This window comes from Urocampus carinirostris, chromosome 14, assembly GCF_059441175.1.
Source record: "Urocampus carinirostris isolate Australia breed hairy pipefish chromosome 14, RoL_Ucar_1.0, whole genome shotgun sequence".
NCBI classification, from domain to species: domain Eukaryota; kingdom Metazoa; phylum Chordata; class Actinopteri; order Syngnathiformes; family Syngnathidae; genus Urocampus; species Urocampus carinirostris.
Genome location: NC_142362.1, coordinates 29,240,286 through 29,448,843, shown reverse-complemented (window position 1 = coordinate 29,448,843; position 208,558 = coordinate 29,240,286). Strand labels below are relative to the sequence as shown.

General features: G+C 39.4%; 5 protein-coding genes and 1 pseudogene across 12 annotated transcripts; 2 read left to right on the top strand and 4 right to left on the bottom strand.

Moving 5' to 3' along the window:
* Positions 1 to 23,699: 23,699 nt before the first annotated feature.
* Positions 23,700 to 46,453, bottom strand: slc5a3b (solute carrier family 5 member 3b). 3 transcript variants are annotated; one of them, XR_015852781.1, is made up of 4 exons: positions 46,240 to 46,453; positions 34,062 to 34,175; positions 24,565 to 24,690; positions 23,700 to 24,372 (listed from the first exon to the last, which is right to left on the bottom strand). XR_015852781.1 is itself a non-coding variant. In XM_088353586.1 (3 exons), the coding sequence occupies exon 3, from the start codon at positions 40,099 to 40,101 to the stop codon at positions 38,014 to 38,016; it is 2,088 nt and encodes a 695-aa protein (XP_088209712.1). In that variant the 5' UTR covers positions 40,102 to 40,114; positions 40,190 to 40,290; positions 46,240 to 46,453; the 3' UTR covers positions 36,531 to 38,013. The 3 variants fall into 3 exon arrangements, 2 of the variants coding, with proteins under 2 accessions (XP_088209712.1, XP_088209713.1); XM_088353586.1 differs by lacking the exons at positions 23,700 to 24,372; positions 24,565 to 24,690; positions 34,062 to 34,175 and adding exons at positions 36,531 to 40,114; positions 40,190 to 40,290; XM_088353587.1 differs by lacking the exons at positions 23,700 to 24,372; positions 24,565 to 24,690; positions 34,062 to 34,175 and adding exons at positions 36,531 to 40,114; positions 40,190 to 40,290 and having other exon boundaries at positions 46,245 to 46,453.
* Positions 46,454 to 60,660: 14,207 nt separating this feature from the next.
* Positions 60,661 to 107,468, bottom strand: morc3a (MORC family CW-type zinc finger 3a). The gene is made up of 19 exons (XM_088352526.1): positions 107,343 to 107,468; positions 99,602 to 99,674; positions 89,665 to 89,797; positions 89,037 to 89,260; positions 88,451 to 88,607; positions 87,305 to 87,443; positions 86,547 to 86,675; positions 85,574 to 85,693; positions 84,289 to 84,386; positions 84,108 to 84,215; positions 82,141 to 82,269; positions 81,331 to 81,405; positions 81,225 to 81,258; positions 81,065 to 81,163; positions 78,262 to 78,325; positions 76,490 to 76,547; positions 75,681 to 76,416; positions 70,437 to 70,601; positions 60,661 to 68,483 (listed from the first exon to the last, which is right to left on the bottom strand). The coding sequence occupies exons 1-18, from the start codon at positions 107,379 to 107,381 to the stop codon at positions 70,464 to 70,466; spliced, it is 2,553 nt and encodes an 850-aa protein (XP_088208652.1). The 5' UTR covers positions 107,382 to 107,468; the 3' UTR covers positions 60,661 to 68,483; positions 70,437 to 70,463.
* Positions 107,469 to 115,189: 7,721 nt separating this feature from the next.
* dop1b (DOP1 leucine zipper like protein B) lies at positions 115,190 to 162,528 on the bottom strand. Its single transcript, XM_088352278.1, has 38 exons — positions 162,350 to 162,528; positions 151,376 to 151,554; positions 150,541 to 150,722; positions 150,294 to 150,464; positions 149,085 to 149,274; positions 148,911 to 149,009; positions 147,231 to 147,354; positions 146,996 to 147,105; positions 145,164 to 145,275; positions 144,965 to 145,085; positions 144,723 to 144,842; positions 141,996 to 142,101; positions 141,681 to 141,917; positions 139,952 to 140,235; positions 139,072 to 139,442; positions 137,592 to 137,863; positions 137,368 to 137,520; positions 137,164 to 137,255; positions 135,533 to 135,723; positions 133,043 to 134,573; positions 132,126 to 132,213; positions 131,819 to 132,007; positions 131,365 to 131,487; positions 131,155 to 131,289; positions 131,017 to 131,072; positions 130,685 to 130,789; positions 130,528 to 130,594; positions 130,284 to 130,437; positions 127,786 to 127,868; positions 127,451 to 127,560; positions 125,637 to 125,786; positions 125,401 to 125,462; positions 125,204 to 125,332; positions 124,420 to 124,556; positions 124,292 to 124,347; positions 124,064 to 124,207; positions 120,374 to 120,506; positions 115,190 to 116,057 (listed from the first exon to the last, which is right to left on the bottom strand). The coding sequence occupies exons 2-38, from the start codon at positions 151,511 to 151,513 to the stop codon at positions 115,806 to 115,808; spliced, it is 6,777 nt and encodes a 2,258-aa protein (XP_088208404.1). The 5' UTR covers positions 151,514 to 151,554; positions 162,350 to 162,528; the 3' UTR covers positions 115,190 to 115,805.
* LOC148353137 (5.8S ribosomal RNA) lies at positions 117,383 to 117,520 on the bottom strand (annotated as a pseudogene).
* Positions 162,529 to 164,846: 2,318 nt separating the features above from the next.
* Positions 164,847 to 183,894, top strand: chaf1b (chromatin assembly factor 1, subunit B). Of its 4 annotated transcripts, none has more exons than XM_088352550.1 (14): positions 164,847 to 165,112; positions 166,444 to 166,591; positions 170,634 to 170,766; positions 171,266 to 171,386; positions 171,554 to 171,657; positions 171,738 to 171,834; positions 171,914 to 171,998; positions 174,183 to 174,276; positions 174,373 to 174,442; positions 174,500 to 174,591; positions 175,398 to 175,557; positions 175,640 to 176,200; positions 181,138 to 181,220; positions 183,617 to 183,894. In XM_088352550.1, the coding sequence occupies exons 2-14, from the start codon at positions 166,466 to 166,468 to the stop codon at positions 183,718 to 183,720; spliced, it is 1,830 nt and encodes a 609-aa protein (XP_088208676.1). In that variant the 5' UTR covers positions 164,847 to 165,112; positions 166,444 to 166,465; the 3' UTR covers positions 183,721 to 183,894. The 4 variants fall into 4 exon arrangements, with proteins under 4 accessions (XP_088208676.1, XP_088208677.1, XP_088208678.1 ...); XM_088352551.1 differs by lacking the exon at positions 164,847 to 165,112 and adding an exon at positions 165,120 to 165,268; XM_088352552.1 differs by lacking the exon at positions 164,847 to 165,112 and adding an exon at positions 165,133 to 165,257.
* Positions 183,895 to 189,733: 5,839 nt separating this feature from the next.
* Positions 189,734 to 208,151, top strand: LOC148353134 (uncharacterized). Of its 3 annotated transcripts, XM_088352957.1 has the most exons (8): positions 189,734 to 190,814; positions 197,050 to 197,117; positions 198,273 to 198,501; positions 200,100 to 201,053; positions 201,147 to 202,009; positions 203,133 to 203,351; positions 205,208 to 205,353; positions 207,032 to 208,151. In XM_088352957.1, exons 1-7 carry the CDS (start codon positions 190,586 to 190,588, stop codon positions 205,310 to 205,312), a joined length of 2,667 nt encoding a protein of 888 aa, XP_088209083.1. In that variant the 5' UTR covers positions 189,734 to 190,585; the 3' UTR covers positions 205,313 to 205,353; positions 207,032 to 208,151. The 3 variants fall into 3 exon arrangements, with proteins under 3 accessions (XP_088209083.1, XP_088209082.1, XP_088209081.1); XM_088352956.1 differs by having other exon boundaries at positions 200,100 to 202,009; positions 207,037 to 208,151; XM_088352955.1 differs by having other exon boundaries at positions 189,735 to 190,814; positions 200,100 to 202,009.
* Positions 208,152 to 208,558: the final 407 nt, after the last annotated feature.

Here is a 208,558-nt window from a genome sequence, read left to right as displayed (position 1 = left end):
AATTCACATTGGACAACTTTCCGGCATACGCAGCTGAGGTGGGTCAATCTGTGTATGAGACAGTGGTTCTTACAGTGGCTTGCGAAACTGTTTGGCCCCCTTGAACTTTGTGACCTTTTGCCACATTTCAAACTTAAAGATATGTAATTTTTTTGTGAAGAAGTGGGACACAATCATGAAGCGGAATACACTTTATTGGATGTTTTAAACTCTTTTAACAAATAAAAAACGTAAAAGTGGGTGTGCAAAATGATTCAGCCCCATTGAATTAATACTGGGCGGCACGGCGGCGCGGCACGGCGGCGCGGCACGGCGGCGCGGCGCGGTGGTTAGCGCGTGTGCGGCACAGTTCTGAGGTCATGGGTTCAAATCCAGCTACCAACCTTCCTGTGCGGAGTTTGCATGTTCTGCCTGTGCTTGTGTGGGTTTCCCCTGGGCACTCCGGTTTCCTCCCACATTCCAAAAACATGCATGTCGGCGGCAGTAGCTCAGGAGGTAGGTCTTGGGATCAAGGGATCCCAGTTCGAATCCCGGCTCGTCCGTGTTACATGTCGAAGTGTCCTTGGGTAAGGTACCCCTAATACCCCCAATAAGCAGGTTAGCGTCTTACATGGCTGCAATACAAGGCCGCTATTGGGAAATGTGGAGCACATTGTAAAGCGCTTTGGGAAGTCATTGACTTGAAAAGCTCTATATGTAAATGCAGATCATTTCATTTCATTTCAGTTAATTGGCCGGTCAAAATTGTCCCTAGGTGTGAATGAGCGAGCGAATTGTCTGTCCCTGTGTGCCCTGTGACTGGCTGACAACCAGTTCAGGGTGTCCCCTGCCCACTGCCCGGAGATGGTTGGGATGGGCTCCAGCACCCCCCGCGACCCTACTGAGGATAAGCGGTTCAGATAATTGATGGATGGATGGATGACATAACTTTAACAAATAAATGAGGTCTATGTGCTGCTCATTTTGAATTAAAGCATTACTAGATACATAGTCCTCCAAAGAATTTCCATGCAATGAGGAAAATAACACTGGATAGCTTGACTTGCTGTTACCTTGCTAATCTATTATATGACAAATTCTAATGTTTGGAGCTGAGGTGTGTACCAGTTCAGAATCCTTGGTCGTACTGTAGCCCTCAGCAAAGAGGCAAGATAATTACGCGCCTCTCAGTAATGCTTTACATACTACTCTATTTGAATAAAAGTGTCAACAAATAGAAAATCCTCTCTTATGAAAATTAGTCCATGCAACAAGAAAATAATTACTAGATGGCTTGACTTGCTGTTAGCTTCACTTATTCTACTGTTTAGGGCTACGGTCTGAACCAAATCAGAATCCTTGGTCTCACTATCACCCTCTGCCGTGTGACCAGAGAGTTTCATGCCTCACTTTGCATCTTCTCAGCACATTAATACATTACTTACTAATTGTATTAGAATATTCATAATGTAATGTGAAAATTCAGCTATTTTGAAAAAGAAAATTCCTAAATTGTGAAGTTATGTAATCAAAAACTTTAAAGGGCTGTTTCAAATACCAACCCAAACCCCCAAAAATATGAAAAAAAGAGCTTGTTAAATGGGCAGCACGGCGGCGCAGTGGTTAGCGCTTGTGCGGCACAGTTCATGTCATGGGAACCTGTTGTGGGTTCAAATCCAGCTCCAGACTTCCTGTGCGGAGTTTGTATGTTCTCCCTGTGCTTGCGTGGGTTTCCTCCGGGCACTCCGGTTTCCTCCCACGTTCCAAAAACATGCATTTCAGGTGAATTGGCCGGTCCAAATTGTCCCTAGGTGTGAATGAGCGAATGAGTTGTCTGTCCCTGTGTGCCCTGCGATTGGCTGGCAACCAGTTCAGGGTGTCCCCTGCCCACTGCCCGGAGATGGCTGGGATGGGCTCCAGCCCCCCCGCGACCCTGATGAGGATAAGCGGTACGGCTGATGAGATGAGATGAGATGAGCTTGTTAATGCTAGTGCTTGATGAATGAGCTCTGATCATCAAATTGGTCCAGGAGATGGCGGCAGAGAGTAACAAAGTTTAAAACTGCGGACACCACCTTTAGGTAAACTGCAGTGGAATTTAAATTATTTGTTGTTTTTGTTGTTGTTTCTTTAGTGAAAAAAAAATATTGTGGAAAAACCCCTCAATAATCGTTTTATAATCTAATATAACGTCCCTGAATCAGCCTAACTTAAGAAAAATGAAGTTCAAATGGCTGCAGGACAATATTGAAGGCAAGGTCTCAAACAAATAGAACAAGATGCCAATAATGATGAATAGAAAACAGAACAACAGCTCTAACAAAAACAAAAAGAAAATGTGACAGACGTGACACAATAAGAAAAGAGTGAAGGCTACAAACTCATAAAACAAGCAGCCTGCAATACGAGATTGAGTCTAAAGAAGGAAAGCAAAGCCAGCAACAAAGCTGATGGATTGCTTTGTTTTGCCACAGCAGACATGTTCACTTAGAGGCACTAACCACATTAAGTGTCTCTGTTTCAGCTTCGTGTGTTCTCTCTATTCAAAGACTTCTCTAAGATTCCAAGGGCAAAACATAAGCAACACCTGGACATGTAAAACAAGCATCAAACTCATTCAAGATTATTTCTTCCATTCCGAATGACAAATATGAGAGTCAGAATCATATTTATTATCATTGTGTTGCTATAACGAAATTAGAGGTGCACTTCAGTTAACAAAATATACGATAGAAATGTAATACAGTAAATAGAAAGTTTTCACTTCTAATATAAAGTGTCCACATCTAAAATAAAAACCATAGTCAACCGTGATATTGCACTTAGAACTGGGATATCGCACTAAAAGAAGTGTTCCAAAACTGTGGTTTAGTGTGTTGATAGCTCTGGGGATGAAGCTATCCCTCAGTCTCTTTGTTCGGGCCTTGTGGTATCTGAACCTTTAGCACAATGGTAACAGTTCAAAAAAGCGGGGTGGAGTGTAAGTAGTCCTTCTGGATGTGTTTAGCTCTGCTGTGGTAGCGAGAGCAGGCAATGTCCTGCAGGCAGTGGGCAGTGATTTGGGGATTTTTTTGGTGCTGTAAGGCCTTCCTGCCCGCTGCAGATCATCCTGCACACCACGGCGTGATGATGTACGTTAAAAGGCTCTCTGTGGTGGCGCTGTAGACTCTCACCAGCATCTTCTCCTTCAGGTTGTTCCTCCTGACCACTCTCAGGACTACTGCTGGGCCTTCTTTATCACAGCCACAGTGTTGGCCGACAAGGAGAGGTCCTCAGAGATCTGTACGCCCAGGACCCGATAGAGCGGACCCCCATTGATGTGAAGCAGGGCTGGTTCTGCTCTGCCCTTGAAGTCCAGGGTTATCTCCTTTGTTTTTGAGGTGTTCATTGTGGGGTTGTTCACTAAACACCATTCCGTTTTGACCTTATCTTCTGATTTATCTTCCCCTGAGATGAGTCCGACCACGGCGGTGTCATCAGCGAACTTGATTATGCAACTAGAGGGAAGAGTCGGCGTGCAGTCAGATGTATGGAAAATAAAGAGAAAGGGACTCAATACACACTCTCGTGCTGAGTGTGTCCGTGAATTCTGGACTATAAGACACGCTTAAAAACCCAATATTGACCAGAAATGATAACCAGGGTTCTTCATGTACCCCACAATACAGTCGGTAACATTAGAAACGCATACAGTATTTATAGGTGTACATTACTACACAAAGTTTTAAAATACACTACCGTGTTTCTGGAATGGTTGATCTATCGAAAAACATCACAAAAGTCGCCAAACGTTCTATGCAACAGCTATCAAACCCGGGTATTGGCAGTGAGGGCGCTGACTTCAACACTTGATCACTAGTGGCACAGTTCATGTCTTGGGAACCTCCTGCGTGGGTTCAAATCCAGCTCCGGACTTCCTGTGCGGAGTTTGTATGTTCTCCCCGTGCTTGCGTGGGTTTCCTCCGGGCACTCCGGTTTCCTCCCACATTCCAAAAACATGCATTTCAGGTGAATTGGCCGGTCCAAATTGTCCCTAGGTGTGAATGAGCGAGTGAGTTGTCTGTCCCTGTGTGCCCTGCGATTGGCTGGCAACCAATTCAGGGTGTCCCCTGCCCACTGCCCGATGATTGCTGGGATGGGCTCCAGCACCCCCGCGACCCTACTGAGGATAAGCGGTGTACCTGATGAGATGAGATGAGATAAATTTAGACGCAGAAGTAAATGGAAGGAGACAAGATGAAGGCCGCGATTGACGTGGATGGATGGAGTTATGAGCGCACTGGAGGAAAGAGGTCTAAATGTAGTGGAAGCTAGAGCTTTTGTTGGTGATAGGAATGAGTGGAGAGGTGTTGTGAAAGATAGTAGGATGTTTGGACACATTCTAAGGGATGGGCAGGGCACCTTTTTTTTTTTGAGTTGGTTTGAACAAATTTATTGACACTAAAAACAGAAAACAATCATGACAATCTCAACAGAAATTAAGCACATTCACAATATTATATTCCAATATTACGTTTTTAACAGCAAACACAAAGTGAGGTTTGAACAAACCTTCTCGAAAATCAAACATATTCACAATTTCATTATATAACATCTTTGTTAGTGTCAATAGATCCGTCCAGGCCAAAGTCGATTGTCCTCGGTCTGAACAAATCCACCGACACCAACAGCAGCAAAACACAGCCATCAAGCATATTCACAATTTTTTTATATTTGACAATATGACGTGACGATATGACGTTTTAACATTTTTTCCTGACATTTTCAACATCATTTAAACAATTTCAGAGTTATTTTCTTTTAACAGTAGTTAACCAGCGTGTAAAAGGCAATACTATTGTGCAAGGGCATAGCTCTGCCATCCCACCCTCCCAAGCAGCATTCTTCCAGTCCTCTGTGTGGGTCCTGGCACCTGTGTGATGCGGCAGGGGTAAACCAGTGAAAGCTGTCAGGACCTGCTGTTAAACAGAAGAGTGTGTTGTTTCACCCTGACCCGAGTTTCATCCGGTGGGACGAAAGCATGACCAACTTGGGTGCCGAGGTGCTTAACTTGTTTGGGTGTTTGGGCATTTGGGTTGGCCATGGTCAAATTTTTTATTTTTTTTGCTACTTTTTTGTTTTTTCTTTGGTTTGTGTATGTGTTCGACTTGCTGTCGGTCAACCCTCTTGAGGGATATGGGTAGGTGGGTAGGTGGGTAGGTAGGTAGGTAGGTAGGTAGGTAGGTAGGTAGGTAGGTAGGTAGGTAGGTAGGTAGGTAGGTAGGTAGGTAGGTAGGTAGGTAGGTAGGTAGGTAGGTAGGTAGGTAGATAGATAGATAGATAGATAGATAGATAGATAGATAGATAGATAGATAGATAGATAGATAGATAGATAGATAGATAGATAGATAGATAGATAGATAGATAGATAGATAGATAGATAGATAGATAGATAGATAGATAGATAGATAGATAGATAGATAGATAGATAGATAGATAGATAGATAGATAGATAGATAGATAGATAGATAGATAGATAGATAGATAGATAGATAGATAGATAGATAGATAGATAGATAGATAGATAGATAGATAGATAGATAGATAGATAGACTTTTAAGGCAATGAATTGAGAAGATATACACATAAAACAACGTAAACGTATGCCATATTTAATTCTTCCCAGGTCTACGATTTTCTTTTCTTTTTATTTTAAAATATATTTTCTATATTTTAATGTATTACTCTTCAAAATGAAGCTTCCTTAAAATGAGTACTATACATTTAATCCTGCTCATCTAAAAAAATCTTAGGCTCAGAACACATATAATTTACCACTTGAAAGCAGACATGGGGACTTGAGACTTAGTGACTTGGACTCGAGTCGACTCGAGTCGCTGTTTTTATGACTTGTGACTTGACTTGGACTTGGCAATCTAAGACTCGGGACTTGACTTGTGACTTGACTTGCCCAAGAAAAAAATACTTGGGACTTACTTGGGACTTGAAGGTGAAGACTTGAGACTTACTTGAGACTTGCACATGTGTGACTTGGTCCCATGTCTGCTTGAAATACGTATATCACATGTACAATATAATAAATGGCATACACTGTACGTACTTCTTAATTTTTGGTTGCAATGCTGCTGTCATTTAAAAATTAAACCTAAGGGGGCGCTCAAGGACAAGACAATGCCGATAAATGTCCTTGTTCTCCCTTGCTGAAGTGCAAAAGGTGCTCGAACACTGACCTCACACAGACGTCTTAAAGTCTTGTGACTTGAGTTTTTCTGTCGTCTGGTTGCTGCAAAAATATCTTCAGGAGACCTCAAAGCTGCTCAATAATTCGTCATATTTCAGCATAGTGCATTGCAAGCCATTTTCTAAACTCTTTCAGTCATTTGAAGGTGAGAGATGTATAACATTTTGAGCTTTGGAGTTTATGTTTGGGCGCCACATACAGGGGGAGTTGAGCAGAAAGCGGAAAGGTTCTTGCAGCTTGGAAAATTCCACATTCTGTAGGAGTGCTCAGTGGCTGACCGTGGCCAATAAAAACTCGGGAAAGAAATGGGATTTGTGAGGCACGCAGTATTGTTTTTTTCGTATTACTAAATCAAACAGGACCCCGTGTGATAGTGCCAACTTGTCATCACTCAAAAACCAATAAAACGTCATGTTTTAGGCTTCAAACCCAAACTTACAACAAAACTCAAAATATACAAGATATAAGAAACAAACGTGAAAAGAAACCAAGCGTATTCAACATTTTATATTGTGCTAACAAAAAAAACTTGAAAATTAGATGTTGCAAAAGTATTGGCCCGGAATTAATACTTTGCTCAATATCCTTTTTCTGCGATCACATCGACAAGTCTTTCTTAATATGTCTATAAGCTTTTCACATCTTTAAACATGAATATTTGCCCATTATTCCTTACAAAACAGCTCAATTACCTTAAAGGAAGAGTGCGTAATTTTAAGTGCCTCTCATGGTAAAAAAAAAAACTTTAATTCAGTGAAAAAAACATTGATTTAAATACTAAATACTAAGTGAATTATCCATATTTAAAGACTTCTACGTCAGGAAATTTGTATTTCTTTTAAACCTACCTAGATTGCCACCATGTTTGCTTGCTGTGGCACTGGTTTTTGTTCGTATTAGATAACAGTGCCATCTGGTGGTCAAATATTACACACTGGGGCTTTAAGGTTAGATGGTGGTTGCTTGTGCACCTCATTTCTAGATTGTTCCTCTATAGGATTGAGGTCTAGACTTTTGGCTTGGGCATTCTATCACCTTTATATTGTTAATTTTAAAAAATTGTATATTTTGCTTTGTTTGGTGTTGTCCAGCTGGACGGTGAACCTGCATTCTCAGGTCAAAACAGGCCAAACATGCCTTTTTATGCTATCAGAAAGGTCTTTCTTTGCTACTCTTCCATAAAGGGTACAATTATGCGTCGTACGACTAACTGATTGTCCTACCTCATATAGGCATACAGGTCATGCAATATAATCATGGGCCTCTCGGTTGCTTCTCTGATTAGTTTTCTCCTTGTTTGGGCTGAAGGTTTAGAAGGGTGGCTATGTCTTGGTAGGGTTGCAGTGGTTTATGCACTCTCTGTTTTCATAGTATTGTCCGCACAGTGCTCCGGGAGATGTGTAATTGTTGCAAATGCTTCTTGTATCCATTCCTGCTCTTACCTTTCCCACAACTTTATATCTGACGTGCCTGGTGTCTTTTTGGTCATCATTATGCTGTCAGTTTTCCAGTGTCTACTTTCACAGAGTTTTGAGCCCATCACAGAGCAAGTGCATTTAAACTGAAACTTTATGACTCATACGAGTTTAGCATTGTTAGTCAAATAGGTTGACATTGGATCATGCAGAAGTCATCAGGGAACCTAGAGTCAGTTGGCTGAGCTGAGAGAACAAAGGGCCAATTTTTTTGCAACACCTACTTTTCAGTTTAGTTGTAAATATAATACAAAATGTTGAAATGCTTTTGTTCCAGTTTACCATTTTGTCTCATGTTGTGAATCTTTTAATATATTTAAGTTAATTTAGCTTTGAGTTTGAAGCCTGAAATGTGGCACAGTGACAAAAAGTTTTTGGGGAGACAATACTTTCATGAGGCCCTGTAGATTTCTATGTTAACATTTTGGTCAGTTGTTTGTTTCCAATACTTACTCCATTGCTAAGGCATCTTATTAATGTAAAGAATATATGTGTTTTTAACCTCAGGAATTCTGCGGTTGGCTTATGATTGACTTGTGAAGCATTACACAGCCAACATGCTATGAATCAACACCTGTAAAAAAAACAAAAAAAAAACATGACGGCATCACTTTGAAATACTTGGAATTATTCTTGAAAAGGAGTCAAAGCTGTTTTGCCCAGCTCACTTCCTAAAGGTGCATGCTTGGCTAATTCTCACCTACAGTAAAGCCTAAGGCCAGACCCGTAATGACAGGTTATTTTCAGGACGATAGATGTTGAGTATTCTTGCAATGTATACACTGCATGCCTGACAACATTTTTATGATTTCAAAGACAGTTCAGTTCAACGCGGGGATATAGTATTATTCTGTTGCACTTACATTTTACACCAGGTTTCAAGCACTAACTTGGGAATATTTGCCTGTTTATCCTAACGTTCTTTTTCGTCTTAATTTTGTCTTTTCAATTTTTTATTACACGCCTTCCTGGAGTGACGTGTAAAATCCTGTTATAAACAAATTTCACTGCTTTGTTATCAATGACAATGAAGTCAAATTTAATTGTAATGGGTAGTTGCCCATTCCTGATATATAGTTAGATAAAGAAAATACTGTCGCGGTTGCCATGGCGCCCAATCGGCCCCGCCCGTGTGGCGCCAGCTGCGGCTTGTTGACAGATTGGCTTCCCTTCTCTTTAAGCTCATTGCTCTCACTCACCCTTTGTCAGTCCGTCAACGAATCTCTGCACCCGCAAGATGTGGGTTTTTGACCCTGTCCGATATCCCGTCTGTGTATCCTGTCAGGTATCGATCCAGTCTCCAGTGTCTGGTATCGTTCCCGTCATTCTCGTCCTGTCTGATATCTGTCTTCAGTCTCCTATATCTGTTATCAATCCTTTCATTTCCGTTCTGTCCGGTATCGGCTCGTGCAACTGGTATCGATCTCGTTGGTCTCTGGCCTCCTGTTGTTCCACGCCAGACTTCTGTCTTTCTTCTTTCGCCCAGCGATTGCCTAATCACTGGCGTTTTGTGTTGCATGACTGCCCCTTTTCCTGTAAAATTGTCTGGGTCATACCTCCTTTTCCAGTTCATGACAAATACACCTATTGTGTAAATTAAATTGTTCTCAATTCAAGTGTTGTTTTTTTTACATTACAAAAAAAACAAGTTAAAGTATAGTATCCTATTTTCAATAAGGTATTACCCCTCACCGTTTGTTTTGTAAAATAAGGTGATGTCTTAAGGGGCGACGAATTGGTTCGGTATATAATTAAACATTGACATGTGCCAATACAGAGTTTTAAATCTGATACCTCGAATATGCAAGAGGAAAAAGGATCATGTATGCCTATTTAATTTTTCTTAGATGTATTTTTGAATAAGTATTAAGGCAACTATATTAAAACCATAAATACATTTTCATTTGTTTTGTATTTTCTATTGTCATCACCATGGATGTTAAGAACATTCACTAAGATGACTGTACTTCATGCTCAATGTCATACAGTGGTTAGATGTCTACTTTTTAGACTTGGCTAGGTTGTATCTATTGTTTGCTTTATTTAAAGTGCAAACAGTCCTAAAACTTCAAAATGCCTCTGGAGGAACGAAGATAACAGACCTTGTGTTTCCAGGCCTGAGGTTACACTCATTCCCAGTCCTATAAAATTGACTCTTAAGTGTACTACTGAGCTATATAAATTCCTGAAAGGTTTAAACCCTCAATGTTAATTAAATCCAGTAAAGCTCAAAGCTGGCTAGGCGATTGGGTTGTATACTAAAGCCAAACGCAAAGCAGAATTAAAAGGGAGACTGTGATATTTGAACACCAGATGTTGTTGTATTGGGTAGTGCAACTGAAAACAAGAGATAACAAGTACATGGAATAATACCATTCGTTGAGACTCAAGGTGAGCAAATTGCTCCATTTTTCCTCTCATTTTTTTTCCCACAGCCTTTCACAAGGTTTTTGGGAGTTTGGGGGGTACCCTTAGCAACTAGATGGCGGGCATGTATGCCAACTTCTTCTCCGTGAGCCTCACATTGTGTGAAATAAATACAAACGAGTATTTTAAAAAACTGCACAATTGTATGTTGTATTTTCGCTTAGGATTTAAATCAAGAATTTGGTTTCTAATGAACAAAGTATTGTTTACATATCATTTTCTTAAAAAGACTTCAGGATTGTGTCATTTTTGATTATGAAAACTCTAAATTCCAAAACAAAGGGGTAGTATGTGGAGATTCTTTCTCTCATTGCTGAGAAAGACACACATTTACGCTATTAATAGTGTGTATAGTGTGTCAGGAAAAATACAAAACAACGTGATTATTGCATAAAGGTTGGAGGAGGAGATCAGAAGTGATGTAAATTAAGCACCGTTCGTCTCTGTTATGGTGGACTAGACAATAGACGCGAGTAACACAGTGCAGCCCGCACTGGTATTGTGTTACATCAGGTGTCAAGGAGTCAGATTCGAAAATGTGAGACAATGACATTGCAGGTCTTATCCTCTGATTTTCGGTGGAAAGTGAATGTCTGGGTAAAGTTGTGCAGGCTCAAGTTTAGGAGAGCGCACCATTGGCTTTATGAATTTGTTTTTTGCTTCACTCAATGAATAACGTTTTATACAGTACTTTTTTAAAGAACAATTTTAAAGTCGACGGCACGGCGGATTGAGTGGTTAGCGCGACCGCGGAACAGTTCTGAGGTCATGATATTGAATCCTCCAGTGCAAAGTTTGCATGTTCTCCCCGCGCTTGCGTGGATTTCCTCCGGGCACTCTGGTTCCCTCCCACATTCCAAAAAAACATGCATATGAGGTTATTTACCCGCTCCAAATTGTCCCTAGGTGTGAATCAGTTGTCTGTCTCTGTGCTCTGTGACTGGCTGGGGACCAGTTCAGGGTGTCCCCTGCCCACTGCCCAAAGAAAGCTGAGATGGGCTCCAGCACCCCCACGACCCGACTGAGGATAAGCGGTACAGATTAATGGATGGATGGAATTTTAAACAGGCTAATCTGGAGCAAAAACAGATAAATAAAGGGGTTAGTGATATCAAGTCATTGAAAATAAAAGGCCGTTCATCGCATCATATTCATAAGAACATTGCGTCCTTTTCACTGAAACACACATAATCTGAAAAACAAGAGTATTTATTTTGCTCACAGGATTTTTCTGTAGCATAATGACGCATAACTATTTCCGACTGGAGTGAAGGCCCTTGTGTAAAATCACGGCACGCCACTAATTATACACACACACAAACACACGCACATATTTATATATAGATATATATATATATATATCCATCCATTATCTGCACCGCTTATCCTCAGTAGGGTCGCCGGGGTTCTGGAGCCCATCCCAGCCATTACTGGGCACTCATTCCCAGTCATATATATATATATATATATATATATATATATATATATATATATACATATGAGTGACTGTTACACTCACAGATCATTGCAAACCACAGACTATTATTACACCATCCCCTGATCTAAAACCCATATGAGGGAAAGGAAAAACTCAAAACCTTCAGCATGAGGAAAATAAAGAAAACTTGAGAAAGGACCGCACATGAGGTCATCCCCCTTCCAGGATGACCAAGCTGCAATGGATGGTGCAATAATAAATAATACACAGATAATGTCAACATAAAATAAAGGTTATTCATATGCTATAGAATAAAAGTGTTTTTTAAGCTTGGATTCAAACAGTTCCACTGAGGTTGCAGATCGAAGCTATGGAGGCAGAACACTCCACAGCACCGGGCCCAGATGGAGAACTCTCTCAAGCATGCAGATTTCTTCTTGGCTCTTGGCATCACTAGTAGACCAGCATTTTCCGAGCAAAGGTTTCGAGCGGGAACATAGAAGGAAATTAAATCTTGCCTTAAAAAGTCCAGGGTCTACATAATTGCTTTGGAGAAATTGTGGAATTTTCTTCACTTTTGACTGTCTGTTAAAGAGTCTGTTAGCGGTCAATGGTTTATATTAAAACTGTAGAAAAGGGAGGTTGTATGTTGTAATGAGGCTGTATGGACCACTCTGAATCCACCCACTGATATCCATCCACACTTGTCATGTTACTATGATAAGTAATTACACTGTTATTACTACGTTCTTTATATGTTAATACCAGGTTAAATATTGGAGGTAGGGTTAAATACTCAGTCAACATCAAAAAATCATTTTAATAGAAAGTAACAATTACTCTGGTGAGGTATTTTTGGCAACAGGTCAGCTTGTACCTAAGCTGAACTTATGGGGGACCCTGGTGCCCACGGATATCATGTAGGATACCCCTAGTGCAGTGCAACCAAACAAGAGTGCTGAAAAATACAAGGAAGAATAAAAACCACAGAAACTCGAAGTGACCAAAAAAATGCACATTTTTTTCTCCTCATTTTTTAAAGGGGCACTGTGAGTTATTTGAACAATAGATGTTGCAATATTGTGTACCGTATTTTCCGCACCATAAGGCGCACCTAAAAGTCTTAATTTTTTTCAAAAGCTGACCATGCGCCTTATAATACAGTGCGCCTTATATATGGATCAATATTAAGTCGCAAAGTCTTGCAACTAATTCAAGCAGCCGCCGACTAGATTTTCCCCCGAATGCGAAGTAGTCCGCGGTGTATGCTGGGATTTATATACCGGCGTTTCATTGGCTAACCAATGTGTCAATCAATCGATCACTACTGGCTAAAGTTATTCGGAGGTAAGGGGGCGGATCCTTTTTATCATTTACAGGCTCGCATAGGCTAAAGGGGCAAAACAAAGCCTGCAATTGGCCGAAAAAGATGTGTCAATCATCAGTTGAATCGATCACTATTGGCTAAAGTTATTCAGAGGTAAAGGGGGCGGATCCTTTTTATCATTTACAGGCTCGCATAGGCTAAAGGGGCTAAACAATGCCTGCAATTGGCCGAAAAAGATGAATGTGAATAGCAAGTGTGGTTGTCTACGGCATAGAGGAAACATGTTTTAGATAGATAGATAGATACTTTATTCATCCCTGCAGGGAAATTCACATTTACCATTCTGTATTTGTAAATATTTTACTCTCCTGGATTTACTACACTCACGGATATAAGAGGACCATGGTTGCACATTATTATTGAACGCAACGACTTCGGTGAGCTACTCCGGCTATATATTTTCCCAGTATCTTGTTTCAGAGTGATCTAGATGTTTCTGTGATGGGTCTTTTTTTAAATTAAACTCAATTCCAAGTGTTTATTGTCATATGCACAGTAAAGTTGCGAGCGAAAAAGAAAATAGAAACTAAGGAATGGTTGGCATTTCTTGAATCCCAAGACTTTAACCTTCCGAATGAGATTTGGAACGATGCATTTGAGTGACATCGTACGGACACCGCACCCGCACGTGTCTACGACACGTATTTGCTTCTTTGCTAGCTTTCGGAATGTTAAGGGGGTAATAGGTTTGACTGAACTATCTGACTGTTTTGTCGACGTTCCCATTGTAGCGCCTTATAATCCGGTGCGCCTTCTGTATGGAAGATATAGGACCAAAAACTATTTTTTGGGGGTGCGCCCTATAGTGCGGAAAATACGGTAGTTTAGGGGAATCCGAAATTTGGAGAATTCCGGACAGATTCGGTAAGCTGAAAATGACTTTAAAAAATTCACCCTCCTTGAAAGGTCTACAGTGCATGGCGATCGTGACATCGTATGCCTTTGTAGCATTTTCATTTGACTCGAAGCGTCTCGTGAAAAAGTGTTGTTGTGCCATTAAAACAGCTTCCGTCGCTTCACCTTTTCACAACATTTGTTTCTGGTTAGATTTTTGCAGTCAGCATGTTATGTCTGCCCGTCCCTCTTCATATTGTATTCTTCGAAAATAGCCACAGTCTCTTGGTATTCTCTTGGGATTTCGGTGAATATATATTCCAATTTCCCTCACAGTCAACCAACTTTTTTTATTTAGGTGCCATATCGGAAATTCTCAGACAGCTAAGGGGAAGGTGGCCAAAGAGCTACTGCCATCATCTGGTGAAATGGTGATTTTTTGGTTGGGTACACGTTTATTTTATATTGCAGTCAACATTACTGGTGGGCCACATATTAATAATATCCTGACATAGGTCAGTGAGATGTAGGCTCGTATGCGAGTACTGTATATACGGTACTTTTTTTGTTTTTGTTTTGTGTTTTTCTTTTTTAAAAAGGGGAATATAGTATACTATCTCTGCTTTAAACTTCACAATCCTTTCATTCGATAAATTTGAGAAGTTACATTTTTTTCTTGATTTGGCTCGCAGCTTGTTATGAGGGTGCAATGGTGGGTCCTGAATGTAGACTAGTTGAGAACCACCGCTCTAGGTCATGTTATACAAATGTATTGACCTATACGTATTTTTTATAAATGAAGGCTTATATGATGATTTTTTTTCCTGTATAATTAAGATATGCGTAGTTCAGTTGAAAAGAAAACTGAGTGGGCTACAGAGAAATCTTGTGAGCAAAATAAATATTTTTCAGATTATGTGTGTTTCAGTGAAAAGGACGCAATGTTCTTATGAATATGATGCGATGAACGGCCTTTTATTTTCAATGACTTGATATCACTAACCCCTTTATTTATCTGTTTTTGCTCCAGATTAGCCTGTTTATTTATTCGTATCTCCTTTTATTATATCTTATCACTCTCCATCACGTCCCCAAAACCCAACCAATTAGGGACGGAGCAAAACTAGATTAGCTGTGCGTCATTAGACCATCACCCTACACAAAACTATTTTAAAGTTTTAAAGTGACCTACTAGATTGTTTGTAAAGGATTGTGATCCTGGCCAAATTTGTTCTGGTCTGATGGTAGAATATTTTTCTGTCAAAGCCGCTGAGTCATCAAAATCCAAAATGCCCAGTCAGCTTTTTTTAGGGCAGGTTTTACATCTGGGGTAACATATCCAACTGTCTGTATAAGATGGTGTTGATAATCAATGTCATTCTGGCTGGGAGAGTTAAATGTCTTTATGGGAGAAAATGCCGAGTCACCAAAACCAAAAGTGCTGAGCTGAGTTTTGGGCAAGTAAGAGGGGAATATCTTTCTGGAAAAACTGCTAAGTCAGTAAAACTAAAGGGGCTTAGGCAGAAAAACTAAAGTGGCTGAGTCAGTTTTGGTGGCGGGGGCATTTTCACCTCTAGAGTGACCTCTTTGACCATTTGGCAAATAGTGAGATATTGGCCAAACTTTGAATGTCTTTCTGGGAAAGTTGCTGAGTTAAAAAAAATGCAGTCAGCTTTTTGGGGCATTTTCCACATCAAGGGTAACTTACCTGACTGCCTGTAAAAGATGGTTTTGATATTTAAAGTCGTTCTGCCTTGGGGGAGTGCAATGTCATTTTTAACTAGGGTAACTTATCTAATTGCTTGTAAATGATGCTGTAAATATCTAAAGCCCTACCACATTATTTTGACGGACCAGACACACAAACAAACAAACAGGGGCGGCAGTAGCGCAGGAGGTAGAGCGCTCGTCTTGGGATCAAGGGATCCCAGTTCGAATCCCGGCTAGCCCGTGTTACATGTCGAAGTGTCCTTGGGTAAGACGCTGAACCCCTAATACCCCCAATAAGCAGGTTAGCGCCTTAGATGGCTGCAAGGCCGCTATTGGGAAATGTGTAGCACATTGTAAAGCGCTTTGGGGAGTCATTGACTTGAAAAGCGCTATATAAATGCAGATCATTTCATTTCATTTCAAACACATATACATAAGATCCCAAACAATAACTTGTTGTAATAACTTGTGAAAATTTAGGACAGCCAGGTAGGGCGAGTAGTTTGACCTGAAAAAGTTTTTTCCCTCTATTATCTGTGTTAACAATGCCAGGCTGAGTTCAAAGAGCCTTTATATTTTTTTCCTCACCACCTATCTTCTTTTATCTTACTTTTATCAGCATTGTTCCAGCAACAGGCCACATTACGCTAGAGGACAGGAGATGGGGCTTGGGGGAGAGGAGAGTGATTTTGCGCATGTGTTCACGGTTTTCTTTTATTCTAGGATGAATATGGTGAAAGTAAAAAAGGGACTGTTTTACAGTGGACGCGCGACAAAAGCAGCTTGACAGAGGCTGAAATGAGAATTTCAGCTAGACAATGGTGGAAGCAAGTAGAATATTTTGAAGTTACTGACAGCGCCTTTAAGGAGATTAACCAAGAAAAGTGCTATAAAATTGTCAGCTTCCATATGGTGCTTTACTAATAAAACTGAATTAAATTTGCGAGCCGTGCTAATATTGTTGCTAGCACCAAGCACAGCTATTCAAGACAAATCTGATGGCTTAAAAAGACAAAAGAAAATAATAAGATAAGGGTCCAAACATCAGGCAGCTGAAACATAAACAGAGTTTTTGTTGTAGCCTGAGGCGTCGCTCACGTGTCTTTAAATTTTCCGTTCACCTTCACCTACATTCTCAAGTTATGAGTTCAAAGTTCCCTAGCAATGAGGAGATAAACGCTTGTCTTGCTTTGTGTGCTAGAAGTGCGATATTAGGCATTTTTGATCCAATCCAAGTGAATACATAATAGTATTGATCATTATTGATCCGATAAGATACATGATCATTGAATTAAAGAGTTAGTTATAATTACAATAAACACAGCACATACATTTTGGGCACAAAAAAAATCTATATATAAATATTTCCATTACATCTGTTTCAGAACAAAAGCCAAAAGAGTCCAACTCAAAAAAGCAGCAATGTTACCAAAATACAAAGACTGTATAATAATGTCAACAAGACGACTCAAATACACTCCAATATTTTGAAAATGAAGTCAGAAAGAAGCCCTTTTGGCTTTGTTGCCAAAATGGCAACGGGTTACAGGTTTTTGTTCAGGAACAGTAACATGTTTACAATTTTGGTTGATGCGTGTTGCAGCTAATCGTATTGGAATATACTCAAATTGAACTGGTTTGAATTGCCTTTATCGTCATGATATCAACGAAATGAAATGAAATGATTTGCATTTATATAGCGCTTTTCAAGTCAATGACTTCCCAAAGCGCTTTACATTGTGCTTCACATTTCCCAATAGCAGCCATGTAAGGCGCTAACCTGCTTACTGGGGGTAATTAGGGGTTCAATGTCTTACCCAAGGACACTTCGACATGTAACACGGACAAGCCGGGATTCGAACTGGGATCCCTCCATCCTAAGACGATCGCTCTACCTCCTGAGCTACTGCCGCTGTGGAACATTGTATGCAACGAGAGTAGACTCCAAGGTAAAAATATAATAATAAAGACTTTAAAGAGAAAAATAACATGAAAGGCTGTCATGATAAAGCGGCAGAAATATTTAAAAAGTAATGGTTAAAGACTGGGCCTAATTCTAACAACAGTGCAATAAAAGAGTAGTAGATCGTCACAATAGTTAGGGTATAAGGTATACATTTACAGTTTTGCACGCTTGTTTAGGGTTGTGATGGCCCTTGGAAACAAACTCTGAGCCTGTTAGTCCTTGTTTTAAGGGACTTACCAGAGGGTAATAATTCAAAGAGGTGATGGCCGGCATCAGAAGAGTTTTTATAATATTGATGGCTCTGCTGCGGTAATTAGCAGATTACCTTTATTTCTATCTTTATATAGTAATTTTCTGCTGATTAAGGGAAATATGTACATCATATAAAGCAAAAATTTTGCAGATAATTTAGCTCATTAGCTAAATTAGCTTTTTACCGCTCATTTGATCATTTCACTGTTAAGATAAAGATAACATGTGGTAACATATATCATTTTTGCTCATTTTAAGTATCATTTTGTTGATTTTCTAAAGTAAAACTTGAAAAACTGGTTAAATATATGCTAAAATCCAAACTGATAGCAAACTTCTTAACAAAAATAAATAACTTGTGTTACCGCTTGACAAATGGTAAGTCAACTTTAAGCAAAATGATTATTTATGCTTAAAAAAAACAAGTAAACATAAAACTGGTTCCAGGAAATAATTTTCAAACATTTTGGACAGACGGTAAGCCTCGAAATTCTTTTAAAGAAGAAAAAAAGCGCCTTGAATTAAAAAAGGTTGAAAAACACTGTAAGAGACTATATGCATAATTTTAAAATGTTTAATATTCAATCAGTTCCTCAGACTAGCTAAAAAATAAATGTCAGCCCTCCATTCATTTGACTTTATCATCAGATTGAAACACATCCAGCATCCTCATCCTGCCTTTTATCTTCAAAAACCATTTATGGGAATAATCTTGAGAAATTTCAGCAAACTATTTCAAAGCCTGCTTTTGTCTGTGACAATATTGACTGTAAAACTGGATGATAATCGTAAATCAATCATCGCTAGTCTGCACAATGCCGCTAAATAAGCCTGCTCTGTTTTCTTTTCTTTCTGAGAAAAGGGATTTTCATTGTGTTTCATTTACTATAACCACGAGTAAAGCGAGGGCGGTGATGTCTTGGTATGTAATAGTTTGTTTATTTGTGCATTTTCCACCCAAAAGAAGGGGAGTGGAGTATAGAATTGACCATGATATTTCACAGTCAGGTCAGTTACCCTAGATGTGAAAAATGCCCCCAAAGAAGCTGATTCGCCAGTTTTGGTTTTGTTGACTTTTTTGCCAGTAAGACATTCCATTCTCCCAGGCCAGGAATATAACATTGAATATCAACACCACATTTCAAAGGCAGTCAAGTCCCCTGGAGTAAAAACTGCCTTAAAAAGCTCATTTGGCATTTTCGGTTTTTCTCACTCAGCAACTTTTACAGATAAACAATCTACTCTTCTAGATCTAAAAACATTGGCGAGGATCACTAGCAATCAAGTATGTTCCCTCTAGAGGTGAAAATTCCCCAAGAAAAACTGACTCAGCATTTTTGTTTCTGCTGCAGTTTACCACAGAGACTGTCCCCTTTTCCCGGATGAGAAATTTCAACACAATGTCTTGCAGACAAAAAGAAGGGTTGATTTCTTCGTGGAAAAATGACCCGAAATAAAGTAGACTCAGCTGTTTCGGTTTATCCGATGCAGCATTTCTTCAAGAAAGACATTTCACTCTCCCGGGACAGAACAACATTGAAAATCAACAACGTCTAATACAGGCAATAAGAAAGGTAAGCCCAGATGTGAAAACTACCAAAAAAAGCTGACTCCGAATTTTGGTTTTGTTTACTCAGCAACTTTCCCAGGCCAGAAAAGGGCAATGCCACCCAAAAATTGTTTCGTGTTTCAATGCCAGTGGTGTTCTAATGGCACACAACCATTCTAGTTTGTTTTAATGATTTCAGTTGTTGTTTTTTAAAATACATATATTTTGTTATTTTTGCTGCTTTCTTTTCACAACGTTAAAATAATAATTTGGGAAATTATATTGAAAATGAAGTGCTTAAATGCCATGTAGTAATAGGATTCTCCTGACAAGAGTAGTGTGAGCGCTGCACTTTACAGAAACAGTGTGAATTATTCAGTGCCTCCAAGTGGAAAAAAATAAGGTATTAAAAAAAAACAATAGTGATTTAAATAATGAGCAAAATAAGCTACATTACCATACAAACTTTTTTTGGGGTTTGAACAAATTTATTGACACTAATAACAGCAAACAAACAATGTGAGGTTTTAACAACCTTTCTCGACAATCTTAACAGCAATCAAGCATATTCACAATTTCGTTATGTAACATCTTTGATAGTGTCATTAGATCCGTCCGGTTTGAACAAATTCATTGACACTAATAACAGCAAACAAACAATGTGAGGTTTGAACAACCCTTCTCGACAATCTTAACAGCAATCAAGCATAGTCACAATTACCATACAAACATGGATTTCTTAAAGTTGGGGTGTGGCATTTGAAAATTTATGGCTGGAATCATGACTATAAGACAGGAGATGGCGGCAGAATAACACATGGTTTGCTTGCATTTCGCCCCGAAAAGATAACATAAAGGCAGGTAGGAGCAATGGACAATAAAGCATAAGGGCTCTTTGAAATCAGTTAAAGGTTGTTGACACATACTTATAAAAAAATCAACATTCAACTTTCCAACCCATAAGAACCCACGATGTCACAAGCACTTTGATCCCAATTTATTTGTTAAGTAACGCTATTTCTGACTACGCTATTCCCATTGAAACCTTCAAGAAAGACATTTCACTCTCCCAGGCCAAAACCACATTGAACATTAATAACCCCAGATGTCTTAGGAATGAAAACCATGTGACAGTCATGTGATTCTGTCTAGAAATGAATACTCCAATATGATGGTATTGCTGATGTGTTAACTTCAAAAAAGAAGACAGCATCAAAGACCTTTTATTTTATGCCCCAGGTCAAGTCAAGTCATGTTTATTTGTATAGCCCTTAATCACAAGAAGTTTCAAAGGGCTGTACAGACTATAGACTTTTATAACACCATCCCCTGATCCAAAACCTCCAGTAGGGCAGGGAAAAGCTTAAAACCTGCGCATGAGGAAATTAAGAAACCTTGAGAAGGTATCGCACAAGAAGGTAATCCTTCTTCCAGGAAAACCAAGCTGCAAGCACATTAACATGATACACAGACACCATCAACATTAAAAATAGGTCATTCATCAGCTACGGAATAGAAGTGTGTTTTAGGCCTAGATTTAAACAGTTCCACTAAGGTTGCAGATCGAATCTCAGAGGGCAGAGCATTCCACAGCACCAAAGTCTGAATGGACACCCTCTCAATCATCCCAATTTCTTCTTGGCTCTTGGGATCACGAGTGGACCAGCATTTTACCAGTGAAGGCTCTGAGAAAAATCATAGAAAATACCAATAGAACCTTGAAATCACATCTTAAACTGAATGGAAGCCAATGCAAGTCAGCTAAATTTGAGGCAATGTGAGAGTGATGAATAGGTAATTTCATTTGACTGCTCAAAACTTTTGTTAACATGTCACTCAACTTGGTCCCACCATATTTATTAGAGCAAATCATATCAAAATAGGTATTGAAATATCGCTGTAACCTACATGTCACATTGGGCTAAAAGACTTCAGATTTAAATGAAAAATTCATGTGCCATGAACAAAAATTGTTAAAATCATCCTGGTCTATTTAGTGAAAACATTTATATTCAGTTAACATGTGTTCTGCTTGACGATTAAAAGTGTACTGAACAAAACGAAACACAAAATCAGGTACCGATATAACTAAAAAAAACCCTGACAATTCTGCATTTTACTGACAACACTCACATATCAAACAGGAAAGCAGAAGATAAGTATTGGAAGACCCAGCCACGGTTGGATATGTTTTAAAACTATGTCAGGATATAAACTCGGAAGAGCACAATTCTATTAATTGGCAAATGGTGTCGTTCAGACAGACACACAGTCCAATAAGACACGCTCGGGGACTGAAAATTTGGAGTCGCTGTTGTTCTCCAGGAATCCTCTGTGATGTCATTATCCACATAGTTGGCACTATGAGGCCATGTTGTGGTCAAGCTGTGTAAAATTCTTCCATCAGACCACAACTCAAGTGTTCGTTGATAATCTGTTTTCTTTAACACCACTGGTACTCAAGCTTCTTCAGAAAAGGATCTACTTTGTAGGAACTCTGTGTGCCAGTCATTTGGATTAGTGTCAACTTAAAGATAATAAAGATCTTGCCAAGTGAGACAGAAGATCTGTTGATGCCAGGTTGGACGAAGAAGAAAGACTGGTCATTATCAAGTGGTATAACAACAAAATTGTTCCCCTGATCTCATCCTACCGTACAGTTGAGCCTCAAGATAATGCTAGACATTGGAGCAAAGCAGACAAGTCGTTTCTGGAGGTCAAGAGACCATATATTGTGAAAGGTGGAACAATTTCGGGGAAGGAGTAGATCTTCTTAATTCATGCATCAAAAGGTGCAAGTACCACATAAGGTATTGGAGGTGGTACCTCTATTTGTTCTGTCACACCATCATGTTAGGTCTGGTTAATGCATGGTTAATCTACTGCTGTGACTGTAAACTACTTGATGTCAAAAACATACTGCGGCAAGAGAACTTCCAGGCAGAGGTTTCCATTAGCACTATTCTTTCGCAGGCATGATGAAGCCGACTTAAATCCTACATCTGCATCACCACAACCACCCAAAAGGGTTCGGCGTGTAGTTTCAGATGATGTTCACTCTGACCAAGCTACAAACTCTGTTGTGAGAATGTGATGTCCGATCAAAACTGTTTCAAGTCTTATTGTTCTGTGTAGGCTAAAGCATTTTGTTTTCTACAACGTTTTTTTTCAGATCTGTTGTTTACAGTGCTGGGTACGGTACTTTAAAAAAGTAAATACTTATAGTCACTCACTACTTCTTCCAAAGAGTAACTGAGGTACTTTATAATACAAGTAATTAGTTATCAGGGAAAGTAAGTATTTCTTTTATTTTAAAAGAAGTTGTTTGTGAAAGAATTTGATACTTTCTAAGCAGTATTCGACTCAGTTGATTAGACTAGACTACAGACAGCTAGTTGGGTTATATAAACTTCTAATAACTGTTGCACCTCACCAGCAAGAGTTTAATCCTACTGTTGAAGTGAAACAAAAATAAACATTAAACAATATAATAAAATATCAGCAGTAAGCAATATAAAGTTTAATAAATTAAATCTTACTGAAATGGTCTGTTGTAGAGATGGGAATTCCGACTCACAAAAAATAGCCGTCTTTTTCAGCTCCCAAAAGGCTCTTTAGGTTGTTTAATCCCTATATTAGCATTTATTATGTATTCAAGTGAATGAATGAATGAATGAATGAATGGAAACTTTTATTTCGAACATAAAAATAAAAACAGGACAAAAACAATGAGTCAACAACAGAATAGTGTCCAATAACATGTTCGAAAAGGGGTAGTCAGAAGCAGTTGCTTATTTTTCCTACCCCTTTATCTTCCCTATTAAATATATTTTATAGATAGCTCCTCTTGTGTCCACTACAACAAAATCTAATGGATATACTTATTACATAGGTCAGATATCAATAATTATAATAGTTACAATAATCACATATTTTATACACTAATCTTCGCAATACCCATCCCTCAACGTCATAATGCGCATAATGTCCCTACGGCAACAGTGATAATAAAAATAAACACAATACTTATAATAACAGTTCTGATATAATAATAGCAACAATAACAACAAGTTAACCATAGTTTGAAATGCAGTATTTCCAATCTCCCTCATATCCCATTTTCTTCATCCCTATATTTCGCCAGTAATGCTTTTTTGTATTTAAATTTGAACACATGGATAGTTGGACATTGTTTGATCTCATTTTGCAAATTATTCCAAAGTCTGACTCCACACACAGACACACACATACTTTTCCTGGTGGTTCTCACCTTTGGGATTTTGAATTCACCACAGCCGCTCAAGTTATAATTTCCCTCTCTCCGAGTGAATCATTTTTGTATGTTTTCTGGCACTATGTTTTTGTTGACCTTAAATAACAGTTGTGAAGTGAAAATTTTTATTAAATCATCCAATTTTAATAATTTGGACTGCATGAATAAAATATTGGTATGATCCCGATATCCTACCCTGTGTTCTTATTGCACATTTTTGAAGGATAAAAAGGGGCTGTAGTGAACTTTTGTAATTATTGCCCCAGACTTCTGCACAATATGTTAAAGTGAATTACCTAAATGGGGGAAAATAAAGCAAAATCAACACTTTAACATTAACACTTGTGGCAACCCAGGGGATCTGGTAGGTTATACACTTGGGAAAACAAACAACCCAGGGACTGTTTTAAAGGGTTTGACAACAAGTCATTTATTCACTGCCAAAACGTTCAGGGGAAATGAGGGGTGAGGTCCAAAACTAACTTCTTCAAACGGAGATATGCATGCTGCGGCGTAGCCTTCGCTCAATAGTTGCACACTGGTCCTTTAGTTCCACCCTCCTGGGGAAGGAACATCTTAGGCATTTTGTTATCAAGTGTTCAAACGCTCCAGAAGTCGAGGGTTTGGCTCGTCTTTGATTCTTACAAAAGGATATTCCTCATCTCACTTCAAGAAGGATTTGGGCACTGGCTGTTTTCCAGAGAGTTGTGGAGAGAATAGCACACTCCTTTCATCAACCTGGTCATCTCTCCCCTTCTCGCTGGGAAACTCGCCTAGAGGAAGCTCACATAATGTCCACCATCTTGCTGATACGAGAACCCAAAAGCCTAAAAAAGCTGCGCTAAAAGAGAAATGAAAAATTGTGCATGTTGGTCACTTTGAGTCTCCATAGTTTGTATTCTTCCATGCGCTTTTTAGCAATAGTTTTCTGTTGCATGACATAAAACAGCGTCATATAGTGGTCAAATAATAAACATTGTTCCTCTAAATCCGCTATCAGAGCAAGCGTGGTGGACTTTTGCTTAGCACATACCCAAATGTTTGAGGTTCTGGTCTCAGATCTTCCCTTGTCAGGTGAGAAACCTTTATATTCTACCTAAAACAAGCCTCACCTAGAAGAAGCTGACATAAATGTCCGCCATCTTGCTGATATGGGTACCTGGAAAACCAAAAACTTTGTGAAACGCTGGGCAGAAAAAGAAAATTGGTGTGGTTTGGTCAATTTGAGACACCCTAGTTTGTTTATGCTTTTTAGCACTCATTTTAGATCTCACTACACAATACAGCGACATCTGGAAGTCAAATCATACAAACTGTCCCTTTAAATATCCCTTAAAATGTGAGTTGCATTAAAACACACCTTTACTGTGTACAGCCATCAACCTTTAGGAACCGCGTGGACCCCCAGGGAATCGGGAGCGGTTGCTTGGTAACCTATTAGCCACAAATACTTCTGTGCCTGATTAAATATTCATGTATGAGAACATAATCTGATTGAGGCGTTATTTGACATTTTAACCGCTGTATCGCTTTGGTTTTGTGCCACTGATTTTATCCCGACTCCAATGGAAGGATACGTCGAGAACAATAACGATGAAATAATCTTAATCATCAATCAATGAATCTATTTATAAACCTCTAAATCTCTAACGTGGCATGACAGGAAGCAGCGCTAGGGAATTTTGAACAGAAGATCACCACCCCTTGTTCCACTGAGTGGGCCTTGAGGCTAGGAAACGAGTCGCTTTGAGTTTACTCTGCTAGCCGATAACAATCGCCCCTATTTTTGCCTATTTACCACATTTGTTTTATCTTATATTTCTTTTTCAAGTCTATATTATGTGTTTATCCTGAGGTGCCATGTCTAATCTTGTTGTTTTTGGACAAAGGATTCAACTCAAATAATTAGTTGGCTAGCCTTTGGAAACACATGGTGTCTTGTTGAGACTACTATACTATTCGTTTTTCCTGTCTCGGCAGCAATATTAGCACGGCTCGCCAGTTTCATTCAGTTTTATTCGTAATTATATTGACGTTTTGGACCGCACACAATGTGCGGTCATTTTCATTTCCACCACCAGACCAGCTTAGTTTTTTGTTTCTGTTTCTTGTTGGGAAATTTTGACTAGCGCCCACTTGTTTGGTTGTTAATGTGTTCCCTGCATCTCCATTTCTGGTTTGGATCATTTTAGGTTTTGTTTTGTTTGGAGGTTTTGTTGTTTTGTGAATCATTGTTTGTACGTCCGTTTGTTATTAAATGCGTCCCTCTTTTGAGGACCCCTGCCTCAGTTCCTGCCTTCCTCACATGGGTCTACTCCCAAAAACACCAGGGAATATAGTCAGATTCAGTTTGGCTTGTGTTATTTATTTTATTTTGCTGAGATTCAAAAAAACAGAAATGATGAATTTATTTATAATGAATTACTTGAAATAGGTTTTTTGTTTGTTTTCAACGTGCCAAAGGTGTTTCAATGTATTTTACAATTGCATCGAATCAAAATGTATTTGTATAACAGTTTCGTACAACAAATTGCAGCTCAAAGTGCTGTATAAAAACATATGATGTGTGGATTATTCATCAATGTGTATGTCAATAAACAAACAATCAAAATTAAAATAGAACTTAGAAATATGATTTTTTTTTCAACCAGTGTGCCGCGGCACAGTAATCAATTGTCATACTTTTCCATGGGAATGTATTCAGACTGTGTGCCTGTGCGGTCTAGCACATTTGGATTTACTTTTACTAAAGACGTAACCGGGCCGACTTTTTCAATGAAAGAAATATGCCTTGGCTCAAAAAAGGTCGAGAATCAATGGAAATATGGTTCAGACAATCAAAACAAATCCCGAAAAAATTTAATCTAGGTCCAAGATGCAAAAGAGCCTCCGAAATGTCACAAAAGCAAAGGACACAATGTCGTCACTTTCAAGTTTGATTTTTTAAAAAATATGAAAGCTACACGTGACGCAATGTGTAGTCAAGTCAGATCAAGTCATGTTTATTTGTGTAGTCCTTAATCACAACAAGCCTCAAAGGGCTGTACAGATTACTATTACACAATCCCCTCATCTAAAACCTTAGTGAGGGCAAGGAAAAACTCAAAAACTTCAGCGTAGGGAAAATTAAGAAACCTTGAGGAGGACCGCAGACGAGGTAACCCATTTTCCAGGATGACCTGGCCGCAATGAATGTTGCATTAACAAACAATGAGATTAAAAAAAAAACTATAAAATATTCAAAGTAGAATATAAAGTAAGTAATTAAATGAAAAGGATGACCAGGTTGAAACAGATGTGGACAGATAATGTCAACATGAAATATAAGTCATTCATAAGCTATAGAATATAAGTGTGTTTAAGGCCTGGATTTAAACAGTTCCACTGAGGTTGCAGATCGAATCTCAGGAGAAAGAGCATTCCACAACACCAGGGCCCGAATGGAATACGCTCTCGCGTATTGTTCTATGTGAATGTAAACCAAAAAGTTTTTCCCCGGCGATTTAGGATCTCCGGCTCATCTCTGAAGAACGGGATGACACTGCAAAACAACGGTGACCAGCTAATGAGGGTGGTGTATCTGAGTCAGGTGAGGAGGGTTCTCCTTCTACTGGTATCCAGTGAAATCAGCACTATTTGTTTTATGGCCAGGCAGTATTTGGCTAAGACAAACCACAGGATGACCCAGTTGGATAAGGGATCTGTGATCTGTGTGAAACAATATCTACTCTGTTGTTATCAATAACAATAAAGTAAATGATGATTCTATTTAGTTTTTCCAAGTTGATACCTCCAGATTCCGAAGCCCAAATCAAGAAAGAAAGCGTGTGAAGTCATTTGCAGCACTGGTTACACAAGACGCTCGGTGTTATTGGGCCGGCCCTATGTGGGACAATGAACAAAGCCCGGCTGTGGATGCCAGTAGTTTTCCAGCAGCAAAATATCACTGGCTTTCCTCTTGAGAGGCAAACAGTCACGGAGAGAGGGAGGGCGGAGGTTGAAGCACGTAGGAGAGGTGCCGGCTGCTGTTGTGAATTCAGTCAAAACTAAAGTCCGTCAAAACAAGAGAAAATGCAGCATGCTGGAGTGCACGAACACCTCATCTTCCTGAACAATGTTTTATATATATATATATATATATATATATATATATATATATATATATATATATATATATATATATATACGTGTATGTATATACAGATAAGAAAATAAGTATTTGAACATCCTGCTATTTTGATATCTCTCCCACTTAAAAATCATGGAGGGGTCTGAAATTTTCACCATAGGTGCATGTCTACTGTGAGATAGAGATAAACTAAAAAGAAAAATTCAGAAATCACAATGCACGATTATTCATTTAATAATTTATTTGTGTTTTGTGTGATACAGCTGCAAATAAGTATTTGCACACCTGTCTATCATCTAGAATTCTGACCCAGAAAGACCTGTTAGTCCGTTCATTAGAAGTCCATCTGCACTCCATATATCATCCTGAATCAGATACACCGGTTTGAGGTTGTTAGCTGCATAAGGACACCTATCCACCCCATACAATCAGTAAGACTTTAACTTGTAACATGGAAAAGACCAAAGAGCTGTCCAAAGAAAGACACCAGAGACAAAATTGTACACCTCCACAAGGCTGTAAAGGACTATGGAGCAATTGCCGAGCAGCTTGGTGAAAAAAGGTCCACTGTTGGAGCAATCATTAGAAAATGGAAGAAGCTGAACATGACGATCAATCTTAATCGGAGTGAAGCCCCATGCAAGATATCCCCTCGTGGGGTCTCGGTGATTCTAAGAAAGGTGAGGACTACACGACAGGAGTTGGTCAATGACCTGAAAAGAGCGGGGACCACCCTTTTCCAAGGTTACTGTAGGTAATACACAAAGACATCATCGTTTGAAATCATGAATGGCACGAAAGGTTCCCCGGCTTGAACTAGCACATGTCAAGGCCTGTTTTAAGTTTGCATATGACCATTTGGATGATTCAGAGGAGTCATGAGAGAAAGTTTTGTGGTCAGATGAGACCAAAATACAACATTTTGGTCATAATTACACTAAGCGTGTTTGGAGGAAGATGAATGAAGAGTACAATCCGAAGAACACCTGCCCTACCTTGAAGCATGGGGGTGGCAGCATCATGCTTTGGGGGTGTTTTTCTGCACATGGGACAGGACGAGTTCACTGCATTAGAGAGAGGATGACTGGGGCCGTGTAATGTCAGATTTTGTGGAACAACCTCCTTCCCTCAGTCAGAGCATTGAAGATGAGTGTTTCAACAACCCGAAGCACACAGCCAGGAAAACCAAGGATTGGCTCCTTATGAAGCATATCAAGATTCTAGAAGTCTCCAGACCTGAACCCAATTGAAAATCTTTGGAGGCACCTCAAACTCCGTCTTTCTCAGCGACAGCCCAGAAACCTGACATATAGAGAAGATCTGATGGCTTGATCTGTGTGGAGGAGTGGAGCAAGATCCCTCCTGCAGTGTGTGCAAATCTGGTGAAAGACTACAGGACCTCTGTAATAGCAAACAGAAGTTACTGTACCAAATATTAACATTCATTTTCTCAGGTGTTCAAATACTTATTTGCATTACACAAATAAATCGTTAAAAATCATGCATGGTATCTAAGTGGGAGAAATAGAAAAATAGCAGTGTGTTCAAATACTTGTTTTCTTTACTGTATATATACATATATACGTATGTATGTATGTATGTATATACTGGACTGTCTCAGAAAATTAGAATATTGTGATAAAGTTCTTTATTTTCTGTAATGCAATTAAAAAAACAAAAATGTCATACATTTTGGATTCATTACACATCAACTGAACTATTTCAAGCCTTTTATTATTTGAATATTGCTGATTTTGGCTTACAGCTGAAAAAAACTCAAAAATCCTAACTCAAAATATTAGAATACTTCCTCAGACCAAGTAAAAAAAATAATTTTATAACAGCAAAACTAAATCAAACATTTGAAAATGTCCATTGATGCACTCAGTACTTGGTTGGGAATCCTTTTGCACGGATTACTGCATCAATCCGGCGTGGCATGGAGGCAATCAGCCTGTGGCATCGCTGAGGTGTTATTGATGCCCAGGATGCTTCGATAGCGGCCTTCAGCTCATTTGCATTTGTAGGTCTGGTGTCTTTCATCTTCTTCTTAACTATACCCCACAAATTCTCGATGGGGTTCAGGTCAGGGGAATTAGCGGGCCAATCAAGGACAGTGATGCCATGGTCAGTGCACCAGTTACTGGTGGTTTTGGCACTGTGGGCAGGTGCCAGATCATGCTGGAAAATGAAATACTCATCTCCATAGAGCTTTTCAGCAGATGAAAGCATGTAGTGCTCTAAAATCTCTTGGTACACAGTTGCATTTACTCTGGACTTGATGAAACACAGTGGACCAACACCAGCAGCTGACATGGCTCCCCAAACCATTGCTGACTGTGGGAACTTCACACTGGATTTCAAGCAACTTGGATTTTGCTCTTCTCCAGCCTTTCTCCAGACTCTGGCGCCTTGACTTCCAAATGAAATGCAAAACTTGCTTTCGTCTGAAAAGAGGACTTTGGACCACTCTGCAACTGTCCAGTGCTTCTTCTCCATAGCCCAAGTCAGACGCTTCTTCCGTTGTCTCGAGTTCAAAAGTAGCTTGACCATGGGAATACGGCTATTGTAGCCCATTTCCCGGACACGTCTGTGAACTGTGGCTTTTGATACCTGGACTCCAGCTTCAGCCCACTGTCTTTGAAGCTACCTCAAATTCTGGAAGCGGCTCTTCTTCACAATTTTGTTAAGGCTGCGGTCATCTCTCTTGGTTGTGCAGCGTTTCCGGCCACATTTTTCCCTTCCGACAGACTTTTTGTGGATATTCTTTGAAACTGCACTCTGTGAACAGCCTGCTCTTTGAGAAATTTCTTTTTGTGTCTTACCCTCCTGATGGAGGGTATCAATGATGGTTCTCTGGACAGCAGTCAGATCAGCAGTGATTTAGTTTACTGAACCAAGCTGAATGTTTTTAAGGCTCAGGAAACCCTCGCAAGGTGTTTCGAGTTAATTAGATGATTCAGGTGATTAGTTGAATAGCCTACTTGTATACTTTTTCATGATATTCTAATATTTTGAGATAGGATTTTTGAGTTTTCTTAAGCTGTAAGCCAAATTCAGCAATATTCAAATAATAAAAGGCTTGAAATAGTTCAGTTGATGTGTAATGAATCCAGAATGTATGACATTTTTGTTTTTTTAATTGCATTACAGAAAATAAAGAACTTTATCACAATATTCTAATTTTCTGAGACAGTCCAGTATATATATATATATATATATGTATGTATGTATATATATGTGTGTGTGTGTGTGTGTGTGTGTGTGTATGTAACCGCGGTGTACCTGTCCCACCAAAGATGCACATTCACGCTGGACTGGATGATGAGGTTTTTATTACAGTTGCTGCAAATGAATGAGTCACAACACGTGGTTAGCCTTCTCTGCTGGCTTCGATCTCTTTGATCATTGGCAGTTCGTTGTAGACTGCCCAAAACATATTAAAGAGATTTCTTTTCAGTTTACATAAAATACATTTTAGAATATCAACCATCACAATACATTTTTACATCCAGTTTAACAAGATACTTTTAACAAGAGATCGTATAGTGTTTTTTTAACATTTACAATGAATTCAACATATTTTCTTTAGTCTGAATTTTAACCAACATCATCCTTTTTATATATATGAGAAAACAGAAATAATAACAATAATGAGTATAAAACCGGGTATAATTTACCTGCAAATGAATGAGTCATAACATGTGGTTAGCCTTCTCTGCTGGCTTTGATCTCTTTGATCTATAAGAGGAATTAGCATTTTAGCACAAGATGCAATGTCCAGCAAAACTAACATAATAATAATAATAATAATAATAATTTCCTTTGTATTGTCATTCTTTGTAACAATGTACACAGAACGAAATGTCGATACACCTGACCCGTTGTAGCGAGTCGATGCAGCCGCAGCCAGAGGGCGCCGCCATTATACCAATTAGGTATGTCTCGGTCGAGGCGCGAACCAGCGACCTCCCAGTCTCAAAGCGGGCACACTACCATCTAGGCTACTGAGCTGGTAAATAAAAGGCGACAGAAACAAAACGAAAATAAATCCAAACAGCTTGACAACATCAATCACATTACTGTGCATGTTGAGAGATTTGTCAGCTGTGGTTTTAATGTTTGAAATTAACTTTTTTGCGGAGCACCAAAAGGTCGTGTCTTACCGTTGGCAGCTCGTTGTAGACTGCCAAAAAACCCCAACTTCCTGTCGCAAAGTCTAAAGCCAAACCAAACTTTACCACATACCAGCAGGTGGCACTGTTGGACTCATCATTGCAGGACACTTACACAAAAACTGTACAACATATTTCAGCAGGAATTTCAATAAAACAAAAGTTAATATTACACCCGTTACATATACTGGACTGTCTCAGAAAATTAGAATATTGTGATAAAGTTCTTTATTTTCTGAAATGCAATTAAAAAAACAAAAATGTCATACATTCTGGATTCATTACACATCAACTGAACTATTTCAAGCCTTTTATTATTTTAATATTGCTGAATTTGGCTTACAGCTTAAGAAAACTCAAAAATCCTATCTCAAAATATTAGAATATCATGAAAAAGTATACAAGTAGGCTATTCAACTAATCACCTGAATCATCTAATTAACTCGAAACACCTTGCGAGGTTTCCTGAGCCTTAAAAACACTCAGCTTGGTTCAGTAAACTAAATCACAAGTATGGGGAAGACTGCTGATCTGACTGCTGTCCAGAGGACCATCATTGATACCCTCCATCAGGAGGGTAAGACACAAAAAGAAATTTCTCAAAGAGCAGGCTGTTCACAGAGTGCAGTTTCAAAGCATATCCACAAAAAGTCTGTTGGAAGGGAAAAATGTGGCCGGAAACGCTGCACAACCAAGAGAGATGACCGCAGCCTTAACAAAATTGTGAAGAAGAGCCGCTTCCAGAATTTGGGGCAGCTTCAAAGACAGTGGGCTGAAGCTGGAGTCCAGGTATCAAAAGCCACAGTTCACAGACGTGTCCGGGAAATGAGCTACAATAGCCGTATTCCCATGGTCAAGCCACTTCTGAACTCAAGACAACGGAAGAAGCGTCTGACTTGGGCTATGGAGAAGAAGCACTGGACAATTGCAGAGTGGTCCAAAGTCCTCTTTTCAGATGAAAGCAAGTTTTGCATTTCATTTGGAAGTCAAGGCGCCAGAGTCTGGAGAAAGGCTGGAGAGGAGCAAAATCCAAGTTGCTTGAAATCCAGTGTGAAGTTCCCACAGTCAGCAATGGTTTGGGGAGCCATGTCAGCTGCTGGTGTTGGTCCACTGTGTTTCATCAAGTCCAGAGTAAATGCAACTGTGTACCAAGAGATTTTAGAGCACTACATGCTTCCATCTGCTGAAAAGCCCTATGGAGATGAGTATTTCATTTTCCAGCATGATCTGGCACCTGCCCACAGTGCCAAAACCACCAGTAACTGGTGCACTGACCATGGCATCACTGTCCTTGATTGGCCTGCTAATTCCCCTGACCTGAACCCCATCGAGAATTTGTGGGGTATAGTTAAGAAGAAGATGAAAGACACCAGACCTACAAATACAAATGAGCTGAAGGCCGCTATCGAAGCATCCTGGGCATCAATAACACCTCAGCAATGCCACAGGCTGATTGCCTCCATGCCACGCCGGATTGATGCAGTAATCCGTGCAAAAGGATTCCCAACCAAGTACTGAGTGCATCAATGGACATTTTCAAATGTTTGATTTAGTTTTGCTGTTATAAAATTATTTTTTTACTTGGTCTGAGGAAGTATTCTAATATTTTGAGATAGGATTTTTGAGTTTTTTTCAGCTGTAAGCCAAAATCAGCAATATTCAAATAATAAAAGGCTTGAAATAGTTCAGTTGATGTGTAATGAATCCAGAATGTATGACATTTTTTTTTTTAATTGCATTACAGAAAATAAAGAACTTTATCACAATATTCTAATTTTCTGAGACAGTCTAGTAAATATATACACAGGGTTGGGTAGGGTTACTTTAACTGGATTACTTTCAATTACTTTTGGATTACTCCAATACCAAATATGCTAATAAAAGACAAAAGAAACTAAATATGAATAAAATTACTACATTTTGTGCAGCCTTGGGGAGTAACGGAATACATGGAACGGCAAAAATGATGTTGGCAAGCTGTTTGGATTTATTTTCATTATGTTTCTGTCGCATTTTATGTTAGTTTTGCCGGAGAGCAAAGTGATCAAAGCCAGGAGAGAAAGCTTACCACGTGTTGTGAGTCTTAATTTTATTCATAATGTGGCAAAAGGTCAAATAGTTTCGCAAGCCACTGTATATGAGTCAACTTCTAAACGCCAAAAGCGATCATGTGATTTGCTTAAAATCTCAACTTCAGACCGAAAATAGCAAATGCATGGTACCAACCGTTAAATCGGAGAATTACATCATCTGTCATAAATGGAGCGAAGCCGTCAAGTTGTCTTTAGTCTTGGCTGGGTTCATAGTAATCAAGGGTGCAATCTGCCAATCCTCTTCTGCCTGGGACAAGATTAATAAAGCAACGCTAAGTATTTATATAATCCTGGTCAAAAGCAACCAATTCACAACAACATCTAAATATATCGTTATTTCCCTCTGGTGAATACCGTCTCATCTGATTCATATTAAAAACTGTTGGAGGATATCCACATTGGACTTCCCATGACTTCTTGGCGCTTTGTAAACCGCATGATCTGTGAAGTCGATTTTAAAGGAGTTTGTCTCCAGGATATTTAGGTCTTTATTCTTTGTACACTGTGACTCTTTTCTACTGAATGCAAACATTTACACATTTTTGGGGAAAAACATTTATAAGACATTATAATTTGTTTTGCATTGATTAGTGGAATGAGTTAAAGCAGAGGTGTCAAACTCATTTAAGTTTGGGGGCCACATGATGGAAAAAACCTTCTCGCAAGGTTGGATAAGTAGATAAAAGAGAAAGAGAGGCGAAAAAGAGAGTGACATAGAGAGAGATACAAAGAAAGGGAGGGAAGAAGAGAGAAAAAAAGAGACAGAAAGAAAGTGGGGGAGAGAAAGGGAAAATAAAATAATAGAGAAAAATAAAGCAAAAATGGAGAGAGAATAAAAAAGAGACCAAGGCAGCAAAAAAAGGGAGAAATAGAGAAATAGAGAGAGAGACAGAGAGAGGAAGAAATGGAGAGAGAAAGAAAAGGGACACACAAAAGAAAGATCAATCAAGAGATAGATATAGAGAATAGAAAGAGACAGAGCTGCAAAAGAACAGTGGGTGAGAGAGAAATGATGAAAGAATTGAGAGAGTGTAAGACAGGCAGAAAGAAAGGACCTAGAATATCTAATCAGAATATATATTTTCAATTTAATAAAAAAAATTCAATCTCATTTTAGTTTAAAACACTATGGAATATTTTGAGAATGAAATATACATTAGCTGAAAAAGAAATGTGCAAATATCCCATATTTATAAATAAACAAAGCAAAAAAATTATAACACGTCCGTCCATCCATCCATCCATTATCTGCTCCGCTTATGCTCAGTAGGGTCGCGGGGGTGCTGGAGCCCATCCCAGCAATCATCGGGCAGCAGGCAGGGGACACCCTGAACTGGTTGCCAGACAGTCGCAAGGAACACAGAGACGGACAACTCACTCATTCACACCTAGGGACAATCTGAACCGGCCAATTAACTTGAAATGCATGTTTTTGGAATGTGGGAGGGAACTAGAGTGCCCGGAGGAAACCCATGTAAGCACGAGGAGAACATGCAAACTCCACCGTGCTGCTCTTATACAACACGTAATTTGGATAAATACATAAAAGATTAATATATCAAGATTTTATTTGGGTGTTAGATGCTAAATGAGTCACATGCAATACTGTTATAAGTATGAAATATCATTTTCTTGTTTTTTAATTTTCCTTTGAGGGGTAAAATTATGTTTTGTTATTTTGATTTTCAATAAGTCTTCCCTGAAAGGAAAAAATAAGTAACATGGTGTTGTCACCCAAAAGCTTCGACTTCTGCTTATTCCTTTTAGGCACATGTTTACATATAATATTATTTTATTGTTGTTTTTTTGTGAAAATGTTTTGTTGTTCCCTAGTAGTAGATGCTGTTTTTGTGCTGTGCCTAAATAGTCAAGTCAAGTCATGTTTATTTGTATACCCATAATCACAAGGAGTCAGTAGCCTAGATGGTAAGGCGCCCGCTTTGAGACTGGGAGGTCGGTGGTTCGCGCCCCGGCCGAGTCATTCCTAAGACTTATAAAGTGGTCGGCAGCGCCCTCTGTTGGCTGCGGCTGCATCGGCTCGCTACAACGGGTCAGGTGCAATCGACATTTCGTTCTGTGTACATTGTTACACAGAATGACAATACAAGGAAATTATTATTATTATTAAAGGGCTGCACAGACCACAGATCATTGCAAACCATAGACTATTATTACACCATCCCCTGATCTAAACCTACATGAGGGTAAGGAAAAACTAAAAACCTCAACATGAGGAAAATTAAGAAACCTTGAGAAGGGGAATGGGGTATGAAGTAATCCCCCTTCCAGGATGACCAGGCTGCAATGGATGTTGCAATAACAAACAATACACAGCTATTGTCAACATGAAATATAACTCATAAACTATAGAATATAAGTGTGTTTTAAACTTAAATTTGAACAGTTCCACTGAGGTATCAGATCAAATCTCATGGGGAAGAGCATTCCAAAACCCCATGGCCTGAACGGAGAACGCTCTCGAACCTTCGGTTCTCTTCATGGCTCTTGGGATCACTAGTAGACCAGCAATTTCAGAGTGAAGGCTTATTTAACCTTAAATAAGTGTGATAACACTGACTTGATTAAAATAACCAATCTTGGATTTTGGTTTCCACAAAAAATATTTTATTTAAAATCTCTTCAAACAATTTCCATAAAAATAACAATGAATCTCTCTCCAAAATAAACATAAACACAGATCTTTAAAGCTTTCCCAGTGATCATCACCGAAACAGATTCACATCCCGACATCGACAAAACAATTGCGCTGTCTCAGTTAAATCTAACAGTTTTGAATTAGGAAACAAAATATCGAACGCAGCTACACAAACACTATTTTCTCGTGGTTGGTATCAAGAATCTGTGAAATTTGTTCTGGTAAATGCAATCCAACAGTCTTAGATTGCAGCTAACTGAAAATGCTACAGATACAACAAAGCAGAATTACCAAATGGATTTAATCACACAGCAAACAAGCTTGAGCGTGAAAACTTTGTGTGTGTCAGACTTGGATTTTCCAGTCTAGGAACTCACACTAAGACACATTTGGTCAAAAGTTGTACAAAAAAATTGCACTTACAACAACAAATAGCAGTGCAATGCGTACAAACAGTAGAAAGACTTGAGTATGGGCTTTGATGCACACACAAAAAACCCGAACGTTTAAATAAAATAAAACAGACGCCTTTTTTCAAAGTAACATGAGATATGCTTAATATAGAGATGGATACAGACGCAATAATTTTTGTTATGCTATAGTAGTGCAAAAATAACAACTATATTTTATTTGATGCGTGGAAACCCCAACATCAAAACACAACAGACCATTAACACCATGAAACAAGTACCATTAAACAATCAATCGAATTTGTGCTTCTTTCCATTTCAGAACTATACACCAGTGGAAAGGCAACATTTTACACGATTAGATGAATCAAGATAGTCACAACGGTCCCAGATTATAGAAAAGTGGCTTGGTTACATTTTTGTTTGATATGCTATCTTTAATGTTCCAGGAGAAAAAAAAATTGGCAGACACCTCTGAATCAAAGTCTAATCAAAGTCTAATCAAAGTAGAACTTTTTGTGGTCAGCAATCTTAAATAAACTCTTACCACAAAACACATGAGTGCTGCAGTAGCACTCATGCTTACAGTCCCATCCAACGATAGAGAAACAATGAATCACAGAATTTGTCAAAACACAAAAAATGAGATAAGTGCAAAAGTCAAAAAAGGCCAATATTCAAATTAAGAAGGAGTAAAATCATATTCAATATCCAACAAGATATTCAGAGTGCAGGTTTACAACAAGAGCTGTACAAAATGGAGAGGCAAGTGCCTGATAAACTTCTAAAGTCTTGAAGATGAAAACACATTTGGTTGGTGGGGAAGCTTCCATCATTCCAAAAAAATGATTAGAATAAGCTTAGATCCCTGTTAGAGAGCTACAAAAGACAACTGTAAATATTACAGACAGATTCTCACAGTTTTACAAATTCTTATGTTTGTAACAGGCCCGACATCCAGCAGGGCAGAAGCCTTAACCCCCAAACCAATCAATCTGTACTTCTTAGCTGATTGTCGACTACAGCGAGAAAATAACAAACATGAAGATGCCCACGATGCAAACAAAAAGCAAACTGAGGTTGAGGAGAATTTTGACGCGCGGGGGCTCGTGAAGCATCTCAGCAACCACCCTAGCATTTTCCTGGGCCGATTTGGGCTGCGCGTTCTGCGAAGGCTCCTTGAAGCCACAAAAACAGTCCAGCGCCCGGATGAAGCGGCCCGGCTCGTGGCGGTCCCCATCGTCCAGCTTGCCAAACCTGTCCGCAGGGGTGGAGGCGGGGGAGGGTTCGGTACTGGGCGTGGCAGGGTCATGGTCAGTGGACGGGACCAGAAGTTTGATGTCGGCCCCGTCCAGGCACCGCTCCTTTTTGACGTCTGTCGGCAGACCTTTGCCGTTACAGTGGTTTTTCTCTGATAGTTGGTCCATTTCCTCGCTGTCAGGCAGTTTTTCCACAAAGCGGAGACCCCACACTGTGGTCGTGCGGATCTGATCCTCACTGGGAGGGGACGTGAGAAGGCTTACCACCACGGTTACGAAGCCCGAGATCCAAAACAGCCCGGCCGCCACATACATGTAGTGGACCTGACTGACAATAGCAGGTCGAGTGTCTGGTTGGTCGCAGCGCGGCTGGCGGTAGTTGAAAGCCAGGACCAGTCTGACGGTTCCAAGGGTAAACCCTGTCATGCCTCCCCAGAAGGCCCCTTTCTCATTACACCTCTTCCAGAACACACCAAGGAGGAAGAGAGCGGCAATGGGCGGGGTAAGATACCCGGCAACCTCTTGGATATAAAGGTAGGTCTGCCCACCCTGCATCTCAATGATGACGGGAACCCAAGCGATGCTGATAGCTACCATAAACACCACAAAGAGACGGCCCACGATGAGCAGTTCGCGCTGGGACGCTGTCTTGCGAGCAGTCTTGTAGATGTCCAGTGTGAAAATGGTGCTGGCACTGTTGAAGATAGAGTCCAGGTCACTCATCAAGGCAGCGATCATAACCGCCATCATTAGGCCACGGAGTCCAACGGGCATCACGGCCATGACCAGACGCGGGTAGGCAATGTTGGAGCAACCCGCCTGGGATCCACACACAGCCATGCAGTGCTCAGGGCCAATGCAGGCGATCTCGTCTGTAAACAAGATGCGGGAGATCATGCCCGGTATTACGATGACAAACATGGGGAGGATCTTGAGGATGCCCGCCATGAGTGTTGAGCCCTTAGCGTGAGCGATGTTCTTTGCCGCCAGCACCCTCTGAACTATGACCTGATCAGCACACCAGTACCAAATGGAAGCAGTGGTTTGGCCCAGGATGAACCCTGGCCACGGAATGTCCTCATCCAAAGGGCCGTGGAGGAGGCGAAGCGAGTCGGGCTTGGGGTGGATACGACAATTGGGGTGATAGGTGTAGTTCCCTGAGGCCAGGATAGCGGTCACATTGGGAACAGCTTGCATATACTTAGTTCTGACACCTTCAAAACCGCCCACTTTTACAAGGCTGATGATGGTCAATGTTAGTGCTCCACCAATCATCAGCACAGCCTGGAGGGCGTCTGTATACAGGACGGCCACCAGCCCGCCGCTGACGGTGAGAAGCGCGGTCATGCTAATAAGAAGCACGATGGACAGGTAAAGATTCCATCCGATGGACTCCTGGATGAAGAGAGCGCCGGCGTACAAGTCCACAGACAGCTTGGTGAAAATATAGAGGAGGATTGACAGGGAAGCAAAGTAGACCTTTAACCGAGTTCCCCCGTAGCGTTTAGACAGGTACTCGGGCATGGTAAACACTCCCGAGTGGATGTACACGGGGATGAACACCCAGCCCAGAAGCTGCAGAAGCAGAAGGGCGTTGAATTCCCATGCGCCCACAGCAAATCCGCTCGCCGCTCCCGACCCGGCTAATCCAATGAAGTGCTCGCTGCCGATATTGCTCACAAAGAGGGAGGCGCCGATCACTATCCACGTCATGGAGCGTCCGGCCAGGAAGTAACCGCTCACCGTGCTGCGATTTGCTTTCCACATGGCCAAAAACCCGATGACGAGCACCAGGACGAAGTAGAGCACCACCACAGCGATATCGGGACCTTCCATTGTGGGACCCATTTTTGCAGCTTGTCTGGGAAAATAATGGAAATGGTGTCAGTCAGCTTCTTTTTGATGTCAGGCTGGAAGCTAGTGTCCCGGGTCAGACCAATGAGACTGATCTTCAGATGGTGTGGTCCACCATAACTCCCGTCGTTATATTTTTAAATGATGGAGCTGTGGTCTATTGTTTCGGAAATAGTTTTGTCCCTGCAAAACAGAAAAAGATACTTTATTTTATTCACGCAAAACAAATAGTTTACAATACAAAAAGACCGTTTCTAAAATCAAGCTTTCTAAAACTTGTTGATGTAGTAAAATTTCTGTATTAATATACAAAGCAAGTACAGTGTTAGTGTCATTCAACGTTCGATATGTTTTAACAAACTTTAGGAGCCATTGTACTACTCGAAGAAGTTTAAATTTATCTAATGATTGAGATAATGACATTGCAAAGATGCTTTCTATCGCCAACAAAGTTGGACTTCTGTATCCACTAACCTGCTCAGAAGCCACATGCTGGTCTTTGTCACTCCCTAGTGGCTCCCTGGCACTTTTTTTAAGAAAATTTTTGATTTCTGTAGGACTGAAGCGTAGGTAAATGCAGTTTTCCGTAATGTCTAAATAATAGCGGCAAAGTATCAAAGAAAGTGAAGTGCATCGGGTCCTAAATTCATAAATTTGTGCAATGAAACAGTAAAGTTACTTTTAAAATTATAATTTGACAGTGCAAAGGTTATTAGCAAACAAAACCATATATAAAGTACAGTACAGGTATTTGTTAAACAAATACTTGAGCCTGTAAATTGGGTTTGTTCTTGAGTAATAAATAAATAAATGTGCAGATTTTCAAGTTTCGTAGGAGGTTCTGACCCTCATTGAACACATAAATTTAATTGCTGACTTACATATGTGTAACAATAATATCTAATTTAATTTACAAGACAAAAGGTGAAAAAGGGTCCATTGATAGCAGGTAAGGTTTTAAAGACCACAACTAAAAGCCCACTGTGACTGAAATTTAATATTATTTTGAGAAAAAACATTGAGGTGAATTATTGACTACTGTCAAAGCAACTTTTTTCTGATTGATGTGTGTATGTGCATGTCTTCTTGTGTTTTGACAGTTTCCTTTGCCATGTTCATAATTGAGGCTTAGTTTTACGAGAATTACTAAAAAATATATATTGTTCCATTTATCCATCTATTATCTGCCCCGCTTATCCTCAGTAGGGTCACGAGGGTGCTGGAGCCCATCCCAGCTATCTTCGGGCAGTGGGCAGGGGTCACCCTGAACTGGTTGCCAGCCAGTTGCAGGGCACACAGAGACAGACAACTCACTCGCTCATTCACACCTAGGGACAATCTGAACCGGCCAATTAACCTAAAATGCATATTTTTGGAATGTGGGAGGAAACTGGAGTGCCCGGAAGAAACCCACGCAAGCACAGGGAGAACGTGCAAACTCCACACAGGATGGGTCGATCTTAAGACCTCAGAACTGTGCCGCACACGTGCCAACCACAGCACCGCCGTGCTGCTCTTGTTCCATTTATGAATCTTGAAAACAGTTTAGCTTACTCAAGTTAACTCATTCAGTGCCACAGTGTATACTGTAAATAAGTTTTTAGAAGCATTGTCCCTGAGTGCTAAGACGTAAAGATATTCTAAATGGTTTGGCACAGCTTATCAGTAAATATCAAGCCACCGGGAATGATTTCAGTATAATATATCACCATTAGATGGCAGGTGTGGCTTTGATCAGATCTTTGTACGCACATCAAGGAAGCCCCCACTCTTTGCCTTGTGTGTTGGTGGCCCCATATGACCAGCATGGGGCAAAGCAGTTAGGGCAGAGAGGGATGACGGTTGGTGCATCGCCATCGTAACTGAAATTGTGCGATAACGTCACCGGAAACATCGAGCGCTGAAAGTTTTTGCAAAGATAATGCATAGGTTCTGTGTTTTTGCAATAAAATTTTATTTTGCAACCTAAGTGCCTTTGTGTTTAATGAAAACATTGCTTAGACATTGGAAGTATCACAAAATGCAAAGAAAAAAACAGCTCAACAGTCAAAGATCTGCCTGAAAGGCATCTTTTCACAAAAAGCCGTGTGCTTAAGAAACTTAGCAATGTTCAACTGTTGATTACTAAACAATGGTAGAAGATAGAAACATGTTTTTATGAAAGATGAGGTTTCAAGCTTTTTCTGATATGTCCCATGCTTATATACAACAGCTACAAAAGAAAATGTTATGTAGTAGGCCTTCAAAAAGAGTCAAAATGGCAAAGATTGAATCTTCCCATTTGAGAGAAACTTCTGGCAATAAATGAGTTAATACAGTTTCTAACCCAACAAAATCAGACCACCTTCGATTCAGCTGAGTGATCAGTTCATATGGCCTTTATCTTTTAGCGACAGGATGCATAACGTCAAGTGTATCCGACCACTAACTCCGGGGGAAGAGCGATGAAACTGGAAACGGGCCAGGTATTATTGTTTTTCTCTTGTAATAAGAAACCAAAACCAGTCCACACAAAGCTGACAGAGGTCAATTAACTAAGCCTGGAGGATTAGAACTAGCACTACAACAATCCATATGCCCACACTTTATTCTCTAATGGAGATTCAACTCTCTGGCGGCTGGCTACCTGCATAATAAAGCTGAGGCGTGCAGAAAGCGTTGCAAAGGTTGCAAGGCAACTGGAATGGAACAATGTTCCTTAAATTCACTCTCCAAAGCAACCATCTGACTTAGTAATGTGACTAAAGGTCACTTGTTGGACAGTAAGAGGGTTTCTCTAACTTTTGAAGTTAGTTCTCAACACAGATTTCGGAAACGTTTCCATGGCCAAATTCAAGCACTTTTTAAGGACTTTTAAAGCCAATTTCTAAAATCCTCAAGTGCATTTAAAGAAAAAAATCATGGATTTTGCACAGCCACAAATTTATCTGTGATTTGCCCGGGCATTTTTTTATCTTGCAATTGCATTTATCAAGACATACGATTTTAAGATCTTGAGTAAATCGCGAATATATTTATGAATCTGAACAAAATGTGTGTTAATATTTTGAAATTAAATCCGTTCCCCTGAAGAAGTAAGATAAAATGACTGTAATATGTAGCTTACATTTTCAGTTGCAACAATTTACTATGTATATATTTATTATTGGCCACCTTAATTTTTTGCGTGGCCTATAATAAATCCCCATACATGATTTTCTGTAATCCTTGCACGTATACACATTTCATAGATCCCTGATAATCAGTAGCATGCACAAGTCCTTTTGGGCGCAACCCATAAAGGGGCGATGACCCTTCACAGGATAATGCCATACAAACTAATGGCAGCTGCCGTTAATCACGCGGGAAGAAGAAATGCAATGCCAAAGTAAACCCAGCAGTGTCGGGGTTATTTTTAAGCAGTTTTGTTGTGAAACTTGGAAAAGAAATTCAAGCATTTACAAGGACTTCACCCAAAATTCAAGCACTTTTCATTCTTTGAAAACACAACGGTAAATTTCAACGATTTTCTGGCACCCGTACGAACCCTGTCAACAGAACACTTGTGTATTTTTTCTTATTCTGAGTGGTTGTTTGAAGTATTAAAGAATGGAACTATTTTGGTTGTTTATTCACGGAAACAATAAGGGTTGGCGGATGGATCATAGTATCTATAACAGAGGTCTCAAACTTAATTTAAAAAATAATAATAAAAAATACATGAACTGTAATATAAACATGCATACATTAAAATACTTTATGCATTATGTTCTGAATTCCGATTGGCTAAACACATGAAGAAGCCTTCTATTATGACAATGATAAAACAAATCATGCCCAGCTCTCAGACCATAATTCCCACAAAGTCAGGTTAGTGTTACATCTAATGGAAAGAAGTACGACTTAATTTTCTTCAAAGCACAATATTGTCCAATATTGATAAGCTAAATATAAGAAAAGTTCATTTTGTGAACTTAGGTCATTTCAAATTGCTCTTTTTGTGTAATTTATTCAGAGTTTGTAGAAAATACCTGCTATAGGAGAAATTAATTTTTACACTCATAGTGCTGTGTGGATTGTTTGGGTTCCGTGGTTTTTCTGTGAAAAGTACAGATTTTTGGGTTTTTTTGAAATATAGAAGTATTTTCACTTTTTCATTTGATGTCTGTGCATGTTCTTTGTTAAAAATAGCTGGAGCTATAGAAGAACTGGATTCCCTTAACAATGCAGCTCATTGGTCATTAACGGGGAATATTATTAATTGAAATGGTTTCGGTCGAGCTGACCATTTTAAGAAAAATGTTAGTGTATTCTACGAAATCTGGTTCAAACTGCTCAATCCTTTCATCAAACACATTTCAGAAGCTGAAATTTGACTTGATTTGGGTCGCGTCTTCTAATTAGGGTGGTATAGTGGGTCCTGAAGTCAGGCCAGCAAAAATAAGTAGTGTTGGTGAGTTCATGTATTTTTTTTTAATGAGTATTCGTCTTTAAACCCTAATGGCAAACGTTTTTGGTGACACAATGCATGTCAGTGTGCATTATTTGTATGTGAACTTTAGACCTATCCAAACACTTATACTTCTTCACTTATTTCTCCCAAACAACAAAGCCAAACAATCACAAACTAAAAAAATACAACTACTATCTATCTATCTATCTATCTATCTATTACAAAAATACTACTTTGGAAATACTACAAAAATGCTACTGAAACACATCAAAAAGTATTCTACAGAAATACAACCAATAGTACCACTATTGAAATGCTACAAAAATACTACTAAAATACACAAATAATACTACTATTGAAACACTTTGGACATCCTATAAAATTGCTACAAAAATACTATTGCAATACTACAAAAACATTTCTGTAATAATGCTATAATACGAAAATACTACTTCAGAAATATTACAAAATATAAATAAAATACAACTACAGTCAAACTACAGAAAAGGCTGCAAAAATACTATTGTAATAATGTAAAAATATTACAGTAATACTATAATACAAGTTTACAATTAGTCATGTTCAAGTTTATTTCTATAGCCCTTAAGCACAAGGAGTCTCAAAGGGCTGCATAGACCACGGATTATTAAAACTGCAGACTATTATTTCACCATCCCCCATCTAAAACTACAAAAGTACTACATAGATACTCTAGTAATGATATATAAATACTATGGTAATAATACATAAATACTATAGTAATACTACATAAATACTACAGTAATACTGCAAAAATACTCTTGTAATCCTAAAAATTACTGCAGCAGAAACACTTCTAAAATACAACAACAGTAATACTACAGAAATACTACAACATACTGCAGAAAAACTACAAAAGCATAGAATTATCGCCATCTAATGTTAAAGAAATGAAATGACCCACAGATACTATTTAACTTTTATTGCATTATTTTGCTTTTGTAAAGGCCCGCGACCCAATTTTGGGTCCACCAGTTGAGAAACCCAGGTCTAACGTATAAAAAAGGCAGTGTTGGTGAGTTGATGTTTTATTTCTTATTTAAATGAATATGTTTTATGAATGAATGAAGTTTTAACAACCAGGAGGTCAATAACACACATTGTCCCTTTAAGAGTGACAGTGGGGGGGGGGGGTGTTGGTATAGTTCGTCGGACAAACCAGCTCTGTTTGGCAAGTATTTTTACAATAATATCTCAAAAAAGTTCGAGTCATTTGAAAAGCAGCAGTCAGCCAAACTGTGAAAACAAAGGGCTTCTCTTTTTGTCAAATATCAGATCTGTGTTTCACAAGCGACTTAATTCGTTGGCCCCCAAGGGTTGTCACACTGTGGAGTGGAAGGTGAGAAATTTCTAGAACAATCACTTGCTTTGCCTTTCCTGCTGCGTATCTAACAAGCCTTCAGAAAATGTAGATTTAGACACGTTTTTAAACTCATATGTTTTTCATCCAAAAATGGAGTTTAGTCAAGCCTCAAATTTCGGACGTTTACAAGGACATATGAAGGCAGCTCGAAACAGGATATGACATATTTACAATACGAGTGAAAATACACATTTCTACACACGTCCTTGAAATAGCTAACAAATACGCATGTTTATCAATAAAACTGTTTTTCAGGTTGATAAAGGTTTTTGGGTTTTTTTTTAAACAAGAAATTCACCTTACAAGCTTGCGTCGGGATGCCGCCGGTAACACCCCCCGGGTGGAGGTGAGGAGGATGCAAGAGAAAGAAGATGTGGAGGAGAATAGCAAGTAATATCGTCTTTTGGGGCCGTTAGGAAGAAAAACAAGATGCCACAACGTCGCTTTGGGGGTGATCTGCTTTCTGAATGACGGGCTTGTCTCGCACAAGTCCGAGTTTCCTCGCTGATTCCCCTCCTTATAGCGAGTGGACGTATTTCTAAAGCCACGCCCCACACGTGTGGCTCACCCGTGACGCGCAAGGCTCTTAAAACAACAAACGCACCCCCCAAAAATCATAAGAAGATGTTTGAGAAATGAAGACTAGAAAATGCAATTATATCAGTGTTTTGGCCAATTCTGGAAAGAGTAGATTTCATTTTCAGTTCCCCTCAAAGACACACCCTCTGAACGCAACATCTCTTATCTTTATTTTTCCCATTCAACAGCAGGTCAGCACAAATAGTTGGGAAATTAGAATCATATTAAATCAGTGTAAAAGAAAATGGCACCCCTTTTGTCTGTTGTGAGACATTTCGTAAGAAAGTCAGTGAGACATTTCGTAAGAATAATTTGCCTCTGATCGAAGGGGGTAATTTTTGGCATGGACAGAGGGGACATCTATCCCTCCATCCATTTCTGCACTGCTTATCCTCAGTAGGGTCGCAGAGGAGGGAGTGGGGGGGGACTGGAACTCATCCGTAGTGATGTGCCTCTCGAATCCCTAAACATTATTTTCCCTCCTTATTTTGCATTTTCACTTGTTGCATAAGCACCAAAATAGACAAAGCAACACAAAACAATTCATGTTAAACACTCTTCAAAGATATATGATTTGTATTCAGAGCATGATTTACAGCACACCATTTTATTGCAAGCACCAAGCATGTTAAATATTTTTTGTGGGACATTTCGTAACAAAAATTTGGCTTTGATCTTAGGGCGTTATTTTAGCATGGACGGAGGGGATGTCCACCCATCAACCCATTTTCTGCCCCGCTTATCAGCACTACGTGTGTGTGAAGCATTTCCCTGTAGGGCTTCCCTGCTTTATTTTGCCATCACTACCCATCCCAGCTAACCAGTCATGGAGACATACAACCATTAACACACTCATTCATTACTTACAAGCAATATTGAGTCAACCATGTGTGTCTTTGGTATGTGGAAGGAAACACAAATATGATGGGGAGAATATGCAAACGGCACACAGGGAAGCCGGTAGCTGGACTTGAACCCGGGACCTCTGAACTGTGGGTCTGATGTGCTAACCACTCACCCGCCGTGCCACGGAGATGTATCCCCACCCATTGACCGTTCCTAATCACGTGACAAAATCCAGGCAACCCAAGTAGCAGCGGCCATATTGGTTGGGTGTAAACCGGTATGTTTACTTCAATGTAGTATGGCAATCAGAAGTCTCGTTTGGCTGTCAATAAACTTTCTGGGATAAGTTACAAAAACAAATTTTCACTGATGTAAAAACAATACTCATTCGCGCTAAAAAAAGTATGTGGTGTGGGGTGTTGAAATAATGCGATCTAAACATAAGGCAAAATCTACAATGGAATGGTTTAAGACTAACAATATAAATATTCATATAGAACCACTGCAACCCTACCAAGGCAAAGCCACCCTTCTAAACTTTCAGCCCAAACAAGGAAAAAAATAATCAGAGAAGCAACCAAGAGACCCATGGTCATATTGCATGACCTGTAGGCCTACATGTTAGAAGTAGGACAATCTGTGGATAAGACAACTATTAATCCTATGCATAAATGTGCCCTTTATGGAAGATTAGCAAGAAGAAAGCCCTTTCTCAGTGAATACTATAAAATGGCATGTTTGGCCTTTTTTGACCTGAGAATGTACAGGTTCACAGTTCAGCAGGATAACACTAAACAAAGCAAAATCTTGAATAGAATGTTTTAAAATTAACAATATAAAGGTGTTAGAATGCTCAAGCCAAAGTCCAGACCTCAATTCTATAAAAGATTTGTGGAAATATCTGGAAAAAGCCATGCATATACAATCACCATCAAACCTTAAAGAACTTGAGTAAATTGTAAAGAACAGGGGCAAATATTTCTGTTCCAAGAAGTACAAAACTTATAGACAATGTAATATCTTTGTTTTCTATTTTTTTTGCTTTCGTCTGGCAAGGTTCTGTTTACTTGTCTTGATTTTTAATATGTCTTCCCTGCAAGGAAAAAAATTGAATAAGCTAGCTTAAAACCTACTCAGTTTTGGCGCACATTTATGCATTATGTCATTGTATTGTACAGCTGCTTTTTGTGAAAATATTGTATTGTTTCATTTGTTAATTAGTGGTTGATATTGGGTTTTTTTGGTGCTGTGCCTAAATAAATAGTTATGCACAAACAAGAGAACATTTTAGAGTTAATAACCAGTGATAAGTCTGGGTCAACATAATGGCAGCCTGGTGCAGTGTTTCCTTAAAACATGAGATCATCGTCAGGCTGACTCGGGTTTGGGAATTACTGACCTAGTTGTCGTTAGCATCTCTGCTGCACAAGTTCTAAGATTCAAAGGTTCAAAGTATTGCCTTCCTCTCTAGATTTTGCATGACCAACCCCCCGGAATTATGTGGATATTCCGGCTTCTTCTCTTGCCATGATCTCCTCGCCGTATTGCCCAAGAGCGGGTGTGGTTTTTTTTTTTCGCAACATCTGACTCAAATACAGACAACCCCCTTTTCCCCAAATAGCATCGATCAAATTTCCTCCATTACCTGTCAACCTCAGCCAATCGCTCCCCTTATTAATGATTGCATTTTGGCTTATTAAGCGATAATATACCTTACAAACTCAATGGTGTACCTATATACTCACAGCAAGAGAAACAGAGTAAAACAAAAATACAGATCATTTGTGTAAACAAGTTTATTTACACAGTAAACAACAGAAACAATCATTTCAGGATCTTTCTTAGGTCTTCACCACGCAAATCCTACAAAAATCCTACTACCCAAGAATCATACAGAAAGAAACTACTGCAGAAACATTACAAAAATACTCCAGAAATACTACGAAAATACTGTGAGAATAGTACAGAACTACTAAAAAATACTAATACAGAAATATTACAGAAAGTTCTAAAAAAAGAAAAAAGAAATCCTTCTAAAAAAATAGAAATACTACGAGAATAGTACAGAAAAACCAAAAATGTCCTACTACAGAAAAAGTACAGAAAGTGCTAAAAAAACGAAATCCATCTACAAAAATACAGCAGCAGGAATACTACAAGAATATGCTAATGTCCACATTATTAATGAATCGCCCTTATTAAGTGATAATCCATCCATCCATTATCTGTACCGCTTATCCTCAGTAGGGTCGCGGGGGTGCTGGAGCCCATCCCAGCTATCTTCGGGCAGTGGGCAGAGGACACCCTGAACTGTTCGCCAGCCAATCGCAGGGCACACAGGGACAACTCACTCGCTCATCCACACCTAAGGACAATTTGAACCTGCCGGTAGCTGGATTTGAACCCATGACCTCAGAACTGTGCCGCACCCGCGCTAACCACTGCGCCGCCGTGCTTTAAGTGATAATGAACTTAACAAAAAAACACGGAATCTATTCACTCACAGCAAGAAGGACTAAGTAGTAAAAAAACAATGATGATTTGTGCAAACAAAATTATTTAGCAACAACAATTTCTTCAGCTGTGTGTTCAAATCCAGCCACCGGACTTACTGTGCGGAGTTTGTATGTTCTCCCCATGCTTGCGTGGGTTTCCTCTGGGCACTCTGGTTTCCTTCCACATTCCAAAGACATGCATTTCAGGTGGATTGGCCGGTCCAAATTGTCCCTAGGTGTGAATTAACGAGGTAGAGTATGTCTCTGTGTGCCCTGCGACTGGCTGGCAACCAGTTCAGGGTGTCCCCTGCCCACTGCCCGAAGACGGCTGGGATGGGCTCCAGCACCCCCGCGACCCTACTGAGGATAATCGGTGCAGCTAATGAGATGAGATGAGAATTTCTTCAGCATTTTTTTTTCTTCTTAACGAGAAAAAGGTTACAAAAATACTACTGCAGAAATACTACATAAATACTACAAAAAATACTAGTGAAATACTACACAAATACTACTGCAGAAGTACAACAATAATACTGAAAAAATACTATTGCAGAAAAACTTCAAGAATACAGTACTACAAAAATACCACAACAATTCTACTACGTAAATAGTATAACATAATACAGTACTACAAAAATCCTACTACAGAAATAATCCAAAAATAAGACTACAGGAATGCTACAAAAATACTAAAGAAAGAACATAAAAATCCTACGACCAAAATACTACTGCAGATATGTGACAAGAATACAACAAATATATTAATTCAGAAATACGACAAAAATCCTACTACAGAAATAGTACAAAAATCCTACTACAGAAATACTCCAAAAGTAAAATTACAGTAATACTACAAAAATACTAAAGAGATGCTACAAAAATCCTGCTTCAAAAATACTACCTCAGAAATACGACAAGGACATTACAAATTTACTTTTGCAGAAATACTACAAAAATCTTACTGAGGAAATGGTACAAAAATAAAATAAAAGTCCTCCTACATAAATACTACAAAAGTACAACTACAAGGATACTAGATAGATATTACAAAAATACTACTACAAAAATACTACTGCAGAAATATGTCAAGAACACTACAAAAATAATATTGCAGAAATATCACAAACATCCTACGGAAAATACCACAGAAAACCTACTTTGGGAACAGTACAATAATGTAATACTCAAAATATCCTAATACAGAAATACTCCAAAAGTACAACTACAGTACTACTACAGACATACTGCAAAATACTACTACAAAATACTACTGCAGAAATATGACAAGAACACGACAAAATACTATAGCAGAAGAACTACACTATAGCAATAGTACAAAAATACTACTACAGAAATACTCCAAAAACTCAACTACAGTGATTCTACAAAAATAGAACAGTGATACTATAAAAATACCACTACAAAAATACCACTGCAGAAATATAACAAGAATACTACAAAAATATTATTGCAGAAATATCACAAAAATCCTACAGAAAATACCACAGAAACCCTACTATGGAAATAGTATAATAAACCTCAAAGAATCCTACTACAGAAATACTCCAAACGTACAACTAAAGTACTACTACAGAGATATTATAAAATACTACTACAAAATACTACTGGAGAAATATGACAAGAACACTACAAAATACTGTATCAGAAGTACTACAAAAATACTACAGAAATACCACATAAACCCCTCTATAAAAATAGTGCAAAAATACTACTACAGAAATACTCCAAAAACTCAACTACAGTAATTCTACAAAAACACTACAGTGATACTACAAAAATCCTACTGCAAACATACTTCTGCAGAACTATGACAAGAATACTACAAAAAATACCATTGCAGAAATAGTACAAAAATACTACAACAATACTACCAAAGAAATACCCCAAAATACAATTACAGTAATACTACAAAAATACTACAGAAATACTACAAAAAACCTTCTACAGAAGTACTTCAAAAGAAATAATGACAGAAAACATACAAAGATACTAATCCAGAAATACAAATGCAAATAGGTATGAAACATTTACTTAAATTCATACCTATAGTGACTTTTAAATAGATTTTAATATAGTTGGTTTAATGTTTGTTAGGACGATCAATGAAGTGTAATCATACACCCAATTTTCGAAACAAAGTAGTCCAAAAATTGTGTTCTTTTGTAGAGTGTGCAATCTTTTCCAAAGGGACACTAATAAATAGTCTGGGATAAAAGCTGTCATTCATATCGTCCCCAACCTGACCAATACCAAAGTTAGTGAGTCATCTTTGAGTTTGGTTGCTATGCTACTACTCAGCCTTCAGTGGAAATTCCATTATTTACATCATATATTTAAAAACAAAAAAAACGAGCTCATAGACTCATAGTGCATGTGATTTTAAAAGAGAGACATATGACTATCTCATGACAAAGCATCTAATTGTTGCAAAAAATAGAAGTGTCAGCGTGAGATAACAAGGGCAAGAGAGCGGTTGACTTTCGTGAAAACATGCTGCAACGGCAGACATGGGCTCTGCATAATATTGGGGGAGGGAAGCCGGGTAAATTTCCACTGAGTGTTGTGGTCCGATACGTTGGAAATTTCCATTTCAAAGAAGACTACGTTTCCCAGCAAGCCTTTAACCAAATGTGACGTGCTTATAAATGCACTAGCGGCGGCTGGCGGTAGCAGTAATGGGAATGTCGGCTCTTTTTTTTTAGAAAACCGGCTCTTTTGGCTCCGGTTACTGCCACTTACCGTCTCAAACAGTTCTTAAATTTGTTTTTGTTTTTAATCACATATCAGCGATATTAATAAAACTTTAGGCACCCTGTTAAACCATTTTGAAAATGTATGATGTCATTATTATAGCGTTTATTGTTTGGATATACCGTAAACTTTCACCTAAATTCAACTTTCTTATTGTTTATAATAAGCACGCGACACAGAGTTGACGTCAATCATATTGACCAGTCACGAGCGCCTTCAAAAGAGTGAGAGACATAGAGAAAGGGAAAGAGAGAACAAGAGAAAAAGAAAAGGAGAGAGAAGGAAAGAACTATAGAGATAAAAGGTGAGTCCGAGAAAGACAAAATGTATAGTGATAAATGATAGTGAGATTAAGAGAGTAAGATAGAGAAGAGGAAAACTATAAAGAGAGATGGAAATACAAAAGATAAATAATAGAAAGAAAGAGAAAAATACACAAGAAAGACAATTGGATGGTAACAGGTAAAATCAGAAAGAAAGAAAGAAGAAAGAGAGAGAGAAATATAGAGGATTAAAAAGAAAGGGAAAAAGAGAAATAAAGAGAGATACACAGAAAGATAGAGAAAGAAATAGAGAAGGATACAAAAAGGGGGAGAGAGAAATAGACAAAGAGGGGGAAACAACAAGAGGAACGAATCTATATAGAGGAAGAAAGATAGGGGGGAGATAAAAATAGAGAAAAAATAAATAGAAAAGGGAAAGAGATTCAAAGAGAGTCGGCTCTTTATTGATGTCGGCTAAGAGTGCCGGTTTGTTTACTAACGAACCACAATTACAAATCATCGCGCAACCACTTTACGAGCGACTCTGGGATAAAGTCCTCCTGCATATAGTTTGACCTTATTCATAAAATACACTTTACGAGTTGTTTTCTGCATCTTGGAATATGTGTTGACTCCATTGGCGCATAAATGTGATTTCATAGGGCGATTGAACGGTTTTCCCCGACGACTTGTAGAATTTTCACCTGGAAGTGCTAATGTTATCATGTCAACATATTTTTCTATCTTTCTGTTTATAGCTCGTTCGGTAGCTTTTTGATAGTGCAGTATGCACAGAGGAAATTAAACCTTCTTTATGCCATACTCTATATGTCACGAAAGAGTTCGTATATTTGCCTCTTTTGTAATTGTAAAATGTTTTCTTGATAAGTCAACTGGAAAAGGCGTGCAAAGTAAAACAGATCAGACAATAAGTTGTAAAAAATTGTAAAATAAATTGTAACATCCTCTCACATTTAGTGACCCTATACCTCGGGTGTGAGAAGAGAGTACTCTGTTGGTTTGGACACATGGAGAAGATGGATGAGGAACGAATGTTGAAGAGAATCTACAGAGCAGAAGTAAATGGAAGGATACCAAGAGGTCTGGCGCGATAGACGTGGATGGATGGTGTTATGAGTGCACAGCAGGAAAGAGGTCTAAATCTAGTGGAAGCTAGAGCTGTTGTGGGTGATAGGAATGAGTGGAGAGGTGTTGTGAAAGGATAGTGGGATGTTTGGATGTGTTCTAAGGGATGGGCAGGGCACCTGCATGATGCGGCAGGGGTAAACCAGTGAAAGCTGTCGGGCCCCGCTGTTGAACAGAAGACTGTGTTGTGGCACCCTGACCCGAGTGACTTGGCCGCTTTCTTGTGTCCCGTTTTATCTTGAGGGACGAAAGCATAGCCAACTTGAGTGCCGAGGTGCTTAACTTGGGCATTGTGTTTGGGCATTTGGCTTGTCCATGGTCCCCAAAAAATTGTATGTTTTTGCTACTTTTTCTATTTTCTTTCTTTTTGTGTACGTGTATGTCCTGCTGTCGGTCACCCCTCTTCAGGGATATGACTAGGGTAAATAGATTGATAGATAGAAAACATATTATTCAAAATATTATCCTTGTTACATTTGCCGTCACTGACACATCTTAATCTGAATACAAATGTTTTGAAACAAATTATTAGACAACCTCAGAATTATGAAAACCATTTCCATCTCATCAAAATACGATACGAAAGGAAGTGTTTCTCCAGTGGCACATAAGTGATCGACCTCATGAAAAGGAATACCAAGAAAACAGCACACACCTCTGCGTCATTTCTACATTCTACTGGACTGTCTCAGAAAATTAGAATATTGTGATAAAGTTCTTTATTTTCTGTAATGCAATTAAAAAAACAAAAATGTCATACATTCTGGATTCATTACACATCAACTGAACTATTTCAAGCCTTTTATTATTTGAATATTGCTGATTTTGGCTTACAGCTGAAAAAAACTCAAAAATCCTATCTCAAAATATTAGAATACTTCCTCAGACCAAGTCAAAAAATAATTTTATAACAGCAAAACTAAATCAAACATTTGAAAATGTCCATTGATGCACTCAGTACTTGGTTGGGAATCCTTTTGCACGGATTACTGCATCAATCCGGCGTGGCATGGAGGCAATCAGCCTGTGGCATTGCTGAGGTGTTATTGATGCCCAGGATGCTTCGATAGCGGCCTTCAGCTCATTTGCATTTGTAGGTCTGGTGTCTTTCATCTTCTTCTTAACTATACCCCACAAATTCTCGATGGGGTTCAGGTCAGGGGAATTAGCAGGCCAATCAAGGACAGTGATGCCATGGTCAGTGCACCAGTTACTGGTGGTTTTGGCACTGTGGGCAGGTGCCAGATCATGCTGGAAAATGAAATCCTCATCTCCATAGAGCTTTTCAGCAGATGGAAGCATGTAGTGCTCTAAAATCTCTTGGTACACAGTTGCATTTACTCTGGACTTGATGAAACACAGTGGACCAACACCAGCAGCTGACATGGCTCCCCAAACCATTGCTGACTGTGGGAACTTCACACTGGATTTCAAGCAACTTGGATTTTGCTCCTCTCCAGCCTTTCTCCAGACTCTGGCGCCTTGACTCCCAAATGAAATTCAAAACTTGCTTTCGTCTGAAAAGAGGACTTTGGACCACTCTGCAACTGTCCAGTGCTTCTTCTCCATAGCCCAAGTCAGACGCTTCTTCCGTTGTCTTGAGTTCAGAAGTGGCTTGACCATGGGAATACGGCTATTGTAGCCCATTTCCCGGACACGTCTGTGAACTGTGGCTTTTGATACCTGGACTCCAGCTTCAGCCCACTGTCTTTGAAGCTCCCTCAAATTCTGGAAGCGGCTCTTCTTCACAATTTTGTTAAGGCTGCGGTCATCTCTCTTGGTTGTGCAGCGTTTCCGGCCACATTTTTCCCTTCCAACAGACTTTTTGTGGATATGCTTTGAAACTGCACTCTGTGAACAGCCTGCTCTTTGAGAAATTTCTTTTTGTGTCTTACCCTCCTGATGGAGGGTATCAATGATGGTCCTCTGGACAGCAGTCAGATCAGCAGTGATTTAGTTTACTGAACCAAGCTGAGTGTTTTTAAGGCTCAGGAAACCCTCGCAAGGTGTTTCGAGTTAATTAGATGATTCAGGTGATTAGTTGAATAGCCTACTTGTATACTTTTTCATGATATTCTAATATTTTGAGATAGGATTTTTGAGTTTTCTTAAGCTGTAAGCCAAATTCAGCAATATTAAAATAATAAAAGGCTTGAAATAGTTCAGTTGATGTGTAATGAATCCAGAATGTATGACATTTTTGTTTTTTTAATTGCATTACAGAAAATAAAGAACTTTATCACAATATTCTAATTTTCTGAGACAGTCCAGTATATTGTCTCTTAAAACCATTTTTTGTCTGTAGTTCATATTAAATTAAAAAAAATTAATAGTTCCAAGTTGTCTGTCAGCTGCCTTCATTGCTTTCACTGATTGCGCTGATTGCAGATGTGTGCTTTCATATTTAGGCTATTACTTGTTGCTTGGCTCAGAAATGTACCCGTAGGCCTCCTCAAAGACTTCTGAAGTTTCAGTGTTTGAGAAACCTGATTGTTTAGCCAATCAGATTCCAAGTTGGCATTTGAGAGCTCGCTAGATGGCCTTGGGTAAGAGAAACCGGTTTTGCAAACAATGTAGCAGTAATCCACCAAAGTGATCATCTGTGGTCTGTGCAGCCCTTTGAGACTCTTGGTGATTAAGGGTTATACAAATAAACATGACTTGACTTGACTCTTTTGACTTGAAGAGACAAAGCTGCACAAGCGTATACAGATGCTGCCCTACTTGCGAGCGAGATTCCGAGGTCCGGACGACAGTTTGTAAGTTGAATTTGTTAGTAAGTCGCTTCAGTGCTTTATTTTGTGTGTTTAAGGTTTGTATAAGAAACCTGTATTTTTTGTACAAAAAAAAATATATACATTTTATAAAATACTGTGCTCTATAAAAAAAATAAAGTGAAGTTTAACTTAGATGGGCTACAAGAGTTAGGCTACTACCATCTCCGTGGTAGGAAGTAGTCCAAAAAAAAAAGATCTACGCGTTTTTCAACCGCATCAACCTTCCCCGTTCTACTTTCATTTCAAATGAAACAGCTCGCCTCTTCTTTACACCAACCATATTGAATGGATGCACGAGATATTAAACAATTAAAATGTCAAAGTTCTTAGCGCACTGGAGATGCAGCACAGTACGCTTACACACGAACTGGGAAGAGGAAGCCGGATTTCTTCTTCGGAGTAGATGCTGGGAGAGTTCTTACAGCGCCACACGCCGGTAGTGGCAGAAAGAAGCACTACAGTATTGTCCTGTACTCAAAAAAGGTGCACACAATACAAAAAATGGTCGGACAATCCCGAAGCGAGCAAGCCATTTGCAAGGGGGAAAAGTGTTTGTTCATCACTTTCAGGCTAGAGGTAAAATCCTCAGCTAGAGCCAAGCCCAATGCGAATTTTGGGATGGGTCGGGCCAAACTTCTTGGCTGCATCTATGATCAGTTTTCTCCTTGAATTTTAGGGACACCGCCTGATCTTGGTAGATTTGCAGTGGTCTGATGCTCCTATTTTATTGCTTGCACAATGCTCCTTGGAATGTTTAAAGCTTGGGAAATCTTTTTGTTTCCAAATCCAGCTTTAAACTTCCCCACAACAGTATCTCGGACGTGCCTGGTGTGTTCCTCGTTCTTCATGATGCTCTCTGCGCTTTAAACAGACCTCTGAGACTATCACAGTGTAGGTGCATTTGTACAGAGACTTGATTACACAAAGGTGGATTCCATTTATCATCATTAGTCATTTAGATCAACATTGAATCATAGAGATCCTCACTGAACTTCTGGACAGAGGTTGCTGTACTGAAAGTCAAGGGGCTGAATAATTTTGCACACCCACTTTTTCAGGTTGTTGTTTTTTTGTTAAAGAAGTTTAATACATCCAATTAAGTGTGCTCCACTTCATGATTGTGTCCCACTTATTGTTGATGCTTCACAAGAAATTACAGTCTTATATCTTGATGTTTGAAATCTGAAATTTGGCAAAAGGTCACAAAGTTCAAGGGGGCCATATAGTTTCGCATGCCATTGTATATGTAAATGTAAGACACATGTGAATGAGTGCATGAAGTGAATGTATAGATTCTTGGAAGATACAATTCGACAAACAAAGAAACAGATGGATATATATATATATATATATATATATATATATATATATATATATATATATATATATATATACTTAGATGCCAAACTAAATCCTAATCACTTCCCTTGCTTTGCACGCGGGTGATTAAAAAAAATATTGTTAAAAACCACGCCAAACATGTAATCCATACACAAGTACAGAAAGTCAAGGAAGGGTTGAATAGAACTGCAGATCGAGTCTCACAAAAGTGCAAAGGGTTGCTCTTTGCGCAAAGTTTCACTGTGGTCTGCTAAATACCCTTTCGGGTAACAGACAAGCAGTAAGACGGCAAGGAGGAAAACAAGAGCCTTGGCAGCGCCAACAATGTAACCATTGTTTCCTAGCTCCCAGTGGTTCAACTTGGCTTTTTGCTTGATTAGAAAAAGCAGTGTGGCCTCGCCTCTCTTTATATGTGCAAGATTGTATCTTACATCCTGACCTAACAAGTCGATGACAGGATCATCTAAAATGCATCAAAGTTGAAGAATCTGGAACCAAAAATGCAAGGTAAGGCCAAGTCATTCATAGAATGAAGACAATCAAAGCAGCCCATAAACTGTAGTCATGTTTTTTTGTATGGCCCTTAATTACAAGGAGACTCAAAGGGCTGCACAGACCACAGATGATTGCAAACAACAGACTATTATTACACAATCTCTTTTGAATCTGCAGTTCTCTTCTTGGCTCTTGGGATCAGTAGTAGGCCAGTATTTTCAGAGCAAAGGCTCCGGACCGGAACATAGGGGGAAATTAAATCTAAGAGATATTTAGGAGCAAGTCCATGCATGATTTTTTTTTGTGTGCCAACAGAACCTAAAATCACACCTTAAGCTAACAAAGGCCTCAGATGTCATTTCACCATATTTAACACAATGCGTCCTATCTGAGCGAAAGGATCTGAACCGTAGAGAGCCGGTTCCTGAGAGACCAATCAAAGGCAGCATTAAGGTCCAGCAGCAGCAAGAGTGATGAAGCGCCGGAGTCAATTGAAAGTAGATCATTGGTATCTCAATTATCCATCTCATTTAACACAATCACACAGCACATACTGATCAAATATGCATTGCAGAGTAAGAGGACATTTTTAATTGAAATTTCAAATCATTCAGTGACAACATTTCTCTCAAATTCAAAAAGACCCTCATATTTCATTAGTAAATGAAAAGAATGTTTCTACCTTTTACCATTATTTAGTAAACAATATTACTACCATCTTTCCCAAAAACTTCAGAGAAAACTGCTTTTTGTGAAAGGATTCATTTCAAGCAGAACTTTCACTTCAGTGCTTTTTTTCGGCATTTGTGATACCTCCAATATCTAAACAATGCTTTCCATAAACACAAGGTACTTTGCTTGCAAAAACAATGAATTATGCAGTAATTTGTAAAAAGTTTTCTGTGACTGATAATTGCAGTAAACTGATCAGATAATTTCGGTCACCTTGGTGACAGCAATCCTGAGGACTTGCACGAAACATCATCGTTCTCTGACCAGACGATGATGATGGGGCTTTGTCATCTATTTTTGAAAGGAATAACGCATTTTCTATCCACGCTGCTTCAGTACGCCTACTTGCCACCCACACACTCTCAATCTCTGGATAGAGGAAGCAAAGCAACACAAAGAAGTGGGAGCTCCTCGATGTGTGGACAAAATTCTGAGGCGATTTCTGCCATTTAATGGTGAGTTCCATCCATCCATTATCTGCACCGCTTATCCTCGGTAGTGTCGCGGGGGTGCTGGAGCCCATTCCAGCTATCTTCAGGCAGTGGGAAGAGAACACCATTAACTGATTTCCAGCCAGTCACAGGGCACACAGACATTCACACCTAAGGACAATTTGGACCGGCCAATTAACCTGACATGCATGTTTTTGGAACGTGGGAAGAGTGCCCAGAAAAAACACAAGCAGGCACGGGAAGAATATGAGCTCGATTTGAACGCATGAACTCAGAACTGTGCCGTAGACGTGCTAACCTTAATGGTGTCACTGAAATAATTCCCAGTGGCTTCATACTTACTGATCAGCAGTGCAAAAGCCTTTGGAAAAGTTGAAAAACAAAACAAAATAACAACGTATTTTTATGTTTTGGCACTCGGTGACAATGTTTTTTACATGTCACTGTCTTTTTCTGTAATTGAAAAATGATCCGCACCTCGCAGCGTTTCCTGTTTGCCTCTGTTTGGCTTCTAGTAGGAGGGGGGCAGTTGTCACATAGGCTTTGACGTCTCTTCTGCCTGGAAGGCTGAATGCAGCAGTAGGCCAGGTAGGGAGAGGTGGAAAAAGTGTGCCTGTCAGTTACACACTCAGGCATAAACTTACAAGTGGTCAGAAGGACTGGGTGAGAGAGAAACGCTGCACTTTGAGGAAATTGGTGGGGAGAAGAATCAATCCCAGAACAATATCATCGATGGGATCCAGGTACTTGCGTAGAATCGTTAATAGTGACATTTGGATCAATCCGCCTGCCCCTTTTATACAATAAACTGCAACACAAAGTGCTGTAAAAAAACATTTATTATGCAAGACAAAAACATGAATAATAAATAAAATAAGAAAAATACAAAACATTCACTTCCCACCCAATATTCTTCAAAGTCGCGTGCAGACACGAACACACATGACTGCATATACATGCGTGAAAATTATGAATGAAAACCTTGGTAAGGCAACACAATTTGTGTAAGGAGATGGACCTAAGGGAAGCTTATTAACATAATCTAGGAGGGCAACCTCCGGTTGCAGGACGAAATTAGTAGGCTAGGCACTCCTCTCAATGTGGAGGACCCTTTAAATGGAAATAACAATTTAAAATGAATAGTTGAAAAGGAAAACATGAGTTTAAGAGGCTGAATTAAAAAAAAAGTAAAGTAAAATATAACATGAATTCATGAAATGGGCAATGTCAGAGCATTTGGAAGCCACCTGGCCCCATGGGTTGCCATTTTGACACACATAAATTTAAGATCGACAGATAGATTTATACACACACACAAAAAATGCTCTCTCTTCAACCAGGCATAGGCTCACTCGTTCAAATTATTCATATACAGGACTGTCTCAGAAAATTAGAATATTGTGATAAAGTTCTTTATTTTCTGTAATGCAATTAAAAAAACAAAAATGTCATACATTCTGGATTCATTACACATCAACTGAACTATTTCAAGCCTTTTATTATTTTAATATTGCTGAATTTGGCTTACAGCTTAAGAAAACTCAAAAATCCTATCTCAAAATATTAGAATATCATGAAAAAGTATACAAGTAGGCTATTCAACTAATCACCTGAATCATCTAATTAACTCGAAACACCTTGCGAGGGTTTCCTGAGCCTTAAAAACACTCAGCTTGGTTCAGTAAACTAAATCACAAGTATGGGGAAGACTGCTGATCTGACTGCTGTCCAGAGGACCATCATTGATACCCTCCATCAGGAGGGTAAGACACAAAAAGAAATTTCTCAAAGAGCAGGCTGTTCACAGAGTGCAGTTTCAAAGCATATCCACAAAAAGTCTGTTGGAAGGGAAAAATGTGGCCGGAAACGCTGCACAACCAAGAGAGATGACCGCAGCCTTAACAAAATTGTGAAAAAGAGCCGCTTCCAGAATTTGGGGGAGCTTCAAAGACAGTGGGCTGAAGCTGGAGTCCAGGTATCAAAAGCCACAGTTCACAGACGTGTCCGGGAAATGGGCTACAATAGCCGTATTCCCATGGTCAAGCCACTTCTGAACTCAAGACAACGGAAGAAGCGTCTGACTTGGGCTATGGAGAAGAAGCACTGGACAGTTGCAGAGTGGTCCAAAGTCCTCTTTTCAGACGAAAGCAAGTTTTGCATTTCATTTGGAAGTCAAGGCGCCAGAGTCTGGAGAAAGGCTGGAGAGGAGCAAAATCCAAGTTGCTTGAAATCCAGGGTGAAGTTCCCACAGTCAGCAATGGTTTGGGGAGCCATGTCAGCTGCTGGTGTTGGTCCACTGTGTTTTATCAAGTCCAGAGTAAATGCAACTGTGTACCAAGAGATTTTAGAGCACTACATGCTTCCCTCTGCTGAAAAGCTCTATGGAGATGAGGATTTCATTTTCCAGCATGATCTGGCACCTGCCCACAGTGCCAAAACCACCAGTAACTGGTGCACTGACCATGGCATCACTGTCCTTGATTGGCCTGCTAATTCCCCTGACCTGAACCCCATCGAGAATTTGTGGGGTATAGTTAAGAAGAAGATGAAAGACACCAGACCTACAAATGCAAATGAGCTGAAGGCCGCTATCGAAGCATCCTGGGCATCAATAACACCTCAGCAATGCCACAGGCTGATTGCCTCCATGCCACGCGGGATTGATGCAGTAATCCGTGCAAAAGGATTCCCAACCAAGTACTGAGTGCATCAATGGACATTTTCAAATGTTTGATTTAGTTTTGCTGTTATAAAATTATTTTTTTTACTTGGTCTGAGGAAGTATTCTAATATTTTGAGATAGGATTTTTGAGTTTTTTTCAGCTGTAAGCCAAATTCAGCAATATTCAAATAATAAAAGGCTTGAAATAGTTCAGTTGATGTGTAATGAATCCAGAATGTATGACATTTTTGTTTTTTTAATTGCATTACAGAAAATAAAGAACTTTATCACAATATTCAAATTTTCTGAGACAGTCCTGTACAGGGGTCAGGAACGTATAGCTCGCGAGCAAGGTGTGGCTCTTTTCAAGAGGTCCAGGGTTTTAGCATCAGCTATAAGGTTCAATCTGAACCTCAGCCCGGTTCTTTTATCTTAAATCCTCACTATAATAGAAATAAGACCCAGCAGACTGCATATTTATATTATTATCCTTTATATTGTGTAACTTATAACCTATATTCTTTGTTCCTTTATCTTCTTTGTTTTCTTTTATCCTCACTATTAAATGTGAACCTGGAGTGCCACGTCCAGTTTCGTTGTCACAATATGTTCAACCCATTTTGTAACAATGACAATAAAGGTATATTCTATTCTATATTCTCGTTTAACTATTTACTGGTTGCCAGAAAGATGGAAAACGCAGCAGTGGTGTCATTTTCAGCATTATGCGAAATAAGCCTGGATTATCTAATATAGTCCCTAGTCTTTCGACTGTCTTAGCCACCCACCCACACAAACAGAAAGGGGGGGTCGACTCAGCCGATGGTTTTCTCTGGTTCAAACTGGATGTTTCCAAAAGTTCCTTTTGATAGGAAGACGCCAAGTAAGGGCAAGTTGCAGCAACCTAGCGGTTCAGATCAAATATCTGGCCTAATCAGAGAAGTACGTCTAGCTCAGAGATAAAATTCACAATTTTGATGCATTTATGCCAGGAGTGCAACACTGTAACTACAAAAAGCAGCATTAGCGGCGTAGCTCTTTTCTACTTTCAAAGCTGGTAAGAAAAACATGTCACTTGGATTTTTAGCCACTGAGATGACCCCACGATGCTACTGAGGATAAGCAGTGCAGATAATAGATGGATGGCGATGCAGTAGAATACACACGTGAGTGTGACGCCCACTTTTTAACTGGCTATTTCTTCAATGACCCGCATGAGGGCTTTTAAGATCAATGTTTATGGATTTCAAAGATGTTAAAGATTTGTATCTATAAAAAGGGAATGTAGGACAAATAATCCCCACTCACTTCCAAAGGTTAGAACTGTGGCCACGTCTTTTAGCGATACGAAGGTAAATACACCCGTATCCTTCACGTTTGCGGTATTTAGTAGCATTTTTACAAAACCTCCGCTCGCACCTTGTTTTGAAACTATTATGTATGACAGTCAAAATGAACCCTAAGGATATTAAGCGACTGCCATTTTAAATGTTGTATTTGTTGATATAGGACACAGGATTTGCCGTTATGTCATAACAAACCAAACGTCAAACAAAGAAATAACAACTGCAAAAGAATTAGCTTTGGTCTGGAGATCAGGTTTAATAGCTGTATTTGATTGTCTTAAAATTGAAGTGTAGCTCTCACTGAAAAAAAAAAAAATCAATACTTTGCTTTCATGGCTCTTTGAGTCAAAAATGTTCCCGACCCCTGGTATAAGACATCATATATATTTCAGTATTTACACATTTTGTGATGTTTTAAGTACAGTGATAAGGATAGAGACATTCAATAGTATGCTGGTAACTTATTTTAGTAATAACATTTACCTAGGAGTATCATTCATATTACACGCTGTTTTTTTAGGTTTGCAGGGCTAACCCTGATGTTAAAAAAATGCTACTGTTCTTGGCTGTAAATGTGGAAGTGTAAGAAACAAAACCCAAATGAAACAAGTATAGCAGCAGTGTTGTCTGCAGCACCGAATCAATGTACATAAAATCATTGCGATCAATCGGAGGAGTAACTTTTTTCCCTATGGGGTAGTTTGCAGGAATCAACTGCTCATATCAAACACTAAAACCTTTCTATAGTGTTTTGCAAAAGTATTGGTTCCCCAAAAACATTTTGACTTATTTCAGGATCCAAACTGTAAATAGATAAAAAAAAGAACAGAAACTCAACAACATGTGAGACCTTATCTTGAAAAGTAAGCACATTTCTGAATATTTTATATATTGTGCTAATATTTTGTACAAATTTGCGTCACAGCCATGTTGGAATGTGTCTATAGAAATATTTGCCCGTTCTTCCTCACAAAACAGCTAGAGTTCCTTAAGGTTTTGATGGTGATCGTTTGTGCACAGCATTTTTCAGATTGTTTTTAAAGATTATTCATAGAATTGATGTTTGAACTTTGGCTTGGTGATTTTTTTATCACCTATATATGGTTAAACCATTCAATTGTAGATTTTGCTTTATGTATAGGGTCGTTTGTCCTGTTGGAAGAAGAACCTGCACACCACTCTGTTAAGTTTAATCTTGAGTAGATATTCAAAATAAGGGAAGAATACAGCAGTGGAATTTTTACTTGCAAAGATGACTGGGGTGGAAGCCTTCAGAGAAGGAATTCAAACCTGTGCTCAGAGCGTCCAAAATGAACCAGCCAACCCCACCCAAACACATTTTTCTAGCATCTTCAAATGGAAAATCAGCCTTAGGGGATGTGGAAATTATATAATTGAAACATGATTGGTCAATAGTGACAATGATGTAAAGCGCATCATAATCAGAACAATTAACCATAGTGCGCAATAGTCAAAACAATAAACAGTAAGCAAAATTAATGAGTCACGGCGCGCAACAATAATGGACAAAATAATCAAAACAATGAACAGCCCTGGCAACCTCAGCTGCCTTTTTAGCAACTGGATGATAGCAAAAACGATATAAACGATGAACTTCCACATAAACAAAGAAATCGCATTGTATTTGGCTCAATTCATCTTTCCATCAACTGACAATTTTCCCAATCTGCTGAAGCACCCAGAGCATGATGTTGCCACCCCATGTTTGACAGTGGGGACGTGTTTTCAGAGTGATGTGCTGTGTTATTCGTATGCCAAACTTGCATATGGCTACCATTGGCTTCTTGCAATCACCAAATGAGCTTTTTCATAGTATGCCTTCAAAAGGGATTTCTTCTTGCCACTCTGTCATAAAAGGCAGATTTATTAAGATTGTCCCATCTCAGATGTGTATGCTTGTAGGTTATCCAATGCGATTATTGGCCTGTCGGTTGCTTCTCTGATTTGTTTTCTCTTAGTATGTGCCAGAAGTTTAGAGGGACAGTTCTTGGTAGGTTTGTGGTGGTTTTATGCTCTTACTGTTTTGATATTGTTGCTCTCAGAGTGCTTTGGGAAATGTGTAAATGTTGCAATATGGTCCCATTACTGCTTTGAACTTTTCCACATCTTTTTTCAGCCTGGTGTGTTTTTTGGTCTTCATAATGCTGTCTGTTCTCCACTGTCTCTTTCAAAGACTTCTGAGCCCATCACAGAGCAGATGCATTTAAACTGAGACCTAATGCCATAACGAACTCTGTCATTATTAGTTGTTTAGGTCGACGTTGGATCTTTCAGAAGTTGGCAAGGAAGTAATAGGAGGGAAGACTGCAATATTTTTGAAACTTTTTAGATTTTTTTTTTGTTTTGATTATAAAATGTTGAAACATTTTTTTCCACTTCACAATTTTGTCACATGTTGATCATTAGAAAATGTTACCAGTTTTTTAACTTTAAGTCTGAAATGTGGCAATATGACAAAAAGTTCTTGGGGACGAATACTTTCACTAGGCACTGTATGTGTCTGATGAAAACTTGGATGGCCAAATTTTCAATAGCAATATTTTTATTGCTATCTCTGTTGTAAATGTAGGACAGGATTAATGCAAGACTAAGACAAAAATAACAGGCTTATTGCAGCCCTACTTTTAGACTGTAGGGGCGGCTAACTTCCCAACAAGGTTTTATTATATTCTATTGTTAGGCATACTTTCCATGAGTTACAGCAGTATTATCTCATTGGGTGTATAAAAAGGTTTTAGTCAGAGCAAGTGCATCTTATGCTCTTCCGAGGGGAAAATACAAAAGGGTGGGACGAACAAGATATCGGTTCCGAAACCAGACTCTAAGTCAGAGGTGGGCAAACTATTTTAGACTTGGGCTGCTTTTGGTAAAAAAAAAAAAAAAAAAAAAAAAAAATGGCAGATGAACCAGGCAGAGAAATAAAAAACGATTTATTTGATCTGCCGATATTAATCTGATACTTCAGCAATACATGAGTACTTTATTTGCCGTTATGTTTTGTCATTATAAATTTGCAATTTTGGTTTGGCAGAACCGGATTTAAGAAGCTTGACGTCGTTTGTCCACCCCAGCTCTAAAGTCTCATAATGATAGGCGGTACCTGTATAAGCTGCCTTTTAGTGGCCATTTAACAATCAGGATCCTGAAATTAAAGGGGCAGAGTTTATTATTTGACCGCTAGAGGCCGCTGTATTGTGTAGTGCAACCACAAATAAGTGCACAAAGAAGAGTGCAAACTATGGAGACTCAAAGTAATGAAAACGCACCGTTTCACATTATTTTTCATTTATTGGGCTCAGCCTTTTTGAGTCTTTGGGGTACCCATAGTTGCAAGATGGCAGACTAAGGCTCGCTTTAATTGAAACTCATGCTACGTAAAATAAATGGTAATTTCTCAACCTATGAGTATATCAAATAAAATTGCTTTCTTATGATACTTTATCAAACCTTCCTCTGTGGAATTTGCATGTTCTCCCCATGCTTGAGTGGGTTTCCTCCCACATTACAAAAACATGCATGTCAGGTTAAGTAGCCAGTCCTAATTGTCCCTAGGTGTGAATGAGCGAGTGAGTTTCTGTGTGCCCTGCGACTGTCTGGCAACCAGTTCAGGGTCCCCACTGCCCGAAGATGGCTGGGATGGGCTCCAGCACCCCCGCGACCCTACTGAGGATAAGCGGTGCAGATATTGGATGGATGGATGGATGATTGTTTATGTAATTTGTCTTTTTATTTAAATAAAAATTGTTTGTGTTTCATGAATGAAGTTTTTTTTTCTTACCGCTAGAAGGCGCTAAATAACACACATTTAAAAGCAGATTCTTAAACTCATGCCCCTCGGGCAAATCGCACCCTGCAGGATAATGGTTTGAGGCCCCTGCATTAGTATCAAAGTTTAAAGGGACAATGTATATCATTAAGCCCCTCCTAGTGGCAATTAGAATTCATAAAAAAGTGATTTGAAAAATAAGCAAAAACACACGAACTATGATAGAAATGTACATGTTTTAGAACACTTGTAGGTTGAGAATTTTGCATTTATTTAACATAAAATTATGGCACTGACGTAACTGTCTGCCATTTTGCTGCTAGGGGTACCCCAAAAAATGAAATCTCGCGAAAGTCTTGCAAAGAAAAAGGATAATGGTGCAGTTGGTCACTTTGAGTATTTGTAGTTTGCATTCTTCTTTGTGCTTTGTAACGCTCAATTTTGGGTTGCACGACACAATACAGAGACATCTAGTGGTCAAATACAGTGTCTCTTTAATGATTTGAGTGTTGGTCTGGTGTCAAACTACAAAACAACAAGTAGGAACAAGCTGGAATAAGAGAATGTGTAGGACCAAGTAAAAAATATATATTCTCACGTAAAATACAAAAAAATCTTTTCATAAGAGGTAAAACAAGAAACTGGATGGTTCGCTGGTCAGGCAGATGTTGACCATTCACTCAGAGATCAACATATCTGGATGTGCTTGTTTGGGCACGACGGGTTACTTTTGTCCGAGAACTCGTTAAGCGAGATATTGCTGCAATGAATAACTTCCCACTCCTAATTGACTCGGCCCTGGTCCAGACAAGGCACACTGTTGACCTCCAAAGTCGCTCCATTAGCCTCCTAGGAAAGAAAAAGGAAGTCAAGATTTGATGTATTGCTAGCGAGGGTCAATCAATGACTACTTAAAGGTATTCCCAAATCCTAAACCATGCTAAATCTAAGGAAATAGTAAATGTTTTTTGCATAAAAATCAATATAAATGTAGTGTCTGAAATAACGTCTGCCCGGACGCAAGGGGCGTGCATCTTTTACGTCGGGCGTACAACTTACAAAACGTCTGCGCCCGGGTGGCCGACAACTTTTTCAAGGAGAGAAGAAAAAAAAAATAAAAGAAAAAATGAAAACAAAAATCCGACAGATTTTTCTATCAAATCAAACTTCTGCCTTATCCCGATTTAGAAATCTTCTTTCGGTTTGGAAGTTTCGGTTTGTTTGACAATTTGCATACTCGGCACCCAATCAGAAGCCTGCATCGACTAACTTCGTGCTTCCGGACTTTCCAGAGCCTTATAAGGTCGTGCATTTGCATATCATTTTCAAAAGTAGATGCACAGAGAACACGAGAAAAATGGAGAAGTGGTTTGGAATCAAGCTAAAACCTCAGCATGGCTTGTAGTAGACGAGGCAACGCAAACATTGCATGAATGAAGATGAGTAAATACAGGTACATACTGATGGCGGATGGAAAACAGCGGTGTCATACACACGCAATGAATGTTATAAGAAGATTTATAATAAACTTAATCTTAAAGTGTTGGTCTGTTATATATTCTGATTATCAATCGTTAATACTTTGCAAGAACGTTTTTTTGCGATTAGTCGTCCTATAGTGTTTCAAGTTGTGAAAAATGGGGAAGGCAACTTTTCAGAGTTGTCTGCCCTGGTCTCCGGTAACTTTTTGTCATAAGTTTCAGACACTGATAAATGTCATCCATTTTTCCAATTATTTTCCGAGATAATGCATTTTAAAGACAGCCTGTCTCGTCTTTGACTTCCTGTGACGTCATGTGAGGGACAGAGGCACCTGAGAAGAAGCAGGTTTTGGTTTATTTATTAATTAATCGAAGAGATTACGAGTGTTTCAAGCTAAGTTTTTGTATTTTTTGTGAAAATAGACGAAGTAGGTTGTAATAATGGTACAACAAAGGCTAACAGCGAAAAAGGGGCTAACTGGCAAAAATAACACACGTAGCGCAAACGGGGGCATACAAAAAAGCAAAAAGTGACGAACTCGAACTTAGCAGAAATCAAACCAATCGACACTGTGTGCAGCTAATGGGGTGTAACCAGGAAGCAAACGAAACAGAAAGCTTTCGGCAGCCCCACCTTAAGGGGAGTTAGCCGGACCATGTTATACCATTCATGACACACGAAGCAAATAACACAAACGAAAAGCTACAATCGTCAAACTATAAGGAGGTGAAGACAAAGAAGGAATGCACGCTGTCAAAGCGGCAGGTAGGGCAAGTCATAACATGCAGCCTTTGAAGGTCGAAGCACAAAACAGTCACTGAGCCCCGAGTGACAGGGTAAGCAAAGTTCCAACTACTCCAAACATAAATGATCAGGATGCAATCACTGTTCACCAAAATTGCATTCTGCTTCGGAGCTGCCTCTTAGTGTTGCGTTAATGGGATCCCCCAATGTTAAGAGGCTAACATTATTTCCATGACCATAAGGTGCACATAAAAGATTTTATTAAACTCGTGTGGTGCACCCTTTAGTATGTGTTAAATACAGAAATAGGACAAGCTACGGAGACTTCACCTTTCAACACGGTGCGCCCTATGGTCGCGAAAATACGCTACTTTCATATGAAGTCACCACACTGGAGGATATGAGCCAAATCCGACAACAATGAGACTAAATTACTCGTGTCACCCAGCACGTGAAATATTTTTTAACATAACTGGATAACTGTGGGAAGAAACACTACATGTTCTGTGCCTGATTGAAAAAAATGGTCCTTGTGTTAGAAGTTAGAAAACTTTTCCCTGAACCTTGCTTCGTTACCTGAATTAAAAAAACGTCGTTTGCAAGCTAGACGGAAGAATCTCCATTCTGCAGAGGCACTCTGCTACACGTATCCAGTGCTTTTTCTCGTACTTGCTGCAACATCCTCCTGAGCGCCACACACTGGCTTGACAGGTTTGCTTTTTCCTCTTCTGAATCTTTCAACTAGTAAATGACAAACGATAAACACAACAAACAACAAGAAACAAACATACAACACACATAGATGAGTTAAATTACACCTGGTGGTCTTGATTTTATGGATGTTTTAGGTTGTGTGAAAGTAATTCAAATACAGTTAGGCCCAATACTATTTGGACAGTGACAAAGGTTTTGTTATTTTAGCTGTTCTTATAAACACATTGCAAAATACAATTATTTAATATGGAATTAAAGTGCACAATCTCAGTTGCAATTTAAGACTTTTCACATCCAAATCAGAATAAGGGGTTTAAGAATTTTACACATTTACACCCCTTTTTAAGGGTTTTGAATTGGACCATTGACTCTGAGGGTTCATAGTTAGAAGGCTCCTCCCTTGTTAGCCTGACAAGAAAATTAAGTAGTGAAAAAGTCTGGAGTTGATTGTAGGTGTGTGGTTGTGCATTTTTTTCCCCATTTTATTCATTCATTTCAGGCAGTTATATTCTTCGTGTACACATGTAAATACAACCTAAATCATAACAAAATATCTGAAATTTGGAAGTTGTTTCTATGACCATACATAATGCATTCAAAGGAGCTTTCAATGTAGTCAAGTCAAATCATGTTTATTTGTGACGCCCTTAATCACAGAGTCTCAAAGGGCTGCACAGACCACAGAATTTTGCAGACCACACAGTATTATGACACCATCCCCTGATCTAAAACCTACATGAGGGCAAATAATACACAGATATTGTCGCGAAAAAGAAAATCCTGAGACCAAAGCAAAGAAGAAATCCATGAACGAGCTAGCTGGAATTATTGGAAAAGCAAAATCAACAGTTTGGTACAATCCAAGAAAGAAAAATAATGCACTGGTAGGGTTGGCAATTTAAAAGGGCCTAGACGTTAATGGAAGACAACAGTGATGGATGATCGCAGGATAATCTCCATGGAAAATAAATTTACTTTACAGCACGAACTGTAGTGAAGAACACTTTCCAGTAAGTGGGTGTATCTGTCTCCAAGTCTACAATAAAGAGAAGACTTAATGAAAGGAAATACAGAGGCTGTGAGTCCAAAAATTGGCAGCCAAGACTAGATTTTGCCCAAAAAACGCCTCTGCAAGCCAGCCCAGTACTGGAAAAGAGTTCTATGGACAGATGAGGCAAGGATATACCTGTACCAGAATTACAAAAAGGCAAGTCATGCTTATTTTTATAGCCCTTAATCACAAAGAGTCTCAAAGGGCTGCACACCACAGACTATAATGACACCATCCCCTGATCTAAAAGAAGAAAGTTTGGAGAAAAAAAGGGAACAGAACATGATCCAAAGCACACCACATCATCTGTGAAACATGGTGAAGGCAGTGTGATGGCATGAGCATTCATGGCTTCCAAGAGTACTGGGTCACTTGTGTTCATTGATAACAGATAAAAGTAACTGAATTAATTCTGAATTAGGGCTACACGATTAACCTAAATCTAATTGATATTAAGATGTGACGTAATTGCAAAACACTTATTTATTTTTGTCAAGAACTTACAGTTCCATGTTTGTGAGTGATGGAGTGTTTGGACAACCAGAGTTGTCACCGTTCGTGTTTTAATGGCGAGGGCCAATAGAAGCTAAGCAGAATTTGCTAACAGTGTGCGCGCGACTGTGATAGAATGGTATATGCTATCAGTTAAACAGCCGGTGTAGGTGGGCGAGCCCACAATTGGCCACCAGAACAAACGATGGTGCAAAGCGCCAGCTAGGAGCCTTGGTGGCCCGTTACATAAAAAGAAATTCATCAATTAAATCGGTCTCTGAGAAAAGTCAGAAGAGCACAGAGGAATACTGATCACCAGTGGGTGCTCCCTCCGTGGATTATTATCGCGTCCAGGAATAAACTGAGGTGGCTAGGCCAACAACTCTCTTAGGACACTTCTGCGGAAGCTGTATTTCATCAACACCAGATCCATTACCCATGAAACGGAATACCTGGAGCTACAACTTGTGGGAAACCGCTATATTCCTCTATGTTGAAACTCTTGTATTTAAATGATTGTGGTTACCCCATGCTAGCATGCAGCTAGCGAACAACTTTCTAAAACGCTTTCTTACTCTGAAAGAAGCCCTCCAATTTCATTAAACTTTTGTGTAATAACAAAGACCATTTATTCAACAGCAATTCTGTTTTTATTTGTAGATCTATAGACATTATTTTGTTACAGGGGGCGTTAGCTCATGAGGTAGAGTGCTCGTCTTGGGATCAAGAGATCGCAGTTCGAATCCCATCTCCTCCGTGTTACATGTCGAAGTGTCCTTGGGCAAGACACTAAACGCCTAATGCCCCCAATAAGCAGGTTAGAGCGTTACATGGCTGCACGGCCACTATTGGGAAATGTGAAGCACACGGTAAAGCGCTTTGGGAAGTCTTGACTTCAAAAGCGCTATATAAATGTAGATCATTTCATTTCATTACAGTTGTATACTCTAAGTAAGTTTGCATGTCACTATGATTAAGGTCTCACAAAAAAGGAAACTTCACTTTTCTGTTCAAATCAAAAATCGCACTGACATTGCAATACAGGTTTAATCGCAATTATTGTTACTTATTTTTAGTTCAGATTCAGATTCAGATTCAGATCTACTTTATTGTCATTCTAGTACACGTGTATACAGAACGAAATGTCGATGCATCTGACCCCCAACAGTTTCCTTGAATGTACAGATATAAATAATGTGGTATTGTATTTTGGCTACGTGTAGTATTTTACCATAGTGCCGATAGTGCAAGAAGAGTAGCTAACCAGATGTGCAATATGGGCAGACAGGTTAACAAGTCAGGTACACAGTAACATTAACACTGTAACAATAACGCTGTAATTACAATAGTGCAGAGAGCAATGTGCAAGGAGTGGCAAGCTATAAAAAAAAAACTGCCAGTAGTGCAAAAGTCAGATTAGCAGCCGTTTAGATTTAAGTTAACTATATGTTAGATTGACCATTTAACAGTCTAATGGCCAGGGGGACTAGACTATTGCGGAGCCTGGTGGTCCTGCACCGCACACTGCAGTACCTCTTCCCAGAGGCTAGCAGAGTGAACAGTCCATGATGGGGGTGAGAGGGGTCCCCGGTAATGTTTTTTGCATGGGATAGGCAGTGCTTCTGGCCAATGTCCTGAATGGAGGGAAGTGTAGTCCCGATTATTTTCTCTGCTGTCCTCGTTACCCTCCTCACACTACCCCAGTCGGTAGCGCTGCAGCCTCCACACCACACAGAGATACAGCTGGTCAGGATACTCTCTATGGTGCCCCTGTAGAATGTAATGAGGGAGGGTGGGGGCAGGTGGGCTCTCCTCATCCTCCGCAGGAAGTACAGGCGCTGCTGTGCCCTCTTAACCAGTGATGCAGTGTTTACGGACCAGGTGAGTTTGTTTGTAATGTGCACCCCTAGGAACTTGATACTGCTGACAACCTCCACAGCCTTGTTGTTGATGCAAAGTGGGGCATGGTTGGGCTGGTTTTTCCTAAAGTCGACAATGATCTCTTTAGTTTTGTCGACATTCAGGACCAGGCTGTTGTCCCTGCACCAGCCCACCAACTGCTCCACCTCCTCTCTGTAGGCCAGGTCGTTGTCATCCCTGATGAGGCCCACCACTGTTGTGTCGTCAGCATACTTCACGATGTGGTTTGTGGCGGACCTAGGGACGCAGTCGTGTGTGTGTGTGCAGCACTTTTCTGAAGTACACATATTTACTATCTACTCAGATTCAGCCAAATACTGCCGAGTTACCGCAATTGGATGGTGCTTCACAGTGGAGACAGACAATGACCCAAAGCATAAGGCAAAAGCAACCCAGGAGTTTATTGAAGTGGATTTTTTTTTTGGAATGGCCAAGTCAATCTCTAGATCTCAACACAATCGACAATGAATTTCACTTTCCCAAGTAGAGGCTTAAGACGGAAAGACCCACAAACGAGCAATAAGTCAAGGCTGCTACTGTAAAGGCCTAACAAAGCGTCAAGGAGGAAGAATCCTAGCGTTTGGTGTTGACCAATGGTTCCAGACTTAAGTGATTGGCTCAAAAGGATTTGCAACTAAATATTGACAACAAACCTCTTTCTTCAGATTACGCTTAATAGTCCAATTACTTTTGAGCCCCTCTCATGTGGTGCGTTTTGAAAAATGTATACAATTCCTTCGTTTTCAGTCAATTGTTGTTGTTCAACCACTTGAATTAAAAAAATAGTCTGCACTTTAATTCTGGTAAAGATATTTCAAGTCCAAGGTGGTTGATTGTAGAGCCTAACGTGAAGATTGTGTGTCTGTCCAAATATTTTCAGGCCCAACTGTATTGTCGCTGACACATCAATAATGTCAAACACTTCCTTGAGTGCTCCGCAAATACAACAGGGTTTGTAAAGCCTTTCCATGGCCAAATTCAAGCACTTTTTCAAGACTAAATTTTGAAGAGACGAAAATATATCTGCGATTTACATATGTGATTTTCAGAGTTTGAGTAAATCACGAATAAATTAGTGTTTGAGACAAATCTCTTACCATATAGGTACAGTGAAATCGCAATATAAGGCACACCTGATTATAAGCCGCACACAGTACATTTCTTAAAGGAAAAAGGATGTTCTACATACGAAGGCCGCACCTGACTACAAGCCGCATGTGCCCACATTGAAACAGGAGATATTTACAAAAAAATACAGTATACAGAAAAAGTTTTAATAATATATATATACCTTAACCCCTTAACATTCCATAATAAATGTCAATAATGATTCGTAACCCTGGCACTAAACAGCATCTCATTGCAAGCCGGTTTAGGTGTAGCTTGCACCTGTCCTCTTGGGTGCAACCCCTAGTGGGCGTTTAAGCTTCCTAAACAATGTCAAATAAACTAATGCCTAATAATGAGATGCAATGGTGAAGCGAATCCACCGGAGAGCAGTGTGCGTGTCATTTTTAAGGGGACTTGTTTAGAAACATGGCAACATTTTCAAACATTTAATATTTGAAAACACAACATTGAAATTTCCAAGGATTACGAGCATCTGTGCGACCCTGATACAAACATGAATTTGGAACACTGACCTGAGAGAGCAGATGATTCTTCTCTCTGGTTGTTTGATCCAGCGCCCGGACAAGAGATTCGACATGCCTCGTGATGTCGTCCGAATCCTCTACGGCTTGAGCAGGACTGGAAGTGGTTCCAGCATCTTCTAAAATGTCAGATCTGTTTCTTACAAGTTGATAAATAATTACTTTGGCCTTCTCAAACAAGGTTTTATAGTTTTTATCCATCCCCGTTTCTTCTGTCTGGGTTGATTTGTTGATACAGTTTAAGGAAAATTGAGGATTCCTTACTGGTGTTCCAACATGTTGTCGTTTAAGCGCATTACTGGTCCAGCGTGCACATTCAATGACTTCGTCGTCGTCATCATCATCATCATCTTCGCTATCTATATACACAATCTGATAGGATTCAGGAGCGTCGTTACGGTTTTCTTCCTTAATGTTCCTTGAAAACTGAGTGCCGCGCTCGGTGGTTGCACCAGCCGCACATTCTCCTTGTTGTGCATTTTGGATATTGATATCTTGATCCTCAATTTCGTCCTTTATTTTTGGAGATTCTGTCCCACAGGTTGAAGTCGAGGAACTGCTTCCTTCGTCTACCCCCGAAACGCCGGCTCCAGAGCTTTTATTTTGAAACGGCTCATTTCCGAGCGGGCTCACGTCTGCCGATGATGAAACATCTGACGGGCTTTGATGCGAGACACCCGGAATTTGTCTTTGCGATTTGGCGGACACGCTCGATCGTCTCTTTTTCCTGTCGGACAACAAAAGCTTGCTTCTTAAATTCAAAACATGAAAACAATAGGGTTGCAACTAATGGTACTTACCCTGGAGTTGACAAGGAGTACACATTGGAAATAATTGGTAAATCGGGCGGGTGTGAGGCTAGAAGGAAATAGCTGTGGTCACACATTTTGTTTCAGCTAAAAGACGTACAATTGTTCCATGAGTGTCTGTGAGGATGTGCAGACAAGCCATGTTTTGTTGAAAAGTTAAATAACAAACACGAACAGGGTTTGTACACCTTTTTCAAGGCCACATTTAAGCACTTTTCAAGTACTTTCTAAGCCAATTTTCTAATTACTCCAGTTCCATTTAAGAAGTTAATCATGTATTTTGCAGATCCACAAATATATCTCCGATTTACATATGAGATTTTGAATCTTGTGTGTGCATTCATCAAGACATATGATTTTTAGACCTTTAGTATAGTATAAAAATTACCGTAAATTCCGGACTATAAGCCGCTACTTTTTTCCCCAAACGTTCAACCCTGCGGCTTATTCAGTGATGCGGGCAATTTATGTAATTTTCTAACAGCCGCCAGTGGCGCTCGAGTACAAAAGGTAAGATTTAGACCGGTGGAATATATGCGCCGAGGAAGACTGCAACAGCATACCCTCATCATGCAAATTGTAAAAAGAAAGGCACATGACGCAGCTTTTAAGCTAAAAGCAATCGAGCAGTCCGATAAAGAAGGAAACAGAGCTACTGCACGTAAATTTTACTTTGCGAGCGTGTTGCTAGCATGTTTTTAAATAAGGGAGCGTGGGACGACGTCTATATGACAAAGTCTTTTTCCCCAACTGGGGAAGATGACTGTGAAGACGTTATAAGGAGGAAGATGAGGACGGTGTACCGTGATTTCTACAAGTACGGTATGTTTTTTTAACAGACCCGTTAACTGTGTTGCGAGCGTGTTGCTAGTAGCGTTTTGCTACCCTTCACAGGCACGGTTTGGGATGAAAGTTATAATATTATTATTAAATCTTTGAAAACTCTCTCAGTGTACCGTCTTTCTTTGTAAATATGTGTAACCATGTATAATATGTATTTGCAACTGTATATTTTTGTAATGTATTTATTTTAGAGACTTATTCTGATATGTTTTCCACAAGCGAATCAAAAAGAAGGGGCTAAAACAACGGGGGCTGACGGGAAGTGGAGTAAAGGTGAGACGTGTTTGTGGACGCAGCGGACAATAGTGGATATATTTTTTCCCACCCTTACCTTTGGAAATATACATTTTTTTTCTTTGGATTATTTTCAACGGGACCCGGACTCTGCAGGTCTGCATCAAACGTTAAGTACCGGTATCATTTTCCGTTCATTTTGCCGGCTGTGGTTTTTGGACTGTGTACTTTATATTCAGTTACACAAAGTCGGGTTTGGGGTAATTTTGTGATTGTATTACATGTTTTAATGTGGGCGTATGCGGCTTATATACAGGTGCGGCTTGTGTAAGTACAAAAGCGGTTATACTCTTAAAATGTGGTGGGTGCGGCTTATAATCAGGTGCGCTCTATAGTCCGGAATTTACGATATATTAATTTGTGTTTCTGAGCAATAACTGTTTCAACATTTTTGAGAGAAATCTCTCCCCATATAGGTGTTAGGTAAAATACTGTAAGTATCTTACATTTTCAATTGTGGGAAGTTCTTCCCTTTAAAATTTACCACTGAGAAACGCTACTTTTATTTTTTTGCATGGCCCTTAATAAATGTCCGTAATAGATACGTATTCCTTGCACTAATACACATGTCATAGTGCCCTGTTGAGGTGTAGCCTCCTGCAGGATTTTTTTAGAATGCAACTTACACACAAAGGTAGTGTCTGGAGAGGATGACATACTGTGTCCCGTCCTTGAGGAAGTTGGAGTATTCTGCAGAATAAGTTAAAAAGGAGGAAACAGTCTTAAAATGCATTTCGGATTTCAATGGAGTCTCTTGACTCAAGTGTAAAACGAATTATTTTAAAAACTTTCTATTTTTGAATACATTTGTCACCTGCGGGCAAAACAAGGATGGTAATAATGTTTTAGTTTGGGATCTACGAATGTATATCTATCTGTTTGTTTGTTGGTATGTTTACACTAAATGCCAAAAAAGCAATTTTGGTTTTGTTCCCAGAAAGACATTAAACTCTCCCAGCCCAAACAAGGAGAAAACTAATCAGAGAAGCAACAAAGAGGGTAAGATCATAATGGATGATCTGCAGGCATACACAGCTGAGGTGGGACAATCTGTTTATAAGACAACTATTAGTCGTGCTCAGCACAAATCTGCCCTTTATGGAAAAGTGCCAAAATGAAAGCCCTTTCGGAAAGAATACCATAAGAAGACCAATTTGGCATTTGCTAGAAGCCACACGAAAGACAGAAAAAACATGGGGAACGAGGTGCTCTTGTGAGATGAAACTAAAATATAACTTTTTGTGCTGAATGCAAAGTTTACGTTTGCCATAAGAGTAACACTGCATGCATACCACCCCGAAAACAGCATTTCTGTCAAACGTGCTCTTGGCAATATCATGCTCTGTGGTTGCGTTTCATCAGCAAGGACTAGGAACACCAATATAGTTAATAGGAAGATGGACGGAGCCAAATACAGGCGATTCTGGCAGAAAACATGTTGGAGTCGGCAAGAGACCTGAGAATGGTGCATAGGTTCACCTTCCAACAGGACGACTCTAAACATAAAGGAAAATCTACAGTGCAATGGTTTTAAACTTAAAATATAAAGGATTTAGAATTGCCGAGCCAAAGACCAGACCTCAATTCTATGGAGAATTTTGGAAAGATTTGAAAAACGCTGTGTACAAACTATCACCATCGTAACTTGAGGTTTTTGCAAGGAAGAATGGTAAAATATTCGTTTCAAGATGTGCAAAACTTCTAGATACAGATACAAAAAGACTTGTGGCTGTGATCGCAGCAAAGATTGTACAAAGTTAACTCAAAGAGGGCATATATTTTTGCCATGCCTAGTTTTCTTTTTATTTGCTGCCACAATATACAATGTTGAATAAATTTGATTTCTTTACACAACTGTGTTTCATATGTTGTTGATTCTAAGAGAATATTTTGAGTGTTTTTATCTACAAGTTTGAAGTCTGAAATATGTCAAAAAGTGAAAAAGTTCTTAAAGGGCTGATACTTTTGCAAGGCACTGTAAAATTAAAGGGCCTTCCCAAAACTTATTACTGGCCATCTGTCGTAGGGTCGCAAAACCTCTCACAGTACGGTGAAGTCACCCTCAAAGACTTTTTAGCTGTTGGTAACGTTTTGTTTTTTGTTTGCATGAGAACACGTTTTTTTTTAATAACCTTTTTTTTGAGTCAAGGCACACATATTCATCTTCAAAAACCTCTAAACAAACCGTATGTCAAAAATGTTACATTACATTGCCGGAACAAAGTTCAGTTTTATTTTTTAAACTTAAATTATCATGTTGTCCAGTTTGACGGTACAGTGGGACCTCGCTACTTTACGGTTCAACGTTCGCGGGTACAGAGCTTGGGGGGTCTAAAAAATAATAACAGCAAAATAAAATAATTGAAAAAAAAAATTAAGCATTAAAGCATTTTTGAAGGGGCGTCGCCACTTTGCGGAATTTCACTTTTCGCGGGTGGTTTCGGTCCCCATTAACCGCGGTAACCGAGGGATTACTGTATACAGCTGTTTTGTAGTGCAGTGGTTGGCACATTCCCCACGAGAGAGGTTCGAGACCGGGTGGAAACATATGATGGCCTGGAGAGGGATTGGCGCCACCAGGCTGTATTTGCATGAGACACACCACAGGATATGGTGCCCCTACGACCCCTGAGGTTAAGGAAAGCAAGCCATCAACCATTATAATTTAGGGTCACCATGGCTCAAGAGACAATACAGGTTGATCATTTGCAGTGATCTAAGATTTTACTTAATTTTTATTTATTTTTATTCTGTTTTTTCTATCCCCCCCCAAAAAAAAGCAAAGACTTTTTTTCCCCCAGGCAACCGTTTGTCTGTTTGTACATCTGCCTGCCCAAGAAAAGGGGGAAGGAATTTAGATATCATCACCATCTTTCACAGGCAGTCAGAGAAATTAGCCTAGATGTAAAAAGATGTGACTCAGCACTTTTGGTCTTTATGACTCGGAATTTTTCCCAGAAAGACTTTCTACTCTCCCAAGCCTGAACAAGATTGGCTGGGATCACGATCTTTCACAAGCAATCAAGTAGGTCTCTCTAGTGGTGAAAATGCGTTAAAAAGAATAACTCAGCACTTTTGGTTTTGCTGACTCAGCGGTTTTTCCAGACAGATATTCAAATAGTTTCACGTCTTAACACGGGTGATTCTCTAATAGTGCACACCCGTTCTAGTTAGCACATACTTATATAAATATATGTGTGTGTGTTTGTAAACAAAAGGGTAATGTGCTGCCACCTACTGATATTGATGAGTGTTACAGTTACTTGGCTGATCACTGCAATAAAAACATGCCATTGCTTTTTTTCAAAGAGAAAATTAGCAATTCCCTACAGCACGCTGGACAAGGTCTTATGGCTCACTGGTTGAGAACACTGCATTAGAATACATGGGACGGGTCACTAGTTAGAAAAATGAGAACTGAAAACTCACTATGTGTTGCAGCTTGCGCTTGAGGGCCTCCTCCTTCCTGTGAAGAGCCTGACTTTGCAACGACAACCTTAGTAAGGCATCTGCTCTCTCGCCCGTGGCCTGAAGTAAAATGGTTACAAAGCTATGCAAAAACATCAACTATCACCAGGGTTAGTCTTACCTTATTAACTTGTAACCTTTTAGCCTCCTTCTCTCTGTAAAGTATATTTCACAATAAGGAAAATTGTAATAATTACTGATGATTTTCAAAAACAGAACAGATATACTTTAGCTTGTAGGTTTTTTTGTAAGATGGTTGATCATCGTCAGAGTCCTGAGCCTCTTCGTCAGCCTCACATTCCCTGTTAATGCACATGAACACCATTAGAATCATGCAAATATTAACCACCACAATTCACGAAAATAAATGAATGGAAGCATTCTAGGTCGGAAGGCTTCAGTAATTCAAGAAGCTTTGCGGCTTAAGATTGGCCAATTACTTGAAACAGCAACTAAAAGCCTATTACTCATACATGGACAAGTAACGTATTTTTACGGACTATAAGGCGCACCCAAAAACCCAAATTGGCCAGAAATTTCTAGGTACTGTATTCTGCAGTAAAAAAGGTGAGCCTTTTGTACTGCAGAATACAGTGGATAAGATTGGAAATGCATACAGTAATTATAGGTATGCAAGCTGCATGATGCAATGATTGCAAAACAGTTTATCAAAACAAACATCGTTGACATCAATTGCAGAACATTGCATGCAACAGGAATCGAACCCAAGTAATGGCAGTGAGAGCGCCAAAACTTTACCACTAACCCACCAGTAGTACACGGATTTGCATAGTGCACTCTGATAGGTTAAAGAGTCTCTTTACGCTTGCACTAAGGAATATTAGAGAATGGAGGGAAAAAACGTCTTTTGACAAAATAATATGCAAGCTCTTTTACGTATGTATACATATAAAACCCCAACTATTTTGACGCTTAGGTGAATAGAAATGGTGTGATAATGAGGTCTAAGGCCTTTTTGTATGTCTTTAGAACCACGGAAAATTCCGTAGAGATCATAAAATAAGGATAAAACATACCTAAACTGAGGATCGGGATTCATATGACAAAACCAATTGTCAGGCAGCCTGCTGCAGTCGATGCCATCAGGAAGTTTGCGCCATTTCCTGCAACTGTCACACATCACCCAGTTCTGATCCGGACTCTTGCTGCAAAAGGGAAAAGGACAGTGAGACAAGCAAGATAGCAATATTAGGCCTATCTTCAATTACATAACATGGCTTGTGAATGTTTCTATACGTGGATACATTTCCAATGCTATCATTATTTGGATCGTCACGAAATCTCTACTGCCGTATGCTGGCACAACAAAAAAACTGTGCACGCTCTCCATGAGAAGATTATTTTGAAGATGTTTTTGGCCAAACGGTTAGATATACAATAATACCTCGCAATATTACTGTTTAGTTTTAACCGTTTCTGGTGTTGCCCTTGTTGTTATACGAGAGTTCCAAGAATTTTAATTTGGTGACAGGTTTAAGCCCTTGCTTTGTTGACGGTGATAATACCTTGGGGGTTGTTGGTTATTACTTTTGTTTTTTTCTGCACCGATTTACATCCCATTCTGGGTTGATGCTTTGTCCAGGCGATTGACCAGATCTGAGTTCCTGTTCTTCTCCGGCAAGATCACCAGCAAAACGTGACCTTATGTCCTCCAATATTGACTGAACCATCATGATCCTCTCCAAGAGGATGTTGAATAAAGTTGGAGAGAAAATGCATCCTTGTCTTCTTGTATGAAACCACTGTTTAATTGTACCATTGATCATTAACATACTGTTGGCATTGGCGTACTGGTGTTCGATGGTCAGAACTAGCTTCTGGCCCAGGTCTTTTATTTGCATGGTGGCCCATAGGGCGGCTTGCTACTATGTCAAATGCCTTCTTAAAATCTATGAAGTCGTAATCGGGGTTTCTCTGTTGCTGTTGCAACTTCTTGCTTTTTTTTTTTTTTTTTTGAAGAGAACGTCGTTGGGCATTGCCCCAAAAAATACGCAAAGAGTAGATATGGCAGAAAGGGAACACTCTTTATTACATTCGGGACACATTCAAAGTTCCAGACGTTAAACATTGGCTTTTATAGTGTTCTCCAATAAAGTTGAGATATCTCGTGAAGGTCGTCCAGCCCTTTCAGCGTATCAGATTGTGACCTCATGCAACAACGTCATCCCACGACCTTTACCAGATGCCTACATACTTATCATTAGTTAGTATCCACATTCCACAACAGCATACAATACACAGATTAAAAATCTCTTCTGGGGTGCTTCTTCCCTTCCTGAAACATGCCAGTTCTTCGGCTAGGTCATTTTTAGCCTGTGGTTTCAGTCTGTTGAGTAGGGCATTTAGCATAACTTTACTTGCATGGATGATGAGACTGATTGTTCTGTAGTTGAAACATTGTTGGAGGTTTCATTTCTTTGGTAGGATAATTACTAGTGATTTTGTTCATGCAGATGGCCACTGTGCCATTTGCGAGATCTTTTTGCAGATCTTTGTCAAGATGTGTAGCAAGTTCAATCCCATTTCGTATGAGTTCTGGCATGATGTTGTCTATTCCTGGAGACTTTCTGTTCTTCATTAAGTGCATTGCTGCCTCTACTTCTTCTCAAAGGATAGGAAAGTCATCACTTGTACCTAGGCTGGAATTCTTAAGGACCTAAAAGGGTATCCCTGTGTGTGGTTATAGTTCTTGTATTTTTCTCTTTCTTTTAAAAACAATATTGTTTTTTTAAGAAATTAGGTGGTTATACCACTAGGATGTGCTAAATAATAGAAACTGTCACTTTAAAGCCCCTGGATTAACAGTTTTGTCGAGGCCAAAAGGTAAGCAGAGGTGCACTTGATTTTGAAAAAGTGCAGCTTTAACATTATGCCCATATAAGCCCCAAATACACACATTTTGGGTAAAGTTCAGACATAGTGGCTGAAAGAGGACAGTGTTTTCAGGTATTTAAATAGCCCAGGCTTTCTCGCCCGTTTATACCTAATGTCGTCCACTTCCACATTTCTGTTTGAGTTGCCGCCGGTCAACCTGAAGCGGATTTCGTTGCAATATTCTTCCAATTTGATCGTCAAACTGGCCATAGTTTTCCTGCAGAAAAGAAGCAAACAAAAATTTATATTATATGTTTTTTTGTGTACCCTAATTTATTTACTGTGTTTACCTGTATTTGTCATTTTCAATAAAGCTTTGCTTGTTGTGCATCGGCTCGAGGAAGTTGCACTCTATCACACCGATGACGCCAACACCTTTGCTGTTGGGCTGTTAGGATGTCGATAGACAACTTTAAAAACGTTTCAGAGTTTAAGTCTTTACTTAAAGGGACATTGTGTAGTATTAAACGCCTACTAGCTATAAAAAAAAAAAACTTCACTCATTAGAATTAAAATTATATTGATTTGAATATACGTAAAAATGAACTATGATTTAAACATGTATTATTTGCAATACTCATAAGCCAAGAAATATGTACTTTTACATAATGTGAGGGTCACCAAGAGGTAGATGAAATGATTGTTAAGCATCTTGCTGTTAAGAGTACCCCCAAAAGAAGAAAACGAGTGAAAGGCTGGGCAAAAAAAAGAAAGAAAAATTGGTCACTTCGGGTATCCGTAGTTTGTAATCATCGCTGTGCTTTGTAGCATTCATTTTCGGTTAAACTGCACAATACAGTGATATCTAGTTGTCAAATACTACACAGTGTCTCTTTAAATGGAGTGAATTTAGGTGATTGATATATTTATTTTGTCCTGTATCAAATACAATATTACAATGAATAGAAAAGAAAAGTCAACTTTGATAAACAGAAGGACGGTAAAAAGCTAGAGCTTATCCGCTTATATATTAATAATCAAATACACACAACCACAAATGAGCAGTATATATGTACATTTAAGACTTGGAAAATGGGGGAAAAATAATAGTAGATCCCAAAACAGATTAAAAAAAAGTTACTAATGTAACAATGGTTAACAAAGGTTCTCTGAGTTCCATGCAACTGCTAGAGGCGGTGCTTCAAGCATGGAATTTTACCTTTTAGTGCAATTCGAGAAATGCATACAAGTAATAAATAACTCCCTCGCTCCTGTCTCATTAGGAAGGTCTATGAATTAAAGTATCATCACAGGTGCACCACCTTCAGAATCTTCTTGCGTGCATTTGGCCATGACAAGGGTATATGAACCCTGTGACAATTTTAGAACATTATCAACCAATGAGCAGAATTATTTACCAATATTAACAACCCATATTTTCTTATGAGCCACAGTGAGCAGAACTGATAATTGTTTTGCAATTGTATTTTAAGAGGAATTATATTTTGTCGGTGACATTGATTCCTTAAGTTACCAGGACAGCAACTGTTTCTGATCTGTGTATTGCAATAAGATGTTAGCTCTTACTCTAATGCCATGCTAGGTTTGAAGGCAGTAAATGTTTCAGAAACTCACCCTGAGTTGGCAGCCGATACGCTCATAGGCTTTGATGAGACGATTCTTGTGATACATCATGATGCCATAGTGGTCTTTACTTTTGGTATTGTAACCAAAAATAATGGGAATTCTTTTTGTCTGGCAAACAACTTAAGGAAAACGAAGCAAACACAACAGATATTCTAACATTTGGGAAAATACTGCAAGCAACCTAACCAAATACTAGTTATCACCCACGAGCAAAGTGAGGGTGGTGATAATGTTTTGTTTTGTATGCGTGTATGTATATACACACACACCGCAAAATTCGGACTACAACGCGCATGTGATTGTAAACCGCACCCAGTATATATTTAAAGGAGGAAAAAAACAGTACGGTAGTTAGCACTCCCTTTCCGGCTGACACCTTTTCCATGATGAGGGTCTATTAATGCTAGTTATATTCATGCATTAAGCGCAAAGTAACATTAAACTTGCGTCTTCCTCAACACATATATTCCAAATGCCTCACTCTTACTGCTACCGTATGTAGATCTGTCTGCACGTAAGTCCACCCTAACCTAGATGTCAAAAATGCCACAAAAACGCTGATTCAACACTTTTGGTTTTGCTGACTGCCTTTTTTCTCTCAGAATGACATTCCTTTCTCCCAAGCCAGAGCAACATTGAATATCAACACCATCTTTTACTGGGAATCAGGCAGGTTACCCTAGATGTGAAAATTAATAAAAGACCTGACCTGGCATTTTTTATTTTGCTGACTCAGCAGCTTTCCCAGAAAGACATTCTACTTTCCCAGGACAGAACAGGTTTGGATCACAATCTTTCACAAGCAATCAGGTCGGTCACTGTAGAGGTGAAAATGCCACCCAAAAATGGTTTCGCATCACACCGCAGTAATTATTCATTTTATTCTTATAAATGTTTAAAAAAAAAGACTTGAGGTCTGAAAAAATGAACAAGCGACAGCCTAATTTCATTAAAAGGATACAAGACTCATTGGCTTGTAGTGATCCGTTTTGCTGTTGGCCAGACTCTTGGCTATGAGCTGTGTTTTCACTTTCTGTCCTCGCACAACAACGTGCATGCGAGGTTTCAGGTACAGGATGCTACAGTATGCCTGTAAGCATGAAATACAAACAAAAATAAATAAAACAGAGATTGTGTCTATGGCAAGTAGGACAGGTGGGCCCTATTTGTAAACATTGCAGTAGGCAGACATTTTCAAACATGCTATTAGGGATGCAACGAATAGTCGCCAAATATTTTGAACAGAGTCGGTTATGAATTTTGTTGTCGATTAGTGTCGCCAGACACAATTTTGCCAACAGAGTGAGGTATCTATACTTAGACGATCTCCGCTGAGAGTCGCACGCACTCAATAGCGCACAGTGCGGTTAAAAATATACAGCACATCGAGTATGCAAACAAAAACTATGGGAGTTTGGGAGAATTTAAGCTCTCTACTGACCAAGCACTAATTCGTTTTACAGCAAAACCCCAATTTGTTTAATAAAATATGTATTTCCAGAGTAGAATTTTCTCATTTTTCATAATGAAACAAACTTTATGCAAAGATTAAGAAAAACATTTATTTGGTATCGATTATTCAACTAATTGTTTCAATATTCGGTGACTAGTAACTATTTATAGTCGTTCGTTGCAGCCCTAATGCTATATCAGCAGATGGTATCAAACAGGAATTGTTTAAAAATATTCATGGTGTGACTGTGAAGCAATAATTCTTACCCGTAGTGAGTACATACTCTCAGGTACAAGTGAGCGGATTTTCTCACCAGTCGAAGACAACTCCTCATAGACATCGGATGGAATTTGAATATCATAGCGATTTACATGAAAATCAAACTCCAAAGACCCGGTGAATGTCCTGGCACAAGCAAATGGGAGCACAGTTACCTTGTGCTAATGTAATTACGGGGAACAGGCATATGTTTTAAATCTTCAATTGATTTATATTTGCTTATTCTCCATTATTTAATAAATGTTCATTAATACATTTGTCTTCTGGGGAAATATTGTTTGTTATGTATTTGTAAGTGTCACTGTATGACTTCTTGCTACCAATAGCTTGTTTCATTGACATTGCAATCACAATTTGCTTGTAATAGTGGACTGTTTCTTGTAACATTAAAATGTGTCAATGCATATGTTGTCATAATTGTATGATTATTTTGCAGTTTTATCCTTTCTACTATTTTAATCATCAAATCATTAATGATTTAGTGGCACCTTATCCATATACTTGAAGGTAGTCATTTACACTTAGTTTTATTCACCTGATTTCTCAATGTATCCATCTAATCTTTATACATTGTTCTAACTGGTGTTCTGATTTACTGTTGGGGGGAGGCATTGAGTCTCATTAAACCACCAGCAGCATTCAATCAAATCAAATGTATTTGAAAAGCAATTTTCAGGTAATACATTTCCGCTTTAAATGCTGGATAAAAATATTCAGTGTACACTAATAAAAATAAAATTAAATATTCCCTCCCAACAACCTGAAACACCAAATTCAGTCTGGACAAAGGTCAGGTGTGAGAGTTTTTGGGAATTTTCTACTGACTGGATATATAAATGATTGTCAGCCATTATAATAGCACAATTGTGGAACCGTTTCAGCTTTGTTCTGTTCTCACAAGCCCATACTTTTATTGTTGAGGTAAAACGTGAGGAATAATTTAGTTACTAATCCAGCTTTCTACATAAACAGTCATAGTCATGTACATAGTAAATGTCTTTTTGAGTTTTGGTAGTTCACATTAAATAAATGGTTTGTTGATGGGCTTAGATTATAATTATCCAACATGCTTATTGCAACAAAATGATTGTTCTTCATCTGACATCTATTATAGGAAATATCAACGATTAAACCTGCGCAAGTTCCAGATGATGATGCGTGTGCCAGTCGTGGTGGAGGAGCAGGAAGATGTGATGGCACTGATTTCAGTGAGCAGGTCTGTCTCGGACTTGAAGGGAGAGTACCGCAGAATGTCCTGCAAACTAGCTTTGTGCTCCTCTCTTACAGACAGTATAGTCCATGTAAAGGAATACAAACGAAGCTGTCTAGATATGTGATGTAGCCATTTGTCACAATAATAAATATTAATTTAAAACTGATGAGTATGTTCTAAAATTGAAATGTTTCACAGGGTTCCTATACTCTTCATGGCCAAATGCATGCAAGAAGATTCTAAAGGTGGTGCACCTGTGATGATACTGGAATGTATAGACATTCCTCATGAGACAGGAGCGAGGGAGTGATTTATTTCTTGTATGCATTTCTCGAGTTGCACATACGCAAAGGTTAAATTCTGTGCTTAAGGCACCGCCTCTGGCACTCAGAGAACCGTTGTAACTTTTTTTATCTGTTTTGTTGTAATAAAAACTAGAGGTAGACCGATTATAGTGTATTGTGACAAGACGCAAGAGTGTTTCAATGCAATGCAGCAAAGGATATAGTGGCCGTCTTTGTTCTCAAAGCAGACGATGGGAACAATTATCTGTTCGGCGTTGATCTCTTGCAGGTACGTTTGAGAGAGCATACCAACACACGACGCATTCTTAGACTTGGAAAAGACTATAGCATCTTTTCCAAGACGCATGGATCCAGACTTGAAACCGTTTCCGTAAATCCCAATGGGCACCACACCGTTTACGGTAACCTTTTCACTGTAGCCAAAGCTGACAAATGTAGATAGACGACAACAACAAAAACAAAGAAAATATGTCAGTTTTATAAACACGTGAAATCATCCATCCATTATCTGAACCGCTTATTCCTCAGTAGGGTCGCGGGGGTGGTGGAGCCCATCCCAGCTATTATCAGGCAGTGGGCAGGGGACACCCTGAACTGGTTACCAGCCAATCATAGGGCACACAGAGACAGACAACTCACTCGCTCATTCACAACTAGGGACAATTTGGACCGGCCAATTAGCCTGACATGCATTTTATTGGAATGTGGGAGGAAACCGGAGTGCCCGGAGGAAAACCACGCAAGCACGGGGAGGACTTGCAAACTCCACAGAGGAAGGTTCGATTTCATGACCACACGTGAAATCAGCTCTAACCAAAACTCTGTTTACCTGAGCATTTTATGCATGGCCATATGGTCCATACCATTCCCGTTATCCATAAAAGTCAGGCATTCTTGTCCTTTGACAACTGTCTTGTCGATCCAGAAATCGTTTGCCAAAACATCTGGATCACAGGCATTGTCTGTCAAAATAAACAAGACACGTTTGTTATGCTTGTGTGTGTGTATGGATGGGAGTCAAACAAACACAGGGGATATTGCAAAATGTTTGTTATATAACAGGTATTGCGCTGCACAAATTACAATAGCAGGAGACAATGGTCTCGTATTTCAGTCTGCGGTACAATTTCGCAATTTACACCAAACATTGGATGTTCCTGGTTAACTTCTTGGCTGTACTGCTAATGCACAGTTTTTGCGGTGCAAAGTCCAAAACTCAATTAGAGTGTATTATTAAATTCCACCATAATTCTATTTGATGAACTCATTCAGTGCCATAGCGTACAAATATTTTTTCGGAAGCATCGTCCCCGAGTGCAAAAAATCGAAAACTACGACATTCTTCTTTTATTTTAAAAATCCATTATTAAGTTCAGCGCAGCTCGTCAGTAGGTATCAAGCCTCTGGGAATTATTTCAGTATTAAAATCACCAATTGATGGCAGTAGTGGCTTTTATCATATCTTTGTCAACACATCAAAGGAGCCCTCACTTCTTACTGTTACTTCCTGTATCCAGCAACTGACGTGTGTAGGCAGCCCCATATGGCAAGTAGGTAGTGAAGCAGTGTGTGAGAAAGTTAAGATATGGGTAAGTACAGATTGAGCTTATTTACGTCAGTGAAATGTTTTTGCAAAGTTCATGCATCGTTCATGCATTAGTTCGGTGTTCTTACAAATAAATGTTATTTTGCAAGCAGTGTTTTTGGAAAACATTGTTTGGATATTGGACGTATCACAAATGCAAAAAAAAGGGAATGTGCTTAATGCATCTTTTCACAAAAAGTGTTTCCCCCCCAGAAGTTTTCTTGTAAACGAGTATTTTCAAGAAACTAAGCAATTTTCAACTGTTTTTTACTAAACAATGGTAAAGGCTAGAAGCATACTTATTTTGTAATGAAAGATGAGGGTTTTATATGTCCAATGCCTGTAAAGCTACTGAAATAAATGTTATGTAGGCCTTCAAAAATGAGTCAAAATGGCAAATGTTGACAGGCCGGCTCTTCCCATTTGAGGGAAACTTTAGGCATTGAATGAGTTTAACAACTTTCTTGTGAAATTCAAGTCAGGCTAAATCAAGGTGTTGTGACCATGACTCAATTCAAGCAATTATAATAACTTTTAAAAAAAGTTTGTAAAAGCAAAGTTTGAATTTTATTTCAATTTTCTATTTCTCCTTCCACCAGCTCTACTACTACTATGGCTTCTTTTACTTTTTAGTTTTCTTGTTATAGTTTTGGGCAGTCTGGAATCTGGATCCCTTGTAGAATGCTGCTGCCTTCCACAGGTCAATATTGGTACTACACTATATCAACGTAGGGCATTTTGAACCATTACCAAAAAACTGAGCGTTTGAGAAAACGTCATTTTAACTGAATTAGGTACAATAAAAAACAATTTGTCAATAACACCAAAGTAATGTACAAACATTTCCAACAGTAGACAAATGCAAGTGGAACTTTTAAAACCATATTAATGCCATGTAACCATTTGTACGTATCAATTTTCTTGCGTTTTTCTAATCCTATATGATAACTATATAACTACTAGGGATGTCCCTATACATCAGCTTCAGTTCTAATCCGATTTATCTGCCCTCTCTGCAGAGCATATACCACTGCAGAGTCCACAGGAGACAACTCAAGTCATGTTCATTTGTATAGCCCTTAATCACAGGGAGTCTCAAAGGGCTGCACAGACAACAGATTATTGCAAACTACATACTATTATTACACCACCCCCTGATCTGAAACCTACATGAGGGCAGGGAAAAACTCAAAAACCTCAAAATTAGGAAAATTAAGAAACCTTGAGAAGGGACCGCACATGAGATAATCCCCCTTCCAGGATATAAGTGTGTGTTAAGCCTAGATTGAAACACTTCCACTGAGGTTGCAGATGGAATCTCAAGGGGCAGAGCATTCCACAGCACCGGAGCCAGAATGCAGAATGCTCTCGAACCTGCGGATTTCTTTTTGGTCCTTGGGATCACTAGAGCAGTCTTTTTCAACCCTTTTTTAACCAAGGTACACTTTTATTGACAAAAAAGTTCTGAGGCACATCATCCGTCGAAAATGTTTGAAAATGAAGTTATGTCAAATATTTCACTGTACTACCTCATAAATAGGTAATTAGTATATAAAAAGAAAATAACTTAATAAGAATGATGTGCTTTATTTGTTTTTATTTTTACAGCGCAATCTTAAACAGCTTTGCTAAACAAATTAAGTTGTTAAATGTACTGTACTCATGAGCAGATAATTAGTATATAAAAAGTATTAAAAAATAAAAAACTACTGTTACTACTGATATGGATGACTATTACAGTTCCTCGTCTCAAGATAGCAAAAATACTGAATAATGGCATGATGTTTTGGAAAGATAAAATTGGGCAAATTCCAGCGGCACACTAGACAAGGTCTCACGGCACACTAGTGTGCCCCGGCACACTGGTTGAAAAATACTGCACTAGAGGACCAGTATTTTGAGAGCGAAGGTTCCAGACCAGAACATAGGGGGAAATTAAATCTGTAGTGACGATTAGGAGGGCTGCTTCGATCATTAAGGACCCCACCCACCCACAACACGGACTGTTTTCAGTCCTACCCTCAGGACGGAAGTACAGGAGTGTGAAATGCAGGACAACCCGTCTAAAGAACCCATCTTTTTACCCTTCTGCTATCAGACTCTTAAACGGTTGCTGATCGAACAATACACCACAGACACGTTCAGCACAACAAAGCCATTTATTACACTTCAGACACTTTAAACTGGACCATACTTGGAATGTTCTTACTTTCAACTGTGATTTTTTACTTATTTTTATCTTATTGCCTTACTTCATCTTGAGTTAATTGTATTTTTACCTTTTTAATATTTGTAATATAATTTTATGTATACATGTATAGTTTCTTAGTTTTATTACGCTGGCAACTGTGTAGACGGCAAAGTAAGAATTTAATTGTGCAGGGAATCGTGTTTTTTTTAACTGTGCATATAACAATAAACACTTTTAATCTTGAATATTCGGCCCCGAAGTTTTCTGATAACTAAAATTATCAGCAGAAATTATGCATGCTGTTTTTTGTGTTGTTTGTTCAAATGAATTTGAATTAGTCACAACACAGTTTTTATTGTTGTAATTCTGGTTGGCGGCGTGAATTTTTATCTAGGTAATTCATGAACTGAATTTGTGAGTCAGATTTCAGTTATTTCTAATGTATTAACTTTACAGCATTTATGAATTTTACTTTCAATTTCTCAAAGGGGTATTTTTAGACAGCATACCATAAAATTAAGCCGCAACTTTTTTTCAAAGCGTGCAACCCTGCGGCTTATGTAATGATGCACCCAATTTATGCATTTTTTCAGGTGTTTTAGCAGTACAGGGGCGCCCGAGTAGTAAAGGTAAGAGTGAAATATGTGTCGAGGAAGACACAAGTTTAATTTAACTTCGTGCTTTGTGCATGAATAAAACTAGTATGAGCGAACCCACATCATGGAAAAGGTGTCAATCAAAAGGGGAGCGCTAACTATCATATTGGGAATAATTTTACGAATCTGTTTGTAAACGGAAATAATGTGGCTGATTACAGGAAGCAGCTAATTTTGCAGACCTACTTTTTCGTTTTTTATTTGTTAAAAAAAGTTTAAAATATCCAATAAAGTGTGTTCCACTTCATGATTGTGTCCCGCTTATTGTTGATGCTTCACAAGAAATTACATTGCCATTATATCTTGATGTTTGAAGTCTGAAATGTGGCAAATCACAAAGTTCAAGGGGACCAAATAGTTTTGCAATCCACTGTACATAATAAAACTAGATTACCGCACAATAAACATAAAACGAAAGGCACATAATGTAAAAAAAATACTATTTAAGGAAATAGTAAAAATAATTACCTTTTTGCCTCGTGTTTATTGAAAAACTGACCCAATAATATTTGCCTTTGCCAGCTTTTGACATTCTGTCAGAAATACACGAGCCAGACATAGCAGTAGGCCGACTTGTCAACACTTTTTCCGAGGCATTCCTTTCCAAAAATTCCATGACTTCATGGAATTGTGCTACAATGTCTTTAAATTGAGCTGATTGAATGATGGCTGCGTCTTCCTCCCGGATATCAGTCAAGTAGGCGGCGCGTTGTGCAGACGCTGCGGCTCGGGCTCCAGTTCGTCTTTTGTTTTTCAGTGTCCCCTGATCCCTCATATTTTCCCTTCGACTCCCTTTGCATTTACAATAATATCGACTACATCCCGAGGGATATACAGAGACCACCGGATCTCCCTGGAAGATTTGCCCGCCTGCCGACAACGACGGAGCAAAGGCTGAGCTAAGAAGGCGAACACACACAGACCAGCGCTCCCAAGCATGTTCAACCAACGCCAGATCCATCGTCCACAATGAATGAATTTGAGCTGCGGATCGCCACCTACAACGTCCGGAATTGGAGGTTTTTTTGGTCATCACGGAGTCTTGGCTTTCCCTACGCCGCATTACATCACCGGCTCGAACGAGACGAAGACTCCGGTAAATACAGGGGTTGGAGACTACGCGCTACAATAATAGCCGAACCATTGACACACACTGCTCACTCGATATGGCGTTTCTAGCAGTATCGTGCAGACCCTTCTATGTACCGGGAGAGTTAACTGTGGTCTTTGTGTTTGCTGTTTACTTTCCACCGCTAACCGTTTCACCGGATGCTAACGTTAGCATAGCGCTAAATCTCCTGCCCGCTGCTATCAATAAACAGCAGCTTGCACACCCCAACGGAGCTTTATCGTCGACGGCGACTTTAATCGGGGATGTTTATGGACTGTACTCCATAAATCCATTCAATTGTGGACTGAGCAATTCGGAAAAACACTGGACTATGTGTAATGTAAGATCAAATATTCGGTTGTATCCGGTCACCCACCCCCACCCCCCACCCCCTCTCCCGGAGGAAAACAAAGCCTACTTACAACAAAGTCAGTTAGTTCTTTGTTCCTTTGTCTCTTTGTTTCCTTATCCTCACTGTAAATGTGGAACTGGAGTCGTCCAATTTCGTTGTCACAGCATATCCAATGTTGTAACAATGACAATAAAGGCATATTCTATTCTATTCTATCATCTCTGTACTGTGACGGTGACACGAAGGGCATGCCGTGTTTCCAGGCAGATTTTAGGTGATAACCAGTTTGTTTACGTTCTGAAAACTTTGGTAGCGGCTACTAGCAGCGTGTTATGTACACTATTTTTTAACTTCACATCCTGAAACACCTTTGTAACTAGAGGCAATATTTTCCCTGAAAGGGAAAATAACCCTAAAACTTTCGCATGTAGAGACATTATTAAGTAGAGGTACCGATGTAGTGTATTGTAATTATCAGTGATCCTGCCAACACAGAATTGGCACCCTAGTGGGTCAAAAAAACGTCATAATGCAGAGAGAAAGACAGGCAGCCTGGTCCTTGTTTAATCCACAACAACAAAATAAACAGACACTCCAGCTTGATTTACGCATGCAGGAGGAGCAGCATCACGCACTTACACTTTCTTGTCCCGTATTTTCAGCACCCGCGGCATTTTATCGACTATGTTTTTCAGCATATTTACATGTTCCACGGAAACCCAGCCTATCACAGGCTTAACAGGAAGCAGTGCTTTTTTTCTTAACAAGCTAAATCTAGCGACACTGCAAAACAGACAATATGAGGAAACCACATAAGTACAGAAAACTATGTGGTCAGAGCCTACTCAAATTTTAAACTGTCTCTTGTAAAGAGAAAAAGATAACAGGAAAAGGCCAAACAGGATGAGAAGCCCCGAAGTAGTCACAAGGCAAAGATTCCACGAAAAGTTAATAAAAGAGTCCAAGTACGACAAGAACAGTTTGCACAGTGGACATGCGAGGAGATTAAGCGCAGAGAGGGTAAAACAGCGCAACAATAAAATGCTGCAACCACATACACTTTGTATAAAGTTGCACTTCTTATGTGTGATAAATTATAGTGCTGCAACTAACCATTGTTTTTTCGGTATATCTATTAATTGGATTTCCAATTTCCCTCCTTTTCATTCAAATATTGACGTTTTGGACAGATAGACAATAGTGCACAAAAAAAATATTTTATAAAATAAAAAAATAATAAATACTTGTCAATTAACCTGATAATTTAGAAATGTATGCTAGTCATCTGCAAATATGTAAGATACTCTTTTCCTACCATCTTATCCACAGATCGTATTAAATTTGGACTTATCATTTAAACAAAAAAGAAAAAGCGCTACGTTTGTAGTAGATTTTTTTTTTTTATCCACAAAAATAAATAAATAATCAAAAAGGTAAACAAACCCACTGTTCAAAATGTTGTAAATTTTAGAATATAACATTGCCAATATGAAAATGATATAGAGACGCTGCCCGACCTACAAACGAATTGGGTTCCGGACAATCGTTCGTAAGTGGAACTTGTTCGCTTCAGTGCTATTTTTTGTATGTTTATGGTTTATATAAGTTTGTTTAAGGCTTGTATAAGTAACCTGTAATGTTTTTTACTAAAAAATAAAAATAAAATAATAAGCTCTATAAAGATGAATAAAGTGAGGTTTTACTTACTTTTGCGCTTCCAGAGGTCCTCCTCTGTGATAAATAGTGGCCAAAAAAAAAGCGTTCCAACCATTTTATCAACCGCATCAAGCTTTCTTATTTCTTATTCCTTTTTCTTATTCGTTTCAAAAGAAACAGTTCACCTCTTCCTTACACCAACCATATCAAATGGATGCACGAGATATTAAACAATAAAAACGTTAAAGTTCTTAGCGCGCTAGAGATACAGTACACATTGTTATGATGACACACGGACCAGGAAGAAGAAGCCGGATTTCTTCTTCGGTGTGGATGCCAGGTGACCTCTCACAGCACCACAGAGCAGAAAGAAGCACGACAGCACTGTCCTCTACTCAGAAAAAGGTTGGTAGTATACAAAATCATGCATGGACTTGCTCCCTCATCTCTTTCAGATTTAATTTCCCCCTATGTTCCAGTCCGGAGCCTTCGCTCTGAAAATGCTGGTCTACTCGTGATCCCAAGAGCCAAGAAGAGATCCGCAGGTTCGAGACCGTTCTCCATTCGGGCCCTGATGTCGAGGAATGCTCTTCCCCCTGAGATTCGATCTGCAACCTCAGTGGAACTGTTTAAATCTAGGCTCAAAACACACTTTAATTCTATAGCTAATGAATAACCTATATTTCATGTTGACAATATCTGTGTATTATTTGTTCTTTCAACATCCGTTGCAACCTGGTCAGCTTGGAAGGGGCATTACCTCATTGTGCGGTCCCTTCTCAAGGTTTCTTCATTTTCCTCATGTTGAGGTTTTTGAGTTTTTCCTTGCCCTCATGTAAGTAATAATAGAGTCCTGAGACTCCTTGTGATTAAGGGCTATACAAATAAACATGACTTGACTGTTTTTCTTTGTATTTTGGTCCCTTGAAAATTCTTAACTGTTTCATGATGAAACCATCAAAAACTATAAAGTTGAAACTTTCATGTAAATTTTGTTTGTAAATGATGCAATGTTCAAAATGTAGGAAAAAATTGTTTTACATAGCTTTCTTATAAAAACTGTCTTGGCGGCCTCTGCCTGACCAATGCAGTACTACAAGTCCCAGCGTCACAACAAAATGGTGTGCACTATAATTTGAATTGATTTAACATTCTTGGTAGCTTATAAATCACGTGTTACAACAAATCGATGATCTAATTAGTTGCAATAACTTTGAATCATCGATTTTAATCGACTTTGTCGATTTGTTGTTGCAGCACGAAAAATGTATATATTAAAATCTACAATCATCATTCAAAAATTATTCTGGAGATACCTTGATTTTTGGTCCAGTTCCTCTCTACTTTGATTAAATCGTGGGTCACTCCTAAGGCGGAACACTTGAAGCATGTTGGTTAAAAATCAGGGGATGGTGTACTTGTAACTTGTGCAGTCCTTTGAGACATTTTGTGATAAAGGGCTATACAAATAAATCTGACTAGACTTCACTATGTGTTTTTGACTTGACAAAACATGAGCAGAATCTGGTATGCACTGCTCGTATAAAAATACGAGGGCCCCAGCAATAAGTCGACATCATTGTCAAAAAAACGGTAGTGGAAATAGTTGACAATGAATTCTAGAGTCGACACGTTCTTCCAACAGTGAAGCATCTTAGATGATCATAATCTCTGCTGAGAGTCGATCATGCACGATAGCATCTTTCCCTCGAGAAGTAACATGCAGAAATTGCGGCGTCAAGTATGCGCACCAAAACTTCTGAAGTTTGGGACAATTTTAGGCTAAATAAAAAGACTACCTGCAAAGTTCGCAAAACAGACCATCGCAGTACCTCGGTGATGTACGTACATTTAAAGAGAACCAAACTAATTTGACAAGATTCCTGTGACATTTAAGCCAATACGGTTTTGATAGATAGATAGATAGATAGATAGATAGATAGATAGATAGATAGATAGATAGATAGATACTTTATTCATCCCCGAAGGGAAATTCACTTTTCCAGCAGCATCCCTAAGCTGAGAACAATCGAAAATAACTGAGAACAATCGAAAATAACACGGGAGCTGCTGGAGTGGCTGCCATTCGTGACGGCGCCGGAGAAACGATTCAATTTGAATCATGTACAAACAAACAAACAATTGAATCATGTACAAGAAACGATTCAATCTGAATCATGTACAAACAAACAAACAATTGAATCATGTACAACAAACAAACAAAATATTTATGTTTCAATAAGTGGAGTGTTAATAAAATGGGGGGAAAATAATTTCTGATACTGATATAACCAGGTAAAACTAATTTTAAGTTACCTGTCCAAATGAATGTTGTGCCATTATGACTTGCACGGTACATTTTATATGCATATATTTCACTATTTAAGAGCCTGAGCGTTATAAGACTATTCCTGACAAACATATTTGAAATTAAATGCATGCAGTCCATAGAACAAAATGTCAGTTGTTAAAAATGTTTGATTTCTACCAACTTTGCAGTTGATCACTAAATCTCGAGTCATGTTTATTTGTATAGCGCTTCATCACAAGGAGTCTCAAAGGGCTGAGCAGACCACAGATTACCTACAGACTATAATTACAGATTATTCCAAACTGATCTAAAACCTACATGAGGGGAAGGAAAATGGACGCCACAAAATTCACATAATATTTGTTTTATTTAATGTTCTGCTTCCGCTAATAGGTCTGTCATGGTTTACAGGGACAAAACAAATAAATGTTGATTTAAAATTACTATTCATTCGCGTGTTCCGAAAAATTTATTTATTTCTTTACTGACCAAGCCGGTGCCCATCAGGTTTTAGATAAAGCATTTTTTTGTGCAAATGCCTCTATGTTCAATAAAAATTATATTTTTCATTGTACCGATTTTCCTTGTGATTATTATCAGTTGCCACATTAGTAAATAAACTACATGCTAAATTTAAGAACAAGAAATAATTATCCGATTATCACAATCACTGATGATTAAAATAGATGTTAGTTGCTGCCCTCATATAAACGCTAATGTTGGTTGTTATATAAGAAATTTTAAAGGAAATCTAATACTGGTTTTGGAGCTGATATTAGACCGATACCAATGTCGAATCATGAGACCCCCAACCGCTACAATCTTACTATTTTTACGATATGTAAAAAAGCAGTATTCCGTTTTCTTACTTTGTAGCAATTCCAATTTAACAGTGATGACTTACCTATGAGCTCAGCAATGGCACTGAAAGGCCAAGTGTGACTGGTAGAATTGGTCAGAAGATACTTCGGAGAAAGCTGCAAGTAAAGCAAAAACAATTTCTACAAAGAATTGAATTACAAGTCAGATAATGATATATTTCAAATCATTGGTACTTAACAGGTCCGACTTATGGACCCACCATTCCACCTTAATGTCAAGCTGCCACATGAATTAAAAAAATCCACTTCTTGTATTGATACAAACAAAAAGGCCAACAAAACCGAAATGACTGCAAGTATCCTAAATACTTGAACTCGCATAAAAGCCTAGAGCACAATTAAAAGACCCACTAAAACTCTAAAAAACGGGCATATACGAAAATAAATCAGAAACATTACTAAAGCATGTAACTAAACAACAATTATTTTGTTATTTAAAAAACATTAACATACTGGTACAAAAATTAAAATATAAAATTTTGTAAACCATTTGGTGTACCTTACAGCAGAGCTTCAATGGCAGATGCTTGTATACCGTATTTCGCAATAATTTCTTTTTTTATACTCGATCGATGTCCCCATTTTCTACTTTTCTTTCCCGTTTATCACCAACTTTCTTGGGATACTATGGGCAGGAAAGGGAAATAAAACCAACAAAATCAATATAAAATGAGATGTGGACCTAAGCAGGTGAAAGAGAAAGAGAGAGCAATAATGCCCTGCTTTATCTACTGTCAAGGAGTAGTGATCGACCAATATGGATTTTTCAGGGCCGATACGATTATTAGTATTAAGAGGAGGCCGATAACTGATATTTGGAGCTGATATTAATCTGCTGTAAGAGCTTAAAAATTGGCATAAGAAACAAAAAACATTTGTTATATAAATACGGATAAAACTTCAATAGTTGTCTGAACTCTTTTGCAGTAAATGCATTACAATTTGAACACAACTAACATGACAAATCTTTCACTTAAAGCCAAAACAAACAGTACAGGAAAAAAATTGGGCTTATCAGGAACTCCCTGAAACGGTTTACAGTAAATAAAAAAGAATTTCAACAAAAATAACACGACTTAAATTAACTTAAAATAAAACATCCGAAAAGCAATGGAAATTTTAACGGAAGTGTGGGCAATCCTGTTTCAAAGCCAGATTGAGGAACTGAAGTTAGTAAAAGAGCTAATGAATCACTCTCCATCTTAACGTGCTTCTCCTGCCAATTTAACTACACGTTTTATGCAATCTCTTAATCACACACACACGCTTTTCAACCACGGACATTTTCAAAATTGCAATATTATCAGCGGCTTGATTCACACTCGGGCATGTCGGGGCAATCGCAGAGTGCCCGCTCAAACATTGTTCCAGTGGCTCTGCCCCCAATCAAAAGGTGCCGGGTGGCTAGCGGGGAGGGGGCAGGGGGGAGGAGGGAGAGGGAGGTGTTAGAGCGAGGTAGCGAAAGCCTCGGCTGTATTTGATGCTAAAAATATCGGCCCGTTGGAAGAAAAAAAAATAAATAAATATATATATATATATATATATATATATATACACACCCTATTTTCCGCACTAAAAGGCGCACCTAAAAGCCTTTATTTTTTTCAAAAACTGACCATGCGCCTTATAATACAGTGCGCCTTATATATGGATCAATATTAAGTCGCAAGGTCTCGCAACAAAGGCAAGCAGCTGCCGACTAGATTTTTCCTCGTAGGCGATGTGGTCCGCGGTGTATGCTGGGATACATATGCCGGGGTTTCATTTACCAGCCAATGTGTCATTCATCATTTGAATCGATCACTATTGGCTAAAGTTATTCGGAGGTAAAGGGGGCGGATCCTTTTTAATCATTTACAGGCTCGCATAGGCTAAAGGGGCAAAACAAAGCCTGCAATTGGCCGAAAAAGATGAATGTGAGTAACAAATTTGGTTGTCTACGGCATAGAGGAAACATGTTTTACCATTCTGTATATGTAAATATTTTACTCTCCTGGATTTACTACACTCACGGAGATAAGAGGACCATGGTTGCACAATATTATTGAAAGCAACAACTTCGGTGAGCTACTCCGGCTATATATTTTCCCAGTATCTTGTTTCAGAGTGATCTAGATATTTCTGTGATGGGTCTTTTTTTTAAATTAAACTCAATTCCAAGTGTTTAATGTCATATGCACAGTAAAGTTGCGAGCGAAAAAGAAAATAGAAATTAAGGAATGGTTGGCATTTCTTGAATCCCAAGACTTTAACCTTCGGAATGATATTTGGAACGATGCATTTGAGTGACATCGTACGGACACCGCATCCGCACGTGTCTACGACACGTATTTGCTTCTTTGCAAGCTTTCGGAATGTTATGGGGGTAATAAGTTTGACTGAACTATCTGACTGTTTTGTCGACGTTCCCATTGTAGCGCCTTATAATCCGGTGCGCCTTATGTATGAAAGATATAGGACCAAGAACTACATTTTGGGGGTGCGCCCTATAACCCGGTGCACCCTATAGTGCGGAAAATACGGTATATACCAGAATCTATCAAATTCCTAATTATTGGTGGCGATAATTAGTTACCCTCTATTGAGGAGTGTAATTGACCCTCCGTTTTTTCTTCTTCTCAGCATTGTTTTGCCAAGGCAAAGGCCCACGACACACTGAAAACGTGTCTGTGACACACTTTTGTGTCCTAGTCCACAGGTTAAGAGATCCTGTTGTAAATAACCCCATACCTGTCAACCTGTATGTTTTTGCCATACAAAGTATGGTTATTGTGCATTTTAAGCCGTGTACGACGTACAAGAAAATCTGTACAGAAAAATGCAAATTTGTCAATTATGGGTACCCTCCGGTAAAAAACAACTATCACGAAACGGCAAATCAATCAAGTCTAACAAGTTCGCCGCGGTACCCTCTATTTCGGTATCGTTTTTTTCGTCGCAAACAGAGCGAGAGGTTTGATGCTACTGTGCGCACAAGTCTGCCTCCTGGGGATTTCCCATCATGCATCATTCCGAAAAAAAAAATATGTTGCAAGATTATTTTGTATTTTGTAAGGGAAGATACGACAGTTTGTACGGGCATGGAGCCGTGGAGGTTGACAGGTATGTAACCCTCACTGAACAACTTATTTTTTTAATTAATTTTTGATTCAAACTTTTGTGGGAAAAAATATATATTAAAGACTTTTTGAGATTTTGCCGGAAAAAAAGGTCTTGATTTTATCAACAAATATTAAGTACAACATTTGAACTCAATTTGAGTTATATTGACATACATAATAAATACAAACTTTTTAATAAAATATTAACCATTCAGAATGCAAATTAAAAAAAATAATTAAACGGATAGTGTTTATTGTTTTATCACTCAATGTTGCTCCGTTATGCAGTGCATCCAAAGTGCAAAATATCAAAAGGGAAAAATACAAACTATCGCACAATTTTTTGACCACACTTTTTGAAGTTTTAAGTACCCATAGCTGCAAGATGGCAGACGTCAGCTCAAGTTAGTTAAGGCTCACGTTATGTAAAATGAATGCTAAATACTCGACCTATGAGTATTTTACAAAAGGCATGTTTATATGATAGATTGTTTGTGTTTGCTCATTTATACCAACATTGTTTTTTTAATGAACTACAATTTTTTTTTTACTTCTAGGAAGCACTAGAAAATACACAATTTTTCTTTGAAAAAAATAGTTGGCATTGAGTGATGCCATATTTCTTTGTGTATTATATGGGCTAGCATGGTCCTTGTTTTATAGGCGGTTCAGATTAAGGTAAGAAAATGGTAAATTAGAGGTCGACCAATTATCGGAACCGATATTTGGGAATTTGACGAATATCAGTGCTGGCATTTTTGTTTATTCGGCGGGCCAATTATTTAGGCCCAGATACAGTCGAGCCTTTCTCTCCCTCTCCGGCCTTTTGTCTCACAAGCTACCCACCCCGCGACTTCTATTTAGATAAGCAGGAATATTTACATTAGAGCGGAGTAAACACAAGAAGCTCTGCTAACTCCTGAGTCCCGACATGCCTGTGAATCAATGCCGCTAAAATATTGAGATTTTAAAAAGTCTGTGGTATAAAAAGCCGGTGTGTGATTAAGAGGTAATGTAAAAAGTGTAGTTAACTTGTTTTAGGGAAGCAAGTTCAGGTGGAGTCAGGTACATAAGCTCTTATTGTAACATTAGTTACACTTTTCAATTTGCGAGCTCCGTTGAAATTTTGATTGACTTATTGTTTTAGGTTAATTAAAGTAATGTTGGTTGTATTCACATTTGTATTTATTAACTGTAAATAAAAAAATCAGGGAGCAATTTAAGTTTTTATGTACCTTTATACGAGTTGCTGCTAGGCCTAATTTTATTTCCTGCTGTTAGTTTTTGGTTTAAGTGAAAGTTTCGTCACGTTAAAATTTTTGTATACAGTAAAAGGTTTCAGAGAGCCATTTCAGTTTATTTGAATTTATAACAAATATTCTTTGTTTCTTTTACAGCAAATATCCGCTCCAAATATTGGTGATCAGCCTCGTCTTAATACTAATAATCGATATCCGTATCAGCAGAGGAAAAACCCATATCGTTTGATCCTTATCACTAATCTAGTTATCTACATAAACTCTCAGATTCATGTATCTGGTAAATGTCTTTGTATAAGCTTCGTAGACCAGATTTAAATACATCGAATAAAGAGTTTGTGACAGGCTTAAGACACTAATCAAAAACGGTTTTAATGACGAAACAGATATTTTCATGGTTTTGCTGACTCGGCAGCTTTCACGGAAATTTATTCTACTCTCCTAGGCCAGAAGAAGTTTGGCCAGGATCACTAGGCCCTTTTGTTTTGGCTTAGCATTTTTTTTCCAGAGAGACATTCTCTTTTCCAATGACTCTCCCTAAAAGGTAAATAAATACCACCCCAAAATTGCTTCGCTTCGCAACACGGGTGATGCTCCAAAGGTGCACAGCTATTCTAGTTGTAAATGAATAATGCATTTGCTACAAAGTTAAAAGGATCCCACACTTGAATGGAGCACCTTTAGCCTTACAATAGCTTCGTTACCCTTGGGGTATCGGGGAGTGGTTCATTAACCGCGAGTCGAGGGTTGTGTTGACGTAAGCTGTGACATATAAAATCGGGTCGATCACGTGACTGATTCAAGAAATTATTTGCTAGCTTTGAGTGTGGTTCTAAATAAAAGCAACAAAGAAATGCCTGCAGATTTGAAAGTCCCCTTCAGTATCGGGAATCACAGAAATATGCACTTCCAATCCTTTACAAATTTGTAAAAGCACATATATGCACCCCTGCTCTATGTTAAGTCATGTTTGTATGTATAGCCCTATACCAAGGACTCTCAAAGGGCTGCACAAACCACAGATTATTGAAAACTGTAGACTAAACCATCCCCTGATCTATAACCTACACGAGGGCTAGGAAAAACTAAACCTCAACATGAAGTAAATGAAGAAACCTTAAAAAGGTACAGCACATTTTATCCGTACAATGTGAAAGTTTTTTTAAAAGTAGGTGAAATTCTCTCAAAAAACTTGAGAAAATATTGTTGTTAAATAAAAATGAGTTTGCACTTCATTATACCTCCTTAGTTCACTTTTTCACTTGTTGCAGAAGCACAAGTAGCACAGAACAATTTATAACACATTTCTACTCTGTTACTCTCTTAATACACTCTTCAAAGATATATATTTTTTTGTATTCAGAGCATTTCTTACATTACACTCTTTACATGTACCGAGCATGTTATACGCTTTGTTGTCCATTTGATGGCGTAGTTAAGGAAATGAATCGCTTTGAAGACCGTGTGTGTGTGTGTGTAGCATTTCCCTGCTAGGCTTCACTGCTTTATGGGGCTTCATTTTGCCATCATTAGATAAAGGCCTCAAAAATAAGACACAGTAGTTCAAAATGCTACTCTTAATTCAATAAAGAAAGCAAGGAAATGCAGTAAACAAAGTTATGATGTTGGACTTCATATTGGCTTGGAGCACGGTATGTATGACATCGAGCCCTTTAGTGTTATATGTGGTGTTCCGCAGGGTTCAGTGCTTGGCCCCCTTCTTTTCAGCATTTACATGCTTCCATTAGGTCATATTAATCACAAGTATAATATCAGTTTCCATTGCTACGCAGATGACACTCAACTATGTCTTCCGATGGGGGAATCTGCCACACAAACTGGAAATTTGGAGGCCTGCCTCACTTAGATAAAAGAATGGATGTCACTCAACTTCTTGCGCCTTAACTCTGAAAAGACCGAAATGCTGGTTATTGGTCCATCTAAATGCCGTGACTTGTTCTCAAAAACTGTTCTGAACATTGACAAATGTAAGATCACCCAGAGTGACTCAGTCAAAAATTCAGGTGTCATATTTGACCCCAATCTGTCCTTTCAAACACAAGTTAAGAATATCACTAGCACAGCTTTTTCCCCATCGTCGTACCATTGCTAAAATTCACCCTATGCTGTCTCAGTCGGATGCGGAGATTAAAATTCATGCGTTTGTTACCTCTCGTCTCAATTACTGTAATGCACTACTTTCTGCTCTCTCGAAGTCCAAAATCAAGAGCCTTCAGCTGGTAAAATTTGATTCAGCGAGGCAGAAAGTTTGATCACATTACCCCGATTTTAGCTAACCTGTATTGGCTCCCTGTTAGCTTAAGATGTTCTGTTGGTAGTATACCAAATCATGCATGGATTACTCCCTCATATCTTTCAGATTTAGTTACGCCCTATGTTCTGGTCCGGAGCCTACGCTCTGAAAATGCTGGTCTACTAGTGATCCCAAGAGCCAAGAAGATATCCGCAGGTTCGAAAGCGTTCTCCATTCGGGCCCCGGTGCTGTGGAATGCTCTTCCCCCTGAGATTCGATCTGCAAACTCAGTGGAACTGTTTAAATCTAGGCTTAAAACACACTTCTATTCTATAGCATATGAATAACCAATATATTATGTTGACAATATCTGTGTATTATTTGTTATTGCAACATCCATTGCAGCCTGGTAATCCTGGAAGAGGAATTACCTCATGTGCGGTCCCTTCTCAAGGTTTCTTTATTTTCCTCATGTTGAGGTTTTTGAGTTTTTCCTTGCCCCCGTGTAGATTTTAGATCAGGGGATGGTGTAAAAATAGTCTGTGGTTTGCAATAATCTGTGGTCTGTGCAGCCCTTTGAGACTCTTTGTGATTAAGGGCTATACAATGAACATGACTTGCCATATGTATATGAAATATATATTTCGTGCCATATATCCTTTGGCACGTAACAATATTCTCTGAGGGTATTTGAACAATTGGATGTGTTTATTTGTGCTTTCTAAAAGTCTACGTAGCCAAATATGGTAAACGTGCCTCTAAACTCGCACGATTCATTGATAAAGTCGATAACTATGGAATAGAATATTTGTCCCCTTTAGCCTAAGTGACCTTATCGTTATTTCCATAAAACTTCGATTCGTATACAAAGCTTTTCTCGAAGTATCGGTAGCTGTGCTTTTGTACGTGATTTATACTCATTAAACAAAACGTGTTCCCATTTTCGCTACTCTTTCACGAAAGTTAATTCGCAGCCACGCGTAAGGACTGAATAATCAAACTGATGCTAATCGTTGATGAGGGATATGCCTTTTAGATAGCTCCCTTACTCCATATAAAACAAACCGAATACAGACAAGCATTAAATGTAGTCAATTCATCTTGAAATAGAACTTGTGGAAGAAAAATCCTTTGTTTTTAGACTACTTACAGTACTCAAAGGTATACCGCGGTCCTGCAGCGCAGCCATTGCATTTTACGGATGCGGAAACAGCGTCAAATGTCCTACGTCATACTGGCAGCTAAAATGTACGAATATTCAAAAACAAAAACAAAAAGAAATCTATGTTTACTGTAACTTTTATCATTTTTGTCCTGAAATAATTTTTCATTTGTTTTGGAAGCCATCCTGTGATTTTATTCCCAATAATCGTTTTTTTAAACGGGTGAGTGAATGGATACGGTCTATTTTATTGATTTATGAATAATAATGTACATATACCACATGCCTTGTTTCAAATTTTACAGAAAGAATCAATTCTTTGATGCGTTTTATTGCGAATTCAAAGAATATATTCTTTTTTCTGAATAAGAAAATGTCCTTTAAAACTATAGATTTGAAACAACAGCAACAAATTATTTTTATTTTCATATAATATTTTACCCAGTTTCATGTTAATCTTGTGGTTATTGTGCATTCCTGTTCAACAAAGAAGAAAATAAAAATATGTTGCTTTGTGTGGGATTCCTTTAATGTCAAAATTCTGTGTGCGTGTCGTCATGGCCCGCCGTAGTCCAAGTGCTATTGGAAAATGTAGTTTTTAGGTTTATTTTAGATTGTATTTTTTGTTTGTTATTTGTGTAGCCCTTAATCACAAAGAGTTTCAAAGAGCTGCACAGACCACCGATTATTGCAAACCACGGACTATTATGACACCTTCTCCTGATCTAAAACCTACATGAGGGCAAGGAAAACGCAAAAACCTCAACATGAGGAAAATGAAGAAACCTTGAGAAGGGACCGCACATGAGGTAATCCCCCTTCCAGGATGACCAGGCTGCAATGGATGTTGCAATAACAAATAATATACAGATATTGTCAACATAAAATATAAGTTATTCATATGCTCTAAAATGGAAGTGTGTTTTAAGCGTAGATTTATACAGTTCCGCTGAGGTTGCAGATCAAATCTCAGGAGCATTCCACAGCACTGGGGCCCGAATGGAGAACGCTGTGGAACCTGCGGATCTCTTCTTGGCTCTTGGGATCACTAGTAAGGGGAAATTAAATCTGAAAGATATAAGAGAGCAAGTCCATGCATGATTTTGTATACTACCAACAGAACCTTAAAGACAAAAAAAATAATGAGAAAGAAAAAATAGGAATATGCCTAGTGGAAAAAGGGGGAGAGAAACATAGGAAGGAATAAAGAAAACAATATAAAAGTTAAGAAGAGAGAAACAGAGAAGAAAAAAAAAGATAGGAAAAATAATTGGAAAAATAAATGAAGAGCTAAATAGAAAAAAAGAAGAGTAAGAAAAATGATTGAGAAAGAAAGAAACAAAAGAAGAAACAAACAAGGAAATAGGTGGCAAAAAGATGAAAATAGATAAAAAATGTAAAAGGCTTAAAAAGATAAAAGATGGGAAAAAGATAGGAAATGAAAATAAAAAATGAAATAATAGAAGAAAATGTTGAAAAGAAAGAGGAAGAAGAAGCAAAGGAAGAAAAAAAGCTAGGAAAAAAAGAAATAAAAGCTGGAATAAAGAAAATGAAAGTAAAAAGAAGAAAAACGAAGAAGAAAAAAAGAAAAAAACAGAAAAAAACAAGGTCAAAAAGCAATTTAAAAAAAAGCTGGTGAAAAAGGGAAACAAAATAAGAAATGAATGATCTGAAATGATCTGCATTTATATGGCGCTTTTCAAGTCAATGACTTCCGAAAGCGCTTTACATTGTGCTTCACATTTCCCAATAGCGGCCGTGATCTGTGCAGCCATGTAAGGCGCTAACCTGCTTATTGGGGATATTGGGGGTTCAGTGTCTTACCCAAGGACTCTTCGAAATGTAACACTGACAAGCTGGGATTTGAACTGGGATCCCTTAATCCTAAAACGATCGCTCTACCTCCTGAGCTAAAAAAAAGAAAAAAAGAAAAAGAAACATACGGTAGAAAAAAGCAAAATCATTTTAAAAAGCTTAAACAGATAAACTATAAAAAAAAGGATCGGAAAAGGGACATAAAACAAGAAAAAATAAAGGGGAAAAAATGAAAGAGAGAGAAGAAAATGGCCAGAAAAAAAGAAGATGAAAGCCAGAAAAAATAGTAAAAGAGAAATAAATGAAAGAAAAAAGGAAAAGGTAATCATGTAAAACAATATCCCTAAATAACACAAAAAACGAAAATTAAAATGTTTGCTGTTGTAGGAATAATTTTAATTACTTATTTATCATACATTTGAAGATACATGATACAAATATATCCATTTTTTGTGATCACAATGTGTTAGTAACTCCATATTTAGTCTTTTTAGTGAAGGTGTGACCTCCAAACCCAGCACATGCCGATAAGCATACGTCCGCCCGATAAGGATGTTGACGAACCTTCTTCACGACGTCGCAACCTTTGAGCCCTCAGACGATGTCAACGGGCCTCTCTGTGTCAAATCATGACGATGAAACATTTAATCCGATGTCTTGCGCCTATAAAATGTCTGTACGAATAAACCACGAGGAGAAATGCTGCATTGCCGCCCAAAGACAAAAGCTGACAGTATTTCTACCACGTGAAAACTTAAATTTGTGTCTCTGTCTCCTTCTTTGGAGATTTTTACAAAATGTCCTTTTAGATCAGTGGTGTCAAACAAGGCGCCCGCGGGCCAGATCAGGCCCGCTAAGGGATTGATTACGGCCCGCGGGATAACGCTGAGAGAAGCGCAAGAGAAAAACGAGTTGCAGGTTGACGTATGCCCACTTGATGTTGCCAAAGCCAGGTGCCCCTCACAAACGCTGTACTTGTATTTCTCTCTCTCTTTTTTTCTCTCTCTCTCTCTCTCTCTCTTTCTCTCTTTCACTCTGTGTCTCTCTTTCGCTCTCAGTGTCTTATTACCTTCTTTTGCTTACTCTTCCTTTTTTCCTCTTCTCTCTCTTGCTTCCCCCTTCTCTCAATTTCTCCTTCACTCTTTCTGTCCTTCCATTTCACTTTGGATTTATTTTGTTCTCTCTCTTTCTTTCCCACTCTCACTATTTATATTTTGATCTCTTTTGTTTCTCAAGCTCTCCCTCTCTTCTCTCTCTCTCTCGTTCTCCCTTTCTCTGTTCCACCCTCTCTGTCCCAACCAGGACAGAATCAGGACCCAATTGCGTTACGTTTCTCACAAGGTTTTATTAAAGGAAAGAGGAAGGGCCGTGCCCACGATCCAGTGCTCGCTGGACGTGGGAAGAAAGTCGCTCTCGCAATCGGATCATGATCCGAATACGGAAGTGGATCTTCCGTAGTGGACGATGGCGGTGTCAGGGATGGAAAAACTGGTCTGTAGCTGGGACTGGGAGAGCAAGACGTGGTCGAGGTCGGAAACAAGTCATAAGCCAGAACGGGAGAGTAGACGTAGTCGGGATCAGAAACAGGTCGTAGCCGGAGACTAAGAGGGAGATCAGGAACAGACAGGTCGACAAACGGGAGCAAAAACGGGACAGGCGGGAGTCAGGGTCAAAAAGGCTTGCCTTGTATCAACAGAGGTTCGCAGATGGACTGACAAAAGGAGAGTGACAGGACCGGGCTTAAAAAGGGACAGGGAACCAATCAGATAGCCCACAGCGACTGGCGCCAAATGACTGGCCACAGGTGATCCAAATTGGTAATCATGAAACTCTCTACTTTTCTCTTCCTCTCTTTCTTTTATTTCTTTCTCTCCTTTTTCTTTTTCTCTTATCTACTAGTCCAGCCCCCGAGAGAATGTTTGTTCTGTCGTGTGGCCCACGAGTTAAAATGAGTTCGACACCCGTGTTTTAGACGAACCTGACAGCCAATCTGCAAAAACGATAAAATACCAAACAATTTTAACTATTTATACACCCAAATATAAAAAAATTGTGAATATGCTTGATGGCTGTGTTTTGCTGCTGTTGGTGTCGGTGGATTTGTTCAGACCGAGGACAATCGACTTTGGCCTGGACGGATCTATTGACACTAACAAAGATGTTATATAATGAAATTGTGAATATGTTTGATTTTCGAGAAGGTTTGTTCAAACCTCACTTTGTGTTTGCTGTTAAAAACGTAATATTGGAATATAATATTGTGAATGTGCTTAATTGCTGTTGAGATTGTCATGATTGTTTTCTGTTTTTAGTGTCAATAAATTTGTTCAAACCAAAAAAAACACCCAGCAAGCGGTGTTTGGAGTCAACACTATGTAATCCAAGGAAAAACAATGTGTCTTGAAGGGAATCGGCTCCTGTCTGGTGGGGAGCCAGCTGCCTTCATTCACTTCAAAGAATCCGCTCATAAATGCAAAATGCTTTGCATTTATAAAGCGCTTCTCATGTCACTAATGGCCTCCCGGGGCACTTTACGATGCGCTTCACACTAGCCATTCAAACACAAAACTGCGATGATAACGTTTTTTGTGATTTTGTAACGTTTCGTCTGGAATTAAAACGCATAAAGAGTGGAAAACTGTCCTTGTCCCTGCATGTGAAAGTACGTTGCATGTATAGGCGTAACTATCCCATCTTTGGGGGTTCTCAAATTCAACACGAGCACCCCCAAAAATTTTAGCATTCGTAAAGTCTCTTTTCTTTGATAATGGGCAGAATAGGCTTAAATATGATGTAAAAACGCTAGATGTTATTTAATCTCGTTTTTCAATATACAGTGGCTTGCAAAACTATTTGGCCCCCTTTTTGAACTTTGTGACCTTTTGCCAGATTTCTTACTTCAAACACAAAGATATAAAACTGTAACTTTTTGTGAAGCATCAACAATAAGTGGGACACAATCATGAAGTGGAACTCACTTTATTAGATATTTTAGACAAATAAAAAACGAAAAAGTGGGTGTGAAAAAATTATTCGGCCCCATTGAGTTAATACTTTGTAGCGCCACCGTTTGCTGCGATTACAGCTGCAAGTCGCTTGGGGCATGTCTCTTTCAATTTTGCACATAATGCAAAACAGCTCGAGTTCAGTGAGGTTGGATAAAAAGCGTTTGTGAACAGCAGTTTTCAGTTCTTTCCACAGGTTCTCAATTGGATTGACGTCTGGACTTTGACTTGGCCATTCTAACACCTTGATATGTTTATTGGTGAACCATTCCATTGTAGCTTTTGCTTTATGTTTTGGATCATTGTCTTTGTTGGAATTTAATATCAAAATCTACAGTTTACCAAATTGTTCAGAAGTAGTTATCTGACTCCATTAACCAAACACAACCGACATTCACCCAACAATTTATGCGTGCTCGTTTCTTGAGGAAAAAATGAACAGGAAAGCAGACATTTCCACACGGGGGCAGATATATTTTCCCTAACAATTTGACTAAGTGTACTCCATCTAAAACGGCCTATTTAGTGACGTTGGAGTCTCTGGGGAGCCTTTTTCTGAAGTCCTCCAGCTTTTTTCCTCTTGGCCCACGTTTCCCTGCAAGATGGGCGTGCCAAGGAATTGTTTTGCGCCCGTTCTCATAACACAGCGCCTTGTTCTCAAAACAACGCCTGCCGTCCTCCTTCAGAATCCTGTTATCAAAATTCCCTAGATATCTTTAAGAAATGGCTTCCTTCTCGCCATTCTTCCATAAAGGCCAGATTTGTGCAGTATATGACTTATTGTTGTCCTACGGACAGATTCTCCCACCTCAGCTGTAGACCTCTGCAGTTCATCCAGAGTGAGCATGGGCCTCTTGGCTGCATCTCTGATCAGTTTTCTCCTTGTATGAGCTGAAAGTTTAGGGGGATGGCCCGATCACAGTAGATCTGCACAGTGCTCCTCGGGATGTTTAAAGCTTGGGAAATCTTTTTGTATCCAAATCCAGATTTAAACTTATACAAATAGTTTCGCAAGCCACTGTATGGTTTGACATGGTGTCAGTCAAAAATGTTTATTTTATTTTGGAATTTCAGATTAAGATGAAAGAAAATAATTGAGAAGCAATGCTTTGAAGGGGCAGTATCTATTATTAAGCACCTTTAGGTGGTTGAAAAAAACCTAATAAATTCAGGAAAAACAAAACAATAATGATCTAAAAAAATGTAAAAAGTACAAATGAATGAAATATCCTATGAAGATGCATTTTTAAAACAACTGTCAAGAAATTAGTTTTTACAATTTACTATAAATTTAGGTTCAACCGTGAACACTGCGCCTGTACTTCCTGCGGAGGATGAGGAGAACCCACCTGCCCCCACCCTCCCTCATCACATTCTACAGGGGCACCATAGAGAGTATCCTGACCAGCTGTATCTCTGTGTGGTGTGGAGGCTGCAGCGCTACCGACTGGGGTAGTGTGAGGAGGGTAACGAGGACAGCAGAGAAAATAATCGGGACTACACTTCCCTCCATTCAGGACATTGGCCAGAAGCGCTGCCTATCCCATGCTAAGAACATTATCGGGGACCCCTCTCACCCCCATCATGGACTGTTCACTCTGCTAGCCTCTGGGAAGAGGTACTGCAGTGTGTGGTGCAGGACCACCAGGTTCCGCAGTAGTCTAGTCCCCCTGGCCATTAGACTGTTAAATGGTCAATCTAACATATAGTTAACCTAAATCTAAAAGGCTGCTAATCTGACTTTTTGCACTACTGGCAGTTCTTTATAGCTTGCCACTCCTTGCACATTTGCTCTCTGCACTATTGTACTTACAGCGTTATTGTTACAGTGTTAATGTTACTGTTTACCTGACTGCCCATTTTGCACATCCGGTTAGCTACTCCTCTTGCACTATCGGCACTATGGTAAAATACTATAGCCATAATACAATACAACTTTTACTTATATCTGTACATTCAAGGAAACTGTGCGGGTCAGATGTATCGACATTTCGTTCTGTATACACGTGTACTAGAATGACAATAAAGTAGATCTGAACTCTGAACTCTGAGGGGACTGACCTGATTGTTTCCCATCTTGCTACTAGAGGCACCCCCAAAAGGCGAAAAAAAATGAATAATTGTGCAAATTGCTCACTTTGAGTCACCATACTTTGTAGTTTTTCTTGTGCTTTGTAGCACTCGCTCAGAGTTGCACAACAACAGGGATGTCAAAATCAGTTTGGCTCTAGGTCCAGATCCAGACTTTCTGTTCTCGGGTGAGCCAGATCAGTAATAAAACTCCAAATTTTGAGCTTTGTTTTTGAGTAGTATTCTCTATCATTCAGCCTACATACTAATCACAGATGACAAGATATCTTTTCTAAACACAACACATTTATTCACAAATAATGGGGGAAAAGATTTCATGTTCGACATTGAATGTGTTACCTGATTAATTTAATTGTTACTCAGGTATCTTTCCTCACATGGTTAGCCTGTGCCTTGTCATAATCATAGTTTATCTCTATTACAATCTGTTTTGTTTTTATTGTATTGTCGGGTAAGGAAAACTGAAGTGAATTCATCAGCTTGTTGTATGCTGAATGCTTTTATACAGTACTTTGAGTGGCAATTTTTTGCCTGAAAAGTGCTTTACAAACCAATTTGATATGGTTCGGAGATCAAATAAAGTATGGCGGATTGATTGAAGTTTGTCTGCAAACATATGGCGTGGTTCTCGAGGAAAAATATTAAAATATTTTTGCTTAAATAGCTTTTTGAGTCAACAAAGTTCCCAACCCCTGGTCTAGAGCCGCGCTACTTCGTCGGACACATACTCAGAAATGTATGGCATGCTGACCCGGCCCGTGGGGCCTATATTGGACATCCCTGCAATACACAAAGCAGCATGATTTCGTGGTCACATGACACAGTGAAGTTTATCTTTCCGTTGAAAAGATTCATTTCAAATGACAAATAATTGCCATTTGCACATATCATTGCAACAACAGTTTGAGTAAAATAATACAGCAATTCATTTATTCGAATTTTGTTTATTTATTCTTTGACATGGTCCTTATAATATTTGGATTAAAAAAAAAAAAAAAGACATGAACATTTTGACACAAACGGTTAGAGATAGCTGAAATTTGTAAAAACTGCCTTGAAACACTTAAATGACAATTCCCTTAATACCCCAAAAAACATCAGGTATGAAAAAAGGGGCTGTGAGGTCCAATAATCATGAAAATTCAAGACCAAAACGAACACATTCACAGTCAGACAGAACACATCAGTTGAGTTAAAAACCAAAACAACCTGCTGGCTAAAGTTATTTGCAAACAAATACTTGATACAAAATAAACAACATTTTTGTGCACTCCCAACACCATAATTCAGTGACCCCGGGACGCCCAAAACATGCGAGCCTTAAATAGTAAGCCTTTGGTAGGTCCTTTTTTAACTGCTCAGTTGTTACACGGACTTAAACTAAGAACAAAAGTATAATGGAAATGATTCTCCACTTCTCAAAGATATTCAGTGTATCTATATGCAAAGCTGTTAAAATATTTAAAATAAATAGCAATGTAATGTTCATTTTAAAGAAGACAACAAATTCACTGTGCCGGTTATAAGAGTTGAAATCCAGTCAATTTTCCATGTCGTCCAGGAACTCTTTCTCTACGATGCGTTCAAGTCTCCTTAACACGTCGTCCGGGTTAGCTGCAGGGTAGTCGGCTACCTGAGCCTGTGAGAATTTGGGAGTTGGGGGCCCCTGAAAGGAACAGCACAAGGTGAAAAGAAAGGGCGTCAAATCGGTGACTGAGGACAAGGAACGCTGGGTGAGAAGAGGGAATTCCAGGTCTTCTGTAGAGGATTCCTCACACAATCCGTTGAGCGTCTGAAAAAAAGTTTCAGAAAAATTAATCAACTGTTACGAATCATTTACCAACCATATACAGTGGTACCTTTTTATACGAGCATCGCTACACAAAGTAATTTTGATATAAATGTTCTTGGGTTTATTTGCCTCCAAAATCAAGAACCAGCTGGTACAAAATGCTGCAGCAAGGCTTTTAACTAAGACAAGAAAGTTTGATCACATTACCCCGATTTTAGCTAGCCTGCATTGGCTCCCATTTAGCCTAAGATGTGATTTTAACAAAATCATGCATGCACTTGCTCCCTCATATCTTTTAGATTTAATATCCCCCTATGTTCCGGTCCGGAGCCTTCGCTCTGAAAATGCTGGTCTACTAGTGCTCCCAAGAGCCAAGAAGAGAACCGCAGGTTCGAGAGCGTTCTCCATTCGGGTCCCGGTGCTGTGGAATGCTCTTCCCCCTGAGATTCGATCTGCAACCTCAGTAGAACTGTTTAAATCTAAGCTTACAAAACACTACTTTTCTACAGCATATGAATAACCTATATTTTATGTTGACAATATTTGTGTATTATTTGCCTTCATGTAAGTTTTACATCAGGGGGTGGTGTCATAATAGTCGGTGGTTTGCAATAATCTGTGGTCTGTGCAACCCTTTGAGAATCTTTGTGATTAAGGGCTATACAAATGAACATGACTTGACTTCTATTTTTCAATAAAAATGTTTACCCCAATATGGGTAGTTTGCTGTTAGATTCAAGATCTTGGGCCCAGGCCCGAACCCGGGCTTAAAATATCAATCAAGCCAGGCTTAGCCTGGCTTCCTTCTCGCCGATTATTTATTTATTTTTTTCTTAGTGGAGGATCTGCACAATATGCACTTACTTTTACTCATTTAATTATTTGGATTAGTTTTTACTTCTACTTGCGTAAATTTTTTCTGAAGTGACTGTACTTTAACTTGAGTAACACACTCGGTGCTGCAGTTCGGCGCCGAAATGCGCACTTTGGTGCCCAAGTTATATTATTCCGATACATTTATCATAAAGAACATGTTTACCAGTAAGACCTCGGTTATCGCGGTTAATGGGGACCAAAACCACCCGCAAAAAGTGAAAATCTGCAAAGTAGCGACGCCCCTTCAAAAAAAAAAAAAAAAAATTTTTTTTTTTTTAAATTATTATTTTTTAGACCCGGTTAATGGGGACCAAAACCACCCGCTAAAAGTGAAAATCTGCGAAGTAGCGATGCCCCTAAAAAAAAAAAAAAAAAAAAAAGTAAAAATTAAAAAAATATCTCATCTCATTATCTGCACCGCTTATCCTTATTAAGGTCGCGGGGGGGCTGGAGCCCATCATAGCCATCTCCGGGCAGGGGCACCCTGAACTGGTTGCCAGCGAATCGCAGCTGCAAATCACATTAGTTCTCGCAGCTAGCTGCGTTCTTCATCGACGCACGAGACAAGTGATCCACCGCTAAGAGTCGTACAGCTGGGCGATTTTACGTCCGCCCGGGACGATCGGAGACAAATTCACGACAGGGTTTTAACTTGCGCCACACCGCGGGTGCCGTTCAGTCGCTCCCGCGAGCGAGCCCCTAACCCGCGGCGCTGGTACTTTCGGGCGCGATACGCACGACACCGACACAGTCACGGGGGTCCCGCGCACGTCCGCCACCTTTCGCCCGCCGCGCGCGGATGGCCGCCTTTCATCGCGCCGCGCTACTGGGGTCGTCGGACGAGCGGGCTCCCCGCCTTTTCTCGCGTCGCGCCGTGTGACGCCGCGTCCGCCGAACTCGCTCCGTTGCGCGGCTCGGGAGTGACCTCATTTTCATCCTCTGTGTCACGGTAAATCATGCGCTTATAAGCTTTACAAACTTTTTGCATCCTGTAATCGGAAGAATATGATTTTCTTTTTGGGCCTTTTCTTTTAGTTTCATTTCCTTGCACTTTGATGCCAAAGTGTTCATTTGGGCGCTGCACTTGGAAGTGCATACTGTACTGGATTTGAGGGACTCTGTCCAAAGTCGAAACCTACACTTCAGCGCCGAATTAAACTTCAGATTTACCTCTGCATTGGAGTAAAGCTTTAGGTTATTTTAGTTTGTTGTACAGTTTGCATGTACTGTTGAGGCAGCATTACAAGATTTTATATATGGTAATGTACCGTAAATCCCGGACTATAAGCCGCTACTTTTTTCCCCAAACTTTCAACCCTGCGGCTTAGTCAGTGATGCGGCCAATTTATGTAATTTTTCTAATGGCCGCCAGCGGCGCTCAAGTACAAAAGGTAAGATTTAGACTGCAACTTCTAAGCTTGTGCACAAATTAAATTAGCGTAGACATATCCTCATCATGCAAATTTCAAAGAGAAAGGCACATGACGCAACTTTCAAGCTAAACACAATTGAGCAGTCCCATATAGAAGGAAACAGAGCTACTGTACGCAAACATTACCTTGCGAGCGTGATGCTAACGTGCTTCTGAATAAGGGAGCGTGGGACGACGTCTCTGTGTTACAGCCTCTTTCCCATACTGAAGGAAGACGACTTCAATGACGTCAGTTATAAGGAGGAAGATGAGGACGGTTTACCGAGCTTACTTCAAGTACTGCAAGTTTTTTTTACCAGAGCTGATTACTGTGTTGCGAGCGTGTTCCTAGTAGCGTTTTGCTACCCTTCACAGGCACGGTTTGGGATGAAAGTTATATTATTGTTAAAGCTTTAAAAACTCTCTCGGTGTACCGTCTTTCTTTGTAAATATGTGTAACCATGTATAATATGTATTTGCAACTGTATATTTTTGTAATGTATTTATTTTAGAAACTTATTCTGATATGTTTTGTACGAGCAAATGAGAAAGAAGGGGCGGGGCAAACGCGGGCTGACAGGAAGTGGAGTAAAGGTGAGACGTATTTGTGGACGCGGCCGACAATAGTGGATATATATTTTTCCCACCCTTACCTTTGGAAATATACACTTTTTTCCTTGGATTACTTTCAACAGGCACCTGGACTCTGCAGGTCTGCATTAAATATTAAGTACAGGTATCATTTTCCGATTATTTAGCCGTCTGTGTTCCTTGACCCGTGCTGGACATGAATTAATTTCGTGGTTTCATTGCATTTCGTCAATGTGGGCGCATGCGGCTAATATACAGGTGCGGATTGTGTATGTACAAAATCAGTTTTCCTCCTGAAGTGTGGTGGGTGCGGATAATAATCAGGTGAGCTCTATAGTCCGGAATTTACAGTATATGCGTACGCGTATAAGGCATTTAAAAAAAAAGTTTCGGGTATACATCTGGCTCGTTCCCTCAAACCAAGGTAAATGATCGGGTTTGGCTGGGTTCAGGCTTATATACCCGCGGGTTGGGGTGGGCTGAATTTTTTTAGGCCTGATCTTACCCCTAATATATATTATACAAATGACCTAAAGCTTCTTTTAAACTTTTGCAAATCAATGTAAATGGTCTGCGTTTATATAGCGCTTTTCAAGTCACTGAACACCTCCCAAAGCGGTTTTCAACGTGCTTCTCACAACACCTGACATCTCTTTGGCCTAAAAGGAAGGTTGTTTTTTTTCCAAATCAAACGTTTGCTTTATTCCAATTTCGAAATCTTCGTTCGGTTTGGAAATTTCGGATTTTCGGTACATTTGGGAATTTGCATGCTCGGCAGCCGATCAGTAGCCTGGAATGAATAACTTCCTGCTTCCGGATTTTCCAAAGTAGATGCACAGAGAACACAAGAAAAATGGACAAGTGGTTAGGAATCAAGCCAAAACTTCAGCCCCAGAAGAAATATTCAAAGGAAGCTAACAAAATTTATGACGCTACAAAAAGTAAACGTGCATTATAAACATCGTGGAGAGAAGTTCACATGGCTTGTAGCGGACGGCGCACCACAAACATTGCATGAATGAAGATGAGTAAATACTGGTACACGCTGATGGCAGATGGAAAACAGCGATGTCATATAAATGCAATGAATGTTATAAGTAGATTTAAAATAAACATAATATTAAAGTGTTGTTCTGTTATATATTGATTATCAATCCTTAATACTTTGCAACAATGTTTTGCGATTTGTCGTCTTATTGTGTTTCAAGTTGTAAAAAATGGGGCAGGCAACTTTATGGTGTCCAAACTCTTTGTTATGAGGTTCAGACACTGGTTTTAGTGATGACGAAGATGTGTTTAATAGCTATTTAAGGTTCATTTGGAGAGTTTCGGGTGTACGGGAACAGACTAAATAGTTTTTAATAATTTCATATCAGGGAAATTCGCTCGTTACACTACGAGCTCGTATTAAGAGGTACCGAAGAATAACTGATTTTACCCCGTAACGCTGCTGTATTCCTTCCAGTACTTGGACCACATGGGGCTTGCACTCCTGTTCACCCTCGATCAGTGCAGTCTCCGGACCACCGTAGAGGGTCACGTCTACTTCTGGAACAAACGCCCAGCGATATCTGCAGATGGATTGTGATAGTTTTGTTATTGTTTTGCTTTTCCAACAAATTTTAAACCCCTTCAACCCAAACTCGTTTGCATTTCAGAAGCTGAATAATGTATCTTAGTTGCCCCTGGACCACTTTAACCAGTGATGGGTCATTGTGACATTCGAGGACATTTAAATTTATAACTGGCATGAGAAATTTTTAGAGACAATCGTTATAAAAAAAAAAATGTTACCTATAAAGACACACTATTTCGGGCTTCGGTTTCCGCTGGTTCATTGGTTTGCAGAATTTCATCGTGCATTGAGTTCTGCATTCTGAACTGAGGAAAATGCTTTTTATTATGAACAAAGTTGGACCTCTCCACCCGCTAAACCTGCTCAGGAGTTACATGTGAGTCTTTGGCGTTCCCTAGTGGCTGGCTCCCTGGCGCTTTATAAAAAAATCTTTGATTTCGTTAAGACGGAACCGGAAAGTAAATGCAGTTTTCCATAACGGCCGCATGATGGTGGCAAAATCTCATGTTAAGTGAAGTGGATCCCGTCTTTAATTCATTCAGTTGCGCAATAGAACAGCAAAATTACTTTTTTTGAAATTATAATTTCACCACACAGTAGTAAATTGTAAAAATAAGTTTATAAAGTACAGTACTATTATTTGTTAAACACATATCGTAACTTGGGTTTGTTTTTGAGTAATTTATAAATAAATAAAGTTTTTTCTTCACAAATTTTGACTTGTCGCAGGGGGATTCTGCCTCCCGTAACGCGATAACTAAGGGATTGCTGTAATTCATATATGTAAATCAACCAACTTTGTGCATGTTACTAATGGTTAGAGGTCAGATCGAAAATGTCAATCATTAACTCAGACCGGGCTTCTCTGCTTTTTTGGGAATTTTTTTCTTGGTGGAGGATCTGCACAGCATGCACTTACTTTTACTCAAGTGACTATTTGGATGACTACTTTTTACTTCTACTTTAGTATCATTATTCTGGAGTAAAAGTACTTTTACTCAAGTAAAATCTTCAACAGTGCACCTGGGCGCCACGCATACTTCGGCGCCGAAGTGCATATCGATTAGAGGGACCGAGGCCGAAGTTAAACCGAAGCTGCACTTCATCACCGCATGTACTTCAGCTGAAGCGCACGCTTCAGCGCAGAAGTGCAGCTTCGGGCCCGGTCCATGAAATTAAGTAAATTATTCGGGCTCGGGCTTTTATAGCCGCGGGCTGGGTCAGTTCAGGCTGGATTTTTTTAGGCCCCATCTTACCTGTCTACTCGTGGTTGACTGAACTTATTTTCACAAGAATTTTGCAATAAAATGTTTGTAACCTAGTAAAAACAATGAGAAATACATATGGAGTATTCTTGACATCACGGAGTATTGGCTTCCCCAACGCCGCAGTCCAACTAGCAGGACGCATGCTTCACCGGCACGAACGAGACGGAGACTCCGGTAAAACAGGTGTGGGGGACTATGCGCTAAAATAACAGCCGAATCATTGACACACACAGCTCACTCGATATAGAGTTTCTAGCAGTATCCTGTAGACCCTTCTATCTACCCAGAGAGCTAACTGTGGTCATTGTGGTTGCTGTTGACGTTACACCGGATGCTAAAGTTCCACCGGATGCTAACGTTAGCATAGCACTAAATCTCCTGCCCGCTGCTCTCAATAAACAGCAGCTTGCACACCCTGACGGAGCTTTTATTGTTGCCGGCGACTTTAATCAGGAATGCTTAAGGACTGTACTTCCCAAATTCATTCATTACATGAACTGAGCAACCAGGGGAAAAAACACTGGACCGTGTGTACAGTAAAATCAAACATCTAGTTGGATCCGGCCATCTCTGTCTGTCCCTCACCCCCTCATACAACCCCCTCCGGAGGAAAACAAAGCCTATGCAACAAGGACAGTACAAACATTTTGGTCCTTTATTGCTTTGTTTTCCTAATCCTCACTGTAAAATGTGGACCTGGAGTGCTACGTCTAATTTTGTTGTCACAATATATCCCATGTTGCAACAATGACAATAAAGGTATATTCTATTCTATTTTATTCTATCAAACCTTTGCACTAACCCAATAACATCAAAGAAACTCATCTTAAAAAAAAGTTAGTCAGCCCTGATCTTAACGTTTGTATTTCTCCTAAATTTTTTGCGCAAATCCCATCGATTTATTTAGTTTTATTGGACTTATTTAATCTTCAAAGTGTAATTTTGAAAAGTGTCACAGCATTTATTAAGTTCTTACTACAACTTTTTATTATTTCAATCACGTTATGCACCTTAGGATTATATATTTGAGTGCAATTATGATCATATATAAAATTCTCGATGTAATCACCAGTCTTCTCAAAATATACCTTCATTTAGTTGTTATACAATCTCTACATTGTTCCAAATTATATTTTAGTCATCTTTTGGGATAAGTCCATGAGTCTTGTCAACATCAGCCAGACCCATTTTGGACAAAAACTTGGTGTTCGTTAGGGTTTTTCCACTAAAGTTAAGTTTTTGTCATAGCCCACCCTCTTAAAATAAAAGTGATTCTCAGCCACATTGCAAAACCATACAGCCTCTTACTCAAACACGTGGACGATATTCTGTTTAATAGCAGTGTAATTCTAATAAGAACCTTAACGGAACTGATCAACTCCAGCGTTTTTTTAACCGTTTTTCTCGTCTCACAACCCTCGAACAATAAGAATAAAAGGTCATTCTCCTTCAAAAGTCAATTCTCTGATGTTTGGTGAGATCTCCATCTTTCCTCATTAAAAATCTTCATATCAGACTCATTATTGCATTAGTGATTAGTATTTTATTAGAAGTATTTTTTACTGATTTAATTTTCTTACAAAATATGTATGTTTATTTTCTGTCAAAGGTTGAATATGACATTACATATTCTACAACTGTTTGGGGAAAAACAAATATATCAGAATAAATTCTTGCGTCTTACGAAGCGAGCGTTTTCGGTCTTTAAACTTCAAATTGAGCTCACCTCAATTTTTCAATCAGACCCTAATCCCATAAAGTTGAGTGTCCTAAGATTTGTGCTGTTCTGATTTTTGTTCCCCTGATAAGGCGAGTCTTTTCATCTTTTATTTCTGTGTTTGACTGTAATAAGTTTATTATATTTTTATTAAAAGAGACCTGCAGTGGAGATTGCATAGTGTGCCGGGTGATTATTTGGACTAATATACCTCAGTGTTATTCATCGTTTTGACTATTCATCACTGTTTAGCACCATTGGCCAAACAAGTTGCTGTTCTTTGATTGCCACACTATTTAGGGCGGATATGCTTTTGTAACAAAATCAGTTTATGAAAAAATGGCTTGAGGGATGGCTTTAAAAACGTGTTGGAATTTACTTTATAAGGTTTGGGTCCACCCCTATTCTCCTTGCAAGTTCAATATTTATTGGTGGCTTCGCTCCTTATCGAGTCTATACTTAACTATAAACTTATGAGTGTTGAATTGTATTCACTTTTAAAGTTTAGCCTTGCATTCAACATTGAATTAGTAAGGTCACAGCACATCTTTTAAAGGGACTACTTACATCTGAAAGAGTGGCATCCTCTCTGGAGGGAATGCCAAGGATGTGTCTAAGAACTTGCAAGCCGACAGGTACATGTCTAACTCGGCCTGGGAGAAATTCACAGGAGCATTCTTGTCATGGGGTCCACGTATAACTTTAGCCAGCCTAAAAACAAAGTTATTATGATTAGTCGTAACAGTCATCTTTAATGACATGGTCAGCATTCAGGAAATCAAATCGTGAGCTCACTTTGAGACATCTTTCTCTACCAGCAGAGCTTTCTCAAGACGAGAAAATATGCGAATCTGAAAATAAAGCAAACAGTTGTTTGAATGTTTATACGATATGGAAAAAAAGTAAAGATCTTAAAGTTTTACCAGCTCTGTGACCATGATAGGCCAAAGAGATGTCAGGTGTTGTGAGGAAATCCGTAGTAGGAGAACACGGAACATCAGAAATATCTGAGCGGAAACTGCAGGGCTGGGATTCATTCTTAAAGCTTCGGTGAGGCGCTCTGTTAAAACAGTTTTTTGATCATCAGGATAAGTAAATGAGGAGAGGTTTGCTCAGTTCAAAATGTATTAAGAAATGAACAGTCTTAAATTTTTATGGTTGAATTTTGATTGTGAGAAAAATATTCAATTCACAAAAGCATAACGGTAGATATGGCACAAACACACACCGTTGTGGAGTGTATATATTTTAAAAAAGAAACCTAAAAACAGATGTTTTTTTGTTACAGTAATGTCCACAACAAAAAACAAAGATTCCCTTTCCTAGTTGACATGATGTGAAATACCACTAGTGAAATCTGTTCTTGGTGGACACTCATATCAGAGGGGATAAAGTTTATATTCAAAAGAGGTGTTTTACTGTGCTGTCGTTTTTCATGTATGGCTTCACCATTTGTGTGCAAATAATTATAACAACATTTTAAAAGTAAAGAAAACACAGGCAAAGAGACACGTTTTTAAGATGTGGGATTAAAACATTTTCCTTATGTATGTTCATTTTGACAGATTAGTTTATAGTAATGATAAATTAACCATAAAACTGTGGGCTGTTACTTTCCTTTGTTAGAGAGTACAACTTACAACTACGAAAGACCATCAAATATAATTTCTCCCTCTGTAGATTACACCCAAAAGCAATGTCACACACCTTGGATAAGGGGTAGATAGAGATGGTATTGATCGAGTTCTCCACTGAACATGGCAAAAGCCTGGCGCTTGAGGAGCATAGGTTTCTGGTCAACATTTGCAAACAGCTTCAATGAGCTACTCTGCATGCCTAAGGAAGGCAAAATTAATTATAGCAGTAATACAACTGTCTCTACTGATCAAGGCGAGTCTACTCACTCATAAGATCTTTAAACATGGTCTTCTCATGAGTCAGCAAGTGGTCGATGATGGCTTTCCAACTAGGTAAAACACAAAAAACAAAGATTAGACACTCTCTGGGAATCAGTCACTGATGTAGAGTCATTGATCCAACATTTAAAGTGATCAATATAATGTGAATTACCAAAATTACAAAAAGCTGAATGTCCACAGTAACTATACCTATAAATACACATGTCAATGATCACAATAACCTGGGTGCACAGGATGCATCCATTGTGAAGAAAAAGGGATCCATAAAGAGCTCAAAGACCTCTTTCCTCCAGGCTCTCTTGGTGTAAGCATAGCCACTCAGGCTACTCAACAGCTGGGCTCCTGCCTCAAAGCTGGGCATGTTGTAGGCACTTCAAAGAAAAAACAAGATCTTAATTTTAATTTATAACCACCTTAAAGGAACTGTACAGAATTAGAAACTATTTCGCACGCCGCAGCCATCTTCTGGCTTGTGTCATCATTGCAGCCTCTGTCAAGCTCCTTATGTTGCACAAACACTCGCCTTTCTTCGACACGCTCAAATAAAAACTTTTTTTCAACTTTCCTGGGGTTTGTGTTGGCATTTCGATTATACAGTAATCAATTGCTGAATCGCAGTTAACTTTTTATGGTTTCAATATTGTGCTGATTTTCATCATGCTTTGTGTTCTGCAGCAGACAACACAAAGCAAATGCTTTGTGGAGGTCTGTGTGTGTGTTAGGTGGGCATGACTGTCTGTGTGCGCGACTGTAATAGACTGATGTATGCCAACCGTCAAACAGCCGGGCGGGCACACAAATCAATGTGTCCAACCAAAAACAAACTGTGAAGCAAAGACTCAGAGCAATGTCAGAGTTGTGCAACTGAATGCTGATCATCATCGGGTGTTTAATGGAAGGAAAATATTTATGCGGTGTCCGGAGATGAAGCAAAAGCTGGGCCGCAGGTCCAGCCTACTGCTGCGACTGTTGTAGAAAATAGACTTGCATACATTTAGAAAGAAATGTAGAAAGACTTGCTTACAGTTGTGAGAAAAGTCATGTTGACATCATTTCGGGAAGGTCCTTGGCAGACAGTTGAGTTTCCTTAAAAGGGCATGGGACCTGCAAGGACTCTCTGAGCAAACTGAGGCGAAAAACATGTCCTAATAAGGGTACGACAGCATCTTCCTTGATGTTACGTTAGGACCGGGCCGCCTCTTGGGTTGTACTCAATTGAAGCTATAAAAGCGTTGTTATGTCTAAAGTTCTCTGAGTTCTTTGGGATGATGCAATAAAGAACTCCCTCTCATGGCAGCCTCCGTGCATTTGTTGAACCACGTACAAGAAGACTTAATCGATTATCGAACCTGCATTTTCTCCAACACGACTACCTAAGAACTTTCACAAGGCTCCGCTGTTGAGCCTTTATCTGACCAGCGCACGATCCATTACCCATAAAACGGATGACCTAAAACCCGTGGGAAAACGCTACATTTGTGACAGTTATAATCTAATCATCGCAAAAACCTGGCTCAATTGAAAGATCTTCGACGCTATCGTGCAGCTAGCTAATTGCTTTGTATATATTAAGTTGTTCTTTTGTTGCAGTGGGATAAATTATACGTTACTGATATGTAATAAATAAATAAAGGTTTCTACTTTGAGGTTTTTGACTATTGCAGACCTTTTTTGGAACTAAAACCCTGCAAAAACATGGATTAATGTCTTTGAAATGGGCCTTTTCTTACACCCTTTTTATACTAAACTAACAAATACAAAGAAAAACAAACTACAGGGATGAGCATGAAAACACTCTCCACCCCACAGCTCCCTTCCAGCAATTCCTTCTGCCTATTGTGTTCTGCCCCGGACAGCTCAGCCAATTGTAAGATAAAGATTGGCGCAGAGGGGAAAAAAAGGGTTTTTGAACTCAGTTGGACATTGTTAACACGTAATAGTGAATTTTCTGCTTTCAACTTTTTAAGGACACCCCAAACAATGCACCCCATGTTTAAAGTACAGCGACTTGGGTTAAATATAATAAAGTACTTACCTGTGATTCTTCAAGTAAGGGAAAACGTAGTACATAAGACGAGAAATGAGAGGCACTGCTTTCTCCTTCTCATCACTGCGGTACACCATATCAAGAAGTGGTGCTAATACCTACAAAGTGGGCGTACATTAGAAGAGGTATGTGTAGAAATTATGATTTGATCCTCTACCAAATTTGTAAATTTGTTTAGTACAAACTAACTAGCGTAAAACACTGATTTTTGGGGAGAAAGGGGGTGGGGGGGCGGTTGGCAAAATATTATTTCTGGGAAAATGTTTGAGTTAAATGGCACTTACAATTTTTTGATTCATACAGAATAAGGATATAAAAGTTACCTCAGCCAGGAGGACAAGGGCCTGCACACTGTAAACTGAGGGAGCTGAGGATGAAACCATAGTGCTGGCTTGAGCCATTGAGTCTGTTGAAAGGAAAAAAAAAAGGTTAGCTCCTCTTCAGACACAAATACTTTTACCTTTAAAGCAGAGGCCATAAAAAATAAAATATGGGTTATTCTTTTGGGTATTTCAGAAAAAGTATTTGCTAAAAGCCTAACTGGTCAACAAGTGTTCAATTATTAATGGGATCATTGATAATGCATATATTATGCATTTGCCATGAAGTATTATGCTTAGTGAGATATTCTCGTTACGAGGAAGTTGAGTGAACACTCTTGTCTGCAGAAAAAGGCAATTTCTATTGTAACTGCACAGCGCTCACATAAATTGTAATCTTTACGACCAGACCAGCGATCTCAAACACGGTTGAACCAGGACATTGGTTTGTGGTCTTAATAAAAAAAGATAAAGAAAAAAGAATGTTTGGTAATGAACAGTTTAAAGAAAAAAAGGCAAATCTTGGGCAAATTTCTTTTTTCGGCACGAGAGCACTCTGACGTATCTTGTTTCCACAGAGAAAATTGCAGTGCATTATGAATACAATTTGGAAACGTCAATAAACAACTAGACATGTTGAGGAGCAGGGAAAATACCAGATTTACTGCTGAGCACCTTAAAGCCTTACTAAGGGTCTTAATTACATCCCCGAAAAGAGATGCTGCTGGATCTCTACCAGCAAGAAGTAGGCAAGAGAAGCCACGTTCAGAACAAGTCAGGTTCTCTGTTATTCATGTCATTCATGTTAATAGGGTCTGTAAACCTTTTTCATGGCCACTTTTTAGGAACTTTCAAAGCCAATATTTTAATTTCTCCGTTACCACTAAAATATTAACATATGGGATTTTAATCTTGTGTTAGAGAGAGAGATATACAAGAGATACGAGTAGGAGATATGCTTTTTGGATCTTAAATAAATCTCAAATATATTTGTGGATCCGAACAATATGTGCGTAAATATTTACGAGACAAATCTCTCCCCATATGGTTTTTGGGTAAAATGACAGTGGGAGCTTACATTTTCAATTGCAGGAAGTCCTTCCATCACAATTTAATTTTTTGCATAACCCATGATAAATGTCCATTATTGAAACATTATCCTTGCACTAACACACAATTCATAGTGCCCTGTTAAGGTTTAGCATCCAACAGTCCCATTTAACACAACCTGTATGGGTTGCGATGACGCAATACAAACTCATGCCAGCTGCCGTTGATCAAAAGGGAAAAAGAAATGCAATGGCAAAAAGAAGTCACCAGAGAGCAGAGTCAGTATTATTTTTTAGCAGAATTGTTGAGAAACATGGCAAAAATTTCAAGCATTTGCACGCACTTCACACAAAATTCAAGCATACTTAAGAATTTAAAGCACCTGTATGAACCCTGTGTTAAGAAATTATATATAAAATGCCCAACTCACAGCCATATCCTCCTAGTGGGAGGTGGCTAGAGTCATTTCTGACTCTTTTTTTGGGGGGGGGAGATTGATTCAGAGAAGGGGATTCCCAGCCCCCTCGCTCAACCCAACTGAGGTTTTGGGAGTCATTAGGTGACCAAACCCCCCCAATTCCAACCCCTAATGCTGAACGCCAAGCAGCGAGGCAACGGGTACCAATGTTTAAGTCTTAGGTATGACTCGGCTGAGGCTTGAACCATAACCTCTCAGTCTTGGGGCGGGCGCCATACCCCCAAGGCCACCGAGCTGGTTAAGAAATGTACAAATTGTTAATACAAACAATTGAACGGAATAAAAAGAATAGACTTTTTCCTGATTGATTGATTTCCTTATTAATTTGAATGTGCTTATTTATTTTTTAGTCTTATTTTGTGTTGAAAGTAATCACATTTGAGAACATTGGAATGTTTTATGAGAGCTCTTCTCGTAAAAAAAAACCTGATGCGGCCCAGCCTCATCCAGACTCTTGTTTTTATTGGCTCCCAAGGCAATTTGATTTTAAGGCCCCTGATCTAGACCAGTGTTTGTCAGCTGGTGCGCCGCTGGCCTTTGCCTTGGCAAAAAAAATGTTAAGAAAAAAAAATCTGAGACTCAATTAAATAATGAAAAATAAGTACTGCTTAATTTCTTGGAGACACCAAGTTATTCAGTATTTACCTGTTGATAAGCTAATTCGAGGAACCGTTCATTTGTGAAGTTAAATAAATTTGAATTGCGCTTTTTATAAAGTTGGAGTTTGTGCATAGTAACTGGTATAGAAGAAATTCGTTTTTCCACTCACAGTGCAATGTTGATTGTTTAGATTCAGTGGGTGAAAAGTGTTGTTGTTTGGCAGGTCATTTTGGGGGGAAAAAAGGTGAATGTGTTCTTCTATCTCTGCATTACACTACACAATCTTTTTGCAAGTTAATAACCAGTGGTCTAAATGAGTGTCTCCTTTCTTGGTTTGCATTATTATAAAAGTTATGATAAACCTAACAGTTACCTATGTGATCCCCATCCACATCGTCAGCCTCCTCTGATTCAGCGCACACCTGCGGCTGAACTTTGACTTCTAGACTGCGGCTGAGCCAACTGGTCTGTTCGAGAGACGAACCAGCAATTCCCCCGACAGCTTCCAGGATACGCTGAGTAACCTCCTGCACGAATGACACCATTGTTATCAATCGAATCAGTTCTAATTTCACCTTTTTGTCACTCAAGTACATGAATGAGAGTTCTCTTTGAACCTGTAAATCTCGCGTATCCTTCTTGTTGTCCAAGTTAGGGAGTCGATTGACAACCTCATTAAGGATACTGCAAGAAAAATGGATAAAATGTACTTTTAACATTACCATGAAATAGCTAGGGGTAAATTAAACTATACATGTCTGTGCAAAAACGAACCCCAGGAGTAAGAAATGGCCAGGTGGTGCCAGATTCAGTGGGACAGATTCCCGTAGCAGACTGACGACAGGGGCGATGTTCTCCTGCAAGGCTTGTGCTGTAACACTATCATTGAAAATAGATAAATCGACCAATGCAATCCTGAATTGGCATAGAATAAAGGTTAAGATTGATTTACATCCGAGATCTTAAGGTTTTAACTTTTTGATTGCCCGAAAATGTTATGAAAATTTAAGAATTTACTTGTAAAAAATTGCAGTGGATAAACCACGACTCACATCGGGATGAAATGTGTTCAACTTAAAGGTTCGAGTATGTTGAACAAAACATACCTCTTTATGTACGTGTACGTGAACTGGAGCATCGGGATGTCTACAAGGGTTGACTTCTAATTCAATGAAGACATAATAAAGACTGTTACTCAAAGGTGTGTGCCAATGCAGCTTCTTAGGAATAGATTTTAAAGACACCTGATCGCCTTTTAACTGGTGTGGCTTTTTCACCACTTCCTTGACCAATTGTAAAATTGTGTCAGTGTGCAAGGTGTTCAATGATTTCACCAGCTCTACAATCGTTAGATGAGACTCACTGACCACGGGTAGTACCTAAAGAGGAAAAAAGGCTTTTGAATACTGCAAATTCTCAACGGAGACTGTGTACTGAAACAATGCCATTCTTACATTGTTTGCGGGTCTCCTTTTACTTTTTCTGCTGCTCCAGGCTGCTCCCAATGAAGCCATGAGCGGAATTCCGTATTGTCCAGTCAGAGGAAGCAAGAACTGTAATATGCGCTGTCGTAGAATCTAAACAATTTTGGCAAATGTAAGTGACATTTTTAACTATATTATCTTTTAAATATAGGACTAACGAGTATAGTACTATAGTCTTTAGTATGAGATTGAGAGTCTTTTATCCAACCCGTTACAGTGGCAGTCAAAGTGATACCAGCAAAGAGGTCATTAGCATTACCTGGTAACTCAGTTGAATATTTTGTGTAGATTTGATGAAAGTAAACAAACAATCAAGATTGTAAGCCAGAAGTAATTGAAAAGTCAACAATAAAAATTGTGGGGCCAAATCCACAAATTAAGTAAAAGGTTGTTACGTCATGTAATGCAAAATGTAACAATATACCTTGGTGCTTTTAAAGAAGACAGATGAACTGTGCTTGCTGCTTTGGGTTGAGTCCGGTGCTCGCTTGTGGAACTCTTCCTTCAGAACCACACCCCATAGCAAGGCCATGCTGTTTAACATGTGCGGTAGCGCCTCCAACACGGTGCTGCGCGCATTACGGATGTCAAAAGAATCACAGGCAATCAACTTCTGAGAGGACAGGCATTTGGGAAAAAAAAAGAAAAAAAGAAAAAGAGGGGTGTTATAGCAACATCAAGTCCTAGCCATGTTTGCTTGTGTACGGCATTGCATTATGCATAACACTCACTCTCTTGTTGTCAAGCAGACAGAAGTGTGTAATGGTGGTCAGGCCTTCTAGAAGGGTCAATATGTAGTCTGGTGCGATATTCTCACGCCTGTCAGTTAAACAAAATGCAGGGAAACAAAATTTACCTTGTAGTGAAGTTCTAAAGCAGAGGTCAGGAGCCTTATTGCCTTTAAGAGCCATAAAAACATATTATATATATATATATATATATATATATATTTTTTTTTTTTTTTTTTTTTTTTTTTTAGAGAGCCGCACCATATACTTTAAGGCAAAATTCAACAAAACCGGCAGACCAGCTCTTCAGACAAAAGTCAATACTTCAGCACATTTTATTTCACTGTGCGATGTTTGACGATTTTTGAAATAATAATGCCAGAGTCTGTGTGCCATATCAACAAATATACCACATTAAACTGTTCTCCCTCCCACAATTACTTAAGATCGTTGAAGCTCATTTTGACTGACATTTTTTTCATAAATAATGGTTTCAGAACAAGGTGCAAGAAGAGTTCTTTTGTGATAATGTCACAAAATACTCCAAGCAAAAATACCAACGTATTTACCTTCAGTGCAGACAACGCAGGGTGAGGAGGAGGGCGTGCGCCCTATGTATAGCTTCTCCCATTCCTACCGCTCACCCAATCAAATTGCTTTTAGTGCTTTGCTAAAGCTTTTGTTGGGTGGCTTTTTATCATCAAGTGTCTCAACAATGACGATTGTTTAATGAGCTTCCATATAAAGGATTATTTAACGATTTACAGACAAAACGGGGTCTGTTGGTGTGACACCTTAACTGTAAACAGTAGTTAAAACTGTGTTCTGTGTATACTGGACCAAACCCTGCAGCAGTCATTATTGTCTCGGCATTGCAGGAGTGACTATCGGCACCTGCACTTAAAATTACAGTAAATTACCTCTGATTTGTTCTTCCTCCGTCATGCTCACAGAACTTCACCAAGTCATCCAAGTTCCTGCAAATCTGGTTGATGAGGGGGGCAACAATGATACCCAACGAACGGCCTAGATAAGGCAAGGAAGAGCACAGCAATGACACCCAGTGCGGATGCATAGCGTAGCCATACTGTGGCTGCAGAGCCCTGGTGGTGGCTGAAACAAACATTCCCTGGGCGACGATAGGGTGGCTTTGGATGTACTGAGCTGCCTTGATGGACTGCTGGAATTGGACAGCTGTTTGCCAGCCCAGGGTGAGGGCGTTACTTCCGGTTGGAGATTCTGCAGGCTGACTGGCACATCCGCTGGATCCACCCCCACTGGGCATCACATGGTACTCCAAAACTATTAGAGCCTGAAGAAACTTGAGTAACTCCATCTGTAAGGGGTATTGCTCTTGCCCTTCTCCCTTCCCAATGTTCACAAGACATTCCTCAGACAGTCCATCATCTTCAACAGACACCTCAAGACTGCTGGATGCTCCCTTATCTGTTCCCTTTTGACTTATATACATGGACATCGATAGTGTAAGCAGAGCATACTGCTGCACTTTACATTCCGTGAGGAGTTTGCGAATCTGCTCAATTCTGCCTTCCTTTCCTTGTGCCATGATGGTGAGCTGGTCTACCATACGTGTCAGTACTTCCACACTCTTCACTTGAACATCTCTATTTCCCTGCAAGTCGAATGGCCCGAGGTTCTGGTAAGAGGGGTATTGAGAACAGAGAAATCGCAAGCACAATTTCATAAGCAGCTCGATGAGGTGCGAAGGCGGCAGAGAGGGGGAGGACGAAGGGGAAAGCAAAGAACCATAAAAGCTTTTGCCATCCTGAGCTTGCTGGTGGCGCTGCAAAAGATTGGAAACAAGGTTAAGGTGTGCGGCAGAGCTGGTGTCAAGTGAGGTGGTGGAAAATGCCTTGACTAGAGGGCACTCAGCACTACTCCTCAGCAGGCTATCTAGTAGCGCCAAACCTTGGAGCAGATGGCGCCATCCGCCCACTGTCTGATACAGAAGCACATGATGGAACAGTGAACCAATGGCCTCTTTTTTTTCACGCTCCTGTTTTAGGAGACGAGATTTGGCCGTAGCTTCCAACTCCAGATCCTCCTCATCCTCGCTCGACAAGGAATCTGATGCTTGCGTACGTTCTGACTCGACTCTTTGTAAGCCGTTGACCAATCCAATCTCCTCTGTGCCAGAGCTGGAGTTCTCTGTGGACACTTGGGGCCCGCTGGTGTCTGCTGATTCGGTGTTCTCACTCTTAATGGTCTCCTCCTCAGCCTCCTCTACGTCCTCCTCAGTCTCTTCGCTCTCACTCCTGGATGCCGCCAGAGCACTGTCTAGACTTGACAACTCGGGACTGCTTTCTAATTGAAGCCACAGAGATTCCCGATCTATGACATTCCAAAGATTTAAAATGTGGCTTTCAACATCCTGGGCGTTTTCGGATTTCGCTGACCAGCGATTTCTGTTATTTAAAACCTTCAGGTTGCCTTTAAAACAAAACAAAAATTCATTTGGTAAATTACTTTTAGTAAAATAATTTAAAATAATTCAGGAAAAAAACACTTGTATTACGAGTTTGAAATGTATGTACAGTGGTACTTCTTTATACAAGCACCTCTAAACATGAGAATGTCAATATACGAGTTTTACAACGGAAAATCCAGTTCAAAAGGAATCCCAGAGGCTACCACTAGAGACCGCCCGTGCAGTTTGCTCATGTAAACTACTCCAGGTAAAAAAAATAAAAGATTATGCTGTAAAATGTGTTTGAGTTTACACACTTTTGAGGTTAAAGAAACTTAAAATTTAAGTGAACAGTAAGTGCTTATGTATCATTAACAGTCTCTCAATCTCATACCTGTGAACCTCTGCCAATTGCTCCTCTTGTTAATGTTTGCATAGCAATCTGCGATAATGTTGTCGTCTGCTACCAGTGACCAAGACTGTCCAATCAAGAGCCAAAATGAGTAAGACAAGACCGGTCTTTTTAAAAGAAAATGTTCCAGTGTAAAAACTGTTATAAGGCGTACACAATTAGGAAAACGCATAAGTTGACAGCTATGTGATCTCCTAGACTTTGTTTGCCCCACGTGCACACATTCGTTACGACGACCCCCACCTTTGTAAGTGTTCATAAAAAACTTGCATTTGATATTTGTAACATCATATTCTTAATCCCATTATTGTATCATAATTATTTAGGGTTCACTTAAATACTTTATTTAATATCAGGAACATTCGCTCGTTACACAACCAATTTTAGCTATGAGCATGATCCTGGAACAAATTAAGCTCGTTTAAGAGGTACCACTGTACTTACTAAATGTAACCATTACAATAAAAATCATGCTATCCGGAAAAACGACTTGTACATTTTTGACAAAGTAGTATGTCTTAAGCGGAATTTAGTGTCAAAACATCAGAAGACAAAAGATGACAAACTAACCAGTTGTGACATTTTGTTTGATGGCCTGAATGGAGCACCGCTGAGTTGACGGGTGTAGCAACAAAAGCAGGATAGGCTCCAAGACACGGATTACATCATTGAGAGACAGAGCTCGCGCCAGCCAGCTTTGTGCTGCTGCACTTATTGAACTGTCTGTGCAGCTTAAATTCTCCACCACAACACACAGTGACCTGAAAAAAAAGAGCAAAAGTTGTGGTTCAAGTAAATTCCAAAAGAAATTATTATAATTGCTACAGTGAGCTGTAAAGTCACACGTGCCTTTATATTCATTGAAAAATACCTAAAACCCAAATACAATGGAATTCATAAAAATATGATATAAATGCTAACCATTTTAGTGAAACACTATTGAATTCCTGGACAACAATCATGTTTCATTTAGAAAATGTCAGTTCAGTTTTTTTACATCCTCCCAATTAAACGAACTGAATATTTGAGAATGACGAACTCCCAATCACAAGGCAAACAGTTAAAAACGCATGCCAAAGATGTGTTTGCATTAATTATAGAATAAATTGATTAAAAATTATGAAAATACATGTTTATCAATGTGTCCCGTGCCATTCACTTGCAACCACTCCAGTGCAGCACCAGCTATCACCAAATTTCCGCATGGGATGGCTACAGTTAGAATATTCACTTCCTAAAATCAATTTGTTGATTTGTTGTATTACAGGTCAAACGAAGAAAATGAAGCAATCCAAATATGTGTTCAAATAAATAGTATCCCAAAAAGATCTTGGGGCATAGAGTATGGTGATCCTTTTTCTACACCACGGGTAGGCTAACTTTAATTCACGGGCCGCATTGAAATAAAAGAATTGTCAGAATTTCCAGGCCATGAAGGGAAAAAAAATGATTGATTTGCTTTTTTGTATCTACAAGTCCGGTCTGCAATTCGATACCCCGGCAATGTATGGAGGAAAAAAAAGAATGTAGGCCTATCCAATTTTTCTCATATCGTTGCTGCCATTATTTCAAAATGTTTAGGCCCTTTTTAGGTAAACATTCCATTCGTGAGATAAATAATAGATAAAAAAATGGAGATAAGACTTAAGAATAGCAGAAATAAACAAACCTGTAGACATCTAGATGTACAATAGATCGTTTGAGGTGTCCTTAAGAAGTTAAAAGTAGAATATTTTCTTTAAAAAGTACGTGTTAACCATGCCCGACTGAGTTCAAAGAGCCTTTATATATTTTATTCCACGGCGCCTATCTGCTTTTATCTTACTTTAGGCACCGCTGTTCCGGGACTCGCTATACATTATAAAGCAGGGGAGGAGGAGTGGAAAGAGATTCCATGCTCGTCCCCAGGACTTTTTGTTTGGGTAGCCTGAAAATGGGAAAAGTACAAAGAGGCCTGTTTCAAAGACAATCCAAAAGCCAACCCAAACCCCCCAAAAGATAAAACAAAATAGTTTGTTACTACTTGAAGAATGAGCTTATTGAGGCTGCAATCATAATTAAGCCAGGAGGGTGTGGTGGAGAGTAGAAGTTCCAGACACCAACTTCAAGTTTTAACATTTTATACAGAGTTTATTTTAAACATTTCCTTTTGCAGACCAGATTAAAAAGAGTAAGGTCGGCCACCACAGTTCTACACCAACCTGTCAAAAGCGCGGGAGTTCCTGTTTGAGTGCATCTCACGTGTCGAGTGCCAAAGGACAGAGAAGCGGTGAAGGGCTTCAAGGCGAACACCCTAGACCACAAAATCACAAGAGCTGGTGTTTTTTTTCTTATTTTCATTCTTGTATTTATAAAAAATATAAATTTCTTTCACGCATAAATAGCAGTTTAACAGTCATTTTCACCTTCTCCTTGTGTAACAGTGCATGGCAGATTATGTCTTCGCAGATAGTCGCTGATGGAGCCAAACAGTGAAGGCGGTAAAAGAGCTCCACGCAGGCAGTGTGCTGTTCACGACGCTCTGTGTCCAGCTGACCCCAAAGCACCATGGCCACCCTCTGAATAAAAACAAAATATTTTTCAGTTGTGCATTTGAGATTTCAAGGGTCGCTCACACATCTGCGTAAACCTGGTAAAAGTCTGTGCCCTCTTCAATTGCGCCAAGCAAAGCCGGAAAAATAGGGGGAACTGTGATCATCTGCAGCTGCCCAGTCAGGGGGTTGGAGTCAGAATTCTGGTAGCGTTTTCTCTTGTCCTTGATAACAAGAGCTAATGACTGGGAGTGGTTGATAAGCTCCAACAGAGTGGCCACTGCAGTGTGTTGGATTTTGTAGTCCCTTGACATGCAGCACAGGGTCATCAATGACTTTAGCCACATGGGTAAACTCTCCTCATTGCCTCCTGTGGGGTAAAAACGGATACTCTTTGTAAACAGAATCTATCATTGATAGAACGACTGTTTTCATTAGTGATGGCAAAATGAAGCCCCATATATGAGTGAAGCCCAGCAGGGAAATGCTCCACACACCCTCCCAGGGGCTTGACTTTGTCGCCAGGCGGACAGAAAATGTAGTGCATGATTGGTGCATTCAATATAATTGGGCGGTATAATATGCTCCGAATACAAAAAAATATTTGAAGAGTGTATTAATAGAGTATCAAAGAAAGAGAATATTGTGAATTGTTCTGTTTTACTTCGTGCATATGCAACAAGTGAATAAGAGAAATCAGGAGGTAAAGTGCTCATTTAATTTTATTTAAAAGCAACATTTTTTCCTAAGTTATTGGACCTAGGCGGATTCTTTTTTGGCAGAGAATTTCACCTGGTAATGAAAAAACTATCACATAGTACAGAAGAACCAGGATTTTGTAAATGAGTGATAGGAAGTTTGGTAAGAATTGGAAGTGCATATCACTGTGGTTCCCTGTACCAAAGGGGACTCAACTCTGTGGGGTTTTCTTTGGCACTTTTTTTTTTTTTTTCAAATCACACTTAAAGCTAGCTAATCATTTCTTGAATCAGTCACAAGGTACACCCCATTTTAAACGTCACCGCTTAATTCATCAACACACCTTGGCCCGCAGTTCATGAGCCACTCATCTAAAATACTCAGCACACACTTAACGGATTCAAACAGAGGAGCACATCACTAGTTTTTATTATCTTTGCAGATTACCAGGACAAATGAACAGGACAAGTCACTACTCACACATTAAAACATCAGACCTTAATTAATCTGAGACATTTTCTCTTTCCTGCTGTCATTTTCTAAATGTATGAAAAATTTTAGGGAGTCATTACTTATTCTTGTGTGGATAACAAATTCAGTGTTAATTTGGACCACAACAAAACTTTTTGAGAAAATGGTTTCTGAAAACCATCTACAATCTACCATGTATTCGTGACACCTATCAGCCCTGTGTTGGGTTTAAACAGTGCTTCTCAATTATTTTCTGTCATCCCACCAACGCCCCCTAACCTAACTTAAGGAATAATAGTTGTTCTTGTAGTTCTCATCTCATTTAAAGCTTGAGTCAATAGAAGTGCTCCACAATAAACCTGTGGTTTTTAGATTAGTGAGAGAAGTGGACCAAAACAAGTGTCTGACCTGCTTCTCTGAACATGTCCCTGTGGAGAGACAGGGCTTCCTCTTCACTTAAATAAACAGGGAAGGTGGTACACTCCAGAAGAAGGTGGCAGGTAGCAGTAAAGGCTTGTCGACATGCTTCGGAAATTTCCGCTTTGCTTCGTGGCCGGTACCCTGCATCCCAGTCCACACAACAACGTTGCTCTTGTTTCTTTTGTGTTTGTTGAACCTCAGAAGGAGGCTGATACTTTAACTTGTTTGGGTTGAATATGTCTGTCAGTCTTTCTTTAATTTCCAGTCCTCCTCTGCTGCTTAAAAAAGTATTTTCCACAGAGGCAGATTTAGGATTTTCCACCTTTGCCTCCACATCCTCCACCTGTACCAACAGGTGTCTAAATCACAAAAGACAAATAATTTGTTTAAATTAATTCAATGTCATATACTATTCATTTCTCACTTTTAGAATCAGTGATGGCTGATGCAGGTGCCTCAGAGAACTGTAAGGCTGGATGCAAGATAATATAAAATGTTGAAACGCAGTAATATTTTAGTGAGGCCTTTTACACACAAATGAAGGGAAAAAAATAAATAAACAGGGTGTTTTCTTAAAACTGTACAGACTTTTGCCTCGGAATTGCATTTCAACTCATTTGCTACAAATGGCAACCAAAGACGTTGAAAATCAGTCCTAAATTTTGCGCCATTGACTGCGTTAGACATCAATCCTTCATTTTTGATTTAAGTGGGTTAAACCTAGGCTTTACTGGCAGAATAAGATAGTTTAGAGGCATTGGCGGATTTTGACGTCAATCCACCACTCAAGTATGTTAGCTGCGAAGGAACTGATCTGGAAAGCAATCATTTAATTTGGGTTCTAGCTCTTGTCAAATAGGTAGTTTACCTTGCAGCTATAATGGCGAGAATGTCCTGTAGACATTGTGTTGTGGTGTCAACACTGCCACCCTTTTTCCAAACTCCATGACCATTTTTGCAACCTCCATTTGAGCTGGAGCCCACTACAGAAAAGATTTGCTGGTCTGATGGCGAGGCACTAATGCCCAGCCCGCTGTCTTCTGATCGGAGGGTCTGGTAGGCTCCGTTTGTAAGCTCTGCTTCATCAGCATCTCTGTGGTGACCGTTACTTTCAGCAACACCATCATCTCTTTCGCCTCTCTGCTCAAGATTCTGTATAAATATAGATTTTACAGTGACATGAGATTTAAGAGAAATGCTATACAAAACGTGATTGAGCAATCCCCAACCAATGCGGTGTACTAAGCCAGGGGTCGGGCAACTTATTGTGTACTACGGACCGGTTCTATGTCTGATATCATTCTCACAGCCAGGCCCACCCATTACATCAGTGATAATAACAATAATACTGTAAATGTAAATGCATTTGTATAGCGCTTTTCAAGTCACTGAAGACCTCCCAAAGCGCTTTACAATTCACACACACTAATAATATTAATAATACGCACAAAACCACTGTGTTATCACAAGATCAGCGGTGATCTAAATGACATGGGAAAAGGCACTAGATATCTCATCACACTATTTTTATTCATGGTACCACGTATTCTCAGCTTTCTTAAGGCACGCGTTATTGGGAATCAAGCCCGGATCTCAGAAATTACAACAACATTGATGACAGGGGGCTAAGGCATTCCGTTTTATCTGATCATCACACTATTTATACTCATGCTACCGCGTTGTCTCACCTTTTTTTTTTTTATCTCCAAGGTGCACGTGATTGGGCAATTGTTATACAACGTCGATTTGTCTGAACTCCTTCCCATAATGCTTAGTTACAGTGACCCATTGTAAATGTTGTAAGGGTACATTATGGGAAATAATTCGGCCAAAACAACCCTTGTGCGACGTCCATCTTCAAGATTAAAAAAAGGCGCAACAAAAAATATCTAATGCCATTTCATATTTCATCAGCGGTGCTTTTATTGCCGTGATCCAGCAAAGTTGAACATCTGTGATCGGTGGCATGGGTCTGTTGAAAGCATTTGCGCAATGGTTTATCATTTACCACCACAAAACCTCACAAATCGAGGTTAATACTAATAAAAACGGGTATTACGTGTGTATGCGAATAAATACAATATAAGCTAGGGCAAATATTATGCAGCTTATTTTCTTTATGTGCGCTCTAGTACAGACAACTAAAATATAAAGAGGAACTTGCACCAAGCACTTTCAATTCATGCCACCCTTTAGCCTGATATGGAAAAAATGCATGAGGTTTTTGTCCATTGTGAAAAGAGTTAGTTTGCCATAACGTTTATATATTATATTTCACTTAAAAAGTCTGAAAATGATTGTCATTGGCTTGACCACTGACTCAGACTGGCGTTTATATCTGGAAATTTTCAAACAGTTTTGGTTCAATGCTTTTTTTTAGCTTTATTTCAGACCAGTTAACTCCTTTCAAAAGCCACACAAAGCTTTTTGGAGTTTGGCACTACAGTATTGGATTAGGCCGCTAAATGATTCGGTGGGAGAATGAGTTGATTTGTGAATAATCTGAGACAAACTCATCATCATTCCTATATTGTATTTAGAGACTTCTGTAATGTGAAGTATGTAACTTAGCCAAAAGATGCTGAGACACTTCCTACCTGAGTTATAATTTTCTCATCTTCTTGCACTTGAACGTCCATGCCTTCTGTGTGTGCTCCTGTCTCAAAGTCCATGAATGCCACTGGCATCTGTATCTTACTCAGGACCTTAAAGCATGCACGCAGGGCCTGTGTGACATCCTCCAAGCAAACAGAGTCCATGTGGCCATGCAGGGAGCGCAACATCGTGCCCAGCATCTCAGGAAGGAAGTGGGACTGGATATCAACATACAGCTCCTGCAGAAGAGTACAATAAACGAGAAAAATATTGTTCGCGCACAAGTCAGAGTCACATTTAAAAGTGAAGATTTTTACCAGAGGAAGAACATCAAGCAGAAAAATGATGAGATTTGATACTTCTGTGACAGAGGGAGCAGGACAGCAGTTTTCATGCCAATTTTTTTCTGGATCAAGGTCGTCACTGTAGGTATATTAAAAAAGAAAAAATATATTCCAGTATGCAATTAACAGAATAGTTGGGCTTAAACAAAACATAGTGGTTTTAACAAGAAATGCACAATACTGCGTGGGTTGATAACGACTAGAACGACAAGATATGTCATCACAGTTATCGGCCCAAATGCAAAATAAATTGACCTGATAACTGCTACACTATAATTTTCAATCAGCCGACATTTCCTGTAAGAAATATTCCAAATATTTGTTCCAAATCATTATCTGCCAACACTACCTCATACGAATATAATGGTACTCATGTCTATGTTCTTGCACATGTCGACTGCACTACGTTTACTGCTCACCTTGCACAATGTCCGACCATTTCCTTTTTCTGCACTATGATGTCTATGTTTGCACCAATGCATATGCTGCCTTTTTTTTGCACTATGATGACTTTGCACCAAATGCAATATTGCACAACCCTTATGATACCAACGGTATCACGACAACACTGTTTGTAACATCCCACATTTCTTGTGTAAATACCATGTAAATTATACTTATAGCCTTATCCCCCTTGTTTTATAACCTTATCTTCTCTGTTCCTTTATCTTCTTGGCTCATACCTCACTGTGAATGTGTAAAACTGGAGTGTCATGCCCAATTTCGTTGTCACAATATGTTAACCCATTTTGTAACGATGACAATAAAGGTATATTCTATTCTATTCTATTCTATCTGTAATGTGCACTAGGCACCAGTCAGCTATGCCATTAAGAGCAGCCATTGTTGAGCACGCATCTGAATAAGTGTATTGTAAAAGCCTGTGAACTTTCGTGAGTTATTTGTTGTTTTTACATTTTTTTTCCCCTTGTCCTACTTTTGCGTAAGTCGATTCAAGCTTGGCAGCTCTGGGTGCACTCTTCGATATGTATTGACTGTAGCCAGTGATATCCGCAAACAATGTGTCTTAATCCAACACAATGTGTTAATTTTAAGTACTAGATATCTATGTATGGTACAATTTTGGATGTTTTGTACTCCTTTGGCGAGACATCACAGACATAGATAAAAAGTTTCCTGGTTGCAGCTTTGACGAGACCTAAACAGCGGTAAATGGCAAAAAGTTATGTTTGCTCAATGTCATTTCCCCTCTAGAAAGCAGCATTTTTGCATTCATTTTCAATTATCATAGCTAACAATAGATGTATTTTTTTTCCAGCCTATGCGTGTGTGATAATCAGTGATGCAGCACTTGCTGTTATTGATGTTTTGAAGTATTTTCACAAAATGTATGGTTTTACGCGAACTCCAAAAGACATTAGTACTTGGATAATGCATACAGCCATAAAAATATGATCATATATGCACTCTTTGCATTATTTAAATGTCAGTATTATGTTGCTCATAATAATAGCTTGTTATCATAATTGTTATAGTTTGTGATGACAAAGTAAGTACTAATCGATTGAGTGATTGTTGAAGTTAAGCTCTCATCTCTCCAACATATTGGAGACATGTTTCCCAGAGCAGTACATAATGTTATTGTCATTGTGGGCAAAAATAAAGATGTCGGTATATATCAAAGCCATATCAAGAATGCCAGAATGTAAGTGAGTTCTTGACTCTTTCTGGGAGATTGATACAGAGGAGGGGACTCCCAGCCCCCTCGCTCAACCCAATCGATGTGTCGCAACACCTGTCGTTGGGAGTCATTAGGTGACCAAAACCCCCAAACCCATGTTTGACTAGGCCGAGTCTAGGGGCCACCGAGCTGATCATAAATAAAGATAAAATAAAGATGCACATAAAAATAACTGGATTTATGGTGTGGGGTTTTTCATAGCATGCTTTTTTTTTTTTAAATAAAGGATTCCGTGTTTGGTATTGGTCTCTAGAGGCAGGATTTAATTGGCTATAAGTAGGGAAAAAAAAATGTTATAATAAACTGTTGTAAGAAAAAAAAATTTGATGTGAATACTAAGAAATAATACATGAATTATCATACCGATGTTATTTAAAAAAATTAAAAATAAGTCATAGCCCGAGAAATGTGTATTTCTTTCACATTGTGGAATCCATCACTAGTAGTTCGCCATGTTTGTCTTCTGTCTTGCTCCCTCATACCTTTCAGATTTAATTTCCCCCTATGTTCCAGTCAGGAGCCTTCATTCTGAAAATGCTGCTCTACTAGTGATCCCAAGAGCCAAGAAGAGATCGGCAGGTTCATGAACGTTCTCCATTCGGGCCCCGGTGTTGTGGAATGCTCTGCCCCCTGAGATTTGATCTGCAAACTCAGTTTAACCGTTTAAATCTGGGCTTAAAACAAACTTCTATTCTATAGCTTATGAATGCCCTGTATTACATGTTGACAATATCTCCTTGCCCTCATGTAGGTTTTACATCAGGGGATGGTGAAAGAATAGTCTGTGGTTTGCAATAGTCTGGTCTATGAAGCCCTTTGAGACTCCTTGTGATTAGGGCTATACAGATAAACTTGACTTTCTGCTTCCTGTGGAATTGCTTTTCGTTTGCATTAGACAACAGTGCCATCTAGTGGTCGAATATTACACACTAGAGATTTAAGGCAAACAACTTTTAAGCCAATTCAAAAATTGTGCAATAGTATAATTCGTGCCTCACCTGAGATACGTGCAGAAGCACTGCATCATGTACTCCCACAGGTACTCGCTGTTCATTGAGCTCACAAGCATATTCATTGTTTTTATGATCTCCATAGCGTTTTTGTTCTCTTTAATCATGCTGTGAAAAGTTAAGGTAAGCACCAATGAGGAACAATTTTATTTTTCCAACACAGTAGCCAAAATACTGTTTGCAAATTGACTGACCATGTACTGTGATCAAATAGAAACTACTGCCCTCACCTGGCTAACTGGTTGCCAGAAAGTTTTGAGCTTGTGATCGTATCCTCACCAATAATCTCTCGACAGTAGCTGTAAAAGGCTCGGACCACCTCTAACAGCACGCTGCTCAATATCGCCGGTCCTGGGCCAAAATACACAGTAATTATTGTCTATAAGAAATCTAATGTTTTATTTTGATTTCCTTTTGTGAATGACTTACCGAGTTCTGGTTTATCCAGTAGGCTAATTAGGATGCGAAAAGGCCTGAGGTAGCTTATCATATTCTCTGGTTTACTTTGCACATCCTTGTGTTTCAGGATATTAATCAAACCCTGAAGCAAAGTTCCCGACAGATGGAAATAGAAATAAGTTGAGAAATAAACACAGGTAAAACATTACGCAAACATAGCTTATGTGAAAAACAAGTAAAGTATTGAGTGGCCTCTTATAATTTTTCCGCAAGTCTTCATTCTTTAAGTTGAGCAATCTGAAGAAATATCAAAAACAATAAAATTTAAATATTATCCTAACATATTTTTTGTTCAAATTTCACAAAATGCAAAATTTGTTAAAGAGTTAGTTTAATAAATAAAAAACTGAATGATGCTAGTCTTCCTCTGAAATACATAACTGGCTATTCTTGAGACACATCATTAGAGGTATTTACAAGTATTTCTTTGCACAACCTGACCACTTTTCTCAGTTGCATGTTAGTCTGGTCTTCAAACGTGGGCATTTTTAAAAAAATGTTTTGGGTTCAATTCAGTTACAGTTAATTTGAAAATTCCCAAGTTACGACATAATTGAATTTACTAATGTTATAATACACCTACATGGTACAGTAATACCTCGCTTATCGCGGTTAATGGGGACCAAAACCACCCGCGAAAAGTGAAAATCCGCAAAGTAGCGACGCCACTTAAAAAATGTTTTAAAAAATAAATAAATACTTTTTTTTTTTTTTTTTTTAAATTATTATTATTTTTTGGACCTGCGAAGCTCTGAACCCGCGAATGTGGAACCACGAAGTAGCGACGCCCCTTCAAAAATGCTTAAGAAAAAAATATTATTATTATTTTTTTAATTATTTTATTATTATTATTTTTTAGACCTGTAAAGCTCTGAACCCGCGAACGTGGAGCCACGAAGTAGCGACGCCCCTTCAAAAATGCTTAAAAAAAAATAAAAAAATATTAATTTATTATTATTATTTATTTTTTTTTGACCCGCGAAGCTCTGAACCCGCAAACGTGGAACGGCAAAGTAGCGAGGTCCCACTGTATAGCCCTTTACAAAAAACACTTAATTGTGTTGCTTTACTTTGGATAAATAAAGGTTTTGAAAAAAACTATTTGGATGTCCTGGAGGACATGAAAAATTTAGCTTTATTTTTTTTAATTAGTCCAGTTTTCTAAGCACGATATTTTTTGTTTTTATAATTCATCTGCATACAGGGCAATATTTTGGAGTGCATTTTCTTTCAATCAATTAGGCCAGGTTTCTAAGCGGTATTGTTTCATATAATTTTGATACAAGCTGTGTAAAACATAACACTTTGTTTCCTTCAGTACCTCTATTGAAATTAGAATCATGTATAAGTCTGACTTTTTCATATTAATTTAGTACAATTTAAAAAGGCAAATCCATAAAATACTACTTTGAACAGTGAAAAAATGTATGACCATATTTACATATTTTTTGTTTCATTCTGCATTATAAAAAAAAAATTGTGTTGCCAAAAAATGGGTCAAACCAGAAATTTGAAAATAACCGATACATATTTTTTTAACTTGGAAGGAATTGTCCTTCTAAAAATGTTAAATTATTTACAGTCAATACTTGCGAGAAAGACTCATCAAATAATATTATAACGTGTTAAATTAAGAACATTTATACTTAAGCACAATTCTCTAAATCTTGATACGTTTTACACAGCCTGTATCAAACCATATATTCATAACACTTCATCAAATCATGCATTTTAACGCTTCATATTTATTCAGATACAATTGTATTAGTGTGTACATTTTTTTAAACCCAAGTAAAAGGTACCTGCACAATAAGATCCTTGGAGTATGTGTTAAAATAAAACAACATATGTTCTTCCGAAGACGACGAAACAGTTGGATGAGGAGCAACCATTTCCCCTTTAATGTCCGTTCCTGGGGGGAAAACAACATTGAAAACCAAACAGTGTGAACCAAAGTGAGAAAACCAGAAATTGACTAAACATTAGCGTGGACGTAGTGAGTCATCACTTAACACTTTATCATGATCTGTTTGTTACCTAGAAGCCAAGCATAGAGCCGCCTGTTGAGAGACATGTCTCTACGGAGTAATGTAAGTGAAGCAGAGGAAACCACAGTGGTCATTTCATCAACGCTGGTCATCATGCCGGCGTCTTTTGGATCCTTAAACAAAAAAAAAAAAAAACAACCACTTGAGAGATCAAATTACGAGGTTTTTTTTTTTAAATAATTGGTTATTTGTGTCTAATAAACTCAGTGGAGTACAATTTATCTGTATCTGGCTTGTTGTTCAAGGCCTCAATAGAAATGTATTTGTTAAACACAAAAATTACAGATTTACATCAAATTTGCTAGGCCAGCAGTGTTCATCCCTGCAACGACACACAGACAGTTTAAACTGTGGACACCTTCAAATACTTGGGATAGCACGAGACGACAAACTCCCCTTTGATTAGCACACTGCAGACTTTCAAAAAAAGAGTCAACATCCGTAACCTCAAAAGACTATATTGCACCTCACCTCCTGTTACTACTGTAACAAAGCATTGTTCACTCCATACTCCTGTACTGCTCTACATGTTTTTTTTCCAGCTCTCTGTAACGAACCGGACCAAACTCCAATGAATCACATACACAGCAGCTAAAATCATCGTCCTACCCACCCCCAACCTCTCAGATTCAAAGGACAGGTACATAATCTGACTGGCAAACACCATAATCCAGAATGTCACTCACCCACTACACCAATAATTTTTACCGCTACCATCAGGGTGCAGATACACAACAAGTAGATTTAGGAGGAACCGCCTCAAAAAAAATCCTGATCCTCATGCCACTACCTTTCTAAACAATAGGCCCCACCGACCCATCAAATCAGTCTGCCCTCATTGTCCCACTGCCATGTACGTTTGTCATTCTGCTGCTTATTGTGTGTGTAATGTCTATTGATCTCACCCGGTACAGTCGGTGGAAGTGAATTTCCATAAGGGGACCAATACATTGAATCTAAATCTAAAACGACTGCTCGACACTTGGCATTGGAATATCACACCAAGAATAAGGAGATCCAACATACAAACTCTACTTAAAATTAGATATTGGGTTTGATATCCATTTTCTATCAATGTATGCAATGTATAGCATAATGCATTTCCAAGATCTAATGCCTCATTTCTGAGAGGCAGGATGACACTTTACACCGAAAAACAACAGTGACCAGATGATAAAGGTGCTGTATCTGAGTCAGATCAGAGGGCTTTTCCTGCTACTGGTAACCATGGAAACCAGCATCATCCGTTTTATGTGGTGGAGCAAACCTCAACCTAAAAAATTGGGCTGGAAAGGGATGGGTGCCACCAGGCTTGTATGTGCATGGAAGTAGTGCCCCAACGACCCTGGCGGTTAAGGTATCCGTGAACTGTGAAAGTTGACAGAAAACAACCACACATTTCTTGCCATGTATGTTCATACAGAAAAATATAGTAATCATGTTTCCGGTATGAATTAAAACCAGCAAGAAATTCTTCTACTGTTCATAAAATAAACACATCTTGAAATACAATTTCAACAACCATTGTGTTGATTTGGTAGCTAAAGCTCCAGAGTCATTTCAATTATCAGAATACTTGGTTCTGATAGTAACTTTGTGTGTCAGTTTTGAAATATAGTCAAATGAAGTAAAATAACAAATAATAAAGCTGTGGTTCAGTTTTGTTTACCATCGATGTGGCCAGAGGAAAAAAGAAGAGAAGGATTTCCAACATATTCCTTTGTACCAGGACATTTGAGTCTTGCAAGGAAAGACACACAGACTTCATCTGCTCAAGAGAAAATGGAAAAGAGTTATTAAGCACACAACTAAGTAAAATGAAACTTAATCAAGGTATGCTCACCGCCAGGCGATGGTCATAGCCGAGCATGTGTTTCTGCTGTTTCAGAGGCAGAGTGCGGTCAAAGTGTGCCACTACAAAGACAGTAGCTGGCAGTCGCACCTGGGGACTGACCAATATACAACCCCAAAGGGCTCCATAGAATACTTGCTGACCTACTAGCAGAGACAGTTTAAGCAGGAGGGCATCAGTCCTAAACAGAGAGGGGGGAAAGGCATCACCACCACTATCCGATCAAAACAAACAAAAAATAAAAATAAAACGTGTACATTTCTGTTAAATAATTTAAAGTCACTGTGCATTTAAACTGGAAGCCAAATCAAACAAATTTCTAGCAACTCTTGTTTGAGCCACCTAGCATGTTACTTTGACCAACATTGTGTTTGTAGAATACGAGTTAAGCAAATCCACCTGTTTGTATCCTTCTATGATAATCATTATGAAAGTTGGTGTAAAAGGGAGGAAGTCATATTACCAATGGTTCAGCTAACAATCAAAGGTGGTTCACCTGAATTTTGAGGCAGAGCTATGACTGGTCATCTGCTGAACCTTGTTTTTCTTAATGCCATCTCTACGGGACAGCATTCTCAAAATGTCTGTACCACGGGATAGCTAAGAGTTGGATATCGGGTCTCAACTATCGTATTTATCCATGTATAACGTGCAGGCTTGGGGAGTAACGGAATAGATGTAACAGCGTAATATAATCGGGATACTGCATTTGTATTCTGCTACAACTACAGAAAAAAAAAACTCAAATTACAGACATATTTTGTTGAAACAAAGATTACTTTGCAGTGTTACAGTTTTATTTGAAGATATATTTAGATATGGATTATGCGACGAACGACCAACTTTGTATCATAATTTCATTCACTGACACAAGAAAGAGGGAGAGAGATGACACTTAAACACAACATGCACGCGGAGCATAGTAACGTCTGTATCTGTTGCGCAAATTGTACAGATTGCATAATTGTCACAAGATGTTGCAGGTAGAAGGAATTTTCTTTTTGTCTGTATTTTAGTTCTCCTTTAGTGTAGCACTCATTTTGTTGAATTGGCGTGAGCTTGCACTTTAGTGAGACTGTTTATGTGTGTGCATATTAGTTCGCAAGTGATGGAAACAACTTAATTTTTTTAATTGAAAATTTGATTTAACTTTTGGCTCTAATCGCCTTTTGCCCTGAATACGGCCCATGTCTAACATACCTGTCATTCACCTCTAGTCCCTCTTCCAGACCTGGCAACAGTCCAGTTATAAAGGCCTGAAGACTGGGTAGTAAAGCCCTCTGCAATGGCAGATAATAACGCTCGTACAGTGTGAGCAGAATAGGCTTCACGGCCATAGCTGCATGGCCTAGCAGTGGGAACAATCCTGAGCTAAAATGCAAAAACAAATGTATTATTGCAAAGCACACATAGAACCTCACCTCGCTTTTCCATTTATTCATTTTACCTGTAAATGAACAAATCCTTGGCCAGCCATTTGGTTCCAATGATTTTGAAAATCACCTCATAGGTTTCCAGAGCCTTGAGATGGACCCCGCTAGGTAAAGCAGGGTGCAGGCACTGGGCCAGACGCTTGCCAATAATGAGCCTCTTGGGAAGGAGGGAATAGCGGAGGTTGCTCTGCAGTGCCTAGCGGAGAGTAACGAGAAAGAAGCAAAAGCTGTCATTTTTAAAAGCATGACAAAATTTTGAACACGTAACCATGAACCAGGAAGGGATCGTAATCAGTTATTCCCGTTTGGAAAATAAGGCTTTTATTCTTTATGGATTGTATTTCTCAGCATTTCTCATACATAAAATTCTGGCGGGCCACCATCGTATACTGGTTTTGCCAGAGTTTCATAAACTTGCATTATTACAAAATATAATATATAATACAAAATTAATTAAAATAGATTACTCGTTGTATAATTAATCGCAAATGCCATGGTGTGTATTTCTACTACTTTTCTGTCAGTCAGAATGAATATTGGTTAGTCACCCGTGCTACAGCGCATACTCTCGCTGACACACGCTGGGAGTATCTGTGCCTGTGTCAAGAAATGTAACCGGAAACACTGATTTCTACATGCTGAACAATATTATTCCGGTCATGCATTCATACCAATAGATGTGTTTGTGAAAAACGATAGGAAACAGCAGTGCCTGAAGGAAGCCGTGAAACATATGCAAAGTAGCAAACTAAACCCAAGTCCGCTGTCTTGACCATTATACGTATGGACTACTATGATATTGGACGGCATCCTAAAGATCTGGTAACCTAAAAGAAATTCAGCCATTACCTTGTTTAGTTTGCCCAAGGAGGAGATGAGATCTGCCCATTCACTTGATGATTCAAAGTTTCGCAGCGCCTTCTCGATGACTGCTGCATAGTTACGATAGCGGTAGTCGTTCTGCAGCTCGACCTCCTCGGGATCCATGCCACAATTCACTCAACCGGCAGCATGTTCAAACAATGTGTCTGTGACAACATCAAATACATTTTTCTCCATAATATATGAAAAAGACAATCGATTAAAATTAAAAAATATCAACTTTCTTTGTTGACTCTTTGTAAATGCTTAATTCCCCAGGGGATAATTTATGATAAATACAATTACGTAGCTCATTTGCAAAACAATGAGTCACTGAGTGGCCAAGTTGGCAAAATTGCAGGACATCGCCTTCACTTCCCCATGCAATGTTAAACCTCCTAAACTGCTGTAAAAATCACCAATGCATGTTACCCACAATGCTTCCTATTGCACAAAAAGAAAATTGACATTTGTTTCGTGAATTCCCTTACTTTACTTCAAAAGGACAAGTTCAGCCAACATGAACAATTTGTAAAAACAATATGATCAAATCTTATAGTTGCTACCTTTACATGCAAGTATGCATTTACGTATTTTCATTATGTAAAGCCATGTAAACACACACAGAAATCAGACAATGTTGATAGAACACAAGTAGTCCGATTGAAATGGTTCGGTCAGTCCTTTCATTCTGGGATTATTCGAGCATGTATTCAAATGGTCCGATTGCTTGTGCACATTATTCCGGATGCCAGTTTCTTTATCCAGGACCCATCTTTTTTCTTTTTTTGGCAATGCCAAGAACTGTGGACTTGTAGCACCAACACAAATCATGCATGCCAACTACGGATAACTCGCTAAACATGCCCCATGTGTATTGGTTGATTTCTCTGGTACAGTTCCATTTTATTTACTGTCCTCACAGAGAGAAATAATTGTATACGCCCATAAAAGTGTAGGTCGGTGCTACTGGCAAACAGTGGTAAGCATTTGGCGAGCACTACTTGTAAACACGCAGAAATAGAGCAAACTTTTGGAGCGAGGACAAAACAAGAATGGTACTTATTTAATACGTTATTCAATGTCGGAGGTTTATGGAGGACAATGCAAATTTTTTACGTAATTTATTCAGTTTGCTCCGAATTCTGAAAGCAGTTCAGATTATTCCTAGCATGTAATCGTAGTGACTGTCATTCTGCATTTCATTATTCTTGATGATTAAATCAGTTAAATACTTGGAAATTTAATCAGAAAACATTGTAATGTTTTCCTCTGACTAACACATTCCTACGAATGAGTGTCATTAGTGGAAAAGCTTTAGTTTTTTTGTTGTTGGTAGGACAGGAATGAAAAACATTTTTTCATTAAACATTTTGAAAAAAACTAATCACAAACTGCAAAGGAAACACAAATTAGATTTACCCAGTATTTCCTAAAGTGCTTAAAAATAGGGGCCATTGCGTGCGTGATGAGACCATTTTTTACACAGACTCAATTTAGTCACACAAAAATTTGCAAGTAGGTTAAGTTCAAGGTCTGACCGGGTCACAGCAACAACCCTCAAATTAAGCAACTATTTTGCTTCGGCTTAGGCTCGATGGCAAAGCACAACGGAGTTGCCATTACCTGCACTGCAAGATGAATCATTGTGGAATTTGAGGAATCACTAACTCTCCAAACTCAGGTGATACTTACTAAGCATCAATTGCAAAGACATGTCTAATTAAATTCATGGTCCACACCAAATCTAACCCACAGGACTTACACAGTTTTCTGGTGGGAACCCCGGATAAATGTTTTTGTTGCAAAATGATTCAACGTTTGATATTTGAAAGAACAAGAGGTAAAGGCAACAACTAACTGTACGATGTGACCTCAGCTGGTGAAAACGAGTCATATCAGTGACGGCGTTTTGCCCAATGCCATTATTGTTGAAAACAACAATCAGGGTTGGTACACATTTTTCATAGACAAATAAAAATAATTCTTGGGATTTTTATATATCAGGATTCAACCATTTAAGGATTTTAAGCACATGTACCTACCCTGAAGAACTGATAAGGTAGACAAGTTACCAAAGAATAGCCTGACTTTCCAGAGGAAACCTGATTGGAGCACAACCAGATCTGAGCGTGCATCGCTCCCCTGAGTGCTGCATAAAATGATCCAGATACTACTGGATTAGAGCTGCAGCATTTCCCAGCTTAATTTGGTAGGAAAGAAGGCTTAACCCTGGAATGATTGCCATTTGCAGGCGTTCTAAATTTCTTGCAAGATCAAAACATACTAAACTTGACAAGTTACATTTATGATGTGTTTTAGTCAAAGCAAAATTCAAATGATTATAGTTATTTTTTCCCCACGAGGACTTAATTTTGTTTAAAACAAACTTCTTTCAGAGAACATAGAAAGTTTGATTGAAATTATTTAACAAGCAACAGTAAAGAGAGAAACAAGTGACGTCTCATTTTTGATCTGTGCACTACAGGATCACGAGAAAGACAGATCTAGAAATGGAAGTTGTGTGATTCACAAAAATTTGATGATGGAAACTGGACAAATCAAGGGTTGATGTCAGAAGAAAAAGAGTCAAAACCCGCAAAGTAGAACCATTTATTTATTTACTTATTAGCCTAATTTGCAGGCTCAAGCATTTGTTTAATAATTAATTATCATTGAATGATTCATGAATGACTGTACGTTGGGGTTCACCCCGGTAGACGAGAGGGTAGCCTCCCTCCGCCTTCGGGTGGGGGGACGGGTCCTGACTGTTGTTTGTGCTTATGCACCAAATAGCAGTTCGGAGTACCCACCCTTCTTGGGGTCCTTAGAGGGTGTACTTGAGAGCGCGCCCCCTGGGGACTCCCTCGTACTGCTGGGAGACTTCAACGCTCACGTGGGCAATGACAGTGAGACCTGGAGGGGCGTGATTGGGAAGAACGGCCCCCCTGACCTTAACCCGAGTGGTGTTTCGTTATTGGACTTCTGTGCTCGTCACGGTCTGTCCATAATGAACACCATGTTCAGACATAAGGGTGTCCATATGTGCACTTGGCACCAGGACACCCTAGGCCGTAGTTCGATGATCGACTTTGTCATCGTTTCATCAGACCTGCGGCCGCATGTTCTGGACACTCGGGTGAAGAGAGGGGCGGAGCTGTCAACTGATCACCACCTGGTGGTGAGTTGGCTTCGATGGTGGGGGAAGATGCCGGCCCGACCCGGCAGACCCAAGCGTGTTGTGAGGGTCTGTTGGGAAAAGCTGGCAGAATCTCCTGTTAGAAGAAGTTTCAATTCACACCTCCGGCAGAACTTCGCCCATGTCCCGAGGGAGGCGGGGGACATTGAGTCTGAGTGGACTATGTTCCGCGCCTCCATTGTCGAGGCGGCTGATCGGAGCTGTGGCCGCAAGGTAGTCGGTGCCTGCCGCGGCGGCAACCCTCAGACCCGTTGGTGGTCACCGGCGGTGAGGGATGCCGTCAAGCTGAAGAAGGAGTCTTATCGGGCCTTCCTAGCCTGTGGGACTCTGGAAGCAGCTGGCAGGTATCGGCTGGCCAAGCGGAATGCGGCTTTGGCGGTTGCCGAGGCAAAAACTCGGGCGTGGGAGGAGTTTGGAAAGGCCATGGAAGCCGACTTCCGAACGGCTTCGAGGAAATTCTGGTCCACCATCCGACGTCTTAGGGGGAGGAAGCGGTGTGCCATCGACACTGTGTATAGTGCCGATGGGGCGCTGCTGACCTCGACCCGGGACGTTGTAAATCGGTGGGCGGAGTACTTCGAAGACCTCCTCAATTCCACCGGCACGTCTTCCTCTGGGGAAGCAGAGCCTGAGGACTCTGGGTTGGGCTCTCGTATCACTGGGGTTGAAGTCACCGAGGTTGTCAAAAAACTCCTCGGTGGCAGGGCCCCGGGGGTCGATGAGATCCGCCCAGACTTCATTAAGGCTCTGGATGTTGTGGGCGTGTCATGGTTGACGCGCCTCTGCAACATCGCGTGGACATCGGGGACAGTGCCTCTGGACTGGCAGACTGGGGTGGTGGTTCCCGTCTTTAAGAAGGGGGACCGGAGAGTGTGTTCCAACTACAGGGGAATCACACTTCTCAGCCTCCCTGGTAAGGTCTATTCAGGGGTACTGGAGAGGAGGGTCCGCCAGGAAGTCGAATCTCGGATTCAGGAGGAACAGTGTGGTTTTCGTCCTGGCCGTGGAACACTGGACCAGCTCTATACACTCTTCAGGGTCTTTGAGGGTGCATGGGAGTTTGCCTGTCCGGTCTACATGTGTTTTGTGGACTTGGAGAAGGCATTCGACCGTGTTCCTCGGGAGGCCCTGTGGGGGGTGCTTCGGGAGTATGGGGTACCGCACAGTCTTATCCGTGCTGTGCGGTCCCTGTATGCCCGGTGCCAGAGTCTGGTCCGCATTGCCGGCAGTAAGTCGGATTCGTTCCCGGTGAGGGTTGGGCTCCGCCAGGGCTGCCCTTTGTCACCGATTCTGTTCATAACTTTTATGGACAGAATTTCTAGGCGCAGCCTTGGCGGGGGTGGAGTCCGGTTTGGGGGCCTCAGCATTGCGTCACTGCTTTTTGCAGATGATGTGGTGTTGTTGGCTTCCTCAGCCCGTGATCTTCAGCTCTCGCTGGAGCGATTCGCAACCGAGTGTGAAGCGGCCGGGATGGGGATCAGCACCTCCAAGTCCGAGGCCATGGTTCTCAGTCGGAAAAGGGTGGTATGCTCCCTCCGTGTCGGGGAGGAGGTCTTGCCCCAAGTGGAGGAGTTCAAGTATCTTGGGGTCTTGTTCACGAGTGAGGGTAGGATGGAACGGGAGATCGACAGACGGGTCGGTGCAGCGTCTGCCGTCATTCGGACCCTGTACCGGTCTGTCGTGGTGAAGAGGGAGCTGAGCCGAAAGGCAAAGCTCTCGATCTACCGGTCGATCTACGTTCCTACCCTCACCTATGGTCATGAACTTTGGGTCATGACCGAAAGAACTCGATCCCGGATACAAGCGGCCGAAATGAGTTTCCTCCGCAGGGTGGCTGGGTTCTCCCTTAGAGATAGGGTGAGAAGCTCAGTCATCCGGGAGGGACTCGGAGTAGAGCCACTGCTCCTCCGCGTTGAGAGGAGCCAGTTGAGGTGGCTCGGGCATCTAATAAGGATGCCTCCTGGACGCCTCCCTCGGGAGGTGTTCCGGGCATGTCCCACCGGCAGGAGGCCCCGGGGACGGCCCAGGACACGTTGGAGAGACTATGTCTCTCGGCTGGCTTGGGAACGCCTCGGGGTCCCGTCGGATGAGCTGGAGGAAGTGGCTGGGGATAGGGACGTCTGGGCTTCCCTTTTAACACTGCTGCCCCCGCGACCCGACCTCGGATAAGCGGAAGACAATGGATGGATGGATGCATTGAATGATTAAGGCAGACCTGGGCACTCCAGTCCTTGAGGGCTGCATGCCCTGCTTGCTTTTTGAGGTCTGCTCCAATCCAGGTATTTCCAAGCACTTGCCAGCTTGCTAAGGAGCTCATAATTTGTATAACTTGAGTTGAAGAAGAGAAACCTCAAAAATCATACAGGACATGCAGCCCTCAAGAACAAGAGTGCCCAGGTCTGGATTAAAGAAACGATCCACTTTACTTTACATGATACTTTGTCACAATTGTGTGGACATTATGGAAAACTGCATTTACCTTCGGGACCCAACCAAACCCAAAAAAGAGCAAGTTTAGCGGGAAGAGAAGTCCAACTTTTTTGGCAATAGAAAACATATTTCTCTGCCTTTTTGTGCTGCTGTTGGTCCAGGGCGTTTTGTTGACATGATGGCTATTACAGAAACTTAAAAATGAAAAAGATTTGCGTGTATATAATAATAATAATGTAAGTTTGTCAAGCTTTTTACATATGCTTTGACGTGAAGGCAGACAAGCAGAAAAAGGGCAGGGCAATTGTTTGCCAATCAGAATGCACGATGAAAACCATTGAAGTAGCGTTACTGTGATAAGTAAACCACAATACAGCATGTAAATGAAAGCTTTTAAATTTCCAACATGTTTTATACGAATAGCTGCGAAGTTGTGAAGGGTCTACAAATCTCAAGCGTAGCACAACATTTTCATGGCCAATTTAAAACACGTTTTAAGCACTTTCAAAACTAATTTTCCAATGTCTCCAGTACCCGGCATGTTGGTCTCTTCACCCGTCCTCTTGGGCGCAACACATAGGGGGCAATAATGCTTAAAATTATAGCTGCAACAACCAATCGATAAAATAGATTAAATTCAATTATTAAAAGCTTTGGCAATGAATTAGTTTATCAATTTGTTGTGTCGCCCAGTTTATGAGTCACTCACCACATCGTGGAGCCAGTCACGTCAAATGCAGCGGGAGTCGGCAAGCATAACAGCGAGGTGGAGTGCGAACTAAGGCGCTAATTTTAAATGTAATGGTAAATTTAAATCATGAAACCGTTCAGCCCAAGTTGGCAAGTGTGGGAGCACTCCACATTTCACAAAACAAAAAAATGATATGGCTCAAAGAAGAAATAGTGAGTGAGTGAGAAAAGGTAATCGTGGTTACTTTTTGCTTGTTAATGTTGAAAATCATGTTACTGGGTTTTCACATTTGCATTTATTTCTTGTTCCAAAAGCTCATGTCCCTTTAAACAACAAAATCACCTATTATTTTCACTTTGAAAAAGTCAATCTTATACATTTGCAGGTGTTTACCATTGATGTGTATGTATTTTTTGTTTATTGATAAGTTATTTGACAAACACCTGGAATGTTCATGATGATGAGTGTCACTGGGTTCAGATTTGGAATGATTTCTCGTACCAAAAGTTCATGTTCCTTAAACACCAATTGATGCCTATTTTTGCACTTTATAAAAAAGAAAAGGATATATTTGCAGGTGTATAGCATTCATTTGTATGTACTTTGTTATTTGACAAACACTGATTTTATTATTTTGTTTTTTGCACTATTTTCTTGTTTGTCCACAAAATTTCAATATTTGAATAAAGAGCAAATTAATAATGTGCCTTTTGCCCCCCGATTCATCGAGTAATAAAAAGAATAATTGTCATATTAATCGATTTTTTTCCCAAAAAAGTGTTAGGAGCAGCCCTACTTTACATGACAACGCCATACAAACTAATACCAGCTTCCGTTAGTCATAAGGGAAGAAGAAATGCAATGACAAAATGAACCACCAGAGCAGGCGCGCCAGCGTCATTTTATTTTTTGCCATAAAATCTATGGCCCGTACGAACCTTGAAATCTGCAAGGACACTTTCAACTCCTGCTGACTCAAATCGGGACTAATACGCAATAGAGAAAAGAAATGCACAACTCATTAAGGATTATGGGCAGAAGGTTGATAAGTGTGGTTCACTTATCTACATTTTCGGTTGGTCTCAAACGCTAGCTCTGGCCTTTTTGTGTGAGGTTCGCCTTCCTCCTACGATCTAGAAGAATGTCTGCTCAGTTTATTAAAACCATTTATCACTCAAAGGAGTGAATGTGAGTAATATTTTTCCATACCAGCCACGCTACCTATACATGACTGTCTCAAATAATTAGAATATTGCGATTAAGTTCTTTAGTTTCTTTTGTGCAATTATAAAAAAAATGTCATAAGTGGATTTATTAAAAATATACTGAAATATTGCAAGTCTCTTATTCTTTAATATTACTGATTATTAACTCAAATATACCATCTCAAAATATTATAATATCATGAAAAAGTATACTTGTAGGCTGTGAGCCATAATCAGCGTTATTAAAATAAAAGTAAAATATTTCAGGTGACTAGTAACGAATCCAGACTGCATGTCATTTGGTTTTATTAATTGCATTACAGATTTTTTGAGAGAGTCCTGTACATGTCATTAAAAATGTAGCGATAGGCAGGTACCAATACCGAGTATGGGTGTGAATATTTTCTTTTTAATGATTTTAGCCAAGACAAGTAGAGGCCGCCTTTACGTCGCCTTTTAAGAATAAAGAATTCCAAATTAATGAAACTGGCATTAAATAAATTTAATATGATGGGAAAAATATTGGGATTGAAATATGTTCCTTTAAAATGTCTGACATTTTTGGGTGCAGACAAGGAAAGTTTATGTACTAATGGCATCAATACGAGATACCGGTAATTTAAGATTTGGGTATCTGTTTGAAAAAAATTACTGTGTATAATATTTAACACCAGGTAGTGGTAAACAGGATTTGATTTAAAATATAAATACATTCACTTAAAAAATATGCAAAAAAAAACATGAACTACCATAGGAACATGTATTTGTTTTAAACTTGTAGGTTGAGAAATTAGCATTTAGTTTACATAACATGAGCCTCACCTAAAGGGAGTTGACATTATTTTCTGCCATCTAGCCGCTACGGGTTCCCCCCAAAAAATCAAAAACTATGCTAAAGGCCGGGCAAAAAAAGAAGAAAGAATTTGGCCTACATGGTCACTTTGAGTCTCAGTAGTATATAATTTGACTTAAGCTTTTCATCAGTTTTCAGTAGTACGACACTCAAGGCAAATTTTTACCGTAATTTGCCTACAAGATGATGGAAAGTTTACCATTTTTCGAATTTTGCATAGTCTAGTGAAGCTAATTGAAGCTACTTAAAACCTACAAAAATATATATTCTTATGGCAAGTTATGGCACTAATCGATTTTTTTTTTTAAGCATGCACAAAAAGTAAAATCTTAGTATGAAAATCCCCATAACGGTAACAACAAATAAAAGGAGCTGCTAATTCTAGTTGCTTAGGTTGTGCTAGTCAACCCCCAAAGCAATGAGATACGATACTAATACTAAAAGCCAACAGCTAAACGCTTAAGTTAAATATGTGCTCACTACCTAAAATGGGTTCAAATTATTTTTGCGGTGTATTATTTTACAGCCAGTTAACTTCAATATTCAGGCACGATCGGTAGCCTATAGTATGGATTTTAGCAAAAGTAGGCTAAATTGACATGCAATAAAAATATACATTCGCGGTTTTCTATCCTTCTCTCATTTGTTTTTTAATGAAATTAGATTGAAAAAAGCGCAGAATTTAACCATAAGCAACTCTTTCTTCATGAAGAAATAATGAAACAAATACTCAAAGATTCCAGGTGTATGATTTCAAACCTATTTTAGCACGTAAATTAAAAGGCATGAAAAGTGTGCCGTACCAGTCTTTTCCGAGGCTCACAGTAAGATTCTGATTTAGTTATGCAAGATTTAATTATAAAAACAATTATTGAGGGGTTTTATCCTCAATATTCTTCTTCCAAAACTAAAATTTAATCTTGTGTACTGTTTATAATCTATAGATTTGTAAAACAATTGAATTATTTTCCACTAAAGTTTATTTAACTCGGGGAAACTCGGGCAGACTGGAAAGTGACCAAAATAGCATACTAATACTAAATTAAATGACTGATTTTATTTTAAGTAAACTAACATCCAAAAGGGTTTCCTCAACAATTCTATGGTTGATTAATGGTAGTGAGCAAATACATAAAGCTACAGTGAGTGCTTTGCGAGTGGCGCTTGGCTTGCACGGCATCCAGTGGATACATTAAAAAAAGGCAAAACATTGTTTGATGTGATTTAGCTCATTTTTCTCTTGTGCTTCTCACAGCATTGTCTCACGGGAAACAAAATGATATGGGTGGGGGGGCCACAGTTCGCCCGCAAGCTATGAGTTTGACAAATGTATCGTAATGTATCATTATTGTCTCAGAGGACATATGAATTTTAGATCTGGAGTGGATCTGAACAATATGTGTTAAAAATATCGAGACAAATCTCTCCAATTTGTCCATGTTAAAGGATTGGTCCACGCGCCCGCTATTCCAAGACACGGATTACAGAAGCTGTTACAACTACTGACAATACTGGGGCGCATTAGGTAATAAATTAATTGGATGGTGAGTGTTATGCCATCAGGGCAAAAACTGAATTATATTTCGTCCAGGATTACTTATTAGATAATTCCCAATAGTTGAATTTCAGCCATTATTTGTTGCCAGGGTCAGAAATCTACCCAGAATCCTTCTGTATCAGTTCTGCAGGCCCTGTAGCAAAACATTAATGACAATTAAACTGTTGGTTAAGCCAATCAGATTTCGAGTTGGCATGTTAGTGCCTTCTAGCGGGCCTTGTATAACGTCACTAGTTTAAGTATTTTTTTGATTGGCCATGAATCGTTAACAGTAACAAAATGTGGAGAAAAAAATGCTCTGTCCACTGCTTCTGTCTAATTGACTCTTTCAGCTCTAAATAGAAAACAAACTTATGCCAGCCTGTCCCAGATATCTTAAGCCAGTCGCAGGGCACAGGGAGACAACTTACTCGTTGAGAGAACATGCAAACTCTGCACAGGGGAAGCTGGAATTGAACCCTGGACCAATGCACTGTGTGGCTTCGCGCTAACCACCCATCCGCAATACATCTTTGAACATTCCATGTAAAAATTAGGATCACATGCTTTCTGAATTTACTAAATGTGTTTTCATATCCTTAATAGTTTCTGAGATATTCAATGTTTAAATGCACCCAAGACCTTTAGAACTCAACTGACATAGCACTTAAGTGGTTGAGTGTTTCCGGACACAACTCACGACTACAAATAAAGCACGAAGCAGACAGGAACACCTAACTGACAATACTTTCCCACTCCAAACATTTTTATGATGAGGCAGCTTTTAGCAAGATAGCAGCAGCATCATTAGAGTCTGTTATATAACTGCAATGTGGATTACATGGGAGAAATAAACACAACTCCCTCCCAGAGAATAGGAACATTGTAGTGGAAGTCGTTGCTGGCCTGGAAAATAACATTTACGTTAATGCATTTCAATGTGCGTGTGTGTGTGTGTGAATGTTCGTAGCGTGACAGATAATATAATTAGAATAACAAGCTAAGCTAGGCTAAGCGTATATCAGGTGCATCAATAAAAGGACTCACCCAATAAAAGGCAAGATTTTGCCAAACTCGGTTGTTTCAAAGAATCCAAGGAGAAAGACGCCACCTTTTTACATGCTTTCGCTTCAACGTATTATTCTTTTTAGCACATAAGAAGCGGATATTACGTGCTTCTTTCAGTAGATGAGCGCATCAAAGCCAAGTGTGCCTGAAGTGCTCCGAGGACAGTCATGACTGGGCGGTATCCTTTAACTCAGCTGATGCGCGGTGGACGAGCAGATTGCACCATATCCGAGTGGGGGAGTTAGGAGTTGTGCTCTAGGAAATTTGACACACTCGTGAAAAAGTCACTTTAATTGTATTTAATTAATATTTTTAGAAATGCTGCAACACTGTATTAGGGACCAAATGAATTTGAAATGGCCCACTCTAAAATCGATAAGGAAAACTGAAAAATGAACCCCTTTTCTCCAAATGGTACATTCCAGGATCTGCAGTGTTTACAAACTTCACATCTTACTGTTGGATATTTGTGAGCCGTTCTTTTTCGACCCAAAATAAGTACTTTTTTTGTTTATCCGTCTCGTTTACATCGTTTAATGTTTGCTAATACATGTAAGAGTTTGAGTGTTTCAAGACGGCATCTTCTTAAACTTGATTTGTTTTTAAATAGGTCTTTTTTTAAACAAAAAATAACCATTTGGTAAATCAAAAAAAATTACGAATAATTGCATTCAAAGCCGTTGTAACAATAAATGCCTCTCAGTCAAGCGTGGAACACAATCAAATCAATTAATGATTAAAGGACACTTTGTATTATTTCACCACTGGATACCGCTGTACGGTGTAGTGCAGGGGTGTCAAACTCATTTTGGTTCAAGGGTCATATAGTAGAAAAAGCTGGGGGTGGCTGGAATTACTTACCTACCTACCTACCTTGGTCATATCCCTGAAGAGGGGTGACCGACATCAAGACAAACAAATACAATAACAAAGAAAATAAAAGGAAAAAACACACACACACACACAAATTTTTGGACCATGGCCAACCCAAATGCCCAAACACCCAAACAAGTTAGGCACCTCGGCACCTAAGTTGGTCATGCTTTCGTCTCTCCAGATGAAACGTGACACAAGAAAGCAGCAATGTCACTCGGGTCAGGGTGACACAATACACTCTTCTCTTCAACAGCAGGGCCCTACAGCTTTCACTGGTTTATCCCTGCCGCATCATACAGGTACCCTGCCCATCCCTTAGAACGCGCCCAAACTTCCCACTATCCTTTTACAACACCTCTCCACTTATTCCTATCACCAACAGTTTCAGGAATTGTAGATGAAAGAAAGAAAGAAAGAAAGAAAGAAAGAAAGAAAGAAAGAAAGAAAGAAAGAAAGAAAGAAAGAAAGAAAGAAAGAAAGAAAGAAAGAAAGAAAGAAAGAAAGAAAGGAAGAAAGGAAGCAAGGAAGGAAGGAAGGAAGGAAGGAAGGAAGGAAGGACGGACGGACGGACGGATTAAAAAAAAGACAGAGAAAAAGAAACAAAAAGAGAAAGAGAAAATGATACAATGAAATGACACAATGATTACATGAAATAGGCAAAATGATCAGATTATTAGATGGCACGGCAGATGGGTGGTTAGCGCGCAGCCCCACAGTGCAGAGGTTCAGGGTTGAAGTCCAGCTACCACAGCCTCCCCCTGTGGACTTTGCATGTTCTCCCTGTGCGTGCATGGGATTCGTCTGGGCACTCCGGCTTCCTTCCACATTCCAAAAAACAAGCATGTCGGGTTAATTGGCCAGTCCAAATTGTTTGAATGAGCGAGTGAGTTATCTGTCTCTATGTGTCCTGCGACTTGCTGAAGGCCAGTTCAGGGTGTCCCCTGCCCACTGCCCCGAGATAGCTGGCATGGGCTCCAGCATCCCATATTATTATTATCGGGCGGCTCCACACACACCCCCACGGTGTGGAGGTGCGGAGTTTGCATGTTTTCACCATGCCTGTGTGGAGTTCCTTCCACATTCCAAAAACATGTATGTCAGGTTAATGGCCCGGTCCAAATTGGCCCTCAGTGTGAATGAGCGAGTGAGTTGTCTGTCTCTGTGTGCCCTGCCGCTGGCTGGCAACCAGTTCAGGGTGTCCCCTGCCCACTGCTTGAAGATAGCTGGAATGGGCTCCAGCACCCCTGCGACCCTACTGATGATAAGTAGTGTAGATAATGGATCAATGGATGGATAGATGGATGTATTTTATCTTTTTGTGGTACATCTGTTAATAGGTTCATGTATGTTTCCTCTGTTGTTGTTTTTTCCAGGGATAATGCGTTTACATGTTGGTGTTAAGCAATTTTTGTCGGTTGGATCAAGCTGCAGGATGGTAGATTCTGAGCTTGGGGTGGTTGTTGCTCAGGACGTTGAGCGCTCGAATTTGGGACCAATTGTTATGATTACCGATGCAAATCACCTGTGCCTGCTCCTTTGGCGCCAACTCCCTTGGACTCTGATTGGCTCTTGGTTCCTATTTAAACCCATTCCTTTCTGTCACCTATTATCAGTGTGTCTGCGAATCTCCGTGTGTTCGAGGCAAGCCTCGCTTCCGACCCTGACCACGTTTTTGCTCTCCCGTCCCGGCTACTGACCCGTTTTTTTTCCGTCCCGGACACCGCCATCGCTCGCCACGGAAGATCCACTTCCGTGTTCGGATCATAAGCCGAGTACAAGAGCGATCCGTTTCCCGCGTCCAGCGAACTTCGGAGCGTGGGCACGCCCCGTACTCGTTCCTTCAGTAAAACTTGTGGTAAACGTTACGTGAGTGGGTCCTGTTTCCATTCTGGCCCTGACACCGACAGGTCACACGTTTGATTCATGGCTCCTCCGAATTAAATGTCAAAGTGTCCTTGGGCAAGACACTGAACCCCCAATGCCTCCAAAATGGAGATAGTCTTCTTGCAAGGTTATCCATGTGTGAGTGTGTGTTTGAAGCACATTGTAAAGCGCTTCGGGAGGTCTTCAGTGACTTGAAAAGCGCTACATAAACGCAACTATCAGCATTACAAAAGTAACGTATATTTTTGTTGCACTGAAAACTCAATATTTTTAAATAACTTGTTTTACAGAGATTCTGAGTTACCTTACATAAAAATTGCTTACTTAAAAAAAGTTAAAAGTTTAAATGTGTTAAAAGTTTACCGTGACTGAAAAATAAATATTATAATTTGGGAGAATAATAGCTGATGTTCAGAAAGCCCTCACGTAACCACCTTGAAATCTGATTGGCTAGTGGTATCACCACATATGTAATGCTACAGGGCTTTCAGAATTTTGAGAAGGCCTACGAAAATTTTTCTCAGCCTGGCAACAAGTAGTGGCTGAAATGTGATTGGTAAAATTCTTATATAGGAATGCACACACCTGGAAGAGGTACAACCAGAGGGAAAACAATGAAAGAAAGTGCACATATATTTTTGGAATTATTTAAATAGTAATCCTGGACCGAATGTAATTACACCACATGATTCAGACGGTTTTAGGCCAGCAGAGAAGGCATTGCAAGGCCTAACAACCCACCACTGCACTATGATTAATCACAATACTGTAGGCTTCTTAATTAAGCTTCACTGTGGAACTACTGTAATTTAAAAATCATATGGGAAAACACACTCAATTTAAATGTGTTTTATTTTACAAATAATCAATTCACCAAACCATAATATCAGTATGATTGCCATTCCAACTAAACCGAAACCTGTTTTGTTCAGCAGTATTTTCCGTTGCGTTATGGGGTTCTCTTTTGTCTCCTCCCTTTTCCGTAATTTTTGTCCAATCATCGACGATTACTGAACCGGAAGTTTTGAACAGCCTAAACGCGGGAAGTTTTTCACATACTTCAGGCGGTGGACAGCGAAGGTAATATGCGCAAATGTATAGACAATCCACTTAAACATTTAGTTATGCATTCATTACACTATTTCTAAATAGTGTTGCATAAAAGTATCCGTTTCTGTTTGTCTTAGATAAATGTAAAGCATCGCGTGTAAACTGAAATTATCGACGAAATGGCCGTCGGTATCTGAATTTGATTCGGGTAGTCTTTTGACAAAATAGTCATGGGCAATACACTAAAATGTCTTCTCTTTAAGGTCGTTGCGGGATTGAATAAAAATGAAGGTTGTAACTTGTGAGATTGCCTGGCACAATAAGGAGCCCGTCTACAGTCTGGATTTCCAGCACGGCTCCGATGTTCGCATTCATCGTTTGGCCACGGCTGGTGTGGACACTACAGTCAGAGTAAGTTGAGATATTTACATTTCAATGGACAGTGTGTATTTTTTTAGCCCTTCCTAGTGGATTCATAAAAATCGTTTAAATCATAAGAAACAAAAAATTATGATCTACAATGCAAATGTACAATTGTAAACACTATTGGGTGAAGAAAATTACATCCGTTTTACATTACATGAGCCTCACTAAAAGTAATCTGACATTATTGTACTCCATATTGCTGCTATGAGTACCCAAAAATCAATACCTCACAAAAGGCTGGTCAAAATAATAAGGAAAATGGTGCTTTTTGGTCATTTTGAGGCTCCGTATTTTGTATTCTTCCTTTTTGTCCGTTGCACTACACAATACAGCGACATCAAGTGTTGAAATAATACATACTATCTCTCTAACAACAAAATAAACCATATTTTTGGGTTTGTTTTTAACACAGATTTTTGTGGTTATTCGGTATTTTACAACCTCCCTTGTTGTTGTGTTTATTTTATTGTTTAAATAGCCCAATGTTTACAACTCAGAACGCATTATTTTCGAGTTTAAAACAAGATGATTGTATTCTTATTTGTTTTGGGGGAACTGTGTTTTTTGAAAGGAAAAATATCCCCCACCATTTTTGTTCGGCAGAATTTTGTTTTGTTTTTAGACGAAATAACAAAAAAATTGAAAGTGTGCAAAAAAAACCCAAAGTACCCTATTTGATTATTTTCTCTTGGTAAATACCCTCCTTCCTTCATTTCTTTCTAGAAAAAGCATATAATTTTGAAACTATTCGTCAGAATTTTATACTACCTTTTTAATGGTGGGGTGCGTAGTTTTAGGTGAATTGAGTAAATTCTCGTGCTTGCTCAAGGTTTCATTTAATTGTAGAATGAAAATTGTGAGAGTTAGAAAAACAACGGTTTCAAATACAGTCCAAATGACAGCCCGAACCCCAAAAAAGGTGGAAAAAGAAGAGCTTATACAAGCGCGTCTGAGTGTCATGTATGTGGACGCGCCACAGAAGCAGCGTGACAGGCTGCAATGATGATTTCAGCCACATGATGGCGTCAGCAAGTAGAATAGTTTGAATTTACGCACAGCCCATTTAACAAATGTCAAGTCAACATGATGAAAATAAAATATATTCTATGTGCTGGCAACACAACAATATTAGGGTCTGGTAGAATCCACAGAGGGATTGCAGGCAGAATCTTCCATAGATCTTAACAAAGTAAAAGACAGGTTCGATAACAACAATGCTTAAATGTATCAAAACAAAGTTTATGGTATTTGGGAAACCCAAAAAAGGCATTGAAATACAAATAAAGATGGATAATGTTCTAATTGAAAAAGTTAAAAGAGTACCGTAGTTTCCGCACTATATGGCGCACAGTGTTATAAGGCGCACCTTCAATGAATGATATATTTTAAAACTTTTGCCATACATAAGACGCACCCCATTATAAGGCGCTATATGTGCATGCTGGTTTAAGATCAGGTAATTGTGCAATTTTGTAATTGTAATCCTGTGCAGTCCTTCGAGACATTTTTGTGATTAAGGGCTATTTACGGTAAATAAATGTAACTTGACTTGACTACAGTAGAGAATGTAGTTACGTTATGCAACCTCTAGATGTTGCCACGCTAAAGGGATTGTCAACAAAACATTCAAAAAGGTCAAACTTTATTGCTAACAAACGAAGTCAGCTGGCAGTTGCTGTGAAACAGTAGTTCGAGTACGGATGGATAGGTTGCATCTTTAGTTATCGTACTGACACTTCTGCTTGCCGCTCTTTGTTGAACAACCCACTGTTCAAGTGTCTCCTCTAACTCTGGCCATCTTGCTTTATTGCCACGGAAACTTTGTTGAGTTTTCCTTACTTGGCGGAGCTTATCTTAATCCTTTCTCCACTTCCGTACCATCGATTAATTTATGTTTAACTCTCTCGCTGCCGCTCTATTGCCGTGTTGTGCTGCGTGACTGATCGCCTTGAGTTTAAACTCGGCGTTGTACGCGTGTCTCTTAACAGGAGCCATTTTTTTTATACAAATGCACGTATGAAAGAGAATCGTTGTTTAATATTTCCCAGTATGCACAGCGCGAAAAATGGAGTCGGCGGCTGTTTCTCGTAGTTGCGAGACCTTGCGAATTTAATATTGAGCCATATATAAGGCGCATGGTCAGCTTTTGAAAAAATTTTAGACTTTTAGGTGCGCCTTATAGTGCGGAAAATACGGTAAGTTTACTGGAGTGACAATTAGCCATGATAAATGCGGGAGACCCCATATAAATGGCGTATCCAAATTGGCAAATAATATAACAGTTGTGTGTAGACGCAGACAGGGGTATATTTGACACAAAAATGTCGTCGTTCATTAATTTTTTTGCCTCATTTAAATGTTTGTATATGGATTTTGGGAAATAAATGAGCACTAAAGAATTGCTTGTTCAATTACAGAAAAAACTATGACAAAAAAACTGTTTATAAAATCCAACACGTTAAGATTTGAATATTAGGTGAAATTTAAATCCCTATAAGTAGTCCATCCATCCATTAGCTGCACAGCTTATCCTCAGTAGGGTCGCGGGGGTGCTGGAGCCCATCCCAGCTGTCTTCGGGCAGTGGGCAGGGGACACTCTGAACTGGTTACCAGCCAGTCACAGGGACAATTTGTACCGGCCAATAAACCTGTTTTTTAAATGTGAGAAGAAACCGGAGTGTCCGCAGGAAACCCACGCAAGCACGGGGAAAACATACAAACTCCACACAGGAAGGTTCGATCTCATGACCTCGGAACTGTGCTGCACACTCGCTGACCACTGCGCCGCCGTGCTGCCCCCTAAAAGTAGTATAGAACGCAAAAAAAAAAAAAACAACTCTCGACAAATATTCACCAGTTTTCCTACAGAGCAGATCGTCATTTTAAAGTCAATGTTCTTCCACAGCATTTAAATGTCATTGTGTTACCCGAAGGGGTATACATTCATGGAACAATTTAGATGATGGCCTTAAAAGTGTGCCTTATTAACATAAATTTAAAAAAATCACCAACTGTAATTTCACGACCTTAAGGCGCATATAAAAGTGTGCTTTTAATCCAAATTGTGCAGTGCGGCCTACCGTGCAGTGCGTCTTGTGTGTTATGTTAAGCGGCGGACGTAGCTGGGTATGCGATGAGGCGGCTGTTCACACTCCAGAGCTTAATGCTTGATTCCGAATTTCGAATGTTTTTGTGAGATTATTCACATTTGCAACAAAATCCGACTTCTATGCGTCTCCTGTGTGTACGGCACCATTTCCTGCTTGCGCAGAAGAGGACATGTGGCGTCACACGCAATGATGCTTACGCCTTAGCGCATCTAGCAATTTGAAAGTTATTGTCCTACCGGAAGCTAAACAGAGATCTCCCCCGAAATCTAAACAAAATCCCAAACCTCTCTTTCCCTCCATTGAATGATTTCTGTGTTATCGTCCACCATGTTGTGTTGACTTCTACGCTACGCGGAAAAACATGGAAACCGAGTAGCCACGAAAGAATTGAATATTAATGAGTTGATGTTTCACAAAGTAGGGGAAGCTGAAAACGTACTCTTACAAGCTTTTATCCTCGTGTTTTCCTTTGTAATCAATACTGAAATAAACCACAACCAAACACAGTTTCGCCCACTGAGAATCGTTGTTTTCTTTTTTACTGTACAGTACGTGACTTCTCTCTGAAGAACGTTTTTTGCTTCATAGATTTTTGCACTTCAGTGTATTTGAATCCAAGTATATTTTATTAGATGTTTCAGTTGAATGAATGATAGAAAAAATGTAATTTTTCTCTTTTACGTAAATTAATCATTTTCAGTGGAAAGCTCTGGCTTTGCTGAAATTGTTAAGCATGAGTAGCTGTGTTTTCAACTAATTAATTACACTACACACTAAAGATTAAACTAATTCCCCCCAACACTTCACCCCATTAATTTTGTTTACTGTAGATTTTTTATACGAATATAAAATCTTAGTTTGGATTTGGCCGGCTGTATGCAAAGCATCTTTTATATGTTCATTCTATGTTTTTCCAGATGTGGCGAGTCAACATGGGCCCAGATGGAAAGGCATTGGTGGAGTTTCTTTCTAATTTGGCCAGACATACAAAAGCTGTCAACGTGGTCCGATTTAGCCCCAATGGAGAGCACCTTGCCTCTGGAGGAGATGGTATGTTTGAGACTTCAGAGTATGCATGGCCACTAATTTTGCAAACATCTTGTGCAAGAAGTGCACCAGGAACTCTAGTTTTGCAGTTTTTCGCAACTTTGAATGATTAAAAACTGAGAGACACTTACCAATGTTATTATAATTTATGAATTAATCACTTGTCAGTTATAAATGATTCAACATAAAATCTTAAAAGCAATACAATTTTTGAATGTACTCGCAGCAATCAACTAAAGCAAAACGTGTAAAGGAAAACTTAATTAATGTACAATATTTTAGCTAGTTCCCACCTTCCAAACATTACATCGGATCTTACTCAATTTTGTCTGTTTGGTCTTCTTTTTATTAGTTAATGAACTTGCCCGTCCAATATGTCGCTGTCTTTCCTTTGTCAAAAGGGGATAATATACTTACTGACATAGTTTATATCAATGTTGCTCACAACAGAAGTTCATTTTTTACTTGTACATGACATCTATTCATTCTCACTTTGGTTTAGATGCCGCCGTGCTGCTATGGAAGCTCAACGACAACAAGGAGCCAGAACAGGCACCAGTGTTCCAAGAGGAGGAAGATGCTCAGCTAAACAAAGAGAGCTGGTCTGTTGTCAAGACACTGAGGTACGTAAATAGTAATTACATAAATTTTGAGCAAATAATTATTTTCTGTTTTCTCTAACAATTTTAAAGTCCCTTCCACAAAAACAGAGAGGGGGGAAAGCCCTTGAAAAACAAAATGTTCTATCAATATGAAGATAATAAACCAGTGCTCTGTGTGCTGTTATTAGGGGCCACATTGAGGATGTGTATGACATTTGCTGGACCCGTGATGGGAATTGCATGGTGTCTGGTTCGGTAGACAACACGGCTATCATGTGGGACATCAACAAAGGTTTGCTGAGAAAACTATAGTGAGCATATGTTCTGAAATTCAGCGCTTTGATCTTTTTTTAACCAAATATTGTCCTCCAGGACAAAAACTCTGCGTCCTGAATGACCACAAGAGTTATGTGCAGGGAGTGACCTGGGATCCATTAGGCCAGTATGTTGCCACCCTCAGTTGTGACAGGTATCTATTATTTATCTATTACTAAGCCCAAAGGTCCAAAAGACTGGGTCCCTTATAGTTGTGGAAATATCTTTTTCAGGGTTATGCGTGTGTACAGCACTCACACAAAGAAGAAAGCCTTCTTTGTAAGCAAAATGAGCTCAGGCTCACCTGCAGATGGAGAGGTTAGTAGTAGTATGCACTATACATGTATAGCCCTTTTGAATTGCAGGTCATAGACAGTAAAGAAAATAAGTATTTGAACACCCTGCTATTTTGCTATTCCTCCCACTTAGAAATCATAGAGGGGTCTAAAACTTTCATCATAGGTGCGAGAGATAAACTAAAAATAAAAATCCAGAAATCACAATGCATGATTGTTTAACGATTTATCGAAAAATGTAAATCGTCTGCATTTATATAGCGTATTTCAAGTCAATGAAGACCTCCCAAAGCGCTTGACAATGTGCTTCACACTTACCCTTTCACACACACTCACACAACGATAGCAGCGATACCTGCTTATTGGCGGCATTAGGGGTTCAGTGTCTTGCCCAAGGACACATCGACGTATAACACGGAGGAGCTGGGAATCGATCCTGCTTTACCTCCTGAGCTACAGCCGCTGCAAATAAGTAAAGCTCCAAATAAGCAATTGAACACCTGAGAAAATGAATGTTAATATTTGGCACAGTAGCCTTTGTTTGCTATTACAGAGGTCAAACGTTTCCTGTAGTCTTTCACCAGGTTTGCATGCACTCCTCCACACAGATCTTCTCGATCAGTCAGGTCTCTGGGCTGTCGCTGAAAAACACTGAGTTTGAGCTCCCGCCAAAGATTTTCAATTGGGTTCAGGTCTGGAGACTGGCTGGGCCATGCTAGAACCTTGATAGGCTTTTTACAGAGCCACTTCTTGGTTTTGCTGCCCGTGAGCTTCGGGTCGTTGTCGTGTTGAAATACCCAGCCACGACCCATCTTCAATGCTCTGACCGAGGGAAGAATGTTGTTCCCCAAAATCGCACAATACCCAGTCCCAATCATCCTCCCTTTAATGCAATGCACTCGTCCTGTCTCATGTGCAGAAAAACACCCCCAAAGCATGATGCTACCACCCCCATACTTCACAGTAAGGATGGTATTCTTAGGATTGTACTCTTCATTCTTCTTCCTACAAACACACTTAGTGGAATTATGACCAACATGTTCTATTTTGGTCTCATTTGACAACAAAACTTTCCCCCATGACTCCTCTGTATCATCCAAATGGTCATATGCTAACCTAAGACGGGTCTTGACATGTGCTGGTTTAACCAGGGGAACCTTTCGTGCCATGCATGATTTCAAATAACGTCGTCTTAGTGTATTACCTACAGTAACCTTGGAAATGGTGGTCTCGGCTCTTTTCAGGTCATTGACAAACTCCTGTCATGTAGTTCCGGGCTGATTCCTCACCTTTCTCAGAATCATTGAGATATCTTACATGGGGCTCCACTCCGATTGAGATTGACAGTCATGTTTAGCTTCATTTATTTTCTAATGGTTGCTCCAACATGGGACCTTTTTTCACCAAGCTGCTTGGCAATTGCTCCGTAGCCCTTTCTAGCCTTGTGGAGGTGTACAATTTTGTCTCTGGTGTCTTTGAACAGCGCTTTGGTCTTAATGATTGTATGGGGTGGACAAGTGTCTTTATGCAGCTAACGACTTCAAGCAGTGCATCTGATTCAGGATGATACATGGAGTGCAAGTGGACTTCTAATAGGCGGACTAACAGGTCTTTCAGGGTCAGTATTCTAGATGATACGTGGGTCTTCAAATACCTATTTGCAGCTGTATCACACGAATAAATTGTTAAAAAAATCATGCTCTGTGATATCTGGATCTTTCTTTTTAGTTTATCTCTCTCACAGTAGATATACACCTACTAAGAACATTTCAGACCCCTCCATGATTTCTAAGTGGGAGAAATGGTAAAATAGCAGGGTGTTCAAATACTTATTTTCTTCACTGTACATAGTTTAAAAATTGAAGCACTGCATGGAAAACGATCATTAAAAGTGTTTGGGCCAGATATTCCTTTTGTTCCTTTTCTTAGGTCCATCAATAGATATGTTAAGGCTCAAATGGCTCAGGGTAAATTAAGGCATGATAAGGATCAATAAAGCAGTTGACAATCCTTATTGATAAATTGGGGTTAATAATAACATCTCGTTAGGTTTAGTAATTTATGTTCACAGTTCACATGTGTATTAAAATAGTATGTATGAACTTTAAGGTGATGGAAAATCATGTTAGTCATTGGAGTTGCATACAAGCTTTCACTGTACTTTGTTGGGGGAAGTGTAATTTTCATTCGTTTTGTTTGTTTTTAGGTCAAGCAACACCGCTTATTCCATGATGACAGTATGAGGTCTTTCTTCAGACGACTTTCCTTCACACCAGATGGCTCCTTCTTACTTGCTCCAGGTACCTGTGCAGTGTGTTTTCATAAAAGAGGTCTAAGTTAATATTTACTGGGTTTGAGGTAAAAATTTTGAAATGCGCACTGTCATCCTTTTTTAGCTGGATGTGTGGAGGTCGGGGAAACCCTTACAAATACTACCTACATCTTTTCCAGGAAAAGCCTCAAGAGGTAGGTTAACATTAAGTGTATTTTTTTTAATGTCTAATGCTCCTTATTTAATTCAAGGCCAGTTGCCCACTTGCCATGTCCAACCAAGGCCACACTGGCTGTGCGTTGTTGTCCTGTATACTTTGAGCTGAGAACTAAGAAAACAGAAGGTAAGAACATTTCCTAACCCTGTTTTAAACTATCATACAGTGAAGAAAATAAGTATTTGAACATCCTGCTATTTTACTATTTCTCCCTCTTAGAATTCATGGTGGGGTCTGAAATTTTTATCGTAGATGCATTTCAGGTCATTGACCAACTACTGTTGTGTAGTTCTAGGCAGATTCTTCACCTTTCTTAGAATCACTGAGACCCCACGAGGTTTTATCTTGCATGGGGCTCCGATCCGATCGAGATTGACCGTCATGTTTAGCTTCTAACATTTTCTAATGATTGCTCCAACAGTGGACCTTCTTTCACCAAGCTGCTTGGCAATTGCTCTGTAGCTCTTTCCAGCCTTGTACAATATTGTCTCAGGTGTCTTTGGACAGCTCTTTGGTTTTCACCATGTTACAAGTTCAAGTCTTACTGATTGTATGGGGTGGACAGGTGTCTTTATGTAGCTTACAACCTCAAACAGATAAATCTGATTTAGTATGATACATGGAGTGCAGGTAGATTTCTAATGGGCAGACTAACAGGTCTTTCAGGGTCGGAATTCTAGATGATACACAAATACTTATTTGCAGCTATATTTCACAATTAAATTGTTGAAAAAAATCATGCATTGGGATTTCTGGATTTTTCTTTTTAGTTTCTCTCTTACAGAGGACATGCACCTACGATGAAAATGTCAGACCCCTCCATGATTTTTAAATGGGAGAAATAGCAAAATAGCAGGGTGTTTAAATACTTATTTTCTTCATTGTATATTTTCCGATTTTGTTCACCATATTCTTTTCCATTATAATCACAGATGGGTCGACAGAGCCTCTTCCAAATCTATTCAAGCTGGCATATCGCATGGTGTTTGCTGTTGCTTCAGAAGACTCGATTTTCCTGTACGACACTCAGCAGGCGCCCCCCTTTGGCTTTGTTTCAAACATTCATTACCACACACTCAGCGACCTCACATGGTAATAAAGTGATCATGTCAGTGTTTAGTTTAGTCCGATGTAAAGGGACACTGTGAATTATATCTGTAATTATTTGTCTTAGGTCTGAAGACGGTTCCTTCTTGGCAGTGTCCTCCACAGATGGTTACTGCTCCTTTCTGTCCTTCTCTCCAGGGGAGCTGGGAACTCCATTGAAGGAGCCTCCCACTCTGGAGGTGTTCACCCCAACAAGCGCTGCTGAGAAAAAGGGCAAAAAGTTGCCAGGAGTTAGAACCTCATCCCCTGTGTCCCAGCCGCTGAGCTCAGCTTCAACTCCGACATCCCACACCACACCAAGCAGAGACAGCGGTTCCTTTGTCAAAACCCCAGATGAGAAGCCCAAACCCAGGCCTCAGGCTCGGAAGATCACCCTTAACACTCTGGAGGCCTGGGGGAAGCCCAACACTCCAAAAAACACACCTCCCTCTACCCCTCAGACAAAAACATCCAAGAGCAACAGTGCCCCATCAACTCCTCAACCTCACATCAACAAGCTTTCACCAAGCTGCTCGAAAAAGATCTCCCACCTGACCCCGCTGACTCCCACTACACCCAAATTCCTCAACAGCAATAACCTACACACCACTCCTAAAGGTGCCATGATGTCTAAAGGACCCACTCCAAGGTAAGCGCAGTGTCTTACTTTATTAGGTTCAATTCAGGAAAAGCTGAAAACATTCTGCAAATGCCCCTAGTCGCATTGCGGACTTGTGTAATGCTAGAGGTGGGGTGCATTGTTTGAGGTGTCTTTAAAACAGTTGAAACTTAGATATTTTCTCTATTAAAGGGACAGTGTGTAATATTTAGTACACCCCAGTGGTACACAAACCCTCATTTAGTGAAAGAACAAAATGTATTCAAACAGTAGTGTATTTTGGCCCATGATAATTTTTATAAACATTCATAAGTTTAGAATTTTTATTTCATTTACATGGCGGAGTCCATACCTAGTCGTCGCCACCATGTTTGTCTGACATCTTTTTGCTATGCTGGGCTCATTTGGCACTGGTATTTATTCGCATTAGACCAGACCTGGGCACTCCGGTCCTGAAGGGCCATACGTCCTGCCAGATTTTGAAGTTTGCTCTTCTTTAACTCAGGTGATACAAATTATAACCTCGTTAGCAAGCTAGCAAGTGCTCGTTAACGATACTGGTGATTGGAATCACCTGTATTGGATCAGAGAAACCTCAAAAATCATGCTGAACATACGGCCCTCCAGGACCGGAGTGCCCAGGTCTGCATTAGACAATACATTGCCATCTAGTGGTCAAATGTTACACAATGTACTTTTATGTATGTGCTAACAATGCCTAACTGAGTTCAATGAGTTGGGTTTTGTACTTACAGGTGTTTATGTAATTGTACAAAGCTGTTCAGTACAAACAGGAATGAGGGTACGAGGGTTTGGTGGAGAGAAACGTCATGCTCGTCCCCTCGTTTATTATTATTATTTTTGTTTGTATTTGTTAGCATAGTAGTAAAATGGTGAGAGTAAGAAGAGGCCTGCTTAAGTAAATTCCAAACACTAACCCTTCACAGTTCACTGCTCTTGTATAACCACCACACACTGCCTACCATTTGCTCAACACAAACAAATATGCCCAAATAAACTGACCCCCTGATTTCAGTAGTTTATTTTATCGTTGTAAATATGGCTCCGATGTGAGTATATACGATAGGGAGAATATTAGGAGAGAGAAATGACGTGTGCTTGCTGACACAGCGCCCCATCACCATATTCAGTTGTACTTTGTAGGTACAGTGGAACCTCGGTTCTCGACCATAATCCGTTCCAGAACCCTGTTCGAAAACCGATTTGTTCGATCACCGAAATCATTTTTCCCATTAAAAATAATGTAAATTGTTTTAATCCGTTCCAACCCCCTGAATGTTTACCTTGAATGTTTAACGTAAACATAAAGCTAACCCAGGCTAATCGTACGTCCGCAATATCGTAATCTTCCGTACGAAAGATTACGCTAACATGAACGTGTAAAAATCAAAAAATCGGGTCGTTTACAAGTCATTTAGCACCCGGGTCTCCACAACAAGTGGTGAGCGGTTCATTGGAAAGTGGGCTCCGTTCAAACACCCTCAATGTTGGGCTCCGTTCCAACACCCTGAATGTTTAACGTAAACATTAAGCTAACCCAGGCTAATCGTACGTTCACGTTATCGTAATCCTCCGTACAAAAGATTGCGCTAACATGAACGTGTAAAAATAAAAAAATCAGGTTGTTTACAAGTCATTTAGCACCCGGGTATCCACAACAAGTGGTGAGCGGTTCATTGGAAAGGGGGCTCCGTTCCAAAACCCTGAATGTTGGGCTCCGTTCCAACATCCTGAATGTTTAACGTAAACATGAAGCTAACCCAGGCTTATCGTACGTTCGCGTTATCGTAATCTTCCGTACAAAAGATTACGCTAACATGAACGTGTAAAAATTAAAAAAAAAGGATAAAGAAAAGAATTATGAATAGGATTTCTTACCTTTGTGGTGGTCAGCAGAAGGCGCAGGTGGACGGTGGAGCTATTATTTCTTTCTTAAATGCAATAGTTGTACGCACTACTTTTCTTTTTTCACCTGTAGCAACTTTGCTGCTTGCACTGACTTTCTTCGGAGGCATAATTAGGGGCTAAAACACTTCGTACACCTATATTAAAAGCGAAAGCAAAACGAAGCACGTCCGCATGCGATAACAGTTGGTCACGAAAAGAGCCATCTACACCCGTACGCCGCTCAGCATCGCATCCTAGCGTACGCACGCACGCATTACCGGCGTTCGAACTCCGATTTTTTTGACCGAACAGCGAAGTAAGAATTTCTCGAAATTTTTGGTCGGACTCCGATTTGTTCGAACTGAGTGGCGTTCGAAAACCGAGGTTCCACTGTACATATAAAGTTCATCCATCCATTTTCTGCACCGCTTATCCTCAGTATGGTCGTGGGGGTGCTGGTGCCCATCCCAGCTATCTTCGGGCAGTGGGCAGGGGACACCTTGAACTGGTTGCCAGCCAGTCGCAGGGCACACAGAGACAGACAACTCACTCTCTCATTCACACCTAGGGACAATTTGGACCGGCCAATTAACCTAGCACAGAGAGAACATGCAAACTCCACACAGAAAGGTTCGATCCCATGACCTCAGAACTGTGCCGCACACGCACTAACCAATGCGCTACAGTGCTGCTACATATAAAGTTGCCTACCTTATTTAAATCTTTGTATGTACTGTTTTCTTGCTGGTGGATTGAGGGATGCGAATCACTTTGTGAGCGTAGCACGAACTGTTAAAAGAAAATGAAGTGTTTTAATGGCAATCATCTACTTTTAAAAGGTAGCAGAAATGTGCACCATGTAGTAATGCATTGTGTTTTAACAACAGTCGAGGTTCGTTTTAGTCACACGTGTTAAAGCACTCGTTACAGAGAAAAGTAATTGCTCATTTGTAAGGCGTTACTCCCCACACTGGTCACTGGCCTATCTTCTCATGAGACAAACGATGATAATGTATCTTTTGGTTGCATAGGATAGAGATAAACAATAATTTTGGATGGAGACATGTGCAGTTTCCTTGTTATTTTTAAGTGGTTGCCAGCCAGACGCAGGGCACAGAGACATACAACCACTCTCTCATTCACATCCAGGGACAATTGGGACCGGCCAATTAACCTGACATGCATGTTTTTGTAATGTGGGAGGAAACCGGAGTGCCCGTAGGAAACCCACGCAAGCACGGAGAGAACATGCAAACTCCACACCGGAAGGTTCGATCTCATGACCTCAGAAATATGCCACGGACGTGCTAACCACTTAGCTTTCTGTGGTGCCCCAAACGCTAACCCAAACACTAAAAAAGATGTTAAAATAAGTGTTTATTTGCACGCATCTAAGAAAAGCATGTACTTGCAAGCGCATCATAAAGGAGCTTGACAAAGGCTGTATTCATGACACAAGCCAGAGGTAGCAAACACAAGCACAAAAGTTCCAAATTCCATACACTGTTCCAGAATTTATTTTCTTGACAAAATTGTTCAAACCTCACATTGTTTATTTGCTGTTAATAGTGTCAATAAAATTGTTCAAACCAAAAAACCCAAGCTCAGAGCACTGACATTTTACCTGTGACCATACCTATCAGCTCGTAACTTCTTAAGAGTTTTGGACTCCATATTCCCTTTAACAGTAGCTCCATTATGGAACAAAGGTGGCAGTTGCAGGTTAAAAAAAACCTGACTTTTTAAAACACTCTCATTTTTCAGGTTGATCTGTTGTAAATACCAATAAATGCAAGAAGAATTTCCTTGCTAGGGCTGGAATATGTGGATGACTCTTATTACTTGGAGGTTTGGCCCTTGTTGCCTTAAGACATAACAGTCAGAGATGTTGGTCTGTTTCCTCTCCTCTACCCTGATTAATCAGGGGTCGGCTCCCATACACAACACGCGACTATGTACGGTAAATGATGTGACGTTAGTTTTCCCTAACCAATGCGTCGCAACACATGTCGTTGAGAGACATTAAGGGACCAAACCCCCCAGTTCCAACCCTTATTGCTAAGAACTAAGCTTTGCGGCAACTGATACCAATGTTACAAGTCTTAGGTATGACTCGGCAGAGGCGCGAACCAGCGCCCTCCCAATCCCGGGGAGGGCGCCCTAGCCCAAAGACACCTGGTATTACAGTAAGAGATGTTGATTATGTAAAATAATACAGTATATGCTGCTGTTCTACACAGTTATGTGAATTTCATCTATGTTATCTCTTTTTAACCTAAGAAATTATTGCTGTTGTAATTTGGGGAAAATTCAAAACTGTTTTCACTTCTTTTCAATATACTTGTCAGACTGTGATGTGCATGTTTTATCACTCTGGTATGACTCACAGTATCAGTGACATTAAAAAAAGTAAAACAACAAAAATTTACATATCCTATACTTAGGGAAGTCAAGTGTTTATTAGATCAACTGATTATTTCTAGTCACCAAAGGAAAAGTACTCACACAAAAGCTTTAAAAAAAAATAAATTAAAAGTCCTTTGATCTTTAATATTCTCTTTTGGTGTTTGGATTATCAGTCCTACACAAATACCCACTCTGCTTATAATATCCAATTGCTCAGAATAAACATCCATATTTAAATTGAATCCGGATTGAAAGCTCTACATTTAGAACATCTCTCCAAATCAATTTTTGTACTCTTGTACATTTGGTAGTGACTAAAATGTGTGAAATACAATTGGTGCTGTCAAAAAAAAAATAAAGACTTGACGTCAACTGCTTTGTTTTGGTTAGTGCAGTTAAGTGCTCAGCTGAGAACAAAGCCTCGTCTGGTTTTAGAGTGTTCGTTGGACCCCCTGTTGATTATCAAATAATCACTCAGGCTCCTCACAGACAAAGGAAAGTCTGTGTTAGTGTTTATATTTAAATGTGTAACTAGAAACTGATTACTCATAAGAGCGTGTCTGTGTTAAGAACTACACAATTAATTTGTGAACACAAAAATGAATTTCATTGATGGATTTATTTGGTACTAATGTATTTCATTTTTATTCCAGGCGTGTGTCTTTGACTCCTGTTGGGTCTCATCCGGTCAGTTTGCCATTCAGCTCTCCAGGATCCACTGAGAAAGCCAAACATGGTCAGTTTGTTTTCGACACCATCCCCCTTTTTGGGGGTTCTTTTAAATAGTTACGTTAAGTATAACTTGTTTATACAAGACAGGCAAAATGACACTGCGTGGCCGGGCTGATAGAAAATTGCAGTGGGCTGCTTGGAGTGGTGGGTGCTTGAGAGCTGCAGTAACCTATTTGGTTAAAGATCCCACAAAATCAGATGTTTATGGATTTTTTCTGTATTTATTGGGGATGCCTCGACCCAAAACTTAACTCAAGACTCTCGCATAAGCTTAAACTACAATTGAGAAGCTTATAGGTCACAGGCACACACATCAAGATTTATAAAGTAATAATAGAATAATAATAATAAAGAATAATAATTAGATGGATGGACACAGATTCACTGTACAGTGAAGCCATGTTTAGAAACCATGATAGGCGAAATTCGTGAAGTAAAACCTTTTTTTTTTTTTTTTTTTAACAATTAAATATTATACACTGAAATCAACCCTTTTCACAGGCCCAAACATTTGTTAAATAAATAAAAGTACTGTATGCTCTACCTGTAAACATGTATTTATTCTTTACCAATAACTATTATGGACTATTTAGCAAATCAGAATGTCAAACACAATGCATGATGAAAATCAGTGAAGCTGCAACACTGTAAACCTTGTTATAGCGGGGAATTACTGTATTTGTGATTTGCTGTACATTCTCTTAGCACTAGTTTGTAATTTTTTTCGCCTATCTATCCTGACAGGCTTTGATCTTATATTTCTCTTTAACTTATTCAATGCTAGATGTTTCTCTCAAATGGGAAATGCAAACCAGCCATGTTTTGACTCGTTTTTGAAGCCCTACAGAATATTTAGTTCTTTATATAGGCATAGACATATTAAAGGAAACCTTGAACCTTCTTCTTTCATTAGAAAAAAAGTATGTTTTTAGGTTTTACCATGGTTGAGTAAACAGCAGTGGAACATTTCGAAGTTCTGAGAAAAGGGTATTTTTGTGAAAGGAGGCATTTCAAGCCGAACTTTCACTTTGGTGCTTTTTTGTCTTTGTGATCCCTTCAATATCAAAACAATGCTTTTCATAAACACGAGGGCACTTTTCCTGCAAAATAACATTTTATTGCAAAAGCACTAAACTTTTGAATGAACTTATGAATAAACAATGCATGAACTTTGCAAGAATTTCTTTAGCACACGCTGTTTTGTGGCCGCCCACATACACTCAATCGCTGACAAAAGAAGCAAAGCAACACGAGGATGTGTGGGCTCCTCTATGTGTGGACACAAATCTGATCAAGCCATTCCTGCCCCATAGTGATGATTTCCATCCATCCATTATCTGCACCTCAGTAGTAGTAGGGTGCTGGAGCCCATCTCAGCCATCTTCGGGCAGTGGGCAAGGGACACCCTGAACTGGTTCCCAGCCAGTTGCAGGGCACACAGAGACAGACAAGTCACTCTGTCATTCACACCAAGGAACAATTTGAACTGGCCAATTAACCTTACATGCATGTTTTTAGAATGTGGGAGGAAACCCACGCAAGCACAGGGGAAACATGCAAATTCCACACAGGAAGGTTCAATCTCATAACCTCAGAACTCTGCCGCACACGCGCTAACCACTGGGCCGTGCTGCCCTAGTGATGATTTCTCATACTAAAATAATTCACAGAGGCTTGATACTTACTGATCAGCAGTATCAATGTCTTTAGATTTTCATCTCATTAGCCATACCGCTTATCCTCATTAGGGTCGCGGGCGGGCTGGAGCCCATCCCAGCCATCTCCGGGCAGTGGGCAGGGGACACCCTGAACTGGTTGCCAGCCAATCGCAGGGCACACAGGGACAGACAACTCATTCACTCATTCACACCTAGGGACAATTTGGACCGGCCAATTCACCTGAGATGCATGTTTTTGGAATGTGGGAGGAAACCGGAGTGCCCGGAGGAAACCCACGCAAGCACGGGGAGAACATACAAACTCCGCACAGGAAGTCTGGAGCTGGATTTGAACCCACGACAGGTTCCCATGACATGAACTGTGCCGCACAAGCGCTAACCACTGTGCCGCCGTGCTGCCCGTCTTTAGATTTTATTTTTTTTAATTTAAAAAAATGATTTTTATGTTTTTTTGCCCCCGGGTACAATGTTTCTAAAATGTATTTATATGTTGTGGCACTGAATGAGTCGGTCTTTATTACATGTTTACCCAGGAGTGCCTTGTCTAATCTTATTGCACATAATGTTTCTCAAGGTTTCTATCAATGATTGTAAAAACAATTCAATTCTTGCGGTAGAAACTGAAGTACTTGGAAAATAACCCGTAGGGGTTAAAAGCTTGCCTAACCGGCTTGTTGAACAGTGATGCTCACCTCTCATCTTTACATTTGCTTTCCTTCAGCACGTCCTTCTCCTCCCACTGATCCCCTTTGCCAGCCTCCGGAATCCAAACGAACAAAGACTGATGACCGCCTTATTGAGACAAACAGCGTCAGCCAGTCTTAGATTGGCTATGATAAAATCATGATTTTTATCTGGTGTCATGAATAAATCATATTGTATGTATTACTGCAGTGCCATTGTGATCGAGAGGGGAACCTCGTCAAGAATGATGCACTCAATTCTTATGCTGTGAATGAGTGAATGAATGACTTTCAGTAAAAGTATATGGTAACTACCTTTTGCTGTCTTTGATTGCCACTTTACATTTTTATCATACTTAAGTAACAAACTTGTGATACTAATCAAGCACTAGTGAGATTTGATTTGGGGTAGCAGTAGCTCACGAGGTAGAGCGCTTGTCTTGGGATCAAGGGATCCCAGTTCGAATCCCGGCTCGTCCGTGTTACATGTCGAAGTGTCCTTGGGTAAGACACTGAACCCCTAATACCCCCAATAAGCAGGTTAGTGCCTTACATGGCTGCAAGGCTGCTATTGGGAAATGTGGAGCACAATGTAAAGCGCTTTGGGAAGTCATTGACTTGAAAAGCGCTATATAAATGCACATCATTTCATGTGATGCAGACAATTTAATATACTGTTATCCCTAAACCTTACTTTTCTGATGGGGTTTTGTCTATTGAACTCAAATTGTTACCAAACGTTTTCCCTCAAGTACCAGAGGTTTGATGTATAATTTATTTAATTCAGAAACCAGGGTTTGTTGCTTGAAATCCTTAAAATTATTTGCATGTGAATATTTTAAGGATTGGAGAGTGCTCAATTTTTGGGAGAAAAGCTTAAATTTATTGTCATGTCTGACAAGACTTGATGCTGACATTGCTCTCTGGTGGCTCATCTTTGCCATCACATTTTTCTTCCCTAGTGATTAACAGCAGCTGTTATTAGTTTGTATGGCATTGACCTATGATGTGTCAACGCGCCCAAGAGGACGGGTGCATTCCACACCTGAACAGGGCACTATCAAGTGTGTATTAGTGTCAGGATTATGTATCAATTATGGACATTTTTTATGGGCCATGCAAAAAAATGAGTTTTCATAGTGGTGAATTGAAATGAGAAAAACTTACTGCAACTGAAAATGTCAGCTGCATACATTTCACCTAAAATGTATACTTGGAGAGATATGCTACAATACACACATAAATATATTTGCAGTTTCCTCAAGATCCAAAAATCATATCTTGATAAAAATAAATACATTATTTACACCAGATTTCTTTTAATAGAACTGGGGGGAAAAATTACAAATTTGCTTTGAAAATCCTCAAAGGTGCTTACATTTGTCCTTTAAAAGGTGTACAGACCTTGATAGCCAAATAAAACCAAGACAACAAACATTAACAAATGTGCAGGCACCAGTAGGTTTCATCAGGCCCTCGTGGCTTACTTGTATGATTGTGTCACGTCTGGTCCCACTACATTAATTTGCATGTGTGAAAATGCCTATGAGTCCAATATTTAATAAATATATTGATGCTAGAGAGTAAAATAAATGTATAGTGTGAGTTAACCCATTTTGATCGTTTATGAATTCAATAAGTGACTGTTACAATGATATAAGAAGGTATGATGAGTTGAAATTATAGAAGTGTCAAGTTATTTTGGAGGCAGATATCCTATTACAGGTATGCCTGGTTTCAACTGGTTTATACTTTTCGGGCGATTCCTTGATCAAGTTTTTATTGTGACATGTCTGGAAATATTAAAGGGGAAGTCAAATACACCCTAAGAATGCATGCTTTGGCGACATGGGAAGGAAAGTCATAAGTGCCCCTAAACACTTGGAAAGGGAAGGCCGGAGCAAAGATGAAATACCCAAACCTAAGAAATATGTGGTTAGTTGTGCTGATGACAGAAGCGCGTGCATCTACTGTTTTGCCTACCCCATCATCTATTTCAGTGGTGGGAAAGTCAAACTGGTGGAAGGGTCAAACACATTTGGTTACAAGCTGAAGACCAGACTCATGAAATGTTGAACATTTATAAAATGACATATATTTTAGTGCAGTGGTTCTCAACTTGTGGGGACCCGGTTTCAGTGGGTCGCAAGCCTTTGCAATATAATGGGGAAAAACTCAGTCAATTGCACCCCTTAACAGTCAATGGTGATAATGCCCTGCTCGATTTCTTCTACCTGTTCAGTCGATTGACGTCGGATCGATAGCGTACACTGAATTTACTGCAAGTGGGGAAAGAATTAAGAAGGTTGCTGAAAGAATTGTTTGTGTGGTTTGGTTGGGCAATAACAGTAAATAGATTTGCTTACACAAATTATCTTTGTTTTAATCGAACAGGCTATGAGTTGATAGGTTCTGCGTTGTGTAAAGTTTACTTAACATGAGGAATTGGCTAAGGTTGATGGGTATTATTACAGGACAAACTAAATTGTTGTTTGTTTGGATGCAAAAGTAAAAACATGTCATTTATATTATATTTAGTTTAGTACCTAAATGTCATTTTATTGTGTGTGGTTATTATTTGAAAAATATAATGAATAAAATGACCAAGATAAGATATTTAGATGTATTTCTATAGTAAAATAAAAATGGAAATGTTTATCCCCCTTTGTTTCTTTAATCCTCAACTAAACCCCCTGCAAATAGGTTAACATTTACATAACGTAAAACTTGGATTTTAAAGGGACAGTGTGTAATATTTGACCAATAAGCAGGTAGGTGCCTTGCATGGCTAACTCCCTATTGGTGTGTGAGTGTGTGTGTGTGAATAGGTTGTAACCAAAGTGCAACATTTTTTTTCTCATTTTCTTCTCATTTTTTCTGCCCAGCCTATAGTGAAGAAAAGAAAGAAGGACAAAAGTGAATCATAATAATAAAGATTTTTTTTAAAAAAAAAGGTGTCATTGAGGAGGAAATGGTGTAAAAGTAAGAAAAAAAAAGTACCGGTACTACAAAAGAAGAAAATGGCAAGAAAGAAAATAATTAATCGAGAAAAAAGAGAAACTGTAAAAGCAACAAAACATATGATAAGGAAATTATTGAAAAGAAAGATAAGAACAGAAAAGATAAATGAAAAAAGAGAGAAAAAAGTAAGAACATAATGAAATTTAAAAAAAAAAAGGATTTTCTTTTTTCTAAGCTAGGTTTTTGGTTTTTGGCTAACAAGTATTTCTGCCCCCTCTGGGTGAGCCTCATGTTATGGCAGATAAACATAAATTCCTCAACCTACAAGTATTTAAGAAATGCACAATTACAGTGCATAGCAGAATTATTTCCTCCCCAAGAAACTTTTGAAATGAAATGAAATGATCTGCATTTATATATGCTTTTCAAGTCAATGACTTCCCAAAGCGCTTTACATTGTGCTTCACATTTCCCAATAGCGGCCGTGATCTGTGCAGCCATGTAAGGCGCTAACCTGCTTATTGGGGGTATTGGGGGTTCAGTGTCTTACCCAAGGACACTTCAGCATGTAACACGGACAAGCCGGGATTCGAACTGGGATCCCTTAATCCTAAAACGATCGCTCTACCTCCGGTGCTAATGCCGCGCCTTTTGCCAGATTACCACCTTTCAGGCTTCATATTTAAAGCTAAAAATCTAAAGATATTTCATAAAAGTCAACTAGATGTAAGACCCGATCGTGAAGTGGAACCAATTAGGTTCGTTATTTTAGATCATATTTGCAATGAAATGAAAGTTCTCAAAATTATTGCTGTTCTCTCAGTTTGGCCTACTTACTCAAGAGGTTCACTGATTACTTCTGAATGATCCACTGTTGACTTAAATGACGAACAATGACAAACAGAGTGCAACTGTGTCATAAGGTCTTAGTTTAAATGCACATGCACCCTGATGGGCACAGAAAAACAAAAGACAACTATAAAGAGATTGAAGAACACACCAGGTAGGTCAAGGATAAAGGTGTGGAAAGCTTTAAAGCAGGAATGCGATTTAAGAAGATTTTGTAACATTTAGACATCTTCTGGCGCACTGTACGAGCAATAACATCAAAATGGAGAGAGCATAAAACCACTGTAAACTTAACAAGACATGGCCGTCCCTCTGAACTTTTTGGTCCAAACCAGGAGAAAACTAATCAAGAGGCCCATCATCACATTGGATGATCTGTAAGCATGCAGAACTGTGGTGGGATAATCTGTGCATAAGACAACTATTAGTCCTACTCTGCATAAATCAGCTCTTTATGCAAGAGTCTCAAGAAGAAAGCCCTTTCTGAAAGAATACCATAAAAAGGCCCGTATGGCGTCAGCAAGAAGCCACATGGGAGACACAAGTAACTCATGAAACTGTGTGCTTTGGGCAGATGAGACCAATACTGAATTTTTGGAGCTGAATGCAAAGCATTACGTCTGGCATAAGAGTAACACTGCACATCATCCTGGAAACACCCGTCCCCACAGTCAAACATGGTGGTGGCAGCATCATGCTCTGGAGTATCTTGTCTTCCGAAAGACTGGTAAGATCTCTAAAGTTAAATCAAATGCCGGTCTACTAGTGATCCCTGGAGCCCAAGAAGAGAACCTCAGGTTTGAGAGCATACTCCGTTCGGGCCCCGGTGTTGTAGGATGCTTTGCCCACTGAGATTCGATCTGCAACCCCAGTGGAACTTTTCAAATCTAGGCTTAAAACACACTTCTATTTTATAGCTTATGAATGACCTATATTTCCTGTTGACAATATATGTGCATAATTTGTTTTTGCAACATCCATTGCAGCCTGGTCATCCTGGAAGGGGGATTACCTCATGTGCGGTCCCTTCTCAAGTTTCTTGATTTTCCTCATGTTGAGGTTTTTGAGTTTTTACTTTCCCTCCTATAGGTTTTAGATCAGGGGATGGTGCCATTATAGGCTGTAGTTTTCAACAATCTTTGGTCAGTTCAGCCCTTTGAGACTCCTTGATATTAAGGGCTATACAAATAAACATGACTTGACTTGAATTAAAGTTGATTGGAAGATGGAAGGAGCCAAATACAGGGTGATTCTGGCAGAAAATCTGTTGGAATCTGCAACTGACTTGAGAATGTGACGCAGGTTTACCTTTCAACAAGACAAGGGACATATAGCAAATTTTACAATGGAATTGTTTTAAATTAAGGATTCAAAGTTGTTGGAATGGCAAAGGCAAAGTCGAGACATCAATCATATTGAGCCTTTCTTGAACACTCTAAAAAATGCTGTGCGCAAACGATCACCATCAAATCTTAAGGAACTTGAGCTGTTCTGTGAGGAAGAATGGACAGATATTTCAGTTTCAAGTTGTGCGAAACTTACAGATATACCCCAAAAGACTTGTCAAGTCACATTTATTTGTATAGCCTTTAATCACAAAATGTCTCAAAGGACTGCACAGGTTATAATTGCACTATTCCCTGATCTTAAACCAACATGCGGGCAAGGAAAAACTCAATACCTCAGCAAGGCGAAAATAAGAAACCTTGAGAAGGGGGCTCACAAGTGGTAATGCCCCTTCCAGGGTGACCAGGGTGTAATAGATTTAGCATTGGGTAACAGTACACAAAACATAATGAACATCAATTAAAGAAAACATAGGTGATATGTAAAAATTGTTCCAGAAAGTGCAGGACAGCAACGACGACTCGATCCTGTAAAATTGGCTGTGATTGCATCAAAAAGAGGTTGTACAAAATATTAACTCAAAGGAGGCCAGTATATATGGAACGCCTACTTTTTGGTTTGAATTTTTTGTGAGGACAAAATCAAACTTTGAATACATTTGGTTTCTTTTGATTGATTTTTGGAAAATATTTGGAAATTTAATCTATAAGATTTAAGCCCGAAATATAGCAATATGTCAAAAGTTCCTTAATACTTTCGCAAGGCACTGTATATGATAGTCCATCTCTTTTACTTATTATTCAAATGAGTATTTTTTGGTTTTCGTTTTGTTTGAATGAATAGGGACTTTGTACCACTAGAAGGCGCTAAATAATACACACTGTCCTTTTAAATTTTATACTTGATATAAAGTATTGGTCAACCGGACGTGATACACAAAGGGGATGGATAGCAAAAGATTGACAACTCGGTCATCCAATCAGAAGCAGTCTTGCTCGGTCTCTTTAACGCTGATGTGCACCGTGTGAAGGCGGGGAGGAGTTGGCTCGTTTAGACTGATTAGCAACAAACCGAAGCCTTGGAGTTTAAATTTACATTTTTTTGAACACCAGATTGGATTTTAAAGCCATGAACTTGGATCCGTGTTAAAACGATTCCTTTAGCGCGCTTTTTGGCGAGGCCAGGTGGCTATTTTCAACATTAGTGGGCGCTAATAGCGGAGGACAACCTCGCTTTTTTTTTAGGTCGTTGGAGGTGGCGATGGTGAGCCGATAGCTGCGTCATCATGTTGCTTCCGACTCGAGTTGGCCGAAAACAGTCTCAAGTTAACGACGTCTGCGGACATCTTTCTCCGAAGGCCATTTGTGATCACTTGGGGTAAACACAACGGGGATTGATGCCCGGGGAGAAGGCTTGCTAACGGCTACGAAGCGGACCAGACGACTGACTTTACATCACTTGACGTTATTGGCGCGATTCCCCTCCTGGAGTGTATTTGTTATTACCACTCGAGCGAAGAACCCTCTCAAATTAAGTCTTCGAATATCCCAACATTAATTAAAATGCCCCTTTTAAAGTTTAATTCGAGCCATATAATTATTTATTGTAGAGACGATGATGAGTGATGCCCTCTGTGATGGCAAGTCGGTTACAAATCAGGAGCATCCACTGAAATGGCGTTTGGCATTTTCGCTGCTGCCTTTTGATACGACTTGGTTTTCTTAAAGATAGCTGACTAGATATCCAAATGTGTGATCGGGGTGCCAAACTGTTTTAAGTTTGAATTTAGGGTGTCAGGACTTGGTCCTTCTCAAAACAAGGTTCTAACAGGGTATACAAGGCAAGTCAGAATGTCTGGGAAGAAGACACATTGCCGAAACTGGTCGCCCAACTTCGAATGGATCAACGGGCTTCTTTACCGAAAGAAGCTGGAGAAGGGTTTTCTCAACTACCGAGAGGTTTTGGACGAGGATCGAAGATTGGAGGTAGTTGCGACCTTTCACCGGCGACCACCCGGCAATCGTCATCTCACCTTGGAGGAGACCTACAAATGCGTGGCCGAGAACTACTGGTGGGAGGGTAAGAACCCCGTGTTACATCCTTGGATTTATTAACAAAAAACAGGTCACAGTCACTGCCAGTGTTGGGCGTGTTACTGGGAGAACAATAGTTACTTTCCGGTATTTAAAAAAAGTAATTGCGTTACCCCTCTGATCACTATCACCCAAAAGTAGGGTTACTTTAACTTGATTACTTTCAATTACTTTTGGAATACTCCAATACCAAATATGCTAATAAAAGACAAAAGAAACTAAATATGAATAAAATTATTACTCACAGCACGTGGTAAGCGTTCTCTCCTGGCTTTGATCTCTTTGATTTCCGGCAAAACTAACAGAATGCGACAGAAACATAATGATAATAAATCCAAACAGCTTGCCAACATAATTTTTGCCGTTCCATGTATTCCGTTACTCCCCAAGCCTGCACAAAATTTAGTCATTTTATTCATATTTAGTTTCTTTTGTCTTTAATTAGCATATTTGGTATTGGAGTAATCCAAAAGTAATTGAAAGTAATCCAGTTAAAGTAATCCTACCCAACCCTGCCCAAAAGTAGAGCGTTACTCTGAAAGTACATCTCTAGTTATACATTTTCACATTTACTCACATTGAAGCAAAGTCGCTGAAAAATAGCCACATGATAAAATAAATTGATGAAAACGTGTACGCCAGACATGAATACTGAGTTCAGGCTCTGTGTTGGATCCTGACTTTGTTCTTAGGTGGACCAGATCGGTAAAAAAAATTGTTAGCAATTTGTTTAACAGCTGAGTGAATGCAGCTTGACATCCGAAGCAACTCACCACAAACAAAACAAACTCAACTGGGAGCTATGAATAATAAAATATGCTTTCCTCAATTTTCCTCCTGCTTTGAAATAAATGATAAGGAAATAAAAATATATTTTAGCAGTGAACAAACGATAACATCAGCTCAAACCCCTAGGCTGGGCCTACTGAAGCTGAGAAAATGCAGCACGATATTGTCTTTAACATTACACCAGACTGGATTTCAGCTTTTTTTTACACCTTTACTGCCCTCTAGCTGCTGAAAGAAGCATTTGGTTAGTATTTTTTTTTTTAAATAACATAACTTTTAAAAGAAATTAGCTTTTTTTTTTACATACTCATAAATTTACAGCAGGCTGGAATAAATCATCTGGCCCATGGTCCGTCAGTTTGGCGAGCCTGGTGTACATATAATGGTGGATTTTGTAAACCTGTAATAATGTTTGGCTGGTGCAATCTTGAATGTTTGCAAATGTACACACTACAATATTTTGTCTTTAAATCGCTCGAATATGGCGGTAATATCCTAAACGTTTTTTTTTTCTCTAAGCATATGGTGTATTTTAAGAATAATTTTACCAATAAAATCACTAAAATTCAGCACTTTTTATGGTAACATTCTGTGCGACATGTGCCCCATTGAGTTCACTGTTTTTGTATAACCACCCCACCTCCCCACACATTGCCTACCATTTGCTTTACACAAACAAAAATGTACAAATAAACTGACCCCCTGATTTCAGTAGTTTATTTTACAGTTGTAAATATCGCCTTGATGAGAGTATATACGGTAGGGATAATATCAGGAGAGAGAAATGATGTGTGCTTGCCGAGACAGCGCCACCATAACCATATTCAGTTGTACTTTGTAGGTACATATAAAGTCCATCCATCCATTATCTGCACCGCTTATCTTCAGTAGGGTCGCTTTGTTGCTGGAGTCCATCCCAGCTGTCTTCGGGCAGGGGTCACCCTGAACTGGTTGCCAACCAGTCGCAGGACACACAGAGACAGACAACTCTCTTGCACATTCACAACTAGGGACGATATGGACTGGCCAATTAACCTTGCACAGGTAGAACATGCAAAGTCCACACAGGAAGGTTCGATCCCATGACCTCAGAACTGTGCCGCACACGCGCCAACCAATGCGCTGTCGTGTTGCTTCATATTAAGTCGCCCACCTTATTTAAATGCTTCTATGTATCCTGTTTTCTTGCTGGTCGATTGAGGGATGACAATCACTTTGTGAGCGTAGCACGAACCGTTAAAAGAAAATGAAGTGTTGTGATTCATCATCTACTTTTAACAAGTAGCAGAAATATGCAACGTGAAGTGATGCATTATGTTGCAACAACAATCGAGGTTACGTTTTAGTAACACGTTAAGGTACTCGTTACTGAGAAAAGTAATTGCTCATTTGTAAAGCGTTCCTCCCAACACTGGTCACTGCCCTATCTTCTCATGGTAAATTGTCTTTACTTATATAGCGCTTTTCAAGTCTATAAAGACATCCAAAAGTGCTTTACAATGAGCTTCACACTTACCCATTCACACACTCACACACCAATAGGGAGTCAGCCATGCAAAGATATGTAACTTTTGGTTACATGGGATAGAGATAAACAATAATGGTGGATGGAGACATGAGTCAACTCCATTTTTATTTGTGTAGCCCTTAATCACAAATAGTCTCAAAGGGCTGCACAGGTTATTGCACAGACTATTATTTCAGAGTATTATTACACCGCCCCCTGATCTGAAACCAACATGAGGGCAAGGAAAAACTCAAAAACCTCAACATGAAGAAAATGAAGAAACCTTGAAGGGACAGCACATGTTGTAATCCCCTTTTCAGGATGACCAGGCTGCAATGGATGTTGCAAGTACAAATAGTACAGAGATATTGTCAACAAAAAATATAGGTTATTCATATGCTATAGAGTAGAATTGTGTTTTAAGCTTAGGTTTAAACATTTCTACTGAGGTTGCAGATCGGATCTCAGGGGGAAGAGCATTCCACAGCACCGGTGCCCGGATGGAGAACGCTCTCGAACCTGAAGAACACTTCTTGGCTCTTGGGATCACCAGTAGGCCAGCGCTTTCAGAATGAAGGCTTCGGACCGGAACATAGGGGGGAATCAAATCTGAAAGATATGAGGGAGCAAGTCCATGTATGATTTTGTATAATACCAAGAGAACCTTGAAATCACATCTTAGGCTAACGGGGAGACAACGCAGGTTAGCCAAAATCGGCGTAATGTGATCGGACTTTCTTGTCCTAGTTAAAAGCCTCGCTGCAACATTTTGTACCAGCTGAAGACTCTTAATTCTGGACTTCGGTAGACCGGAGAGTAGTGCATTACAGTAATCGAGACGGGAGGTAACAAATGGGTGAATTATAATCTCCGCATCCGACTGAGACAGCATAGGACGAATTTTATCAATGTTGCGAAGATGGAAGAAAGCGGTTCTAATAATCTTCTTCACGTGTGTTTGAAAGGACAGATCGGGGTCAAATATGACACCTACATTTTTAACTGAGTCACTCTGTGTGATGTGACATTTGTCAATGTTCTCAGCAGTTTTTGAGAATAAGACACGGCGTTTAGATGGACCAATAACTAACATTTCGGTCTTTTCAGAGTTAAGACGCAAGAAATTGAGTGACATCCACTCTTTTATCTCTGTGAGGCAGGCCTCCAAATTTCCACAATTTAGTGTGGCAGATTCCTTCAACGGAAGATATTGTTGAGTGTTATCTGCGTAGCAGTGGAAACTGATATTATACTTGCGAATAATATCACCTAATGGAAGCATGTAAATGCTGAAAAGAAGGGGGCCAAGTACCGAACTCTGCGGAACACCACAGGTAACACTAAAGGGCTCAGACGTCATTTCGCCATATTTAACACATTGCGTCCTATCTGAGAGGTAGGATCTGAAGCATGAGGGGGACGGTTCCTGTGAGACCAATCCATTTTTCCAACCGTTTTAGTGAGATATTATGGTCCACTGTGCCAAAAGCAGCACTAAAATCCCGCAGCAGCAAAAGTGATGAAGCGCCAGGGTCCATTGCCAGTAGAAGATAATTGGTTACCTTAACCTTGTTATTTTGACACATAAATATTTCATTTTCGATCACGGCTTTTTTCAACCTTTAGAATCAAAGCACACTTTTTTCGCGAAATGAAAACGTACAGTAAGTTGAAAAGAATACAGTCATTCTTTGTTTTGGAAGCCTAAAATGACAATATAACGTTTTTCTTATGGTTCTTAATGCTGGTTATTGTTTTTTTTTTTTTGAAATATAAAAAAAAATACCTGTAAAGCACATTTCAGACAATAAATTGCCACTCAAAATGCTGTTTAAAATCATTCAGTGTGCAGAATAATAAAATCTCCTCTTTCCCACCCAACAACCCTGAAGACTAAAGGCATGAACACACACACACACAATGGTTAAAATAAAATAACAATAAATCATAATAAAAAAACATATGGCATGGCACAGATGCTCCACGTGAGGAAAGGGACCTGAGGTTGACCCATCCAGCCTCCTTTTGGTAAATAGTTTAGTTGTAATTTTTGATTTAACTACATTTTTTTTACTCGTTTTTCAAGTCAAGCTGTATTTTAGAATAAAAGTATTACCTTAGAATGAGCAAAAATGCTCTTCCAATGGAACTATTTTTTTTTTTAGGTTTTTTGTTTTCATTTCCTTAGTAGAATAAGAAGATTAAAGTTACAGTATGTGCATGTTTTAACTTTTATTATTATTTTTGCAGTGAAATGTTAAACAGCTTCATCAACCATTTATGTTTTAATATATACATCTGCCTATACTGCCTCATGAGCAGATAATTAGTATATAAAGAGTAGAAAAAATGTTATCTGCCATTTACTAATATGTATTATTTTACTACTACTCAGTGGATTACTGAAAGAAAGGAAATATACAGAATAATAATCATTTTTGAACAGATAAAATTGGGCAATTTCCTTTGGCACAATTGACAGTCTCACGGCATAAGACTGTTTCCCTGCACAATGGTTGAAAAACACATCTTTATTGTGCTTGTCCTGCTTCAGATCTTGTGTGCGCTGAGCACCAGTGGAATACACTCGGGAGTGGTTGCCTGTTAATTGCGAGGACACACAAACAAAAAAATCATTAATTCATTATCACATTCAAAACCTACAAAAGCTTACGTGCGAGAGGAAACTCTCACAAAGATGGCAAGGATTGAACCCAGAACCTCAAAACTATTTCACAAACTCACTACTAAGTCACCCTTCATATATAATCACCCTTAATAATGCTTAAGTCAGAAAAGGTACACATTTCCCATGATTATGATTAAAGATGTTCAGCATTTTTTTTAATCTGCATGTTGATCATGAGTAGATAACACATACAAATAATATTAGTACATTGCATTCCCCCGCCCCTTACAAAACCTGACATTTTTGGTTGGTCAGTGTTACATTAGGTCATCAAATGAGTCTAAGACTTTTAACAAGCCATTTTTTGAAACAGGAAATGCATGTGCGATCGTGTGTGAAATACCTGTCATTATTTCAATCTGATTATAATAATAATCTTTTAGCCTGCAACTTTGTAACTTTTGAGTTACCAAGCAACAAGGCCAGCTCCTTGGGGACCAGATGTAGTTTGGTAAATTATGAGATCGTGTTTTCAGTCTTTTGATTTTTGTTAAAATGAATAATGATCCATCCATTTAAAATGTTGCCTTATTCAGATCGCGCTTATGTTCTCATTTTACCATTTGGGTCTGGAAAAAATGATAGCCTTTATTTTAAGGGATACAAAATACAACCACTCTCCAATGTATTGATATTGACAATTAACAGTCTAAAACTGAAAATTGCAGGGGGTGTATATGTATGAGCCAAAAACAAGCAATCTTCATAAAAGAATAATTGGCTTGGCAGTTCAGGATTAAAATCGAATTTGAACATGCTACATCGAGTATATAAGCAGTGCCATTGACATTACAATTTATTCAGTTGCCAAAGTAACTTATGGTTTTGAACCTTCACTCAGTGGGTGTGGGTAACCTTCTTTTGGACATGGAACTAAGAATTTGCTTGGAGCGTGCAACTGTATGGTACTATCGAGTACTATATAAACATTTTGTCTTTGTAGCTAAATAAATAAGTGCAACTGAAGTCTTGTCAAATGCTCATTTTTGACTGGAATTAGAGAAAGAAGTACCTCTAAAAAGAGCCCTTTGTTCTACATTTGTCACACACTGTTCTTGGCTTATTATTTCACGCACTGGTTTCAAAGTTGCTCTTTCAGTGTTTTTATCATTGTCTCATCGTAATTTTCAAGGCCACACTGGCTCATACTGACAAAATTCTGCAGTGTTTTAACTATTTTTAATTAAGTGATGCAGACAATGTATCATTTAAAAATGTTTATTGTTGTTTTCTCAGGGATGTACTTTCAAATCAGAGACTTTGTCCAGGACTGTTTTGAGTGCAAGAGTCTCCAACATAAAAAGGTGAGAAAGGGTGACACCCTCAAGAACTACATAATCCAGATAAGTATCTGGTAATGTGAGAAATTGTAAATTAAAAAAAAAAAGATATGTTACTTCATCGGTATACAGTATTTCAATTATTTTTGAGCTGGTGTATTTGAAGACAGTTTGTCTTTGTTATCCTGAGCTGTGATTTCATCGGAGGAGCACCAGCACCCTAGCAATCCAGTCGCCATATTACTTCATGTGTTAATTAGTCAAAGATGTTACGAATGCTTAAAGCCAAGTTTTGGTAGTTTTGTGGTGGATACAGGGATGTTGTAATGGTACATCAAAAGGAAAGCAGCCAAAATGGAGCTAACTGGAAAATAAAACAGACGATAGCCGTCAACAGAGGCCTAAACGGGACCGCTCAAAGAAATGCAGCTGCAGTTTAGGTTTAAAAAAAAAAAACAGGTGACTCAATCAAAAAACAAGTGTTGAGCAGCCAGGCTGACTGGGAACCTAAAACAAAAAGCAGCAACCGCTCAGAGAAACGCTAACGGCAGACAATAAGCATGAGACGCGGCATAACCGGCCCTAACGCCATACCTGCCGGCCAGAACAACACACCGTGGGCAGGCTGCAAGCGCAAACCGGGAGAAAACAAAGTGTCGGGGCTGCCGAGAGCTTTTGCTGTTAACAGGGTGATAGCCGGCGGACAAAACTATACCAACTGTGAAGCACGCGTTAAAAAAACACAAACGAAAAAGGACAATCGCCTACCTCCGAGCAGAAATTAGGACAGCTAATGTTGTTCACTACAATCGCAGACTGTTTTGGAGCTGGCCTCACATTTTCTGTTAATGGGATTCTCTCTTTTGAACGTGTTGTGATCATTCAATGCCTTATTTGCTCTACTCCAAATAAGCCAGATGGGTCAACTTTGAGACTAAATATCTCCAGTCCTTTGGCGCATGGGATATTTTGCAACATATTTGCAGAATTATGGGGAGCAACGTTATACGTTATGTACCTAATAATAGAAAAAAACTTTTGTTTGGGAATTTCTCTAATTCTTGTCAGTTCTCCTCTAACTTTATCACACATATTGATTTTACATATCTTTCATTCCCACGATTTCTTCAGCAGTTCTTTTATTTTATTCTATTAAAAAAAAATGTTCTCTCTTCTTAGGATCCAGCTGGCAGGGGATGTGTCAAAAAGACGATAGCATCACACAGTTCAGAGATGCTGAAAAAGCTGAGGAGTCAGAGGGAAGCAGGCATGTTCTGTGACATCACCGTGCGTACGAACGGCAAGTCGTACGCTGCGCACAAAGCAGTGCTGGCAGCTGTTAGCGACCACTTTCAGGAAATCTTTACAGAGATGGACTCAAGCAAAAAAGCAGACGTAGATCTCACCGGTAAGTTATCCCATACCACCCTTACGAAATTTATTGCTGAAGTATCTGTCAAGGATGCACTCTAATCACCACTGTACGGTGATGGTTTTATATTTTTAGGCAGACCAATTCATAATGTCTGATACTAGGGATGAATATGTAAATGTATTGTATTGAATACAAACTCATTTCTCCCGATTGCGACAGCAGAAATGCAGTGATCTTTTGAAAAACACTATTATACTGTTGGTAAGGCCTTATTTCTGCATAAACCGATCCTCATACTATGTATTTTTTCAAACAATGTGAATGTTTCCAACTCTTTGCAATATTACGAAATTTTAGTGGGATTGCATTTGCTCGTTGCATTTGTGTTTGGGGATGGTACCTTTTGGCTTTTTGATAGAAACTGGGCAAATCAAAACCATTCATGTGCGGGAAACCTGCTCCATAACTTTAATACCGCAACCTCTCTTGTGTACAAAGAGCTTAGTTGCTCAGTTGAGATATAAATACTTTAGCATGTAGTGAAATTATCATTACAGTATCTTCTTATTTTACTGTGGCTCAAAAACATTTCACTCAATTCACCAAAAATCAGATTTTTGTTTTGGATTCCTACAACTGATTATTCCAAAGACAAACAAAAATAAATTAGTTAATCAAAGGATTACTTTAGATGTAGCTGTTTTTGTTTTAATGCTACAGTGTCACTGAATGCGATTGGGGCGTGTTTGAATTGAACTCAATTTGGTTTCTGTGAATAGCTGCCGAATGGCGCAACTAGTGCAGCGAACACTAGTCCTGCACAGCAGGAGTGTTGATATAATTCAGCTTTTTTTGCTTCGCTTCAGGTGGAAGCATCTCTTTGTAGACAGAGTAGAATCTCACCCATTTACGTCACGTTTCTGAAACAACACAGAGGCAGTTCCAATACATTGTCACGTAAACAAATGAGCGAAAATGGATGAAAAAAGCCAAATGGATAATGACAGCTTGGCCGTCGATGTCCGATCTTAAAAAGAAATTGCTTTGAGTGAGAAAAGTGCAGCTATTAATGTTTCCGGCATTTTTGTTGTACATTGAAGTAGGAAACAAGTTAGTACTGTTAAAAAAGCACCACCAACACATCAGCAAAGTGCCTCCCAAGAGGGGGACAGTATATCTAGCTAGTTTTTTTCTAGCATAAGAGGTAAAGATGTCAAAGAGCATGCTCACAAAGCTCATGTCACACAAAATGTATTCATTAATACATACTTTGCTTTTAGGTTATTTCATCATAAGTAATATTTGAGAAACATACACAAAGGAACTGACTGAATTCAGCAGAAGTTGGCTTTGTATTCTAATTTGCTAAAGACATCATCTGGAGAGAAAGTTTCCATCTTTGAACTAGTGCCTGTCAGATATTCACAGCCCTCCTTTGATGTTCCTTTGTGCTGGCAAGTGATGAGGTCATAAAGTAAGCTGATTTTCAAAGCAGTTGTCTAGAACATTTCTTGTTGGCATTCTCTCACTTCATTAGTTGTCTATTTGTGAAGAAAAAGAAAGGGTGTTTGTTTTCTTAATCACCAAATGGATCCTTGTGTCTAACCAAGCGTTCTTTGTCCTCTACACAGGCTTCAGCGAGGACAGTCTTCTTTCTCTGCTGGACTTCTCCTACTCCTCCACTTTGTGTGTGCGCCAGGAAGACCTACCCGAAGTCATCACCATGGCCCGCCACCTCGGCATGTGGCCTGCTGTTGAGGCCTGCTCCGCTCTTCTTAAAGAGCACCACAACATTGTTCACCCAGGGCGAGATTTACAATTAGACTGCAGTGGCGTTTGCATCCAGCAAAATAACCAACGGATAGAAACAAAAAGGAAAAGGGAATTGGATGATAACATTGGCGGTTTCTGCATAAAGATGGAAACACCGGATGAGATTTTGGAAGGGAGTACGAGTTGCAATTTGCGCAGGACACCAAATGCCAAAGCTCACAACGGACTTCCCATGAGTCCCTCACCTCGGATGAAACTTATGGACTTCAAATCGCCATCCTCCAAGAAGAGCGCTGTATCCAGAAATATCAACACCCCACAGTCCAAAAACTACTCACCCATGTCCCCACCCAACACCCGTCTTCTCCGTTCAAGTCCTGGTGCTTCTGAAAAAGTCGAGAGTTTACTCTCAATGCCGGAAAGCCCTCGACAAAACTCTGAGTCATGCAACTCCAGATCAAGTCGCGTTTGTAGTCCTGTCAGGGTGAAAGAGGAAGTAGAAGAGGTTGGAGTGGATGAGGAGGACTACGCAAGAGCCCAAGAGAAGTACAAACTGATGTTGGTTCTTGGCCTCCAGAGGACGGCCCTTCTTCCCCGACCGGAAGATCTGATTGGTTGGCGGCAGAAGAAACGACTCAGGAAACTTAAAGCCAACAACTACTCGCTAACTAAGAGGCGTAAACCTCGTACGGATTCCCCAGTTTTACCATACAGGCCTGTGACACTTTCTCTTCCCCTCTGTGACCCTGTTAATAATGTCCTGTTCAACAAGGGGGCGAAAAACAAGTCGGGTGGCCCACCTATCCCTGAAGGTATTCGAAAGAAGCATAATCCTAATAAACACATTCCTCCTAGTGACCGGAGCATGCGTAGTAAAGTTGTCTTGACTGACGTGTTCCGGATAGGTTCCGGCTACAGTGGCCGAGAACTTAGACGTTCTGTGAGGAAAGGTGCTAATATCCATCCTCCGGTTCAGCAACCCCTGCAGCGTATCCACAGCAAAACTCCTGGGAGGAACGAAGTCAAGATCAAAGCAGAACCAGTTGATTACTCCATCTCAGGTCTCTCTCTTGCAGCAATCAATCAAACTCCTCAGAGAACACATGGCAGGAATAATATTACAGTTGAGTCAGTTAAGACACTGCGCTACAACAGCAGTCGTCCAGGAACAAAAGCTAAACCCAAGCGAGGCGGCACACGAGAGGAGCCAAGGCCAAGGGGCAGGCCCAGGAAAGTGTTACGGGAGAAGATGGAACTTGATGGAAAATTGAAAAGTGATCACCACTGTGCATCTGGGTTCCAGTTCTCAGAGCCTTCTTCTACTCCAGCCATCTACAACCACCCTTTGTACAAAGTCATTAAAGAGGAACCGGCTGATCCTTTGCCAGTTGGTGGACCATTGCTGGATCCGCCCTCCCCAGACCTGCTGGGTAAGCGCCAGAGCAAGCCACCCATCAAACTACTGGACTCTGGCTTTTTGTTTAGCTTCTGTCGACCGTCCGGGGCGGGAATCAAGAAAGAGGAAGAGAGCGTGGATATTTGTTTGACTCGCTCAGTGTCCCAACTCGGCGATAAATTCGGAACTGATCGGTCCAATCACAGGACACTGAGAGCCAGAGGACCACCACCTTCTTTGACAGTAGTGAAGAGGGAGAGAGAGGAGAGAAGTGTGACCCTGACCAATCTTCAAAGAACCAGAGCCCATCCTCGGAACAATCCACCTTTAGTCAAATCCAGAGCGACAAATGCTACACCAATAAAACCAAAGGTAGGTAAAGGAGACCGTTTGACACTTCTATCCAATCGATTTACAGAGCCATATTTAGATGAGCATTTCACATCCAGGTCTTCAATAGGACTTTGTCTTAATCAATCCAACCCTTAATAACTATTTTATGGCTATAAAACCTTTTCTGCAGCTGCAGCTGCCACACATACACAAAACCGCCAATAATAACCTTTTCAAATTCTGTTAGTCAGGAATATAGCCACCTTCTCCTCACCAAAAATCCTGTTTATTTGCGCACAAAATCACACTCCTTTCTTTACTTATTATTGGACATGTGGTAATGTAAATCTGTTTATATCAGCAATGAGAGAAGGAAGCCCCACGTAGTTTGCTTTGTTTTTTGATCCAGCACTTGACTTAACTCCATTACCCCTCAATATGAAAGTTCCTGCTTACCCTGGTTGTGAGAGGCTTGCAAGCTTCGGAGTTGTCCAACCTTTCTTAATGTCCTTTTTTTTTTCTTGAAAAGTCCGTCTTGAAAATGGCCGTACAGTGAATCTTCAACCAAATCAATTTATTCTCCTGCAGAGCTATTGTGGGTTGAAAAAACGTTACTTAATCAACACAACAGTATTTGCTTGTGCAGCCCGCTCCAGATACATTGTACTCGCCAGAGATAGATAACTGTATCAATAGACAATTATTATTCTTCGTCCTCTTCAGGTTTAACTGCCATCGCCACTATCTCTTTGGTGAAAACGTGTCCCTGGTTTCCCTTAGCCACCTTGAAGGCCCTGGTTTTGCCAAGTCAAAAAACCCCCATACCTATTGAGTGTATAAAAAGAATGAATTTCCCACCTGTGTTTATTTACAAACTACATTCTTTTTTTGTTACAAAATAAAATGTTTTCTTTTTATAATAATACAGAAATTGTGATATGTTTGAGGGGTGGTACATACACTAGTCCTCTCCTTATTTAATTTTTTCAGAACTGCTCGACTCCCCAGGACATCCTAAATGTCTGTGCAATTTTAGAGTAGTTAGTTGGTAAAATTGTAATGGAATGTTCTGTTTGTGAATTTTATTGTGTTTAGTAAATAGTAAAGACAATAAGAAGCCTGGTTTGAAGAAAGTCGTGATCAATCACTCTTAACCCAACAGCAAGAGCTTACCACCATCTGTTTGAGAAGCAAGAGTTGCATGGTGATGGACTCTGTTGGTCGGACAAGGCTCAAGCAGCTGCGTGGCCCACGGAGCCAGGCCCCGAAACTCCCAAAGGTGGCCCATTCTTGCACGCAATGCACCGCCTCCTACCGAGACTGCGATGCCCTCATCATGCATCGCTTGCGGCACATCGAGGGCAAGCACTGGCCATGTCTTGTGAGTCTTCCTATTTCATCCTTTACCAGGATTAGTGACGGACAAGCTGTGTTCCAAAAAGGTCTCCTCATAGTCGAAAACTGCAGCGTAGTAACCGTTATTTATTTATTAATAATCTTTTATACAATGAAACCAAACAACAAACCTAATTTACAGGCTCAAGCATTTGTTTAGCAAATAAAGGTAATGTACTTTTATAAACTTTTAAATAACTTCTGTACATGTTTCTGCAGTGCAGTTGTTAGCATATTCTCCTGACACGCGGAAGCTCCCCAGTACGAGACCGGGTGGAAACATATGCTAGCCTGGGGGGGATAGGCGCCACCAAGCCATACTAGCCCAAGACACATCACAGGAAATGGTGCCCCTACAACCTGTGTGGTTAAGGGATCCAACCAACCGTCAAATTATAATTTTAAAAATAAAAAAATAAGCTGCTTTATCGCACTAATTTATTGATTAAGGACTCATTATTATTGTATTGTTCTCAGCTCAGGGATGCTGCTGGAAATGTGAATTTCCCTTCGAGGATGAATAAAGTATCTATCTATCTATCTATCAATACACTTTAGTTCAATTATATTTTGTTCCTATCATGTAGACCAGTGTTTTTCAACCTTTTTTGAGCCAGAGCAGGTTTTTTACATTGGACAAATTTTGTGGCACACCACTAACCAAAAATGTTACAAAATGACACTGAACAGCATGTTTAATTACAATATAATTTAGGATACCCCCAGTTTTTACAGCACAGACACTTGACAATGACATATTTGTAGAAAGTGATTCATAGATATTTTATAAAGTTTTAAATTTTAAAAAGTGACATTAGATAATTCCTCACGGCACACCTGACGATCTCTCACGGCACACTAGTGTGTCATGGCACAGTGGTTGAAAATCACTGATGTAGACGACAAAAATGTAGCGTGAAAAGAACATTACCAACAGCAAGTAGTGTGATCCTTTGGTTATTGCAGTTAATGCAGACCAGAACTACTTATGTACTGTCACAATATAATTTTGAAAATAATCTAGCTAATGCACTAGTGATTGATTGTATGAAATATGATTGGTTGACGGACTTGGGCATTTGTGTAAACCCGATTTAGCCAAAACTCTCAATTTGGCCCGGAAAAGTGAATTAGTGTGACTGTATATCATCATTATATTTTTGCCAGTTTTGTTTGATCATCTGCCTTTTAGGCCGTGGGCACAGTCAGCCAGAGGATTTTGTTGACATAGTGGGTTTTAGAGACACTTGAAATTGAAAAATGTTTGCATTGACGTAATATAGGTTTACCAAGCTGTTTTACATATGTGTTCAGCTTGGACTGCAACATTATTGAGACAAGAGCAGACAGGCAAACACAGGGGTGATTGTTTAGCTAATCAGAATGCAAAACGCAATTTACCACGAAAATCAGCAAAGTAGCGGAACTGCGAAAGGTATACCACGATACAGCGGGGGACAACTAAATACTGGTATTTTTTCATTTGTTTTGGATTATCACTCTGCTTTTAAAAGACTCATGTAGGTCTCACATAACGATTTGAGTGGCAGGATTTGTACATTTCTCACCTTGACAATAAAAACAAATGATGAAATGAAACTTTTGTCCTTGCGGCATATAATTCCCATGACCGTGTTGACCAAAAGTTACTAAGCAACTAGAGGCTTTCTGTAGGAATAATAGTACGAGGACTTGCTATTCACCCATAGCTTTACTGTACTATTATTTCCCAATCGGGAGAAATCAGTTTGTATTCAAGATTCACTGTGGTAGTGTTTAATAATAGTCTATTTTAAATACTGATTCTTTGATAATGTTGTCTTACAACCTTCTGCTCTGAAGCTTTGCAGCAAGACGTTCTTTCGACTGAAGAACGTGAGGAGCCACATCCGCACTCATGATCCCAAGTTGTACAAATGCAGGAGCTGCATTGTCGCTGGCTCTTGAGGCAAGCTTTGTCTGTCAAGGGCTCTATGAACTAAGTTGAGGTGGGTGGCTATTCAAGAATAATTTCTTGTTATGTGTTAAGAAAAACAGCTAAACTAAACTAAATGTGCCAGCATCCACATTTTATGGGAGTTTAAAATATTGCGCTTATTAAATGATAGATAAAATGGCATGAATTCCGAACTACAAGCTGCTACTTTTTAGCTACACTTTAAACACAATGGGGCTTTTTTTTTTTTTTTTCGTGGCAGGAAAAACATTTTGCTGAGCTACAGTAGACCAATAAAATGAATGAGTACTGGTATTACACGAAGGTCCACTTCGATTGTGTGATTAATCACAACATTCGATTTTGTCAAGTCACTTGTACTGCCCACATTAACATGGAAAATACTAGAATAAAAGCATATAAAGCCGCGTTTTAGGGAAAAAGGATCACTCTCTTCCACACGGAATGCCCTTTAAATCAAAACCCCACGGTGAAAATTTATGATGCCCTTCAAGATAAATGAATTCATATTTTTGCCATCGTTATTTTTACAATGCAAAACAGGAGGTTTGATAGTACTGCACTCAATATTTACATAATACTTATGACATTTCAAACAATGTTTAAACCACAAACTAAGTTCTCAATTCATGAATCCAAATTGAGCAACATTGGAAGTTATCAACAATGCTACACTTCTTCCGCGTCAATGTCAGGATGCTGAAGTTTTCTTTAATCCTTTAGGAACAATAACAAGCAAAAGCAATTTGGTCCATTACAGCAGAAACTACCAACGGTAACAACACAAAAACATGTGTGTGTTGCAATCTGGCACTATTTTCCACATTATGGATTCCCTGGCACTGTTGTCTAGTGATATAAGGCTCACATTCCACCCAACGCAGCCCTCATTTGTGTGTTCTTTTGTTGCAGTAATAATTATGTGCCTGTGTTTGTAATCGCTTTCTTGCCACATGATCCGCAAACATGTGATTTAAACACCTGAGCAGAACTGAAAATGACGGATCTAAAGGTGTGCGCCAGATGTGCGCCGGGCTTAAAATGTAAGAACTGGATGTTAATTTGTAAATTTACATGCCTTTTTAAGAAAGCTACAATAATAATATTATTTATATTTGTTTAGGATAAAAAGATTTAGTAAAAAAATATATCATGCATCGTAATAAAAATGCTTCATGAATGTAGCAGAAGAGTTCTTAGGAATGAGTAATTTTCTACCAGTTTTGATTGAGGATCCATAAAGTAGTGTAAACATCCTTTTTATTTATGGTTTTCTATGACTAAAACCTTTTGAGAGTGCAATAATTTTCTCATGGAAAGTTTTCAACTGGACCAAAATGTGATTTAAAATAAAAAACAACACAAAAGTTTGTTCAAAATTCCCTCTTCCTTGTTTCAATTGTGGTTTTTTTTTTTTGTTTTTTTTTTGTCAACTCGGTCTTGAATTTGATTTTAAAAGGCATTCAAAAAGTCTTAAAATTCTTGAATTTAACTTTCCTTTAGCTGTAGGTACCCTGTATTGTTTAAATGTAGGTTACATTTATGCTCAAAACGTTGGCAGCTTTGGTGAAATCACAGCTCTATTTTATACTCCCTTGTCCGTTATAAAACCAGTTACCTCCTGCACCATACAGTATCCTGATTGTGTTATGGCCATTGACAATTTAGCAGAATAATGTTTTTTTTTCACCTCTTTTTCTCTCCCCTAGAACAGTGACAAAAGTCACACGAGCAATCCGGAGCTTGTACATAAGTGAGCCATCCACCTTCAAGCACAACGGGGTCTATAAGGACAAGTGACAAGTCTTCTGAATCTAATCAAATTTTGGTGGTATATAAAAAAGAAAACAAGAGCTGCACATGTCCATTTCCCCCCAAATATGTAAAAATTTCAACATTACACTCAGGAGGCGGGGGGGACACGATAATGATGCTGCTGTGCGTCATAGATCACCTATCATGAATATTCTCGTGTATAAAAAAACAAAAAGAAAGAAACTTCTCGTTTTGTTTCGCAGTGTCATCTATCCAATGTCTGTTGCTGAATTTGGAGTGGATTTACCTTTTTAGCCAATGTTGTAAACCTAGAAGCTGGTGTTGGGTTCGAAGATGGGTCGGGAATACTTGAAGACGAGTCGGGAGTACTTGAAGTGTTTTTGTGGGTGAGTGGCGTAGTTGAGGCGGTCCTTTAGGGAATTCAATCTCTGTTTTTGTGTGCTTAACTGTAATAACTTTACTGGCTGCCACCTTTGTTCTGTTCTGCTTGTCACACGTAATAATTGTAAGGTAGGTGAGATGGGCGAGGGTGCGAGACCATTGACAACACTGCATTTGCTTGTGCAGTACTTACATAACGTTCCTTTTGCAACAGGACTGCTTCATATTGGCAACTTTGTCCATCCCGTCCTCCACTTAAATCCAAACCCTTTTTACGTCCTCCTACTGAATACATGCAATAGGTGCACATAGAGATGTTTATGGTCCACAAATTAATTTTTTGAGAAAAAAAAAAATCTTAACTGTCCAGACTGAATGAATACATTTTCGACTTTTATATTATGACCTTTTATTTTTGGTTTTGTTTGCTAAAGTCTCAGCTTGGTGAGCCGGCATGACAAAGGATATTTAACGGAAATACAAGAGTATTTATATAAAATGCTGGGACTTTTTTGACCTGTCCGTGTCGGGGCAGTGAGTGAGTGAGTGAGTGAGTTTTAACGGAATTGAGATTTTTAAATGCATTCCTGTGCTTTCTGTGCTTGGAGTGGTTACAAGCTTGCTCTTGGGATGTCAAAATTTGATCAATAAATCTGAGTATATAACAATGAACCGTCTCAAAAGGTTTGTCTTTTTAAAACCAAAGTGACACTAGTCTTCAGATAGAAGGTAAGTTGGATGTTTTTCCGACTGACTGGGCAAGGGCTGCAGTTCACCCTGGACTGGTACCCGCTCAATCTCAAGTCTTATCTCAGCAGCCACTTCTATAATTGGTACATGCACTTTTTGCATGGTTCTTACGGTTGCTTGAAATCTTTAAAAATTTGATATGTTTTCAAGGATCAGAAATTTTGGATGAAGGGCTTGTAAATTCTTTAAATTGTTGCCATTTTCCTCAAGTCTGCTTAAAAATGACAATGACACTGCCCTCTGGTGGCTTTGCTTAGCCATGGTATTTTTTCCTCCCTTGTTATCAGCAGCAGCTGGCATTGTATAACATTGTCCTATAAAGCGTCATC

Excerpts from the sequence above, each read along its gene's own strand:
- dop1b (XM_088352278.1), bottom strand. The coding sequence starts at position 151,513 with ATGGATCCCGAGGAGGTCGAGCTGCAGAACGACTACCGCTATCGTAAC. Across the intron at positions 134,574-135,532 it reads CAAACAAAATGTCACAACTG|GCAACCTGAAGGTTTTAAAT; the intron begins GTTAGTTTGTCA and ends TTTGTTTTAAAG. Across the intron at positions 116,058-120,373 it reads GAATACAGCAGCGTTACGGG|ACGCTCAACGGATTGTGTGA; the intron begins GTAAAATCAGTT and ends ACTTTTTTTCAG.
- slc5a3b (XM_088353586.1), bottom strand. The coding sequence starts at position 40,101 with ATGGGTCCCACAATGGAAGGTCCCGATATCGCTGTGGTGGTGCTCTAC.
- morc3a (XM_088352526.1), bottom strand. The coding sequence starts at position 107,381 with ATGGCTGCGCTGCAGGACCGCGGTATACCTTTGAGTACT. Across the intron at positions 84,216-84,288 it reads ATTGAAAATGACAAATACAG|GAAAACTATGGCCAGTTTGA; the intron begins GTAAACACAGTA and ends TCTTTTCTGCAG. Across the intron at positions 81,164-81,224 it reads AAAGGTTACAAGTTAATAAG|GCCACGGGCGAGAGAGCAGA; the intron begins GTAAGACTAACC and ends ATTTTACTTCAG.
- LOC148353134 (XM_088352956.1), top strand. The coding sequence starts at position 190,586 with ATGTCTGGGAAGAAGACACATTGCCGAAACTGGTCGCCCAACTTCGAA. Across the intron at positions 197,118-198,272 it reads AGAGTCTCCAACATAAAAAG|GATCCAGCTGGCAGGGGATG; the intron begins GTGAGAAAGGGT and ends CTCTCTTCTTAG. Across the intron at positions 203,352-205,207 it reads GCAAGCACTGGCCATGTCTT|CTTTGCAGCAAGACGTTCTT; the intron begins GTGAGTCTTCCT and ends TCTGCTCTGAAG.
- chaf1b (XM_088352550.1), top strand. The coding sequence starts at position 166,466 with ATGAAGGTTGTAACTTGTGAGATTGCCTGGCACAATAAGGAGCCCGTC. Across the intron at positions 171,835-171,913 it reads GCCACCCTCAGTTGTGACAG|GGTTATGCGTGTGTACAGCA; the intron begins GTATCTATTATT and ends TATCTTTTTCAG. Across the intron at positions 176,201-181,137 it reads TCTAAAGGACCCACTCCAAG|GCGTGTGTCTTTGACTCCTG; the intron begins GTAAGCGCAGTG and ends TTTTTATTCCAG.